The sequence below is a fragment of the Tripterygium wilfordii genome, chromosome 6 (assembly GCF_013401445.1).
Source record: "Tripterygium wilfordii isolate XIE 37 chromosome 6, ASM1340144v1, whole genome shotgun sequence".
NCBI classification, from domain to species: Eukaryota; Viridiplantae; Streptophyta; class Magnoliopsida; order Celastrales; family Celastraceae; genus Tripterygium; species Tripterygium wilfordii.
The window spans coordinates 10,670,270-10,904,136 of record NC_052237.1 but is presented as its reverse complement, the minus strand read 5'-3'; the positions used below and the strand labels follow the sequence as shown (position 1 = coordinate 10,904,136).

Sequence of the window (233,867 nt, the reverse complement as noted above, 5' to 3'; positions counted from 1 at the left end):
GGGAGGATATCTTTAGGAGGACTGTGCATGGTGATTGGGAGAAGGTCATGTGATCACGTCCAAAATTTACTCGATCTTCGTAACGTGTGGGGTGGTTGGGTTTACTGTTAGAAGGTGGTGGTTCGGCTTTTACTTGACTACATGCACAAGAGAAGCATGAGCTATGGAATCCTCGAGGTGAATCTTCTCCTCCCTGTCTTTGGTGTATTGGTTAAGATAGCTCCTTCTCATGAGGCTCTCGATCTCATCCTTCACTTGTACAGAAAATTACAATAGTAAAATTCTATAACTAAGAATCATAGTGTTCTTCCTTTCCTGAAATTTTTTCTACCATTTTTGTGCGGACAGCTATCGGGTCCAACCTTGAATATTTACAATGTTAAAATGGACAACAATAGCACGAATCAATTCTAAAATATGGAGAAATAAGTTATCCTTTCAGGAACCCATTCTTCTGCTATTGTTATGAGCAATTATCAGCCCAGCCATGGTATTTAAGATGATGCTACTGTAATTTTGGTATGAACGTGATGTAGAGAAATGCCATCAAGCAGAAGTCTGGGATACATGGTGAGCATGAGGTTTGATATCTCTACACCTCATGTAACTCAAAAACTGTCCAGGCAATTCTTCCAATAGAGCATGAATGACAGAAATTTGTCCGCCTGTCCAACACAACATAGATCCGTCAATAACAGCCAAAGTTTAAGTCAAGTGGAGATGAAAAGATAATAAAAAAGGGGAAAAAGGAAACTTTCTAGCTTTCACTAGGGATAATGTAACTTTTGGTACTAGAAGAGTTTACCAAATCCAACACGGACACGGTTATTGAAATTTGAGAACCTAAAGTGGAAAATTATTCTAATATGCACAATCGGACAGATTTTCGATTATTCGGACAAGTCAAACTGTTGATGTGGCATAAAAAATCAATATAAGAAATATGCCCGAAGAGTGAAATATGTCCATGTATACATAATGAAACAATTTTCAATTATGGGTTACCAAGTTCCAAGTTGGAACGTGACTGAGTTGAAAATTAGCAACTCTTTTAGTGACCAAAAGTTGCATTACCCCACTTTCACCATGCTAAAGTGGATAATGAAACTTGGGTTAAGCTTAAACAACACAAGTGGTAAAATATGGCTTTTACACCATTGTACCATAATCTAACACACAACAAATACAAGGTCGTGCAGTGTGTATGTGAGACGTAGTTCAAGAGCATAGCCAACCCCAATAAAGTTGCAAAGAAAGACATGATCAGGGCCATGATAATAATGTCATTCATGGATCTTTAGCAATCATCACTACATGCTTTCAATACTAGAATTTTTACCAGCATAAATTTTGCATCAACAAGCGTTGCAAGCTCCAACGACTATACTTGAAATTGTTCAGGATAATATAATATATTTCAACTATGTCCAGGACAATATATCGGTATGAGCTGACCTCATTATTCAGCTCAGTTTCAGTCACTTCCTACTCAATTGGACCCATCAACTGAGAGACTCACATTGTCAAAAAGTATATGCTCATGAACTATAATCACAGTCCCAAACCAATTAAAACACTAAGGAAAACTGTTTAGGGATAAATAGGTTGAATTTGTACTTACTATGCACTTCTCGCATTGGCACAAACTGCACAATGTCTCGTGTAGCTAACCGACCAGTAGAACTCTCTAATCGACACCCATTATCCGCATCAAGGATCTGCAAGAAAATAACTTAATAAGAATTGAAAGATGACACTTTCATCCTTAATGGAAACATTTCTAATACAGTTTGACCACTATCTAGTGAAAACTCTTCAGAATGTAAACAAAGGAAAACATTGAATAGATTCTGAAGGATAGATGAGAGACCTCCATTTGTGTAAAGTCTGCACCTCCAACTCCAACTATAAGGATTGATAGGGGAAGATCAGATGCCCTGACCAAAGCATCTTTTGTTTCTTGAATATCAGTGAGGACTCCATCCTAGAAAAGGTAGTAGTAATTTAGTCAAATAAAAACCATCAGAATGGAATGAAAATTGCAAACTGTAACTTAAATTTTATTCCTTTTACCGTTATAATGAGTAGGACAAAATAATTGTTACTGTTATATGAAAGAGACTGGCCAGCAACTTGTGCAGCCCTATTGATCACTTGGCCAAATAAAGTCGGACCTGACAATGGTACGCTGCAAAGCGCACTCGTATATGCAGCCATGATGCCTTCGACCCCTTGTACCTGCTAAATAGAGGAACTCAAGCTTTTATTTAAAAGGAATTCAAGCTGTATAGAAGTTGGCAAAGGAATACTGGAGTGATCCATAGTAAACAAACTAACATATTGAGTTTTCCATAAAGTCTAGTCCATTACTGGACGCCCATAGCCAATGCAAATCGTGCAGAATAAGAACAAAACCTAGTCTAGATAATCGGGAGCTGATACTTTTCAATATACGTTGATCAGACTTCAGAGTAACCAACTGGTGAGAAAGAACACTTACAAGATAAAATGAAGAGACAATAAACTTAAGTAAAATGGGAAAGATCTCTTTGATAGGCCATTTCTTTTCTCACTGATCAATAGATCAAGAATCCTAGATTTGGTTGAAAGGCGAAACATCCTGAGTAACTTAAGACAACATAATCAATAAGTATGTATCTTGACATACCTTAACAATATTCTAGGCAATATATCTCAAGTCCTCATGTTTGAAAGCAATTTTGTACGAACACACATCCAACGTTGACAGGAAATCCAACATTTGAATGATCATATAAGCATATATCAAATAATTTCAGTAACCTACCAACAGATATCTTCCCCTTCGCAAGGAAGTTAAGCCTTTCATTGACTTTCTCATTGCCATTTCCTTAAATTACCAAAATTAACTGGAAAAGTACAGTTATCTTCACTTTTGTTGTCATCAGTTATGAAACTTCAAAAAGGGTGAGGAGCAGCTTCTATATATCATTAGTGACAGGAGATACCAAAATTGTATCCAGAATAGGCTATGAAACCAAATCATCAAATGACAACAAGGATTGCGGTCACAAAAAAATGTGGTTTGTGTCTCCAATTTAAGGATAATATATGCATCAATAGGAGTTGATGAAATTATGGTCCTAGACAGAAATGAATGGCGAAAACGAATACACGTAGTGGATTCCCGTTGATTTTCTTAGCTGACCCCAAACTTTTGGGATGGCTTAGATGATGATAATATGCGTCAACCCATCAAATCTAACATCTAACATTATACTAAAACAGTTAAATATAGTTTAATGCGATCCAGTTGGAACCGCAATGGGCGGAAAACAAAAACGAAAAGAAAAGTGAAAAGAAGCAATGAATGTTAGATTGAAGAGATACAACTTTGATGCTTCAGAGTAAAAGGAAAATAGAAGTAGCTTTTATCATGATAAAGCACAGTGCAGAACCATCATACCTCATGGCGATCAGTACTTCCATTCAAGTTGAAACAATGCGAGACAGTACCATCATGTATCTTCCCTCCGAAGCCCCAAGCAGGAAAGCGCTTGTCAGAATCATAAAATTGTAACACCTCCCCAACTTCTACAATAGACTGTAAGCGATTAATCAGTAACTTATTTTCCCCTGGAACTACGAAAATGCAGATTTCAACCTTTACAGAAAATTCCTAAGAGATTGAGTTGATAAAAACTAAAGATATATCGTACGCTAACGAGGCATTCCAATCCATCCAATCAAGCAAATAAAAAAAAGTAGCTCTAATTAATTGAGCCAAAACAATAAAAACATCAGCAATTCTAATATTACACCTTGGTGCCTTGTAAATTAATATTCACTTTTATCATTCCTTTTGTTTTCTGCAGTATTTCAAATTGGCCAACACCATTGCGGAGAGGATGATCTCTGTACTATTAACTCCACCAAGCCTAAAAACTTAAGCTCGATACATCAAAAGCGGAGATTGACCCGAAACTCCCTCACCAAGGAAGGCACGTGATCATAGCTAACATTGTAAACAATCGCCTATGATGTTTTACTCGAATTTATGTAAATATGCATATTGTGCAACAGCTTGTCATTGCAGGTAAAATCCCTAAATGTTGTCATCCAAATACAAAGTACTGAAAAGGGACAAAGGTTTAAGGAGTGGGAGAAATTTCCCCACCTCTAGCCCAGTCATTCAACCACCTAATAGTTAAAAAAAATAAAGAAAAGAGTGAAAGTAATTCCCTTCATCGATAAACAAAAGCTCACACAGCCTTACCTTTTGGTAAGAATTCAACTGGCCTGAAGGATCAACATAGTGCAAAGAACTTGGACTTCGAGGATTCCCATTTGAAACTGGAAAAACACATTTAAATTTACAGAGCATGAGCGATTGAGACACCATACTCAATATAAGTTAACCAAAGAATAAGTATTGCACACATGATGAAAATATACTAGTTAAAAAGAAAATTATCATGCAGTTGAAATCGTTATCAACCTGTAAAGTCAACTGCAACCATAAAATTTAGCTCGAAGCCACTGGATATGTAATCCAGAAAACTAAATTGCTTGTTCTCAATGAACTGATCCACAAATAGCTGACCCTTCAGAACCTACGAGGTAGAAAATGAGGTCAGAAAAGGCAGTGACATGGTAGGCTACAAATCTTACGTCAGATATGTGCAAAACCTTCTCATGACCATGGCGAGTGGAGGGTAACACAAAATTTGCACCCCTTTTTTCTCTGTGAAGTCTTTCTAGTTCCGCCATTGATGTCTGAAGTTTACTGGAGAAATTAGAACACAAAATCTATTGTCATTATTGGTCAAAAAAAACTAAGCGAGCAGCAAATCAGGACCACCAAAAAGTCTGACAAACAAGGTTGAGAAATTACCCAATAAGTACGTGATTGCCATTGCTATTGAAGTCGAAGCACTCAATATTTAATGGGTTATCCTGTATTCAAAGTAAAAGAACATAAATTAAAAAGGCCTTTTTGTGAAACCCAAATAAAGCTGACAGCAGATATCCTGAAAGCTTCAGTCCGCTTATATGCTATATAACCAGGAACATCAAATGATAGTAAACTTGCCTTGCTCGCAAACTGTTGCATAGTCAGATGTAAAGGCCTCCATACTGGATTCAAATTGTTATTCACCACCTCTGTTTTGCATATTGGTATAGAACCTCCATGCTCAACAGCTCTGGATATTCTTAAGAAAGGATCCTATGAGGAAGAAAAAAATTGAAAGTCAGAATCCAGCAAAAGAAATCAAGAGATGTAGTGATATCATATACAAAACTCTAAAATTAGATTTTCCATGAACACATACACTTTTTGAAAAAAGATCTTTGTTATCCAAGTTTGTGCAATGAAATATTATGTCAACAGCAATCTTAGAATTGATTGTTTCCTCGGCATGGATAGTGAGTGTCCCTAACTTTCTCGAAACCCCATGCCCAGTTATGCTATGGAGGCTTAGAGTTAGAGTTTGATTTTGTTTGGTCACAACCTGCCACAGAAAGAAAAAAAGGAGTGGGAGAAACACATGTTACACTTCATATAAAACAAAACTCAAACTAGTTAGCGAGTTTCAAGTGCATGACGACAATTCCATACATGATTGTAAGGTGCTCACTGCTCAGTTATAACCGCTAGCATCAGCAGCGTGCAGCACATATGGACCATATACGGGTGAACATACTACTGCGTCTAATGCAGCGTGTTCAAGGGCTTTGCAATATAGATTTCCAAAGCAATAAGATATGTCCATCATGATAGCGCTCTTAATTGGCACATTTAGAGTAAAATTAAAAAGAGCATAGAGCACATTCCAAGGTAGTTAAAATCGCGATTTTGATAGTAAAATCATACGATTTTACGATCATACCTATAGAAACCTAGTTAAATGGCAGTGGAATCGTAAGGGTTGTAAAATCACACAAAATCACATAAAATCATGGGTAAAATCGGTAAAATCGCGAGTAAAATCGTTAAGATCTGTTGCAATTGTTTGTATTTCTTTTTTCCTTTTTACAGTTTTAATGTAGTTTTAGATACGTATTTGGGTGTAAAGGGACCCTGTCGGTCCAAAATAAAACAAAAATATGGTTCAGAAATATATCCAATAAATTTTATGTTATTTTTGGAACATTATTGAGAATTATTCTTAATTTTACATGGTATGTAAAATCTTACGATTTGAGTTTACGATTCAGATTTTACACCCCTTCTCTGATTCCGATTCGATTTTACGATTTAACTACCTTGGCACATCCACAAACGTTTCACACTTTCAATATAAATAGACTTCCTCAATTTAACAAGAAATATTAAACCAGGGTGACTTACCTCAGACAAAAAACAACCAGCTTCTCCTAGAAAATCTTGGTCTTCCAACTTCAGTTGCTGCGAGAGAAACACGATATTAGTCTAAATGATGAACTTCATATTCATCTAACTTTGTGTCACTATCCTAGATGAGAGGGTGAAGAGTCGACTTATATCTGTAACCAAAACCAATGAAATTTACAAAATTGGATCTTTATTTATTGCCATTGTTCCCTATTTTAAATTGTTAAAATTTCTGATTTGTTTCTCCGAAAACCATTTTACTTCTCTGGTTCATATTTTCATTCTATGAATATAAGAAATAATTTAAATAAACTCATCATCATTCTTTTTTTCTTCTTTGATTTTCTTGCATCTGATTATGCATTTTTTATTTGCAAACTGTATGGAAGCTTGGCAATCAAATGATTAAAAAATATTATACAACAAAAAAATTAATGATCATCTGCTCAATGTACAGGTTGACTGGAGTTGTATCCAGAGACATAATTGGATTTTAACTGACCATTATTACATCCATACAACTCATCATCCAATGTGTACAACTGTACATAAAGGTATCTCACTTTCATAATGCTTGCAATGATAAGAATTGGGGTTTTCATCAAAGTGATAAGAAATATTAGCTCCGAACTTGTTAAAATATAAGAATAATTGATATCTCCGGAAAAAAAACATCCATGTACGAGAAACAGCTGAAACAAATTTTAGTAAAATTGTAATTGCAATACTAGAACATTTCTGAAGCATAATACCTTCACCGGTAAGTTGTGATATGTGGTGTCTATATCATATACCCGAATGCTGGTATCACAAATATAGCAAACACGAATTAGCAGTGAAAGCAAAACAAAAGGATACAGGATATACTATATAGTAAGCAAAAGAAAACTAGAAATCACTCGTGCATAAGAAGATATAACAAGCTTACACCAGTGGCTGGACAATCTCGAACTGATAAGCAATTGTAATTTTCTCAATCCAAGCAGGATTTAAGTTATTCAATACGACTTCTGTACGACCTAATTCCTCCAGTGTTCCATCTCCTCTCTTCGCATACAAAACTGCCATAGGGTCACTCTACGACAAGAAACCACATTGTAGAAACCATTATGCAAAGATAAACATCAGGAACACATTACGTGCCATTTGAGTATATACACATCTTAGTCTCAAATATGACACAAGTTTTCTACCCGGTTGACATAGAAGTGAAAATCTGAACATGTGCTAGTGAACAGTTGTTACATTATCACACCAGGCATAGGAAAAGTGTTAGGTCACCCACAACCATTTATCCAAAATCCCAGACAACATGTCAGTGAGATTCAAAACGTACATTTCAAAAACTTGTCCCCACAGAAGCAACTCATATTGGCTATACGGAAATCATTACTCTTTTAACCTATTCCTTAGTTCTTAAACAAAAACATGGAATAGCATCATAACCTACTGAGTTGATGCATGATTATCCAGCCCTTGACAATCACTTAATCAGAGAATAACTTAATCAGGACAAACAGATGGAAATGTATGAATAAAGAAGGTGCACGACTCATATCCACTGCAATGCAGAATACCATAACCCCGGAACCACGAAATCATTCCATATGAAAAATTATGGTTACATAAGTGATACATACCTTTGATGTGATGTCAAGGTCACGTAAATTTGAAGCTGATAAAGATAACTGCAATGCATTTAGAAATATGTAAATACATAATCAAAGTTACTTAACAAGCTGTACAAAATGATAGTAAGAAAGAAAAGGTTTAGAACAAGAGAGTTTCCCATCCACATACGAGCATAAGAAGATACAACAGTGTCAAAAAACAGAAGATAAGAGATATTTAAAACGTCTTATGCATCTATTAAATTAAAATTTAGTGACATATACACAGTTCAGATAGATAATGCATACTACATTATGTTAATCACACACCCTGTAGCTTAATTACAAGTTATGCTGCATGTAAATGATAGACCCAATACTACATGTAAGACTCAAATAGACAGAAACCAGAAGTAACCTCCTTGTCAATAATAGACCCAATACCACACATAATTAATCATAACCGCTAAAGCAGCCTAAAAAATTTATTTCCTTCCCAGTAGACAATGGATTTTTCTTTATATACAGTTGTTAGTGCACTTCCATCATGGGTAGATCAGAACAGTCATTTGATTTAAGTTTTTCAGTTCAAAAGGTAAATCAGCACCAGCAATTTCAAGAAAAAGAGCACTAGAAGTAGAACCTTGACCCAGTTTACACAAATCTGAAGTGTACAATAAAAAACTAGTTTCTATACCTTATATGGGTTAGAGTCAATTTCTAATCAGTGTGGAAACATCCTATAGATATAATCAACTTGAATGCTGCTTAATCTGATATTTTTCTTTTCTCCTTCCATCTATCTATTTTTCACTCTCTTTTTTTTTTGTGCACGGATTTCACTAATTGGTGCCCCTTTAATAAAGTTTCGTTTGCATTAGAAAAGATGCCAAGTAGTACCCCAAAAACAAAGGATCAGGAAGGCTCCAAAAAACAGTCACATCAAGTGTAAGAAAACAGTATATGGTGGATAGGAACCATTTTTATGTCATGACCTCAAACTTCTTTTGAACTCAAAGGCTTTGCTTTATTGAGAGAAAGGTGGCTGGAATATAAGTAGGAGGAGTCTATCATAAGTATTATGCACAAGTGGGGGAGATCATAAAGTGGAAGAGTCAGGTCCAACCATGTGGGCCAAAAGCCGCCAAAGAGTGTGCCAACCTTCCATGAAGCATGCAAAAACCTGTAATATCTCATTACTTTAAAAAAATAAAACTCCCCAAAGTAACCTATAGTAATTTACTTATGTGGTCCACAAACACCATTAGTTAAACCCCTCAGCTGGAATTCAAATCCCACAACATTGTCACTAAAGAAAAACTGTGAAGAACAACTTTGTGCCACCTAATCAATACCAACATAAACTCACCACTAATTTTAGAACTAAATCCTGTCAAAACCATACTAAGAAAACTTCAAGATGCAATAAAAAATAAAGAAAAGCAAACACCAGTTCTGTACATATTTCAGTAGGAATGAGGATAAGTTTTCATTGAGTTATTTATCTGATTTATAAACCCCATCCATAAGATGTCTAAATTCAGTCACAACCGTAATGTCAGATATTTTAGAATTCCCAATATCCATAAAAATCTACCTAACCACCCAAAGCAATTCTAATCTTTTCAAACCAGAGTGAGTTGTAATCTTTAATTTTATTTCATGTAGTCCCTCTAAGTCTAACATTCATTGCCTTTCACCTCGAGGGAGAAACGAAGTGAATCAAAAACATCTCCGTGCTGAAACTTCAACTCAAAACATCTTGAATGATTTCAGCATCCTTGAACAGTAATTTTATTTGATCTTTAATTAGTTCATATTCACTGTTACAAAAACAATTAATGTCAAACTTCAATCCGTTTATGGATTCTTTTCATCTGCCACCAAAGAAAGCAGTCGGGTTAGTTTAAACAAGATGATCTATTAATATATGTACACGAACTAAAGATTGGATAATATATGCAAGCAGCCTTTCTATTATTTTTCTCTAAGCAATAGCAACCACACAGAATTAGGGTTTACACAGACCACAAAAGTTCCAACAAATTAAAGATTGGACAAATCAACTAAAAGTACAATAATATGTACAGGTGGGGACAGAGATTCAGAGATGAAGACAGAGACTTGGAAAAACGAACAGAGTATCTGTATTGTCTTGTGTGTTGACCAAACATGTCAATGTTTTCAGATTTTTAATATATTAATACAAATTAAAACAAACAAGAACACAGATACAATTACATTATACAAGACATGCAAATATATATATATATATATATATATATATATATAGATACACATATACCTCGATTTGAGTAAAAAGGGCTTGGAGTCCTCGGGATTTCAAGAGCAAATCAACCGCCTCGTTGTATCCTCCGCCATTGTTGGCTGAAGCAACATTGGGCCCGTGTTTGGTCCCACCCACGGCCGCTTTTCCTCCTCTCACATGATCATCGGACCAGCACATCCCCATCTCTCTCTCTCTCGTTCTCTCTCAATAATTCGCACAACGGCTGTCTCTCTCTCTCTCTCTCTCTCTCTGGAGGCTAAACAACAGAAACCGTAAAACCCTAGTTATTTTCTTGTGATCAAGTGCGTCAATGAAGGTGAAATCAATTCCTCCTTATCCTCGGATTATTTATATAAGGATTTCAATAAGTTTCAAGGAAACTTCATAATCAGAATAAGCCGCGTTTAATTTGTTGTAGTGCGAAAAACAAAAATCTCTTCTTCTTTGATATATTATATTATATATACATACATATACCTATTTGAATAGACATAAAACAATGTTTCTTTGTACAAACAGAGAAATTCACCATACAAGTCGAGAAGTTTCAAGTAATATGTATTAGAATTTTCAGTTAAATACACGTCAACAATATTGTTCGCTCTAGGTTATTCGGTTTTCCGTAGATACATCGAACTCGTACGATTTTGTTTTCCCATGAGGAGTCTCCATGGATACATCGCAATAGGGTTGTCACGGTTCTCGTGTCCCAAGAAGTCAATCATCTCAATAGTGCTCTTGCAAAAACATATTTAACTGCGGAGTTACTACGTGATATTTTACTTCAAGAAAACGTATTGTTGATGGTTAGTAATTGAAATTATCAATAACAATATGATTCATTTTTAAATTAAGGAAAAAAAAGTCGTGTGTTTTTTTCGGAGGAAGCATTTATTTATTTTATATGCGGACCCATAGTTATCTTAACAATTTCAAGTACTTAACACATAAAAATTTATCTATAACTCTGAATATGAATCAAACTCATGACTTTTTTTAAGGCTAAATATTATTATTCGTCCCTCAACTATACAGGTGATTTTATTTTTGTGCTTAAACTATTTTTACTCTCAATTTTGTCTTTTAACTATGAAAAAATACATATTCCGTCATTCAAGTGAAAAAGTGGTTGGAAAAATCGTATGTGACTTCTTTGTGGTATATCAAAAAAAATTTATGTGGTAAATTTTGATAAACTTCAACGTTATGTACCTAAATTATAAAAGAGTAACATTTTTTATCCCTCAACTACGCAAAAAACAATTATTTTGTACTTAAAATCACATTAAGACATGAAGTGTAGAAAGCAAAACCAAATCAGAGGTAATTATGTACTCAAAGTGAGGTTATTTTTTATTATATTTCTCTTTGTTTTCATTTACTTTGATTTACCAACCCCTCTTCTCGTGCGGAAAAATATTTGAAAATTTTGTGGCTATTGAAATAATTCCCTGTGAATAAATTTTTATTGTCGAAAATAAAAAATAAAAAGAACCTTTGAGGGATGAAATTGGGAAAAAAATAATTTAAAGACGAAAATGAAACCACTTGTATAGTTAATGGACAAACAATTATATTTAACCTTTTTTTAAAAAATGATAAAAGGTACGTTTAATAAAATTTATAAATTATCTTATAAGTTGTGAAAAAATAAATTAGAATATAAATTGTGAAATAAACTGTGTGTTTGGTTAAGCTGTGAAAAGTATATGACTAGAAACTATGGTTAAAGAGTTCATATAGAAAAAACATGAATTTTGAGCCCCATATTCATTCATGTCTTGGTCTTTTATTAAATAATAATAATATTGAGAATGAGAGATAGCCTGGTTGGTCAAGTTGTCTGTCCAAAACCTTCTCACCAGGGGGTTTGAGATTTTGATAGTTTTCCATCGACTGTGGTATGACTTAACGTATGTGTGACCTGTGGGTTTTTTAAAAAAAATAATAATAATATTAATAATATTGGAAATAATTTCCCTATTCCTCGTCCTGAAATATAATGAAAATAATTGTTTGATTATTCAAAAGAATGCAAATAATTTGTTTGATTATTCAAAAGAATGCACTTGTAGGAAAATGCACTGCCAAACGGATCCGCTAAGCGATCCGCTGGAGGCCAATGCACTGCCAAACGACACATTTCCGCATGTGCCAGCGGATCCGCTGGCGCAAAAGAAGCTCCCTAAGGGAGCTTCTTTCTTTAGCGGATGAAACGCTGCAGCTTTTTGGCGTGGGTCCCACGCCAATAAGCTGCAGCTGTTATTTTTTTAAAATTTTAAATGTGTGGGTCCCACACTTTAATATAAAGTATTACTATTTAATGATTTAAATATTATGAATTAATTATATTTATATTTATGTATTCTAATAAAAATATTTATATTTATGTTTATGTTTATGCATTCTAATAAAAATTATGAATTTATTATATTTATGCAGTTATAATTATTATAACAGTAAATTTAATATTGAAATAAATTAATTAAAATTTAAAAATACAAATAAATTATTTATATTTAAGACTTTTAATTTTATAGGTGTTTAATTTTAATACATAATGATAAATTAAAAAATACAATAAATGTAAGAAAATTAATTTTATTAATTAAATGTAAATTAAAAATACAATAAATATAAGAAAATTAAGTTGATTAATTAAAAAAATACTTCAAATTAATTTTAAATATAAATTATATTTGATTAATTAAATTAATACTTAGAATTAATTTTAATAAGAATTATATTTATTAGATTACTTTTAATATAAATATAAAAAAAACTAATATTATAATACTTTATTTCAACCATTTTTCCGCTAGCGTCAGTTATTAGTTCACCAAACACCTCACAGCATATTTCACAGCTTTAAGCTCAGCATATTTTTCAAAGCATTTCCGCTAGCATTGAAATTCAATTTTTCCGCTGTGCCAAACGGAACCGATATATAGTGGACTAGATAAGATGGAAGACGTCAGCAGCATGACATGAGTCATCCTCTTTTATTGATTTTTTTTTTCGTGGCAAATACCTAAATCTAAATGAATTGGGCGAATTATCATTTGATCGATCGTGCCCAAGGTTCGACTCGATCATTCAATTGTGTCATTTAAAAAAAAAATTAACATTTGATCCTAAATTCCTAATTAATTCAATTGTGTTCTAAAAAATCCTATGTTTTTTTTCTTCTTCCTCATACAAATACAATCATTCAAACAAACTAATTAAGAATGTAAGAATAGTCTCAGTCCTCATGATTTTGACCAAGACAAGGTTGGATTTGGTCATTGAAAAAAAGCCTCATCAAAATTACCATCAACAAGTCCTCCTTTGTGGAATTCCAATGCACCGGTGTTATTTGCGATGGATCCATAAAGATTTGTTCTTATGAGCCGTCGTCATTGGTTCTTAAATCTAGAAATCGCGTCATTGTTAAAGAAGTGCAAAAGCTTGACTCATTTATCACTCTCGGTCGAGTTAGTCAATTCGATATGAGATATTAGTCTTAATACTTCCCCACACTTGTGGACGGGAGGTTATGCTAGACCCAACAAATGGATAAGTAGGAGTCACATTCAAATGGACTGCGATCTCGCACGAATTTATTCTTCATGAGTCGTCAATATTGGTTTTTAAGCCCAAAAAATGTGTTTTTGTGTGAAAGGTACGAGAACTTTAGTTATATACCATTCAATTGTGATAAAATTTTTCTTCTATGTCACTCGATTGGGTTATCACAAGTGAAGTATTAGTCTTTTAAGTTATAACCTCAAACTACTTTTGCAATACTTTATACGACGTTTCACCTTTGACCATATATTTCTATATGTATAGTCTGATTATGCACAAACTCCGTACACGTCAAATCCTTTATATTTATCTCTCTTTTTCCCCCCTCCTTTATTCAAAATAAAAGGTAGTAGGTCCGGACCAGTTTCTTCCAAGCAATTATTATTTTCTAATTCTAAGAACACGGTATGGAGTCAAATATCATTTCTAATTCTAAGAACACGGTATGGAATTGACTACAAGTAAATTCTTTGACACAATAAGGAGGGAGGAAACAAATCAACCAAACAATTAGGGGTGTTCATGATTGATTTCGATCGATTTTTTTATATAAATTTAACCTACTGTTCGATTGGTTATTGATAGTTTGATTGGTTTTTTTTTTTTTTTTTTGGGTATGTCCTCACTAATGTACATTTGATAATAACCAATCAAACGATCGATTTGACGGTCTATTGTCCATGATTGGTTTCGATCGATTTTTTGACATAAATTTAACAACCCGTTCGATTTGTTATTGACAGGCTGATCTCCTTTTTTTTTTTCGATTTTTCGGTCGATCTTCACTAATATACATTTGATAATAACCGACCAAACGATCAGTTTGGCGGTTGATTATTCACGATTGGTTTCAATAGATTTTTTGACATAAATTTAATCGATCAACTATTGACAGTTTGATCAGCTTTTTTGGATCGGTCCTCACTAACATATATTTAATCGGTCTGTTTGACGATCAATTTGGTTTGATATGGTTTTTTTGGACAGCCCTACAAACCGGAAGCAAAACAAAAGAAACAACTATGACCCATCTGATGGGAACCATGACCCATCTGATGGGCCCAGCCCAGAAGGCAATCGGACAGGTCCTGACCTTTATCGAGCAACCCAAAAATTGATTGGGAATGCCATCAGCCCAATTACCAGAGACCGCCAACTTATTCAATTAATCGGCCCAGAAAAAGGGTGGGATCCAGAGCACATCGATCATCAATATTACAGTCAGCAATCCAAAAAACCATTACACTAAGCAAAGGTCTAGCAAAATACGTACACAGGATTTAATCATGTCCGAAAAGCTCACTCTCATAAGAGAGGTGTTCATAGCACTGTCAAGCCACTGACTACATGGTATGAATCACCTACGAAACAAAATGACATTTTCTGGGTTCACAGATATAGATGGTAAGTGACCTAACCATGAAACTTGTCATCTTTCCATAGTGAACAATACACGAACTATCCATAACCAGAAATGTTTACATGCAATTAAAAGGATAAACAAATAGATTAGAAGATGGATCAGCGGTAAGACTGAGATGGGCCAGCAAAGGAGTACCAAGATGAAACCGGCGCAGGGGCAGTTTCACGTGGGGCGCCTTGGTGATGGGATATCCGGTTGTAATTGGAAAGAGCATCTGCGGCATAAGTTGAGTACAATCTGTCAACTTGCTCAGGTTCTCTCTGTAAGCGATCCATCTCACCTGGGTAAGTTGCTATCCTTCCACCAGGAGAGTAGGTACCTGAAGAAACTTCGTTTCTATGCACAGGTAGCCGATATGAGTCCACAGAAGAAGCACCATGATGGAAAGGATTGTAAGGATCCCTTTTATAGTGATCCAAAACAGTACCAGTACCAGTACCAGTATGCAATTCCAGTTTAGCACCAAGTTTGTAAGCCTGATACTCACTTTCAGTGAAGTAGAGAGGATCAGCACGATTTGATTCTCTGTGCACACTGACAGTGTCTCGATATATAAGATCTGGTTGTCTACTAAGGTGCTCCCTTGCATGATCTCTCTCATACGGGTCCAAAATTGGAGCAGCATGATGCAGGGAAGGAGCAACATGACGTGGAGGGGTTAAGTTTCTTCTCTCTCCCTGAAGCCCATAAGCTCGATATTCCTTTTCCCTCAGGTACCTATCAGAAGAAATTTCCTCCCTCTGTTGAGGCGTGATTTCTTGGTAAGCAATGTGTTCACGCCTTTCACGAGGCAATATAGGATAACTCCTACCATTATCATTGACATAAGGATCTCTACCAACCCTTTCCCTGCCTGAATGGGGCCTCAACTCCCTTACTCTGACATAAGATTCCCCATCTCGAACATCTGGCATTGCTGGGGAGTGTCCAGGACTTGGTAATGTTCTGAAAAGTTCTGAAAGCTTCCTAACCTGAAAGAGAAACTGACCAATGCTAAAACATGAAAAACAAAAAGTGGATCCTCAAGCACCAGAAATAGGTAATTATTACTTGTTTAACAGTAAGTTCCGTTTTGAACTTCTGCTTTTCATTATAATTTTCCTTAATCGCCTTCCTGAAAACACTCTCCGGAAGTGGAAGACAATCTTTGTGGATATCAAACCGAACCTGAAATTCACAAAATCATAAAAATGCAGTCCAGTAAAATTGATGAAGAAATCAGCCATGTGTAACAAAGAGTATCAGTTCAACATGTTGTGACCTGAACTGGGAAGGCCCCACCAAAGGCTCGACGCTCAATATTCAAACCACCAGGGGAGGATGCCTTGTAAATTCCATACAAGAGCTTGAGGTCAAAATCATAGAGGAAAAGCTTAAGTCCTGGTTTGATGCCCAGTACAAGATCCTTTTTATTCATTGATACACCCATGAGGCGATAGTGGAAACAATCTGGCTTAGTCTTTGCACTGCACATAAAGATCAAACCACCAAGTTTGTTCATCTCATTTTGTTGGCTCTTTTCGATGCCATCACGATTTTCTTTATCCTTTTGCATTGAACTCTTGTCAGAACCACCATGTTTTCTTTCACTTCTTTGATTCTGCTGCCTCTTATCTGACCCTCTGACCCTTTCTTTGTTTTTGATCTCTAGGTTCCCTTCATTGCGCAACTTATTGGTCACATTTTTTTCTGTGGTTTCTTCTCTTGAATTCAGCATCTTATTCTTCCTCCTGTTTCTCCGATGAACTTTGAAAGCACCACTGGCCATATTTGCCTTCAAGGATTCATTAGCCAAAGATTTCTTCACAATATTAGGCCTGGGCTTCAACATTCTTGGGGTTCTCTTCGTGGATGACTCTGGTTTGGAGGAGGCTTCTCCTTGATTCCCAGCTTCCATGTTGTTCTTTCTAGGTAATACCTCAGTGTCCATATTTTTCTTTCCAAACAATAGCTGTTTAGTGGAGGCTTTCGGAGGATTCACAGCCTTGCCACGGGGCTCCTCAGATGATTGCAATTTACTAAAAGTTTCAGTGCTACCTCTGGCTTCTTCACATTTCTTCACAAGTTTGCGTCTGGCCCTCAACTTTTTTTTCTCTCTCTTCATGGATGACTCCAGTTTGGAAGAGACCTGTCCTTGATTCTCAGCTTCCATGTTGTTCTTTCCAGGTGTTACCTCAGTATCCGTATTCTGCTTTCCAAATGATAGTTGTTTAAAAGAGGCTTTTGGAGGATTCAAAGCCTCGCCAGTGGGCTCCTCAGATGGTTGCAATTTACTAAATCTTCTTCACAATTTTCCGTCTGGCCCTCAACGTTTTTGTGGCCTTCTTTTTGGGTGGCTCCGGTTTAGAGGTGACTTCTACCTGATCCTCATCTTCCATGTTGTTCTTTCCAGATTAATACCTCATCTTCCATCATGTTCTTTACAGATGCTAAGCCAGTTGCCGTGTCAATCCTTCCAGATGATAAGTCAGCCTCCACGTTACTCTTTTCAAATGATAGCTGTTTACTAGATATTCCAGGAAAAATGTCAGCCTCCCCATTGGGCTCTTCAAATGATAGCTGTTTACTATTGATTAGATTTTCAGCGAAGAGTATATGAACTGCTCGAATTGGCCCTTCATTCTCTGTTCATTTACTTTGTGATTCTGTTCCTTTAATTTTAGTTGCTAATTTCCTTGTAATCCTTGAGAAAAATCAATACAAACATAGAAAAGGTTTTGGAAACTCCTAATTCAGTTGTTCTATTTCCCTTGCCTAAGTAAATTTCTGGATTCGGTTGTCGTTCATATAACATATTCCAAAACAAAAACAGAATTATAGCCACGAAACAAGAAAAAAAACAGCACAGAAATTATCGAACTAACCACTCATATTCAAAACAGACTTAATTCAAGCTAAATCCAACACATACATACCTCCGCCACACACTCCCCGTTATGTTTGTCTGCGAACAGAACTGCAAAAGGAAAAAAAAATCTCGAAATTGAAGTAGATCGAATCACAGTGGATAATTCTATAGCCTTAGAAAGAATTCAAATTCACCAAAAATTATAAGATTGATGACAAGATTCACGATTCGTGCTTCCGGCCTTCAATATCCTCGTCGTGCCTTCAATGGAGCCTCGCTCTCGTCTTCATCTTTCCGTATCTGTGCCCTGACTCAGGTCATATTCATACTGACGAATTGGGCTTTGCGCTTTGTTGAAGAATTGGGCTTTGGTCAAGTGGTATTTTACTATTTTAGTCAACATGGTATTTTATTATTTTACAGTATTGTAAGTTATATATACTATTGTTTATGCATTATAATTTATATATTTTTTTACCCAATGTCTATATTTCAAAAACAAATATCCGCAACAGCTATATTTGAAAAATAAATATTTCCAACGACTATATTTTCTGAACTTATAAATAGATATATTGTCATGGTGTTGCCTACTACAACTATTTTTTCCTTCATTCTTGCTCTTCAATTTAAACTCTATTGCATTTGCTATCATCCTTCATAATGAGTTCATTTTTTAAAAAATGGTTCTAAGAATCTATGTTCGACTCTTCTTTCGACGAAGAGATAGAAGAGATCCTCATATTCGAAGCAGAGTTATAAAGATTGGAGAGGATGAGGGCCTCAACATCATGTACTCCACAATTGTACATCGATCATGACTTTATTTAAGGGCACGAACCAATTTTCAAATATTATTTTACTGCGAATTTGATTTACCCTCTTAATTGATTTAGAAGAATATTTCGAATGTGATGGGATTTATTCTTCCATATCCAGTTTACAATAGAAGCACATTATCTATTTTTTTAGCAAAAAATGGATGCGGCTAGAAAGTTGGGGTTATCTCCACTTTAGAAAATTACGTCTGTGTTCCAAATGTTTGTGTATGGTGTCTCCACCGACGTTGTGGATGAGTATGTACGGATCGGAGAGAGCATGTCAATATTGTATATGAAGAAATTTGTGAAATGGTGATATTTGTTTTTCGAAACGAATACTTGTCATTCTCAAATAGCAATGATATTGTCAGATTGTTACATTACAATAAAACAATTTTTTAGTGAAGGGATTTTTGCAACGGAGTTTAACAAAAAAAATTTGCAACGACGGTTGAAATTTTACGACGGAATTTATGACACATTTCGTACCAAATTTCACCACAGATTTTGGATTACCGCAAAATCAATGACGATTTAGTGATGAAAATTAGCACATATTAGCGATGAAAATAATTTCATTGTTTTCGAGACAGTAATCCATTGTTTGTATGCAATATGGAATTAGCACAGCTTAGCGGCCCAGGGCATCAATATTATTTTTTAACAAATACAAGAAGTCAAGAATTATCTTTAAAAGCTTAGGATAGTAGAGGTATTTATTGTTTAATATTGTGTGTTTCTTATTAGCAAATACAATAATTATATTTAATTTTAAAAGCTAATTAGTTTAATTTAGTGAATGAACCGAACTACTTTACAATCTTATTGATCATTTTGAGATAAAAATTATATGAGTAACGCATCATTTTGTAATTTTTTTTTTCTCAATAGGATACCACTATGTCGTGTCTTTTGAATATGAAAATGGTTAGGGCCGACCCTGTTCAAACTTTTGTGATAATAATTAAGATAATAATTAGGATGATGACAAATTAAACTATTATTTTCTTTAATTTAAAGAAATTACCTTTAGAATCTTTAGGGGTTAATGGTTTTTCCCATGATAAAATATTTTGTTGCCATGTTATTTTCACTTTTGTAAAGATTTGACTATTTTTTCATGTGTTTTTTTTGTTATTTAACTATTTCCCCTTTTTGACATGTAATTGATTGCTTCAGGTGTAAAGTCTTAATTAGTTTATATTTATCATTTTTTAAATTAATTATCTATTTTGAGCTTGAAAAGTTAGTCAAATGATTCAAATCTAACCAAAACTCGGCGTTTTAACTGTGACCCGGCCGGTACAACCGCTTTGAAGGATCCGATCCACCAACCAAACCAACGCCACAATAAAAACTTGACTTTCATTCCACTTTCCTTCTTCACGGAGTCACCTAGGTAGTGTTTCTGGCCAACCAAACAGACCAGAATTTCATATAAATATATGGTTTATTGATTATTCTCTCTCTCCCCCCTCCGATTCTGTACAGAGGAATTCAGGGTACGTTTTCTCTACACAAGCGACGTCGTTTCTTTGTTCCATCGAGAGGCGAGCCCGGCATTCTGGACAGTGTAGTAGTAGTGTCAAGTTTGCTTGGGAAGAGATGATCGTCGTCGTTGTTTTTCTTTTTTGATTCTGTTTGGCGATCCGAGTTGTGAAAAGTGAGTCGTAATTGAGTCAATAGAGAGTCTACTTCATCGAGTTGTTTCTGTGTATGCGTTTTTCTTGAGCGATCTGAGGTGATTTGAGTTGATTGAAGTCTAATCAGGAGGTTCGTGTGGGTTCGAGTTTGATCCGGGATAGTCCGCTTTTGGTGTTATCGACTCGTTTTTATGACCTGAGTTGGAAACGAGTCGGGATTTTGAGTCTTTGGAGATCATGCAATTCATAGGAAGGCAACATGATATTTGAAAATGAACAATAAAACGTGATTGTTTTCGTTTTGAATGCGATTTGCTTGTTTTGATTCTGATCCGACTGAGAAAAAGATAAACAAGGTCAAATTAGACTCGGTATTTACGCCGTTGATTCTGTTATGTCCTGTAATTGTTTTTATTCTCCTAAATTCGCGTCGGCAACTAAGCATTTTCATTTGGGTTTCCAATGATGAAAAGTTGATTACGATTGGTTCAATAGTTTTCGTCATAGTTTTATCCTATGCTTATGTGTTGGTATATTATAGGGTGCTAGTTTCTTTCTGACTGGATTGGTGGTGTGGGTCTCAATTGTTGACTTCTTTGATTTCGCAGCGAAGAGATTTGGATAGCGAGGAGATCGGTTTTCAAATAGAGAACTCTGTGGAGGAAGAATCATGAGTGCGCAACTTTTGGAAATACAGCCCCGCGAACTAAACTTTCTATGTGAGGCCATGATTACTTGATGACCCATTTTGTATCATTCTCTTCTTTTCTCTTAGTCATAGATGTTGATTTTTTTTTTGATGATTCTACGCCATTATCATTATAGATTTGATTAAGGCCTCTTTAGTTGACGAGAATACCCAGCTAGTTGAATGGATTGGGAATCTCATCTTGCTTTTTCTTATTCTTTTTTTCCTCACTTTTTGCTTTGTAATTATAAAATACCTAGACTTTTATTTCTATTTTCCTTTGTAAAAAAATGCTACTAGAACTTTGAAATTTCCATTTCCTCATTTAATTTCTTCTTTATATTCTCTGATAAATTAAGTTAATTAACAGAACTGCTGTGTTAGTTAATAAAAAACAGAGGACGGCTAGTCTCCCTGTTCTCTGTTAAATGCCTACACTATTATAACTATCCTCTAGAATTAGTCATAGTTTTGTAGTAGTATGAAAAGGTAATTTGTACACTTTCTCTAATGTCTACATTTTTTGGGTACTTCTATTAATGCCTATTTATCTATTTTCTGATCACAATTCAAAGCTAACATATTTGGGATTCAAACTGTATATCTATTTTGGTAGTTGAACTCAAGAAGCAAAGTTCATGCTCAGTTCGACTTACTAATAATACCTATCAAACTGTTGCTTTCAAGGTGACAAACCCATTATCTTACTTAAATTCAGTTTCATAAGTTGTTTTGTGAATTGATTCGATATCATGAACAAGTAACAATCTAATGTAGGCATGGCATTTGGCAGGTCAAAACCACATCTCCCAAGAAATACTGTGTTCGGCCAAATGTCGGAATTGTCATGCCAAAGTCGACCTGTGATTTTAGTGGTATGTTTTCAAATGATTCTTTAAATTTATATCAACTGTGTGCATACATGGCTTTATGCATCCATTTGTGTGCAAGCACATTATTATCGTTTTCTTCCTGTTATTGGCTAAAGTTCAAGACTTAATTGCCAGTATATAATTTCTCCGTTATCATGATAAGAAAGGAGTTCGAGACACAGAGAGAGACGCGTGACTTGGGAGACAGCCGAAGAAGTGGCAGCCGAAACTCTAGGGCATAAGGCCTGACAAATTTTCAGTCTATACTTTTGATATGAATATTGCAGAAAAATGTTTTCTTTTTTTTTGCCCTTTCTTTCTTTTAGTTTGAAGACTGTAGTCATCAACCAAAGACTATCAGGTCTTTAGGTGAGACAGTCGACCTATCAAATGGTCTGGGTAACTTAAAACTTTGAGCTGCATATATCACTTGATGTAAATGCAGGAGGAAAGCCAATCAGAACTGCAATTTGTGCTCTCATCAGTGTCATTATTACTTTTTCCGTGCACCATGTTGTCTTCTTCAATTAGCTTCTGTATTGATATTGAGTTTAAATTTCCATCTGATTTACTACAGTCACAATGCAAGCTCAAAAGGTTGCTCCTCATGATATGGTCTGCAAAGACAAGTTCTTGATCCAAAGCATAGTTGTACCTGACAAGACAACCGAGGAAGACATTACAGCTAGCTTGGTAGGTGTTTGTTGTTATAGTTGGTCCTGATCATCACATGATCTCTTAATATGTTATTTGGCAGTTTGCCAAAGGTGATGGCAGTTATATTGAAGAGACCAAGCTGAGGGTGATCCTCGTTAGCCCACCTCATTCACCCGTACTGTCACCAATCAATGGAACATTGAAGCAGGGTTCAGTTTACGAAGCTTTTACATTAAAAGATCATATTCTTAGTGGACCTGAAGTGCTCACTGAACCGCACCTGGTTAGACAAGTCTTTTTTTTGTTCTCGTTTTTCTCTCTATTTATCCTTGCCCGGTTGCATTGATATTTAATATATGTTCATGTCTAATTCAATGAAATTTGGTTTATTGGTATACTGTGTTTGTTTATTTCAGGTCATCGGGGATGTCGAGACCAAAGTAATACACAGTGAGAAGTTGAATCCATCCATGGATGCAGAGCTGAAGCCAGAAATGGATGCTGAGAACAAGGAGGTAGGAAAGGATGCAGGGTTGAAGCTTAACAAGGATGTGACTAACATCAAAGATTTAAAGTCTGCAGATGATTCTGAGTTGAGTGGAAAGGAAGATATAATAAGTGATACAGAGTTGAAGACACTGAAGGAAGATATGGACTTTAGTCAAACGATAGATGCAGAGTTTAAAACAGTTATGCCTATGGATTTCAAAACTGCAAAGATTGTAGAGGAGCTTAACTTGGCTGAAGATATTGAGGAGATGAAGTTGAAACTAAGCAAGCTTGAGTCAAAATTAAATGAGGTCGGTCTCTCCTGTATTTATACTCTAAATAATTATGTAAACAAAATTATATGGATAGAAAGAATTCTGGTTTTACTCTGCTGGTTCTTTCTGTTTGTGTGCATCTCCCTGTGAGACATTTTGGGTGGGGAGGAGAGGCAGTTCGTGGTTTGTTTATAATTTACACATCATAATTAGTTAGCTTTTGTATCTGTGACATTATATGATCGCCAATTAGTCAATTACACATTATTTTATTTCTCCCATCAAATGTTCTTTTGGAGGGAAGTTATAAGCATAGTTTTTAGCCAATATGAGAAGACCTAATCAAAATTCATTTTCATATTCATCCCCCTTTAAAGTTAATTGCTTAGACGCTGAGGTGAAAGTTTTATGTGTGATGTTAGAAGATGTAGTTCTTTTACCAATTGTTAGTGGTTCCAGTCCTGGATGTCCCTTAAAATTAAATTATTCCTGCTGCTCCTCATAGAGTATACAAAGGTAGAAAGTAAACAACTCTTGTGCATAAGGCTCCTATAGTGGGTTGAGTCAGGGACAAACAAGATGTACATAGACCTTATCCTGACAGAATATGTGGATAGACCTTGTTTCCAGGAATTGAACCAGTGACATCTAGGTTACATCCTTGCAACTCTACTATTGGGCCACATGTTGGCCTACAAAATCAGTCTAATTGGTGTTATTTTACTGAGTCCATTTCTTTATCAAAGTTTTGTTATATTCATTTTGGATTTGTTCCTGTTGGAGGGTTTTTATTTCCTTGCTTTATGCATGTTCTTAATGGTGATTCATGCTTCGTAAAAGTTCCAACTGAAATGTTAACCATGTTTGTGTACTTCATTTGCAGTGTAAAACTTTGAAAATCTTCCATGCTTTATGCATGCTCTTACTTCTTAATGGTGATGCATAATTTGCTTTGCTGCTGCTTAAAGTTCCAACTTAAATATTAACCAAGTTTGTGTATTTCTTTTGCAGGCTGAAGCTACAATTTTAAAGTTAACAGATGAGAGGAGACTAAGCATTCAAGAAACAAAAATATTACAAGAGGAACTAGTAAGTTTTTGCATCTTTATTCAGTTTTATGTTTTTGGTATGTATTCTAGGCCACATATTTGATGTCGGACACCGCATTATCTCAGTGTTAGAAACTACACTACATCATCTCAGTGTTAGACTCTACATTATCTCATTTAGCTGATAGCTGCCAACTACAGATAATTTAATGCACTTTGCTGGAGCTTGGATGATCATAAATTATAACAACCGATTTCTTTCACCTCATCTGCCTGATTTATTTCTTTAGGCTTATTTTGTCCAAGATGGAGCCAACTTTTTTAGAGTTCTTTTTTTAAAAAAATACATATTTTTAGAGCATGCGTCTGCCATTCATTTTCATCTTTCCGTTTTCCCTTTGGTATCTTGGCTATAGACCTCTTAGTCATAAAGGCAGGCTAATCCCTTGTCTGTATGGAAAATTTTCTTCTTGTATTAACCAGCGTTTGCTGTGCTATCTTATTTGCATTTCCCCTTATGAATTGTTTCCTCCCCCCAACTACCCCTCATATTTTAGAGGACCCAACACCGTTCTTATTCATTCTTAATAAATTAATGCGGAGATGTTGGCTTGTTTTCTCCTGCAGGAAATCTTAAGGAGAGGAACAGGTGTAAGAAAAGTTCAGGTGGGATTTCCGCTCTTGTTTGTCTGTATGGTGGCACTCATCAACTTACTGGTTGGATACCTTCTACATTGTTGAAAATGAATAATGCCTGATGAAAAGTTTGTTAACTAGTTAGTGATATAGAGTACAGACAACCTCCTTGTCCAATAATTTGCTAAGTATGGTGCACATAGAGCATCTCTTCTCTTCTCTTCAGGACCATCTCCGAGTTGCTTGTAGTATAAACCAAGTCAATTAACCAATTAAGGGAACTCTGGAAATGTAAAGGAATGTGTTCCTAGTCGTACTCTTGATAAAAGAACAGGTGCACATGTTATGTTGCTTATAGGATGCTTTCTCTAATAATAATGCTTTTTTGGATAATCTGATGCTCTAACCAATCTTTTTTCCTATTAAGGATGAGGAGTAAATGTGACCTAAAAGTTATTTATAAGTGGTATAGTCGCCCTTAAATTAAAGGGTCTGTATTACAGCAACAAAGTTGGCCATTAGTCATCTACTTTAAACAAAAGGTCATATACTTTCTTTTTCTTTTTCTAAGGAAAAAGTCATCTACTTTGATGATATTGAAAGGGTAATTTGATGTGAGGGAGGGAGAGCCAAAAGTTCATAATACAAATATTGAATCTAGTGGGACACACAATATCAAACTCTCCTAAAATATTCATGCTGTAATGTTCCTCGTAAGACAACCAACATATAGAGAATAAGAGATAGCCTGATTGGTCAGGTTGTCTGCCCAGGACCTTGAGGTCCATGGTTCTATTCTCACCAGGAGGGTTTGGGATTTGGGTAGTTTTCCATCCGCAGTGGTGGCCTTCATGCCCCTCGGGCATGGCTTAGCGTGTGTGTGGCCTGTGGGCCTTTCAAAAAAAAAAAAAAGACAACCAACATATATATATATAGGAAATTATGACAATTATATTTTATTTTACTGTAATGTTCCTCGTAAGACAACCAACATATATAAATATATATATATATATATATATATATATATATATGACAATTATATTTTATTTTACTTTTAAATGAGGATTTCGTCCAAAAAGACCGAAACATGATCTTATTGAACAGAACTTCACCCTAAAATGGTGAACTCGGGACACGTGAGTCTCGTTCCCACAAGCACCAGGAAATTATGATCATTATAATAACTTATAATGGTCTAATTGTTAGAAAATAATGCAATAAAACTGTATATTGGAATTATCACCAGCAGGAAAACACAAATAAATTTCCTTTATTTTTGATAAATTAATTATTGTTTCCTTCAATTTGGACGAAACGGGAGAGAATCTTTATTAATAAATGGTTTTTCATACCTGTGATCATAAATCATACATTTTCATAGCATGCTATTTATAAAATCTATCTTTTTTTTTTGAACAAGTGTATATATATAGAAAAATTCTCACATAAGAATTTAAAATAAGGGCTTGTATTTAATGGTGGGGATGAGTGAGATGACAAGTGAGGCCTATTGCTTTGGATCTCACATGTTTCAAATCAATAATGTAAACATAAACCCTTATTTTACACACTTACTGTAAACCTGTATGTGTGTGTATATATATTTCTTTTATGAGCAATAATATATTTTTCTTAACAAAAATGATATATGTCCCTAATTTTCCCTAATCTATGTGGTTGTACAACTCATCATGCCACATAGATATCCAATTAAATAACCAAATTACCAATTAAATAAAAGATATATTTAATTATGCAATTCCCGTTTCTCTCTCATTTAGGGATTTTTTTGTCGTTTACTCCTATTGTATTCGTCCATTCTCTCTCTCTCTTCTCATCTAGGGATTTTTTTAATATCTCTTTCTTCTCTCTTCACCATCTTCTCCCTCTTTCTTTTTTATTTCTGCTCCAAGCCGCAACATCTTCAAGGAAAAAATAGAGCAGCGATTTCTTTAAATTTTGTGAGGTTCGTTTAAGGTTTCATGTTGGTGATTAGTGTGAAAGACGTTTTCGGGATGGAGCGAACATGTGGAGAACACCCCGGAAGTTGATGATCAAGAAGTAGCAATATGCCGGTTGGAGCGTCCACAACAAATGATTTTTAGAATGTTTAGAAAATAGGTGAACTTTTAAGAACTAATTAATCATGAAAAACGCAGTTTTTTTTTTTAAATTTGGAAAAGGACGAAGGAAGCACCAGTGGCTTATTACATTGACAGTGTAACTAATTATTTTGACAATGTAATAAGTCACTGTAAGATTTGTTTGCGTTGTCTAAAATAAAGAAAGTGTCTTAGTGCGATATCTCTTTTGAAAAATGATAATTAGTCACGTTGTTTACAACTAGACAATGTAATAGGACAATATCCTATTGGGATGCTTTGGCTCAAATTGATACAGTTTTTTATTACGTTGTCCTAATGGACAGTGTAACTAATTATATTGACAATATAATTAATTAATTAAATTCAATGAGTCAGAGCATAAAATCCAATAAAAATTCCATCCAAAATAATTTCAATTCATTTTCTATGAAACTGAAATGCAAATAAATTAACTCAAAACCTTTTTTACACTGTTCCCTTTCAGAATAATGTAATAAGACACTGTATCCTTCAATCATTAAAATAAGGTCAAATCAACAACATGAATGGATGAAACAACAAGAATTAGTAAGCGATCTTGTAGATCTTGGATGTTGAAGAGGAAAATGTTGAACAAGAAACATCATCGCATTTTCTTCTTCTCGGTAGGTCTTCAGATCTCCCTAGACAACACCGTTGGAGGCTCTGAAGAAAAGGAAGATATGGAAGAATAAGTGTTTTTGTATTCTTAACATTTATGGAATTACAACCCTAGTATATATAGTAACAAGATCATATGCATCTCCGCACTTCTAGCTATGTTACTGACTAATGATATGTGAACACAATTAATGACTAATGAACACATTCAAAGTTGGCAGCCATCAAGGTTGAAGGTTGGCAGCCATCAAGGTTGAAGGTTGGCAGCCATCAAAGTTGACTAATGACATCCAATACTCCCCCTCAAGCTGGAGCAAGGATATTGATTGATCCAAGCTTGGAAAGTAACCAATGAAATTGAGCTGAAGAAAGAGCCTTAGTGAACATGTCCGCAAGTTGGTCTTGACTTCGAGTATATTTGGTAGAAATTAACTGAGACTGAACTTTTTCGCGGACGTAATGACAATCGACTTCAATATGTTTGGTTCTCTCATGAAATACTGGATTGGAGGCAATATGCATGGTGGCTTGATTATCGCAGCAGAGAGTCATTGGTTGAGGATGAAGAAAACCAAGATCGACCAACAATGCCTTTAGCCAGATAAGTTCAGAAGCAGTGGAAGCCATTGCACGATATTCGGCTTCAGCGCTAGAACGAGCAACCACGAGCTGTTTTTTACTCTTCCACGAAACAAGATTGCCACCAACAAATATACAATAGCCAGTAGTGGATTTACGATCAAGAGAGTTGCCGGCCCAATCAGCGTCGGTGTAGCCGATTATTTGTGTATGACCATTGTTCTTCATAAGTAGACCACGACCAATAGACCCCTTCAAATATCTAAGAATTCGTTTAACAATTCCCATATGAACAATGGTTGGAGAGTGCATAAATTGACTCACAATACTGACTGCATGACTAATATCGGGTCGAGTAATGGTGAGGTAAATAAGCTTACCTACCAACCTTTGATAAATTTGAGGCGACCGAAGAGATTCACCATCTACAGCCAAGTTTAGTTTACTGTCCAACGGTGTATTTGCAGGCTTGCAATCGAGCATGTCAACTTCACACAACAAATCTAACACATACTTTCTTTGATTCAAAACAAGACCTTTGTGAGATGTAGCCATTTCGATTCCCAAAAAATATTTAAGGACCCCAAGATCTTTAATGGCAAACTTTTGATGAAGAACTTTTTTAATATTGGAGATGGCTGCAATATTATCACCAGTAATAATAAGGTCATCGACATAAATTAAAACTACTAATCGTACCCCATTCTTGATGAGAACAAACAAAGAGTGATCAGCGTTACTCCTTTTGAACTCAAGTTCCTCAAGTACCATACTCACCTTGGCATACCAGGCACGGGGTGACTGTTTCAATCCATAGATGGATTTATGAAGCTTACAAACCAATTGTGGATTACTGCTTTGAGGGTGACCCGGCGGTAGTTTCATATAAACTTCCTCGAGGAGATTGCCATGTAAGAATGCGTTTTTCACGTCCATTTGAGATAAAGACCAGCCATGATTTATAGCAATCGATAGCAAAGTACGAACAGTTGTCATTTTTGCCACCGGCGCAAAAGTCTCCGTGTAGTCGACTCCATAAGTTTGGGTAAAGCCTTGTGCAACCAATCTTGCCTTATGCCTTTCAATAGAACCATCGGATTTGAATTTGGTTTTGTATACCCAACGACTGCCGACAGCTTTCTTATTCTTTGGAAGTTGAACAACACTCCAAGTATGATTATCAGCTAGAGCCTGAAGCTCCTCTTGCATAGCCTTTTGCCAAACCTATTTTTGATTAGCTTCAGAAAAGCTTTGAGGTTCAGTTTTGTCAAGGATGTTGCTAAGATAGGCTGCATGAGAAGAGGACAGTTTATGATAGCCAAGAACATTAGTGACTGGGTGTCTTACCGAGTATGACACATAGTCCTGAAGCTTTGATGGTGGTCGTCGGTCACGAGTAGGATTACGTCGAATAGACAGATCAGAATTTTGCATATCAGTTTCCACATTAGTCTCTAGAACCGACTCAGTGGGAGTTACTACGACTGGTGTTGGAGTGGATATTTGTTCACTGTCAGATGTTGCATGTGGATCAACAAAACCCACCCGTGGAACAATAGATAACCAATCATGAGACATATCCAGAGTTGGTAGTGGAATTAAAGTTGACTCCCCCTGACTTGAACTGCCACGAGACTGAGAATAATATGGAGTGTTTTCGTCGAACCTAACATCCCTTGTTACAATGAGCTTTTTAGAGATGGGATCATAACACTTGTATCCCTTCTTTGTAGATGAATATCCCAAGAAAACACACTTGGCTGCCCTTGGATCTAACTTGTCACGGTGAATTGCTTGAATATGCACATAACAAGTACACCCAAAGATTTTAAGATGAGATAAATTCGGCTGCTTTCCTGTCAACAACTCAGATGGAGAAGTGAAATTCAAAATTCTACTAGGCAAGCGATTTTTGAGATAAGTAGCGGTGAGTACACCTTGGGTCCAAAATTGTTTGGGAACATTCATTTGAAACATTAGAGATCTTGTTTTCTCAAGCAAGTCGCGATTTTTTCTTTCAGCAATACCATTTTGTTGTGGAGTACCAACACAGCTAGTTTGATGAATGATGCCATGCATGCTCAAGTATTGTGTCATGATATGAGACATATATTCTGTGCCATTATCTGATCAAAGAATCTTAATTTTAGAAGAGAATTGAGTGTTGATCAGACTATGAAAATCTTGAAAAACACTAGCAACCTCACTTTTTGATCTCAAGAGATACAACCAGGTGAATCTAGAAAAGTCATCAACAAAGGTGACAAAATATTTGTAACCATCAAAGGACTCAAGAACAGGACCCCAGACATCCGAATGTACCAATTCAAATAATTTATTTGAACGAGAATTAGAAGAAGGAAATGATAATCGTGTAGATTTTGACAAGTGACAAATGTCACAATCAACTGAATTTTTATTAATATTTGGAAAAATCTTTGCCAAAATTGACTCAGAGGGATGTGCTAGACGTTGATGCCATAATTTGTGCTTGGAAGCTAAACAGGCATTTACATGAAATCCCTTGTGAAAATCTTTGAGAAGATAATATAAGCCTTGAAAGAAAAATCCCTCACCAATCGTCTTCTTGGTGACCAAATCCTGGAATACAATATTGTGAGGCGAGAAAATAGCACAACAATTTAGTTGAGTTACGAGTTTGCCAACCGAAAGAAGTTGAAAAGGAAAAGAAGGAACACACAAAGCTGGTGATGCAATGTGCTTAGAAAGTAAGTTTACCTTTCCCTGTCCAACAACAGATACAGTATTACCATTAGCAACACATATTTGGGAAGGTGGAGATAAGAACTTAAACTCAAACAGATTTGTAGGATTATTTGTGATGTGATCAGTGACACCTGAATCTATGACCCAAAAATCATGCACATTACTTAAATTCAGCGCAGTTGAGAAAGCTTTCAAAATACCTGATGTGTCATCAGTTGCACCATTTTTATCTTCAGATAGAAATCCAGCAAATTGACCAAGTAAGACAGCTGACTTCCCATTGTTATCAGATTCACCTTGCTTTGCTTGAAGATAAGAAGCAAACTCATTAATAAGAGTTATTGGACTTGAGGAGAACCTTGACAATTCATCTCCAGCCATGGTTGTAACATGATTAGCCTTATATCCCGAAGGTTGAGTCCGTTTCTGAGGCATATTCTCTCTCGGAAACTTAGGCTTCAATTCAGGATGAAGTACCCAACATCGGTCCACTGTATGACCAAGATTATGACAATGATTGCACTTCAACTCAGGTCTCTTTCCCTTGTAACTTCTTTCTTCAGATCGTTTATGATTGAACATATATGCTCGGGCTTCAGATACCTCAGTTTTGAGGTTACAATTCATGACCTTTCTTCGGACTTCTTCCCGTTGAATAGTAGCACAAACACTCCCTAGAGAAGGAAGCTCATAATTCATAAGTATATGACTACGGAGATCTTCGTAATCAGGAGCAAGATTAGCCAAAAGCTGAAATATTTTATCCTCTTCAGCCCGTTTTAGCAAGACAGCAGAATCAGTAGTATGTGGACGATAAACAGACAACTCATTCCACATACTTTTCATGCTACCAAGAAATTGAATAAATGGTTTACCTTCCTGTTGAAGACACGCAATGTCTCTTTTGAGTTGAAAAACTCGTGCCGCGTTATTTTGATTTCCATACATCTCTTTAACAGCATCCCATAAATCTGCAGAAGATTCATAATAACTGAAAATTTCAACAACATGTAATTCCATAGAATTAAGTAGCCATGTCTGCACCATCTTATCTTGGGCAATCCAAGATTTATACTGAGAAGAATTGACATCAGGACAACAGTACTTTTGTCAATAAACTCAAGCTTTGATCTTCCACCAAGAGCTAACTGCACAGATCTTGACCAAGGAAGATAATTGAACTCATTCAACAAAACCGAACATAATCGTTGGTTTGTATGAACATCAAAAGTATTTGAAGGTAGAGAGGCCGAGGGACTGCCTGAGTCAGACATGATTGGAGTGATTTCGGCCATTTAGAAAACAAAACGAAGAATAAAAAAGACCTCCTCTGATACCATGAAGAAAAGGAAGATATGGAAGAATAAGTGTTTTTGTATTCTTAACATTTATGGAATTACAACCCTAGTATATATAGTAACAAGATCATATGCATCTCCGCACTTCTAGCTATGTTACTGACTAATGATATGTGAACACAATTAATGACTAATGACCACATTCAAAGTTGGCAGCCATCAAGGTTGAAGGTTGGCAGCCATCAAAGTTGACTAATGACATCCAATAGGCTCAGATTTGCTGATGGACGCCATTAACGGCAAGGGAAGGAGAAAAATAGATGGAAACTCAAATCGAAAGGAAGAGATTAAGAAGGAGGCCATCGGCCATCGATGGAAACCCGAGTCACAATGTTGAGGCTATGGATCTTGAGTAGAAGGTCGTCGATGCCATGGATCTTGAGGAAGAGGGGAGAGATGGAGAGAGTAAAGAGAATGAGGGGATGGGTGGAGGATGGGGAGAGAGGTAAGAGAGATGGAAAGAGAAATAGTTTTTAAAATTTTTTTTTTTTTATTCTAATTTTTCTTTTGCAGGTAAACTATTCCAAATTTTTTAAAATTGCTTTGTCATCATGTCTAAGTAACATGCCACCTTGTTATGTAAGTTTAGGGACGTGTAGTACTACTGTTTTCTTAAAGCTTATAGAAAGTCACTCAAAATGAAACTTTATATCAAGAAAATTTACAAAACGCAGCGTTTTAGATGTAATAAAAACTAAAAATACTGGCGGGTCAGTAGAACCGCTTTGACGGATCCGATCCACCAAAATCAGGACACTGATTCCACTTTGCTTCTCATGGTATGCGACGCCGTTTCTTTGATGCAATCGTTTAAGCTGGAAAAGCGAGTCTCTGCATTTGTGAAGATCGCTTGCTCGGAAGAGATGGTCGTCGTCGTTTTATATTTCTGATTGTGTTCGGCGATCTGAGCTTTGAAAGCGAGTCAAAAGAGTTCACGATTGGATTCTGTGATTTCTCTTGTGCGTTCTAAGGTGGCGAAGAGAGTTGATTGAACTCTGTAGAGAGGAGGTTCATGCCGGTTCGAGGTTGATTAGGGTTACGATGAGATTTTCTCCTCGGCTTGGTCTGAATTCGACGATCCAAAACTCCCACTAAAACCTCGATCGAAATCTATTGTTAGAGATTCTAATCTAAGAAATCATAGGCTTAGGGTTTTTTTGCTTCTGCTGTTTGGCTAACCATTTCTCCATATGCAATAAACCTCTCAAGATGCCTACCCTTCCAGAACTTGCTGCGGAATCGCCAATTGCAATCCCACTATCGCGAACCCCTAACTCTATTATATTAGAAGAATCTGCTACTCATGAACAGTGGCCCTTCGAGTGCCATGGATTTTGGCACAATGTGGCCCTGATTGTTCCCTCTCTATTGTTTGTGCTCTACTTGGCTTTCCAGGCCAAGAAGAGCTACGCGAAGCTATCCAATGGGCGATCATATATAATGATTTCGTATTATGGCACTCTTTGGCTCGTTAGCTTGCTAAATCTTGCTTGGTGCTCCTTGCAGGTTTGTGATTTATATCTTTTGTATTTTGAATTGTTTCTGATTTATGGATCTTGGGATTATACTACTTTGTTCTTTGCCCATCTCGTTTCTTCTATGATTTTTTTTGAATGAAATTCTTTTGTTTCTTCTATGATGATTAATTGATTGTCATAGTGAATTTATTGGGGAAGCTGGAATGCAAGAATTAACTTATTAGAATATGCAAATTATACTTCTAGAATTTCCCTGGTATTACTATTCGTTCCCAAATGGGTAATTTATGCTGCTTCTATTTAAACCTTTGCGCTAATTCATTATAGGTAACTGCTAGCAGAAAGATGCCCCTTGGAGGGCTGCATCTAGAGAAGTTTTCTAAAAATGACTGCGTGACATTTTTCCGTAATTCTAATGAGCAATGACAGTTCTTGAGTGTGCTTTGATTTTGATGGCTATTTATTGTGATTCTCTACTTGTAATACCGCGGCAGTTTGTTTAATGTGATCCGATGCCCAATTACATTAATTTTAAAAATTATTTGTTGGCCTACTTCAATTCAAAAATTGCAATATGAAAATGCAAAAAGTGAAATTTTCTTCTTAACCTTGTGCAGATTAGCATGCGACGGTATTTAAATTGTGGAAACAAAAATCACTTGGATGTTGAATAGGAAAATGGATAATTTTGCATTATTGCTTCATAGGCGCTGTATTACAGCATTCAGCACTGAAGCGCCTTCACCAATTATTTCTCTTTCATAAATTTTTTTGCTTCTTCCAAAATAATTTCACTTGCCTGTTTAGTAGTTAGAAGGATTTCCAAGGAATTACAATATATTATTCTTCTTGATGAATTGTTCTGGGTCTCTAAGACAAGAAAATTAAGTTGTCTTGTTGCGGATGCAGGGATGGGAGTGCAGTTCTGGGAATGAAGTAGCATGGAATATCTTATCTTTGCTTACAAAATCTGGAATGTTATTTCTGGAAGTAAGCTTGGTTGCTTTTCTTCTTCAAGGAAATTATGTGAGCGGTTTTGAAGCTTTGACGCGGACATTCGTTATTTCAGGGCTCGTTGTTGGTTGTGACATACTTCTGAAGGTATAATATTGTTTTTCTTTGGTGAAAAAACATTCTCACCTTTCTCTGGGCCAGGTGTGGTGGGCTTCAAGCACTTTTTACTTTTTTTATGTGATTGGTTACAATTGAGATTTGAGAAGCACATGTTATGAAGAGATTTGTTTTTGTGGTAAAGATTTTAAGTGCTTTTCTCAGAAAGGATCAATAAAATAGGCAGTTACCTATAATAGCTGGAAAGACTTATTCTTATCTACCGCTATTTGAACAAAATGAAACTTTTAATCTTGATAATGACGAATATACTAATCTCGAATGTAAAATTACTTTGTTGATAAAGTGATTGGTTCTCTTTTTTCATAGTGGTTCCCTCTGATTATAGTTGTATTTATTAATGCATCGCTGAACCTCTTTTACACAGAATGCTTCACTAAGAGCCAAAGGAAGTATATATTTTTGATGCAAAATACATGCATTAGTCTTATCCATTTTGAAAGTAAAAAGAATGCACGCATCAGAAAACAGCAAGATGTTTTTTTTTTGGGGTGTCAGGAATATACTGTTGAATCATACAAGTTTACATTGTTCCAACAAATGGTTCCTGTGTCATATACCATATGTAGTTGTGAAGCATATATGACATATATGTCCTCATATTGACCAATATCACCATCATTTTACAAGCGTTTATGATACATATGCATTTATAAACCTTTGCATCCACAAGAGGAGATATTATTCCTAGTTCCACTTTTTAGTGTATTCGTATAATTTCTCTTTGCTGTTTTTCTCTCTTAAATCCTTCTCTGTCTTTCATGTTGAGACTGGGATGTTTGATTCTGTTTCTATATGTATTTTTTCCAGGCAATTTATGTGTTTGGATATGGTGTCCCTTTGTTTATCGACAGCCTAGAAAATCCACATCTTAAGTGGGGCTTGTGGGTTGTCCACAGGCTAGTGTTAACTGCAGTTTATGGCTTCATCTTGTTCCTTTATCACTCCAAGTGGAGAGAAAGGCTACCTGGTTAGTCTTTTCATTATATCTATATTGTTAACATTGTTTAATCAATTTTACAAGTCTTAATTTCTTATAATTATGACGCTGTCTCTCCTTTTCTTTTCTTCAGCAAGACCCGCATTCTACAAATACGTCACCATCATGTTCTCCTTGAATGCCTTAGCTCTGTTTGCTTGTGCACTTACTGGGAGGGGAGCAAATTTCGGATTCTGGTAGGTTTAGACCAAATTCTTTATTGCAGTAATGTAGTTTAATCTTTCAGATAACTATTCAAGTGATCCGCTAAGAAACTACCTTTTCAGGTTGTACGGTGCCACAATTGTTTGCTACCATGCCTTCTACCTTCCTTTTATATATGTGACATTTCTGGCAGACTTTCTCCAGGTAATAATCATCATTAATCCAGTTTGAGGCGCTTTTTATGTGTTGTAGAAAAAGTTTTTTTGTTTGATATTAGACCGTTCTTCTAGATCATTGAACCAATTTCTGACTGGTGATTGAACTGGATATTGACCACAGGAGGAAGATTTGCACTTGGAGAATGCATATTACTCGGAGATGAAAGATGCTGGTTTCTTTGATGCTGACTGGGATTGATGACAGCCTGTCTGACAGTATAATATTGTTGTTACGCTGTAAATAAAAGTAAAATGGCTTGAGAACTGAAAGTTCCCTTGATTGGAGACATTCTTCCTTCAGTTATGTGGATGTTTTTCTAGCACTTACAAAGCCTAGTGTTGTGGAATTTCAATTCAGGGGCTTGGTCTCTATTTTGTGCACTAGAAGTTTAGGTCGAAATCTTGGTGGTTCTCTATATATCATAGATAGTTGAAACACTAAAGACTTCTGTAATGAAAAAAAAATTAGAAGCCATTGATATAGTTGGAGCTTTAGGTTACAGGCAACCTCCTTGTCCAATGTCTACAGAGAGACTGCATGCTCAATTTACTTCGATTATTGGATCTCCAATGATCATATTTTTTTGCTGTTTCATGATCAACTTGAGAGAGAATCTCTAAAGCAACTTGAGATCAATAGGAGAAGCTTGTCCAATAGTAACCTTACCAGCATATGGAAATGATCAAAACACCACCATTAAATTCAAGTAAGAGTAGAAGTTTGGTCTAAAAAAGGCTCAAATAGCTCGAACTCGATGCTCTAGGAAAGGAAGAGACTAAAAGAACCATCAAGTTAAAACTCCACATCAACAAATAAATTGCAGAAAACCAAATTTCACGCATACAAGTACTGAACCACTGCCTAGGTTCTCCGAAACTATGGTGTCGTCATTCCTGTGTTTTACGATTTCTTCTAATCCACACTTTTCTTCTTCCTTTTCTCCTTTTTCTTGCTCGTCATTTCAGATTCTTCTTTATCTTGGTCAACATGTTTTCTCTTCTTTTTCTTCTTTTCTCCAGCGGCAACATTGTCCTCCTTATTTTTCAGATCTTCGTTCTCATCGGAATGTTTCTTCTTCTTCTTTTCTTTCTTTGACGTCTCTACAGCTTCAGGCTCTGCAGTATCAGGCAAAGCTGTTTCCACTTCTCCAGTCTTCTTCTTCTTTTTCTTTTTTTCTTTCATCTGTTCACCAAGAGCAGAAACATCTGCTACTTCATCAGCCTTAGGTGTCTCAGAGTCGGTCTTCCTCTTCCTTGACACCGTTTCTTCCAAATTACCAGCAGTCGAGTTTGGTGTTTGCCCAAGGATAGAGTCCGCAGCAGGATTATACGTCTACACGAAAATAAGAAGTAACAATAACCTGTAACAAAGAAGTAAATGGAAGTACTATGTCAAGCAAACGGCAGACCTTAGCTGGGGTTATCAATCCTGCAGCTCCTTTCTTTCGATCCTTGTCGTAAACTTCTATCTTAGGTTTTCCTTTAGCCGATCCAGCAGAATGGCCCAGTTCTCTCCCTTCAAGATTTCTTAACCGCGCTTCAAGCTGCAAGTATTATGTAAAAGTGAAGATTATATATATGTGGATGTGAGTGAGTATGTGCCTGTGTGTGCGTGCGCGTGCATTTATGTGTGTCTGTGTGTGTGAGAGAGAGAAAGTAGTGCAAGGCACCTTGGCTCGGTTCTCCAGTCCCATAGAGTTATCTTGGCCATCCCCTAGAGCATCATATCTAATTGCTAATGCAGCCTTTGCGGCAAGTGACCGGGAAATTTTACCCTTCATCTTTGGGGCTGCCTGGCCAACCAAGGATGCATGGTAGAGAAGCCCATACTTGGGAGTTGCGTGCTTTGTCTTTAGAGCTCTGAAGAGAGCCTTCTCCGCACCAAGGATCTGAACTGTGCTCCCAGGCTGCTTTGCTAAATTCAACAAACTACCTCCATGGGCTATAAGGCGAGCTCCAACAAGCTCTCCAACAAGAGCAGTCAAATTTGGTGCAATAGTGTTCATTCGGCTTTTCAAATAATCATATAGCTGAGCTCTGTACTCAGCAAGAGATAGAACCTGGTCACAGAGCTCTCTGATATTCATCAAATCAACTTCACTAACTTCAGTTCCCATGGATATCATAGCTGCCTCCTTCAATTCTGTCTCCACATCTTCAGGTAATATCTGAAATTTTAAAAGAAAAGTAAAGTCAGCAACGAAAAACATATACGATCAATGTCGGTCTTATGATGCAAAGAAGCAGAACCCAAGTAAGATGAAATTAAGAATATTGCTTTTAAAGCACCATTGTAATAACCTCAGTCAAAGATGACATTTCCAGATGGAGCAGAACCCAAGTAAGATGAAATTAAAAATATTGCTTTTAAAGCACCATTGTAATAACCTCAGTCAAAGATGACATTTCCAGATGGAAACGCCAGCACTCTGTCATATGGCACACAGGTCCATTGATATGGACTACTCAGAAAAAGACGAAATGTAATAGAAGGGAAACATTGTTTAATAAGCCTCCTCTACATCGTAAATGGACATATAGCCTTGTTTAATAAGCCTCCTCTATATCGTAAATGGCATATAGCCTATCAAAACTTACATCAGAGAAGTCGAGCTTTGCAGCATTTTCACGGCTACTCATCTTTTTTACCACTTTGGCATAAATAATGTTGTCCTGCACAATCTTTGCAAGCTCTGGAAAATGCCAACCATACCACTCTCTAACCCTCATTGCATATGTGTTCAGCTCTTTATCAAGATCATCAAGTAATCCAATTGCCTGGATGATCATTGTATCAACCTGAAAATAGAAAAGTAAAAAATGCTGATCACATCAGCCCTCCAGAAATCCAAGGTATCACTTAAAAACAATACCAACGTGAAAAGTCAGAGGACAAAGTGAAGAGGCAAATTCACAACAATTGATGGTACAGAAACATCACTTGGTAAGATCACAAAATGATGATCTATGAGGAAGAGTGATACAGAAAGTGAAAATTGGAGAACACAGATAAAAGACAGTCCATTCTCTCTTCAGGTCATCATAGGCGATAAACCCTTTCAGGGTAAACAGGACATATTCCAAACTTCCAATTCAAGCATTTAAATTTGGATGAAAAAGGAAAAATAGCAACAACTAGATAGTGGCTTTTGGAATAATCATTCAATCTTCCATATCACCAACTAATCTGAACAACTTCTTAGATGTTTTCAGTAGATATGGTTCTAGTAGATGAAGTTATAGATCTCTAGATATTTTCGTAGACATGGTTCTAGTGTATGTCAAGGTGCAATTTCCAACCATTAACATGCTCCCACACAAGCAGCGCCAAGAAAAACAAAAAGGCCACATAATCCACATTCCACTTTACAAAAACTTGGAATTCACAACAGTTTCACGAGTTATGACTGGTGTTGACAATAACAGATATTATAAAGAGAATTGCACAAGTGGTATACCTTATCAGGACTGAACTTCAGCTTGTATCTAGAGAGACTATGAGACAAACCTAAGCTCATTGGTGCAAGGTCTTGAGCACCAAGACCGGTTATGAGTTCAGTTAACTGACTTCTCAAACCTCTCATCAACTCCATGACAGCATTGTTGTGAACACATTCAATTTTCTGCAAGATAATAAATTTTCCAATTTAATTAAAATAAAACAGAATTCAATAGTTCCATAAACGAATAGGACCATCAGCATACCAGCTTTTCCTTAATCGCATTTCCAAGCTTTGAATCAGCCACAGCTAGTGTTTCTCCCTCACAATGGGCACGCAAGAACTTGCGCAAACCTTTGCTGGGTGCACTATCAATAATTTTGGTTACTGCTTCTAAAGCTTCTGATGTGTTCTCAAACTTTGAAAAAGCTTTCAGCTTCACAACCTAATGTCAATAGAGACAAACTCTCAGTTTCTTTTCATTTAATAAAAATGATGGGGAAAAAAAAAAAGAGATGAAAATGAAGTAAAACTAAATAAAACTACAATTTGTTTGAAAAAGAAAAAAGGGAACGAGAATGGTTTATAGTCGGGGAGAATGGAATCCTTTTTCCTGGAAAGTCTGTTCATACAGCACATGATGAGGAATGAAGGATGAGCTCAGCAAAATTGTTAACAAACAGTAAAAATTATAGCTTTAACACCCATCTAACGACAAAAGATGAAAAGACATAACAAATTTTTTATAATTCAAATGTCAGATGGTGCTACTACTGATCTTGCAGAGATGCAAATATATACACACAAAAAAAAGGAGAGAGAACCTGTCTGGCGGAATCTGCTGTGGAGAACTCCCTCCATAAGTCCTGAAAAAAATTTGCAAATCAGGACCCATAAACGACTTATTAGAAGGAAAACTCACTACCCAACAACAAAAGATTGCTGCTTACCACTTAAAATAAACTCTTTAGGTCAATAATAATCAGATTAATGAATTTTCTTTACCTCAACTCTAGATAGCCTGCCTTCATCTAATACTTTGAATAGGGCAAAACCCGCTGGCGTCTCGAACAATACAAGCATATTTCAATACCTGCTGAAAACTCTTCCAAACAAACAATAAAACAAGATCCCATCAGAAAACATCACCATAGCTGCTAATATCAGTAAACACAAATCGGAAACTCTTGATTTCGCTGTACAAATCATACAACACCACCATTCTCGTATGTGTGTCGGAGACGAAGATAGCATACCTGGGAAGAACTGCAACCGCTCTTCCGGAGATCACAGAAAGTGCGAGGATTAGGGTTTACAGTTTGTCGTTAGTATTTGTGCTCCACCAAAAGAGGGAGAGATGGAGAGTATTTAGGGTTTAGCCTTTCAGCCTTCAGGGGTTTAAAGTTTAAACGACTAAGCCGACCCGCCTCGGCCCGGTCAACATGTGGCCCGCTACTTGGATGGGCCGATCCGTGGCCCTAGGGCCAGGCTGGATTATCAATCAGAGGTAAGCTAGAGCCTAGAGGCTACCCATCGGCCTATCCTAAATTTTTGGCAAATTTCAATGTTGAGAATATTTACCTTTAAAATTAGGGGTGCCAAAATTTTATGCAGTCCGGATGACCGAATTTATCCGACACGTATTAAACTAAGTATGGACATAAATTATTTGTCCGAAATTCGAGTCCAAACACAAAATTTTTGTCTGATTTAAAATCGAATTCGGATCCAAACACATAAATATTGCCTGATCCAAACACATAAGTACTTGATCTGAAAACAAGCTCACATTTAGTGGTCTATACACAGTTTATTTGCAATTGTGGCTTTAAGGGGCTTCACAATACTCACCTACTTTTACAAACAAAGCAGGTGCAAAACTTCCCCCAGGAGGATAAAAAATAAAAATAAAGGAGGAATAAATAATTAAATACACTATATAAATGGTAATTCATCACAATTTCCTACCGTACTGGTTATAAAACAAAAAAATAATAATCACTGTAAACAGTCCTACAGCTAAGTATTGTACCCAAAGATAGAAAATCGACAAAGCTTTCGCCATTATAATTGTAGTTCGGCACCTGGACATGAAAGTTGTTGAGATACTTGTCATATATCTGCAACTGGCATATACCTTTTTACAGCCACATGCATGCTTCGCCTAAGACTTTTGCAGCGTCCCGGCAGAATCTTGAATGTGTAAAATTTGTATTACCACCTTGTCTATGATCTACATGGCAGGATCAAAAATCAACCAGCTTTTCCGAATTTACAAGGTCTTGAGAGATAAGTCTGGTCAAGAAAAAGCACCAGAGAAGAATAAAATCTATTTGCAATTATTATATAACACTGCCTTCATTGCCTTAGGCCAAATCCAACTTGTAATGAAATAGATAGAAAGAAACTAATCATATCCCACGAAACAATTAGTTGGAAATTGTCCATTTTCTCTCGAAGAAAATAAATAAGCCTGTGGTTCAGGATGATCAAAATAGTATTTCTCCAGAGCAACTAAAGATGGCTCTACTGACACAAATGGACCATATTAGCAAAAAGTTCGAAACAAGGTTTCCATATCAATGACAATCAGCGGTGTCTTCCAAGATTTCTGAATGATATCTTACAATGCACCATAAATTTCGTCAAAACTTATTTCAATTTAAGTAAAACTAAAAGAGTTGCACACAGAAGAAAACCAATAAAGAAAAACACACAGTGAGCACTCACCGCTTCGCAAAGTCTTACACCATTACCGACCCTGAACCACTCTGTAGTTGAGGACGACATCCTCTTGTTTCTTCCATATATAAGCCCTCACCGTGGCTAAGCTCATGTCTGGGGGTAAGACCTGGAAAATATAAAGCGTTTGCTAGATATCAATATCCCCCTGAATTCTGGGTAAAGGCGTGAAGCATCTACAACAGTAGGCTCAGAGGAGCTCCATTCAACATAAACAAAATGAATAATGAAGAAACAATCAAGACAGGTTAACAAACTAAATGCAATGTCAACGACTTCCTAACTAACAGAAGAGACAAAATCTTAAACATTGTAAGCCACTTAATCGAGGGAATGTGCAACATAAGCAATAGGCAAGTAAGTCATATTCCAAACTAGAGCTGGAGAGAGAGTGTCTAGGTTCAATTAATATATATGACAAATTGCAGGAAAAACTCTTCCAGGTGTTGCTCCATTCGTGTTGCAAAACTTATGACGGGAACAAAACATATTATATAAAATACAAGGTTCATGAATCCAGACAACCGAGATTCGGCCACAAGGGCACATGCTACAAGAAGTCTGCCCATATTATTTGTGTAAACAGAACCACAATAGAAATCAGACAAGAACCACAATATGGATCAAGGAAAGAAAGCGTTTAACCATACAAGCATCATACTTGCTAAATCCCATAGAAGGAATTCTCTTCCCATCAAACAACCAGCATTCCAACATCAGCAAGCACTAGTTCAATTCATTTATTATCACGCAATCCTTCCATCTCAACCAACTGTAAATAGCAGATCATAGACTGCAAGCATATGAATTGCTAACAATATCGCAACCAGTTTCGCTTTCTAGGAATTGCAGGGGCTGATCCATATGGACCGTCTTTATTCTTTATATACTTGGGTCTTGTAGTACCTTTTCCTTCTCTTTATTTTTTCATTGTCTTGTTTCTTGCAATCTCTTGAAACTTTATTAGGGCCCTTCAATAAAGCTCATTTTGCATTCAAAAAAAAAAAAAACTAACTAACAAAGCCACATTCGCCTACTTACCTGATTATTGCATAAGATTTCTATAGAAGGCCTCAGCTTTTGCCAAGACTTCACCCCAGGCCGGAAAGATCCATCTCCAACGGATGAATGTTGTAATGACCCCCCACCAAGTCCAGGAGAAAATGCTGCATCAGGGTTTACACTATCCAATGGTTTATCGAGGACCATCTTCTCTATTACATAATTGACAACCTACAAAAACATAAAAGCAACGTGTCATGGTAATTCAATACAAATATTCGAATTAGTGCATTAAATCACAATAAAATTCAATCCTTGCAAGTCTAAAGAATATTTACACTTGACAAAGCACACCAATCTGAGTGAATGTTTTTAACACTTGTCTACCATAGGAAGAGTTTACACAACATTTGACATTCTAAACTTGACAAACCACCATCATGATGAGAACAGATATTACTCTGCATCATTTCAGGGCCAGCTAGAAGCTTCTTTTATGCATCAATGCAAAGGATTTCTAATAATTAAAGCCATGCACACAAATGCCAGCTTCAATGAAGAAGGATTTTCCACTGTGGATCTGGCTAAGGGCCTATGTACAAGATATATATTTATATGATTGTATCTCACACTAATAATATTTTAACTGAAAATTACTGTTCCATTCATAAGCAAATGAGTTTGCACATAGTTTAGTTGTATTCTACAATACAGCATATATATGAGTTTCAGCATAAGGGAATCATATCTGAGTTTCAGCATATGACTCCCTTGTCCGCAGAAACTTGTCTTCTACCCAAACCATGCAAATAAAGAAAGAAAATCTCTTTGATGGCACATCCATGCTTACTTTATGTATTCTCAATATGCGAGGTGCACTTAGTTTGCCTTGTGTAAGTATCTGGGCAGCTGAACCTTCAGAGGGATGCAGATAAAAGCTGCACCTGCAGAAATTCAAATTTACACTAGAAAAGATATTTATATGAACCAAAAATATAAAACCCATTGCAAGATCTTCTGCTTTAAAAAAAGTTCAGAACGAAAATTCGGAACGTTCAAAAGTAAAACAATATTCATGCCAGGTCATTTCAAGATCCAGCGAATAAGATACAGGAGAAAAAATGGACTCAGCAATATGAAAGATTCAAAGAACTTTCAGGTAAACCATTAATTGAGTGATGGAAATGCATAATGGTCAGAAAATTACTTCGTATTTTCTCTCAGCGGAAGCCGGTTATTTAAAACACAATCTAGAACCCACCAAGGGAAGTCCTTCTCGTCTTCAGCTCCATCTAAATCAGTTATTTTCTTCCTCCATGGTCCTCCTTGAGATCCTTCAGTGATAATTGAAGGAGGGGAAACTGTTGAAAATTCGAAAGGAGGATACACCTTGGAGTCATTTTCAGCATTGCCATCTACCTCAATCCTAGAATGAGTAAGACTTCTAGCAGCAATATCCTTCCCAGACATAACATCCCCATTAGGTGAAGCTTGCAATCCAAGTCTCTGTCTCCTTTTGGCTAACCAATGAACCAATAGACCTTTAAGGGTTTCACGAGCTAGATTAACCTGCATATGACATAAGTCAACAGTAGAAACTAAAATCTAAGCAAAACAACTATCTGGCTTCAGACTTCAGAGGCCAAATTATGTCAGAGAACTCAAATAACTATTAATTACATATGAAAAAATCCGAATCATATTTTGATTGTGAATTTCACAGGTTGCATGGCATGTGGGCAAATTATTAATGATTCTAAGAATCCTTGCAAGACTACGAGACTGGAGTTCCACAACCCACAAAATACTGTAACTGTGAGTTTTCTCAGAATGAAGTCAGATTCAAGACTAATATATTGTTTTTACAGAATAAAAAACATATCCATGCAGATAACATCTCAATGTTAATCAACGAAAAAGGAAGGAATAAAACTCTTAACTAGATTCACCTCCAATTTGAAACAAATAACTGTTAAACTGTGTTTCTATAAAATGAGATCCGAACTCTTATTTTCTATTATATGGTAGTTTTGAACATCCAACTTTGATTTGAGATCCAACAAATAAAAAATAAAAGAAAAAGAGGAAAAACCGAAAAACCCTTGCAAAGGAAGTAAATAAGATTATCTAAGAATAGGTTTACCTTATCATCTTCAGGTTTTCCAGAAATGTTAAGATCTGCCGAATACATCTCTGCAGAAAAACATTGTGGTGTGTCCAAATGAACAGACAAACTTCCAAGCCTTGTATCCACAGTGAACCATGCAGGGATGCTGACCTGAAATGGCAATGAATCAGTAGCAATAAGGAAAAAATTAAAAAAAATCAGCAGTAAGATTATTAAGGATTTTCCACATTCAGTATGTCATTAAAAAACGAAACAGCAAGTAGTTTCATACCATCTCAAATAATTCTTGCTTTTTGTCCTCAAAAGAAACCTGGAAATTTGAAATTAAAACCATGAAAATCTCTTGCATTAGTCCACAATTGACAGCTGATACACACAAATAGAATTTAAAAAGTAGTTGCACATTATTAATGGTACAAGTGTGCAACTACTCCTCCCTCCTAATACCATAAAATCAATGATCAGATTAGTGTACTGTTATACAAGAAAAGACAGATAATGGATGATGAAAATCTGAGATAACCTTTCCATAGTCCTCAACCACGACCCCCTTGGTAATTTCCCATAGCTTCACTGAGCCAGTAGTATCCTACCGAATATGCATAAGCTATCAGATGTAGAAAACGCCCTCAGCAAAATCATGACACCGTGGCATCAAAGTCAATAAGTTACATGAACTGCCATATGTACCTTAGTCAATACATGCCTTCTGTTATTTAAAATTTCATGCTGCACTATTCCTGGAGTTCCAGGAATGGTTAACGCCGGTTCCTTATATACAGGCATCTGCATAAATGGCAACAGTTAGTACACAGATAATTGGAGAATGATTCTACTGTCAATAAAGGAGGGCGGAGAAAGGAAAAAATTAGTAATCCCAATGAGTATAAAAAGCCAACCCAAGAAAAAGATAAGGAAAAGGCTCAAATGATAAGTAAAGTAAAACTGCACATCGTCTTTTCCAGATAAGTAGGTTAGCAATGAGACACAATGTAAACTAGAGAGATAAACTTACAGGGGTAGATCCTTCCAAAGAAACTCTCGCTCTTGAGAAAGACAAGTTTCCGGCCAAAAATGACCCACCTTTCTGAAAAACCTTCTGAGGACTCCGTCCCTCAGAGGGCCATCTATCAACTGAAGAATCCGTTGTTGCAACCCATATACTATCATCATGCAGTGCCAATTGCAGAATGGGATGCTCCTTTGTGCAAAGCAAGAGACTCTCCCTCGTCGCCAAGTCTGTCAGGTATAACTGAGGGTACAAAGATAATATGAATCAAAAGGTTAAGCATAGAAGCATGACATTAACACAGATTTAAGTAGAAAGAAAAGATTTCCAGACGTCCTCATCACCATGCCTTAGGGTAGGGATTCGAATCCCCATCCCTCTTGAACAATGTAAAAAAAACAAGGGAAGATAAGACTTGCATAAGTTTGGTTTCACAAGCAAAGGTACTTACAGAAGAGTCCCTTCCGCCACTATAAACATGACTGAATGTTGGTGTGCTGGCAAGCGCCCACACGGAATCAGTATGCACTGCATAAGAATGCACACAACGCTGCTGTCCAAGATCCCATAATCTAAATTGGCATATAATCAATTACAGAATATAATTCTATCTTAGATTGGCTTCAAACAAAGACACAGTATTATAATCGTATAGTGTCAAATATACACGTGTGCGTGTGGATAAACCACCTGATCATAGAGTCAGAAGATCCTGATAAGCAAAACCTGCAAGAATGAAAATTAACATTTCTGTCAACTGACTAGTCAACATAAGGAACTAAGAGCCGCTCAGTTAAGTTCAATGAACTAGTAAACCCCAATACCCCGAAGGTTCTCCTGCAGCTCAACATCAACAATTCAGCATATTATGTCTCTCCATAGCAGACATCAGCTAGATTTTTCTTCACATATCATCTGTACTGTCTATCAATCTGGAGGCTATTAAGTATTAATCTTCCTCCCTGTAGTTCTCTTTGCATCTACTTGGTTTTTCAATAAATTTTCTTCCCATTCAAAAAAAATGTAGACATTGAAATGTAGGCCCAATAATTGCTTATCTTTCCACTCAAATCCCCATTCGTCCCACTTCTCTTTTTCTCTCCCCTGAACCTCTTTCTTACTACTTTTTTATTTATAACAACAAGCCGCAACATAGACTGACCTTTAATTCGTTGAAAAGCCACACTCAAAATGGCATGAGTACTCTCATTTCTTTCATTCGACACAATAGAAAGCCTTCTCACATGTCAATGAACTTGAAACACAACATGGGAATAACTATAGCTTAAGTACACAATTACACAAATATAGCATAAGTGCAGAGTCCTTTTCAATTACCTGCCAGTGGAGTCTAGAAGTAAAGCCCTGATGTTATCTGTATGTCCTCTTAGTTTCATGGTCTTCAAACCGGTTCTTGGGTCCCAAACACGCACTACCTGCAGAAATCAGGAAATGAGACTAAAAACAACTACACTGCTCTTTCTTCTAACATTATAAACCAAAGCCTATTCAATGAATAGGCATTTGATTTGTGCAACTGATATGCACACACAAACTAAACACTACAATTTCGAGGGTAACAAAGAAACGTAACTAAGAAATGATTAAAAAAATGCAAATATCACGTTAAACCTTCTCTGTTCCACCAGATACAAGAAGGGTTCCACTATCATTCAATGCCAATGCATAAACAGACTCCTTATGACCTTTGGCAGCAACAGGGACATGTCCATTAGACTGAGTTGTCTGCGAAGAAATGTTGTTGCTTGAGCCAATGGTGCGTAAACTCGTCATGGGTAATGAATTCCCAGAACCGCTGTCACCATTTGAACATTCGTCTTCCACTGCATCACTTGACTTTGACCGCGGAGTAACTGCAGCTTCAATATCCCATATGAAGACCTCCCCACCAAGGCCACCAGAGGCAACAACATTGCTCTAAAATGCACGACACAAAAAATTGATCAGAAAATAATTTGACATAACAGATATCATCTCTCCAAGGACAATTTGCACTATCAAACTGAATGAACAAATTAAATAGCAGGAATTCACTGATAGGAAACTTTCATCCATGCAGTTATTAAGATCCACGAAAAAATTGACATAGAACTTACATTTTTTTCTGCTGCAGCAAGACAAGTGACATAGTCAGTATGCTGACGGAGAGTCCTGACGCAGGTTCCATCAGAGAGGCAATTCCATGACTGGTGTATCTCAGCAAGAAATGAATAAACAAAGGGAAAAACGAGCCGGGAAAAAAAATTGTGTGCACAACAAAATTTACACATACTATGACAGTTGACAAACCTTGAGAGTGGCGTCTGAAGAGCAGGAAACAAGTGTATTGTCACCAGCAATGACAGCATCATTTACCTGCATGACTTGTTTGTATTTAGCAGTGATTTTTTTTTATTGAATGGCTAATAGTTTATTAAGAATTACAAGGAGGCAGGGATAGGTGACAGAAGCAGCAGATTGAAACGGTGAGGAACGCCAAAAAATCAAACCATATTAAGGGTGGAATTAGCAGCAAAAATGAGTCGATGTATACACTCTTCCAACTACTACCCCCCACCCCAACCCAAAAAAAAATATCTTCTTCTTCTTATTAGTTATCACACAAAATAATACACAGATTTTTTACTCCCCCATCCCAAGAGAAAAAAGAAAGAGTGAACCAAAGTTGGAACTTGAGAGAACTTGCCTATGAACAGAAACTGAGCTCAAATCAGCTCGTTACAAACCCAGCCATGTAATATATCACCTATAAACCTTGGATACTAATATATTATGCTATCGGACACTGATTAAGAGTAGTGCAAGGAAAACCACTATAAACATAAAAAGGTACCCAGTCAATGTGTGACTCAAATGTAGCTGAGCAAGTCGCAGAATCTTCATCCAGTGCCCATCTCTTTAGGGTGCCATCACGGCTCCCAGTGAAGAGAAAATCACACCCTCCAGATGCAGATGACTTTAACAAGTCCAAACAATTTACGCCAGCACAATGCTGCAAAATAAAAAAACAATATAGAGCAACATGAGGATCTATTATTCCATTAACAAATACAACTACCTAATCAAAAGACTAGCTTTTAGGGAATAAGTGCCACATTGGAGACTAGATAAAATCCTGTTAGTCATCTTTTCTAGAGTTTTCCAAGCCTGAATGTACTTACTTTTAAACACCTTCAAATTGAAAGGAACATAAATGTACCTTTTTTAAACATCTTCAAATTGAAAGAAACAGAAAAAGAAAAAGGAAATAAATTAGCGAAACACTTTCAACTGAAGGTCAAAGCTGTTTCGCATTGAACTTATTCTCTTCCCCCGACCATAAATATTATCCTTGTTATCATTAGCACAATTGTTAATTAAAAAGGATAAAACAACACCTGCTCCAGTAATCATTAAGAGCATATAAATATAATATTTAAGCATGCAATGAGCGTAACAACCGTTGACTGCTAGTGAATAGACATGGTCCTCAAGGGAGCTTGTGGATTGCCACCTCAACATAATAAGTATACAAGTATGAAAAGAATACAATGACCGCCAAAACTTACCATATGCACCTTTATGTGATTGCCTTACTCAATTTGATGTAAACTATGTAAACAATATTATCATAGTTCTAAAAGATTATAAACAAGATCAAAGTCCTTCATTCGACACTCCTAAATATTTTCTGTGTACTTAAGGAGGCATCCCCTCGGCGCCATTCTTAATAAACTCATTTTGTTATTTAAAACAGAAAAATGTCACATATTCTATATCAGAGAGTTTGACATTAACATTTATTTCAAATGGAGTTCATTTGTATTACATAATGAAAAGTGCCCTGACGTAATGAGAATGAATTTCTCAAGACATTCATCAAAATAACCATCAAGTGCAAAATATTCACCTTGAACACCATCTGACACAAATCAGAAAATAAATACTGGCTGTAAACATCATAATAAGCGCAAAATAACTCCACCTTAGTATCATCAGCATCACTCAACACATATGTCAGTCTCTTTTCTTTTCGAGGGCGAGAAGAGTTGGCCGTATTACCTGCACTACCTACACGGTGCATTGCAGTAACACCTAGAACAAATAAAAGTGACTAAAATGTCAATGCTAAAACCAGAAGATGCAATCATTACTGATTCCTCTGAGCAGCTCACACAAGAGTGGACGGTTTAGTCCCCAATCCAAACGGGTTAAACAAAAAACTAACCTTCATTCCTCCTCAATGGAATGGAAGCCTAAAAATATATATTAGAAAAGTAAATGTAGCATGCTATATACACTTCAAAAGTTGGTTTTGGAGAAACTGAGCAAAACAAACAAGTTTAATCCCGTCCACTATAGTACTGCAAGAGATGCAGGAAATAGAACTGATCATTATCTCGATAATGATACTCATGAGCTGAAATAAGGTTTGTTACATTAGTAGAACGATTTTCTGCTACTTTGTTCTTTTCTACTTTGTTACAAAGAAGGTAAGATACATAGTGGCAAAATCCAAATTACATAGATGCAGCACACAAATTGTGGTCTACATAACAAAATGAACAAATCAGATAAAACAGTGCAGACACCCAATTCAACCCTACCATCTATCAATCATATAATGCACGCTTGGTTCTTCGGGCAGAACTCAACAAACAAAGATTCCGAAAGCCTGAATTTACAGCATTCAATTATACGAAACTTAATCTAAGACAATCAATTAACTAAAATCAGAAAATTCGCTCAGGATTTAACTCGTGCACAAACTCAATGACGATTCCAAATCAAAACCCTAGCATAATCTGAGACCACAATTCCGATTGTAAAAAAGCAATACAATCCACACCAAAAAAAAAAAAAAACCGTTGTTTCTGTAGTGAAATGAAAACGAAATTCTGCTACAGATTGAGCGTGAAGAAACCAAAGCAGGAGGAATTCAATAACTTACCAGAAATCAAGTGGGGAGGAAGAGACAAGTTTTGGAGTTGTCGATCGTAAAACCCTAGCGATGGCGATGTGTTTTGCTGATTCGTCTGGAGCTAGTTAACATGAGAGAGAGATTTGAGAAGGAGAGAAAATCATGAACAAAACTCGAAAGAAAAACTGGACTCCGAAAAATTAAAAGTCGGAAGTCAAAATCAATAATAAAGGAATAAGAAAATCCTCATCTGTCACATAAAAAGAGTAGACGACGTCGTATTAGTTCTTAGTTATCTTGATATTAATAATATCGAACAATATTAGGGGAAAACAAAATCTAAAATCTAATTTCTTTCTTTGTTTTCTATTCTTTCACATTTGCCTGTAAATATTCCATATTTTATTATTATTATTATTGGTATTATTTTATGATATACTTTTTTTTGGTAGGTAAATGAGTGTGATGGCTCGAACTTGAATATCTTCCAATTTAAATATATACCTCTGGATTGAGAGATTGTATAAATAATATATAACTTACGTTAATTTTTCTTACTTTTTTAAGAACATAAATTTATTCTGAAAATATTAAATTTTAAAAAAATATATCAATGGAACATAAGGACTCATTTTGACTATTGGCTGAAAGATTTTACTGTCAAATACGTGTAATGAGCCTAATTAAAAAAAAAAACTATTTAATGAAGCTCACATGTACACTTTGACTATTGGTTGGAAGATTTAATGATTTATTGTCAAACATGTTTAATGAGCCTAATAAAAAAAATATTTAATGAAATTGACATTGACAGGCATTAGAAGTTGAATTTTGAGTTGGCTCTTTTACTCTTCCTTTTTCTAGTTAACTTATTTCACTCTCGGTTCTATTTTCTCTCTTAGACTATAATTATGAAATTTATATTAAAAATGGTTATATGGAGTATTTTTGTGTTCATTTGCTAAAATATTTCTAGTACAAGATCCCAATTTGGGAATCTCCACTAATTAAGATTAACATCACTATAAACCGCATTATTTGGTATTCTCCAAACGAAGTGATATTTATATAGTCTTGACAAGTGAGGTAGTCCAACACGGCAGAGTTACTATGGGATGTTGTCCACCAAGAAAAACATGTGGATGGTTAGGAACTAAAATTAATTATATATGTTAACAATCTCCCACACTTGTGGGCTAGGTATACCAGACTCAACAAGTGGATAGTACGGGCAGTGGCGGACCCACGTGGAAGGGACTGGGGGCACGTGCCCCCAGTGAAAAAAAAAATTAATACTAAATATGCTATAAATTAGTTAATTACATATCAAAAAAAATTTTAAGGCCCCCAATTGAAAAAATTGATGTCCCCAATCCATTAATTTTTACCCAATCCACTAACTAGTTTAGACCCAACCCAACCTCATAAATCCTAGAAATTGTTTCATGTGATGCTACAAGTTTAACAAAAAAGCTCAAGCACATGGCCTTTTGAGATACTTGTAATCATTTGATTTTGTTTTCAATTTATAACTAAGGTTGATTATGTTGTGGATTACATATGAATTATTATTGGCTTTGCAAAAAAAAATGGAGACATGTTGAATGCTATTGTGATAATCATAATGTATCTTCTTATTGCTTTGAACTATTATTAATTTGTTTTTATATTTGCAATCAATAATCATAAATTGATTACATATAGAACCCACAAAAAAAAAAATCCGGAGGCGCTGCCCCCGGACCCCCACACTACTTTGTGCCCCCACTAATTCAAATTCTTGGGTCCGCCACTGAGTACAGGTTAAGATTATTTGTGGGTGATCCGTCCATAAGGACATCCGAAGACCCAATAGGTGACCCAAATGGGTGGAGTTGGCTCTGATACCATATTATAACTTGATATTTGATTGTATTGCAGGTAAAGAAACTACAAAACCAAAGAGAAAAGAAGATAACATGAAGAAGAAGAAGAAGTACAAGAAGAGGAAGAGAGAGTTAACAACTGATGAACACATGTGATGTTATTCAATTGTGTTCATCTTACAAAACCCAAGCTCCTTCTTAATAGCATCACTTCATCTTACAAAACAACAAAGTTTAAGTATCGGTGACCAGAGTCCGACTGATGATGCTCAGACACTAAAATTAGTGTTCATGAGAGAAAATTGAGAGAGGATGACTTAGGTTGCCAAAAACAATTGTCTTCTCTTGGCTCTGGATTTTCTTTTTGTAGTGTGAGGTTTCTTTCATGCTAAGGACAATGTGGGATCCCATGACCAATACCTAGTGGAGAATGCAAGCTGGATCCGTTGCTTGTGGCATCAGATGTTTATGGCTCGATGAAGCATATCATTCCAAAATCTTGAAAGTATATGTGAGGCTCTATTATAGGGATTAGAGTAGGACTAGTGCACCAAAAAAATTTAGAAATTTTTTGAAAATCATAAATGTGTAATATTTTGCATAACGAAATCAACGATATATTTTTGTTAGACAACCACTACATCGTACACTTGTCCTCCCCCGATCCCTCTTATAGAGTCTACAAATCAATTTTGTAATCAATATTTCTAAGTAACTAAAACTTATGATTATTACTATTTAAGTAAAAAAAAAACCCTACCTATATTGAAGTAAATAAAAACTATAAAATTGGACTTGTCGTTGGCAATGAACCCTCTAATATTGGTTTTGTTTTGATGGAGACTATTTGCACTCCCCAGATTTCCATTGACATCTCATTTTTCAAAACCACCAAACACGCTCTTAACAAACTCATTCACACCCCATTTTCCTCTCTCCTCTCACGCGCACCATCACCGGCCACCACTGCCACTGCTTATTCCGGCCACCGTTTTAGGCCACTAACCTACCGAAAACCTTCTCTCGACTCTCACGAGCATAATCCAACCAAACTCTCCTCAAACCGTCGCCCGTAGCCTCCGGAATCATCCTTGGAAGCTCACGGTCATCGTGAAGAAAAAACTCCAATCCGGCTAAATCCGGCGACGAAACAACGAACCACCACCACCAACGAGTTCATAGACCAAAGACGAACCCGACCCAGCTCTTGGCCGGCCGGAACTGACATCGAAATGCCCGACTGGAGTTCATCCACTAGAGACTCGGGGTGGCTAAGGGCCATGTTTGGACTTTGGGGGAAATGGGGTGTCAATGGGAATATGGGGAGTGCAAATAGTCCCCATCTTGGTTTTAGCAATTGCTCCAGAAACGGTGTCGTTACATGGCTTCGAATGAAACAGCAGAGAAAAACGGTTAGTTGCATAGCAAAAACCGCCCAAGAGTCCAAGACAACGATCTAACCGACAACGCTCAACAGACATGGCTCTCTCATCATCGCCATTACCATCGCAAAAAGGCGTAATAATAACAGTACCAACACTGGTGCTCTCTCTCTCAGCCGCCGCAATCTTCATCTTCCTCCTCTTGTCCACTCTTTCCACTTGCTCTTGTCCTCCTTCAACCGCCCCTGCTTCGACTGGTGCCGCCGCCGTATCGAGGGGTGGGAATTATGGGGAGGATCGTACGGAGAGGTTTTCGCCTACGCAGGATGATATAGAGTGGATTAGGGATCAGATCCGGGTCAATGGTATCCGAATGCAACCGAATGTGCTTCGTAAGGGCATCAATCCTCGCACTAGGGCTCAACAACTCCAGGATCTCATTCAGTATGCACACCTTCTTCTTCTCCTTCATATTCTCCTTCTATGTGTGTGTACTGTGTAGGTATAGATTTGGGATTTGCGATTGATTTGGGTGTGCATTGGTTAGTTTGCGTCGGTGATAACAGGTCTCTGTTTGTTCTTATGTGTTATCGATGCGTTTAGGTTAATTCGTTAATTCTGACGATCAGGTGTTAGTCGTTCAAAATCTGGGGTTGTGGAGTGTGAAATCTGAATTTCTGTTTGTTTGATTCGAAGCAATAAACTTCAGCTGAAAATATGAATCATATGTGCTGCATATTCGTTAGGACTTAGGAGTTTGGGTGTTGGAAGAGGAAAAACCCCGGACGCTATCGGTGAATTTAACTTGACAAAGCAAAGGCAATGTGAGTTGTATAATAATTAATCATCCCAGCCCCTGCCCCCGCCCCCGCCCCCTTAGGCCTAGTTTTCCCCTTAGTCGTGCTTATTGGAATCCACTTATCGATGATCTTATAAATGTTTGTTCTACAAATTTTAATAGGGCCTTGTTGCAAACTTTTACAGAACAATAAGGAGAAGCTAGCTTTGAAAAGCAAATTTCTTGATGCTTTTAAAAGCACTTAATAAGGAGTACTAGCTAGATTTTCACATGCTTCTTTTAAAAAATGTTCCTCACCACCATTTCCGTCATGAACGAAGAGAATCACCTAAAAGTAAACAATGCTTAACTCTTTCATTAAATACTTTTATACGATGCTTCTTTAACTGGTTTCTATAAGCACAAGCAACGGCAAACTAAGTCTTTTCCATACTTTCGCTCCTGGCTATTAACCTTCTTGAGCTTGCTTTGTATATAGTTGATTTGGGTGTTCATGCATGCTCATTCAGCGTAGCTTTCTACTTGGTTGTAAATTATGTATAGAAAATACTACTTGAATGAGATTGATTTCGGAATTTGGAAATTGCAGATTCAAGGGTATTTCCCACTATGAAGAACCTGAATCTAATGATCATACTGCCCTCCCATGTCCAGGCGAACTGCTCGTTGAAGAGCACCACAGCAACTATGGGGAGCCCTGGGCTGGCGGACGGGATGTATTTGAGTTCCTAGCTGAGTCTTCACATCTGACTCCTGTCTCACGCGTTCTTGAAATTGGGTGTGGCACACTCCGTGTTGGGGTACACTTTATTCGCTATCTCAATCTGAAACATTTCCATTGCCTTGAAAGAGATGAGCTATCTCTCATGGCTGCATTCAGGTATGAGCTTCCTTCTCAGGGTCTTTTGCACAAGCGTCCTGTGATTGTGAAAGGCGAGGACATGGAGTTCTCCAAGTTTGGTGCTGGAGTTGTTTATGATCTGATTTATGCAAGTGCTGTTTTTCTTCATATGCCTGATAAATTGGTGTGGGTTGGTTTTGAGAGGTTAGCAAATAAGTTGAAACCTTATGAAGGGCGGATCTTCGTATCTCATAACATAAAGTTTTGTTCAAGATTGGGAGGAGACGAGTGCACAAAGAGGCTTACAAGTTTGGGGCTCGAGTATATTGGAAAGCATACACATGACAGCTTACTTTTTAATCATTATGAGATTTGGTTTGAGTTTAGGCAGTCTAAAGCTTAGGTGGTTGTGAATTATTTCTTTTTAGAGTGTAGCTTGGCAGTCCGAGAAGCCAAAAAAGAGCAAAATGTGCTGTGTTGACTCTAGATTAGTTCCTTAACACTTCTACAAGCTTGGCTGTTCATTGCCTTGTCAATAGATTCAAGTAGAAGATATGGATTGATAGAGCTGATCTTGAGATGTTTATATCAGTGGTTTAGTCTACATGCTTTAAGAGTGAATGAAGACCTTGAACTCGACAGAAGGAGGGACGCAGTAACTTTGATATTTGTTTTAGGGAGCTTGAATATCTCCTATTCAGAATGCAAATACTATTTATAGAAGCAGAGTTTTATTTTTTAAAGAAAGTTCCTGCTTTTTAACAAGTAACCTCATCATCTATTGAATGCTGGTTTTTATGTCTTCTGCATAAAATTGAATTTGTATGTTAAACATACATACATACATGAATTACCTAGAAGATGTAGATGAGCTATATACATGTCATGAAGCCGACTCAAAAATTTTGAGATAAAGGCTCGGATGATGATGATGTAGACGAGCTATCTAACATTAGTTGGTTGTGTTTTACAGAGTAGAGAAGTGTCCAATGTTTATGGATGGAAAGCATGAACAGTTTTATTGTAACACTTTCTTTTTTGACAGAGATACTTGCCACAGAAGCAAATTTTGCTTGATTAATCTCTCCACTTTATTTGGGTACCTGAATCGCAATGCTTATAGGAAAGTTGGTTATCATTATTGTCAAAGCTATTTTCCCTAAACCATCGAGGCTCGGATAGTGAAATCTCTCTAAAAATCGTTCGAGCTTGGTTACTTGAATCTGTAAGTGTAATCGATTTGAATTCACTAATCTGATTTTCTAATTAGTGTCAATTTCAAAATGGGTTTGTCTATGGTAGATCAACTCAACAAACAAAAATAAAAATAAAATTGACGGCAAATGGCTGAGAATAGAGTACAAATTGTAACCAAACTGAAAAAACCAAATTCGAAAACCGAATAATCAAGGTTGAGATCGATCTCTTGGTTGTGGTTGGTTGTGGATCGTTTATGGACAAGCCAATAAATCACTTTCAAGAACTTGAAAATCCAACATCCTCAAGATAGAGAAGAGAAATAACAGATCTACAGTTTTTAAGCTTATAGTGTGAAAGAACATAACAAGTGAGAAGAAAGAGAAGTGAAGAAGTAGAGAGAGTTAGGTGAAAAATGAAAAATGTTAGGGGGTAAAAATATAATTAGATATTTTATGGACGCTTAAATGTGCAGTAAAATTTTTTAGTGGGCGTACATGTCCAAAACTCAGAAGTCTCAACTTGGTACAATTTCCCCTTTCAAAAACCGAAATAAACCCTAAACCAGAGAACCAAGTGAGATTTCGCAGACAAGAATGCAAACTCCACGAACACTTGCCAACATTTACACCAAAAAGGTGATCTTCTCCTCCCGATACAGTAATCTAACTCCATCACAGTATCGTTCGATTTCCTCCACGACGCCACTCAACTCATGGATGGACAAGGTCAAAGGGGTTTTTACCGGGAACAAAACCTCCTTAGATGAACCAGAAATCAGCTCCGAATCATTCACTCTACTTAGTTAGTATTCACTCATTCCATCGTCGCTATGCATTATTGCTTCTCTGATATCTTTTATTTGGCAATCGCTATGTTGGTCGATCACGTTTTTACATCGAAATTGAGCTGGAGCAGAACTCACCACAAAACCCGGCTCCAATATTTATTCAAGTTGATTTTTTTCGCGCTAAACTCGAGCTTGTTATGAACTCCGATGATTATGACCGTGTATACATACATGTTACCTTGACATTATGATATTTTCGGGTTTTGTTCGATGATTTACTCGTCTTTGCTAGATATGGATTTTATGGAAAATGTTATAAATTCGTTTTTTTTTTCTCCAGAGATTTTAATAATTTAATTGTCTCACAACATATCATGAGTGTGCTGACCTGAAGGTTAATTCATCCTGTTTGCCAATGAAGTTGAACTGGCGCTTTCTTACTAGATTTAGTCTAATTGATATTGAACAAGCACCCACATCCTGGTATAATTGCACGATGAAAGTGACTGCTATTACATCGTTTTTATTTCTTTTCGCGGTTTATTATCTTTTTTTTTTGATATTTTATCATTCGCCAGTGCTGTTTTTCTGTATATTTAACATTTGGCTTTTTATATGTTTGACGTGTAGAATTTGCTGATGGACTGAAGACTGCAAGGAGGTTAGGGACATTCAAGCAATATATGGTGGGTCGAAGCAGCGAAGCAACATTTTCTGATGCTTTTGAAAAGTCTGAGGCAATTCTTCGATATCTTGGAGGCATTGATCCTACAGGAGAGGTTGGTTTTTCGTCGTTTGTGCAAAATATATGTGTTGTAGTGATGAATTATTGCGGTTCAATGTTTGTGTCGTTTTGAGTTTCTCAACAGGCTTTTTAACAATGGGGAGTTGTCCGCTATTGACAAATAAAAGAGTTTAGCATGCAAAAGCTAATTTGTTGAGATTCTTCGATATCAAAATCTAATTTTAGGTGGTATTTTGAAGTCTTATGTTATTTTCCCGCTTTGTGCCCAGAGCCTCAGACAATGAAAAGTCAACAAATGTATAGAAGTGGACCAACAGGCCTAGATGTATTTTTATCCATTTGGTGTTTGTTTGATACTGTAGTCGAAAAGAAGTGTGTTCTTTATTTTCATCCATTTGGTGATTTCCTGATTATGGTTTTAGGTTTCTTGATTTATAGAACCTCAAAAGCAATCAAAAACAAGAAGCAGCAAAATGTTTTAATTGCACAGTGGCTGACGTGGAGAATGCACTTGCAAAGTTTACTTGGGCTAAAGAAGCACAAAAAAAGGTAGAGGACTTAAAGAAAGAAGGAAAACCAATGCCAAAGAGCTTCGGTGAGGTATTATCTTATTTATTTCCCCAATGCAGCACTTCTTAATTCACTCTACTCCTGGGCTTTGTTTTTTTTTCACTCATTCTATTTTAAAGTGGTGTGGTGATTCAATGATCAGAAATGGAGTTATTAAAACTAATATGAAATTACTTGGGCACAGCCTAATTTTTATTATTTTGGATATAAGAAAATTAGAAATTTCTATTGATTTGCACATAGGAAAGTCAATATGTGTGTTTTGATTGCTGCATTTTTACATTTCTGTTGCTTGTTTCAAGTATGAATTGTCAACCTCGGATGAAAGTAAATGTTCTAATAATATGAATGTTCATTCAAAGCATGCCTTATCAATTGCATTTCTGTTTTATGAGGTGATTTGACCTTTCAAAATAAATATGATCAAATGGCATTTATGTTTTCTAGGTACAAAAGCTGATGGGGTCAACTCCATTGGATCTTGCTAGGTCTAATTTGGCCAAGAGTGGGCAGATCAGTCGGAATGCACTTTGTCCATGTGGTTCCAAGAAGAGATACAAGCGGTATGTCCGTCATCTCTGAACTTTTTAGCTGTACAGCTTACCTTTGACTTTCTAGATTTCATTTGTGCTTTTGTCTAATAAGCTACTTCAAAAATGTAATACATAATCGATTTGAATGATTGTATATAGAATCATAACCTTTAACCATATATTGCTATATTGAAACCTTTATCTTCATTTCTAGGGAGAGGCAAGTTAAAGTGAGACCAAAAAAAATTTCTCGCTATTCTTTCCTATGATATTATCCAGGACTATAGAATATTACTACTTTTTTTACACGAGTATAGAATATTAGTATTTGTAATAGCTGTGATGTGCATAAAGCAAATAGAAAAAGAGAGTTACAATTTCTTCGTAACTTCTGGTTATGGAAGTCCATATTAATTCTGCTGAATCAGTCCTAGTTTGTAACTGATGTCAGCCTACGAGTATATGATGCCTATTGTTTGCTACTGTAAAAGCACCATATCTTAGAAAACTAGAGTAATGGAGAATGACATCTCTACCTTTATTCATTATTTCTCTCATCGCTGAAACAATCGGGGTTCAAAGAACTTTCTTCCCAAGGAATGATGCTATTATGAAAATGATGCCTACTTGATTTTGTAGGGTTTTTCTTTTGTTCAATTTTAGCTCACTTGTCTTGTTTGTGTTGTAACGAAGGTGCTGTGGCAAGGATTAGGAAATACAATGGAAGAAGAGAACTAGATAACGCAGGCCTGGGTTAGAGGGAGAGCTTCTCAAAGATGCTGGAGCCAGCAACTTCTCGAAATTGATGATTCAATAAAGTGCAATTCTTTTTAATTTTCCTTTTATTTTTCGTCAAATAATTTTGAGCAGGATGAATTTGCCTTTTGTAAGGAACAGCTCTTTTTATGCGAGTTGTAGAGGGGTAAATCGACTTTTGCAGGTATTCGTTCAACATTATGTTGTTGCTGAGACAGTGATAGAGCAATGTGGATCGTAACAATCCTTGATTCAATTCTCAGATTGGATTTTCCCACCATTTTCTTACTGCATCATTTAATATATTTTACATGTAGGGATGTGAACAGAGTGCCTGTACTTTTTTCTATCTAGAGTCGGTTTCTTACCGGTTACCACTACCAAAGCAATTTCTTAAGGAAGAGTCTAAGGTAAAAAGAAAAGTGGCACGAACATGATCCCCTATTAGAACTGCCATTTGTCCATATTTGACGTTTGTTCTTCATGCAGATTCTCTACTTATAGAATTCCTTTTTCCTTGCAACAGAAAACTTGTATCAAATTCTTATTCAAAAAAAATTACAACTTTTTTCCTTCTGTTATGAAGGGCAATACATATATATGACAAAGTTCTCTTCATTTTCTTCTCTGTTCCCCTATTAGAACTGCCATTTGTCCATATTTGACGTTTGTTCTTCATGCAGATTCTCTACTTATAGAATTCCTTTTTCCTTGCACCAGAAAACTTGTATCAAATTCTTATTCAAAAAAAATTACAACTTTTTTCCTTCTGTTATGAAGGGCAATACATATATATGACAAAGTTCTCTTCATTTTCTTCTCTGTTCCTTCAGATCAATATCGAACACAACTGTACAAAAGGTTGCTGCTGCCTGTTTTGGCAGCAGCTGAAGAAATATAACATACATTACGTACACAAAACAATGCCCTACAACCTACTTTCGTCGATTTTCTCCACATTTTTCCCCATAATCTATAAGATATCATGTACCATCATCCTCTTCTCAGTAGATCTCATGTACCATCGTAACAAAAGGCAAAGAAGCAAAATGTCTGCTTATTCACACTTGAAGAAATGAGACATTTCAAGGAGTAGAATTTACTGAGATTTCTTGTTGAATGGGGGAGCTTGGCTGGTCAACATGTGAAGGGATGACAAGCCTCTGCAGGGGCTTGAGAGCAACTGTCAGTTGCGCAAATGATGGACGTAAATTTGGCTCTCTGGAAAAGAAGAACGGGAAAGAACAATCAATAAATTTGGGCAACGGAGAAGAAGGAAATATGTATGTATATCATTCACATTCTTACGTCTGCCAGCATTCCCAAATTATCCTAGCAACCAAGGGATCAACTTCCTTCGGAATTTCAAGCCGACGCTTTTGAAAACCAACCGCGCCTACAACTTGCATTGGGTTCATTCCGCTCCACGGCAACCTCAGGGTTGCAAGCTCCCACAAAATCACTCCAAAGCTATAAACGTCACACCTGCCCATCCAACACAAGATACTTATACAAAATATAGCGACAAGCATGAGTAGCATGGTAATCAAGGCATCTCTTAGGCTTTGCTTGGATTGAAAAATGAAGAGTTAAGTAGAGTTAAAGGAGGGAGAGTTGAGAGAGAGGGAGTTATGGGAGGGAGACTTACTTGGATAGAAAGTAGAGTTGATACGAGTTAAGGAGAGTTAATTTAAGAAATAATAAACAAATTTCTTCTCACCTCACAATCCCCTCAAACAAAATGTTGAGTTGGAGAGTTAAGTGGGGTGAAGGGGGTTTCCCCTCACTTAACTCCCCAACTACGATCCAAGCAAGGTGTGAGGTTACTCCTCCCTCAACCCTCCCCATTTAACTCTCTAAAATACCAATCCAAGCAAGCCCTTAAAATGAAAAGAAATTTTTTGTTTTGCAATAAATTGGATTGTTAATCAGTACAAGTATGTTGGGGTTTTCTTAAAACTCATGAGCGAGTCGATGACTCGGACGTACTGAAAATGGATTCCAACTAAATCTTATTGGAAATGGTTACTTTTCACAAGCTTATGTTTATTACTGCTTATTTTTTTATAATTTTGTTCCTAAAATATAATCAATGCCAACGAAGCATTAAGTTTTCAGTCATTTTATCTTCCATAGGATTATACATACTCAATAACGGAACTTTATGTTCCATCTAGATGCTTATGTAGGCAGACGAAAGATGTAAAATCAGATATGGTACTTCGCCATAAAATAAGGGAAAAAGGACAAACAAAGTCAGCCTCAGCCACCAGCACTCAATCGCGTCGTCATACATTAAATAAATATTTAAAGTGAAAAATCAGTATGATAGCAACTCACTTCTCATTGGAGGGTTCATTGCGTAGAACTTCTGGGGCCATCCATTCAGGCTGATAAATAGAAGACAACATGATCATCAGAAAAAACAAAGAAAGGACACCCAAAAAAGCTTTTGAAAAAAAAGAAGCAAGACCAGACGGTAGTTTTAAAATCTCACCGTTCCTGCAGTTGACTTGGATGATAAAAAGGTGTTATGTTTTAAGCGTGACAAGCCAAAATCACATACCTGGGCAGCAGAATATGGAAGGGAAAAGTATAAATAAATATAAATGAAAAATAAAATAAAGAAGAACGAGTTCTAATATAAATAAATATAAATGAAAAATAAAATAAAGAAGAACGAGTTCTAATAGCATACTTTCTGTTTCCTTTCTTTCTTGGTCATTTTCAACCCTCAAGTATCCTCCTTCTAGATCTTTAATACAAAATAAACTAAATAAAAACTAAAACTTTATTCTGCTTCCAAAGAAATGATTCTGAAGAAACAAACATAAAGCTATGAGATTTTGAGAGAAATACCATCTACTCCAAGGGGATATGGTGAAACCCCCCAAACCAGTGTGGAGGTTTGGAGATAAATTTGTTGACATGTTAAATAACGCTTTAGCTGAGCAAACACATTTCAAGAGATTTGTAGTGGTGAAACCCGGTCTTGAAATGGTTGGATTTCCAAATTGACCAGAGCAACATGCAGTGGGGGCATGGGAAGCAATTCAAAATGGGTGGTGTTCTTAGATTCCTTATGCCTCACTTAACATTGGAAATGGGAAGAAGGTGATGGTTTGGCAAGAATTTGATTTGGCATGACTTTTTTGATTACGCAGTTTCTTAGGATGGAAATAACCATGGAACATGGATGCAATGGTGAATGATCATATGAATGTGAGCAATGAATAGCTCTCTTGAAACAACAGAGGAATAAAAGGGATTGTCCCCAATCTGGCAACATTTGTTTCCGTGTATTAAACCTGTGACCTCTCTACTTTACCGCTAGGCCAAGATTCATCCTAAACCAGTATTCCTACAAGTAAACTAAATATCAAAGACTTGAAAAACAGATTTAGACTCACTACTACAAGTTCCTGATAAGTCTGAGCTACCAAATATATTTAGACATAAGGATTACAAATTTTTGAGAATTAGCCAAAGTGCTTATTGGAAAGAAATAAGCGATGTAAAAACATGACAAAAGAAATACTTCGGATATTTTATGTGTATGAAAGCATATCATATATAGAGTAACAACTGGAATTCTAAATAGACTACACAAAGGAAGAGCATATACCTTGATATTCCAGTTTTTATCAACCAAAAGATTTGGTGACTTCAAATCTCGGTGAACAATGGTGGGTGTGCTTGTGTGCAAGCAATTCATGCCCCTTGCCTACACAACGAAAAGGGAAATATATGGGACTCCAGAAAGATGTTGAATTCATGTAATTAAGACAGCACTAAGAAAGTGTCTCGTACGGTCATACCACATCAAGGGCCATCTTTATTCTACGCTTCTCATCTATTTGATAATGAGGACGACGGTGAAGAATCTTAAATAAACTTCCTCTGAAAAGCAGAGCATCATTTGCACATCTTAGAATGTTAAACATAGTAACATACTGTTTATTTATGTTACTGTTTATGCATACAGACACGTGAGCATCAATGGCATCTCATATTTAATGAGTGCTACAAAAACTGGTAACCAATGCACATTAAAAGAAAATGCAATAAAGTTAAGGTACAGAAAAATACCTTGGAAGAAACTCGGTAATGATAGAGAGATTTGGTGGTCGGGTAACAGCACCCATAAAAAGAACAACATTTGGATGACGCAGTCTGCGCATTATCCGCACCTTATATTGCAGTAAAAAAATTCAAACATTCAGGGCAAAATTTGTTTTTACAAATAAAACATAAACAATCACAATGCTTGGCAAGTAGCCTACTCAGTTTTTTATGAACATGCCAACATATAAAAGAGGAGGAAGGATGGGAGGCAATAGAATTATATCACCTTTGATGTCGATTGTAAACTTTAGTGTATGAAGTTTCCATAAAAAATGAACTGACGGAAGGTAAAGGACTGCTTCACAAAACTTAATTTTCCATTCTACTCATTACTTAACATAGAGAGACAAGGGGGTTCCACAAAGGAGACGAAAATAAGCAGAAATGATAGGGCACAGCTGTTCAATGAACACAGAAGATAACTAATAACAGCAGAACATCAAAAAGCACAGTCATTGAATGCAAATATAGAACATTAAGTTACTACTTACTTCTCTTTTGAACTCAGCCAAAGCAGCACCTGAGAAATCCTGGTCTAAGAACTTCTTCACTGCAACTTCCTGTGGATCAACGACCATTTGATCACACAAATATTAGAACTCACCATCCACTAGTTAAAAAGGAAAATAATTCTTCAAGAAATCGTTCGCAATTTATTATAAACAGAGCAGCACTTATCTGTTGCTGTGTGAGAGAGAGCGAGCGGCGAGAGAGAGAGAGAGAGAGAAACATTGACAATAGACAATCGATGACAGATCGTGGAGAGTAGAACATCAATAAACCTATAACTACCTAAAAGAAACTAATATGGTGTTCACGTTGAACCTAGTGCATAAGACTCCTCCTACATCCACATGGTTTGGGGGAAAATAGAAAGAAATTATTTGAAAAATGAAATGAAAATTCAGAGCAACCTAGACAAATCTCTTTAAGTCAACATGTCTGAGAGTACATATAGATAAACAGGTTCAGCATAAATGGTGTTGAAGAACAAGAACAAAGAAGGGAAAATCACATAATGCAATAACTATCAGGGTAAGCAGCAATTGAGAAAAGACATCATCAACCAAATAGTATGGCATTTTTTACAAAAGAAAATTTTTAAACAATACTTTGAATCATAAAGCAAAATAAAATAGGACAGATTGTAATAGATTTAAGGAATCGAACTCACTGTGTCATTCCAGTCAGCATGGTAGACTTCTCCATATGAACCTAGTCACAGAAAAACAAGAATTAGACCAAGGAAAAAAAAATGTTTTCAGCCATATAATTGAAACAAAATGCCAGTCCTCCCTACATAACCGCAGAGGTTCTGATAATGAGTACCAGAATCAGATACAAAATTAATTCTTTAGGAAATACACATTTATATTTAGGATTAGGAAATGGAAAACAAAATTGAAACTCAATGGTAAAAAGGTAAACAACACCCGTGCACAAGGCTCTAGCAATGGGCATGGTCAGGGTCAAGCAAGATTTACGTGGACCATAGCCCAACATAATATGTGGAACTGTAACTCAATACATATTAAAAAACAAGATACTTGAAATTTCAATAATCAAGACCAGTCATGGTATTATGCTAACAAATTTGTTACAACAAAATCAAAACTGCAAACATGCCACATCCATACCTAGCCCAATCCTTTCTCCAATGACCAGGTCCTCCCAAGGAATTTCACATTCGACGACATCTACATCGTCACATATTTGTTCGACTTTATTTGTCCTTAAAGTGGAATCAACTGAAGAGCTAGGACTTTCTGAGTCCTTCAATTTCGAACTGCTCCCAATGAATCTATCATACGGACGATCATAAAAATCAATTTCATTGTCATCACATTCTTTAGTAGATTCCATTGATTCACCTTGCAAATCATTTCTATCCCTTGAATTTACTTTCCCTATGTTTGATTTAACATTCCCAACTATGGGTAAACCGTTAAACTGATTTGTACTAGAAGCAACGTCAGAACTGGTACCATCTGAAAATCTTTTTGCATCACTTTGCCTGGAGAGGTTTGAATCACCAGATGACTTGAAACTATGAGGGTAGACCTTTTCAGATGTGGCAGCGTGAGTAGAAGCAGATGATGATGAGTTGTAAATACTAGGTTCACGATTAATCCTGGAAAGGAGGCCATCCACATTTTTTCCAGGGACTTCATTGCAAGCATATTGATTCTTCCACATCAATGGTACAGGGGGTCGACCCGAGACAAGGTTGTTCTTCTGTCCTTGAAAATGACCAACGTTATGCTCAATGTTTTTGTTTGGCAAGAAAGGTTTTCCTGTTCCTTTGTTCAGGAATGGATTAAGATCGGCAAAGAGGTTTTTAGAGCCATCCGGACTATTTTGACCATATGGAACCACATTAAGATTCATTCGTACACCATCACCAACTGTACGAGGTCCACGAACCCCTTTGTAAATAGAATTCCCAATCCCTGATGAGGAAATATTATCCAATTGGTTAGGAGTTCCCCCATTTGATGTTCCAGATGAACCAACACCACTGTCTCCACCATCAACTGAGAACGAAAGCAAAGACTCTGCTTTCTCAAGACTAGATCTTCCATGCAAGGGAAAACTATGATCCACTGCAGAACTCTGACTAGTGCCTTCCCCAGATAATGGTTTTTTTCTAGCATAAGCACCTCCACAGTCCTTAGAGGAATTAAAATCAGGAACGTTGCTTATGGCAGGGTTATATGGGTTGAAGGTTGTATCCTTCAAACTCAAAATATCGGCTGGAATAAGGGTCCCAGGAGCAGCCATGAGATCAACCAAAAACTCCCTGGAGACCCCAAAAAAATGTACATCAGTATCGCGCAGAAATGTAAGTAGGTACCCACATAAGCAATTCTTTAATGTATGCACCAAAATGTTTATTGAAACTTTGAGTCATTACTTCATCTACATTCAGTTTCAATGGATCACTGATTAATTTTGAGCGAATATTTGCATTGACGTTTCAAACACAATGCAAGTAACCCATTCGGTCCACTGATTTCAAGGACCACATTGTATCATTAAGAAAACCGTAATGATCAGCGTGACATGAAAACTCCTCATTGGTAATCCAATTGAAATAGAACCTGTCTTCAGTGATTAATGCAGTACTAACTGAGAAAAAGAAAGAAGTATTAAGGTAAAAGGTAAAGGTAAACAACTCCCGTGTACAATACTCCCACAAGTTTAGAACTACTAGCAAAACTATCCCAGTAGACTTTCTACTTTTCTCACCCCTTAAAATTTTTCTTTTGTTGCAATGAAGTGCAAGACAATGTTTCAACACATTGTAGTTTACTTTTTTCTTCCTACAAGCGCTTTACCATATTCTCCGCTTCGTAATTAAGGATACCAAAAATATAAATACGAAATCTTAACACAGACCTGCTAAAATGCTGCTTCCAAGTTCCAAGGGTGAACATTTAAAAAAATTGGGCACGAGGAGGCCGCCTGACCTCACTCAACCCAACAAAAGAAGAAAATCAAAATGTACTTGAATCATATTAAATAAGAAACAAAAAGGAGATCTCCGGGGAAAAATGTTTAGATCAGACCATGCCCCGAAACCCCCCAAACACTCCCTGCAAGTTCACTTTCCTTTCAATAATTGCATCATTCTTTTGAACGTAATTTTTGTACTTCGTTAAGGACAGTAGTTAAGAATGTTTTCAGCATATTTGAACCAAGTGTTGCACAATATAACACACTTACATAGTGATGGTGCATCCAACAGGAACATATGTACGCAGCCTTATCCCCCAATGAGGAGAGGCTGTTACTATGGTTTGAACATGTGAAAGGTAGATTACAATGAAGCATCATTATAACTGAGCCAAGGTTCGCCCTTCATAAGTCAGACTGGCATGTATGGTGACCAATAGAATATGACTAACAAAAAAGTGCATATACACAAGATAATTTTGGCAATGCAGCAGCACAGACCTCTGCTATCAATGATATTAGAATATGTAATAAATGATGTGAAATGCCCCCAAACCAACAAGTAAACTTATTGTGTTAGAATGACAAAGTAACTAATCTTAACATGATATCAGAGGGAGAGAGGTCTTGGGTTCAAATTTTAACCTCCGCAATTTAAACCCCCATTTGTTATTGCCCCAAGTGAGGGCCTTTGTGTATATTTGTTGCTGCCCCAAGTGAGGGATTGTGAGAGTAACCCTAGCGTTGGGCTTCGTTTGTTGTGCCACATGTTGGGCCACCAGACACGTGAGGGGGAGAGTTAAAATATGATACAAATGATGTGAAATGCCCCAAACCAACAAGTTAACTTATTGGGTTGAATGAAAAAGCAACCAATCTTAACAAATGAAATAGACAGTATAACAAAAATAAAAAGAAAAACAAACATTATAAAAAATGTAAAAATTGTTTGAGAGAATCACAAGTCATCACCTATCATCCTCCAACTTTATTATGTTGACAGCATCATCCTCCACACCAGTGTAATGACTGCCTTTTACAAGTCTACAAGGTAATCCTGTATTGTCTGCCAATACCTAAATCCAAGGAAATAAAAGCAAATGAACCTAGAGATTTTTATAACGAACTGCATTACCCAAGAATCTGGTCAGACGATCAGAAAACCCAAAAATCTGGTAAGACAATCATAAAACCCAAAACATTATGATAGTTTCGGAAAGGTACTTGCTCAATTTTTATAATCAGAAAACTTTAATCAGTACTACACAAGTACACATGATGAATTCATGTGAACAAACACACACATAGTAAGGGAACCAGATCCCATGATTTGGACACCAATAACTCCCTACATTTTAAATATGGAAACAAAGTTGCTTCTGCTGCATACCTTCTATGATGATTTATTGTAGATAAGTACTTATGATTTTGGTCCACTTAAAATATAGCTTTCACTTATAACTTTTTTAATTTATCTTTTGCAAATAACTTGAAACAAAGACTTGTAGCCTACTTATCCACATCTGTAAGCATAACAAGGTATTAAAGGCAGATAGAAAAAGCCCTCATGCCGACCAGACACATAAGGATAATTGTAGTGAATAATATGAAAGCTGACCTTAAAAAGCAAGGAACGATGCCGAGAAAGACCAATATTTATGGACCCAATAGGCAACAAATTCGTGTGACGAGATGTTAGCAACTCTGAACTTCTTTCCATCCACCTTGCTAACATGATGTTAGCATCCTTTACGGGCCCACCCATATGGGCCGTCACAAAATCTGCAAGCTGCTGTACCAAGAGAGCAACATTGGTAGCAGGGCAATCCAAGGTAATGCAGTGTGCAACTTGCAGCAATTCTTCCAATGCATGGTCAATTGTTCTGTCAACCATCACTACTTCATAGCCTGAACTGCCGACATCTGTTTCGAGATCTGTGAGAGAAGGAAACTTTCCTTGGTTTATAAAATTTGTAGAGAGTCCAAACACATCATAAAAACCATTGACGACTTTCTGCTCATAGTCGAGCACATTATAATCCTGCCAAACACAAAATCAAACAAAGCAAGTCAGCCACTCTAATGGGGTAAGCAGAACGTGCATTTTTTCAACACCAAATGTGCAAAAGGGGAGGAAAAAATAAATTAAAGAGCAAGAAAATTGAAGGTGTACACACACACACACACACACGCACATTCAGGCATATTCTGATTATACAATCAATACGTGAGACACAGGTCTTGGGACATTCAATCATGCTCTCTGCACCTCACATTGCACAATAAATGGAGCTGATCATAGAATAGTGGAATGATTAATACTCACAAAAATTCCCCAGTTAATTGCTGTCACTCTAGCACACACATATAAGCTCTTTCAAAATCTTCAATCTCAAAACTGGCACTCACATCATATTAAAGATACAAGCAATGCACACGAAAAGATCCATGCAGCAAAGTTGGAGAGGTTCAGTCAATTCCTAAAATCAGCTAAACACATTTTATGCATGATGAAGTGATTTTAGCAATGCAACTAGAATTACAATAAGATTATACAATAGTGTGGCTCACTACAATCATTATAACTTATACCATCATATACTTCCTAAAAATTCAGCTATCAGCATGCCAGTGAAAATAACTTTAGGAAAAGGCCATAATGTGAAATGATAGAATGGTTATAGTCAAAAACCATCAAATAAACTACACCATATTAGAAATGCAACTGCAAGGTAACAAGAAGAACAACAACAATAGCAACAATGAAAACCCGATAAATGTGTATAACCCTGTTCAATAATCACTCACTAAATACGAGACCCTGAGTAATGTTAAGCTAACAAAAGCTTCCCCCCTTGAGCATTATTTCTGAAGCAGAAACAATAGTAACTCCCATAAGCCGAATGTTATCTCCATGAAGCACTAAACTGACCATATTTTCCCCTTTCAAAAGCTATTTGTTCCCTGACAAACACCAATCTGAGAGTTGGTACAACAATACCTAGCATCAACACCACTACCAAGTACCAACTAAAAGCCCAAAAATTTGGCTCCCTACAACAATTCACATTTTACTAAAACCAAAGACAGCTTAATTGACCAACTTTGCCCAATTCACCAGTGACTTGAGGATGTAAAACAGTAAAATACTATAGCATCCACCTCAAAGGAAAAACCGAGTAAAACCTGCTTGCTGAATTTTGATTACGCTACAATTGCCTAAAATAGACAGCAACAGTTCTCCCAACTTTCAAAATGAAAATTTGACCAAACTCACCCAATACTGCCGGGACAAGGCCTGCGCCTCGACCTCTTTCTTATCTCTCACAGAATCAACTCGATGATTTCCCCCCAAGCTTAGCAGCGTTGCCGTGCGGATCTGATCCTTTTCTGGATCAACCCTGAAATCCGAATTAGACGCGCTGATCGCCAATGCAAGCTGCATCTGAAACTCCTCTTCAGATAAGAAGTAATCAGCTCGACTGACAGCACTTCCGGAGACGGCACCGCCACCACCACCTGCTGCCGGAACGGACGCCGTTGACGGCGATGACGACGAAGGGCTGACCGGAGAGTTGCCAGAGGCAGGGGCGGAGGATGTCCGATGGTGATCGGGGGCAAAAGACGGCGACGGTGATGGCGGTGGCGGTGTCTCGTTCGTCCGATTCGGGTCGTGGTTACCCCCTTTGTGTAACTTCTTGAAAATGTGCTTCATCTCTCCCTCTCTAATTTCAGTTTCACTTTCTTACTCCACCATCCATCCAAGTCTTGGTTGTCTCTATTTTCTATCACTTTCCATCAATCTCAATATTCCCCCTCCTCCTCCCTCTCTGTGTGTCTGGCTTCTAGAGTCAAGGCTCGAGGGTTTAGGGAGGGAAACTTAACGGAGTAGTCTAGGTGCTACGTGGGCCAAAAACTATATGGGTTTGACATTTGTAGTATTCACGGAAATGCCATGTACGCGGATGCATTGATTGGAAGGTGACGTGTCAGCGTATTTGTCACATAGTGCACACGTGGAGGTCATATCCTTTAGATGGCTGACCCACGGTTAGTTGTTAACCGCATCATGGCTTTCATTTGTTTGTCAAAGCATATAAGAAAACATCTAATGTATACTTTTTAAGAACACAAGATCAAGAAGATGAATGCTGCACTTAAAGGGGATAACATGGTGTTTTAACACATTTGAGCATAATATAGGAAATTCATCAATCAATAAAGCAGGCTAGCGAATGAATATTGGTTTTTGCAAAGATATGGAGGATACGAGACAGTAGAGTATAAGAAGATCAAAACCTCCAAACTAAACTTGCGTATAATAACCTACCACAATGGCCTGGTCAATCTACAAGACCCTTTTAAAGAAAAGAGTTTCTTTGATGCAATATCAAGCGCCTTCGGATGGTCAAAATTGAAATCATCATAGTAATACTAAAATTGATGTCAGAGTAATACTAAAATTAACGTAAATCATCACAACTTCATGAAACAAACCCTAAATCCCCAAACCAATTGAACCTAATCAGAACCCAAATCTACTAAATCATGAAGCAGGCCCGAAATCCCCACACTATCACTCATAATCGGAACCCAACCCCACTAAATCACGAAAAGCAACCCTAAATCGAAGTAGAGAGTTAACACATAGAGATCAAAGTAAAAAATACCTTCTTAAGTGATATGATATCGACTGCGTTGAAGCTAATTTTCGTAGACCCTGGTCTTCTCTCGGATGATGGGAGTTGTCTTCTCTCGGAGTTCAGCCTGAGTTCGTCGATTACGCGATTAGAAGGATCTCGGGTCTGTTTGTGTCTTAAATCTTCTCAATGGCATAACTGTAAATAGCAAATGAAATTTTGACGCCGAAACTGTTTACGTTCCGTGTTTTTAAGTGGGACGGGATTTTTTCACTGACTGCTTTTCTCCCACAATCACCTGATAGGTGCTTCGACTTTTAACGCAGATTTTTCGATTTGCTTTTTACCTCAACGGACTACCAAACAACCTTTTATGCTAAAACAGAGTAATTTATCAACTGAACTCCGTTTTGGGTGTGCATACCACACTCCCAAACAGGCACATTGTCTTCTCAGAATTGTCTACCAAACGGAATGGTCTTTTGAGAATGGTACAATTTCAAACAATTTTGAGACAATATTGCACTTTATTTCCAAATAACTCTCATGCTCTTATTGAAGTTTCCGAACTACCCTCATACTTTTATCGTCTTCTCAACCCTTTCCATTCTCGCAACATACCCACAATTGAATTAGGTTACCACTAAAGATCATTTTCACCGTTCCAATCGTCCATCTTCAGTGAAAACACTGTTTCAGTTGTCCACCTCTGTCGTTCCATTGAAGAACATTTATTAATGTTATTTATAAATGTTTTAATTAATTATCTTTATTTTAAAAATTAATTGTTATGTGTTTTTACATTTATATGCATTTGTTACGATTAAAATATATAATATCCCTACACGTCATTTGTCATATAATATTACCCTATAAATATGTTATTAACAAAAATTTAATCAAACACTACTAATCATTCAGACATTTAGTACTACCATTTTTACTAACACTAGTTGCATGCTCGCGCTTCGCACGACACATAATTAGTTTGGAAAATAAATATTTTTGATAATTTTTCGATACTTTGTTACGATGATGAACAACAGAGTTTGAATTGTAGAAAATGAAGATAATTGTGAGATGAACAAATAACTACAATACATTTTTCTTAACATGCTAAGAAATAATTTTCTAAGACAGAGCGAGAAATTTGATGCATAAGAAAAAAATATGTTCAGAGTTTAACAATTCTTGTTTGTGTTGCTTTTTTCTCCAAAGTAACAAACGTCACCAAGAACATGTGTATGACAACATTCTATGCATATAGTAAATTGACAAATCATGTCTCATTCTAAACCTGAGTACTCAGTAGAGTTAACAAAGCGAAAATATGTGTCCCCATTTATTCATGCGACTAAAAGTCTTTTAAAAGTGACCAAGTTTGAGTGCAATACACTTGACAAAGATTTTAATTATAATGCGACTACATTCAGTAGCAAGATAATAGCACTGTTATATAACATGACATTATTGAATTGTAACATATGGTTGATCACATGAGGCGAAAAAGACGTGATGATAGAAAGCGTTTCTTAACACAATTTTAATTTTATTTTATTTTATTACACGTCGCAAGAGTTTGAGCCATACAGAAACAGATATGATAGCTTCCAAAGCATTTCAGTATTTTGTAATACACTAGGGTCCATGCCCACGCTTTGCGTGGCATGTAATTTTACTTTTTAATTATATTACAGTATAAATGTGTAAGGAAATTGAAAACCTGTCAAATATGTGTGGTTGTTTAGCCGTTTGATTATCTCATCTTGATTTTGAAAATGAAACTTGTAGTGCTCAATGGGAGCACCATCATACCCCAATAGCTCTTTGAAGGAAGAAATGGGCAAAAAATTGATGGATACGTCTCCCGGTACAAGCTTGTATGCATTATCACTACCAACGACCTTAAAATTTTTAATCACGTGGATATGTCCTTCTTTGATTTTATTGCGAAACATTTCGACCTAACGCTTATGAATTTTTCCATGGATTTGTGTTCCCTGCATAGCCGAAGTTGTAAATTAATGTATCAAAAAAATACAAACAACAATATGTTAGACAATACATCCAATAAGTGTTTTAGGTTTAATAAAATAAACAATAGCAATACATTGACTTCAAAAGATGTGGTATGAATTTAACAAAAAAATAGAGAAGTCTAACATGCGAGATACAAGCTACCCTTCAAGTCATCGGGGAGCAAGATACGCGAAGTGAAAAGATAGAGACCCATTAAAGAAAACCAGGAGCAGTCATTTAATAAACAATTTATGGGAAACTAATTCCATAAAGTGAAACAATACCTATTGGAACTTCTTGTTGACACAAGTGGAGCAAATGTGTTGGGTTATGTGATATGAAAAAAATACTAATTATATCAATGTTAATTACATAATATTAATTGAAAATATACCTACTACAAAATTAATTGATTTAAACCATATAAACAATAAGAAACATGCGAACCAAATAGTTAAGAAATAGAATAGTCTAACATCACCTCTGCATCCAAAAGAAGCATATCCACACTCAGGAAGTCATTGTTATTTCGGACATTCTTAGAATCTCATAGCCGGCTGATGCGGGCAATCACCTCCCAATTCATCCTTGAACCATCAATTTTTTTCAGTGTATCAGCCATAATGATATGTTGTATAAGAAAGAATAAGTTCAGGTGTTTTGAAAGTTGAAAAGGACACAAAGATTTGCTAATTTATATAGGTTAAACAATCATCACAATTAATAAATATTTTGTATTAAACATCATAAATTGAAACAAATGGAAATAATCAACCTTTGAGAATTTAATGGGAGACCTTCTCTTGCATTTCTTCCTAGCTGCACTACTATTGAGAATTAACAGTTACAAATGAGGTTGGTCTATCAAACATGGAATACATGAATTAAATAACCGAAAACATGGAAGACATCAAATAAAACGTTTTTATGTTTTGATAAATGTTTATGAAAACATGGAAGACATGAGTGAGAATGTCAGAATGTGTATGGAATAAACGGCCCAATTAATGGATTTAATTATATGGTAATCGTTTAGCAATTAAGTGTGAAAGAAAAATAAAATCAACTTTAATGAAATGAGTGAGGTTGTGTATGGCATAATGGCCCAATTAATGGATTACATTATATGGTAGCCGTTTAACAATTAAGTGTAAAAGGAAAACAAAATCAACTTTAATGACACAAATTAATTGATAAATTGAAATAGGAAAGAAATTGTTAAATTGGAATTATTCTCTAATGGTTATGCATGATACTTTAACGACGCAAATCAATTGATAAATTGAAATAGGAAAGAAATCGTTAAATTGGAATCATTCTGTAATGGTTATGCATGATTTAATTTGTTCTAATTAAATTAATAATTAATACATGTTATTTGTGTGTTTGTGTATAACTTGAATAAATAAAAAGTAATATTTTCCATTAATCCACGTGGCAATCATAGAGTTTTCCTAAAAGCTGATGTGGCTACACCAAAATCATTATCTTATTTAGTAATCATACCATGTATATGATTATCTTAATTATATGATTATGATTGTTCAATTGCTTAGCCGTTACTTTTCTTTATTTTACCATTTTTATCACTTTTTATTGTTCCTGATAGTATATGCACATTTAATTGGTGTTTAGCTATTATTTTTCATTATTTTACTTCTTTTTATCACTTTTTATTGTTACTAATAATATTTATACACATTTAATTTGTTATCATTGAAATAACATTGATTTTTCCATAATTAAAGAGAAGCTTTTTATCCCTCTCTTTGTTTTTCTCCACAATTCATGAGCAAGCATCCTTAGCCCTCCATTTTATATATAGAAATTGATGATTGATGATATAGGCTGCTAATAAAATTGTCTCTTAAATGGAACGAAGAACCCTTGTAGATAGTGCAATCCCCTTGTTTATCAAACTCACCAAACAGAGCTCAACCACTTTCCCCCGCCCCCAGCCCCGGCTAAGCAAATCTTGTTTCCAATCAGAGCAAATTTGCCGCCTCCTTTTGAGTCCTTTCACCAGGCGGAGGGCACTTTCGTCCCTATCGTCTACACACTCCCATCAGCAGATCTCGAACCTCACCGCCTCTCTTTCTCTCTCTCTGCAAGTAAAGCCCCTCTCTTTCTTTTCCCTCAGACGGGGCTGAATCGAGCCGCGGCTACGAGCCATGGGTGTTCCGGCGTTCTACAGGTGGCTATCTGACCGTTACCCGCTGTCGATCTCTGATGTGGTCGAAGACGAGCCCAGAGAGGAATCCAGTGGCGTGCTTATACCGGTTGACGTCACTAGACCAAACCCTAACGGGTTTGAATTCGATAATCTCTACCTCGACATGAACGGTATCATCCACCCTTGCTTCCATCCTGAAGGGAGGGTATGTTCCAGTTACTTCTTTGTTTTTGTACCTGTATATGGAATTTATACTTATGTTTAGTTGGGAGTGAGTTAGTGGACGAATGCGTGATCAAAGCTGTATGAGCTGATTCTGTAAGCATTTCAATTAGGACAAGCAATGTCAGACTAAGCCCTAGAGTAATTTATGTTGGAATTCTGATTTCTCCAGTTCTCAAGCATTTCGTTGTGTTCACAAGTCCTCATCACCTCATGTTAGTGTTTATATCGCTGCTGCCTCGAGTCATTGTCTGACACCTCGTTTGGGTCAAGACATGATATATATCTTGCAAGCTGAAAAAAAGTGTATTTTTTTTTGCACTTTAGACGTGGATATGAGCTAGAAGCTATTTATACTAGATAAACTGCCTGTGATCGCTCTCATTACCTGGTTTTCCTGATGGCACGGTGCTTCTTTTTCTTGCAGCCTGCTCCTGTCACTTATGATGATGTATTCAAATCAATATTTGATTATATTGACCATCTGTTCTCTTTAGTTCGCCCAAGAAAGCTTCTTTTCATGGCAATTGGTAAATTTTATTCAAGTATTTTTACTTTTCATATATTTCGTTCAGTAGAAGTAGATTTTTTCATGCATGATTTTTGTAGATGGAGTTGCCCCTAGAGCTAAAATGAATCAGCAACGAACACGACGCTTTAGAGCTGCAAAAGATGCTGCTGAGGCTGTAAGACTTCTTTTTCTTCATGATTTCTCATCTGGTCTTAATATTTTCCTAATGTTCAAAGTATTTGAAATTTTTTTTCCTCCTTTGGATTTGTTAGGAAGCTGAAGAAGAAAGATTGAGGAAAGAATTTGAAGAAGAAGGGACAAACTTGCTTCCTAAACAGAAAACTGAAACATCTGATTCTAATGTGATCACTCCTGGCACACAGTTTATGGCAGTGCTTTCAGTTGCACTTCAATATCTTATACAAACTAGGTTGAACCACAGTCCAGGCTGGCAGTACACAAAGGTGTGATTGTTGTTATACCATATAGCCTTGTCGATACTTTTCCTTCAAGACTGGCTGATTCCTTGTTATTCATTTCTCTAATTTTTCCTGTAAACTTTCGAGTTCTGGATAATTTTTGTCTCTAAATTTATTTATTGGGATGCATTGGGTAATTATTTGAAGGTTATCCTTTCTGATGCAAACGTTCCTGGTGAGGGAGAACACAAAATTATGTCATACATAAGATTACAACGTAATCTTCCTGGTTTTAATCCAAACACTAGACATTGTCTCTATGGCCTGGTGAGCTTTTTTATTTTTGGCCTTTAATACTCATATTCTTATGGCCTTTCTATTGTTATTTTAACTTGATTGGGCCTTGTACCTAGGAGATTCTGTTTTATGTTTCCTTCTATTAAATTTTTTCTTTTTCAGTAAAGAATTTGCTTTATCATGATTAGGATGCAGATTTGATTATGTTGGCTTTAGCAACACACGAGGTCCACTTTTCAATATTGAGAGAGGTTGGTTGCTCATGACTGGAGAGTGCTGATCACTATTCTAACGTATTCATTGTAAATCTCCAGAATAATATGCCTTCATTTGTACAATAGGTCATTACGCCTCCTGGGCAACAGGAAAAATGCTTTTACTGTGGTCAAGTGGGTCATCTCGCAGCCGATTGTCGTGGTAAGCTGGAAGACTATGGTGAAGATTTGAATGCCATAGATGCTCCTCCTATATATAAGAAGAAATATCAGGTAAGCATTTGGGATGATTCTTGTAATAGTTCTGTTCATTTTACTATATTTTGTGAATCTGTGTAAATTACTTTTTCTAATACAATTCTTTTTTTGGCCAGTTCCTTAACATCTGGGTGTTGCGGGAATATTTACAATATGATTTGGATATCCCTAATCCCCCAGTTCTCATCGACTTTGAGCGAATAGTGGATGATTTTGTGTTTCTATGTTTCTTTGTTGGTAATGACTTCCTTCCACATATGCCAACACTGGAAATCAGAGAGGTAAGTAAGTAATAGGAAATCTGCTCTAGCAATTTACTTTTCACGAATTAAAATGCTGAGGCATGCTTTTTTATTCTTAGATATAGAATCACAACTTTCGATAAATATTTTGGTGATACTTTTCTTTGCTTTTCATTAGAAAGAAGTTATGATTTGTTCAATAATAATATTTTAGCATCTCTGTTTAATCCATCTACCTCTTTTTTCCTGTCCTTATTCTCTTTACATGCCTTTCTTTTTGTTGATTAGTCCTGAGGTCATACTCTTAATGTTTTGAGGGAGTGGTAAATCGACCTTGCACCTTGTTCAAATGTAAGGAGTTGGCTAACACCAGGTCACAAGCTATTTTTTTTATAAAAAAACTGTTCATTTTTATTTTCCTTTTTTTTTTGGATAAATTGTGGGGGTAAACTTATTAGTTATTAATTTTTTACAGAAAGGGGGAATTGAACCTCGCACCTAGTGAAAATTGTAAGGAGTACGCCACCATTAGGGCAACTCTTGCTCCTTGTTTAGATTATGTGGTCATACTGATTGTAAATTTGTGTACTGTTCAGGGTGCCATAAATTTACTGATGCATATCTATAGAAGGGAATTTGCTTCCATGGGTGGCTATCTTACAGATGCGGGTGAGGTAAATTTTCTTTTAGACAATATGCGATGCGCCTATGCCTTTGTCCTTCTGTGTGTTATGTGTAAATCTGTAGATCATATCTTGAGCTTTATACTTTATCTGAATTGTTATTGGCTCACGTGCACGTATCTTTTAAATTCTTCTTTGTTTTCTTTTAGTCAATATTAATAATTGGATTAGGCACCAAAGTAGATATGAAGTAGTGAAACTAATGCCATCATCTTCATCAGCATTGTTAAAGCCTTTGTCCAAAATGATTTGGTCCAACTTTTCATTAGATTATTTTTAAGTAGCAATAAATGAAGTCCTCTTGTAGATGGTTTGTATTTTGATCATATTGGTAGGGTTCGAGATTTGAATGACATTCGTAACGCCGTGAAGCAATGGCGAGATAATCTGTGAGCTGTGATGTCTTTAAGAATATTAGAGAAAGTTAAAAGAAGACCGTCTAAAGATGACTATGGACTTTCGCGAATGAGGTGAATTTTTGGTGCTACCAAGTAGCAACATCAAGAACTATGAGCCTGTTAGCTTGGTGGAGCAGCTTCCAAGTGACTTATGAAGTCTTATGCAAGGGGGGAATGCCCTTCCAAAATGTCGGTTGATGAGAGGAATATTGCTAACGAGGACTCTCGATGGAAAAGGAATGCCAATGACATTTACTAGTTATTGAAGATGGAAAGGGTTTCTGTAAATCAATTGGAAGCTTTGCTATCACTTACTGAACAAGATGTGGTTTAGGCTTTGCATTGTTCATGGATCAAAAATGCTTTTGATATCCTCTCTTTTCAATAGGTTTTTTTTTTTTTTCCTTTCTTTCTTTCAGATTTGGTTTTATCCAAATTTTATAGGCTGTTTGACAAACAAACTGAACCTGACCGTAGTAATACCTGGCCCATGTATTATTTTAATTTTTATTTTATATTGTGCTACTCAAAGGTAAAAGACAAAAGGTACACAACTTCGCGCGTGAGGCTCTTGTGATGGACACAGGGTCAAGGAAAAACGACATGTTCGCAACCTAGGCAGCACCGAATTGGATGCGGCGACACGGAATGTGGGTGCGGGGATACTGGGATTCGTAAATTCTCAAAGAATCTAGGATGCGGGGCCGGGGGGACTCGGCATATAAAAAATATGTTCTTTATATATTAATCAAAAGAGTTTTATTGATAAATAATTGTTATGTATTCACTATCGAGTATTAGAGGGAGAAGAATTGTTGTACTGCCAAAAAAAAGTGAAGGACTCCGTAGGGTTCCACTGAATTGCGGCAGAACAATAAAAAGTTAATAGAGGATGCCTAGGTTTAATTGACTTTGTAGTTTGGAGTTTAGTTAACTTTGGAGTTTGGAGCAATACAATTTGTATTCTTTTGAAAGTGTAGTGGCATGAAAACCCCCACTATTGATTGTCTCCTTTGAAAACTCATGTTCTAAAACTGTGTGCCTTTTAACCTTCCTCTCTTTTGTTTTTTTATTTTTATTTTAGAGAAATTCCTTTAAACTTCTCTCTCCCCTTTTCTCTCTTATGTTATTTTCCCCTTCTCTCTTCTGTTAAGCGGGATTGCCACGTCCCATACGCATTTCGCTGAGTCAATGCCGCTCCCCTGTCCCCGCCGCACTCAGTGTGGGTGCGAGACCCAATTTGACGTGTCAGTGCTGCCTCGTTCGCAACTTTATCTCGTATTAATGTGGAGAGACTATTTTCAGGATTTGAACCCATAACCTCTAGGTTTATGTGAGACAACCTTATCACCAACCATAGTTGTCAAAGTTGTTGACGCAGGGTCAGGAATCCTTATTAGAGTATGATTTCTTTTAAATTGGGTTTTGTAGGAAACTAGGGAATCCTTATTAATAAGAGGATTTCCTTTAATCAAATTTCAGGGATGGCAATCACTATGACCCTAAATTAAATCATAATTTAGAAATTTTTTTTTCCTTCTTACAACAATCTTGAGCCATTTCTTTTGCTTATATATCCATTTCTTATAGCAGATGAGGATAGACTAGAGTTATTGTTATGAGAATGAATACTAATAGATATATTTTTTGCTTGTTCAGGTTATGTTAGACAGAGTAGAGCATTTTGTGCAGTCTGTCGCTGTTAATGAAGATCAAATCTTTCAGAAGAGGACTCGTATACAGCAGGTATTTCACTTTCTACTTATTTATTTAGGGTTAGTTTTGATCATCACCGATGGGATTGTAAAAAGCTCATAAATCAGAATTGTGTATTTACATTTTATTATTATCATCTTGTTCTATGTGCCTTCTGCTTGTAATTTATACCCAGGTAAAAACAGAGAAGTTTTTCACCTTACACTATATGATGCACGCTGATTGTGTTGCTTTGTGCTTAATTAATGTTCCAATTTTTGCCCATGCATATATATGTTTCTAAAAGTTAGTAGTTGGTATTCTGCGAAAGATCAAATGTTGAATGTAATTTAGTCATATATCTTAGTCACTGTCATCAACCACTAAATCCGTAATTAAATGTTGCAGGATAGATTATCTGAATGTTCAAAGAATGGGTGTGGGTACATTGTGGTGTCTCTCAGCCTGGTTAAATGGCTTAGATGGATGGCTGTAGTTTTTCCCATAGGAAGATTATAAGACTTTGTTCAGATGAATTCAATTCCTTCTTTTGAGACGTATTTGGATTTTTTTTTTTGAATTATAATTTGATGATACTCCCACCGTCCCATGTTTTATGGGTGATGGTTGTTTTGTTATGTGGTAGTGGTGGGGGGTTGGGGTTCGAGCCTTGTATCAGTTTCTTTTCTTCTTCTTCTTTTCTTTTCTCTCTCTCTCTCTCTCTCTCTCTCTCTCTCTCTCTCTCTCGCCATTTTGGATGTGCGAGCCATACTATGAAGTGCAGCTTTGCATCTTTGTTGTTTGCAAATTTTCTTGTTTTCTGGAAAATTTTTGATGCTATGCGTGGGTGCATTTTCAGTCTTGGGAAAATAATGAAGAAATGAGAACGAAGGCGAGAAGGGAGTCCTCTGAAGAGCCACAGGCACCAGTCACTGACAAGGTCTTTGTTTTCCTATTATTGTAAAATATTAGCAATTACACTGCTGTTTTCTGAATTTCCTAGATGTAGTTGGAGTTGTATGGTGCATATACTAATTGAAGTAGTAATCATACAATTGTTAGCCCTTGACGGTAGTCTTGATCATCCGTTATCTGCTAGCTTTTCTTCTGTCTCTCATGATTATCGAAGGTTTTAGAATCCTATCCACATTCTACAATTTGTTTTTTTTGTATTAGAAGGAAAGATAGAACTCTTGTGCTAGTTACTTCTTAATCAAATCAAATTATTCAGAGCAATCAAATTGAAATTCCTTAAGGAGATCTTGATGTGCTTGCCTGCTTTCATTGATTTTTTTTTGTCAAATCATGTTTATTAACTTCTTTTTGATTTTGGCCTAGTTAAGAAGCTCTACCTTATCCATAACTTGTTCATAATTGTAGATTTTGGTTATGACTTATGAGAATATATCTATTTGTTCATGGGTTAGAAGGGAGGAGACTGAAACTGGTAATTTTATTGTTCTTTTCATTCGGTGAAGTCTCACTATCTGGACAGCTTTGCTCAATCTCCAGAGATCATATCCAAGTCCTATCTTATTGCTGACTGCTGGTCTCTGCCAAGTACACTTCATCTGTATTTTAGCAAAATTTCTTTGATTTTCTGATATTATTCAGTTTCTTTCCATCCCAAAATCTTTCAAGATAATCGCGCTATCTTAATGTCATCAGAATCGATTTTTTATTGCATTGTCGACATTGGATTTTTAAAATCTTTCAAATATTCGTGTTATCTTTAATGTTGTAAGATGGTTGTTTGTTTTATCAAAAAGAATTGAGGGTTATCTTTGCTGGTTTAGGATGCTCTGGGCTGATTGTTGTCCTTCTCTGGGAATATTTTTGAGCATTTGAATCTTGCTCCCTTGTAATTTCTGTTGGGTTGCATCCCCTTGGTGCTTGAATAAATTTCTTTTCCAATCAAAAAAAAGAAAGAAAGATATTTTTGTGTTTGTGGTTCCCAAAAGACAGTGGGACGTACCGAGGATAGGGTTAGCCCATTTGAAATGTATAACACGAAAACTTCTTAGTAACTGTAATCGAGGAACTAATAGTTGGATTATACTTTTCTTTTTTATCAGGTCAAACTAGGGGAGCCTGGTTACAAAGAAAGGTATTATGCTGAGAAATTTGAGACATCAAATCCTGAGGAGATTGATAGAGTTAGAAAAGATGTGGTAAGTTTCAGTTCCATCTCTATATGTTGACTTTAAATGAAAACCGATAGTGATTTCAAGTAGTTCTTGTAATTTATTCTATCCTGTGCATTGATTTACCCATTGTTTTACTTTCTTACTGTTTAGTAATTGGTATCAATTACTGCTATATTCATAGTAACAGTATAAGTAGATTAACCGTCCTTTTATAATAAAAGTGTATTTAACTGAATAAAATGCATCATGCAGCTGATAAATTGAGCAAGAGAAAAGGCAGCATTTATCACTTGCATTTTGCCGAAACATTAAAAAGCTTGGAAAAGGTTTATGTTCTTGTATTTGTGTTAATTAGTCTCTTTCCAGTGCTAAAAGTTTTCGTATTTTTCCCCTCCGGAAAATGTGATGATGTTATTTACTTCATAAATGTTTCTTGAAGTCCAAACATTTTGGTACCATGTAAATAGTTCATTCTTGTGAATGTTTCTCGCCCCAGATTGTCTCCGTTGTCTTGATAAATGAAATTTCCATTCTTTTTCCCCTCCGGAAAATGTGATGATGTTATTTACAATTGAACATGTGGCCCAGTAGTAGAGTTTAGTTGTGCAATCTAGAGATTATATGTTCAATTCTTGGAAAGAGCCACTCCACATATTATGTGAGGGTAAGGTCAGTGTACATCTTACTTGTCCCTGACCTTGTCCATTGTGGGAGCCTTGTGCTTGGGAGTTGTTTACCTAAACAGAGCAAAATTTTCCTGTTAAAGCAAACAAATGTGCATTACTTTTGCAGGTGTTGAAATATGTTGAAGGTTTATGCTGGGTGTGCCGCTACTACTACCAAGGTGTTTGTTCTTGGCAATGGTCAGTTTATTTTAATTCAAATCATAAAACCTAATGCTTCTTCGTACATACCACGCCCTATCTCATTCAGTAAAATGCATGTGATTGAATTCCAAGCATATCTGCAAATGCGTGAAGATTTTTTGATTTTTTAGTTATATTTGTCAAGAACTTTCAAAATTGATGGGGATTGATGTTGGAGAGTAAATAGCATTTCTCCTTGAAGTGTTGAAACAAAACTATCAAGTATTAATTATCGATTGGAATTTTTAATATGTTGTGGGCACTAGTTTTTAGTATGATACGTGGTTCATATTGACATGGTGTACTGTGGTCAATGCCATAGTTGAGGCTTTATAAACAATTTTCTGGGATATACAAATTCATTTTCTTCCTTTCTTGAAAAATTTATCTTGTTACTATCTCAGGTTTTACCCGTATCATTATGCTCCATTCGCTTCAGATATTAAAGATCTAGATGATGTCGAAATAACATTTTTTCTTGGAGAGCCATTTAAACCATTCGATCAGCTTATGGGAACCCTACCAGCTGCAAGGTCTCTTTGTCTCTTTCTGGACACTATTTTTTCAATTTAGTCAAACCGGAAATACTTTTCTCTTATTGTTGTCTGCTTGACTCTTTGATTGGAAGGTTTCTTTATTTCATTTTGCAGTTCTAGTGCTTTGCCAGAAACATACAGAAAATTGATGACTGATCCATCATCGCGGGTTCATAAATTTTATCCTTCTGGTAAGGTTGTTTGATTGTTAATAAATTGTTTTGGGAGATCAATTTCCCCTATCCATGATTATCCACCTTTTTTTTTTTCCCCTTTTCTGGCAGAGTTTGACATTGACATGAATGGAAAACGCTTTGCTTGGCAGGTGCATTGTCTTTTTGTTTTGTGATATAAATAACTTGATCTATCTTCATATCTTTTACGTAGAAGCAAAAGCAATGACAGTTTTATTATACACTATTTCTTAATGTTTTGACAGGGTGTAGCCAAATTGCCTTTCATCGAGGAAAGGAAGTTGCTTGCTGTAACAAAGAAGCTTGAGGACACTTTAACGGTCTGAATCATGTTATGCTAACCTGCATGCATAAATTTCTTAGTTATTTCAATTATAATTCATTAGTATCACAGCCCCTTTAGTCGTTGTTGGTGCATTGGTGAAAATTAACACTAATTTATTTTGGAAGTTTACAATAAGTAGATTTTCCAGCCGAGTTAGAAAATGAAATTTACCATTTGTTTCTCTGACTTCTGAGTTAAGAGAATAATTTGGGATGCATTTATCATTCTACTTTGATAGGTTTGACAAAATCTTGTTAAATTATTAGTCCCATGCGTCTTATGTGGAAAATGGGTTGTAGGCCGGTCAAGAAGGAAATAAATTATTAGTCCCATGCATCTTTTGTTATCTATTCCTTGGATATTTATATTCAAATCATTTTCTTTGTTCTAGATGGCATCGACTTCGATCTTAAAACTTCTTCTCACTGAGATTGTTTAGACCTTAAAAAAAGCAATAAACTGGCTTTTTCTACCCACCAATTTTTCAGTGTTTCGGAAGCCTAATTATATTAATGCATTTGGAATTTGTAGGAGGAAGAGCGGGTTCGGAATAGTGTGATGCTTGACTTGTTGTACGTCAATCCAATGCATCCTTTGGCTGCAGAAATTCTCTCTTACTATCAGCTTTACTATCAATTACCGCCACATGAAAGAGATGCTTGGAAAATCAACCCGAATATTAGGTTGGTTTATCTCTTGTCAATGATTACATTTTTCTAATTATTTCATATTTGGTATGTAGATTACCACTGCTTTCTTCATCTGGTTCCTAAATTTGCGCAGTGGTGGAATGAATGGTTGTCTTTGGTTGTGTGAACGCAATGCATATAGAAATGTCGTGCCTTCTCCTGTCAATGGATTGCCGGACTTGGAGTACAACCAAGTTTTGTAAGTTGTGGTTCTGCTATTGTTGTTTTTGAGAAGCTGATGGATCCTTCATCGCATGCCTGTACTTGTGCATTTTTCTTTCGCCTTTAAATTAACTGTTTTGTTTAAACTACATTATTCACAGAAACGTTACGTACCTCAATCCTAGAAATCACAGACACATTCCAGAACCTCCCAGTGGTGTCATCATGCCTGAAAAGGTATTCGTACCCTTAGTTTCCCTTTGAATGGTGGTTCTATCCATCATTTACTAGTACAAAACTCAAGGACAAGTTTGTTTTCATGATGCTTCTTCGAATCAGTTTTTGAAAGGCTATGAATTAGTATTGTGGTGGCTTGGCAGTGGAATTTTTGTATTAAAAGATCCCCCTTTTTTAATATATCCATGTACTTGGAAGCAGATTCTGAAACATGCAACTTGATGCATGCCTTTGATAAATTGATTGTTCTGGGATAGAATTACTGGTGTGGATCTGATTGCTTGTTCAACGTTGAAGATAGGATTTTTTTTTGTTACAGTTTTTTCTTTTTCTTTGGTTGGGATTGGGTTTTTATAATTTGTTAGGCATAAGTAATGATGATGTCATTAGGTAATCTGGTCAATTAGCGTTCATGGTTTGCTTATAGTAATTTAATACACTATTCCAGGTGCTAAGACCCATAGACATAAAACCATTCCCTGCATTATGGCATGAAGATAATGGTGGCCGACGCCAGCAAGGTAGAGAAAGGTATGGATAACTCGCTTTTGTTTTGTGGTGGTGGTATATATAACCTCTTTGTTCTTCAGGGCGGCATCCCCTTTTTGTGCCTTTCTTACTAGAATTCATTTTTTTTTTCATTCAACAACATATCTAGGCTCCATTTTTGTCATAAATTATAGAGTTATAGATTTCACAAAGAATCTCTACCGTTGCATGTTATATTGATGGAGTAACGACTTCTTCCTGTGTCTTGTTCCTCAGGCCACAAGTAACTGGAGGTATGGCTCTCCCACTATTGGGGGATGCTGCTCATCGTCTGGTTAGGAATTCACTCGGTGTAAAAACCAAGAGTACATCTAATGGAATTCCAGCACAACCACCATACCATAATAACACATCCAACTATGTGGTCAACAGACCTAGACCGGCTGGACCCTCTGGGTATGAAAGGGGCCCAAATTCTTCTTATTATGCTAACCCTCAGAGCATCACTAGCTCTAGATATCCTTACTCATCGAGTAGCCCGCTAGACAACAGACGTAACTTTCGGGCACAGGATAGATTACAATACCAAGATCAATATCGTGACTTGAGGACTGAGATATCTGCTTTGACGGTAGAATGTCTCAGAAGCAGGGCACCTGCTGCGATGCCCCCAAGGATGCCTCATTCCGGACACTTACCAAACATACAGCAGCCGTTTGCACAGGACATTGGTCCACTTCCATCACCGCCTGCCAAATGGATCAACAAAGCAACTAGTGGCAGTGCCTCGTCAAGTGGAGCTTATGAGAAACAAGTGAAGAAGGTTTATCAAGTCAAGACACAGGTACCCCAAGAAGCCAGCAGTGACCGTTACCCGGTAAATTGAATGCATGCTCATATTTTCAACCTGAGATGAACTGGCATGGCATTGTTGAGCCCCCAGTTTTTGAGAGTGATACCTTATGCGGTTACTGTGGTTACCGTCCCGAAAACCTAGGGAAAAAGAAGAGCACCATTCTCTATGTTCTTTCTGAGCCATCAAAAGGTTCATGCACAATGACCATTGAAGATTCTCGGTTTGAAGTGGCTGGAGGTTTTTATTCTGGAGCTACTTTTACAAATTATTGCACTGATTGTACAACAGGCATGTCAATTGACAATAGGTTTACATAGACAGACAGACAGGGTCGTGTAATTCTTTGTATATGTTTTCATAGGTGGACGGATCAGCTAATAAGTAGCTGACCGGTGTTGCATGGGGGAACATGCAATTGAAAGCAATGTTGCTTGTATCATTTAGCTTTTAACCCTTGCTATTCCATGTTTATTTATCATGAGCTTTTACAGCCTCTCTTAACTGTTGTCATGTTCTAGAATTAAGGCGGGCGGATGATGCTAAGGTCAGGTGTGGGCCTATCCATTTCCGGGGAGGGATTTGACCCAGTTTTTTTCTATCGTTGATGTGGTGTGTAATGCTTGAAATTTCTGCCCACTGTTAGGCTGGGTGGTTTCTCAGTCACAAAAAAAAAAAGGATCAAGTTTAGCTGGTCTCAAAATGATCACAATTTCTGTAGCTATGACCTTGCATTCAGGAATTGGACATGAACGGAAAAACCAAGCGTATTCTATATCTGATATGAGTTCTCTTAGTAGATGCAGAGGCCAATATATAGAAAAACATCATAAATTGCACATATACCTTAGCAAAAAAGCTACTGAATTCTAGAGTAGCTACGCAATCAAGTCCCCCTTCACATGCATTAGATAATCCACAAACACGCACACAACCACTATTGCAAGAAGTAGCCAGACAAGAATAACCCAAAGAAGAGGAGCAAGCTTCCATATATCAACACAGCTTTCTGCCCAGAAGTCATTGCATTGGTACCAAAACCAAACTGTTGGTTCTGTGCAAACCCAGCAATCTCCACACTCTTGCTCTGAAAGAAATTCTTTGCAGCCCCACAAGTAGGACACCTCCAATCCTCAGGTAACTTGTCAAATTGAAATCCTGGAGGTATAGGATAAGATGGGTCACCAACTGCTTCGTCATATTTGTAGCCACAAGACCTGCACTCATAGATTCCAGTGTTCAACACTGCAAATTTCTCTTCTAATCTGCGCTTGTCAAACTTGTCTGCTTGGTTTTGGTCAGAAACTTCTTGGGCTGGATTGGATTGGTCTGATGTGGGTTTGTCTTCTTTGGAGACATCAATGGAAAGAAGAGTGAAATGGGATTTGAGAGGTCGTTTATGGAGGTAGATGGAGGGGAATTTGGGTAAAAGAGGAGATTGGGCAAGATGGGTTTTGAATTGTTTGTGAGGAGGAGAAGGTTGGGTTATACTGAAAGAGAAGGTGGGTCCTGTGGTTGCACAACCAGCCATTGCAGGTGGTGTGTGAGATTGTGTGTGTGTGTGTGTGTTTGTTGAGTATATCTGGTTATGATGGCAGGGTGAAGGAGAAATGAAAGGTATCCATGGAAGAGTAATGGCATATGCTGCTAGACTGGAAGGAGTTTGGATAAGGTTTGCGACCTTACTGGGTCAGAAGTTTAGCCTGCTAATGGACTGGACTTTGTCTTTGTTATGGCCCATTGAAAGCCCAATATTCATTTGAAGGACCTAATTAGTAATTGGCTAATTGTGATCCAATCTTCTCGCTCAAATTTGCAATTAGAGGTGGCAAAACTATGTTCGGTTTGAACGATCAAATTTGTCGGATTTGGATTGAATCAAATTTGAATATAAGTTAAACATCCGAAATCTGGATCCAAATAATTTTTTTTTGTTCAATTTAATACCAGGTCGGGTCCAAACATAGAAAGCTAGTTTGATTTATTTATTGGAAACTTCATCCAAATTAGATTATTGTTTAATTTATTTATCCGAATTTAAATCAATCCAAATTTAATCAATAAAAAATGTGTTGGAAATCTAATCCAAATTAGGGTTGGAATATATGTAAAAATTTCATAAAGACGCGTAACTTGTCCGACTCAAAACCGACCTGGAATCGATTTTTTGCGAACCCTTTGCAATGGTTAGCGAAAATCGTCCTATGGGTAAAAGGAACGTGCGTGAGAGCCATCGATTCGACCAATACCAAGTACAACACGCCAATCTCAACGACGTTGAATCCTCGTGACTTCTCTCTCTCCGCCTAACACACCCAGTACGCCCTCTCATGGCATCAGAGCAGGACGACAGCGTTTTCCCCGAAGAGGACCTTGACGACGACGACGATCAGTCTCAGGACGAGGACGATCTCGACAACGACGACGTTTTAGTTGAAGAGGAAGAAGACGAAGAAGAAGACGACCTTAACTTTCCTTCTCCTTCCACTTCATTCGCCACCGCCACAGTCGCTACTGCCGCTTCCAGTATCCCGATCGCAACGATCAACTCCTCCACCCCTTCTGTGACCGTTGCTGTTCCTCTCTCTTCCGTTATGCCCGGTGATGCTGATGGCGACGACTTTCCGACCGCCATCGTCAACCAATCTGAGCCCGATCCAAAGCGACAACGCGTGGGTGAAACGGTAGTTGTTCAAAATGATATCAAGAAACCGCAGCCGCTGCCGCAAATGGATGATTCCAGACGCCTGTTTCAACGGTTGTGGACGGACGAGGACGAGATCGAGCTCCTTCAAGGGTTCTTGGAATACACCTCACAGCGCGGAGTCAACGCTCATCATCATGATACGACGCTGTTTTATGACCAGATCAAGTCGAAGCTCCAGCTCGATTTCAACAAGAATCAGCTGGTAGAGAAACTGCGACGTCTGAAGAAGAAGTACCGCAACGTGCTTAACAAGATCAGTTCAGGGAAAGAGTTCTCCTTCAAGAGTCCTCACGATCATGCAACCTTTGAGATATCGCGCAAGATCTGGAGCAAAGATAATTCTGCGTTGGATGACGATGAGGGGAACCCTAACGCCAATCAGGTTGATGTCGAGGTGAAAACAGAGGATTTTGTTGACCGGAAGGCAACGCCCAAGTCTAGAAAGCGGTCCCGGCCAAAATCAAGCGGTGGCGCAAAGGTTGATGATAGCCGGGCTGTGAATGACGAGTTTGTGTCAAATAATTACAATAGCAACAATACTAACAATAATAATGCTAATAACAATGCGAATGCATTGAGTTTGATTGAGGAGACAGTCAAGAGCTGCTTGTCACCATTGCTTAAGGAGCTCTTGAATGGTGCAATGGGGTTGGGAGGACCCTTTGTAGGGGCAGGGAGGGGATTGGGGGCTTTGGCTATGAATACAATGCCATTGAGCTTTGGTGGGCAGGTGAGTTTTGGTGGGCAGGTGAGTTTTGGAGGTGAAGTGATGGATGAGAAGTGGAGGAAACTGCAGATAATGGAGTTGGAGGTTTATTCAAAGCGCTTGGAGTTGGTTCAAGACCAGATTAGGGCAGCTCTTGAGGAGTTGAGATCTGCAGGAGGATGATTACAATGGGATTTTAGAGTAAGTGACAAAAGGTTTTTCTTTCTTCCTTTTTTTTTTGTTGGTAGAGGCAACATTTACATTTTGGGTTTATCCTTGTTATTTGGGGTTTCCTATTTATCTGATTTATGGGTTGTTGAATAATGACTTTTAGAATTGTTTAGTCTCTGGTAGTGTGTTCAGGTTTCATGATATGTGTAGATACTAGCTTGATATACATAAAGCGAAATGACTGTGTAATAAAGACGCAGCTGACTGATGAATACAAGCTTTCACTTTCTTCTTAATTTATACAAGCTTTTATTCTCTTATTAATTTCTGCTGTTTCGCTGTAGTTACTCTCAATACTCGTATGATGCATTGGTGTGAAGAGATACCTTTTCTGCATTGTCTGAAGAGTTAGTTTTTTTGTCTGTTCTTTCTAATTGTCTTAATTACTGTCATATTTTTGTGAAATACATGTTTAGCTGAGATGGCGGATTTGAGGGGAGAAATGACCCCTTATTTCTTCTAGGTTTCAGTCTGTTTATTGACAGGTTGGTCTTTAGAAGTTCCATTTCGCAATAGACAAATTGATTCCAGTAAATTTTGCTTTTGGCCCAAAAAGGTTAGTAGAATGCGGCAAATGAAAATAGACCGTTAAGTTAAATTCTGATATACTAAACATTGTACTTGTGTTATATTCCGAGTCTAAGTCTCTCGGATTTGTGCCAATTTGAGATTAAGTTATCTACAATCCTAGAAGAGTTTCTTTGCGGGCCTTTTGAAGTGAGTGATATCCTTTTGATATTTTGTGGGGCTTTTATTGATATGTTACTGATAAAAAGGTAAATTTATAAAATCCTAATTCCTAGGAAATCTTTATATCATGTGTTATCAGTACTTAACTTTGTTTTTGTTCTTTTTCTAATTATCTCAGCCAACAAGCAAGTTTTTTCATATCTTCAATTCGTGTTATATAAATTCTAATGGGACTTTGAATAGGTGTCAATTTTCCGGTAAAGTTAAGCCTTTAATGGCAGTTATTTGGGATATAAAGGTCATGGGCTGCTGCTGCTGCCTGAGTTGGATTTTGTGGCAAGATAAAAGAGATGTTTGAATCAAAGAACTGCTGGAATATTGATTCCGACAGTTTAACTAGAAATGCTCGTGGCTTATGTCTTAGCTTGTGCATATAACTACTGCGTTAGAGTATGGAAGTTAATGAAGTTTTTTCTGAAGTTGCCAAAATTATAGATTCATTGCATTGATCATGTAGCATTGTTTTGATTCTTAGTTTATGCTGTTTGTCATTTGGTTGTTAGCAGCTTAGTACCATTTTTAGTACAGTGATCTATGAACCTACAAGGCAAGGAAGTCATTTAAGATATACAGAGTATGACTGGAAAAGAGAATCTGTTTCTTATTGGAAAGCAGTTTAATAAACTGAGTAGTGGTTGTAAGGTGATTTGGTTGTAGCAGGAGTTCTGGCACTTGCATTGCTTACCATATCAATTATAGACGCAGTTTCAGAAAATTTTGGATCAGTTATGGGATGCTGTTCCTTTTTGTACAAGGTAAATATATTATCATCTGAACTTACTGTCCATCATAGAAAAGTGGGAAATTTCTCCAAATGACCTCATCCACTAACAAAACTGTAAAAATAACCTGGTTTGTTAAAAACAACAAAAATGACCTCCTTTTAATTTTTAAAATCAAATATACCATTGTCCTTATAAAACAAATACAGATTTGAATATCATTCTCTCATCCTTCTCTCCCGAAACACAAAATAACAATCTTTCTACCTTGTGACGCAGCTACTCCACCTCAATCTGTACTTGAAAACACTAAAACCTTGATCGGAAAGCACAGATCGGAAATACCCATTGTATCGACAATATTCGTTGTTACTTCGCACAGTTCTCATTGCAAGTAAGTACATATATATATACAATGGTCGTCTTAAGTTTCATTTACTTGTCCTGCTATAGTCGAACAAATTGCTCGAGCATTTTATATAGTCGATCAATCTATTTTTAGTCGAGTATTTAGTCGAGCAACAGTGAATTATCTGATCGAGCATTATTTTTGTTTGGTCGAGCAACAGTGAATTATCTGATCGAGCATTATTTTGTGTGGTCGAGTATAGTGAACTTATCTGGTCAAACAATATCTTTGGTCGAGCAACAGTGAATTATCTTGTCAAGCATTATTTTGTTTAGTCGAGTATAGTGAACTTATCTGGTCAAACAATATTTTTGGTCGAGTAATAGTGAATTATCTGGTTGAGCATTATTTTTGGTCGAGCAACACTGAATTATCTGGTAGGGCATCGTTTTTTTTTTGGTTGAGTATAACGAAATTATTTGGCCGAGCAATAATTAATATTTGGTCGAGAAATGTTTTTAGTGGGATCCTTCATCCATTTGTGACATTCTGCTAACCACTCCCTTCGATATGGCCTTTTGAGTTCAAAAGCCATTGGCAATGTGCCTTTGGGAATTTCAACCTCTTCTGTTATCGTGGAGGATGAATCAGTTTTTTGTTTTTTAGTGGGATTGGTGTAGGGTGTTTTCAATAATGGTCCAAGCTTTCTTTTGCGCTTTTCTTTATTTGAGACATAAGGAATTACCCCACCCTTTTTGGCAACTGGGAATTTGGATGGGGTGACAATCTCCACCCCCTCAGTGCCCGTATCCATATTATTTGGTGTTCCTAAACTAGTGGCAGCTATATCCATTGAAATAATATCGTCTTCTGCACCTGGGCTAACAACATCCTCACCCTCCATAACAGCATCCTCTATATTTTCCACAGGAACTTCCTGGGACTCAACAAATATTACAGCCTCCATATTTTGTAGTTGACCATCAGTGGCATCCCCATCCCCATATTTTCCTACATATCACCCTCATGCTCAATTTGGCCTAAAGGATGTTGCTCTCCTGTACAGATATCTCTTTACGTCCAACAGTTCTTGGACACTCCAAAACAACCTCTGCAATATCTTTTCCAGTAGTCCTTGGACCATCAGTGGCATTCCCATCCCCATCATTTATTACAATATTCACATCCCCATTCCCATCCCCATCATTTCCTGCTTTTTGTTTTTTAACAACTTCTAGAAGAGTCCCCTTGGATTCTTCAATGAATTGCAACATCAAACACAATTCCACCTTCAGATCTTTATTCTTCTTGGAGTGATCCTTAAGCAAACTATCAAATACATCAATCTTGCTTGCAATATTATCCCTTAAAACATATTTCTGCAAATGGAAAATATACAAATTGGATCATTGAGTTTGTGATTGACCAGAAATGAATAATGCTCAACTAGAATAGATATAAATGTTTGACCTTAATCTGAACATATGCTCGACCATATAAATACTCAATGCTCGACCAATACATATAATGCTCGACCATATAAATACTTATGGCCCGACCAAAAAATATAATGCTCGACCAACAAAAATTAATGCTTGACCATAAGATACAATACTCGACCAAAAAAATTAATTCTCGACTAAACACAAACACAACTAATTGCTCAATCAATAAAAATTCATATTACTACCTCTGTAACAGGTGGAATATCCCTATGTGTTTGAACTTCCTCTTCCTCTCCCTCTTCCTCTTCCTCTTCCTCTCCCTCTCCCTCTTCTTCCTCTTCAATCTCATCTATAACAACCTTTGGCTTTTTTTTAACTTTGCCAACCATTGTTCCCACAACATTTTTGAGTACATCGGAAGCCTTTATGCAGTATTCTTGTGCCATCTCCAACTGGGTTGGGATAAGTCGACCATGTACTTGAAGCTGTGAAAGGTACACATAGTAACCGTTAGTTTTTATAAAATAGGCAATCTCACAAAATTTAAATTAACACACACAGAGGGGTGTGATACCTGCTTCCTTCTAAAAACACTTAGGATGAGTTCTGTTGAGTCAGGAGTGATTGATGTACTCCAGTTCAATATCCTTGGATACTGAATTTTTGGATCTTTCTGTGCGTATGTCCTCCCGATAAGGGGAATAGCTTCATAACTCCATATCTGTAAATCAAACAGTGATATACAATTACATACATTGCATATTGAGTATAAGCTATAAATCAAAACAACATTGAGATAAATGATTAGCAAATTAAATACCTGTAGAGTTAACGGGAATCCATAGAGACTGTATTGCTCCTTCTAAGTCTTGGTTGGCTTTATAGTCTTTTTTAAAATTTTTTGAACACGTCCTTTCATTGCTCCTGCAAGTGACTTGGAGGTACGTGCATAACTGACAGATCCCTATGGATACTTGTTAAATTCATCCAAGTTTTCAACCAATTGGAGATATGCCACATTAGAAATGTTCCTACTACGCTCTCTACCAAGCAACACAAACTCCACAAAATAAACAAGAGCTAACTTGACAATGTCATCTTCATTGTCAGGCTGAGGTTTTAGACCCAAAAATGTACTCTCTAATTCAGTTCTCTTAATGCTATTTTTCCCCTTGAAATAAGCATCCCTTAGCCTATGTGTGCTAGTATCAACAAGTGAAGAAATGGGTGGAATTCTAGTACATACTAATCCAGTAACAAGCGCAAAATCTTCAAATGAAAATGTAGCTTGCTTTCCAGCCAACCTGAAGTTGAAAGTTGTGCCAAAACTATGGTTGGAGGATTCAACCTGTCTTAACAATAGCTGATGGACAATCTGCCCGAAAAATTTTAGACTCTTAATACGAAGATACATGCCAAAGCATGATCTACTAAATCCTCATTTAACTTATCCTTGATATTACAAATAACTACATCCGGTTGGGAAAAGTTTGATACTTTTGCAGGAAAATGCTGACCCTCTAGAATAATATAAGCCATTATAAACCTAAGATAAAAAAATAAGTGAAATAAATATAAGTTAACAATGTTCGACCAAATCAATATGAATGCTCGACCAAATCAATATGATTGCTCGACCAGTAAATATGAATACTCGACCAAATCAATATGAATGCTCGACCATTAAATATGAATGCTCGACCAGTAAATATGAAATGCTCGACCAAATCAACTAATGCTTGATTATGCAATATGAATGCTCGACCCATAAGTATGAAATGCTCGACCAAATCAATTAATGCTCGACCACATAATAGATATGCTCGACCCCCGTAACAATAAATCTCGACCAGAAAAACCCTAAACTCGATCACAAACCCTCAAAATGCCTGTCGAAAGGCTCAAACACTCGACTACGTCGAAAATTTCGTTTTTGACTATGCCAAATTGTTTTGAGTAAAGTCATGCAGTAATATGGAACCCAGCAAAATGCGTGAAACGTCACGAAACCCGTAATGGCACACAAACCGTTGATGGAATCATTTTTGAATAAATGATAAACTTACCTTGGAGTATTCAGAACAGTTGATGGAATGCAAACCGTTGTAGTTGATGCAAACTGTAGTAGTTGAGAATGAGAAAGAAATTGTGTTTGAAGGAGAAAGAAAAGAAATTGTGTTTGAAGGAGAAAGAAACTGTGTTTGAAGGAAGGAGAAACTGAAAAGGATTTTCGGGAAACAAAAATGAAGGAGGGAGAAAGAAAAGTTAGGGTTATTTTGGTCTTTACAAGTATAAATTAGGTCATTTCACTTGTGTTTTATAAACCGGGTCATTTTTACAAGTTTGTTAACAAACCAGGTCATTTTTGTCAATTTCCCTAGAAAAGTTTGAGATTTTTATAATTATCTCCAATGTTTTGGAATGCCCCATGTTTTAGCATATGCTTGCGGAGGGATCTGTCAAGGAATACAATGCTATGCTGGGAATGCAAACAGAGAATTGAAAAGGTCTTGAAAGAGCTGCATTTTATACGGTGAAAATACTTTTTACTGTTTTAAAATCTGTTACTTTTTTATGTCCCAAGTTTGAATAGCTCAGACTGAGTGGTTGTCTGAATAAAACTTGTGCTTTTATTACAGTAGTACCAATTTAGCATGATGTAATTATCTTCTAAGGATTGCAAAATTGCAGTTGAGGTTGTTTTGATTTTGAAACTGATGTTTGAGCACAATTGTTTTTCATTACTTTGATGTAATGGTCTCTCTTTTTTTTTTGAAAGTAACAGTAAGTAACTGATAATCTGGAAACAATATACATTGGAATGAAAACATTTGGATAGGGGTGTTAAAAAATCGTAGAATTAATGAAAATAACAATGCATAATCATGCATGAGATCAATTAAGAAAATATTTTTCTGACTAAAAAAGAAAAAAAAATGTTTTTCTAAAGGTTTACTGTAGATTTTTCCAATAAGAGACTTATTACTGAAAATAAAATTGTGTCAACTTAATATAACCAATGTTTTGAAAACCGGACCAGAGCAGCGAAAGGAAAAAGAGGCGGTCTCCTATCCTATCAAACCGGTTTAGCCCAAAGTAAATTTAAAGGATTGACGGAGAATGAGGAAGCACGCCTCTCACGTGACGCTAACAGTAGAGAGTCAGTCAGTCACATATGAGAATGAGACTTTACATGTAAGATAAGATAAGATGAGCAGCGGCCTGACCTTGTAAGCCACAATCACCCAGATTTCCTTTCTCCTCCAATTCAGAGACATTCTCCATCACCATAACCCCCCACAAATATCTCGCAATCCCCCAACTCGAATCACTCAATTCATTCATGGCAACCACTTCGCTACTTGAATTGTCGAATCCATTAAAATGGAATCATAGCTCCCCTCTCCAATTACCTCCGTCCCGCCAATTCCCCAATTTCCCTCTCGGACATGCTAAATATTGCGGAACATTGACAACTAGAGGCCAAGGATCAGCTTCTGCTAGATTTAGCGTTAAATGTTTCTCGAAGGAGCGTGTGGCGAGCCTAAACTTCAATCTCGACACGGGCAACGAGTCTTCGTGTTCGAGTTCAAGTGCAGGGTCGATTACTAAAGCGAATGGAGCAAACCCATTTGAAGTTATTAGTAAGATAACCGAAAAAATAATGAAAACCCTTAATGCGTTGAAAAAGCCGGCGATAGTGGCTGTGTTTTTGGGACTTTTGCTGACGTACGATCCCAGTTCTGCATTGGCGGCGTCCGGGGGACGAATGGGTGGGAAGAGTTTTTCTTCGCGTTCGTCCTCATCATCTTCGTCGAGGAGTTATTCGGTGCCACAGATGTCAAGTCCTGGTTTTTCTTACTCCGTGCCCTATTATGCTCCCTCGCCTTTTGGAGGGGTCTATGTGGGACCTGCTGTGGGGTTCGGAGTGGGTGCTGGGTCCAGTCTTTTTCTTATATTGGCGGGATTCGCTGCCTTTGTTCTGGTTTCGGGATTTCTTTCTGATAGGAGTGACAATGGGGTCCTTACTGCAACTGAGAAAACCAGTGTTCTCAAGCTTCAGGTACTGCTGATGATTATTTTCGCCTTTCCTGATTTTTATGGGTTTCAAAGATCGAGAAACTGTAGAATGGCCATGGCTCAGTGATTTAATTTGATATTTTTTGAAAGATAATTTCTTTTCAGTCACATAGTTTGTCATGGAGGCGTTTTACGTCCATAAGATTCAGCTTTACCGTGATTAGTTGAGTTGTGTGTTGGATTTCCAGGACATTAGAACCTCATGCCATTGACTCTTACTAGGTTGGGTTGTTGGGAATGGGTCGATCTCTTCAAAGTGATCTTAATCGCATTGCTGAAACTGCGGATACATCTACTCCAGAGGGTCTTAGCTTTGTATTAACAGGTAAAGCTTCTTGCTAGTTGTTTGTTTGCCAAGTAAGGCTCAAGTGACTATTGTTGCTGTTGACTCGCTCCTTTTTTCCTTCCCATTTGAAGAATATTCGTTCTTGATTTTCTTTTCGTCCTAATGTGCTCTCGAAAGAATGAAGATATATGGTAAATGGACAATTTTTTTTCTAGATCTTATAAATGCTTTCTTCAATCCCATTTACAAAATTGAGATGTTGCGGTAATGTCTTTCATATGATATAAATACACCATCCTCATCAAAGCCTTTATTTCAAACTAATTGATGTGAGAAATCAGTTAGAATCCATTATGTGAGCCTCACATTATTTATAGATCATCTATATAAAATAATTTGAGACTAATTCAAGTTAAAGCAAATCTAATGGTTATAATAGACCGTGGCTTTTACTTTTTTTATGGCACAAAACCGTGGCTTCTACTTGGCAACTATTTCAGCCTTCTAAATGTCTGCAACTGAAAAACTTTTACTTACAAGTTTGTCCTGGTTGAAATGAGAGCTCATGGGGAATTAATATATTGATTTACTTAAGTAAAAAACCCTTAAATTAGAGCAAATTAGCTCCATACTTATGATTGCATTTCTCAGATATAATGCCACTTCGAATTTGAGGGTTTCTCTAGTGAGTCATGAATAACTTCACCCTCATAAAAGGCATTGGACTTTTTTTCTTTCCTTTTTGTTTAAGCGCAGGGTTTCAGAATGACATGAAACCACATTAAACACCTTGACCAAGCCTTGAGTCGTTCTCCTTTAGCTGTTTGTCAAGATCAGTGGTGATTATTTTTGTAGCAGGTCCTTTCCTCTATGTCTGAATGCACACTTTCTTGCTCCTTTAGTTTGTTGTACTTGTGCTGGATTTTCTCTTCCTATAATTTTCACTTGTCTTGCCACCTTTTTGTTTTACTCCCTCTTTGTTCTAGAAATGCACTTTTAAATTTATGCAATTGCCCACTTTCCACTTGTTCTGGTTGACCATCCCATTGTGTGAAAAGTTGTGAATCCAGTTTGCTTGATTTATGTCTCTCTTCATGTTTGAAGAATTCTTTACAAGATAGTGACGTCACCAACCGTGCTTTACCAAAAGATATAGTGTTTCCGTCGTGTAATTAGTGGTAATGAGTTACAACTCTAATGTATGGCGTTCTAATTTAGTATAGCTCAAGGTTGATCGCATTTTTGTCTTCCAATATACAGTGTAAATTTGTTAACTCAAACGTTGATATGAGTATTTATTGTGCTCTGCAGTCTGCAATCAAGTCCCGCCTAGGTTAGTTTCAACCCTTAATAAGTGTGCCCATGTGATGTCATTTATTGCATTGCTTTGCTAATTCCAATTGTTCACTCAAATTTGTCCCTTTTTAAGTTCGATACATTGGATCTAAAGATTAGTATGTTCAATTTATTTTTCCCCAGTTCAAGCCGGTGTTCGTTTGCCCAATAATATATATTTCTAATTTAGTAATTATTGTTTGTCAAGTTCTCTTTCAAAAGTTTCCCTATTTTCTAGCTCCTTTGTTTCCTTATTTTATCACAGAAAATAATTTACTTCTTCTATGATTGCAGAGACAACGCTGGCTTTGCTTCGGCATCCTGATTTTTGCATTTCTGGTTATTCATTCGTAAGTTAACTAATATCTCCTAGAATAATTGTACTCTTTGTGGTCAACTAAATACTAAGTGTGGCAAATTGCATTCCAGTTGTGCTTTCCAGAAGAGTGTTGTGTTGCCTAGCATACATAACTCCCTCTCTTTCTCAACCAGTTGCTATCTTTGTTTGCATGTGCATGCAGATAGAAAAGATGGTATATGCAGACATAAACCTAACTCCCATACGTGATAATATTCTTTTAATTTTCCTTCTCTGAAAGAGAAGAACAGTGGAAATGAAACTTAATCTATGTTCTCTTCTGAATTAGAACCTTGGTCGTTTAAATTCATTGTATGTTTAATCTTGTAAAGTCCTCATCCTGAAGTTTCTTTTTCCCTTTCTCTTGGCACCCTTTCTTTGGGACACATTTCATTACAGGAAATTTTATATATTTTTAACTAAGACAGTTTTAGGTGTGGTTCTGCTATGGGATTATCAAAAGCATTCACATAGTTTTAGTCGTGCTTTCTTTCTCTCTCTCTCTTTTCCTGTGCACTTCCTTCTTCAATAAAGTCTTTTTGCATTAAAAAAAGAGAGAAAAAGATACAGTTATTTATTCTTAGTTCCTTTATCATTGAGCATATAGCAGAAACTTGTAACTTCATACTTAGGAATGCATGATATCATTCTTCTCATTCTGGATTGTGCCTATTTTGTATATAGGTTTTGTGATTCACACTGCATCTTATTCTTCTTTAACTTACACGTCTAATCCAAGTGGTGTTGTTTCGGTTTCTGCATTTTGATCATTAAACACTTGCATTTATACTTGCAATGTTCTTACAGGTGGATGTGAAGCGGGGTATAGAGGAGGGAGAAAAGCGCTTCAATCAGCTATCTATTGAAGAACGGGGAAAATTTGATGAAGAGACGCTGGTTAATGTAAACAATATAAAAAGACAAAGCACAGCAAGCCAGAGAGCTAGTGGATTTAGCAACGAGTACATAGTGGTAAGGATTTGTCTCTTAGTTTCTAGTACCTTTTCTAATTTGGAATGGTGGAACAAAATATATTATGTGTAGTAACATTGTGAGTGTTTTTTTAGTGTTTAGTTTATGAACTTTTTAAGCATCAGAGTCAATGAAGTATGGGTAATGCTATGGGTAATGCAAGAGGGAGTGGTATTCACTTATTATAAAAATGCCGTATTTACCAAAAGAATGTTCAGATAATTGTTTTGCTTTAAGAAGTTTTGAAGCACTCAGATGGAAAAATAATTGTAGCTTATTTCAGCTAGGTTGGTGTTTTCGGCACGTAGTTGTACCATATGCCAATCAATTATTTTGCTAATTATAAATTATGCTTATAGGCGAACATGTGGCCCAATGTTTAAGTTGCAAAGGTACAACTTAGGAGTCACAGGTTCAAACTCAGGAAAACAGCCTCTCCGCATATTAAGTGGGGGGAAGGCTGCGTAACAGCTTGTCCCCGAACCATGCAAAGCGGGAGCCTTGTGCACGGGAGTTGTTTACTTTTCTTTTTCTTTTTTTTTGCCCTTTTATAAACTGTGCTTATGGATTGTTATCTTTCATTTGACTATTAGGCATAATCTAAGATAGCAGTGCGAGAACTTAAAATCTGGTAGAGGAGTAGTTGTCTGTTGTGTAAGGGATTTGAAAGGGAAGACCATTTGGCTAATAAAATATGAATTTGGAACTAACTGAATTGTTGCACCATGTGCATGCCCTTTCCGTGCTTAATATAAAGGGTGGGATTTAGTTGTGATATCGAGGTGAAATGTTTTACCTAGACTGATTTTTTGTTTACCATTAAACTTGTGGCAAGAGTCCTGATTTTTACATGCCACTTAAAAAGAAGCTAATTGTTACTAGGAGTCTAGTTGTTCAATCTAAGTCTGTGCTGATCCTCTATAATTTAATTCGGAGGAAGCATTATAATCTGTTCTCTCCCCTGAAACTAGTCTTTGTAAGTGCATTACCGAATGGACTCATCTTAAATGTACCAAGATTTCAGGTCTCAAATTCTCAACTTTGATAATCAAATGGTTATGTTTGATAAATAGCTTTACATCTTTTTTTTGGAAAAATAAGCTTTGAATCTTGTACATTTACTAATGGAGTTGGTGAATTTATGAATGCAAATAATAAAACGACCTGACATTCATCTCTGGCAGGAATTCCTTTTCTGTGAGTTGTTATTAAAATTGTACATTTTTCAGATCACTATCTTAGTAGCTGCTGAAGGAGTACACAAATTACCCACGGTTAATGGCAGTGGAGACTTAAAGGAAGCCTTACAAAAGCTTGGCTCCATTCCCTCCAGTAAAATACTTGTAAGAATGAAACATTTTTGCTGACATAGAAAAACATGGATTAGTGGAGACTCTTAAATCATGGTGTGATTATGCTATCCATTATTGACATCTTGCTTATAATCTATTATTATCATGCAGGCAGTTGAGGTGTTATGGACCCCTCAGAATGAGAATGACACACTATCAGAGCGGGAACTACTTGAAGATTACCCGCTTTTGAGGCCTTTATGAGAGTAGTTGAAGCTTACCTTGTAACTTGCCGGAAGAGGTATGAATTAAACTGCCTTTTGAGATTCCAGGTGTTATTTGTATATAATAAAACCACCTATAGTTATACAAAGATTTTAGTTGTTTTGGATGGCATAGACGGTGCTGTTCTATTCTAAATTTGTATATTATATACAGAGAGGTTGTATATTTAAGCAGTCTATGTTCTTAGAGCTCAAAAGATCAAAAACTTCGATACTTTTATGCAATTAGTTTTCCAATTTATTGCAGAACAAATTGCTGAACCAATTAGTGTTTTTTTTTTTTTTGTACATTCCATAGGTAAATGAGTTAATTCCTTTGACTAGTTTGAAAATGGCTTCATATTTTTCGCTTTTGTATTAATGTCATAACATACATCTAATTTAACCTTATTGCAGAAAATTATTGTATTCTAATTCTGTAATTCACCAAAAAAAAAAAAAGAAAAAAAGTTCTATAAGGCATGGCATCATTATCTGAATCAGCCAATCTGGTTGTTCCAGATAACTAAGGGAACTGCAAAAGATTACTAATCAGCCAATCTGCTTGCCCCTTTTACCATAGGAAGTACTTCACTACACTGTTTGTCCAGTTGCTAATAGCTATGTTGCTGATTCTATTACCTTTGTTCATACTGAGTAAGAAAATGGGAGTTGGGGGTTCAATGTAATTTTCATAACGTAGGATGCAACTGGCAGCTGAATTGATGCTAGGGCTGCTTGTTCGCTGCCTTTCGTTTCTTTCTTCACCAACGTGAACTCCAGCATGCCGAGATATCATATTTTTAACAGTTAAACGGCCACTGAAGAATAATGGATGGAAGGACGTTCCACCATTGATGGCAGAAATGATACCTCTGCTAGAACCCTAATAAACTTAGAAGGGTAGATCCCGGAGAGCCACGAAGAACACATTCTCAACAAAATAGAGCATTTCTGGTCACCAAGCAAAAACGTTGTGACCATCATAATAATGTAGAGTGGAAGCAAAAATAGCCAAAAGCTCTTACCTTTCCTTCTTAAAGTTAAGCTAGTTGTACAATCATGAGAGAATATTTGTTGTTCCATTGATTAGGGAGCCAAATACATTCCTGTTTGTAGCTGCAACCTACCTATTGAAAAAGAATCTCAAAAATATTATCTAATGTATTACAAAATCAACAAACCAACCCCACAGGGACATCCACAACTGAAGAGGTTGCAGAGGAAATCTACATCTTGATACTTAACTGAGACTGCTAGAGCGACACCATTCGTTGCTACTGTCTCTATAATGGTGGTGGTGATTAATCAGAACGTGGCAACAAGAAACTAAAGCCCGAATTCTCACGAATAAGAGGAGGCGGTTCAATGTCTGCAATATCTATCTGTTCCATCGACTTTGACAAATCATCAACCGAAAATGGGATGCTGCAACAAGAAAATAAGTGAGCCATCAACAACAGCCAGGAGATTAGATTATTTCTGCATACAACGACAATGTACTTCATAACTGCTAAATAACAGCTATTCTTATCGCTTGAACCAATTTTTTGTTCTCTTAGCATCAATAGGATACTTTATAAAAAAACTTGATATTAAGGACTGCAGTTTCACCAAAAGGTCTCAAGACCTTAAAAGTTCATAAGATTCACGGTCACTCATCATGGATTCCATCTTTATCAACTTTACAAGCAGGTTTGACAATTAGCCAAATCCATGTTTTCATTATTGCAGCCATATCTTTTACTAAATTTTGAACATGCATCCTTATCTTACTAATTTATCAACCAGATGAGAATATCCTAAAGTCAAATAGCTAGAAAACAAATGAGACATAATATAAAGGGAAAAGTCCCGGAAGTGTCGTATGGCTGGAAGTGTGCTAACCTTGAATCATCATCCAACAAGAAAGAATTACTAACTGCATTGTTTGAGTCTTCTGTCATCAAAACCCTCATATTGGATATCACCTAAATTCAAATGTTCAAACGGAAAACTCAAAATGGTCAGTTCCTAATGTCTATTCATGCGTTGTAATGAAAACTTATCATTTCTTCATGACAAAGATGACTGAGACCTAAGTTGGGTAATGGCATGCATAAAAACTTACATCCGAAGACACACTATGCGTGCCATACTTGTCATCCCAGTACATTGTACTGATACGATAAAGCTGTTGTATACTGAGGACCTATATTTGCCAAAAATTAGTTTGGTTAGGATCTAGGGATGATATGAATATCAAATATTGCTTCTTATCCTGTGGCACAGCACGCACCGGGCATAGATCATGACTAATTTCATCAAGTGTTTTCTTTGATTTTTGATGTATGACCTGAAACAGAAGATAAAAGCTTTGAGACATGGGTTTTCTTCAAGTTGCAAGAAGTAACGCCACAAAGAATGTAGAGTACTAAAGATATATCATGATACCAGGAACCCAATTGCCTGTCTAATATGCTTAAGCTCATCCCATGCTGAACCTGCATACTGCAATATTTTCCTTTGTGGATTTAGTGACACCATTCAATCAGAAAAGTAAGATGCGGTAAATTGAACATACCTCATCTGTCGCCTTGTAACACCAATGTTCCAGTTCAGCCAATCCAGCTTTAACATATTCACCATTACTAAATGAACAGCATTCTCTCCTCAATAAAAGGCTAGAAAATGAAGGCAACATATGAGAACACAATATGAAAATTTCACAGTAATACCCAAACAACTCACAAAAAGAGGAAAAAATAATAATACGAGGGTTGCTCTAAATACCTGTTGAATAGTTGAACATTGATGAAGGAAAATATTTGTGTGAACACCTTTCGAACTAAGAACGGGGGTACCTAAAGATTGAAAACACATTAGGGGAAAATGAACACAGGAAGAATACTTGAAGATAAAAAATACTTCCAAAAGCTAAAAAAGAAACACCATAGCAATAATAATTATGTTTTAGAATCCATCTTCTAGTCGCTGTATTCAGATGCTGGAGATGGATGGAAAGAAAATAGATCAAAAAGAATTCCTAGTCTTACAAATGCTTAGGTAAAGTAGAGCAGCTCCTCTGGTCATTAAACCCAAGGGGAAAAACAACAGGAAAAAGATAAGATCAAGTTCTCTCAAATTTCCTTCCATTATTTTCCCAACTAACCTGAAGGACAAACTGTGCTGTGTAAGAAAAGCCAAAATTTTCTTAAAATGTGGTACAGGATAGACCACTTCAAGAATTTGGCTATTACAGTCAATCTTTCTCACTTGAAGGGAGGAAAAACCAAAAAGAAATAACACCCAGTGCATAAGAAAATTATATGGTTTTAATGTCATTTATGTCTCACTAACATGATTTGCTTTCAGAGTGTTCAAGAAATTTCCAAGGCTCTTGACTATTCCTTGCCAGTGTGCAATTAAAGCTTGTTGGGCTGCAGTGTTGGCAACTGAACGTGATGATCCTTTAACTAAGCTTGCTCTGGACGTTCTTGGTGCCTATTTCATTGCAATAGAAAAAGATAATCCAAGTAAGTTGGTTACTGACAAAAAGGAAATGTAAATGAAGGCGTGGTAACTTGTACCTAATCATTTTTTCCGAATATTAAAGAACTTCCCTTAAAAATCTTCAATGAACACCTAAAATACCTGGATGCACAACCCAAGCAGTGGTGATATTTCTTTCTTCAGATTATCTCGAATCATTCCATAAATCTTTTCTACATATGCTGTGAGCTGCTGTTTGAACAGCAAGGCTGGGTATTTGGCCTCAACTTGCCGCAAGGTATCCACACCACCACTAGTGCCACCATTTATTAAGGAAAGATTGACTCCTTGAGGGGCCCCTCGGAAACTCTAAAAGGCATTTAATAGGAGGTTAACCAAGAAAATTCAAGATTCATTAGACTTTGATGAAAAAAACTCAATACTAACTTGTGTCATCCTCCCAAAGAGAGTAGCTGAAGATGATCGACGTCGTTGTGGAGCCATCCCAGCGGCTCCACTTGCCTTCAGAGTGCGCTGGAGCAACAGGAGAAGAGTTGAAGCATTGGATAACCAGTAGGCCAAGATGTCATTATTATCCTGGTTCTGAGACCCAAAGAACTTTTTTAAGTAATAAAAATTGGATTGCAAAAGGAAAATAAAATACCAGCATATATGGGTGGGAACTAGAAAACCTCAATAGCCTTGCCTATCGTCTGAATTATGCGATCAAAGACACTTGTCCTCTCAACTTCAAATGATCTCCACTGCAAGAGGCATTTGTATATGATACAGGCAGCAATTGGTCTGTTCCCTGCAAAGCCCAAGTGTTGGGCGATACATCGAATGAGCAATTCTTGATTCTCCTGCTGTTTCTCATTCAGTGATTTTTGTGGTTTCTCTTCCACTTCAGATAGGTCCCTATGGTTTATTGAAGCACTATGTAAATCCTGATCCATTAGCCATCATTAAAAGAAAAAAAGTGTCAAGAAAGAATATCATGGCAAATCTAATATAATAGTGTCTATATATATATATATATATATATATATATATATATATATATATATATATATATATATATATATATATATATATATATATATATATATATAGTAGTAGAAAAATATCATCAGTTATGAATATTCCTGAGAGAAATTTCCTTACCGCAGCTGCCTTTACATCGCCTGAGATATGCCCACTTTCAACCCTCTGCGCAAATTATTAGAGAAAAAGTAGAAAATATCCTTAACGTTCTTTGATAAGGAAGATTGATATTTCAAAAATATGAGAGAGATACAATCTCAGTAAGGCCTGTACCTGCATGATTGATCTGGAGCGTCCTGAAAGGAATTTGTTGGATGCCATAGATACAGCTTGTTGGCGTAGAACTTGGTTCTCTGATTCTAAATTGGTAAGCTTCTCTTCTTGCCTGATCATGACAAGAAGAAAGTTATCCAAATGGTAAATTTTGAAAATGTACACGTCTTTGTCCAAAAATATATTTCTCAAAAGCAAGAAAAAAGGGTTGCATTTTCCCTTATACCTTTGCAAGGTTTCCTGAAGTTGATGAAGCTTTTTATCTGTTTCTTCTAATTTTTTCTGTCTCTCTTCGCTGGCCTCTTGAGCTTCATTGTATTTCCTTTCAGAATCATCAGCTCTTTGTTTCTCTTTATCCAAAGAGTCCTGCGGATGTGTCAAGCCAAATTCAAAATTAAATAAATGAGGTAAGCATGATCACTAATGCAAATATAAAAATCTACAAATACTCTTGAATTCTTATCACGGCCATCCCGCTATGCATTATGCCTCTATGTCCAGATGCCAACCAAAAAGGTCCCTTTTGAACCTTGGCAAACTTAAAATGTCCTAATGGTATATACTTTTTATGCATTTGACAAGCAAGTTTCAGTTATTGTCTACATCAGGGATGTGACCCTCTCTTTGCCACTTTTTGAAACATAGGATGCTAGTTCATGAAAATGAGGAAGTGATTTAATAAAATTTACTTGAAATGAGTTACTTATTTCAGCAGAACGACAAAAGTTAATCATAACCAAAACAATTTTAAAAGTGAATGCTAGAATACGTCAAAGATATTGGGGCATGGAAGCCTCAAAAGCTTAGCATGAAGGCAGTGCTCTTAACAAGACTTGCTCAACGCTAAATCTAACTTTTTTGTGAACTGAAACTAACTTTTTATATAGCCAGTCAAACCATTGGTAATCTGAAAATGATGTCATCTAAATCCTTGCAATATTACCATCAGTGTCAACTAAGAGAGATTCGTATTTTCTAGACTTGATTTATTCATCATGCAACAGCATTGTTTGACCTATTACTTCTGGATAAGTAGAACCTAAATGGTCATCAGTTAGTGATTTGTATTTGCATAAGAAATTATGTTAGAAATTATAAATACCCTTTTTTACATTAAAAAAATCTCTTCTGACCCTAATTTTTTGTTGTACAGTTAGGAACTTATTATAACTCTCTTGACATGCCCTTGGCATTTTTTTTCATGGAGGACAATTTAAAGACGAGATGTACCCCTCCATACTCCTGAGATGCTACATGTATTTTGAGATAAATTCTTCGTGAAAACTTTAGCAAAATGATAAATCCTTTAATAAAACATTTCTTCATTTGATGAAGAAACCATAACTAAATAACATGGGTTTGAATTTATAGAGGAGAACAGGCAAAGACTCATGGGCGAACTGTTTTACCTTCAAAATTTCCACTTCTGCTGTCAGAGACTCAACCTTTTTGGTATCTTCAACAAGAACTTCGGTTTCTTTTATGACAGGAGGTGCTTCATCAATAGCCTTCTTTGCAGCTTCTCGTTCCTTGACCACTAATGTGTTTAATTCATCAATTTTGTTCTGCATTTCTTGCAAGGAGTTCTGCAATTTTGCTATCTCCTGGGCCTTTGCTTCTTCAAGGTCTGTCTGTATACATGATATCAATCTTGGCATGAGGAAAAGCTATCAAATTGCAACTTAGAATAACTAAGCAACTTGTAAAAAATGAAAATTTTGTGGAAAACATTGTGGGTCATGAAATCCTCAGTATTTTTATAGATTTACATCACACACGATAGTGTGGAACAACTTCTCGATTTTTCTCAATGTGCCATGTTTTGTAACTTGAAACTTCCATGTTAGATTCTACTATTATCCTATACAATAATTACTGTCTATTTGATAACAAGTATTACCCTTAGACGCTTTTCCAACGATAAACGCCAAGTTAGTTCCTCTACGCTTTTTTCAAGTTTATCCTTTGCTTCTTTTAAAGCACCAGTTTCTCTTGCAGCCTGCAAAACATTGAAGGTGGATGTCAAGAATCAAAGATATAAAAATAAGATGAGCAAATATTAAGTAAGTTTTAAGCATCTGGCAGAAAGATGAAACTATGCAAATGTGTTACGTATGCAAGTTTCCGTTGTCATCCATCAGTATCAATAGCTGCTTAACTGATGTAAGTATTGGATAAAATCTAATGAGCTTATTCTTTATTCCAAGGCTATTAAATAAGTGAGGATTTACTTCAAGCGTATGCTCCAGCTCCATTCCCACTTTTAGCATTTCCGGGAATTTTCACACTTTTTCCGTTCTTCAAACTTTTATTGTAGGATGAAGTCAACAGTAATATCTCCAACAATAATCTCAAAACTGCTAAACCAAAAAGTGTAGTTGAAAGGCACAATTTTCCTACATGGAGAATTCCATTCATTAAACAGTGCTCATCTCCTGAGATAGCTAAAAGTTTAGGACACCGCGGATGATTTTGGAACAGCACCTTCAATTCTTAGGCTCCATCAGTTAGGTATGCAGTGCAAGCGTGTCAAATTTCAAGTGGTATCCATTGAATTGAAGGATTGATCTTGTAATACGTTCGTGTGCAAAAACAAATTGGCAAGAATTATCCAACACTAACCATTTTGAGCTTCCTAAGCTCTTTCCTGGCAATCCGGCCCCTCCATCTTGTTTGTGTGACAATAGATCCTCTCTTGAGCCTCTTATAGTATGAGGCAGCTGCATAACAGCGCCACCTGGCCTGAACTTGTTTTTGATACAAAGAAAGGGTCAACTATATATCCTAGAAAGTAAATCATCCTGTCAAATCATATTATTAAGGATAGAACCTGAATAATTGTTGCGCCTTTAGTTTGTTTCCTAAATCTGAATTCTTTACGAGCAGTCATTGCCCTTAAACCTGTTTGCAAGACAAGTGCAGCAACATGCAGTTTTTTATAGGCTTTTCTAGCTTCGTATTTGCGTACATGCTTTTGAACTGTGATAGCAGCTGCCTCTCTTCTCATGTGTTCATATAGTTTGCAAGCCAGTCTTCCTATGTCATACCAATACATTTGAAGAAATGAGAAAAGCAAAAAGAAATCGAGTCTCATTTAGATAGTGGTGTGAAAATATCTAATGAAAAGAAAGAGGGTGAAAGAAAAAGTTAGGAAGGACACAATAAAAGATCACTCGTCACTGGATAACAGAAAAATCTTTACTCACAACCTTACATACGGCTATCTTAAGAATATAAACATTTTCAAACAGCTCACCTCTACACATTGATTGCAATAGTATACTAGCCTTCTGCAGTGCAATAAATCGTTTGCGAGCAATATGAGTTCGTATACGTCTCTGGAGAGTTTTTGCAGCATTACTGAGTACCTCAGCTCTCAGCGCATCTAGCTCAGCCATCTGTCCAGCTCTTAAAAATACCTTTGTTTTACCTATCTGCAAAGCCATTTTTAAGACCAAATGAAATTAAAGCCTCTGCCATAATATGCTATTAGATGCAGTGATTCTTAGTTTTTTCATACACATATATGCATCCATAATGTTTCATTTTCACAAGAAGTAATAAATACTATGATAGCTATTCCTATGAATATTCACAATCACCAAGAGTCATTACCTGAAACCCTTTAAGCCCCTTCTTTTCCAAAATCTTTTGGCAAGAAACCTTTTCATCATAGCTGCTCAGAAATAAAACGAGGAAAAAAATCCGCATTTAATAAAGTGTTGCATAAGTTGATGACAAGGTCAGGCCAGCTGGAAAGAACCTTTACAGACGATAGATAAGTGACAATTCTCCACTTAAAAACATTTTAGACTTTAGACTAGAAGAGGGGGCTTACTTTCCCTCCAGAACTTCTGGGGCAAGAAGCCCAAATCTGTTTATGAATTCAAAGAAAGGGCGGCGAGTGGGGTATCCAGCACAACTGATTCTGATTGCCTCTAAAACACCCTACATGGACAACCAAATTAGCTAGAAAGATAGAGAGAGAAGGGGCCAAACAAAGAATTACCAACTAACATCTGGAAAAAGCAAGCATGAAATAATTTATTTATTTTTTTTAAAGAGAGAATGAAATTGTACTCACGCCACAACGCAGTTGTTGCATGATGTTGACATTCTCAAATACGGCAGGTTTTAGCAGGTTGTTTGGCTTGACACATCTGATGTAGTGAGGTTCTGTAGAATTCAGTGTATCCATTAACTGTTGTAGTTGAAGCTGCATCATTTATATAAACAATAGTTTCAACTTCGTGAACCATACGACAGCCTTGTAGTGTCAACAAGAAAGATAAAAAATGGTAGTGTTTAGTGTAAATGATCAGTTATATGTATAATGGGGGAACGATAATCAACGTCATAACAAAAAGAAAGATCACCTTAAAACGGGAACCGATGGAGGAAAATTTTGACGATTTAGATGTTTCCTCAGGAAGTGGAGGGAAAAGCCCTGCAACAAAAGGACATTTGGAAGCGCCCAACAAATCTTGATGCTCAGGAACCACATAATCCTTGTTCTTGTCTAGAAACTGGTCAGACTGATACAGGACCTGGAAAAGAAGAGTAACAGGGGGAAAATATCAAGTTCAACACAGTTTGCACTCAAGGTACCAAAGAGCTGGAATCCAAACTTACCTCCCCGGCATAATGAGCAATGGCAAAATCTGTGCGAGATAGTTTTGGTTTGACAAATCGCTTGTGAGTCTTAAATGTCTGATAAAGCTTATTTGCGAATGTTTCATGTGTTGACTTTGGAAACATACTGAAAAGAAAAAGGTGGTGTTAACGAGAATGAGTTAGTTCAGCTCTAACTAAACCCCTAAATATCGACCAAGTCGGAGCCTATATTTCAAATAATAATGTTTCTCTTGAAAAACCAAATTAAGCAAAACTTCTTACCAAGCTTCATCAAGGAGAGCAACGATTCCACCAGGTTTCTGCAAAAGTCACAAAACAAAGAAATGCCATTAGCACATGAAACCCCTCTCCCTCCCTAGAAAGATCAGAAAACGGAATAAAAAGAAGAAAAATAAGAGAAACAGAAACCAGATTACACTGGGAATATAATAAAATAAAATAAAAGAGAACAACACTACTACCAGATTTTTGAGATCCACATCATGCCCATGTCGCAAGTGGTTTAAACTCAGTGATTTAGAAAATCACTTTCCCAAACTATCTTGTGCTTTCTTCCCATCTTCAGGGAAACAAGAAATGTACAAGCTATATATTCCACGAAGGTTCGATTTTATTTCCCATAGAACAAATAATAAAAATTTAACTAATATGCCAAAAATTTGAATGCATAAATATTTAATAATGACGAGGGATATAAAATGAAAATTTTCAAGCATCAACATTTCATTTCTACATGTTCAAATTCACAATAAACTACGAATAAAATCTCCATCAGCAATGACTCAGCAATATCACTTATCCAACTATGTTTCCCTATCCCGCAGCTCCAAGAAGAAAAAACAACATTGGTTTTTATTGCAACCAAGAATAATGTTCCAACAATAGGAGAAAAAAATATATTATTTGCCAAAAACTGTCAGTTTTACTTAACGCTCTCACTTCACCCCTCAGATTGCAATTAACAAGCATAAGGAATTTTCATTAGGCAACCTTTCGACTGTATAGTGCACTAACTTCCGCTCTATTCTGGATCCCAGCTGTCAATTGCTCTATTTCTTAATACATTTATTTACTATCAAACTTTTTTCCAAACCTTGAAAGCTTTTGAAATTCTATAGATGCAACATAAACAAGCTTCTAATTAGTTGATTAAAGAAGTTACTTCAGTTAAATAGTACTACGCTCCCATAAAATAATCATTGTCCACGTATATTCCAAACAAATATCGGCATCTTATGTCAATGGTAGAAGAAGAACCTTTTCAATAAGATCCAAGACATCTTGGTTATCAACAAACTCAATATAGCTCCAGTCAATTGCTTCCTTTGTGTATTCCTCTTGTTCCATCTTGAAGACATGCTGAAATTCATAGGCACCTCAAGTTAACAAGCTAATGAATCAAAATAAAAGCTGACGTGATCAATATTTGGTCTGCAATATTTACCTGGTTGAAATGCTGCTGCAGCTTCTCATTTGTGAAGTTAATACAAAATTGCTCAAAACTGTCACAACAAAATGCTAGAACTTTATCCGCTGGACTGAAGAGGTAGCCTTCTATCCAATGTATTCAATTAATAAATCATAATTTCTGCACTTAGTATCTGTTACCTGTTAGTTTTAAAGCTTTCAAAACCATAGATGTCAAGAACCCCAATCAATTGTTTTGAGTTAGGATCTTGTCCAATTGAGTTGTTAATTTTATCCACCAGCCTGTAAGCAGCCAGACACGCAAACTTTCAGCACCAACAAAATCTTGTTGTTCTAAGGATAGATATGCTGCCTTACCAGTCAAATAATCGAGAATATATTGTCTTAGCTAAACCATCCCTGCTAATTGCGGCACTTTGAGGATCAAGGCTTCGCTTTATAACTTCCTCAGGTGTGATCATGACACGCTTACATAATGCATCTTCTAGGGCCTGAGCATCACACCTGAAGAGAAAAAGAAATATAATGTATAGAGGAACATATTATAATAAAATCATAGGCATTACATCACCACTAAACTCATACATGAGAAGCTCTGATGTCATTTTGAGATGGAATTTTGCCTGATCATCTTTCAAAACTGATGAATCAGCATCCTTTCCCTTAGAGAATACAAGATTTCCGAGATGAAGTATTGAAGCAACAACTCTGAAAATTGCTTCCTGAGCATAAAAGAACGAGTGAGAAGATGGTCATTCTTGTTTTTAAGTTCCTAATTTGGATTCCAGCGGATTATTGTAGACAATCTGGTAAAACTAAAAATTAAAATATCCAAGAGAAAAGAAGTCCAATAAAAAATTCAAATCCCTCCATAATTTTCCGTGCTCATCATATATTCATTTGGGATAACATCACAACTGTCAAAATGAATGGCTATAACCCAACAAGCTGCATAGTGCTCAATTAAATCTAGTTTCACAGAACTATAGTAATAAGATTAACTGTTCTTAAACTACATCCATCACATAAAAAGGAATAGTTAAATGCTCCAGAGATGCCTTGCTCTGAGAATGGGAGCTACTGTTCAAACCAGATATCTCATTGACAGTTGCAGAAGATTAGCTTTATTTATCAAGACAAATACTTCTGTACTTCAACCAAGTGTTAAGGGAATAGTCAAGCATAAAATTTTAAAGCTAATGTTTGAAATTTTTGATACATTCATATGATAACAAACTACAGTTTAAAGGGGAATGAAGCACAGTGACGTCAGAACTGAAAGAGAGACTCTTCAAAATTCAAACAGCACGGATACTGCTGAAAAGAAGATTAAAGTTGTTAATAGATTAAAATCTTTTATCCATCCAACAAAAAAGATAACATAGTAAAAAAAGGAGGAGAAAAAAGTAAGATATTTCTGTCGTCAACTAAGACAAAAAAGAAAGAAAAAAGACAATAAATATATAGGAACTAGAAGGTTGTGAAATGACTAATGAACATATAAATCACATCCACAGTGGGCACTGGCAGCAATAATCGAACATCAATTTCAAAAGTATTCGTTGGTTAAAGATATTGCTTCACGCATCACATATATGATGAGGCTCCAAGCGCATGATCATTACCTGATCCTTTTGACTTATTCCAACAATATCCATTGCTCTCCTAGTGGCTAGATAGTCATGGGCATCACTTACACCGACCAATTCATAGCAGTTTGATTGGTTAAGATAGTGGAATGATTTTGGGTTTCCCAACTTGTACTTCTCAACTTCCTGTTAAAATGGTGAAATGATTCAACTACAATTTGAGACACAATTAAGAGATATATTATTAATCCTAGTTTCAGAGGTGAGTTCTTCATTCCAACATAATATTACCTCCTGTGGCGCGGCACAAAGAAGGTAAAAGCAATGGTAGTTACGCTCGGGATCTGATACTTGGCATACTCGAGATCTCTCTAGAAGATAAGTTCTAATGGCGGCTCCTGAAATTCTTCCATGCTTATCAAACTGTATCTCCACGAATTTACCAAAACGACTGCACCAATTGAAATTTCAAGAACTTCAATGTCATAAAACCAACATACCAAAAAAAAAAAAGTCATAACACCATCAACATAGGGATTCGTTTCGAATAAATAAATAGGAGATTCCAGTCAACAAAACAGTTTCACTCTTGTTAGAAAGATTAATAGAGAACACGAAAAAAAGGCATTGCATTTTATTCTAGCAAATGTTTTTTTCATTGAATGGGCTCAATAGCATATTCAGTTCATTAGACATGTAGAAAAGTCAGAGCTTTTCACGTTAACGTTACCAAAAAGTTTTAACGGAAGTTTAATTTAATCAACATCCTCCTTCATTACTTGACAAAGAAAAAGTGCCTCACCTCGAATTGTTATTTCTAACGGTTTTAGCATTACCAAATGCTTCAAGGACTGGATTTGACTGCATTAAGATGAAATAATAGTCAATAAAATGACATGAGAAATAAGGACATAAACATTGGAGATAAAATGATCCAATAATAACTTCATTTACAGATGGAGCAAAAGATAAGTAGTTCAACATACTTCAAGAACTTGTTGTTCCACTGTTCTTCCTTCAGTAGCAACTCGACCTCCCAAAAAGGCAAGGTACTGCATAAGCATTTTCGTCGTCTCTGTTTTACCAGCTCCACTTTCACCACTGACTAGAATTGAATTGCTTTTACCCTCATTAATCATTGCCCTGATTTTATTAAACATTGATGTTGAGTGTCAAGTTCTCTGAAAACGAAAGTAATGTATCATGCAAACTGGGAATAGAAATTACCTATATGCAACATCAGCAACCGCAAAAACATGCGGACTTAGTTCTCCAAATGGTGCTCCCTTGTATTGTTGCATCATATGAGCATCATAAATATGAGGCAATCTTTGGAATGGATTTATGGCGATAAGTATATTCCCAGTATAGGTCTGCCATTAAATCAAAATATTGATAAATTATCCTACATGTTACTATGGCAGGAAAAATAAAATCTCCTGGCATGATATATCCCAAACAAAACGGGAAAAAAAATCTCACATAGATTTCATTCAGTTCATATCTTGTTTTCAGATTCTGCAGAACACCAGGCTCATGTAAATAAGATAGCTTTGTCATGTCATCAACTCCACCAGCAGGATGTTCCATATCTTTTGGATATATTTTTGATAAGTTTGCAACAACCTTGAGAAGTACCAAAAAGAAATAAGAACTATGTATAAGCAATGACATTATTATGGCAAGAAGGATGTACTTCAAATTATGGCTAAAATATAAACATTTATAAACAATAAAGATGAAACTTCATCTGCGCTTGCAGCCAGTCTCAAGCCCGGATAAAGGATGAGGGTTTCGATAGGTTGACAGTCAGTGTAAAACTTTGTCAAACCTATGAACATGAGTCAAAATGAGAAATTGGGGCAGGTGTAACAATAAATGAGCAAGGGCTGGCACGGACGTACCTCCATAGGCAATGGTTCCCCCGTTATGGATGGGTGGGGTAAGAAAGTAGTCCATAATTATAAAGTTAGGATAGACACTTGGAACATTGGGTCATTTATAGACAAATTAACTGAACTGGTTGACACCATAATTAGATGTAGGGTTAATATAATGTGTCTCCAAGAGACTAAATGAGTGGGTGAAAAATCTAGAGACATCGAAAACATATGTTATAAATTATGCTACACTTGAATGGATAGAAATAGAAATGGTGTAGGCATAGTAATAGATAAAGAACTAAAAGAATATATTGTAGGGATAAAAAGAAAATGAGATAAGATCATAATGACTAAATTTGTGCTAGGGAAGAAAATAATCAACGTCATAAGTACTTAAGCCCCCAAATAGGATTAGATGAAAATACAAAAAAAAAAAAAAAATTGGTTTAAAATTTGTGATATGGAGGCAAATATTAGTGTCTAAAGGATTTAATCTATGAAATGTAAGTTTAGTAAGCGCAGTCAAAGTAAAAACAAACGATTGTATTAGATGGGACAGAAGTAACAAAAAGTAAGAATTACATATCTTGGCTCGATTTTCCAAGATGGCGGAGACATTAGTGAAGATGTACTTAATAGGATTAAAAATAGATGAATGAAGTGGAGGGTGCGTTCAGAGTTTTATGCGACTGAAGGATTCTTCCAACTCTAAGATGTAAGAAAAAATTCTATAGGTCAGTTATACGACCCACACTGATATATGGGTCTGAGTGTTGGGTTATTAAGATACAACATATCCAAAAGATGCATATAGTGAAAATGTGAATGCTTCTTTGGATGTGTGGCAACATGAGGGAAGATAGGATAAGATATGAGACTACTAGATCTAAGGTAGGAGTAACATCAATTGATGATAAGTTGCGAGAAAATCATTTAAGATGGTATGAGTATGTACAACGTAGAGATAGCAATACGACAGTGAGGAGAATCTAGAGAATTTGGGTAAGAGAGACTAAGAAAGCGAATATGAAGACCTCAAAATACACGACTTAAAGTAGTTAGAAAGGATATGAATATGAGTTGATGAAAATATGATCCTAGATAGAAATGAATGGAGGAAACATATACACGTAGTGGATTTCCATTGATTTACTCATAGACTCATGTAGCCAACCCAAACTTTTGGGATAAAGACTCGGATGATGATGATGAAAGATGAAACCCAAGATTTTCTGGATTTTGATTCAGTGAAGTAGGAAGCATGCGATAGTGCTAAACTTGATTGGCTTACATAAAATTTTCCCATTTCAGAATCATGCACTAGTTCCTGAATGCATTTATGATCCAAGAATATGAGGAGGTGAAATATACAAGTTAAAGTCATATCTGACTAAAAAATCTTGACCGATAGTGTTTCTTTTTCTCTTAAGGATTCCAAATTCAAAAGTTAAAGCAAAGGCAAAGTAAACCACCTACCTTCTTCCCATTGCTAGTTTCAATCTCAGCATCTTTCCCGGTAATCTTTGATACCTGTCCATCAATCCAAGATTGTTCTGGATCTTCAATCCAGACATGAGAACCTACAATGATGTTGACAGGAGTTCCCTGAAGATACAGACCAGAGAATGATGTGAGTGCATAATCAGACGTTCAGAGAAGGAATATTAGTGTAATAAATAGATTGATACAAGCCGGTGGAAAATCATGCAACTAGTGACCATAAATTGGGATATATCTTCATTCTTCATAAAATTATAAAATATTTTAAATTTAAAGCTTTTTTTTTTTTTTTGATGTACAATTTAAAGCTATTGTTAGTAGGTACTGTTTGTGATATTTTAGCAGATAAACATATATGCTTTGAATTTTCTTTGCAATCATATTCCTTTTACTTGTTCCACTGTCTTTCAGGTGTTCAAGACAAGTACTTGAACACTTAATTTCTTCTAGAAATTTTAGAGTCAAATTGATCAATCTCTATGCCTTTTTTTTTTGATAAGCTAATTGCTCTATGCCTTTCCCACATCGGTTTGGGATGTCCAATTGTGTGATTTATAAGGAAACTCAAGTTCCTGCCAAACTAATAGGCCTCTAGATGTGCCTAAGTACCATTACGTGAGACAATCCAGGAAGAACAAAGCCATGCGGGTGCGGACCCAATGGATACAGGAACAGTAAACCCAAAGCGGACATTTTTTATGTGAGTAGGTATGAGATTTTCAACTAGTCACATAATTGTTTCAGTGCACACTCAACAAATACCTCGGAAACAACCGTCCATCACATTTAAGTCGTAGCAGCAATTGAAAATAGAAAGAAATTTTCAGATTCATAAGGCTAAAAATTCAACAAGAATGAATTCAAGACTGAAGCTCACTCACCATTTTTAAGCTTTCAATGAAAAGTTTATTGGCAAACAACTTCTTTCTCCATCAGATCTTGCTGTATCAGGAATTGAAACACTCGAACCATAACCATGGCCGACTGAGATCCAGCAAGAAAACACGGTCCCCCCAAAAATTAACGATAATTGGATAAAGCAGGGCCAAAGAGGACAGAAAACCCTAATTTTTTGACACAAATCAAACCAGATCAAGAGCTTATCAACGATAAATGCAATGCAAATTTTTCCTGCGGAAGCTTGAGGAGAGAGAAAGCGAAATGCAGGAAAATGAAAAAAATGTGGGAGTGAGTGGAACTGAATGTGGTGAAGAGAGATCGATTGGCGTTGAGAGGCTGACATTCTTCGCGATGGCCTTCCAGTTCGGTGTTTTCTCCACTGCATTCGCGCCAATTCGTGGATACCAAACAAAGTCATGGCCTCTCTCTCTCTCTTCTCTCTCCTAACAGAATGCTGCATAGCTGTTGGTTTCAGTAGATGCAGGACCTTGTACCGACGGTCCTGATGGCTCTTCTTAAGGGCGGGGAGATGGCTTTGATTATAAACAGCCCATCAAATATTTATTTTAGCGATATGAGATTTTTTTCCTCAACAAATCTTCTCCTCGCTTGTGGACCGCAGGGTTAAGTCCATTACTAAAACCAAGAGCCACACATGTACATTTCACATTCAAACTAAACAACTTCATTCCGATACCATTTGATTGTGTAAAACACAACATATGACGTTCATGATCAAATACGATTAGCAAATAACTAATGCGGAAATTAGAGGAACAAATGGGTTTACAAACCGTCTATCAAATATGAATTTTAGCTATATGAACATTTTTACCACATATATCCCCTCACTTGTGGGTCGGGATCAAACCCACTATGTGGAAGAAGGAGTTATGCAGATACAATCCACATTCAAGCTAAACAACCTCCCTCTAATACCACTCTTAGGAGTTACACTCCACATTCAACGACGGCACAAACCAGAGGCTATAGATGGAAAACAAAGAGTGGATAAAGGCTAAAGCAGATAGTTTGCGCACTCACAATCATGTTTATCATCTGATATATATCTGTAAGAATGAGCATGCATGGACAAATCCAATTTGCAAACTTCATGCTGAGCAACAAGAACTCTACCTGCCAAGCAAGAAGCAAAAATCTGTATAATCTTCCATGACTTTGTATTATTAACGTGAACATTCAGTGGGATAGCTGATTATAAGTTAATTTGCATCAATATCACAAAGAACATAAAAAGGGAAAGGAAAAGAAAAAGAAAAAAAAAACACTTTAAAAGTCGAAACTAGTTCGATACTACATGAATAATAGCAGCAAGAAGCCTTCCACACACGAGCGACCTAACCAGAGTTATTTATACCAGTCATGATTTAAATTGGTGCTGCACAAGTAGTTCGAAAATGGCCCGTCTGATTGCAACGGCTACAATGCACGACTCTCTTAACACGACCACGATCTTCTGCTCGCACTCGCTTCTTTCTTGGTCGACCAGGTGGACGAAGTGACTTTGGTGGGTTGATTACAACCTCAAGAGCTCTGTTGGCATTGGGGTCTCCCTCAGATAACTCCTTCCAAAGACTTTTATCTGGAATTGGATGAATGGTTTGTGAATATGTCTTTCTATAGGTAGCTATAGTGAAACAACTTTCTGTGAATCTGTGGACATTCTGCCGGCAGGAGAGAAGGGCAGCCACAGCATGTGCACAGGGCAAACCATACAACTGCCATCCCCTACAAAGACAACAGCGATTCCGTATGTCTACAATATTCGTTCCTTCATGAGAGATAACTTCAAATTCGGCTTCGTTAGCACGAAGCACCTGATAGGTGCGTGCACGCTCAAGAGCCTCTGCTACACGCCTCTCAGCAGAAGGGACAAGTATTGATGTCCATTGCATACTGGTCTCTCTACGTTCATTGAACCATGTCATTAGCTGCCTCCTAATGCACTCCATCATCTGAATTATTGGAAGCCCTGAGGCCTCCAGAATCCAAGAATTTAATGATTCAACTATATTAGCTGTCAAATGCCCGAACCTTGTTCCTTCAAAATAAGCAGTCGCCCACAATCGCGGAGGAATTCGACGAATCCAGTATGCAGCATCTTGTGATATCTCTTCAATCTCTAGAATCTTTGCTTCAAATTCAATTACAGTCAATGCATGAGCAGCTTCCCACAGCAGATTGACAAGCATTGAGTTATTATTAACCGCCTTTCGGAAACTCTCACTCAGGTGACACATGCAAAATCCATGAAAAGCTGTTGGGAAATTTGCCTCTACTGCCTCTGCGATTCCCTTCTGCCTATCTGACAAAATTGTAAGCCTAGGCATATTTTCCGTATTAATCTCGAGCAGGTTATGAAGTTCAGACAGAAACCACATCCAATTATCATCATTCTCATCATCAACAACGCCAAATGCCAGAGGAAATAGAGCACCATCTCCATCAAAAGCAGTTGCAAGAAGCAAAGTCCCAAGATACTTACTTTTAAGAAAGGTTCTATCAAGGCCAAGGAGTGGCCTACATGCATTCAGAAAACCATATATTGATGCCTGGAAAGATATAAATAAACGCTGGAAATTGTTATCTGTTGGGTTTCCATAAACAGATGCTATACTCCCTGGATTCGTTTGCTTCACCTGTTCACAATATTGTGGAAGTAAGCGATACCCCTCTTCAAAGGATCCACGCATAGCAGCCATGATACGCTCCTTGCCTCGCCAGGCTTGCTTATAAGATAAGGTTATCCCATGAATCCGGTGAATCTCCTCCAGTATCTCTTTTGGCTTGTAACTTGGATTTTCCATAAGCCGTTGCTCCACAGAGTTTGCAACCCATTGAACTGAGGCTTGCTGGTGGCCAAGATGAGATATTCCTCCACATGTATGTGACTCGTGGATGGTCCTGATTGTGAAAGTTGGGACACCAGGGAGCTTTGCTGCATGTATGCGCCATGGGCATCCCTCAGTTGCACATTTGGCTGTGAAGCGGGTCTTGTCTGACTTTATGGTCTGGATTTCAAAATGGAGAGCGATTGCTGTATCCCTCAATGCCCTACGGCAGCTCTTGACATCTGAAAACTCTTGCCCCACAGAAAGCTCGTAATTAGGACTTGCAACAACAGTACGGGCCTGAACAACTTGAAGAGGATCAAGTAAAAGATGAGATTCCTGAATAGCCAAATCCTGAGATTCCATCTCCATCTCCTGGTTCTGATCCACAGCTAGTTCAAGATTCTCATCAAGTTCTTGGCCATCTGAAACAACCAATTCATGGTTTTCTGATAAAGATAACTCATGGTTCTGCGAAGGAAGAGCCAACTCATGCTCAACATGTTCAGGTTTTCGATCCAGTGGCAGCTCATTAGCATGGCCATAATTGTGGCCATCATCGTCTCCGTCACCATGTCCGTGTCCCAATCCTAGGTCATGGTCATGGCTCTGTCCTAACCCCAGATCATGGTCATGAGGATGCCCTAGGCCCAGTTCATGGTGGTTTGGTCCCAAACCCAAATGATGTTCATGGGTTTGTCTTAATTCAAGTTCATGATTCTGACCAAGCCCCATATTATTATGGCCCAGCACCAATGTCTGATTCTGCCCCAGAGCCAAATTGTGACTTCGCCCCAGTATCAATTCATGATTAGTCATTGAAGTAATCAATCAGAATATATTATTAACAGCAATAACTCGCCCACGAACAAAGTAATACCAATTTATAAACTGATAGCTGAAACAATGACTTTCCAACTGAATCGATTATGCCTGCCAAGCAAGAAACCAATGTCATGGAAAATAACCATTTGAAACCTAGAGCACAATCCTCCAAACTAGGTAAAAAGTACACATAAGATAAATACAACTGAAGAACATACCTGATTCAGCAGTTTATCCTAAGAGGCTCACATACATTCTGTCACTTATTGAACAGTAAACAATTTACAGAGTGACAGCTTTTCACGACATGCAACCAGGCGAGTCTTGCGTCACTGAACTTGACAATGAAAGAAAGAAATATTACAACACCTCATGTATTAAGACAAACAGAATAGAATGGCTATCTAAATGCAGAAGAAAAGAATAAATATTTTAAGGAAAGACCACCCAAACTCAACCCGCGCCGCCCAAAACCCCACACTGCTGCTCTCATCACTACTCTTTCACATATCATAACCAATACATGTTATAAGAAAAATATTTGAGATTATAAGTGAAATTCATAGGCGAATGGCATATTCCCAAGACCACAACAAGTCCAAATGTTAAATCCTTCCTCTTCGTTATTTATGAGCAATCAAATAGGATAATCCCAGTCAAGAATCGAAAATGCATGTCTAGAGATAAGGAAAAAGAAAACCCTTCGAAAATAGAACAGAATCTATTAGCTTCAAAAGAAATTAAAAAAAAAGAACAAAAAATCGAATGCAAAGACTCTACCTTGACAACCAATCATGTTCATGTATAACAAGATATTGACAAACTCTGTCAGCTACAAAATTAACTTCGATCACTGCTGTTGTACTAACCTACTCACCAAACTACCAAATTTCAAGAAAAACCAACAGATACCACCAATCAAAACAATCACAAAACATAAAATTAGAAACAGATCAAGAGCAAAAAATACCAATTAACGCCCAAAAAAGAGAGGACCAAAAACCCAGCAGCAAACACAGACTACAGGTCTATCTCGCATATAACACACAAAAAAAAAAGCAACAAATGGGTTTAGGAGAAGTAAAGTGTAGAAGCAGTACCATAACAAAAGGCGCGGATCGAATTTCGAAAGAAGACAACTTGGGGCTTTCGCGAGAGGCAGAGATTGACGATGTGAGTGAGAAAATCAGCATAAAGAATTTGAAAATTGGGTATTAGAGGGAAATTGGCGGGTAACTGGAGAACATCGGGAAGGGCAGACGATGAGAAGGGTTGGATTGGGAATTAGAGAAGGGGCAGAAGAGGGAGTGTGTGCGTTGAGGGTTGAGAAGGGAAATACAGGTTTTTGGGTAAGCAGAGATGGAAGGGTATTTAGGTCAACTGATTTCTTAGGGGTCTTTTAATTTTCATTTGGGCTTCTATAGAATTACTGTTCGAGCCCTTGAAATCTGTCTTAAAATTTTCTCATTTTATATAACACCATCAACTAAAAGTTGTTTTTTCAGGTTTTTTTTTATTTCTTTTGTTTTAGTACTCTATGATTGAATTTCTGATATTGAAATAGCTATTATATTATATTATATTGAGTGTAGAAAAATTAATTATTTGACTCTCATCATAAATAAATAATGATAATATAAAATCATCCTCCAATAAAATCATGACACGTGACACAAGATGTCGAGTAGCGCATCAAAAGAGGATCTACCTCGACCGTTGATCAAGGTAGAGCCGAGGTGCCCAGCCGAGAAGAATGTACCCAAGCACCCCACACGAGACACAACACACGACACCTAAGGAGAGAGCATCTCGACAAGGTGTGCCCTACAACTCACCTCAGTTCGGCTAACACATTACGTCCTAAGTACGAAGCTCCTCGGCTAGCATTGTCCATCGTACAGCCCACCGCACCTTGGTTGGAACAATACGCCCTACAACACAAATCTCCTCGACAAACACTGACACTTACGAAAATTTTCAAGTTCAAGTGGCTGAGCAAACAAACTCAACAACCACTAGCCAAAAGAAGGGAATCCAAGCAATGAAACATGCTCGGACCCCCAAAGGAAAAGCACCTCGATCAACCATAGAGGACCCGAGCAACATGATGCTCTGCAACTTGGTTGGCTTATACCATCACCCCGATCGAACAGATCGCGCATGCAGAGGTATGAGGCTTATGATGATACTAAAAATTACCCTCCAATGAAATGACGAGCGTGTCACCGAGGTGTCGATCAAGGTTTTCGAGGTGCCACACCTACCCCGCCAAGGTGCCGAGTAAGGTGTTGCCAAGGTGCCAAACAACTTTCCATAGAGGTGTCGAGCAAGGTGTTTTTGAGGTGCCAAAAAGGCTCACCCCGAGTTGTCGATCAAGGCCAAGTTGATGTGATGAGCTGAACAAACAACACCCGAACTATGTGGATGAGCCAAGAAGACATCTCAATACTAAACCGAACAGCATCAAATGGGTCTCACTCCAAAGTTTGGAAGGTGAATTCTGGTGAAGAACAAACTCAAATCGAATTCTGCCTTCCATTCTTCTATGTACAACTCGTACAAGTCAGCTGAGAGATCTGAATGTATGAATTAATTTCAGCAGAGCCCAACCTTAAATTTGCTCATAACAATTACAAGTCAATGATTTTCTTCCTCAAAGAATATTGTGCTTACCCTCTTCCCCTGTAGGCATATATAGGTATGAAAAACCAACATGTTAAATTATTGAATGCCAAACATCGGGACGGGACGGCACAATTCTTCATAAGTATCCAAACTACTTATAGATCAAGACATTAAATAATATGAGAAGGATTAGATGTAGCCACAACTTGATGATTAACTTATCATTGAAAGATTCCATGAACAAGTTTCTGAACATCCTAAACAAGTATTTCTAGACTGTAACAATGCAGCAGATACACCCCGTTCAAATTAATCATTTAACCTGAACTGGAAACAGCTTCATCGCACTTCTCTGCGTCCAAGGAGTCTTCATCTTCTGGAAAAGTGGGCTCTTTTGGAATCAATCCAAGGACCTTGAACATCAGTTGGTCTGCATCAAAGTCATTGTTTGGAGTCGTCAAAAGCTTCTCGCCAGTGAAAATGGAATTCGCACCAGCAAGAAAGCACAATGCCTGCTCTGGCATGGAGAAACGAACTCTGCCAGCTGACAGTCTGACCATTGCTTTTGGCATGACTATACGGGCAGTGGCAATCATCCGTATCATCTCCCATATCTCAACGGGCTGAAAAAAGGTGCAAGGAGAAACAAGATGGGAGAAAAACAGAGACGTCATTTTTCAATATGTACAAAGCAATCTTCGCCTGATTTCTCATGGAAAATCATATGATTATGCAAATGATACAAACAGTGAAAATCTATACTCGACGTTTCTCAAGTAGGAATGATATTCTGCAGGTAATTGGCAGTTCTGCATTATGATAGTTCTTTCTGTTCATTTGATCTCAATCAAATTACTATCCTTCATGAGAAAGATGCATATCAGCAATGCCTAACTCATGTCTGAATTATGAGGTTTGGCTCTCTTGAACCATGGGTTTACCTTGTGCATGGATTAGAAATTTAGAATGACTGCATTATGATGGTATTTTCTGTTCATTTGATCTCAATCAAATTACTATCCGTCATGAGAAAGATGCATATGTAGGGGAAGGAGCTAACTCATGTCTGAATTATGAGGTTTGAGTGTTTGACTCTCTTGAACCGTTGAGAATGAAATAATTAATTTGGTCAACTAAAGAAAGGAGAGAGGGAGAGAGGGAGGGAGGGAGGAAGGGAGAGAAGAGAGGATCTTTTGTTAGTCAACTAAGAATTGCATAAAAGCTTAAAGCTAAAATTCTATCTCTTGAGAAGAGGGGAAATAAAAAGTTATACTTTATCATCTATATATGACAGGGATGTAGCAGCCAAAATTAAATAGTGGTCAATACACCCAAGGTAATGGAAAACGAACATTGATTAGGATCTCTAATCTCAAGGACTACACATAATTTGCTTTTCCTGGATGCAACGGACATCGGTTCCATGTAATAGGAGAAAGGTTTCCTTTGCCTTAGGCAGAGGAAAAGTTTGGAGCACATATTATATGCATTCACAATAACTTTCACAGAACAACAAATGCTCCTTTGCTAAGAAGAAATTATCACTACACAAGATTAAATAAAAAAAGAAAAGGCCAACATTTACCAAAAAATCCGTTTGCGTTAAAGAAGCATGGAATCACCTTCTGATCTTCAAGAGGTGTGCCTTTCACGGCCAACAGTGCATTTATGGGAACACTCTCGGGGTGAGAAGGAAGTGTAGCCAGTGTATGCAACAAACCAACTCTGTCCTCATCTGCTTCTCCAAGTCCAATGATGCCTCCTATCAGGTTAAAAGAAAGGAAAGAGTAATGTAATCATTCTTCAACAATCTTATGCAAACAAGCTGAGGTCTACTAGTCCCACTGTGAGGTAATACATCAGGGAAATACTATGCAAGGTTTAGAGACTTCTTTGCATTGTTTTCATGAGTTGAAAAACCATCGTCCGAGCTTAATCAATAATTCTGACTAGTGTAGTAGTCTCGGAAATTGATGATGCAAGTGATATCCAGCTTCAGTTTACATGGATTGTAACTAAGTCAACAAGCTTTAACACCAATAAGGATCAACCATATGTCTTTTTCTCATTCACTTCAGTCCAAGGAAATTTTTTGCCACAAGATTCTTTCAAATCAGATCTTTCTTGACAACTCCAGGCAACATTCTCTGACTCTTCTTTTTGCTATATTATCAAGTCCATTTCAAATACAACATTTAAGGGCCTCTTTGGTGCAAACACCATCAATTGCACCATATATTGAGCACCACTTTTTATTTTATTTTGTTATTTTTAGATTTTTGGCTCATTTGTTTTTGGGCTAATTTATTTTATACTTATATTGAGCACTTTTTTACCTTATTTTACACATATTTTAATTTTTTATAAGGCTTTGGCTTATTGCTCACTAGGTTTTCTGTTATACGCAAGGTCCAAAATCACACCTCATGCTTCTTTTCAGCTCAAAACTAATTGACCAATCAAACTGGTTTCACTTAAACAGGAAATGGCAGGGGAGAAATGGTCAAGGTTTATGGCCAGATCACATTTGTTTTTAAGAAAATGAAATATATATATATCTAAGAAAATCACCTGAACAAACATTTATTCCTGCTTCTCGCACAAACTCAAGAGTTTGCAGGCGTTCATCATAAGTTCTTGTGGTGATAACATTTGGGTAATGTTCTCTCGAGGTATCCAGATTATGGTTATACGCCGTAAGGCCTGCTTTCTTAAGTTCCACAGCCTGCTGCTTTTCTAGCATGCCCAACGTGCAGCATACCTCCATTCCCATATCCCTGAGACATACAAAGACAATAAATGGTAAAAATGACAACACTGAATACATCACAAATAATAAGTAAGAGACGAGAATTAAGAAAATAAAGTGATTTAGCACACATACCAAACTATTTGGGGCAGATATCAAAGTCACTACAAACATGAATAAAAAATAAATGCTGTGTAGTGAAACAGTAGAACGAATATGTACAACCATATGTATGCATAATCCTTAACACAATACAATATGGTAAATGTACGTTCTATGTGTCCAAATGTCAAAATCACTTCTACATGTATACAATTAGTTTACAGAGGGGTAAAACTGCTAGATTATACAACGATTATGTGTCCAAATGACTCCCTAAAAGCATATCTGCTCTCGATTGCAAGGTTAGCATTGATACATCTCTGGTTTCAAGGGTTGAACCATGGATTGGAGGCCTTTTGATATGACTTGCAAGGGTACAATACCCCACATGCACCAAAATTTGGCCACTTAGATTATGTTAAAAATCATAAAACCAATGATGGTAGACTTTGAAACCGGCAACTATATAAACCACAGAACAGGATCAACCATTAGGTCACCTAGATTGAACTTTAATGTCCTTATTTTATTACTTTTGTGGTTATCCAGGGACCTAAAATTGCTTCTCCTCCCCTGGACCCATCATTGTCATAACATATTTTCTTAGGCAACCCACATCGCTAAATAATTTATTACAGTTCTAAGGAGACACATAGCTTTTGGATAACAAGCAAGCTTGTTTAACCTTACAAGGAAACTCATGTGTACGTTACAATATCAGTAAAAAAGAAAATTTAGAAACCCAGTTATGCATTCAGGAAAGTAGCACAAGTAATTTGTATTACTACTCCCTAAGGATATTGGCATCCCAACAATTACAATGACCTCCTCCACTGTAATTTTCTACGTATTTTTCGCTGTTAAAAAACCAAACAGGGTGTTAAGTTGTTACCTTATTTCTTTTACATATTCAAGGATCTGGTTAAAGTTTGTTTTCCTTCCAGTCGTGTCTCTCCATGCAGCACCCATGCAGAACCGTGTACTCCCTGCCTCTTTTGCCTGCAAAAGCATACAAATACAAGGACATTGTGCCAAAAGATCAGTACAACCTACAACGTAGAGTATGAAAATTAGAAAAATGATAACCAATGTATAAGATAAATCCTATCAAATTCAATGGAAAACTGCTAGCACATCAGCAGGTAATTATAATTATAACAAAACAGCATTGCCAGCAACTTCTCAAATATCAATTGTACCAGATGAAGTTGAGAATAATAAAACTCAAAAGCAATAAAGAGCACTTTGCTCGCCAAGGATTAACTCTTAAGTCCAATGTATAGATGATCGCAGAATTATGTACTTTGACAAACAAATTTAGAATGTTAATTCCAACAAAACATAGAGCGCATTTAGATTGAATGTGAATCAGTGAAGTTATGGATTTTAATAAGAGTACACCAAGAAGCTATAACAGTGCCATGGTCAGTGTAAGTGTGTGACAAGTCAACAAATCAAAAATGCCTTTATGCTAAAGCAATCAATGTTGCAATAAAGGAGTTTCATAGTTGAACAAAAATTTCATTAAGCATCAGTTCAATGAAGAAACACACTTAGCAAGAATTGGTAAAATGAAAAAAGGCATATATTTCAGCTTCAAAGGGCAAAACTATGATAAAAACTCAACCACCAAAGGCAAGTTTCATGCATCATTACTTAAGCAAATCAAACAATCAAAAGTCTAGATAAGGTAATGAGAGCCAAGAAAAAAATAAGGGCAACTAACTTTTTGAGCAGCCTCCAGGACAGACTCCTTAGCCATAAGCTTTTGGGCCTTCAGACCAGTCTTATACCTGTTGGATTGAGGACAATATGAACAATCCTCACTGCAACCACCAGTCTTGATTGATAGAAGGGTACATTGCTGAACTTCCCTGAAGTTATGAGCATGCCTGTGCACTTGAGCCTGAAATAGGACCATATTGAAGTTAATCAAACGACAACTCTACAAGAAGTTGTACAGCAAGAAAACTTTGAAATGCAGGGAAAAAAATTTAACAGTGTTTGGTAGTCGAGAAAATGCTATAAATATTGTATAAGAACGAGAGAAAAATTGAGGGAGAGAGGGACAGGAATACAGACTCCATGGAAGATAAGATCGAGAAGAGGAGAATTGTAAACGTTATTGATCTCCTGGCGAGTCCAATCGCGCCTCGGACCTTCTCTTATGCTTCTATCTGCTTCGATGGCAGCAGCTGAGGCCGATCCGGGAGCAGAGTACCAGCAATGCTGCTGCACTAGAATCCCCGGACGCCTAAGCTTCTGGCCACCGAGAATGGATCTAATAACCGTCAACATCTTCCCTTTTTAGAGGATTTCCGAGATTCTGATTTCTCTTAGTTTTCTCGGCGAGTTTGAGAAACGGAGGGGAGAGGGGCGCCGTGCAAATGTGGGAAGAAAGCAGAGAGGTGTTGACCTAATTTTGTAAAATAACTAATCCAATACTATAAATATAAAGTAAAAACATCTATGTCGTCTTCGTCGTCGCCGATCGTAGCATAACCGTCATTATCAAAGATCCTACACAGCTTCGCTTCTTTTTTTTTTTTTTTTTTGAGAGAAGCTTGTGAACCTTCGTTGGGATTATCGATGGTGACCTAGATATGGCGCGATTGGAGACTCTGTATTTTACCTCTCTTTATTTCTAAACTATGGTTGTCTTTGACTCTTTGTTACCATAGGCATAGGGGCGTGTTATGGTGTTAGTCTAACAGCACTTGAACCATGTTGCTGGGCAACAAAAATCATTTTTAAGTCCCATTTTTATTACATAAAAAATCTAGTCAATCCAACCCTAGGCCCTACTGATTTGAGCTCAACAATAACGTTTGTTACTAGTTAATGCGTTTTAACTATCACATTATGTACTCCATATATATTTTTCTCATAGACAATGTGAGGCGAGAGACTTATCTTCTCTAGAAGAATGTGGGATAAGAGAATTAACTACATCGCCACTCGATAGCTTTCAATTTTAGGTATCGGGTTCTTCCTGCCTAGAATGCAAGCTGGGATTTTGACTCTTGGGTCCTCTCTCTCACGGTGATGCTACGGACCCCGCGCAACCCGTCATGTCGATTGTTGTACCAAACAATCACCGTTATGTTGATTGTTGTACCAAACAATCAAAATAAAAGATGAAAATAAGACCACCCTTTTTCAAAGTAGAAAGAAATTGCCTAGGGATTGACCAATCGAGTCAGAGACAGTATCAAGATAGATTTTACAAACTATAGAAAACAAAACACCAAGTAAAAAACTTCAAGGCTAAAGAATCTCTAATAAACAGTGGTAAGTAACCATTCTATTTCAACCAACAATATGCTAATTTCAGGCGACAATTCAAACAACATGTTAAATCTGCAACAATCCAACATAAAAACAAGTTTCATGTGGAAAATATGCTACTAATGGAATAGCCTTGTAAAAAGAGGGCATCCACACTGATCAGCCAGATTCACAATGGCCGCAAAACTTGTTTTCTCGGATTGAATCTTCATATTTCAACCATTTAAATCAACATTCCAAACTTTTAAAAGTGCTTGGCACAAAGTCTGTCTATGTGAGCGAACCTCAGGAAGCACTAATGCAGTAACGCCTCATTCACAAACAAATGCACAAACAGATCCCCATCAACCAATACAAGCATTATCATCAAAGCACCATCAATGGCATCATCAACGACAGACAGGAAAATCTATAACAGAATGATCAAAGAGCATACGCAACTACATATCAGATATCAATATATCATGCAGGTCACTGCAACCATTTTGTTGGAATGAACGCAAGATCACTGAAACCACTCAAAATTTCTAAATTACGTGAGCAAATTCTGTGAACATTTAATTATTTAGACGATCATGTATACGGAAAGGTGATCACAAAGGGCTGAGAAATTATTTTCTGTTATGTTGATTATTATTACTTTCTTCCACTTTTCTATAATCCCAGAAACGAGGAACAAAATCATTGCCCAAAATTAGATTCAAGATGAGCAATGAAGAGTTCCAAAAGTTTTTTATGAATGCGGAAGATTTTATAATGAAACACAAAGATGGTGCCAAAAGTAACAACTTAGGGGAATTAAGATAAGTTTAGAGGTGGGTAGTGGGTACTACCATGGAAGAGGTAGGTTATCCCTGAAAGAGGGCATGGCACATGAATAGTAGCAAAAGATAAGATGCACCTTGATACAACACCAAAACTTATATTATAACATGCATCCAGGAAAAAAAAAAGTACATAAGATAACCATAAGAGAAATTAACATGCAAACACATTATTAAATAAAAACTTAGTTTCCAGTAAAAAACGATTCTTTGAGAAAAAATGGAACTAAAGTTAAGTTGGCTAGGCCACGACTCCTTAATGCACAAAAACACAGGCAATGTAGGTATCGTTTTGAAAGGAAAAGAAAAACACACAAATATGTGAAGGTATTGATAACAAAATGTTGTTTCACACTTTCACTAAGTTTTTTATTTCCATTTCTCAACTCATAATATACAAGACGCTAACATTCCAACCAAAATAAAAAATGGCACAAATCAAACCAATAGCTTGAGACAATAACAGCTAGCCTTTTAGACTGTGGGCACATGCTATTCAAAAACCAATAAATTGAATTGCATTTACAACTTGTATCCAGAAAACGATTCTATGGCTTGCAGACAAGAACTCTGGAAAGGTTTAGAATCATATATAAGATAAGGCAAAAGAAATTATACCATTAAAGAAAAATCGACCTAAAAATAAATCAAGATCTAAATCTAGAACAGCCATGAATGAGGAATTCTAAAATTTACTCAGCCTAGTCTAATGATTACAATAATATGCATCACATGTGACCTAATTAAACAATCTCAGATCTAAAAATTTCACACTAATTATAGAGGTAAGAGCCACGGGCTGAAAAGAGGCATGTGGGAAGCCACAACCCAACAGTTGCAAGAAAATGTCCACTTGCAAAACATTAGAAATATTAAGGCTGGGATTGACTACGTGAATCCATATTAACTATTCATTGAGATCCTAAACCAAGCTTAAAATTCCAGTAAAATATTATGAACCATAACAGATAGGAAACTGTTTGTAAATCAAAAGTCAAACTACAATGCATCTATTCCAAGAAGCAGACCATTTGTTCAAGCTTCCCATAATTTGAAATGCCAATGGAATAATGAACAACATTCATAAGGGAGACCACCATAGATTAGCAGTACAATATCAGAAAGCCAGCTGCAGCAGAATCCCATAAGAACAAAATTCCATGAGAGCAAATAAAACACACAAAGAGATAGACAGATGAAAAAACTGATAAAACATGATCATTCTTAAGAAAAAAAACATGCCCAGATATAGATCCAAAATAGTTTTAACAACCATGACCTCCAATCTCAAATCAACTATTACATATAATCAAAGAAATAAATGTCTCATCAAAACGGTAACAAAAACTGTTCTTTTGAACTCATCGTTTCAAAAGACGTCAGATCCAACAAAAACTACCAGTAACAAAACCTTTCAAAACCTAAGCTTGGTAAAAAACCACCTGTTCTTGCCGGTCTTGAATCGTTCTTCGAACTTGGCCTTGGTCTCCTTGCAAGCTGAGACCTTCTTGTCCTTGCTCTGCAAAGAATCGATGGTCACAATGTCCTTCAAATCCAAATCCAGGGTGTAACGGGTAGGCATCAAGTGCTGGTAGTTGACGAGCTTGACGAAGCACTTGACTCGTGACTTCTTCGCCGTCTTCTTGGCTGAATCCTTCCTGATGACCTTCGCCGGGTATTTCTTTATCCCTGCAACCAAACAGTGGCCGTATGCACGGTCGCGAGTGCCATCGTCAAAATTCTTGACAATAACAGCCTTCCGGCCGGCATACCGGCCCTGAAGGATAATCACTGCCTTATTTGGTTTGAGAAATTTAACCATCTTTCCCTCTCTAACTCCTCCTCAGTCCCCTCCCCCTATCTGACGCGCAGACTCTAATCCTGGACGACCACAGTTGATCCTAACAAAATGGCTGTGAAACCCTAGCTCTGACTGCCCATATGCTTTCGTATGGGCTTTTGTTGGGCTTTATAGTTTATAAGTGGAGTTGGGCTTTATGGAGAATGGGCTAGAGCCCGATAATTAATGGGCTGTATTTTATGACTTATAGGGCTTGCTTGGAATGATGTTATAGAGAGTTAAATGAGCAGGGTTAAGTAAAGAATGGTAACTTTATCCTACTTGGATTGTAGGAGGAAGAATAAAGTGGGATGAAGGGAGGGAAGTTCCCGTCACTTAACTTTTCAACTCAACATTTTATTACCCCTCGATTTGGAGGGTTTGTGAAGTGAGAGAAAAATTTGTTTGGTATTTTCGAAATCATCCCATTAACTCACATCTCTTACCTCTTAATTAACTCACATTCACTCTACCCTATATCAAAGTAAGGGTGAGTAGAGATAGTCTCCCTCCCCTAACTCCCCCTCACATAACCCTCCCTCAATTAATTCTACGATACTCTCATTTTTCAATCCAAACAAGCCTGTAATGATTATGTGTCTAGGAGGAAATATTTTTTCTAGCAGTATCAATGTATCATGGAATCTAAAATAAAATATAAGCCAAATAGTTTCGAATATAAGGAGAAAAAAAATTACGTGTTTGATTTAAGAGAGAAAAATATAATCAAAGAGAGACAGAGAGAGGAAATACTTTCACCGGCATTGTTAGGTATCTTTCTAGGGTTTACATTTTCTCTCTCAGAATATAAAATGACGAATTTGTGTTTTCGTCAATTGATATGCTATGTCTTATATTAAGCTCCTGCTGCTTATAAAATAAAAATGAGTTGAAGATATATTTATATTATACTGCCTGCATCATATAAGTTCATTTTTGTATAAAGTTATACGATCATAGGGTTTTTTTTTTTTTTTTAAAATCGTCCAAAAAACTAATAATATCATTAAGTAAAATTGTACACCATATGGGCTGGGCTGGGCTAATTTGAGAAATCCCGACTGGCCCATTGTTCGATTTAGAGTTGGGCTGGGCTGGGCTGGCCTGGCCGGACCCCATGATTCTCTCTCCGCTGTGCGAGTTTCAGTGTGCGGAACAGATAAGTCTTCCTTCTGTTTGTTCCACCTCCACCCATTGAAGAAGCCACCATGATCTCTCTCCCTGTCAACCACACCAGTGGCTTCTTTCCCCTGATCAAACCCTCAAGACACCTCCTTCATCCCATCTCTGCCACTCTCATCCCCTCCTCACCTTCTTCAAACAAGCAGCAGCAGGTATACCAGCCTTTCAGGCCTCCTCCGTCTCCCGTCCCCTCCAAATTCCGTTCCCTCGACACCTCCGAACGCCTCGACGTCCTGGCCAACCGCCTGGGCCTCTGGCACGAGTGGGCCCCACTCATTCCCTCCCTAGTCCGGGAAGGGTTTACCCCTCCTTCCATTGAAGAAGCTACTGGCATTTCTGGTGTTGAGCAGAACCGCCTCGTGGTCGCCGCCCAAGTCCGAGACTCCCTCTTCCAATCAAAGACCGACCCAGATATTGTCTCGGCTTTCGACACCGGTGGTGCCGAGCTGCTCTACGAAATTAGGCTCCTCAGCATCACGCAGAGGGCGGAGGCGGCTCGGTTTGTTGTGGAGAATCGGCTTGATGCCGAGGGCGCTAGAGATCTTGCTCGTGCCATGAAGGATTTTCCTCGCAGGAGGGGAGATAAATCGTGGGAATATTTCAATTACGCCCTTCCAGGTGACTGCTTATCGTTTATGTACTATAGACAGAGTAGAGAGCATAAAGACCCATCAGAACAGAGAACAGTTACATTACAGGAGGCTCTACAGGTTGCTCAATCTGAGAAAGCGAAGAGTGTATTAGTTCAGGAATTGGAAGGAAAGGGTGAAGGGAGAGGAAAGGAAACTGAGGATGTTGTTAAGGTTCCAATTGTGAGGATGAAACTTGGTGAGGTTGCAGAAGCGAGTGTGGTGGTGGTTTTGCCTGTCTGTAGAGCAGAGGAGAGGGAGAAAGGGTTTTTGGAAGCGCCTCTGGAGTGTAGGACTGAGGGGGAGTTTGGCGTGGTTGTGGCAGAAAAAGGATGGGAGAGATGGGTGGTTTTCCCAGGTTGGGAGCCGGTAGTCAGCTTGGGAAGACGAGGAGTGGTGGTGGCATTTGGGGATGCCAGGGTGTTGCCTTGGAAGGCAAATAGGTGGTATAAGGAGGAGGCTATTTTGGTGGTGGCTGATAGGGGTAGGAAGGAGGTGGAGCACGATGATGGCTTTTATTTGGTGACTGCTGACGGTGGCGGCTTGAAGGTGGAGAGAGGATCAGCTTTGAAGGGAAGGGGTGTCCATGAAAGTTTAGCAGCTGTTGTGTTGGTAGTTAGGCCACCAAGGGAAGAGACTGATGATCAATTGGCCGATGAAGATTGGGAGTGAAAGCATAGAGGACTAATCTAGTCATGGGTTGTTCAATTTCAGTAGAAATGGAGCTAAATACAGGTCATTTGCAGTTCTAATAATGGAATAAACATGCAAGAACTGAGCTTTCATTTGTTTACGGAGTAAACCGGTGTGATCTTATTGTAGAACTCTGGTTTATTTATATGGAGGAAACTGACATTTTGTTCTATTTGCAGCTTGTTATAAGCAGAGAGCTATTTTGAAGATAGATTACATTGTTTTCCTATATTATGCACATATTAGATATGAGATGCATTGCTGCCTAGAGGCACTTACTTGAACCATTGCTTCCACTTAATGATTGCTAGTGAGGACTACTGGACTAGTCTAGTCATGGGTGGTGTAATTTCATTAGAAATGGAGATAAATACAGGTGGTCATTTACAGTTCTAATAATGGGATAAGCATGCAAGAACTGAGCTTTCATTTGGATACGGAGTAAACCGGTGTGATCTTGTTGTAGAACTCTGGTTTATTTATATGGAGGAAACTGACATTTTGTTCTATACGGAGCAAGGATCTATCTCGCAAATTTCAATGATAAAAATACTCATGGGACTCAAACTCATAACCTCCTATTTGTGTTAAGAGTTATCGTGGTCAAATTCACCATCTCAGTCAATGACCCATTATTCTCTAAGCCTATGACCCATTATTCTCTAAGCCTGGCGTCAAGAAAGCATCTCTACTCGAACATTGTAAGGCAAGCTCAAATGGCAATTGGGCATCCTATTAGTGCTAAGAGTTATCGTGATTAAATTCACCATCTCACTTAATGACCCGTTATTCTCTAAACCTTGCGTCAGGAAAGCATCTCTACTTGAACATTGTAAGGCAAGCTCAAATGGCAATTGGGCATCCTATTAATGTTAAGAGTTATCGTGATCAAATTCACCATTTCAATCAATGACCCGTTATTCTCTAAACCTGGTGTCAGGAAAGCGTCTCTACTTGAACATTAAAGGCAAGCTCAAATGGCAATTGGCCATCCTATTAGTGCATTGCCTGATACCATAATCCCCAACGAGGAACTAAAAGGCTGTATACTTTATAAGATAATTGCTTCCCAAACATCCATTAAATCATGTCACCGCATGTATAATTGAATTCTAAGCTCAGAGAATTTCAATAAAAAGAAGCCACAATGCCAAAAAAAACAAATGATAATGATAATGATGGCATCATTACCACCACCTAAAAGAAACATGGTTGCCATAATCTCAAAAATCGAAAGCATCCTCCCAATGAATATTTCAGCTTCAATACACCAAATTGCCACCAAAATATTCTATGGGGAAAACAGTCTTACCTCTCCTTTCCTCCCTTCTATAGGTAAAAAAATGGCTTTGATTGAATGTAAGTTGTATGTGCAGTGTGATAACAGGCCCTCGAAAATTTACAGTCGGAAAACTGTAAATAGCAAATTCCGTGTAGATTCTCATGCGACCAGACGATGAATCATCTATGACGGCTATGAATTTCTTCATTTAGAAGTTGAGCTACCCTGTCTTGATCAGATGATGTCCGACTGTCAACTAAAACACGACTAAGCGAGTATAGTTCTTCTGGGTTTGCCTTCTTGAATAGGCCTTTGAGAACTGTATCAACTCCATCTGGCAACATATGTCTCCAAGAACCCTCTCGATGATCATCGTTCTTTTCTGCACATTTCCTATGTAAATTTCCTCCATTGTCCATGGACTGAGAATTCTGTGGAATCTGCATCGGAGGACGAGAATAGGGCCTTGAGTCCCAATACTCCATACAAATTCGATGTCGATCAAGTGCCTCTATGCCCTGTATAAAGAAACCATGCATGATACTAAAGTGAACCCAAATTCAAATCAACGAAGGAAAAAAAATTCAAATGAAGAAAAACACAAAACCAACTAATATGAGTAGCACGCACACATAGAGACAGAAATAATCACACTTCCACACGTATCTAACAAATTTGCATTCTGAAATTTTTTTTTTGTTTTTCAAAAAATAAATAAAAATTCATATTGTCAGTTCTGCTGAAAATTGTACCTGCACAATTGCAGGTGATGAAAACCCAAACATCTCAAAGCCATCAAGACTTCCTGGAGGCTGCAAAGGAGGAAGTTCCATTCTTCCCAATTTATGTTTCTTTGTGATCTCTTGATTCACTCTCTCTCTCACCATTTCCCAGCATCTGCCAGCTGAAACATGAATGAATACCTCGCTGGGACAGTCTTCTAAGTAGACCTGGAAACGTCAAGTCTTTCAATTATGAAATACAAACATCCCCATCCTTTTGATAATTAAGTCTTTCAATTATCACATGCATCTATAGTAAAAATCAAGGACAATCTTTAAGAATTTCAAATCCCAAAAAAAAAAACAATGACAGTTACCACTCCTGTCAATGCACCACTGTTTTGGCAAGCAGAGGCTTCTATGATGCCTTGTTATAATGCTATCACTTAAAGCCTCTGCAATTTGCATAACAATTAGGAAGATTTTCTTTGATGCAGTAGAGGCAGCACACAGTCTACTAAGAAAAAAAAAGAGGTGAACAGTCATCATAATTTAGCGTTCTACAACCACGATTCAAACAGCCTCAGGAATCGAAGAGAAGCAATCATAGCATGCCCTAAAATTAATCACCGTCAAATCATTCTCATTAATATATGGATATCCGGCATTTTCACAATGAATACTTCGTTCTTTTACTTTTCTTTTTTGTTTTGTTGAATGCATAGGAAATTATTTAGGGGCGCCAAGAGAGTGCAACCCAAAGAAGAAGAGTACATAGAGAGAACAACTGAGAAATCAAAAAATAAACAAATTAGGTTACATGAAGACTACGAATTTCAAAGAGATCGCTGCTCTGTCTTGACTACCAGAATTTGTCCATGGAGTAATAGTTCACCAGGAAAACTTACTTAGAAGCAGTTTACATAATGCTAAAAGATACCAAAAAAAAGCTGTATACTATGTTAAAATTTCCATTACTGCTTTTCGATGGACTTCAGCTCCGACTCCAAGAACTTCTAGACCATTTAACAATACATTATAACATATTTCAAAGTGTTAGGGTGCACAACCACTATTATTTATAAGTAAATTCTAGTAAAAAAAACTATCGCAGCTAGAAATTCTCCTTTGTGTTGTGGAAAATAAATTCCAAAGAGAATAATGGTAAAGCGTTTTCTACACCTATTGGGATTTTATAACGCTAGATCTTTCTCAATTAATTAGGCTTCCGTCTTATTAAGAAACCATGTAAAGGAACAACAAACCTTTCGAGAAAAAAAAAGTAATACAGGATAAGATAAAATGATATGATACAACAAATCAGTCAAACTACATAATATAATTTAGTCTATAGTAAAAACCAATAAGAAAAATGTGCTATTGCTAACATATCATGTTTTAAGCATCTGAAGACCAACTTAAGAGTTCCAATTACCATAAACAGAGGTCTATCCCTTGCAGCATCCAGAATTTCTGAGACATAGTAAGACATATTTGCTGGATCCAAGACACTCATGTACTTAACCCTGCTTCTAAATCCTGCACCCGTAAAACAATTCAAGTACCAGATAAATTAGTTCAATTTAGCTACACAAGTCATAACTTTAGAAATCTGCCATGAAATTTATTCTTCATCTAAGAACTCACAAAAAGCATACCCTTTGGGAATATGGCCTGGCTATTACACCATAGCTTTCCAGAAAGCACAACTCCGAATTCCAGAGGCTCAACATTGCAGTTAATCCTTCGCACAACCTTGGCAATGCGAGGACCTTTCTGCCGGAAATACCTGTCAAAATGATTTTGTGAGCAACTTGGGATTCCTGTAATGGCCCTTGTATTCTCCACCAAATTTGAGCAAGTATTTGGCCCCATCTTTTCATGCTTATCCTCATTGCTAGATTTCCCCTCATCACATGGCAACACATTCTTTAGTTTACTCTCAGCATTTGCAATACTACGATCCTGAAAATTTCTTGGAAATTCTGCACTTGTTGAATCCGCATGACAAGAATTATTTGGTGGACTAGATTCCGAAATTGTTCTATCCTCCACTAGTGCAGAACCAGATAAACAAATATTCCTTTGTGCCTCGGATAACGAACTGGCGTCCCTTTGACTCATTTCCACTGCATCAGAGATGGGGCTAGTTATAACAGGATCTTTATCATAGTTACAAAGGCTCAATTTCCCATCAGAAGTTTCAACTCTCTCCAAAGATTCTGAATGGCAAGCCAAAGAATTAACCTTCGAATTTTCTGAAACTGGCTTCATTATTTCATCTCCTTCATCGTCACTAAGAAGAATAATATTATTATGCCCAAAAGCTAAAGGCTTCTCTCTACATTCTTCTGGAACAGGAGCAACAGATGATAACACATCTCGAGAGAATTGGCGAATTGAGGATTCTAAATTTGAATCCATAAGAGCAGAACCTTCTTCCTTGACCTTTGAATGAAGATTTGCCAACTGATTTTCAAGGAAAGAACCATACAATGTTGACAGTGCCTCTGAGGGCGATGCAGCTTCAGGAAGTTCCATTTTGTGCTGCAAAATGCTCTTACCAGACACCGTTGAAAAATTTCGTAAAATATCTCTGGAGATTTCACCTGCTTGAAAATTTTTAAAACCATTGATTGTTTCCTTAGATCTCACATCTTCCAACATTGCTACCTCTGCAGGATGGGATATATTACCAACTTGTGCAGTGTCATTCGAGATATAAGAACTAAGGGCTAGTCCAAGATCTAGTCTAGCCCACCGGTACACAGCACTTAATTTTCCTTCCAATGCCTCAACAAGAATATTCAATTCACAGATGTCATAGCGAAAGAGGAACATTTTAGTGCCCGAAGCACATGAACAGAATTGGTTTGCATGATTGAGGCATACGTATCTATCTGGAGAACAATGACAACCCACTGCAGAAAGGTGCAAATCAAATTGACACACACTACACTCTCTCTCACTAGTAGCATCAAAGTCACTCTCCATCTTCACTGCCTTCATAGAATTGCAAAGAAATCCCCTCCGTGTATGCTCCAATCCAACACGTGACTAGGTAAGAGATAATACGAAGTCAGAAGGAAAAGCTTTACAAAAAAAATTTGTGCATATTAAGTCCACAAATGTACCTTTTCTGCTAACCTAGTTGCAGAATTTTACATTCTTAACTTTCAAATGGAAAGTGACTACTACCAGTTTGACAATTCAACTAATCAGCACACACTGTAAAATCTAACAGGTAGACTGAACAACATATTTAGACCCAGGATGAGTAATCAAGCACCTCTTAATTTACAAATCTACAACTTAAGCATATAATATGATCCCGTAACCCCGTTATATCCCGGGGGATATCTATGTCGCTATTACTCACTGGTATAGACACCATCTTTTGCCTTGCTTTTACCAAAGCTCTTCTGTTTCAGGTTTTTAAAGAGAAGAATTTAATTTTGAGGTGATATTGCCTGCGCACATGTGAGTCATTAGTCGCATTGCACCACTAGGCACTAGCGCAACACCAATGCCCTCCAAGCTATGGGAGGGGAAGGAAGATGTGGACAGGTTTCTAATCTCCAAATTTTCAAATCATAAAATTGCAAATATGCCAGTCAGCCCAATCAATTCAAGAACAAGGTATAAAGGCTTACCTTGAGCACTTTAGCTAAGATCCCATCCTTCCCACAAACATCTTTCCACCTTAAGTTATCAAGGGTATTATTCTTCAGTAAATTAAGCTCCCATAGAGCTCTAACAGCATCCCTTGCGGCCCCAAGCAACAGTTTATCATGGGAGATGGAAGTCCTTCGCCCCTGCTCACGGTATAGCTCTATAGCAATCTGTCCATGTGGCAACCAGTCAACAGGAGCAACATTAACTGCCTCTGCACAATTGAAGCCACAATTGAACCCTGAATGATACGCTCTAGGAAATGTCAGAACAAACTCTCCAGAATTCTGAATACAACGATAGACAGGTACACTTTCAGATTTCAGAATAGAGGGAGAGAGCTGTGTCACCTGCATGATAGTAGACATATTAACATCTAGAACTTCATTACAGGAACATGCAAGATGAATAAACCACTGTTCTTATGCTCTTCACTGTTAGAATTAAAAATAAGCTTTCAGAGAGAACGAGCAAGAGAACCAAGCTCTGGTCTTCTTCTTTCATGAACCCAAACTTTCTAGAATTTTAAGATTAAAATGTACACTATAATAAATACTAAAGCAAAATCGAGGCCTAATTTCTGGTGGAACATAGAACTCAAATAATTTAAAATGTATATGAAGGGAGTAAAAATAGAAAGAGAGGAAGATAAAAAAATTCCAGTTTCGAAGCAGGTGAATTTTTCGGTTAAGAGACAAAAAATAAAGTAACATATTGCAAAGTTTCCTTCTACCCTTTTTTGTTGTACAGATCTAAAGGGTCCAAGTGAGATCAAATTTATAACCTCAACTTCAATGAGCAAAGGTGATAACGTGAGGCTACAGAGCTATTGGCCATTTTGCATAAGTATGAGACTAATGACCTACAACCAGGAATTCATGCAACTGCTGACATGCATAATTAAGAGTTCACATACTGCTAGTATAAACATAGGACATGAATCATGTTATGAATGTAAAACAAAAAACAAGAACGAAACCAGCTAGAGTGCTAGACTCTCTGCTGTCAATAATATAGGCGTGAATAACAGCTTGGTGTTTGGTCCTTATACTACATAAGAATAACATTTAGCACATTCTTAAAACCTAAACTTACTAGCTTATGGAGCAAGTCAGGTTGTTCCTCGAAAAGGTCAGGCAAGTGCCTTCTCATAGCCTCCTCCAACTTTAGAGCATCACTACCTGGGACACCATACCAAATTTTCGGAGCACCCCAATGCAGGTAGTTCAGTGAATACAGGTGGTGATCTTCAACATGCTGTTCTCAGACATATAAGGCAAAAGGGTAAACACATGGATGAGAAATCTTTACCATCCAAATTAGATAACTGGAATCACATCTTCAAGCAAACTGTCACCACTTTTTAAAAGAATATATATATGTCAAATTCATAATAGTATAGGTTTACAAATAAAATTTCAAGCAGGAAATCAAAAAATTCTTTAGCTAATGGAAATAATTTGAACTCAGAATGTCTTGACTCTTGAAGCTGACTGATTTAACATTATAAGTACAAACCAAACAATTTTCTACAACGAGTGAGGTCAATTAATAGGGGTTGATGATTTCTTCCAAAGAACTTTTTTTCTAATACTCTCAGAACTGTTGATGTTTCTAACATCATATGGATTAATTTATTACTAAAGGAATATTCATGATAGACAGATGACAATAGGCTTTCTACGCCCAAATTTTGGTTATCAAGACAATGGAACAACTTTCATGAAATCTTTAATCTTGACGTAACTTAAGTCATGTTGCTTTAGTCTTGGCTTCTTGATCTCTTGTCTGTACTTGATTTTCTTACTACTCTGTTCCTGGTAGACGTAACTTAAGCCATTGTGCCCATCAATAAAATCTTCCTTTTGCGATAAAAAATGCTCATGATATGCAAACCTATATCATATATAAAAAGCATGCCAGAGATGAGCATTCAATAAATATGCACATGTCAACAAGATAAATCATGATCTGGTTCCATGCATTGTCAAGAGAAAATAACACAGCAGACACTCTATTTTCTCGATTACTTATTCATGCATTTTGATGTCAATCTATAACTTAATATTACGCTAAAGAATATTCCGTCTTACCCAACAGAAGGAGGAAAGGCACATCCCTATATACAACCATGGAACCAAAACACCTGATATATCACTGGCTTCATAGGATAGAACAGATCCAGGAAGCCTAGGAAACTTGTTCAAGTTCCAGCCTGATCGTATATATCGTTCATCTGAAGCAGAAACAACTTGACTACCCCTTTTGGGAAAACCACTGCCAAAAACCCCAGTTTCTAGGTCTGCACCATAGAGTACCTACAGCAAAAAACCAAAATAATAACCATCCCAGTTACGTTCCCAACAAATTTGCAGAGAAGATAAGACAAGAACAACACAAAAGAAGATGATTATTCAATGACAGTTTTTTTATAATCTTATAAACCTCTCAAATCATACCTCTATTTCCTCAGTCGCTTTCTCTACAATCCGCCAATATTCACCCTCAATAGTCTCCACTGATGGCTCCCAACTCTCTGGAGACGTGTTCATGTTACCTCTTGCATTTGTAGCATTTGCATCATTGCTAAAGTACCGGGCCTTGAAATCATCTGCATATTTCTGAAATGTTTCAAGAGTGAACTCTGGACCAGGTTCAAACCCAAACCTCTCGTCCTCACAAGGTCGATCATCAGTAAACCCTGAAATACTTCCAGCATCTGTCCTGCAATCTACTGCCACTCTCAGACACCTTCTCCTTTTCCTCTTCATTTGGGTGTGTTCCCTTGACCTCTTTCTCATTGAATCTCGATTCTGTAGTTTATCAACCCTCTGAACACGAGTGAAAAATGTAGAAGCCTCCCATATACGTTTTTCCCTAAGTGCACAAGGAGGTTTCCAAGAAGGGGGAGGAACAATGCGACATATACCATATGGTTCAGCTTTTGGACGTATGCTTGCTATATATTTCAAAGTATCTTCAAACTCCTACAAAACGAATGTCTGAATTTCAGATATTTATCAAAGAAAAGAAATACTAGAAAACAAGTATTTGTTAACTGAAACTTAAATTCTCCAGCTACAAAAAGACAACAGCCAATAAGAGAACCTCTTCACTTGGAGTAAATACTGGAGCATCCTCAAGCTCAGGCATGCAAGCGTCTTCGGGCCGCCATCTCGCAGTGACCTGTAGCAAGCTTCCAAATATCAACCACGCCATATTGGAATAAATTATTGAACAGTTTACATGCAAAATACACAATAAAATTGCAACAAATACAATATTAAAAAAAAACACTTTATAAGATTGTACAGGGTACAGCTAGTTTGTAACCATTTAATCATTTATTCATAACTAGAATCATGTCTGTCATCTTGAAAATATCTAGAACTTTAATTTCAGCAATGTTGTCCACCGTGAGTGCTGCTGGTGATGGTTCTAATTATTCTTTTTGGGAACAAAGAACAAGGGATTTAAGGAACCATGCTAATTGAATAGTATCGCATGAAAGTGCAGCAAGCAAATGCAAACAAACTGAAAATAAACCTTCTGGCAATTGCTACATTCTGGACATCCACGAATAACACCCTTAGGCAAGCGTGACCTTAAAGTGAAGTTCTGCAAATAGAAATGCTACTTTAGACACATAAAACTTAGGGAAACAAGGATTTACATTGTTACTTAAAAAATCAGTAGAGTAGTTTCGCAAAACATAAGAACTTGTGAAGTGACAGTATTTTATACTAACTTTATTTAGCTTCCCAGAATCAGACTCATCCTCCGAACTGTTATGAAATCTTGCATAGTTTATCCAAGGTTTATGTCGAAGAGACCTTGTAGTATTTCCCCCATCGGAAATGTTAAACTCAGCATCCATCTGACCTGAACTTGATTGTGATTCACAAGCACTCAAAGACTCTGAGCAATGAACTACATCTTCACTAATCTGTTTTCCACTCTCCTGCACCCTTTTTAAAGTGAAAGACCCAACTGACTCAAACCCCGGGGGAACAGGTGGAAAGTCATCTTTCTCTCCTTTAACACAAACTCTCATAAGTTCAGTACCCATCGTCACTGCAACATGAGCAATTTTCAAAATGAAAGGAGAGCAGCAGAGCTAGAAGTCCAACATTGGAAAGGCTATCTTAGGGATCATAACTTGAATTCCTAATGGAGAATGAAGTTTGAAGAAACAAACAAATTCAGGTGTAGCTGATTCAAGAACGAATTTACCTTAAGACTTGCTGGCAGAAAATAGCACACTTCCTCTGCAAAGAAGTCAAAGAAGACGTAACCACAAATCATATGTCAGAATATGAGCTACCTTACTAGCTTCAATAATTAAGATAGGGTATGAGGCATATAGCTATATTTGCTATAAGGATATCTAACTGATTCAAACAATTAGGGTGTCTTATGAAGCATCACCATAGTCCACTAAAGCATAAATGAAAAACCAGTTCCCTAAAAGAAATGCCTACACAACTGCCAGCAAAAGATTTATCCTAACATTTTTCTGACTGACAATTAAGCTGATCATCTAAACTAAGATTCACAAACATTAGGACAATTCGTCCAACTACTCTTAACTTCCCTTTCATGTTATGCAATGATTTTAGAAAGATGCTCCCGACTTCTTTTTTTGCCCAAAAGAAAAAAAATAAAAAGAAGCAAACAAAATGAGTCATCACATGAAATCATTGAAGCAGAAATTTCAGTATACAAAGAACTAACCCTCACAATTACGCTAATCTAACAGTGCTGCCCCGAAAATCAAGCAGATCATATAGATTTAGATTCACGAAGGTTATTAAAAAAAAAAACACACGTCACAAGAAATCATTGAAGCAGAAATTTCCCGGAACATAGAACCAATTCTCACAACTACAGTTGTCTTCAAAAAACTGCAACCTATCTAAACAAATGTTGATTCATCAAATCAATGATGTGATTTACCATCTTAAAGTCAATCAAAAGGAAGAAAAAAAATCTAGACACAAGACTCAACTGTATAAAACCATTTATAATTTGGTGCTTAATATTGGCTAAAGGATTGAGTAGATTTTGAGATTTGTAAAGAAATCTAAAGCAATTTCTATGCAAAGAAAGAGACATGAATAACGTGAAAGAAACAACAGAAAATTCGTACTAGGGCTTACATGTACTTGATCCAGGATTCACTGATTTTACTTCATCAAGACCAAAATCATAAACCACACTGCTGTAGAAGTAGCGACCAAAAATCTGTAATGAAGGGAAAAAAAAAATCCATATTTAGAAACTAATACATCTGTGTATCTGTGTATGTGTTTGTCAAAAAGATAGCGATGAATCTGCTTTGACGGATCTAACCCTAATCCAAATCCAGACAGAACAGAAACACAGAGACCATGCAACAAAAAAATTAGGGCAAAACCTAAAAGAAGACCAACCTTTTAACCATCAACAAGATCAATCCGAATTGAACATGATAACAGTGAATCCAGAACAAATTATTGGGTATTTGCAAGAAAAAAATTAACACAAAAATAATATAAACTTGGTTGTTTATATATATATATATATATTATATATTAATTTTTTCTTTTGGGAACAATCAAAGTTGACAAAGGCAGCATGGATTAGCCAATGTTCTTTTTCTTTGGAAGGGAGAGGATGAACGAGGCGCGAGAAATTGGAGATAAAATCAAGTTATAGGAAGTGGGATTTGCGTCATAGGAGATTTTGGATTCAATGATATTATTATTAGATAGATACTAGAGGAGGAGATGGCGGTTTCAAAGATGGGATGCAATTGCCCAATAGAAAATTATTAGGAAATGGGAAATTCACCCACTGTAAAAGGAACTTTTTTTCTTCTCCAAACAAGGGTTTTGGAAGCGGATGGGACTCGAACCCACGAGTTTAATGGGTGATTCGGTCCCTTACATGCAAAGTGATTGTTGTTCGATTAACGACTCACTTGCAAATAACCCTTTTTTTCATATATCAATAAACTAAGAAATTTATTTTGATCAATTTGGGTTAGTGGTGCATCCAGGATTCGCACTCACTGGAGGTGTAATTAAGGATCGGGGATAAGGAGGAGCGCCCCCCAAAATTTGTTAATTATTATTGATATGACATAATGGTATCGAATAATAAAACATACATTTTTTATTTATCACAATTACTTTTTACTAGTTTCAAACAATTACTTTTCAATAAAACATACAAGATAATCATTTAAGAAAAAAATTGACCGCGAAGAAGCGTAGTTGACAGACTTTTCAACACAAACCAAAACAAAAACTCAGACCAACAAATTAGTCATGAAATATAACTTTTTGTTTGTTTTGAATGTGCGCTAAGCTCGTTCAAACTATTGATAGCATCCACTATCACCCTAGACAGAGAAAGAGTGAAAGACACAGATAGAGCTGAGAGTGAGATGGAGAGTTGAGTGTACATTTTTATTACGGACCTGTGGATTTCTTATGAAGCTTGGTAAATAAACAATAATATATCAATGAGCGGTGACTCGATTGACAATCGACTGAATTAGGCGTATGTGTGCCTAATGTTTGATTCTAATAATAAGTAAATTTATATGTATATCAAATGTTCGATTTCAGATATTTATAAAAAAAAACAATAATGCATAATATTATGGTTATTTAGGATCACGTGAAGCAAAGAATCAGCTATAATATTTGACGAGAAAACCAGTCCGACCGGCTTGTTGATGGTGGACTTCCATAAAAATAATATCTTTTTTGTAAATATTTTTTTTATTAAATTAATGTTAACAGGGAATTCGCTTTGGGCCTGCTATTGTTTTCTACAGTAGGCCCATTGGACCTTTCAACCTACTTTTGAGCAGGCCCGGCCCATTTCTACTTGCTTAAATGGACGACATGGAAACTCCAAGGTTGGAACTTGGAAAGGAATCCTAAATAAAGAGTAGGGTTCAGTTCAGACTAAAAACTCTTTGAAATTACAGAGCACTCTGTGTTCATGATCACGGTGACAATGCTGCCGTGGAGTTGATGATCGCAGGGTGCCGGTACTGCTGTGGAGCTGATGATTATTTTCTACTGTATCTTCAATTTCTCGATTTATCACTTCCTGTTCTTTGATTCGACTTGGGGAAAAGGAGACGACAAAGAGAGAAATCGAAGATCTGAAGACTGAAATCATGGAGTACGTTCATTCAGGTATGATTCTACCGATTTTCAAAATTGTTTCCCCTAACCCCCCTAAAACAATCACTGTGTTCCCCTCCGTGACCGACTTTTTTTTTCGTGATTTTCTTAGAGTTGTATTGTATAATGTTCTTTCTTTGCTCTACCGATTTTCAAATTTTGTTTCCCTAAAACCCTAAACAACCCATGTTGTTTCCCCTCCCCCGACCTTTTTTTTTTCATAAAAATAAAAATTCACAATTTCACTTTTTTTTATTTGTCTAACGGCTCCATTTTTGAAAATAATATAAACAGTATCTCTAATCCTAGCCTAGGCTTCTCTTTCAAATTCAACGGTCCTATTTTGTTTTCCTAAATAAATTTCTAACGGCTCTCTATAAAATAATTTCTCTAAATCCTACTCTGTGTCTACTCTTTCAGATAATAAACACTCCTCTTTCAGATTTAACTATTTAAGGGTTCTATTTGTAAAGTAATTCCAACGGCTCTCTCCAAAATAATTTATCTAATCCTACTCTGTGCCTCTTCTTACAAATTCAAGGGCTATGTTTTTTGAAACAATTATAACGACACTCTCTCAGAGTATTTCTCTCCCAAGTTCTCTCTGCGTTCCTTCTTCTTCTAAGAAATTAGGGTTTCTCGCATGCTCTTATTTACGTATTTTGATTTGGTATTGTATTTTTCTACCTTCTTTTGATGCTTGCTTTTAATACTCTCAGTGAATGCTATATGTTGTTTGTATTTGTAATTAGATGGTGATACATGTTATTTTGCTTTGATTTGATACTACGTGTAGATTGTATTGCTTACCTTCAATTTCTTTTGAAAGGATATTATCTGTGTTTTTCGCTTGAAATTGGATGGGTATGTGTATATCTTCCCGAGTTGATACTTCTGCCTGTTTCATTATCAACGGTTGAATCTAAAACTGAATTCATCTAAGTTTGAAACTATAATATTGTTTATTTGAGTAATGATATCCATAGTTTTTCCCGTTCCTTGTCACTCTCTCTGTGCATATGTCAATGATTAGTGTTGTCCATTGTGATGACACCCAAGTGGTTTCGAATTGCCTGTTCGAATGTGGAGATGCATGGTATTGTCTGGAACTATAGTTCTTTTTATAGTTAATTGGAGATTTCGTGGTACAGCTTATTTTGAGATGATTTTGTTTTATTAATTTATGTATTCATGTTCTGATGTGATTTCTTTTTATCTGAGAAGGATTTGGTTTCTTTTGTTTTTGGTTTTTGGGGTTTTCTTATTCTGCCTTTTTTTTTTGGTTTTCTGATTTTGGGATTATTCGTAATTAGGGTTTGATTTGATCATTTATTTTGATTTTCAATCTTTTCGTCATGGCTTTCTTTTGGGTTTTTGCTTTGGCCAATCTTCTTCTTCGGGTTTGATGGTTTGTTTTATTAATTTATATTTTCATGTTCTAGTGATTTTTTTCCCCTGGGAAGGATTTGTGTTTTTTTTGGGTGTGTGGAATTTTCTTTTCCCCCTTTTGGTTTTTTGATTTGGGGATTTTTCATAATAGTGGATTTGATTTTATCATTATTTGTGATTTGATGATTTATTTTGATTTGTATTCTTTATTCATGAATTTTGTTTGGGTTGGTTTGATGTGGCTTGACTTAGTTTAGGCAAGGGTGATTCCTTGCATGAATAGAACTGAACTGATAATTTCATCCTGCCAACCAATAAAATTGTTTGGGTTTTTGTATTTTTTTTTGGGTTTTGGAATTTTGATAATTGGGTTTAGTATGGTTTGGCTTTAGTGTTTTTTTTTTTTTTAAAATTTTAATTTTAGATTCTCTATCTCTTTTTTTTTTTTCCTGGACAGTCAGTTTATGATATTGAAAGTTTAAATTGTAAAGTTAGAGCTTTTTTGTTTTAAGATTGGTTCAACTTCACTTGGTTTGGTTCGGTGTGGCTTGGTTTAGACAAGTGTGGTTCCTTGCATGAATAAAACTAAGAATGACTTGGCTTGGTTTAGACAAGGGTGGTTCCTTGCAATAAAACTAAGAATGGCTTGGCTTGGTTTAGACAAGGGTGATTCCTTGCATAAATAAAACTAAGAATGGCTTGACTTGGTTTAGACAAGGGTGGTTCCTTGCAATAAAACTAAGAATGGCTTGGCTTGGCTTGGTTTAGACAAGGGTGGTTCCTTGCATGAATAAAACTGAGGGTTTGATTCCACCAACAAGTAAAGTTGTTTGGGTTTTGGTGTTTTCTTTTTTTTTTGCTTTTTGGAATTTTGATAATTGGGTTTGACTTTTTTTTAAATATTTTGCAAGTTTGATGTTTTTTTTTTAAAAAAAATTTTGAATTGAAAATCTGTTTATGATATTGAAAGTAGTTAAGTTGGAGATTTTGTTTTGAGATAGGCTCGACTTTGCTTGGTTTGGTTCGGTGTAGCTTTATTGGATTGGTTCAAGCTAGGATGATTCATTGCATGAATAAAATTGAGAATGGCTTGACTTGGTTTAGATAAGGGTGATTCCTTGAATGAATAAAACTGAGAATGGCTTGCCTTAGTTTAGACATTGGTGCTTGCTTGCATGAATAAATAAAACTGTTTGTGTTTCTATGTTTTCTCTCTCTGTTTTGTTTTTTCAATTTTGATAATTGGGTTTAGGTTAAACTTTGTGTGGTGTGGTGTGCTCGGGTTGGTTTAGACTAGGCTTCCTTACCTGAGTACCACTGAGAATTTCATTATGCCAAAAATATATGCGTGCTATGATTGATTGCATATTTGCATGTATGTTATTTTGATTTATTGTGGCACTTGATTGTGAATAGTATTTTGATAACTTTTTATACTTTGTAACTGCAAAATAGTTGAAATTGATTATAAATATTAAATGAAACAAAGAAAATACTGTTAACAAATACCAGTACTGGTTAAAGACTGTTAAGGGAGCATCCATTCTTGATTGGGTGTGGGTTAGAGGAAGAAAATTTGGAGCAAAAGAAGGACATTTTAGAGTGATTTAAATGGATCCCAGTTCTTGGTAAGTTGTCCTACCCATGGTTTTAAAAATTTCCTTATATGCATTTGTTTATTTTAAGTGTAATCAGACCTAAGCTTTTTAAAAGCTTCATTAGAGAGAAGCGCTCAATTAGAATTTTAGGCTTGGCTTAATTTTAGGCTAAGTAAAGGTAGAAGAGATTTGGTTAAGAAGCGTGTTTATTATGTGGAGAATGTCCTCTTTTTTTAGATAAAATATTCTGGGAAGGAGTAAGCTACGATGTATGGAATGGTTTGTCAAGCTACTTCTAGTCTCTAGACAATATGATATGCTCTCAATACAGATCCTGATTCTTTTGATGTGCTACTTTTAAGTTTTAATGTTGTGGTGCAGGTGCTTATGGCATTCCTTACAGGATAGGCTAAGTAAGGGTGGCTCAATCAAGAGCCGAGATGAAATATATTTGAAGCTTCACACAAGCATAGGTTCGTTCATGAATGACAGGTATTTTTTTTCCGACATTTGAGTTAAAACTTACAAGCTACGATGCGTGGAATGGTTTGTCAAGCTACTTTTAGTCTCTAGACAATATGATATGCTCTCAATACAGATCCTGATTCTTTTGATGTGCTACTTTTAAGTTTTAATGTTGTGGTGCAAGTGCTTTATGGCATTCCTTACATGATAGGCTAAGTAAGGGTGGCTCAATCAAGAGCTGAGATGAAATATATTTGAAGCTTCGTACAAGCATAGGTTCGTTCATGAATGACAAGTATTCAAATTCTTCAACATTTGAGTTAAACCTGATTTTTCCATTATTTTCGTGGAAAACTTGAGCAATTGAAATGTGAATTTTTTCATTATGCATTTCGCATTGTCATCTTATGTGATTTCTTCCCAACACTTCCACTAAAGCTAATTGATATACCTAGACTGGATCAACATTTCATGGATGATTTGGTGGTAAGTTTTGGAGTGTTTCGTAGCTTTACTTACTTTTGAAATCTTATGTAACAGATGTTATTGTTCCTGCAATGAAGATGAAGCAAATAGTTGGTTTGTATTTGTGTGTGCTCTAGGATCCAAATAGCTATTGTGATTCTTTGCTCTTGCATGAAATCTTCATTGCTGTTGAAATATCTATCTATGTAGCTGCTTTCTTCTTCTTTTAATTTTTTTAATTTTTTAATTTTTATCTTTGCTTCTCTGCCAGGCTTCTCTACCAGAGGGATGAGGATACAAAAGTGAGATGAGGGTCATTAGGGTGAACACAATTTTTGGTTGAGTGACATTTCCATGCCAACATTACGTAACGTAAATACTCAAACCCATGAATGTATTTCTTTGTTTGGGTAGAAAAAAGGGTGGGGTTACGTATATGGGGTTCATGTAGTTCAGTAGAAGAGCCGAAGCCGAGTCTCTAACAGCAACAAATCCTTCTTCTTCTGCCTGAATCTTGCCAAGGTGTTGTTGCACATCAAATAATAAAAGTGTAGAGCATGGATGTGTGTTCGTTGATACTCACGCATACGTTGGTCCTCCCGTGTTCGTCAGTCCTCCTGCGTTCGTAGTTCTCCCATTTTCTTCGTCATTTATGGTGAGTTGTTAGCACAAAATCCTTTCGTGTCAGCCTTTTATTGTTATGTGTGCTCACTTTTTTTTAACTGTGATTTTTTGACAGTTCCTTATGATTATTCAGATTGATTTATACATGCAGTAAAATAAATCAAATATTTTATTTGTGCGTGAGATCGTTGATGACTTTTTGCCTTGGATAAAATTTATTGCGTATGCATGATGTAGTAATCAAATGAGGTTTTGATATGTACCTGCATATAATTTACAATCGAGGATAGGAGACTAAGAAATGAAGTCATTTGTACATGTTAATATACAAGCTCTTTACAAGATGATTAATAGTCAAGTTAGATTCCCTGATTTCATCTTTGTCGGACTGAATATTTCACAATGATTGGTTTGACCCTTTGATCTCCCGTTGATTTATAGTCAAGGCATCAAATTGCAGGCACTAAGAACTTAACATTATATGTTAAAACCATCAAAATTTTCGCATTTATGCCTTTAATGTTTTTGCTTTTTGCCTGGGTTGACTTAATGAGAGCATTCTCTCCTACCCATCACAAATCCACACCTCTCTTGGTAAGAACCAAGCTTATTGGATGGTTAATATCAAAAAATTCAATGAATTTATTTTAAATTAATGTTTCAAACTTTCTTCTATGATGCAATTGCTAGCATATGACGTTTTATTTTGTGATCTGGATAATATCTTGTGCTACCTTCTTATATATATATATTTTTTTTGCATATGGAATGGGGTTTTTGGAAAGGAGGCAGATGTTGGAAGAATCTGAAGAGTGGATTTTTTTTTTCCATTAGGAACCTTATTAGATATGATTAACTGCTTTCTTCCTTTCGTTCTTCTGCAGCTGCTGCTGGACTTCTGTTGTTCATTTTCTTTACTTTTTGTAAGTCGTGGTTTGTTCAAGTCGAGTTTCCAAAAATTTTATCAGACCTACTTAATCTGGTAATTTTCTCCTTATAATGTTATGTTATGGTTAATATGTTTGGTGGATGTCATGGTTTCCATGGTTTGCAAAAATTTTGTATTGAATTGAACAATTATTTTGTTAATTTTGTTAAAAATTATTGTTTTACAAGAAAACACGATTCTTCAATCTTCATCGAGACATTGAGTTGAAGGAAATTGTTGTACTAACTAAGTATTGCATCCGATTGTGTAGCATTTTTTTTTTAAGTTTTCTTTCTCATTTTTAATGGTGATAGGCTCCTAGGTGGTGTTAAATTAAAGAAATTCAGATGTAAATAGGAGGGCTCTGCTTTTGACAATTTTAGTTGTGTCCTTACTCCCTGGTAGTGACACTCTCATAACAGTAAGTGAACAGTGAAGCGCCAAAACAAATTCGGTACATACGGAGTCTCTTCCCTACTATTTAGTTTGTCATTCTCTAGAGCTTCAATGAGAAAACTTGCAATAAACAATTAGCTATGCTAAATAATTTCACTGCTTTCATTTCATAGGTTGCTTATTTATGTGGTCTCAAACAGATGGACTATCTCTGAACATCAATTCTACTTGGATGTATACAGATATATGTTAAGCCTGATTAATCTTTGAGTTGGATATTGCCAGCTTGATCCTTTTCAGGGGGGACATGTGGGGTGAAGTAGATACATGGTATGGTTTTCCCAGATTCCACTGTGTCATTGCATTTGATATATCTAAAGCCGGTTTACCAATTATTCTTTTTCTCTTTGTTTAGGTTCTCTTATTAGCTATATGTTGCCTTTCTTTATTACAACAGCTGGATAAAATAACGTGGAGAAGGCTGTGAACAACATTGTAAGTTGCAAAAACGTTGATCGTGGGTTTGGATTTTTCTACAGAATTGTTTTCTAATCTAAGCATTTACATGTTTTGATTAGTGACGTCTATATGGAGTTTTTGATTATCTTGCTTCTGAGAATAACTCTGCTATACAAATCTGAAAAGAGTATGACTCTTCTGAATCTAATGTGTTTTGTGGGGAAATGATATGTAATGAGAAGTAATTCCTCTCATAATTAATATGGTAGCCTAAACCCTAAACTTGGTCTCTCTGTATTCACCTAGAAGATAATCATATTCAAGAAGTATTAGATCCTGACTGCACAACTTGGACACATTTAGCAACAAACAGTTATTTACTTCACCAATATTTTGGTTCACAACCGTTGTGTCAGGTTAGTGGCAATCATAATGTTTCCCGATCTCTTCAGCATGGTCAATGATATGCTTGATATGCTTCCTTTTTAATTTTGTTTGTACTGTTGCATATGCAACTCTGTTTTGCCATTATTTTAGGCTTCTCTCAGCTTATGAACAATTAATTTCCTTTTGTTCATCTGCTAGACTTCTGTTGTTCATCTTCTCTGTAAATTGTGGTTCGTCTTGTGTATAGTTGATATGCTTCCTTTCTAATTTTTTCATACTACAGTCTGTTGCATGTGTGTCTCTGTTTTAGTATTATTTTGCTTTTAATGACACCTCCAATGATGGATTTAGAAAACAAATGTAATTACACTCATTGTTTTTAGAGTTTTAACAACTATCCTCTAACTGGTTTAATTAAATTTTCATCATCATTGTTCAATCTTTAATGCGTTTTGGTAAATTAGAAATTAGTATGTGGTTTTGTACTGGACGTCTTATTTTCCTCTATTTTCTTAAAGAAGTTAGTGCTATTTTGGAGATGGAAAACTCGGGGAAGGTTGTCACTGTTATCATGGGTGAGAGAGAGCGTTTTATTAGTTCTGTTTTGGAGATGGAGAGCTCAGAGAATGCCCGTGGTAAGGACTTGGTGATTTCACAATTAACATTGGTAGACACTGCAATTATTGAGGCAGTTTTATTATAAATATGACTCACAAAAGTAAAGGAGAAGGGAAAAAATTATTTTAATTAGTTGCTTACATGGGAGTTTCTCAATTACAAGGCGTTTTGAGAATTATTTTTCCCTCATTCTGCACCGTTTGCTTTTGATTTAGAATTCACATAAATTCCTTGAAACGCTAGTTTATATGAGCCAGTGAGCAACTACTATATGCCACATGCCATTACTAAATTGTTATACATGTTTAGAACAGAATTTTGTGGATGATGATAGGTTTTGTTGTTTGATAGATACGAAATCCCAGCAGAGAAAATTGAGGTGTGTTTTTTCTTCTCATCGTAAATTTACTTACCTGGTTCCTTAAATAATTCGGAATGCTTTTTCTTGTGATGCATGCGTAATGTAGTTTTATGTCGGCAATTGATGGGTGGGTATGTCTTGCTCTGCATTCACTGAATTTCACATTCTAACAAACTTTTGTCCCCCTCCCTCAAAACCACGTTGATTTGAAAATATGCATATGCACATTTTACATTTTCTCTAACGACTCTATTTTGAATATAATTCTAACGACTCTACAACTGTAACAACTGTTTTCAAATAATTTATCTATCCTACTTTGTGCTTCCTCTTTCAAATTCAATGACTTAAAATAGTCCTAACAACTCTATCCTACTTTGTGCCTCTTCTTTCAATTATCTCTGTGTTTTTGGCTCGATGTCATATGTTTTTACCTTCTTTTGATGCTTGCATAATTATAAAATATAGGATCTCCCACAAGCTCTAATTTATGTGTTGTTGACTCGGTGTTGTCTGTTTCTACCTTCTTTTTGAGATGCTTGCCTTCAATCTTATGATGGGATGCTATCTGTCGATTCTGTGGTGTAATAAGGATAATAATATGTGTTCATTTATTTGAATTAATACTACATGCAGATTGTCGTTGCTAATAACTAAAGAGGATACTGATATGGGGCATCAAAAGAATAATAATGTGTGTGTATTTATTTGAGTTGATACTACATGTAGATCGTATTTGCTTGAATACCATTTGCTTGATTATGATGTTTGCTTTCTTCAATTTCTGGGGCATATGTGGTCTTTGTTGGAAAGTATGATCGGTATTACCGTGTTGAGACTACTAAATTTGATACTTCTGCCTCTCTCTCTATCTCTCTTTTATTTTCGAAATCAATCGTTGATCGTATTTGCTTGAATACATTCGCTTGATCCGCTTGATTATGATGTTTGCTTTCTTCAATTTCTAGGGCATATGTGGTCTTCGTTGGAAAGTATGATAGGTATTACCGTGTTGAGATGACTAAATTTGATACTTCTGCCTCTCTCTATCTCTGTCTTATTTTCGAAATCAATGGTTGATTCTAAACTCATCTCAAAGTTTGAAACTCCATGCCTTGGTGTTGTTTAGTATTTGATTACTGCTATCCATAATATTGGATCTCCACTGCCCCTCTTTCTATATATATATGCGTATCTGTTAATATTTGATGTCCACTGAATTTCACACTTGCAAAACACTTGACACACTCTCACCCGGCACACTGTATATCTTCATATCTTCTATTTCTTTAGGAGGTAAAAAGAATTCGATCTTCCCTATCCAACAATCACAAAGGAAAGCAAAGTTTCAGAGGAATGCACGCAGTGGAGAATGTTTTCTTTTTAAAGAAAATTAAGAATGAAATAGATCTTTATATCTAGTATCAAATTGACTTCAGCAAAGCATTGTATATTTTTTGACGTAATGCCCGCAATCACGCAACAAAAAGCTTTGTCAACTGTTTTTTTTTTTTTTTTTTTTAATTTTTATTTAGTCTATTTGGGACTACATCGGTGTCGTTTGTAATCCAGTGTTTTATTAGTGTAGTTGAGTTTTTGTGTGAAATTCTCATATGGAATCTATCTTTATGGGGTTCGAGTGTCTTATGGATCTTAAATTCTCTTACCCAAATTATCGAGTAAATGAGTACAATTAGATTTGTGACCTCCTTAATAGGAAAAAAAAAATTGAAACAAAGGATGATCCCACGTCACGAAGAAAAAGAAGTTGGACATTATTGTTTTTTTAATTTTTTTTTTTAGTAAAAGGAGCAAATGGAAGAAATGTAGTAGGGGTGAATCAACAAAGAAGCGAGGCCCGTTTATGTGTCTGGGCCTCTCTATTCGTGGTTAAACTTAAACCCACGGTTCTTATGGGCTTTAGCGGGTCAGCTGTTTGAATGGGCCAATAATTGAATTGGCTTGGGCTTGGGCTTGACTTTAATAAAATGTGTAGGTTAAAACGGCGGGCCAGATCGATTTTAATAAAACACGATGATATTGATAATGGTTAATATAGGGGGAAAAAAAAGAGTTGATATGATAATCAGAATTCAGAAACGTCAGATTGAAAAGAAAAAACTTTGAGAAGTGAAAGAAGAGTGAAGGGAGGATGTTGTTTCAAGTGGGAGGGCAAGGAAGCCGTCCCACCTTCTTCGAGATGGCCGCTGCCCAGCAACTTCCTGCCAGTTTGCGTGCCGCGCTCACTTACTCTATCGGCGTAAGCAGCATCCTTCTTCGTATTTCTTTTTCCCCTGGAGCAGTTAGGGATTTCAGAGATTTTTTGAGGATAAAAAACTTGGTCTTTGCAGGTGTTGGCGTTAAGGAGACCGCTCTTCCACAAGGTTTTAGATTTTGAAGATGAATTCTTTGGTCTGCTCATGCTTGTTCTTGAAACTCATAGCTTACGAACTACAGGTTTGGTTTTACGCTTTCTCTACCTGTATTTATTACAATTTTTTTTAATGAATTTTGGCTCGGGGCCATGTACGATCCACTGCGCAGTTTATCTCCTAGTTCTCAAATCTCAATCAATCCTTCAGTGTTATCGTGTTTGAAAGCGGTGCTTTTGCAGCTCTTGTTACCCAACTCTGTGTAGTCTGAAACTTCTTTTCGTGCTAACCTTGCCAAATTCCTGCTCTTCTCCTATTACCTTGCGTAGTGAGTTTGACAAGTTTGGGTTATGAAGGGGGAGGAGGAGGGGGAAGGGGAATGGAAAATGAAAGGAGCTGTGCTTTTGATTTTCTCTAACATTTTATATTGTTTTTGTGATGTCTTCTTCGACGTCAACAACCCATAGAGTATTATTTCTTTCATAGTAGATTGTCACTCAATTGTCATGGACTTTAACACGGTGGTGGTAATTTATAATTGGAGCATGGCATTCCGTCCTCTTTATTGAGAACAATTCTACTTATGTTACTCTTCACAGGCGAGTAGGCGACTCATTCTTATTTATATATGTATATTTTTTCAGATGCTTCTTTTTCTGAATCGCTTTATGGTTTGCGAAGGAGGTCAATTAAAATAAGAGCAGAGAAGGACGATAGCCGTTCAAAGTCAGGAGATGGAATTCATCACGTTGGATTGGAAAAGCACCAAAGGGTTCTTTCAGTTGTATTTTTGGTATACTATTCAGCTTTCTATGTATTGATGACTGTCATGAAGAAGCTTTACCTGACTTATATTGGTTGTTCCACTGAAGTATACTTTAGTTTTTCATGTATATGTTATACATCAATAACTTCCATGTAGAAACTTGGCTAGGCAAAGGCCTGATGACTGTTTGTTTTGACAATTCTGTTTAGGTTGTTCTGCCATATTTCAAGTCCAAATTGCATGCAATCTATAACAAAGAAAGGGAAGCCAGGCTTCGAGCAAGTTTATGGGGGCAAAATGATGAAACAAATGATGATTCTGGCTATTTCAATGAAGGAGAGGGTTTTCCTGTTTCAAGTGAAACTTCAGTCACTGAAACATCACTTAGAGCACGATTAAAGAAAAAAATTCAGAAAATTTTGGCTGCTTGCTATCCTTGGCTGCATGCCAGCGGTGAAGGTATGTGCAGCTTTAAGTTCTTGTTAGTGACGTGATTTTCAGCAATGCATTTCATTTATTATTTGGATATTTTTAATTGTTGCCACTTTATTGAAAGCTACATTTCTTGGTTGATTTTTAGTGGAGGAATTATCTGTAAGTTCTAGAGTTTCTTATGGAGATTTCACATTGATTTTATTTTTGATTATTCCCCTTATGTATGCTGGAAATGAAAGAATGTTGGTTTTTAGCAGAAACATGAACTGATGAACATCCTGAAGTTGGTATGACAGGTAGAATAATCAACGTCTATGTGGCTTTTATAGCAGATTATAACATTACTTCTCCTGTATCCGCTGGATTTTAGAGGTGTTTTAGCTAGAGACTGCATTCAATTTTGCTTGTGAGTTACAATCATCTGATGAAGGATGTGGGGATCCCTGACGTGACTCTTGAGTTATTCCTCTGATGGGAACATTTTCTGTTTTTGTACTTATCAGCTATAACTTTTTTTCTTGTAAACTGGATTTTCCTTTAATTTAGGTAACAAGTGAATTTTTGTGTGCATGTGCTTGTGTAACGATTCCTGTAGTTTCATTCTTGCAAAAGCACTGTGTGGGCATATCTGCTTGCATGCTCATATGTCCTGTTTGTTAAGCTTGTTTGAACTTTAATCTAATTACGTATAAGGAAAAAGTGTGCTGCTTCATCTCTGTTGATTTTTGTGTATGTGTTCCCTTGTGTGCATCTGTATGTATTTACGTGAACAATTTTTCATGTATAGAAGGAAAAAAAATTATAATTCTTTCTTTTTTTATGACACAAGTAAACTTAGTGGAAATATTGTTGTTAATTAAAACATTTGCCTTTCTCCTAGAACTAAATTGTTACTATAGCTCATTCGGATGTATTATGTTGTATCTCAGAATGATCTTTTGAGCAGTCCTTATTTTTTTTCTTTACACTTTGTGCTTTGAGTTCTTGTAGAGTTCATGTAGTTGTCTTAAAATATTTCTTGTTTGTACATTTTGTGATTCTGTCAATCTAATATAGATATTTACAATGCAGGATTATCATTCAGCTATCAGCTCCTGTATCTGTTGGATGCAACTGGGTTCTATTCCCTAGGATTGCATGCACTTGGGATTCATGTTTGTCGGGCCTCAGGACAGGAGCTGGTATTAGATTTAGTACTCTATTCTATTGATAATATCATATCATTATTCCAGTTAGGGCTATAAATGAGTTAGACTCTGCCATCCGCATGAATATCTGCTTTCAGACTTATAAGTTCACATTATTTGTAAACTATCCTGTGCACTATTATTCTATTAAACAGTAGTTTACTTATTTTTGACCAGGTTATTTGGAGTTATAAATTAGGCATCTTAAGGACCTTAGTGATACTGAATTTCATCTGGCAGCTAAGTGACAATGAAATAGCTAGTTCTGTTGGCCGCTCGTTTGTTGATATTAAATTAAGAAAAGCTCAGTTTTTTTTTTTTTTTTTTTTTTTTTTTTTTTTTTTTTTTTTTGTGAAGTTAGAAGACCCTTTTATTCTATTTTTCCCAATTATTTGAATAATGTCCCTGACAAAATATGAAAATCGACTTGATCAGTTATATATATCATTTTGTTTCTTAGGTTTTTTTTTTTTTTGAAATCCTAGATTGTATTTTAAATAAAGATGTCGCTTTGGAAGACCACAAAAAGGCATGGCTTGTTTTAAGAAAGAGACGAAATTATTAATTATATATGAATAAGGGAGAATTTATATATGAATAAGAGAGATTTAGCTTTAAATAAGAATGAATGGCAGACGAGGATCAATGTAGTGGACTCCAAGTCCATCTAACTTCTCGTAAGAATTCGTGTAGCTGACCAATTTTTGGATGAAGGCTTTGATGATGCCATGTTTCCCTTCCTGATAGTGTTAATAGTAAATTTTCAGTTGGATGCTTAACATTGAAAGGTTAAGCATCCCCTTTTTATATGTAGTTATATGTTTATATGTACATATGTATATAAACATATATCTCTCTCTCAGTTTTCTTCTACTATCATTTTTGATGTTAAGGTAGATGGATACGTCTTCTCGAATTTCAAAGATACGAAGTCGTGAGAGGGAGAGACTGCGGGGTCCGCCGTGGCTGAAGGTATATTCATTGTTTCGGTACCCAACTACAGTTTGCATGTTTCTTTCCCTGGTCAAGTTGAGAATACAACCTGGATTGTCTTTTGAAAGCATAGCATCGTAATCATGTGTTTATCTGCTTTTCAGGCTGTACAAGGAGCATTGCTTACGTGTACATATACAATGCTTGACTATGCGCAAACTGGTTTGATTGCAGCGGTGTTTATTTTCAAAGTGAGTGTATTTCATGTGGTTGAGCTTATATGATTTTATGATGTTATGGTCAACTTCAGAAGGCATATGCTTCAAATTCTATCTATTATGTTGTATTGATGAGGGGCAACATAAAAAACATGTCATAAGCTTTTGGGACTTCACTGAAGTATACTTTTAGTGACTATTCTCACTGAACTGGGAATTGTTTCCACCTGGGAATCAGGTGTCAACATTTTTTGTTTTTGTGAAAAAAAAAAACAAAAAAAGCTTTGTGGATGCCATCATAGTATGCCAACGGTAATGCTTTCTGATGAATGCATACTGGAGTTGAGACTTCCCTAATTCCTGCTAGATTCTCGATTCATTCGAGTTGATTACTTTTGTTAGCCATTTTAACCTCCCTAAATGAGTTGATCCTTCATATGTTTATGTGATCATATATATTTTTTGAGCAGACATATTAACTTTCATGTTGTCGTGAATTACATATAGATGATGGAATGGTGGTATCAATCTGCTGAGGAGAGAATGTCAGCTCCAACCATCTATCCTCCTCCTCCTCCACCACCACCGCCACAGGTGAAGAGGCAATTTAACATTTGTTGCTTTCCTGATCTCTCTTTCTCTAAAACACAGAGATACACAAATGACTAATTGATGAAGAACCATAGATCCTGCACCTTGCGCAGTTCTCCTGGCCCACCATGGCTTGTATGCACTTTCTCTTGATCCTACTAATTCATACCATAATAACCACAAATATCCACAGAAGCTCAGTGTTTGTTAGATTAGTGATGACCACAATTATCCACATATTACATATGAGCACTCAGCGTTTGTTAGATTAGCTGAATAGCATTGCATTTTTTTCCTGAAAAAAAAAATGAATATGGAGATTTTAGATGAGTTTCCATGGTGACTCTGCAAGTGTTTAGAGTTTGTTGGATTAATGGCGAATGATTACCGTCATAAACTAACATCCGTCCAGCTTCAGCAATTCTAGTTGTACCTCCTGTTGATCTGTTGTTATTGCCTTAATAATCAAGTATGATTTGTCGTTTAAGCAGGTTGCCAAAGAGGGGATTCAACTGCCACATGATAGAACAAGCTGCCCTCTGTGCTCACAGAAGCGTGCAAACCCATCTGTAGTTACAGTTTCTGGGTTTGTCTTCTGCTATGCTTGCATATTCAAATATGTTTCTCAGGTGAGAGTCAGTGTTGACTGCTAACACCAGAATAATTTCAGAATAAAGTACTGTGTGGTGAAATATGTGAAAGGGCCCAATTTATTAAATCTGTCTTGAGCATATTAAAACATGTAGTGTGAGTCATGAATTTTTTTTTTCACCTAACCTTCTTGTTGTCACAAAATATATTTAAGTCTGGTTATTTATAATTTCAAACCAAATATTTAGTACATCAGACACTGTTTTTCGGCTTTTTTTAGTTAAATCGTAATATATGTTGTCAGTTGTCACTATAAGCAGTTATAAGTATATAACTTTGTTACCAGAAACTCTCTCCTACAAATTACATTTTCAACATCTCGGTTCCTTTGGCGTAAGGAACTTTTTTCCTCCTGAAACCAAACTGCCCGTGTAGGGTGGCAAAATGTTGACATTTAGTTCCCACTTCTTTACCATCATTTTTTAATGACACTCATCTTATCTGCTCCTTAGGATTTCAAATAGGTTGAAGGTTCGAATCCTCCCATAAGCTAAATTAACAAACATTAAAATCAATATATGGGCATCAAAAAAAAAGTGACCAGTTCAGAGTAAATTATCGATTCTATGTAACTCTTGATGGATTATCTTTATCATACACTATTTTTTAGGTCAAACAGTTGGTTGGGTTTACTCTTTGTATTAGACACTTTCATTTTTTCACGTAATTCTATTCCTTGGTTTCCTTTTCCACAGTATGAGCGGTGCCCAATCACGTTGATGCCAGCAACTGCTGACCACATAAGAAGGCTCTTCCATGACTTCTAAGAAATCCGCAGGAGAATAAAGCATAATCTGCCGGTTAAGAATTCATTGCACCATTCAAATGGGAAGGGAAAAAAAAAATACTTGGATGGGAGAACTTGCCATTACACTATTACAGGGTAGTCATAGCCCCACACCATTTTCCACAAGCCGTCGAAAGACATTCTCTTGTTACACTTGTGGGAGCTAGAAGCATAATAATAGGATTGTTGTAGCTTACACAAACATGGAAACATCATTGTTTTTAATTAGTTGTGTGCGTATGTGTAGTCAAATGATTTTCAGAGTACTTGCATATCATTGCTCTTTATAAATCTCGAAAAAGCATCACCTTTGGTGAAAGAGATGGATAGGCACTCTATGCCACCCATCGAAACACAGGTGAGAACAAATTACATCTGAAAGCAAGGTTTGCTACATGCTAGTTGCACTTGTAGTTTAAGTGAAGTACAAGTTATTTATTTTTCAGAAAAAAAAATCACTATCTTTCCATTTCAAAACCTACATCCGGGTACTTATTCTTGGCACTTCTTCGCAAGGATGTTCTGAGTCTGCATCTTTTATCTGCCCAGTATAAACCCAGAAGCTCCCCACGGTCCCTAAAGTTGGCGCTTTTCTACACTGTTTTGGAGATGCAGAAGCGGAGTGTTGTTCAACATGTTCTAGTGTTGTTGCTCCAAAATTTGGCTCATCTTGGATAACTATTGGTGAAAATTCTCTCTCTGCTGCTAAATTCCCTCCAGAATTAGTAGTAATGTTGGAAGTTGATGTTCCTTCCGATCTGGTTCTTGCTCTTGCATTGCATGCTAATAGCTTAGAACTAGGCTCTGGACCATTGATGCCCTGTGTCTCTTGTTTCTGCTTAGATTGAGTCGTTCTGGGTTTGATATTTGCAACCGGCTGCCGATTTCGATCTGAATCCGGATCTGGGTTTGGTTCTTCAACCTCACATGCTTGGCTTGTTTCATCATTTGATGAAGAGAAGAATGAGTTTCCCCACTTGGGCACTGGACTATTAACTTCCTTTTCACCCAGTTCAAAAGCAAAGACTCGTTTTCTAGAATCTATTGATAAAGAAAATAATGAGTCTGAGAATTCCTCCTGGACCAATATCCTTTGGTCATCTAAATCCAAATCAAACTCTCCATCCTTGCATGGTTTTTCTTTCTCCACCATATCATCATTGCCTTCGACATTCAAATCCAAATCAAACACTCCATCCTTGCATGGTTTCTCTTTCTCCACCATATCATCTTTGGCTTTGACATTCAAATCCAAACACACCTTCTGGTCCTCAGGCTTATCTCTAGACATTGAGAAATAAACAAGACAGATGACAAATAAACACCCATATGCTGAAGCAGCAACAACAGAAACTGAAAAATGGAGTAGATGTACCTTATTCCAGCCATGGGGCTGAAGGGTTTTTCTTTTTCTGATTCAGAGAGTTGAATTGTTTCATCTCCCTAAACCAAACAAAGATTCCAGAGTAAGAGAAACAAACAGACCAGCAGAAAGAAAAGAAAAGAAAAGGTAAGGTGTAAGTAGAGAACGAAAACACTCACATTGTCATTTGGCAGATGGTGGAGCTTTCGAGGCTTACAAACAAGAAAGCAAGCAAGAAAGCACAACCCCATTTGAAAAAGCTTGTTTCTTTTTTCTTTTCATCGCCAGCATCTAAGAAAAGGGGCGTCGAAATATAGGGTTTGAAAAATATGACCGTTAGGATTTGGCTTCTTTCAAATCCAATTAAACTAATAGATATTTTATTGGATAAGTGGGCCTGATATAAGGGGTGGGCTGGGTCATTATTGGATTGTTAAGAGCCCTGTCTAAAAAATAATGATGATGATGATGATACAAGATTCTTGGAAAGGTTTCACAAATCCCAACTTATGTAAAAAACAGAAGTGAAAGGGATCCCAGTAAATGACATCCCAATAATCAATCATGTTTCTTGATTGATGTGCAATAGATTTGTGGGTCTTACACTTACATCAATCAATGGTCAAGATTGATTACTGGGATGATCCCTAACATTTTTGTGTAAAAAAATCTAGAAGGATGGATATGTGTGTTGCTTTCAATGCTGCTCAATCAATTCAAGTACAAGTTATTCATTTATCACAATCCTTGTGCTTAAAAAAAGAAGTTATGATAGAGATGTAAATCCAAGATTAGCAAATATATATGAAAATTTAGGTCATATTTGGTATTATTTTCAAAAATTACGAAAACAAAAACAGAAAATATAAAACAAAACTTTAGTCGACATGGCATGGGCATTGTCAAAATTAAAAATGATCCTTATTACAGCATATGATTAATTAAACACGTAACTTGATAAAAAATAAAAAAGAAGGAAAAACATAAATACAACCTTTTTATTCTTTATTCGGATGAGCATAGATAGACTTACATAAAGGGCATCACTAAATCAGATGGAAGTGATACAATCTTGTTAGCGATTGACCACCTACCCTAAAATCTATAGAGCCTATTTGGCATAACGGTTGCTAGTATCACAAATTCTACCAAACGAGTTGATTAAGCTAACGGTTAAGTACTCACTTAAGCTGTCAACCCGCTCGCTACCTTAATCGGCCCAAAAAATAAGCTTCGGTTAGAAGCTTATTTTTCACAACTTATTCGAGTCACGACAAGAAATTCTCCTTCGGGGCGCTTTCACTTTTGAAGGACCACCGTTAGTAGTAATAGTTTTATTTTTGTGGTTGTTGGTAGAGAGTTGTCATGGACAAGACCCATGAGACTATGCATTGCATGTGATGTTCTAGGCTCATAGAAATTCAATTAATAAAACCTATTCAATATAAATAGGGCCCAATTGATTATTTATACACACACACATTATTATGTGTGAAATCCCAAAAAAAAAATGATCATTCTCAACTTCAATGCTTATTCATCAATTAAATGTACAATTATTCAATAATCACAATCCTTTTGCTTAAAGCAAAACCATTTATGATGATAACTAAAATCTATGAACACTTTCACTTTTTAGTCATGTATGGGACCCCATTCATTTATCCTAAAAAAAATTTACATGTAAAGTAATTGACCAATTTTAGGTGAAAATTCAAAATAATTTCTGATTCAAATCGAATTTTGAACCTACATATAATAATATTTAATTAATTAAAATCAAATATAAAAATAAAAAGATTTATTATTATTATTATTATTATCCACCCAAGTTGTTGCGGTTCCAGACGCTACCGCAAAACAAATCAGGTGTTGAGAGATAAACAAAAGACAGCTGTAATGTTGATGATGGTGACGGGTCTCTACTCTCTAGTGAACCTCTTGAATGGGACCCATTACACAATACTCGCTGGTTTGTTTAGTTTTCTGCTCTCTCTTCTTCAGTCATCAATCAAGGGATGGGAAGGATTCTTTGCCTCTTATCACACATTGCTTTTCACTTTACTTTGTCTGTTCTTTAAAAAATTGAATTTTCTCAGTGCTGTTCTGTTTTGTTAATTTATAAAGATTGTATTTTTTGTAATTCTAAATGGGTTTCTCTTCTTAAGAAAAGTGGAGCATTAAAAAAATCCCAGCCAACCAGATAGAAATGCACAGCACAGTAGTGGACACTTGAAAGTAACTTCAAATCACAAGTCTCTTGTGGGCTGAATGAGGAAATTATTGGGGAGATGTTGTTGTTGGTAGGTTAGTTGGGTTTTTCTTTTCTTTTTTTTCTTCAAGAAGGGAGAAATCTCACCAATTTTGGGAAGAAAAATGGAGCCACTGAATCATCACAAGTCTCTGGAGAGAGTTGTTTCACAGAAGGCTCTGCAAATGGGTAGCTCATTTCAATGCCAAATTTGTGTGGTGGGTTTTCTCTCTGGAGTCTGCCTCACCTATTTCTTTCTGGCTGCTCTCACTTCCATGGGCTCTTTTGGGTTTGGCCCTATTTCATTATCAGTTGTTTCAGTGGCCAATTCTACTCCAACTTTAGAAAATTTGGGTAAATTAATCTTACTCCTGTTTATTGTTGATGCTTCTCTCATACATGTGGAACTGTAACATACCCATTTGTGATTTCTTCTGATGTTATGCTTATTGATGAATTTTTGACTGGTTTCCTGTTCCTGCAACTCCCTGATCACTGTTTTACACATGAAGTGGCTAATGTTCTCTTTGAACAATAAGCATGGAAGACCTTTCTGACTTCAAAACTCTGCCCATACCCATGTGTGATTGCTTCTCATTTTATGCATATGATGGACTTTTGGCTGGTTTTCTGCTCCTGCAACTCACTGACTTCTCTTGAATTCACATGAACTGTTGATTTCTCCTTAAAAAAGGCATGAAAGACCACTCTATAACTTTGAGGAACTTTGAAGTTAAAACTCTGTCGCTGTTGTCTAGATTTTGTTAAAATTGGGAGAAATTGTTGGATAAGAAAGAAAAGATTTTGGCTAACTATAATGCTAATGCTTTGGCATTATGCCAAAGAGTATTTTATTGCATTTAACTGGAGATGTTTTTATGACTACAGACTGCAAACTTCAAGTAAAACAAACGGAGAGATGGGCTGAATTGCGCATGAGTAACAGTGGGACTGATGATGAGAAAATTTCATTGTTACACTCTGCTTGGAGTGAATTGCTACCTGAATCTGCAGATGAAGAAAGCAAGTTCTTGCAAAGTGTTGGACTGAGCAAATCCATTCTGCCAAATGCTCCTCATTTGGAGAACTGCAAATTGAGCGCTCAGATAAATGGACATCTCAATCGGTATGCTGACAATGCGAGTTTCCCTCCTTGGACAAACTGGAAGAGATTGTTAAACTTGCATCCAGCATCTGCAGCCAACAAGCCATTGAGTTATTTTAGGCAGCAAGCTATTTCAGAAAGTGCCTATCCTCCATGGGTACGTTTTTAAGTTTATACAATCCAATAATGATGCATCAAGTTAGAAACCGTATGGTAAGCATATTAGAATACACATTAACTACAGTATCTGGCATATACATGTTTGTTTTTCAATGGGGATGGGGATTCTAACCATTGCCCTAACGCAGGGTAGTGAGGAACTTGACCACTTGGACTAATTGTGCTCCTTGTGCTTACTTTTCCTATTGCATGGTCGTGGAAATTAATTCATGTATTTGCTCAAACCATGAGATATCAGCAAATGTTGCCTTTTGCGATCACTTGGTCTTGTCATAATTACCAGCATTATGCACACCGATTCTGTCCAATCATTTCATAGTCGACTTCTACATGGGTGCTGGACTGATGTCACTACTTCCATTGTAAATTGGAAAATTGGTTCCTGTAGTCCATTGCTAAGAGACTGGTGGTTGGTCAATAAATATCTGCAATGTGACTTGACATCTGATTGTTTTAACATGCTTTGTCTATGTTTCTAGAACTATAAACAGGAAGCAGTTTCTTGTATGCTACTACAAATTCCCTTGGAACTGAAGTACTGTTTTTAACTTTGTGATTCATCTGCTATCAGATTTCTAATATTATATTGGCCTATTGGGAATGATCTGTCTGGTTTGGAAAACACTTGAAATATTCTCCATACATTAATCATTTCAATGTCTTTTCCTTACTAATCCATAAGCTTTTGCAGATCACTGGATCAGATGAAGACAATTATCCCTTTACAAGGAAAGCGCAGCGTGACATATGGATTCATCAGCATCCATTAAACTGCAGGGATCCTAACGTAAAATTCCTAGTTGCTGACTGGGAGAGATTGCCTGGATTTGGGATTGGTGCACAGCTTGCTGGAATGTGTGGGCTTCTTGCTATTGCAATTAATGAAAAGAGGGTACTTGTTACCAACTACTACAATCGGGCTGACCATGATGGTTGTAAGGGTATGGAAACTAATAATTTTCTTTCATCTAATATTGAATTGATCTCTCTTGGACTTTATTTTGTAACTGTTGTTCCCTTGTCGGCCTATGACTTTGTGTCAGAAAAACAGCTGTTATCACGGTTTACCCGTGAAAAGGCTTCATCTAGGAATTCAGTGTGACTTGTACATGCTCTATTCAAGAAAACTTGTTCTTCAAAAGTTGGTTATATTGAATGAACTTGCACACTAAATTAACCGTTTACTTTTTGGAGACTGTCTAATCTTTGATTGTATGGTTAAAATCGCGCAGTCAGTGCTTATCAACTTTATTCAAGATTTTAGATGGTAACCAATTAGTAGTAGCTAATTTGCCACAACAAGTTAACATCTCTATCACTTATGATGCTAAAACGTCATTTGCTCTGGTCTACAAGCAAGTTATGGCGTCTGTGGGTAGTGGCTGTTTTCAGATTTCATTTGACCATCATTTTTGATGCATACCAGCCTTTTTGTATAGATTCTTAACATTTTAAGGAGTTAACGACTAGTTGTAGCTAATGCGCCACTTCATTTTGTCATTTATAATCACTATGATACCAATAAATTCATTTGTTCTGGCCTAGATGCAAGCTTAGGTCCTTTGTGAGGACAACACTTTTTTGGATATCATTACTGAAAAATACGTTGTGCTTTTATACGGGATTATCATGGATAATCTGCTTTATTATTTTTACAGACTACTTTTAGCTAATTCACTGCTATTAGTTAACTTGTCTATCAATATGATACTAAAAATTTCGTTTTTCCTGTCCTAAATGCAAGTTAAGGGGGCCCCGTTTAGAAATGATTATTTCAGACTTAACTTGGCTATTGTTACTGCTAACTACAGTATGCTTTTTTTTTATAGGTTCTTCCCGTTCCAGTTGGTCTTGTTACTTCTTCCCAGAAACTTCTCAAGAGTGCCGAGATCATGCAATTGAGCTAATGGGCAGTAAAGAAGCATGGGAAAAGGGTATCATAACTGGAAAAGACAACTATACTTCAAAGGAAATTTGGGCTGGCCATAGTCCTAGGCAAGCAATTGCAGTAATCTCTACATAGTTTACGAATTGAGTTCATCAACATTTCAGTTCTGAAGTAGTTTATATCAATTTATATAATTCAGGGTTTGGGGTGACCCCTGGAGTTACTTGCAGCCAACAACAGAAATAAATGGTAGTTTGGTTGCTTATCACCGTAAAATGGATCGAAGATGGTGGAGAGCGCAGGTACGACTTGTCTTTCATCTAGAAAGCAGAGATAACTTCATTTTTCAATTGTCTTATAAGTAGTGTTTATTCTTCGTAAAACTCATTTTTGTTATAAATGCTTACATAAGTAATTCAGTGAAGCTTGTATGGGACTTGCACTTTTTCTTGCCCATGTATAAAAAAAGCATCTTTTCCATTTTGTCAGGCAATACGCTACTTAATGAGATTTAAAACTGAGTATACATGTGGCTTGTTAAATGTTGCTCGCCACGCTGCATTTGGAAAGGAAGCTGCGAAAATGGTTCTCACTAGTCTTGATAGGGACTGGCCAAAGGTTTGTCAATATGAACACAACACTCGTTTATGCATAATATTCGAAACCAGATTTCTATCCATGTCAGTTATTTCCATAGTTGTCGTGAGGTGGATCTTACATTTTCTCATAGGACCTCTACTTTGATAGGAGGCCACAAGGAAGCCCGTGTCAGATATTGAAAAGTATGTATGGTCAAATCACGGGCCATGGATACCAAGGCCATTGCTTAGTGTGCACGTAAGAATGGGAGACAAGGCGTGTGAGATGAAGGTGGTTGAATTTGAGGAATACATGCAGCTTGCTGAACGCATGAGGAAGCGCTTTCCGAATCTGAATAGCGTTTGGCTCTCTACTGAAATGCAGGTCAGCATACTTCATATAGTGTCTTGTTTATCTCTGTTTATCATCTCATGCATTTGTCTTAGATGAATTAATCATTTTTTATATAGGAAGTTATCGATAAATCAATACGTTACACCCATTGGAACTTCTACTACACAAACGTGACACGACAAGTCAGGAACGTGACAATGGCTGTGTACGAGACGAGCCTTGGAAGGAAAACCAGCACAAATTATCCCCTTGTTAATTTTCTGATGGCAGTGGAATCCGATTTTTTCATCGGGGCATTGGGTTCTACTTGGTGTTTTCTTATAGATGGCATGAGGAACACAGGAGGAAAAGTAATGGCCGGTTACTTGAGTGTTAACAAGGATCGGTTTTGGTAGGCTATTCTAATATTTATCTTTGGCAGAGTTGCAGGAATACAACTAAAAGTTACATGTGCGTGCAATTCTTGAAAACATCATCTCCACATATGATGTAGGTAAGGTTAGCAAATATCCTTTCTGCACTCGACCCCGCCTATCTGTGGAGTTTGATGCACGAGAATTGTTTATTTTTAATTAGCAAACACGTCTTGTGCTTGTATATGGGTCTTTTTTGTACATAAAACGAATGTTGATTGAAACAAATTATCAACATCTAAAATGTTTATGGTGTACATTTATTCGAAACGATATATTTACAAGAAAAACATCAATAATTGTTCTGTTCTGTAGGCTTATTTACAGTGGAATAAACCCTACATCAATATATTTACAAGAACAAATGAATATTCGGAGCAAATAACAGTTGGTCTGCAATAAAGTCTATACCAAACAGCTTATTTTCTATGGTTTATAAGCTTTTACGTTGAAAACAAAAATAAAATAAACTCTACCAAACGGACCTAAATCACGAACTAGGCAAAGCCAATGAGATGCATGCTAATAGTTAAAAGTGTCAAGGCAGTTCATAAAACCATAGTAAAAATTTCAGATGAGGGAGGCCTGTAATGAGATTAGTGTATATATTTCAACTTTCGGATTCCGCATAAAAGATAACTTAGCAAGAGAAATCTAAATTTACAAGAATGCTCCAATCTTGATAAAAATTTTATCATCCCAAAAATCATAATTTCACAAAGTTCAGCATTTTCAGTTTCCTCCTGGTATCTTATTTCTCACATACAAACCCACTATCTCAGCTTCAAGATTAACTAGGGAATCAATTTACTTAAGACACATGCCCTGGGACATGGTACAACATATATGGCAGGATCATAATTTAGCTCCGGACACCGGAATTTAAATAGTGTTGATTAAAGCATAATAACCCGCCAATTTGGCGTATTCATTTACCTTTACTAGAGGCATCCATACCCCAATGATTCGACACAAGCTCACGACTTCTGAGCAAATAATTCACAGGTGATCCTATTATCCATGGTTTCAGCAGATCTACCAGCGCCTAACACAGGAACAAGATTAAAGATGGGTTCCACACCAGTGAGAACAAATCTGCCCATTTCAGAAAGCTCTTTAAATGCCTCCGCAAACATGAGTGACAGAGTCTTCAGCATCACGTCAAGGTTTGCTGGGTAGTATATCCTCAAATTCTACAAAATTAAAAACATAACACAAAAAAAAAAAAAAAAAAAAAACTGAAGGGAGTGAGACTAGAATTAATGAAAATAAAAATGATAAAAATATGAGGATAACAGAAGCAGTGATGCATATAATGAGATGATCGTCAGTAAAAAGCCAACCTGATGCTTCGACCAACAAAGAGAGTGCATATACAGGACAGCTATAGGTAAATATCCTAAAGTTCCTAAGGTCTATGTTTAGAATAAAACCCATCCCTGTAATGGAAAAACTCATCTACCAATACATAAAGCAATAAGCAGCAATAATGAATGTGCCAGAAATCCAATCAAGGTTCCCAAACCATGGTACCCCCTCCCTTCCTTCGCCCACCCACCACCAAATCAGCTCTCATATAGTCCTAAATGCAATTGGTTGGGACAAATTCCAAGTCTAATCGTGAAATTGACTGCTATATTAAACTGCGACAACAGCCTGTAAACAATCTGAACTTCAATTTTACAAAATTCTTGACTACAAATAAAATTCTGACTACAATTGATAAGATTTATGAATGTACAACCAGGCATCTAGTAGTTGCTAAACGTGATTCTTTGACAGGGTTGAAATCAAAGAAGCTATTCAAAACAATCATTAAAACGGCTTCAAGTTGATATAAAATTAATGACCATCCAAAGTAGGAAAGATATAATAATAATAACAATAGTAGTAGTAGTAGTAGTAGTAATTAGTAATAGTAGTGGTAGTACAACGCTTATAAAGCATTTCCTTCTTAATTTATCATTCCAAACAGCTTAAATTATGTAATATCATAGCAAATTAGGCACAGCAGTACTGTGTCATTAAGGTTTCAATGATTGTAACTGCACGTAATAAACAAATCAAACATTAATTATTAAAGGAAGAAAGGATTGTGCCCGTGAACTGACCATTGTGTCTTCCCAAGAAAAACCATTTTCCACGAGAACTTTATCTAGAAGATAAACACAAAATCTTGAAACTATTTTCATTTGCCCCTCCATGCCATGATTTTGAGCACCCCTATCATTCTGCTCAACACCCAGAGACCCAGAACTTATCTTCACAGCAACTTCATTGGTGATGCACATAACAATTGCACAGAAATTTCCATGGACAATGCATTTTTTAATACAAGAATCATGCCATCGTGCATGCTGAAAGCCCCAACAATTGGATGTCAAACATAGGTCTTCCGTAGTTACACTTGCAGTTTCCACATCTTCTGCGATATAAAGAACAGGCTTTACTTCTACCAGTGCTCTGCAATATCCAAGAGACGCAATAAGTCATAAGTCAAGCTCATGTGCATGCAGGTATATACCACCAAAAAGAAGATTCACTGACCAAAATCTAGATGCAAAAATGGTGTAAGGCATGTCTATACCACAAAAAAAAATTTACAACCAAAATCTAGATGCAAAAATGGCAAAAGGAGAGTTCTTGGCATCTCCAGTTGATTATCGACAGGTTGTCAAGGCACCGGCTTGAGCTCCTAGCGGGCTGGCCTAGTGAAAAGCAACGTAGAGTGTATCTCACATGATATATGACTAAATTGAATTAAGCAAAATTTTAATTTGAAGTGTAAGAGAAAAGAGCAATAATATGCAATTCTTCAAGAAATTTGGAATGCTAAGGAAAACGAGATATAAAAAAACTTAAAACAAAACTTACACTGATTGAGTCTAAAAATTGATTTCTACAAATTCTGTCAAGGCTATACATGTCCAAGTAAACCATGAGTCCAACTTACTTTTATCTTTGAGTGTACCATTGCGATCACGTCATTGTCTGCATCAGGCCACCTCCATTTCCAAACATATTAAAATTCTCACAATAAAATTAATAACACAAATACTGGTTGCCTTTCACTGCATGTTCCCACTTACCAAAAGGAATTTTATTACCACTTTTAGCTACATTTTTCTTTTCAACAGGCTATAAAATACGTTCATTACTCATGAGGACAATAATACTTTTCAAGTATTTTCCGAGATCATCTTACAAATAACAGATCAATCGCACTTTAGTGAAGCTCTAATCTATTCAAAGACAATGAAAGGCATTCTCACACTTTATATGCATGCCGAAGGATTTCCAGAGCTAAAAAGAAATAACATGAACATTATAAGGTCCATGAACTTTTGCTGCAATCAGTACAATACAGAAAAGCCCAACACCAGGGACAAACAATACTTACCCTTTGGGCAAATCAGGCACTAGTACATATAGAAACACGGGATCAGGCGATTTCAATGTGCTTCCTTTTTCTGTTTGAAATGCTTTCATTTGCTTGCAGAAAGACTCCTGCCGATCCTGAATTTTGGCTCTTTCTGATGATGGGATATGAGATGAATAATAAATTACTAGCAGAATTGTAGAGGTAAATATGGAACAGTTAAAGCATTTTGCCACTGCATCACTGTTTTTGAGTGCCTGCTCCAGCTCAGCAAAGGGGCCGCCATTACAGAGAGTCATTGTTGGAGGGTCAAGCCCCAACTGCCCAGCCATATAAAGTATCCCCTTGTGCAATGTTGCCTGAAAATAAATAATTAGAAAATATTAAAAATTAACGAAATAGGCTCGGGTAATGTGATGGTCATGTAACTACAATAAAAAATTTAAGTCTTAACAAATTCTCTTTCTTTTTTAGTGGGAAAAAAGATTTATTTAAGGAACCACAGGGCAAACAACAGAAAGAAGAACTATTCACAAAGATAACCATCTTGCTCAAAATTAATCCCAGCCATGTGAATTATGCAGCCTATTCTGACAAATAAAACTTCAGATCTTCCATGGTGTAGATGGTAAACAGCACCCGTGCACAAGGTTTCCAAAGTGGGTGGGGGCGTGGATAGACAAGATGCAAGCATACCTTACCCGTACATAACATATGGAGAATTGGAGAGGCTGTTTCATGGTACATGGATTAACAAAAAAAGAACATTAATCTCTCATATCAAGAAAATAGTACTTGCAATGGATAGTGTTGGACCAGGAAAATTCCTTGTGTGCTTCAACATTGAGTTAGGATTTGAAGCATGAAAATAATTACTAAAGTTAAAGTAGATTAAGAATAACTTTAAGATTGATTGGAGAAAGATAAGAGAAAGAAGAGAAAGCAAGTCAGTTACATTCCTCAGACAGAACTTTATTGGTCAATAATACGCCATTTAACTCATAACAAGAATTGCAACTCTTTTTATAGAATCAGAACACAAGATATAACCCTTAAAAATGGAAAAAACATAATCTCTGATTAAAACCCTGTCTAAGACGTTTGAAAAACACGAGGTAACTCTAATCTGTTCACTGATATCTGGAGACAGTACTTGAGCAAAGACATGAACAGTAATACAACTGTAAGTCATGCTACAGTAACTCAACACTATTTGTTTTTTAAAAAATAAAAAATTATGTGAACACATACCAATAGAACCCGAAACTAATTATCAACCCAAAGGACTACCATGAGATTTGTTTGTGACCATAAAGAATACGAAAGGTTAATCTTTGATAAAGTCAACTCCTCCCAACACATGAGATGGCTCTGGCATTACATTATGCCCTGATGACACTAAGAGTGCCATTTATAAGGTGAGGAGTCATTAAATGACGATGAGGTGCAGGCTTAAGGGTAAAAAACTACAGGAAAAACATATATTCGTCTAAAATTAGTATCAAAAGTACCATTTGAAATTCAAAAGTTATCGTACCACTTCTACAATTTATTTCATTGAATATTCTTTAAGAAAGAAGTATAGTGCAGAAATGAAAATGCTACAATTAAACCCAAATACAAGATATATATGTAGAAGCAAAGAAGCCACCTGGCTATATGGTCCAATACAACTAGGTGTCCAAGAAGAGATACTTTGCACATGCAACACACTTTTGCTTTGATCATTTGCCACCAGAACTTCAATATATGCCCTTCCCAAACCTGCTTCCAGGAGAGGAAGCGCAATACAACTTCGAGATGGGACACCAATAGGACACTTCTCTTGTGTAATAAATTTCACATACATCTCATTTGCCAAAGTAAACTCAGTCATATCAGCAATATAGAGATGAATATATAGGACATGCTCCCAACCAAAATCATGTGCCATAAGTTGTGATTCAATTTTCTTTAGAACAATCTGTAGATCGTCTTCCAAGCCTGCCAACAGACACAACCCAGAACCTTTTTTTAGAAAGAAGTAATATTTCATTCAGCTGAAAGCAAATTGCTGCCAGTCAAGGTTATTCGGAATGATAAATCGAAATTTCCATCCTTTCACTGTTTACCTGCTGAAGCTCTGCAAAAGTCTTGCAACCAGCAACAGATAGAAAATGTGTTATTATTTTTTGCTTTAGATATGAGAAGATCATCACTCTTTTCATCAATTAAATGAGTATTTTCAACAATAGTCTGGCTGTATGCTATAGATCTTGGTGGGCAGTGTCCTTGCACTTCAAACAGATAACCATTCTTCTGGTAACAAATACCATCAGTTCCATCATCAACATGCAATAAATCAGACTCCTTCTTTTCCAAGTGAAATTCCAAGGGATGAAGGATCCCAACTGGGGCTATGGAATCCGAAGAGTGCAGAACAGTTTCAAATTTATCAAGCACGATTCGTGCATTCTGAAAATTACAAATGCAATAAGAATAAGAGGACTGGAACAGAAGGAAAAAAAAAGAGCCTTTTTCTTTTCTTTTTATTTTTTCTGAACACAAGATCTAAAACCTTCAGAGTGCAGCATTGTGAGCATAACAAGCTACAGTGAAGCACAATTTGTTTAGCAGATCAGATGTCAATAGAAAAAAAAAAAAGGTTATTACTCCAACATAAAATTTACTAAATTAAGATAAATAAAAAAAATGATGAAAGAGTATTAATTTTATTAAAAATGAGAAAAGTGAGACTTGAACCTTGCACCTTGTACAGTTATGGACAATCCTTGCCTCTGCCAACAAGGATACGGGCTCATGTCCAAATAGATAAGTAACATACTCAGTCAATCTCACCGCATATACCTATTGCGGTTGCAAAAAACAAAGGGCACTAGTGTAGAGGACTACTGTTCGTTTCTGGAGAGATGGGTGTATGCAGTCATTCCCCATTCAACGAAGAAATTGTTTCTGTAGTATGGACTTTTGATGCCTGGGTTACAATGAAGCTACTAGACCATTCTCAAGGCTCACCCTCGAAGTCAAACCCAACCCAACGTACAAGGGTCAGGCCACTGTGGGGACACTAAGGCAAATATAAGCGGTCCTACTCTTGTATCATGAGATTGTTGTTTGCATGGCTGACGCCTGACAACCAAGACACCGGGATCTCGAAGGACAATCTTATCACTATGAGATGCGAGCAGTAAGGACTCTCTCTCTCACCAAACAAACAAAGAACTTTGAAAATTCAAGAATTACGAAATGCAAGAGAATCGAGAACAATTAGTTTATTCAATAAGAAAATGTCACAAACTTACTTTGAAGAGTGGGCAATCAAGTGTCAATGTTTCATACTCTCCCCCTTCCCCGCATACATTTATCCCATATAACCTAATAAAAGGTTTAAAAAATGAATAAATTGCATAAGGTACCCTTGAAAATTGTAATAACTGCATTTAAACAAAGGGGAAAAAAGTTGCAGTGTACTCTTTCAACTTATGCAGATAAGGACTTAAGAAAGCTATCTCTTTGCCCAAGTGCTTTGCAGGGTTCAACCCCATGGCTGCCACCTGTGACATTTAAAAAGTAATTAAATTTATATTTCAATTACTTGGCATGAAATGATGTTCCACAAAATATGTATGCAAGCTACGGCATGCATTCAAAAAATATTCAGGAAAGAGCATGCTATCACAAATGACATACTAATTTCTCATGTGAAAGTATTACGCGTGGATAAATGTCAGCTTAGGGCATTATATAATATATCAGGCATGAAACCCAAGTAAAGAAGGTAAAATCTAAACCCGTCGAAGTGTGAGCACATGATCAAGATTTCATTTGCCAAAAAAAAAAAAAAGAGGAGCTAGTACACAATGTGGGGCTCCTGCAGAGGTAGCAGGGTCCTAGAAGGGTAGATGTGCTCATGTGCATTGCCTTACCCCCACATTGCAGAAGAGGTGGTTTCCATGGTTTGAACAGTGAAATCTAGATTGCCATGAAGCAACTCTATACAGCGCCAAGGTTCACCCTGCCAAAATCCCCTTATCAACAAAAAATGACAAGTCACAGGTGGAGTAAAAGGTTCGAAATTAGGGTAACACTTAAATTGGTTTCTCATTTGAACAAATGCTAAATTGGTTAGCTTCTGAAATACTACAATCTTTATAAAATGGTTAAATCTCAACCTGTGGCTAAATAAAGTGAGCTAATTGTCAAATACTGAGAAACTCCATGCAAAGTAAATGATGATTCGTTGCGAATGTTCAGAAGCCTTAGATTTTCAAACAAGTAAAGAATTACATTAACATTTTCTCGGGAGTTCTGGGGATGTGACAGGAATTACAAGGCCATGGAAGATTAATAAACAATTGGGAATTTTTGTTAACTAAATTTGATAGGAATGATGAGAAGCCATTAAAAACATAACTAGTGACTATTTGATAGACACATAGTGATTGTGAAAGAAATAACTGCAGCACTTATAATATTCAAATTCTTTCATTAGATTAGACTAGCAAGCATATAGCAATTATGAATGAACTGCATTTAACAAAAGCATATTGAGAAAAGAGAAGGTAAGAAACCAAACACACACACACACAAAAAAAAAAATGAAGAAAAAAGAACAAAATGAGCTACCAATCAGTTTGTCAATCTATACCTTCACTGTGATAGCCAGAATGCCACTAGTTATCTGATTGTCACACCAAGAAGAAGTAAAAAAGAAAATCCATGAGAAAAATATCCGAATATTAACTGGATGCAAGTCATGATAATTCAGTGCAATTATACCATTTCCCCAAGGAGCAAAGACTGGTCTTGTTTCCACAAATATGCCAGTGAAACAAGACCTAATCTTGAGCAAACACTTTCCACTCTTAGTCTCTGATAGTCAGATGCAATAGCTCCAGAAGATACAGCAGTGACGGAAGGTATCTGTCTTTTAACTTCATTTAACAAAATAACCATATCTTCGACCTCATCCCCACAAGTCATTTTATAGTTAAGCTTTTGATGCCTATATAATACACCATAAAAGATGGTGGAAAAGTGTCATTATGAAAACATTATATGTATATATATATGGAAAAATAGAGGAAAGTGGAATCATGCATAAAGTAAATTTCATTTTAGAGGCTAGACAGTAGGTTTCAACTAACAGCAAATTTAAAAGAAAAGAAACCTGCCATATCTTGTGTGAAGTTTAATTTGAGATTTTTTGTCAAGTGCAAAGTAGTTCAAATTCACGAAAGAAAAGACTGACCTAAATGTCTACCTATCACATAGCTATTATGAGATTAATTAGGAAAGCATAACTATAAATAAAGAGGTGGAATTCTCCATAAAAAGTTACGATAGATTTCTCGAATCTCAATGCAGTGACAAAAAAAGAACAAATATAGCATCCCCAAATTAGGGCCACTGGTTTCACCAAAAAAGTTATTGCTTAAGAGTGCTTGCCTAGCAGATCCTTGTATTCGCCTTCTGAACAATGGCACTCCCATGCATTCTGCATAACCAACAACGATTTGGTGCCCAACCTGAGGCAAAAGTTACAAATACAAGAAAGTAATATGTGAATCACCTATTCTAATTTAGTTTCAATAAACAAAAAAAAAAGTGGCCAAAAGAGCAGTTGTAAACATTCAAAATACTGTTATAGGTTGAGCAGGCTAAGAATTTATACACAAGGAAACTTCTTTCAGAGCAGAATATAGCGAAAGAACCAAGTTTAAAACAATCTAGTCAAGGTAGAAAAACCTTGTTAAAAGCGGCAAATGAATTTGATAGACTTTACTGTGAAGTTAATAAGAAAAACCAGAGAGAGACATACAGTTTGATACATGTAGCTATCTAACTCATCCACTGAATCATCGGCCGGCATCAAGTTCGCCAATGCTACAATCTTTAAAATACAAAACCAAAATCACAAGTACATAGAGAGAGAGAAACCTGCGAAATTGAAGAAGAAAGTTTGAAAGAAGAGAGAAACCTGGTGGCCGTATTGGATGCATTTCATCATAGCATAGCAGCTATCCTTGCCGCCGCTAACTAACGCCACTACCTTCATCGCTGCTACACCTTCTCCTCTCTTCCCTACCTAAACCCTCAAATGGTAAATAGTTTTGAAGCATTCATTTGAGTGCCATGTATTTATGTTGATTGTGGAAGACCCAATTTTTGTTCAGGGCAGTTTAATTTACTTCATCCACTTTGATGTTTTAGTACACCTTTTATGCGCTCAAATTAGTGTTGTTAGATCCTAATTTCAAATATGCATTTTGAACATTCATTTTTGCATGTTGTGAAATATTTTCTTGTTACAGGTAGAGCACAAGTTGTGTAATAGATTAGGCATGGCATAAGTTGGATAACTAAAATTGAAAGTATTTGTGAATATCCAATTCCAAGCGGTCCAAAGTTGGGTTACATCCGTATAAAGACAAAGCGAAGGAAATAAAGTTTGCTTCACATTGCCGAGTGATACATCCCTAATCCTTTAAGCCAACAAAACGCCTGCCAACACAAGCATAAAAACTTGACAATGCAGACAGGGACTACAACGGACCAACACCATAAAAATTTCACGCATGAAAAGACTAAAAAGGCCACATTCCATAATATGGAGGAGGTCTCCTTTGGCAACCCTAGCCGTCACCCTCTCCAATTGGATTGGAGGGAACCACAAAGTTCTCTCATTTTTCATTCAAAGAGATGGAACAAAAACTCCAAAAAATCTCTCTCTTCAAGGGATTGAAGAGAGTTTTTAGGAACTCTACCAGCCACCCTCTCCAAGGGTTCAAGAGAACTGCATCAACTTTCAACTTTTCAGTCCCAACAGCCACCGCAGCAAAGCAAAGAGCTAGGAACCTCCAAAAACTCTTATTCCTTTGCTCTGCAAGGGATTGAAGAGAAGAGCTTTCAATAACCCTAACCTTCTCTCTTCAACAGATTGAATAAAAACTTTTATTAACCCTATTCAAAGCTCATACCCTCTGATTCCACTAGGTTCAAACCAATTCGGGCATACAAATCCGCGGCCATACAAGTCTTACAATATAAAGATTAAAGGTACATGCTCGGTATTTTGCTTCCAAAAGCCCGTTTTATGCTTGTAAATATTGAAAATAAGTTGCAGAGCTAAAACTAGCCTTTAGGAAGCAGCTGGATTTGGATATAAAAAAAAAATGTGTCTCAGTGCCTCTACTAATATATGTTGCGGTTCACAAGTAATAAAAGCACAGACCAACTTACAAGTCTTTTTATTCATCAGCTAAGAAACTCACTGTTTATTCAAAAGGCTAGCTAGGGAAACAAAGTTGCAGAATTTTCAATATTCCACTAGAACATAGAGACTATGAAAGTATGGATTAGACAAAGGGTCTATGATTTCAAGTAAACCAAAACAGAGAGAAGCTACTAGCATGACTAACCCGCTGGGCTGCAAATGGGTCTCGAATTGGGAGAATATAGAGCCAGAGATGGCCGTGTGGGTCGTTGGTGATGGCCGCCACAGAAAGTTGCAGCCGGAATTTGAATCGGAGAAGGGGTTCACGCCTTCACGGTGTTTCGCAGTAGAGAGAGTGAGAGAGAGGAAATAAAAGAGAACATGGTACAGAGGGGCGGCCGGCGAGCCGTTGGAAGTTGCTCTGGATTTCTGTATATTACCTAATCAAATACCTTTCTTTTATAATTAATCATATCTCTAATCAGCAATAATTATTTTCTATTTTAGATCCCTTTACAATTTTAACATTTGACAATAGCATATATATGGTAACATATATTATTTTACCTCTCTCTCCCTCTTCAAGATCCAATTATAATTATTTCTCTTTTTCTTCAAGATATGACTCTATCTTCAATTTCTCTTTTAATTTGAATCTCAAATCTGAATATATTGTAGAATGTTTGGATGTTTTATTGATTTGTTGTGGATGTATGAAAACGGAAAAAACAATTTGAAATATTGATTTTTGTTCGATTTGAAAAGAAATGAGTCAAAAGAAAGTAAGAGACAAAAATACATTTAAAAAAAAAAGAACCGATTTTTTTATGGCACAAAAATAATAACCAATTTAACAGAGATAAACCAACCCAACAACAATAAGATAGCCAAAAACCACATCAATTGGAGAAGGGAATGTATCGTGCCCAAAAAATTCAAATGAAATCCTACTAGCAAAAAGAAACCAAAATCCAAAATTCGAGCAATGGCCCAAGGAACTTAGCGCAAGGTGACTCATTTTGATGACCCATTGTTTTGGAACATCTATTTATTAGTTCAATCAAGTTTCTCCCTTGAGCTCTTTAACCGCCCTAAACCCTAAATCCTAATCAGTCTTACATGCCAATATATATATATATATTCAAAGATGCTAAACACATTAAATACCATTCCAAAGGGAAAAACAAATAATTTAAAGATTATAATGACACCGTCCCAACGACTGAAACTTACAGACAGCATTCAAAGAACAAAGGTCTAAATTAAAGGGGGAAGAAAGCTCAAGATTTACTAAATCTAATAAGTTGTCAAAAACAAAAATAATACTGAGTTTTTCTGAACTACTTTAACCCCCAACAGCCGATTAATCTGAACTCAATCCATCCCCTCTCAGCAAAACAGCCTCTTCCGCAAGAATCAAGATGTACTGATTGATTGATTGTCCAATTTTGCACACAGTTGCATGTATTTCTTTGCAGCTGGTACACAAAAAAATATTCCACATGGCCGCACTTGTACTTTCTTTGATTCAAGAGACGTCCGTGTTGCCCATTCATTGTTTGGTTGATCGCTTCTGTCCGGCAGCCAGCAAGAAAGAAGAATCTGCTCCTTAACAACTGCATGAAAATCACAGTAAAAAATTAACTAAGGAAGTACAGCCAATCAGCCATAGCTCTATCGTTCTTTTTCTTTTCTTTTTTTAAATACCACAAAGATAGCTCTATCGTTCTCAAGTGTAAATAATGTTAGTGCATGACTAACATGTCAGAAGATGACACACACTTGGGGATAGTGTTCTAAAAACATACAATGTGTAATGAGTAATGACAACTCTGAAATTTATAGATAAATATTTAATATTACATTTACGTTTAAATGTTTTATGTTATATTGCATTTATATGGTTGTTCTATCAATGTCTAGGATGCTAAATATAGGGATCTAGAATACTCAAAGTCCCAAATACACCATAGGTGTGATTATATAGAAAGATACTTGATCTAAGCTATTGCATCCGAAACTACAGTCACAACCAAATTACTGAAGTTAGGCACTTCATTAATACAGGTTGTAGTGCGAGCATATCTCAAACATGGAGAGTAGTTTATCTTAACTACTCGAGAGGACTCTCGGATTGGTGCACTAGTGTATGTGATGAGACATGTATTGACAAACTTATATAGGAATGCACGGCCAGTAAAGTACTATCACCCAAGTCGTTCAACTTATAACTATGGGAGTGCGTTAGTTCTCAAGCTTCAGTAAGCCATTGGACTCACACTTATTGCGTGTGCAACTTGATTCATCATTGAGTGAGACTCGCACAATAGTCAAAATACTCTGTGTTGGATGTATGCCACTAGGGAGTGAGAACACACTTACAATAGTCATTAATGTACTTTCCGAAATGACAGTCTTTGAGACATTAGTGAGTGAAATTCGTGGCCAAATGAGAGAGATTACCCAAATACAAAAACCAAACCCAAAACCCTAATTTGGTGCTATTGGTGTGCGTTGACTGATGTAGCTTCACCAAACTGAAGAATCTTTGCTTTTCTCGTGCAAGTAAGTCTAGGAAATACTAAGGAAGAGTTTTGGGCAGTAGAGGAGTTGTTCGTGAAGTGTTTGTGAGTAGATCAAGTCAACAATACAAGTTCGGACCTCAATAGCAAAGAGGTTGGTGAAAATTTCTACTCGGATGTGCGTAGGATTTGCATGCTAGATTCTTTTGTTTGAATTTTGAATTTATGCCTATGCTACGAACAATGCAAGCACACTCTACATGTCATCTAGGATACTAACAGATATCTTTTCCAGTACCACAAGACAAGTTTCATGTTGACACAATCCAAAAATGGCGGAAAAGAATTCAATTAGTGGATTCACATTGATTGCTCTCATGAACTCATGTAGCCAGCCCCAAATACTTTGGAGAAATCAATGAGAATCCACTATTCGAATTTTGGTTTCGATGATGATGATTCTACATTCTGCTGGCCAAAAAGCAGGGGCCATGAGGTGCTGACTAAAAACAATTTCTACTGTTGGTGTACAAATTTTTCCCTGTTTTGCTAGAAGAACCACGATATGCACGAATACAATCAACAATGGTTCAAATAATCCATATCCCATGTTTTCTTTTACTGCTCTGTTCTAGTTACAACTCGTGGAAATCAAAAACCAAAACATCAATTCCAAGCTATGACGTCATATAATCAGCCATAAGGTAAAGTATACCCTAAGTACCTAAGTAAATGAAGTCAGTTTTGGTATTTAACTTGCAAAATTAAAGGGTATAAAATAGTAGAGCCCAAGGGATATATTTAACAACAATAGTAGGGTCAAATGTCAAATGAAGTGGCTTACCAAAAAGAACTCAAAATGGAGCCTCAAGCGATTCGTCCCAAACTTCAGCACTTCCATTAGACGCATCCTCAACATCCTCTTCCATTGAGAGTCTAATATATTCTCTATGAGCAAAGCGGTCCCACTCTGTCAATGTTGGATTTTCACGTTCCTATTTTTGTCACAGTACCATCAAAGCATTTATCAGCATTTGTTAGCAGTATACAGCCATTAAAGTGCTTGGCAAACGTATCATTGAAGAGTATAATGCAAATTTTATTATTGAACACCTGCCGAATAAGGAATGGATCACGGTTCTCAAAGGCCATAAACTTGTTGAGGTTGAAGAGTATATTGAAAACACTTCCTGAAAGTTTACAGCCTTTAAGGTCCCGAAGTGTGATATAGCTCTCATCCTACACGTGCAAAAAACTCGAGTTAAAACCACAATATATTATATGCACATTTTCAAAGCTATTCACAAGGCAATACTTGATAATGGTCCCCTGAGTCTGACTAAGTTATTTGTTTGGACACAAAGAACTAAATTACCATGTACTGACGCGGCTGGAAATTAACAAATGCAAATAACTTGCTTAAAAGACAAACTGATATACTTTTCAGATAGGGCAATTAACCTGAATTTTTTAGGGTAACTTCACTACTTTTTTAAGTATTAAATATTAATTGAATTTTTTTGTCTTCATTAATGCCTAGAATTTTCTAAAAGTATCTACAAGCTTTACATAGCATTCTTTATGTTCTAATTAATTAATGAGTCGCTACTACTTTATATGCCTTTTCTTTATGCACTTTTAGTCAACCAATCTTTACCATTTAGTTTCCTACTCAAGAAGTATTTGCCTACTCGTTAAAATCAGGAAAAGCCTAGTATTTTGAGAAGATAGATTAATCATTTAGTCTGTATGTCCTATGCATTGTTTTATGAGTTCATTGGACTTTTGGAGATGAAAATATTTCCTAGTTGATTCCATTTTTTTGCTAGGTGCCTACTGCTATGCTGTCTTTTTCACTCTCTTTCATTTTGCTTCCTTTCTTTCCACTTTCTATAACTGGGGATTCGGGTCACTAACAATAACCTCATCTTATTGCTCACATTATTCACAGCAACATCAACCATCTCAAACTTTTCAACATAGCAACATTTTAGCCAAAGCATTCTAGTATTCTTCTGTTATACAAATTCTAAATCTTTTCTTATACGAACTCTTAACATTAATATCCAATTTGCCCAACCCTGAACCATCAGATGCACCCGGTAATATAAACATTTAAATTTGTCCAGCATCATGATTCATGGAGCAAAGTATAGATCCCACTAGAAATCACTTTTCATAGAACACGCTACAGTGTGCATCTTTTAACATGAAAGAAAAACTATTAAATCAGTGCAATTACAATATGAGAAAGGGCAAACCTCTGGTCCTATCATGTCAATAATCTGGCACAAAATATCCTCAAAGAGCACAGGCTCTTGCGCCATGCATTCCATTCGATGCAATTGCTCCTCATAAAAGAATTGCATTTCGTTCCGTGTCACAATTCCATTCCCATCCAAATCTATGCACTTGAACCTATTGAAGACAAATTAAATCTCAAAACTAGTGAACATTTTATAGCTTATTTCCTGATAGTTCAGTTAATAAACCTCCTAGATGACAGATAAGAAGTGCAAATATAGCAAAACATAAAAAGATGAACTTGCTACTGTACTACCCTTGAGTATTTAAAATATGAATAGATATACCAATAGTAAAGACGGAGATCAAATGCCTCATCCTTACCAATACTCAAGACTCGGCTCGGATGACTTATCCTCCTCTGACAGTATAAAATGCACAAAATCTTCATAGCCCATCTTTCCCTCAACCTTGCTCGTAAACTTCCTTGGAACCTGATATGGTGATAAAGCCATAACAAGAGTGACATCTTTAACAAGAAAGATAAAATAAAAATTATCATATGAAACAAACCTGAGAGAATATTCTATCAACAATTCGGTAGGTTAGTGAATGATTGCCATATCTGATAAGGTTCTCTTTTTCGATCAAGAAATCATGATCTATATCCAGCTCCCAAAACTTGCAGTATATAACGTAGAAATGTTCATAAGAGAAGTACCTGTGCAAGGATTATATTAGGACAAGGTTATAGAATGCAAGCACTCGGAAGTATTTACTGACCACATATTCAAATGCAAAATCTACCAAAAATCTTATGTAACACTTGATGACAAAAGTTGTTAAGTACCCAGAAGGTAAATCTACCTCAAAACTTTATTGATGTCCTCCTCCTCATCTGCATGTTGCATTGCGTCAATTAGATTTCCACGTTTCAGCTCCCTCAATGTAAGATGACCATTTCCAGACCTATTTATGTAGTAAAATATTCTGCATATTACAGTTTCAGCTGCCCCAGTACAATAATCGTAAGTTAGAAAAAAAAAAGTACAACTGGTGAAATCAATAGACTCTCTAGTGTACTAAAAGAATTGCACAAATCCAGACTTAAAAACAATAAAGGTTCACATTGGTGTTTATGTTTGCTGTCAGGCCTGTCCATTAAAAACCTTGTGTTTACAATATAAACCCAGTATGAACATTGGTTGCTGCTAATACAATAAGAACAAGACTAAAGAATATCGAGATGTAAACGTATGCAAACTCAATATATATGCTAATGAATGCAATACCATAGTAAACCAAGTACATAGAGAAGCAAAAAGACCAACTTCAAAATTGACGACAAAGATATTCATCCTACTAGTCCTTTTTTGGTGTGTGTGCAGGGATTGCACGGCTGTCAGGTCTGTTTTTTTAACAATGTATGAGAGAAATGCAATGGCATCCCAATTTATGAAAAGCGCTTATGCTAAACTGTTGTATATAACAAGATACTCCATTGAAAATGTCACAAAGAATAAGCCTCCAACATCAATACTAAATTACCACAAAAAATATAGTTCAGAATTTTTAATGGCGCCAAACTTTCAGACAACACTTTATTAGATGTCATTAATTTATAAGATTTAACGAATAGTCTGTAAAATAAACAATGCCAAAGCCCATCTGCAAAGTTGGACAGATTATCCAGACAACTTAATAATAACATAGGACCTAAGAGAGTAGTTAATTTATGAGCAGCAGCCTGGTAGTGAGTAGGAGGATAAAACTGAAAATAGGCCGAGAACAAACCATATCTTTCCTGGAACTCAGGTGTACTTTGTAAGAACTCTAATCCTGGATGAGTTGCCAATAGTTCCCGAAGCACAGGTTTGAAGTCGTCCTATTATCAAGTACAAAAAAGCATATACATGAAAGTGAATGGCAAAGTCAGGAAATAAAAAATGTCTAGTGGATGTCGCAAAAATGTTTACTTTAATTCTAGTAACTTTTTACATATTTTCCATCATTGAATGTGATGGCTACATTATCCAAATAAAATACTATTAGTGATTGTGAAGAGAATATTTTGAGTCACCTGAGTGAGGTATTTGAGATCCGGTTGTTTCAGAATTGCATACGTTTGGGTTGCTGTGTCCATGTTCAACATGTTGCCATTGATCCAATAATCAATAAAAGCATCCCTACAAAAACTCAAGTAAGTCACAATAAAATATTTTCAAGCAAAAAAACAAAGCTGCAACCTTTGTTCATGGCAAAAGAAAGACGACAAAATGTACCCAATTTCTGTTACATACTGAAAAGAGGGTTGAAAGCTTAATTGATAAGAAAAGGTAAAAGTTGATCATAGTGTCTGAATTATTCTATTATAAGAAAAAAGGTAAACATTGCCCAGTGCACTAAAAAGGGATCTGGACTGAGATCTAACCAATAAACAAAGCTATTTTTGGTTCCAAAATCTACTAGTTTTGTTAGACCAGCTATTGCCTTCATCTCAACTAACACGATCCAAGGTAAGCAACTAAATTTCTATCATTCAGATATAAACGCAACTATTCCAGACTTATACTGTTTGATCACCCTAACAGGAAGGGCTGCAAGTGTCCAACAGCTCTTCACAGAACCTGATTCTGATCCTATGAGCCTGCCCACTACTACGCGTCTGCACAACCAAGTTAAAAACTTGCACTAGAAATAAACAAACAACTCTTGTATCCACTTTTCAGATACCCACAGCATTTATGAATTGACCTCTAAATTCTAATACTTAAACTTATGAAAGGCACAAAATAAGTCACAAAAACTTTCCACCATCAGAAAGGAGACTTTCATTGAATAGTATTCCTGCAATGATGGCAAATGGATAGCCACTCAAAGAAAAGGCCTCGATTTAGCCACAAAATGAATCAAGCAAAGAAAAAAATCATCGTGTTTCCATTGACTGCAAAATTACTTTCGCCAACTGCGAATTACAAAAATTTTAAGAGAAACCCAGGTGGCAGAAAAGAGCTTACCTTGTTACAAAACCAGTCCCATTAACATCAACTCTTCCGAAAAGACATGGTGAGAAGAATGATGGCAGCTTGCATATTTCCTTAGTGACAGATTTGAATTCTGACATTGAAAAGATGAGTTAAGAATGAGTTGTAAAAATATTACGACCTCTGGTGTTTTAATTACTCACCATGTATCTGTAGTCCATCTGAGCGGCCATAGAAAAAGTGATTGATACGTAACAAGCTTTGTTCTTTTAGCTCTTTTGGTGGTGGACGGCCATTTTTGAAGTAAAACTGCAATTATTCATAGAAAAAATATCACCTACCCACCCCCAAAAGAATAATTTTAGGCAAATTAAGAGAAAGCAGAATATGAATAAAAAAAAAGCACAAAAAAGCAGCCAGATTATTTTGTTCCATATAGAAAAGGTATATCAGAGATTCAGTAACCTGAGGTATCAACTCTTTTGCTGGCTTGCTGACTACTTTCAGAGGAGAACCTAAGTTAGAAGGACCGGCCCTCTGTTTCATGATGCGGGGGGAACCGGAAGAACTTCTAGGAGAAAGTGGAGGAGCGCTACCAGCTGGAAACATTGAAGGTAATGAATTGCTGGCGGCAGCATTAGCAGTAGAGGGATTTCCGTGCACATTCAGGGGAACACCTGCCTTGGCATCACTAAGCAGTGATGTAACCTAGCAAAGGAAGAAAAAAAAACTAATAACATCATTTACAATCCTAACTTAGTTAATCCACGAAAAGTTTGCATAAAAGTGGCTACTTTTTACCTATGGATTCTATTTTCACATAAATGGCCCCATATGACATTACACTAGCGCATATACTTTAAAAACTAACCCATCTTTTAGAAGACTAGAAGCCATGCCAAAAAAATTATTAGTTCTCACAATATAGCATTTCTTTGCTACTTTTATGAGCTATGCTACTCATTTGTTCGTGTAGCAGTGTCATGGGTACCCTTTGAATAGAAAAAAACATGACATCCACATCAATAAAAAAAAAAGAACATAAACAGCGGGAAACAAACAATTGCAAGATCTAAGAGACTAATTGTATCACATTCAAGTTTGATCTCATATATGGCACAAAGCACCAATGAAGTATGCAATAAGCCCATCATCCGTTATCTCATGTACAATATAAAGTAGCCTTGAGAAGGGCACAGGGAGAAGAGTATATGCAAGACCGGCAAAGGTTGTGATCATTGAGAGCAGTCTTGTGTTTTAGAGTACCTAAAGACAAATGAACGAAGGGGATTCATCAAAGGTAAAGGTAAAAAACTTCCATGGGTGGGGTCAGGGTCATGCTAGATTTACACAAACCTTAACCCCACATAAGATGTGGAGAGGATGTTTCAAGAATTGAACATGTGACCTCTAAGTTGCACCATTGCAACTCTCCCACTGGGATTCATCATCATTATCATTAAAAATTCCTTCAAATAGTCGAGGGCTACATGAGTCCCTCATCGAAAATAATTTGGCCAATTCTCTTTCCTTATGCAATCGAGTTTAAAGCTACAATCTCTACTAACCATTTCGTGTCCGTATCCTTCTTCATTTTTTTCAGCAAGTGATTCATGTTTGTCATGTCAAAGCTTTGGCAATTTTATATGTAAAGGTAAAAACTCCCATGGGCAGGGTCAGGGACAGGTTGGATATACGCAGACCCTTACCTCCACATAATATGTAGAGAGGATGTTTCTAAGAATTGAATCTCTAACCTCTAAGTTGCACCATTGCAACTCTACCATTAGGATACATCATCATCATTAAAAATCCCTTCAAGTAGTTGGGGGCTACATGAGTCCCTCATCGAAAATAATTTGGCCGATTCTCTTTCCCTATGCAAGCCAGTTTAAAGCTACAATCTCTACTAACCATTTCTTGTCCATATCCTTCTTCATTTTTCCCAGCAGGTGATTCGTGGTTGTCATGTCAAAGTTTTGGCAATTGTATATAGATTAGGCTATTTAAGCTAAGAAAATCGCTGATGAAATATTGTAACATATTGATATAATAATAATATAGACGAACATGTGTCCCAGTGGTAGAATTACAAGGGTGCAACCTAGAGGTCACATGTTCAATTCTTGAAAACGTCTCTCTACAAATTATGTGGGAGTAAGATATGCATACATCTTGTATGTCCCTGACTCAGCTAGTTTCAGGAGTCTTGTGCATGGGTGTTGCTTAACTTATCATTCTTCATTTTTCTCTTTTTAATATAAAATATTATTGAAGCGCCAAAAAGGTGCTAAGGAGAAAGCTACAAAGAGGCAATGTTTGAAACTTCGAGAACATTATTACGATAAAGCATGCACCACAACTTAGATAAACTAAATCAATGTGCATTTTCTTCCTTTATTCTATTCATAAAGTCTATATCGTTATTCATTACTTCCACCCATGGCTTTGATAGTCCTAGCATCACTTAAATTTAAAGAGATTAGATTCTCTCTCTATATTCAATCCGGTCTGAAGCTACAAATATACTCATTATTGCTTGCAAAATCCTTTTCCCAATACTTCTAACCCTGGCTTCATTGGCCTACCTTTCCTTTCTTTTCTTAGTATTATAATTTCTCAACTTTACACATCAAAGCACTAAAACTTTTACCATATACACATTTATATCATCTTAGGAAAATTCTCTCATCATATTGTTAGTATGCCTCTTTCTCTCCAACAGTGACACAAAGCCAAAAAAAATTTCTCATTCTCCAAGTGCCATAGAAATTCTCAGGGTTACTATATGAATTCAGTAGCATTTTATTCCAAAGAGAATTTTCAAAGTAAATGCATTGTGAGTATAAGGAAATCCCTGGCACTATTAGACAAAAAATTGAATACAGGATCTTCGCAGTAATTTGAAATAGTGATTTGTTGGACATAGCCTTCATTCCCCAAAACCAGAGCAATCTTCAGCCATTCTTCCAGTGATTTGTCTCTTCCATTGCCAACACATAACCCCTACTTATTCCATTTCTTTATAATTAATTCATATAGCCTAATTAACAACCCAATACCACAAACTTCACAGTTAGTACAAGTAGCTTCTACGGAACCCTTCTCTGTGAACATATAGATAAGAAGATGTTTTACTACGTACGTTGCATTGCATGTATAAAAATATTAATAATAACAATAACAATGCAAACCAAAGATAGCCAATAAAGAGCAATATAATAACAAGAAACCAATCGAATTCATCAAGAAACATGCTGCAGATGTAAAACACAATCATCAAGTAAATTTAGAGGTTGCATTCCCAACAAGTACCGTCCGGTTGGCTTCCGGGAGCGAGAGCCATTGATAAAAGAGCTTCTGTGCAAAGTCGTGGTTCGATTTGAAAGCCAATGGAGCCAGCTCCGGCAGCTGCAACAGCTCCGCGTCCAGCATCGCCACATCGCCAACACAAAGACCCTTCTCCATACTCAATTAGATCAAATCCAAACAAGAACCGCATACAGAACGCCGAAACTAGACACCGGTAATTGTAACACAAAATTCTGAGCTTTGAATCGAAATTGCGAGTTTATAGGCTATTAAATTGAGATAAACGTAACAGGGAGTATCGGATTTGAAGAAGAAAGAAACCCTAGATTTCGCCAAAAACTCGAAAGCTGGATTTACATATGTGGGTAAGGTTAGGAGAGCAAAATGAGAGAGAATTACTGGGAAATATGGATGCGATTCAAGGGGAGGAATTAGCTGAGAGAGAGCAGAGATTTCCGAGTGAAGAACAGTAGAGAAGCGATAAAAAGAGACTTCATTTTCTTCGTTTATGAAATTGCAGGTGAAAATAATTGCTATCGGAAAAGAAAAATAGAGGGACACGTGTCCTTAATGCATGAGAGGTCACATTTGAATTGTGGACTATCTTTTACGGGCCTTAAATTCGAAACCTGACCCAAAAACAGGCCCATTCCCACAAATCCAACATCTACAGCCCAAGCCCAACAACAACAACACATCGCGGGAGTGTACATTTGACCTGACAACCAAAGGCTATCTATCCATAACACTTTTTTTTTTGAAAGGCCCATAGGCCACACACGCTAAGTCATGCCCTAGGGGCATGAAGGCCACCATAACGGATGGAAACTACCCTTATCACAACCCCCTAGTGAGAATGGAACCCTGGATCTCAAGATCCTGGATAGGTAACCTGACCACAAGCTACCGCCTGTTCTCGACTATCCATAACACTTACTATAAGCTTATAATTTAACCGGCGGTGGAAGTGGGTTGTGCTGTTGTCCAGGCAACAGGGAAATTTAATCCCCACAAAATAAAATAATGTGCAATAGAGTGGGCATTTGTAAAGTTGTATGTGTTAGAATTATAACCCACATCGCTTGGAGAATAGCATGCGATGGGTTAATTTATAAGAAAACACATGCTTTTTCACAACCAACAAAAAATCATTTCTGTGTTCAAATACCATTATGTATTCACAGTGAACTAATAAATTGTTGATTTCAGTGGACTAAGATTCCCGATAATGTGTAACAAATTTTTTTACCTTGCAATGGCTGCATACGTCTCAAGGAAATCCCACTTCTTTCAATAACTTTGCCTGAGAAATTTGCTCTCATGTTGTCACTTGAGAATGACATCCAGAACTAGGCTAAATGAATGTAGACAGCGAGTAGCATTTCCCACACCGTGCTGGCGTGCTATTGTTTCAAATCTTTCAGAGTGGCGCTCGCGGTCTTCCAGCTAACTTGTTTGAAATCCCAGGAGGATTCAAACCTTTAACTTGTTTGAAATCCTAAAGAATGGCTATCACTAGACTAAGGAGGACTACTATATGATGAAATATTGTCCCGCGAGAGATGGCGGGAGAGAGAGCTTCATTAATTTTAATCTATTCATGAGATATAGTTTAAATACACAGGAAGAAAGAATGATAAGAACGCTCTAATGGAGACTGCATTCATTTCTCAACTACAGGAAAATTCATATCTCAACTCACTAATCCTACAATTCAGAGTTCTCTATCTTACAAAAACAAACAGAATAGACCAAGGTATTAAGATACGGCTTTGCAATGCAGATCGACCCAAAAGCTGGATCGGCCACAAACAACTGATGCGTTATATATTCACACCTGGCAGCAACCTCTCTTTTTTTTTGGATTAGTCAACAGAACAAACCAGGTAAGCAATTCTCGAGACGGACAATCTGCCTGGAACTTCTGCTAATAAGAGAACTCATGACCTCTAAATGAGATATACTTCTTAACCCAAATGGCAATGTCCTCAGCACAGGCCTTGGCCTGAGGGGTCTTTAAAAGCATGTCAAGGGTCGCAAATTCATGAACTGCATCTTTATACTCGAGCAAAGGTGCATCGACATTTACCTTTCGAAGTTCCTGTACATAAGCAATAGCACGGTCTCTCATCCAGTCAAGTTCTGCCACCACTGTCAGTGTTGGGGGCATAAGCTTCAAAGGTGGTCCTCGTCCAGGAACAAGAGGATTAGCAGCTGGGTGATCCAGGCTGAACTCTTCCTCAGGCAGGAAGAGTTTCCAGGCAAGTATGCACATGGCTTTGTCGTAGAAGTAGGAATTCGCTAACTTTATCTCAGAACGAGTGGGAGCACTACTTCCAATGAAAAATGGATACATCAATACCTGCGCTACAATCTTGACAGGGTCCAGGAGCTTACCTGCTTCTACAGCTTTCCGAGCCACGTAGTCTGCAATGTTGGCACCACAGCTCACCCCAAGCAGGACACATCTGTTTTGTAAATACCAGTGGTTAGAGATGTGGTAAGATAGTTCAACATAATTTTACTTGGTTTGAGAGATACACATTTAAAAACACTCAATACTGTAACTTACTAACTTGAAAAAAAAAATCATAAACAGCAATTGATGCTGACAGCCTGACACTAAACTTCAGCCGATGACAATCAAGCCTCAGCCCAGAGCATAACAGCCAAATCAACAATTCAGCTTGCTGGTATATTGCCTCACAGAACTTTCAAATGATCATTACATACAAGTATCCAAACAGATCAAATTTAATATTCACTATGATATACAACTTTTTTTTCTCAGCAGTCAGCGCCCCCCATATATATAAATGGACCTCCAAATTTAACCACCCCAGGAAATGCAACAAACAGCTTCTTTTCATCTGTATGCATCATGCATTTTAGAGAGATGTAAGAAAGCCTTTCATAGTCACTGGAAGATGGTATACAAAAATCCCAAAAAAAATCTTCCAACTGAAAAAATGAAAAATCAACAAGTAATTTTGAAAATAGCAAAGATTTAGGAGGAGATGAAAGATATTAGGTCGTCCATTTCCTATAACATGCAGCACCCTTGTATCTTTTGGCATAGACCCTTCTTTCTCTTTGCTATGCCAAGGCAAGGGTGTGTTTTCTTACTATGCTTCCACAAGGGAAACAAGATTTTGTGAACAAAAAAGACATTATCAGCAACTAGAATACAAATATAAAAGGCAGAGAGCTTTTTCTCCCTTCTCTTCTGCTTTCTATTTGTCTAAGAAATTCAACGAGATTAGTCAAGACCTCCAAGGTACCCGTCATAATTTTCTCAACTATAAAATCTGATGTAATGTGCCAAACCACACAAGCTTACCAGAGGTCCAGAGGAGATCATATGCAAAAATATTGCTCATACTAAATTCAAAGAGCCACGTAAATTGCAGTATGTCCTAAATAAATCAGGAAGATTAACAAGATTCGGACAAAAACAAACATTAAGTTTGAAGGGCAACCAAATAGCATGCTAACAATTGACAGAAGCATTCAGCATCTTTCCCCATTTCTTTCTGGTTATTGCCCATCACACCCCTATATGCAAAAGCATAATGATTAATATCCCTTCTATGTTCTTTAATATTCTTTTCCAGGAATAAAATTGCAATTTCTACAACTCCGATCAATAGTCTTTTCCAATTTCCTTCTTCATTGAGCAACATACTAGAATGAAGTACATGTTTGAATACAAAGCTACAGCACAAGCAGAAGCGGAGCAGAAATGAAAAGGATACTAGCAGCCATAAAATCCAAACTACCAAATCTAATGTTTCAAATTGAATTCGAACTCTCATAAATCTAGTTGCATATTTGGTAGAGGTGCAAGGTTGATAAACACTTACTCCATAAACAATTTACAAAGGGTATTAAGTGCAAAATAACAAAATTGGGATAAAGGTGCTACCTAGACGGATCTCCATGCGCAGCCAACCAAGGCTCCACCATGGACGCCCCAAATGCATCAACAATATGCCTGTTAACATCTCCTTTCTTGAACTCTGTGCCCCCACCCCTTGCATTGCCCATGGACTTACTGCACTCTGCCAAATTCGCCTGCTTCCCCAGCCAATTCAAAACCTTCAAGCCGTCCTCAAAGGCTGCTGGGTACCGATTTTCTGGTGCCAGCCTATACCCAACCGCCACAACAATAACATCACAAAGCGTTGCAATCCTTTTACAAAAGAAATCATTAGCAACGGAATCATTACTCCCACTCACCCAACCACCCCCGTGAAACTGCAACATTATAGGAAGCTTTCTTGCATTATCCATAGAAGGTGAGTATCCCCTGTAAACGTCGGATTTCATCAAATTCAAACCGTCCATGTCATTGCTGCAACCGTAACTATTCCTTCTAGATTCATGTTTAGGCGAAGGCATTCCGGAGGGGCCGTAGCTGTTCCGACGGGAAGTGGTATTATCGTTTAGATCAAGATCGAGATGTTGTTTGGAAGGGTGCGCAGGGATTCGAGGCCTGGATTGGAGCTTCGAGTCGGGTTCAGGAGCTTTGAGAGCGGACTCCGGGAGGAAGATCCGAACAGAAAGGGACGTGAAAGGGTCGATGTGGATATCCTTCGTAGCAACACCATCCTCGAAAGAGGGATTTGGTGCTGCGACGGACTCCTCGGGTCGGCTTGTAACGCCGAATGGACTGGACTCATCAGAGGGATTCTGGATCCGGTTCTGCAAGCGGTGCTTCAAGAGAAACTTGAAGAATACACTGTACAACTTGACAGCCACGCTCGGCATAATCTCCTCGTCTCCGGCCCCTACACACCGACGACGACGTCTTCAGAGAGAAAGAGAGCGATCTCAACGAATACGATTTTGATCTGAGATTTGAAAAGTAGAGGGCTTCGTGGGGTTGTTGTTGTTGCAGTGTCTTGAGGTGGAGAAAGAGGTGGATTGATGCAAGTTACCTGTTTTCGTCTTGTTTTGTTTTTTTCTGATTAATATATATATTTTTACATATATATATATAATCTTTTTTAATTAAAAATAATTATACATTTTCATGGAAGATCTAGATAACTTATAAAGTGACTAAATATTATCTATTAACAAAATTTTTATTTTATTTTATTTTATCTTCTCAAATTATTATTTTTTGAGGATTTACAATAGCTCTATTTAGCAATTGTATTATTATGAATCCCTACAACATTTAAGATATATTATTTATTTACATTGTATTATGTTTAGAATTTTGAAGTAGGTTTCCAAAAGTAGAGAATTATTATTTCAAGTATTTATTTTAGCTACCCTTTTATAGATGTTGATGTAGCATTATCTTTGCAACAATCTATCATATTAATATAATTTTGTAGTTTTAAAATAATATAAATCAAACCGTGACGTTTGAGTAGATAATACATAAAATCTGTTAAGAGACACTGATGTAACTACTCTAATTCAACTACTCGCACCAATTTACATATACTTACCCATATACAACTCAAATATTTGGATTTTGTTTTAACACTCTATGCGCTCGAACTATATCGAGAATTCAGTATTGTTTGTGAAATAAAATTGATACAAATATTTTTGGAGATAGTTATGTAAAATAACAAAATACTTTTTGATAATCTAGTTGGATTTTTCTTCCTTTAATGTTATGATCAAATCGAACTGATAAAGACCCTTTTATTTTTGACCAATTCGATGTGATAATATTCAGCCTAAATACACTAATTTCAAAAATAGTGTGCTGGTCCGAAACTTCTATTTCTAATTGTTTTTTTTTTAAGCTGATTCAAATGAAACTCTCTCTTTTTTTTTCAATATATTCGAACTTTCCATCAATTGTGTAATTAAATGCAAAGCATTAGATTGAGTGTGGCTTTCATTAAAGTACAATCTCGTATATATATATATATATATATATGGATTGACCTCTTTTCCCTGGATCCACGGAAAAACGCTGGACCGATTCGGTCCACCAAATTTTAAAAATTTCTAGAAAGATTATATCTGTATAGTATTTAACATTTTTGTTCGAAACAAAAATTAAACTCAACATAAAATTTCTACACCTACACCGTAGAATATAAACTCAAAACATTCGACGTTCGATCGCTATGAATTTGATTTTTGTTTAGAATAAAAAATATACCGTCATATTAGTTATGCTAAATACTACAAATTTATGATTTTTTCAGAATTTTTTAAATTTTTTTGTGACACCAAAATGATGCACCGGATGGGTCCCAGTGTTTCAACACTGGATCTACCCTCAAATCGTTTTCTTTTTGGGATTCAGTATCTTGAAAAAAAGTGCTCTTAAATCTTTCAACAAATTAAAAACAAAAATTTCTTCTATAAAACTATAAATACAATTTCCACAACCTTGGTCATTCCTTCTACTTCCATCTATTAAGAAATACACAAATAAATCACAAGTACTACTACACATTCGTCAGATACAAATATGTGTCCATAAAAAAAAAAAAAAAAATCAGCCGTGAAACTGACCTGACCTGAAGCATGGTACTATGACAATGCAGGCATCCGGCAAAGAATTGCAAGCGTAGTAATTGCCATAATTTCAGTTAGAAACCTCAAGGACTGAAGTTGTTCTCTCCTGAAATTCGTTGAGAAAGACTCCATCCAAGAGAAAAATTCAGGGGATTTCTGCCTCGAAGCTGGGTTTCCATAAGATATCATCGATCTAACTATAGCGGTCAAAGAGTGTGCTGTTTTGTCCATAGTTTCCCCATAAGAATCTACCAATGGTGCCGAAAAGGAGGGCTGAAAGGCAATGAACCGGAATAGCGAAATATACAAGCACCACATCATACAAAGTGTTCATCATTTTTGGCAGACGAGCACACGCCAAAACTTGAACTTCAATGCTCCATCAAAGCAGTTTCAGTTTCTGATAGAGGAGCTGCAATCAAAGGGTACAACGATAAGCCCAGACTTGTACATTCAATTCCTCATCAAACCAGTTTCAGTGGATGAAAGTGGAGTTTTGGAGGATGAAAGTGGATTTTGTAATAACATACTTCAGCCTCAATGTGAAAGTGTGTGTTGGAAAGAAAGAAGCCAAAATTTAAGCCAACTATGGAATTGGCAGAGCATTGCAGGTCAGGATTTGGTGGAGAAATGATAAACATAGATATGGAAATGCTTGAGACCCCCCAAAAGTGACCCCAAAAGATCCCCATTTAATGTAGAGTGTTGGATGTGTAGTGGGTCATATATGTGTTTTTTTAATCAATAATTATTTTAATGCTACATAGATTTGGAGGATTTTTAGGGGTCAAATTTTGGGGGTCTCTAGCATTGTCCGATATGGAAAAGGAGATTCTCTAGCCAAACTTGGCCAGGCATACGACTGGCTAACAAGGGATGAGATCCATATATAGGTTACACAGCACTGCAAATCTTAGGTTGAATGAAAGCCAAAGTTAACTAGATTCACCTAGTCTACACAAAATGAGGCACCTATCATGCATATATCAAATGCTTAAAAAGCACACTTGGTGGCTACAGTAAACATACCAAGTAAATCCTCGTAAGAATCTGCTAACAGGGCTGCTTCCATCAGCAAAGGAGGTGAGAAAACCTGATCCCGGCTTTCCTCAACCTCAAAAAATGACCTTTGTACATCAGAAACTGCACTGTTGGAGCCAGCAACTGACAGAAATCCATTTATATGGTCATAGTCATGAAGTGAATTAAAATTATTCAAACCGGCTGGCAAATCGTCATACTTGCTCCAAACATGACCACGAGAAATATTATTCTCTTGCAATGAAGCATCTGTTTGAAATACAGAAAATCTTTTACTCCTTGAAGATGTCTTGCTTTCAGGGACCAGATGTGAAAACCCAGCTGTTGAAAGAGGTGCAAAAAAGTGCTCAGAACCTTCATCAGAAGGGATGTCTTTTGAGGGTTCCAAATTACAAGATGGCATGGACAATGCTGCCTCTCTTACAGACCTCCTTAGGTTTTGAACATAAGAATTGTCATCATCTACAAAAGCAAAAGAAAATTAATAAATCTCGATTTAAGTAAAGCAAATACCACCCTTTATTTTTATGTTACAACTGAAAAATTAAATGCCTTTAAAAAGCCCTTAAGTTTATGTATGGCAGAAGATCATAACATGAGACAAGGGATATGAAAAACCTTGTGGTGGATTATCTGACAAAGGCTGGTCAGAAGAGTTCCTTGCTGATATATTTTCTAATTGGTTGCTGTGTGCAGCAAATGTTTGTCGTTTTAGCATGTTTCCACCTTTCCCAGATGAACTTGGAGTCAAACTAAATAACTGTGGGAGCTTCAGAGCAGGGGGGCTGGCCGAAACCTTGTCAAGCATAACATTAGACATTTTTGAAGTAACCTCAGCCACATCTTCTGTGCTACTTTCCTAATAGTTCATAAAGATTTAATAAAAAGTTAGAAGTTTAACAAGTGATTTCTCTAAGGTTGAGCGTACTGAAGTAGTTATAACAATCCAACATAATGCACAACATTCATCTGCTACCAGCATCTTTACAATCTGCTGCATAGACAGAATGGTATCACTCCTCTTCTCCTAGGGAGGTCCTAGACGCAAACCTGACGAAATAGGGCAACTATCACAAAAAGATATATAAATTACCAATGTCCGTCCACTGCTGTGAGCTTGTATAGGTGAGGTTGCTTGACCACGGTGTTTAGTGATAGGAGGTATGTTAGAGGTTATACGATTCACTTTCTCTGTACACTCAGCTATTGAGTTTTGTATAGTTGGTGCAACTTCCTTCAATTGGTTAATAAGCAACTGCACATGAACAAATTCAAATGCAAAACGTCAAATAAATCTGCAATAGAACATCCGTTAAGTCATCATCATCAATGCCTAACATGACAACTGAATAATCCAAATCATAATTAAGGTCCTTCAGAAAGCATCCTACCCATAAATCAGATTACAACAAAAGTCCAGCGGTCACATCAATTGAAGGGAAAAATACTTTTTCAAATAGGTATTCATTTATCATCACCCAGCCCTGTTTTGTGGAAAGTCAATTCTTAATTATCTCTTAATAAATTTCCATTAAAAGCAGTGTTGCTTCTAAGACACAAGTTCTACAAAATTTAAAAAAGCTTTCACCAGATACTGCAAAAGAAAGAAGAGAAAGGAAAAGATTTGATACTCTGTAGTTTGTTTGATCTGCTTCAAAAAAGCTAAAAAAGAGCTTGGGCACAATAATGACATGATAAGATTTAACACAAAAATAAAATAAAATAAAAAATGCCTAGGAAATGAAAATTCTCAAATTATGAAAAACATTCTCCCATTAAATGACCCGCTGATGTGATAGTCATGTCACTACCTGAAAACTAGCCAGGTGCTGGTGGTGTTCAGCAAGAGTTGCAGCTAAAGACTCAGCATGGCCACTTGTATCACCATCATGTGTACTTCGTAATATATCAGGACCCTCTCCATCATTAGCTTTCGCCTAAAAAACAGTTTAAATATAATAGCATCTCATTATGTCAACAAGGATAAGGCAATCCAGCACATCATCCCATGCTACTTTTCTTTGCCCCAAAAGAGGTTATATATATGCTGGCACAACAAAGACAAATCTTTTAGGTAGAAAATAATTTTTCTATATTAACCCGTTCTTTATCCCAAAAGTTTGGGGTTGGCTACATGAGTCTATGAGAAAATCAATGGGAATCAACTAGATTGAACAAACTTAAACATGTCTATAAAATATAATAAACAATGAGATCATGCCAATGTAGTACAGATAAAGAACAAAACAAGCTTAAACGCGAAAAAAAAAACAAGAAGAAGAAAAGGACTTAATCTACAATATAGTGAACTTGTTTTGTTCTGTATCTTCTTTTCGCATTTTAACAAATGGAAAATTAAGTCCTCTTTCTTAATGGCAAAACACATGTGTTGTTATTTAACATGGTTTACACAAATAATGTGCCATCTTAGTTGACAACATCTGCTACAGTGTTTCACTGATTTGTAAACTAGGATGTGACTTGCACCATCATTTTCATATAAGTTCATACATTTAGTACAAAATAAGTTGCAAGTTCAACCACAAGGATTTTCACAATCTGGGTGAATAATCATGTCATTCTAATAGTTCCAACTGCTTTAATCTAGTTCCAAGAACAATTCGGCTTCATTTTTAGAACAAAAGAATGAAGCAGCTTCAACACTGCTTTAACTCATTTAAATTATTCACCAAGCCCTCATATCTATCTTCACTGAATGCAAGTGAAATCATCATCATACAGACATCTGGGAAGTGAAACAAACATAGGCAGTATTATATTTCAAGACAAGTACCAATTTGGTGTGATATGCTGCATGGATTTTAAATTTTCACGTATCTTATCAAGAAAAGACGCTCAATGTGTTGAACTCAAGCCTTCAGACGCATAAGGAGCTCCATAGCAAGATCCAATATTATGTTCTACCAATTGAACATCTTTAGACTAGAAAATGAGTGGCATACCAGATAAAGTGACTGTTTATGAATGCGTTGCAATGCATGCGTCCAACATCTGATAATTTCTGCTACATCCACAGTGGGGTTAACTCTTCCACCTCTATCATCCACTAGCGAATGTGTATCATCATTAACTTGCAAATGAGATGAATCTACATTGTTCTTCAGTTTCTCCCTATTTACATACAGAAATGATCCATCACTAAGTTCTTTGTCTTCCAATCGAGTTGAATCTATATCAGCAGGTTGGGCAGATAGGGCATCTATGTAAGGAGCCTGAGAACTCTGATCCATGGCCGCAAGCAAAGAGGAACCAGAGATACGGTATCTGTACAAGAACATTATACATGGGAAGATAAGTGTGTCATTGACATCTACAGCACACAATACGGTACACATTGGCGGTATAATACCTATGCTCCCTATGAGCTATTAAATCCTCGATTGGCCCTGAAGCAAGAACCTCATGCTGACCTGGGGACAGAAGTATTAAATATAGGGATGGTCTACTCGGTGAAAAGGAAAAATAGGGCACCATTAAATGTTGACTCATCATTCATCAAGTAGATTTGATAGCTAATATTTTCACCAAACTTACAAAGAAAACAGACAATAACATTTGATCAACGAAATTCACCAAAATGATAACATTTAGGAGCAATTAATATCAGATAAATGAAGAAAGCACCAGATAAACAATTCAGAAAGAGAAGAACCAAAAACTCAATTGTTAATTCATGTGACTCCACTTAAACTATGCAAGAAAAAGGACAAAAGTAATTTAATTTAAAAGGGACAAACACACTGGAATGACCTACAGCTAGAAAGTGAACTATTCATTTGAAGCTACAACAGACAATATCATGGAAACATTTACACAATTTCTCTGCATTTTCAACTTTAAAATATTATTATCAAGAACAGAATGTGAACTATCCAGCAATGAGCCATCATCAACTAATCTACAACACACATGAGGGAAAAAAAATTGGAGAACTCCTGCTATTTTACACAGTTGCAAAACCATAAGCTAATAAGTGCATTCCATTGAGAGAGTCAAATAAATCTACAAATCTGACCGCTGCTTCATAAGACATCTAATCATAATTAGATCCGAAATCAGAGAGCCATTGCATGGAAATCTTTGGATTTAAACTCCCAAAACTGAGGAGATTGAGCTTATAAGATAAAGGCTATATCATTAACTAATTTCTGTAAGAGTCCAAAAGGAATGGCCAACCCAAACTCAAATTTGTTGGCATAGCAACATTTTACAGCCAGAGAAACAATGTGATGCTTTAATCCACAGTAAACTACAAAGACATCAATATAAGACCATGACATTGCAGGAAAGGATAGAAAGGGAAAATCATTTTCTGTTCAAAGTCACCTTATCATAGCAAAGAAGTGAACTTGATACTACTTTATATGGCAAAGATATTAAGGCACTATATTTGAAGAATAGAAGACAACAAGCCCACAAAATAATTTCCCAACTGACTTTGCCTCACTAGTTCAAGAAAAATTAACCATGATAATTTTACTTACTTTTGCGAGCCAATATAGACTCCCACAGGCGAGTTGCCTTAGAAACTAAATGGGAATTCTGACTTGAACTTGATACAAGATCATCCCACTGTTCCCCTTCCAACTTTACTTTGTTTCTCAAGTCGTGTAATTTTTCCAACTCTTGCTGCAAATAAGCCTGAGATCGAAGTTCCCAACAATAAATCGAATCAAAAGTAGCTCAAATTAAGATGCTATTATTTAAATTCAATGAAAATGAGTTACCACTTTACCTCTTCAGCACAAAGACCACGAAACTCTCCGGTCATTTCATGAGCAAAATTTGACCACATAGTCTGTCTCTGTACCGCCATTTCTGCATTTTTAAGGAATCTCCTTCGCTCTAGCGCTATTCTAGCCTGTTCAAGATGGAATTTGCATCAGCTATGTTACCCTAAGCCGAGCAGTTAAAGAAATCACTACTGAAGGGAGGGCAAGCAAAATTACAAAAATTATTCTCTTCATAATCTGCATAGGTGGCGGTATCTCACATGCAAAATTTAGAAGACAAGCACCAAAAATCATCATGGCCAATGGCATATACTAGTGGACCTAGTGCTAACTCATATGCACTTATGCAGTGAAGGAACCATTATTTAATCACATATCACGTCCAGGATCAGGTAAAGCATTATACTGAAATACACGTCGATTTCCTAGAAAAAGAAAATTCAAGTTATGTCATCTAAGCGTCTATCAACTTCATAAACTCTAGCTTCATAAACTCTAGATTGCCAACCCATCCTTCATTATGTGACTCAATTTCATTTTCAGTAGGTAACTCATTAAAAGTTTCAAGTTGCAAAACCTAGGAAAGCAAGCAATAAGCAAGATAGATCACATGGGCCCCTACGCTTAGAGAGGAAGTTGTATCAATCAGGTGAGTATCCTTGGTGGTTGTTGATGTAATGGAAAAAGAAATCCAAGTCTGCTCTGAACCTCTTAGCGCATGTGCGTGGGAGGTCATAGGTCCTAACAAGCACTCTGGCGCAATTTGGCGTTATTTCCGCATTGGACTTCGTCCAAGACTTAGCCGGCCCATATGGTTTGCAGATATTGAATGTGGCCTGTGAGTTTAGGGTTTCTTACCATTGGAGTGGAGTCTGGTGGGATGTACTTTCAGTGGGTTCCCTCGTCGAGAGAGAGAGAGAGAGAGAACATGACCATGGCTAAGAAATTTTGATAATTTGGAGATCAACATTTGTGCCCTCGACTGACATGAAACATAGCTCTATATCTTTGCACAAACATTTGTGCGGTTTTAAATTTACATTACCTTTGTTATGGGAAGGAGAGTGGCTGCATGTGAGAAGGCAACATCTGTCATTGAAGCAGGCAGGGGGTTTGAAGCAACATCAGATGCAAATGTTCGTCGATGAACCTCTCGCAAAGCATGCAAAGAAAGCTGCCACAAAAGTTCAACAAATCTGCAGCGAAAGCAGAATTTCTTCTCTGTAAGCAAGACTAATTCTACAAAAAAAAACCCAACCACAACAATGAAATATCTGCAAATTAATTTCTGGCATTCTCATAAAAATGGGCTCAACAACATTTTTGCTAGAAGGTGCAGAATATTGCAACAACACTAAAAGATGAACAGATTTCAGAACATCACCCTCTTCTGGGTTGCCAAATTCTACAGGAATTTTTTTTTCAAAAATACTAAATAGAAAGTTTGAAAACAAAATATTCATGTAAGTGATTTCCACATAACCATTTGGCCTAATAAAAGAAGCAAACGGTAAAAAGAAAAAAAGATATAGCATGGTACACATATCCTAGTGTGCATAGTTACTTAAATTTCTGAGCAACCAAAAGCAGCAGTATCTACCATTCAAGAACTATAGCAGCACTTTAGAAAGAAAACTAATAATAATAAGAAAATACAATTGAGTATGGTAAACCAACCTTGGTCCACAGCAGGTAGCAAGTGATGAAACCCTCGAATTACTTCTGGGAAGCGCCCCCTGCGACTCGAGCTCACTAATTACCGCTTGCACTACCTAATCAACAACACTCCACCATAAATATTCCCTAATCCAAGACCATATAACAAAACACGAAAACAATGAAAAATTGATTGAGCACCGAATAAATTATTACCTTACGAAAATCTCGCGATTGCGCCGAGTCGAAAATCGGCCACACCTTATCGAAGTCCTGAGAGATCTCAAAATTAGACGAGCAGAACAGATCGAAGTGAATCAAACACTAACTATTCATGCACACACAATTATGCATAGAAGATTACTTTGGCGGATTGAACAGGACCGCGAAGGGATGAGAGGATGAAGTAGAGAAGTTGCTCGCCCAATTTAGGGTTGGAATGGCGGAAAAGTCCAACCCGAGGGGTCCCGTTGGATGCTCCGGCACCAATGATAGCCGGATCTAGACCCAACAGCAAGCAGTTTGTGTACATTGCACTCTCGAGCTCGATCTCTCTCTCCTTCTCTCTGTCCATCGTCATCTAAACTCGCGATTGGCACTCTGTCCCTCTTCTTCTACTTGTCGTTATTGATTTTTTCAATTTTGAAATAGAGGTCCCTGTGAAATCTGTTATTTATGAAATGGATGGACATGTTCTTTAATTATGAAAATGTTTGGGGTAACTTTTTCAATCTTTATTTTCTAAAATGGGGCCGTGCCAGGTTATGAAAATGTTTGGGGTAACTTTTTGAATATCATAATTCATAATTGTACTTACATGTACCGTTGCGTACTGTTGCCGGCCGGATTGAATACAAAATTGTAAATGGTGTAATAAAAACGATTGGTTTTCAATTTTGACGTGAAATATTGGGGTAAAGAATAAATATTGGAGTGTCTATGACTCTATGCTTACCTCTATGAAAAATAAAATTATAGCCTAAGAATAGAATAATTATAGCTCTTATTTTTAAACTTCAAAACAAGAAAGAGAAGTTAGATGGAAAATACAAAATATTATAAAAAGATATTTCTAGGCGTACCTTGAAGATGATCCCAAACCCAGATAAAAAAATGAAGTTTGCAGTAGGTCTTCTCAAGCCTATGAATATGAGTCAAAATGAAATTTTTGTTGGGGTTTTCCTACGTGGACGCGTTACATTAGAACCCAGGTACAATGATAAATGAGCGAGAACTAGCACGAGCATACCTTAATAGACCCCGAGTATAGTGATATATGAGAAAGGGTATGTTAGGATTTCCCTCGTAAGCAACGAGTTGTATCAACGCCCATATGTGGTGAGACATAGGGTCACTTACAGACATATTAACTAAATTACTTGATATCATGATTAGACGTAGGGTTAACATAATGTGTTATATGAGACTAAAGGGGTTGGTGAAAAATCTAGAGATATTGAAAACACGGGTTATAAATTATAGTACACTAAAATGGATAGAAATATAAATGGTGTAGATATAGTAATAGATAGCAAACTAAAAGAAAATGTTGTAAAGATAAAGATAAAAAAAATAAATAAATAAATAACAAGCGAAGTGACGAATGATTAATTTCTTGGGATGAGATCACATGAATTTATAGGGAAAAAAAGAGAAGATTCTCATTCTTGTTTTCCAAAATCCAAACCATTGAAAAATGATCATCTATTCATGGACAATTCCTCGACCTCACCATAACTACTTGTGTATGTCATACAGTGTTATAAGGGTGTTAATTCTATGTTTTATCTAACCTGTCTCTGAAACCAATTGATGAACCTAAGCGTGTACAAAAGGGGGTGAATTGTGTCACCAAATATAAATAGAAACTTATTTTACGGTTTTGACAAATTTAAAGCAACTGATGTATGACAACTACAAATATATCAATCACATGCAATATTTCCAACACCAAATGCATAAATTTAGTTTTGATCCAAGTGAACTAAAAAAAACCCGAAATCACAATAAAAAAAAAATTAGGATGAAGAACAAAGAGAAAGCTCACAAGTTGTATGAATTTTTAGATGTAGCACAAGTAGTGGATAATGGTTTAAATAGCTTTTAATTTCGATTTAGGATTTTATAGTAAATATTTTTCAAACGGCTTTTTCCAAGGAAGAATGGTTGTTGAGGGTTTCCTTTTGTTGCAATGACTAGAAATTTTTTTTGGAGCATTGGATAGCTTGATAAAAAGAATATTCAATCTCATCCATGGCTAATATGGATAACTCCCCCCATGACTTCAAGCTACCTACTCTCTCATTCATGGCAAATTCACTCCCTTTTTTTGAGATATATATGCTCCAACCACCAAGTGAACTACCCATTTTATATACCAATAATACATCTAACTAGAGAACAACCCGCGCTATGCTGCGGGCCTTGTAATTAAAGTTTTGACTACCTGTAATCTTCATTTTTCACTAAAACTGGCTGCTTAGGAGTACAATGGAATCACTTGAAACAGCCATGAGAAAAAATTTAACATTCCACTTTCTACAGGCATGATTGATAAGCTATGCAGTTGTATATTATAATGAGTTTGTGTTTTGAAAAGCTTCAGGTAACCTTGAGCAGACCAAGTACCAAACACTTCAGAGAACAAAATACCGACTAATTTGTCATATGAATTACAGAGTAACGAAAAAAAATTTATTGTGAAGAGTTGCAATGGTTTCTCTCCTTAATGGTCTTATAACATATGTTTTCCTAAGCAGGTACATGTACCTACCTTTCCAGCTTCGCCACATCTGGTCTCTCTGATCTGACCATCTTTTGTCTTATTATTGCTTTTGGTAAAAAAAAACAAAATATCGAATGACGTCGTTTTGCTTGGCTACCTCTATCAGTGGTAGATGTGGCTCATTCAGGTGTGAGGAACGCATGAGTCAGCCAAAAATCCCATCCTGTGTCAGTCCATCTTGGTTCATGTATCTACAATTAGTCTATGAATCAATGTGTCTCATTCAATTAAGTATGTCCAACGCCTGCAAAAGACCAAAATCCGCTCCATCAGAACCAAAACGACGTAGTTTTGATCATCTAAAGTGACTTCCAAATCAAAACCATTCTCGCGGGTGTGGAAAATCGGTCTCTACTCACCAGGAAATCGTTCAAAATCTTTGAGTTTTATAATAGAAGAAGATGGAAGATGGAAGATATGCTCCACATTAATAATTCAATATCATCATCATCTGAATGTTTTATAAGTACTCACTTTCCCACCTTCGTGAGGTCGTGAGTTCGAATGGAGGAGGCGGAATATTTTCTTGAAATAAATCCGAGGTACCCATTTAAGTCTAATTTCATTGTTAGAGACTCGGACAATGTTATTTTAGTGTTGAAAATATAGGAGTATGTTTGGAAATGATTTTCTATTTTGGTTTCTAAAAAGGATTTTGAAAGAAGTTTTGGAAACAAATTTTGGATGGCGGAAGTTCAGAGGCTTATTTCCATGATTCGGTGCCCCAGATACCGGGTGGTGTGCTTGTGGAGGAGAAAATGAATCGTCGGTCGAAGAAAAGAGAAGTTTGGGCAAGTTCAAATTATTTATAAGTTTGCCACCGATCCTCTCCAAAATTTTACAAACCTTCTTAAAACCTCTTTGGTTTTTAAAAACAGAAAATGATTTTCAGTTTTACAAACAAAAATTGGAAAATTTGTAGTGATTGACGTGTGTCTAGGGGTAGAAGAGAGAATATTGGAACCCGCAGGTCAATTTCTTGACCAGTCAGTGAGACTGTCAATGGAGTTGGTGAGCCCACACACAACCGACTCGAAAGTGTTGGAAAACTTATTTATTGTTGTTGTTGTTCTGTCTGATTACAGAGTAGATAATCCAGACTTTCTATCAGCTACCTTTGAATTTCTCCAATCAAATTCAGATCCAGAACACAGAAAGGTAATGAAAATCAACATACTTTTTCAGGAAATGAATTCTTTGTGCCTGTTAATGTTTATGCAATTATGCTATATGAATTTTTTAAGCAAATCAATCTGAAATTGAACAATTATTGAGTTTCTATGATGAAACGACTCGTTGATTGTTGTAGGATCATTGCTTACAGTTCGGAATTTTGTTCAATACAGATAGTAGTAGTAGTTGTTGTTGTTGTACAAGTTAAATGGGATCGAGTCAATGGTTGATGGATAAACGATTGAGTGTCAGAAGCGATTCGTTCGCTAGAGAGTACGAGACTGTCCCCGAAACTGGCTGTCTATCCATTATTGTTCTTGGTGCCTCTGGTGATCTAGCCAAGAAGAAGACTTTTCCTGCACTCTTCAATCTCTACCGCCAGGTTTGATTCAGGGTTGATCATTTTGATTTGGTTGCTGCTTTTTGATTTTTCTGTTGGGTGGTTAAACCATGGTCAAACTATTTGCAGGGATTTCTACAGTCCAATGAAGTTCACATTTTTGGCTATGCAAGGACTAAGATTTCAGATGATGAGCTCAGAAATCGCATTCGAGGGTCAGAAACCTGGCCTCTCTCTCTCCTTATTTCTCTATTTTTTTGTAGGGTTTTTTTTAGAATCATCAAAATTTTATTCCCAAAGTGTTTCCAGTCAGCACTTTTGTGATCGGTCATTGAAAAGGCCGGAGGGAATAAGTGATTGCCGTGTGGTTCAACCTAACAATTCTTTAAAGTATTAAGTATGTTAATTTTAAAGGACGTGATGAGATTTGAGGGAGTATAAACTATTATCAGGTTTCAGTTGTAATATCTCAACTAACTTTTGGAATTATATTGGCCTTTTTGATTGCTTATCTGAATTATTATGACTTGATTGTAGATATCTTGCTGCTGGCAAAAATGCTTCAAATAGCCACTTGGAAGATCTATCAAAGTTCTTGCAACTGGTTAGTTTAATCCTCTACTACATCATCATGCATCCTCTGCGAATACGTGATAATCTCTATAATTTCTTTGTAGATTAAATATGTAAGTGGTTCTTATGATGCCGAAGAAGGGTTTCAGCTATTGGATAAGGAAATTTCACAACATGAATTCTCCAAAAATACAAAAGAAGGCTCGTCTCGGAGACTCTTTTATCTTGCACTGCCGCCATCGGTATATCCATCTGTCTGCAAGATGATTAAACAATGTTGCATGAATAAATGTAAGATTCTTTAACCCAGGATTGGTTATGACATGGGAGGCTAACGATCTCTTGTTTAATTTTTGGTCACTTCTGTACTTTGTTTTTGATTGGTCCTTCATTTGTATTTAGAACAGTAAAAATTATATATGTTAAAGAACCTGAATTCATGTTTCCCAGTCATATAAATGCGTAAGAAGCTGCGTCATGCAGGAAGGTTGTTAAAGAGAAAAAAAAAATAATCATCTCCTACATTTGTTGCAAATTTGCTACTAATCTTCATTCATTCTGTATTCCTGCCTATGAGTTGTAAGTGTAAGGGAGTATTCTTGAGATTCAATATCAAGCACGTTGAATATGGATAAGTGGATAAGTGAGCTCGACAGCCACGAGCCATATGAAAAAGAGGATTCGATATTTTATAGGATGTTATTGATAGTCATTTATTGCTGGAAGTCTAAATTTACTAGTTTATTTGACATGACAATTATCAATTATTAAGCATGAGTTATCCTTCTCTTTGCATGTTTGTGTGGTCATGGACTTATACGATGGGCTGAATCATTTTCTAATTATTTATTCTGTTTAAACATAATTTGAATATACACAAATTTCAGTTTTATATTAATAATGCATCTCTGTGGATGTTTCTATCCTTTCCAGCTGATCTTGGTGGATGGACTCGAATTGTTGTTGAGAAGCCTTTTGGGAAGGATTTGGGGTCGGCAGAGCAACTCAGTTATGAGATTGGAGAATTGTTCGATGAATCACAAATTTACCGTATTGATCACTACTTGGGAAAGGAACTGGTGCAGAACTTGGTATGTACAAGCAGAGGTGTTTAGTCATTTGTCATTTCATTTTTAGATACTTCGTTTGCTTTTAAGTTAACTGATGAAAAATTTGCAGTTGGTTATTCGTTTTGCCAATCGCTTCTTCTTACCCCTTTGGAATCGTGACAACATTGACAATGTACAGGTGAGAATCCTCCTACCAATGATGACTCTGAAATTGAATCACCTGCATTGTGTCAGAATCACGTGATTCAGTTCCATTCATGCTTTTGCATTGCATCTGCTGAGCATATGGCTAATGCAATGGATTGCCATGGTCCAATTCTCTGCATCTGCACAATGCTGTTCATTGTTGGGCATAAAAGCTAAAATTTTGAAAATCCTTAATATCATTGATCTTCTTTTTTTTTTGAAAATGTGGTTTTTGGTTTTTTTTTTTGTTCTCTGCTCAAGAAAAACTTCAATGCTAAAACCACTTCGACAAAGCTCCAAAATTAACTTTATCTCATTCCATCTATCGCTAGTCACAAAAGGATCTTGCAAGAGCACCTTTTGATGTTAAGGAGGAAGATTGGGCTTCAAGTGTGAGCTAATCGAAACAAATATTTTCTTTACTTGGGAGAGAGAGTACATAATTCCACTTGTTGTCTTTTAAAGCTATGTTCAATATTGGTACTGAATCTCATGGTTCAAGGTTCGTTTTGATCAATGACTGGAAAAAATGACCTTTGTGACATACAATTTGTTGCTCAATTTAACTAGCATACTTGCCTGGGATATTTTTTAGTTATGTTATCAACTCTAAAATTTTGCAGTCTAAGGTAGTTTGTTTTGCTTCTTGGTTAGATTTTGTTTGGTTGCTGCATTTTACCATATAAGTAACAGTATTTTTTGTTGTAAAGTGTCGTTTTAGTAATTCTAAGGCTTTAAAATGTGCTCACAAGCTTTATCTGAGTCTCATTTATTTAACAGATTGTCTTCAGGGAGGATTTTGGAACTGAAGGTCGTGGTGGGTACTTTGATGAATATGGGTATGCTCAATAATTGTCAACTCTCCCTGTTGTCTGTTGGACACTAAATATGATGTCATTGTTGTTAAAGTATCTATATACCCCAACTGTCACAGTAAAAGACTAGTTTTTATGTTTCAAATACTGGTAAATCCTATTCTTTTCCTGATATCTTAAAAGAAAATTTCTTGAAAGCTTACGTTATTGACCTTTGTCTTGGTATATATTCACCAAATTGGCTGTGGGACATGGAGTAATAATCTTGTTCGCTTTCCCTGCAGAATTATTCGTGATATCATTCAAAATCATCTAATGCAGGTAAGTGATTATAGTAAGCCGCTTATCTGAAAAAGAGTGATTATATTTAAGCCTGAAATAAATTGTACTTCTGTAATAATATCATCTCTGCATGCAATAACTCTTTGGGACTTCAGAAGGCAGGGTGCTGCATATGTAGTTTATGCTTGCTTTATTAATCTAACACCTGTAGGTTTGTTTCTAATAAGAGAAATTCATGGACTTTGTTTTATTTATTGTTTTTCTATGAAATCCAGGTTCTTTGTCTGGTTGCCATGGAAAAGCCCATATCTCTCAAACCTCAGCACATACGGGATGAAAAAGTGAAGGTATGTACATGTCTTTCGATCAGTTGACTCAATTCATTATTGTCTTTTTCCTATGTCAACAGCTAATGCTGTTTTCGGAGCTTTTGTGTATTATTAGGCTGTGTGAGATAACTCAGTATTTCTTTTTCAATACAATCCTTAATGTCATTTAAACCATTTTAAGGTTTGTCTTTCTTCTGAAAATGTGAGTTTTGGTTTTATTTTTTATTTTACATTCTCTTCTCAAGAACAACTTCAGCACTAAAAAAAATTTCAACATAGATCCAAATTCTCATTCCATCTACTGCTAATTACAAAAAGGATCTTGTAAAAAGCACTTTTTTTAAATCTTAAGGAGGCAGAACTATTGCCTATTGGGCTTCAATTGTAAACTAAGATAGTATTTGGGTCCTTTTATTTACATTTAGCTGCTCTCTGGATCATAATATTAGGAGTTCTTCACATATCCTGGATGTGACTTTCATGTACTACTTGTTAATTATTAGATGAAATTCAGGTTCTTCAATCAGTACTCCCAATTAACAATGAAGAGGTTGTTCTTGGACAATATGAAGGCTATAGGAATGATCCAACAGTTCCTGACCACTCGAATACCCCAACATTTGCAACTGTTATTCTGCGAATACATAATGAAAGATGGGAAGGTATGATTATTTTTCAATTGTTTATTCCTACATTTAGAGAACCATCAAACTTGACGGAAGTGGGCAAAGAAGGAGAAGAAAAAGATGATGGAGATCTGGATTGTGTTAGGATATAACACTGTCACCATAGTCCGCGGTCATAGTTGAACTCATATATGAAAAGTAGCAAGATTTATTTACCCATATTACTTTTAAGTTATTTACACACTCGCCTAATGGAAGCTAATTATGGTTTGGTATTTGACTTCTGAATATCCCATTTGGAATCTTTGCAGTCTTATAAATTGTAATAACCAAAGTAAATTCTTATTTCCAATTTGTTCTCACTGGCGTTGCCATTTATGTTTCATCAGGTGTCCCTTTCATACTTAAGGCAGGAAAAGCATTAAATTCCAGTAAGGCTGAGATACGTGTTCAATTTAAGGATGTTCCTGGTGACATATTCAAATGTATGGAAACGTTCTGACTTCTGTAGAGTTCTTGATGATATTGTCTTTGGCATTTTGCTTAATTTACATGGCTTATGTGAAATTTGAGAGTTGGAGACTACTTATAATGTTCATTGACTGAGTGGGATAAATTCAGCAAGCTGAACGATGATAAAAGTGTGTGAATGGAATTACGGAAATAGTTCTTTGATAAAGTTGAAGTGGTTCCACCAAGTAGTATATAAATTATTTCTGGTCATTGCGATTGCACTGATAGTTAAAGTATGTTGGTGGAAATACTTAAATGTTGTTTGATAACCTTCTTTTGCCACCAAAATTCGAGTGTTAGGTAAGGATTTTCAGCTGATGGCTTTTCCTTTTAAGGAATTATGGGACAACTAATAAGTAGAATGGCTTCTTCTTTTTTTGTCAGAAACATGTGATTAATTACACTCAATGATTCCTGCCTTTATTGTTCACCATTGCACACCAGATTATGTTGAATATAAATCTGTGAATGGTTCTAGGTTTATCCCAGTTTTGTTTATATATTTTTTCCTATTTCTTTTCTGCTGCTTTTTTTCCCCCAATTGGTTTGTGGGTTAGTGCATCTTAACCTTCATTTTGAGTCAGCTTTATATTTGATTGCATATATCTCACCATGGTGTATACCCCTGTTTAGTTAAGGCTAAATCCTCTAAACTGTACCTCATGTCCTGTTGTCAGGTAAGAAGCAAGGGAGAAATGAGTTTGTAATACGCCTACAACCTTTAGAAGCAATGTACATGAAGCTTACGGTATGTTAACCTCATCATAAGTTTGCACTAAAAAAACGTCATCATAATGCCACAGAGTTATGATAACCAGATTGAGACAGATTCTTACGATATGTTGAAGTTTTGATCTGCCATGAGGAAGAGTACTAACTGGTTGGAAAATTTCATGTGTATGATAATCGTATCTTTCTTCATTGCTCAAACTTTTGTGTTATTGAAGAACAAGTAAAGTAACCTTTGTATTTTGAAACAGTGCACATATTTAGTCTGCTGAAGCATTTGAGTTCTTGATACTACTTTTGGTCCAACTTAAAAAATTTCTTTGCATTGTTCTTTTATTATTAAGAGTTTGCATCCACTTTTGACTGCTGAACTACGCGAGCTGTTGATTGGGTTGATAGATATTTATGCAAAGTAAACTATTGTGTGGTCCTTGGATATCGGTTTCTAGCATGCGTAACCTTGGCCACAAGAATCGGGCATGGTTGCCAATGATGAAGCTCTTGAATATTTTGTTATTGCATCACATAGTTCCTCCTTTTTATGCCCGATCCACGTACTATATATGATTATTATGTCATGGTCACTTGCGTACTGAAAACTGCTGAAGCGCACAGGCTTTGTAAGCGCATGGAGCAATCTAAATAATGTTTAATTTGCATGTAGTAAACCCTATTAGTAGAAGCAGACAGCTTTCTTGGCTTTAGTTCATTAAGCTGTGAGAAGTTGACTGTTAACCGAATATTATTCTCTCTATTATGTGTGTCCCCTTACCTGCTCCATGTTTGCGTTTCTCATGCAGGTGAAGCAGCCTGGATTGGAGATGCACACTGCACAAAGTGAACTCGACTTGTCATACAGGCAACGTTATCAAGGGATTACTATCCCAGAGGCTTATGAACGTCTTATCCTTGACACGTACGCGCCTTAACTTTTTCTTTTTCACTTTGCACATGCCTGATGCTTGCATTCTCATAGCCTACACTATTGCTTTTGTGCAATACTATCAAGCAAACAAGCGACGGAGTCGCATAAACTTGAGTGGGAGTCGGAGATGTTTGAGCAACAGCTGCAATAATGATTGATAAGACTAATGAAAGTTTTCCCCCTTGTTTTACAGAATAAGAGGCGATCAGCAACATTTTGTTCGCAGAGATGAATTGAAGGTAAATTTATACCTCTCATTTCATAAAATGTCTTCACCCATCGTACCCATCGGAATTTCACATTTCGTATTTTATTTGATTACCAGGCGGCGTGGGACATTTTCACGCCTCTGCTGCACAAAATTGACAAGGGTGAGATGAAGTCCACTACATACCAACCGGGCAGTCGAGGTCCCGTGGAAGCTGATGAACTGTTGGCAAAAGCTGGTTATGTTCAAACACATGGCTATATATGGATTCCTCCAACCTTATAGAAAGGTGCCATGCTTGGAGAAATAATTTTCCCTACAGTTCGGGGTTTGGAGAACCGCGTGCAACAGATATGTTGTTTATAGGCTATGTAATAACTTCCTGTCCCGTTTGTAGCGTGCTCAACCTCGATACTCTTTCAGGTTTTGTGATTTTCCCCACTTAGCAATAAGAATCTGGTGTGGTTTGCATCACAAACACGCAATGAATAAATTGTCACAAGCCAGAATCAGTATTGTTGTGGTTTCTAGCTATTCTTACTTTTTTTTTTATTGGGGAAGGGGATGGGGATGGGACTAGAACTCAGGATTCGAGATTACATACAACCCAACTCACCGACTGACCTACTCAGGTCCATGATATAATAACAGGATCGTCCACATGGGTTCTTCCATAGGTGGGTAAAAGTAAAAGGGAGTCGGAACCTTGTCTCTGCCTAGTAAACGTGGCCGGCTGAACCAAAAAATTCAATCTGAACTCGAAGAGTTTTAGAAGGAATTTTAGAGCCCCCAAATCCAAAGAGAAGGCATGCAGAAAACTATTTCTTATTATGCTAAGCTTCTCTGCAATTCAGAGTAACTATAGCATGCGCAAAAATATCAAGTCCAAAACATATGCTGTATTAACGTTGGAGTTCCAAAATAACCGAACGAGAATTATTAATAGAACTGTTCACATCATCAATTTCCTTCCCAGACTTCAAATTCTTGATCCTTGATGATATATTGCTCAGCCACAAAATAAAAGTTTTTTTGAGTAAGTACATAAGTACTACCTCAGCAATTCACACATTCATTTTACGAATTCTCTCATCCCGGAATCCCTGCAAAGAAGAAGAAAAATATCAACTTACAACACAAACCATAATTATGATCTAAAACTGAAAATCTTAATGCCACAATTATCAAAAGCAAAACCATTAAGTTGGGCCAAAAAAAAAAACCACCCTCTAAAGGTCTGGCAGAACCAATCACTCTCATCCCAATTAGTTTTCAATTGAACTAATGAGTTCATCATGCACCCAATTGCAGAAGTGAGAAAGAAATGAACTGGCCTGACAACTTTACCCAGCACTATAAAAGCTGTAAATTAATAAAGTGAACGGGGTCACATTCCCCCACACACATTTGCTAGTGATAGATGGAGATGCAGGAGACCTTGAAGTGATACTTCCCTCGTACTCGACGCAACTATCATTTTTTTTGTTCATTCAGGGTCACCCAATGAAATGTAACATCTTTGCCTGTTTTCAATGATGAATGAATTCAAAAGGAATTGAGTTGACTATCAGCTTATGAAGCATCCAGAACAAAATCTTAAAAAAATTAAGTCTAATACAATAAATAGCATTTATTCAGTGCAATAACCATCCTCGATGCCATGGTAAAGGATTTCCATCATTGCTCTTAGGAGTTCATTTGGAGATACTTCCCATTCTAAGATTTCTACTTCACTCTCTCCAAATAAGCAACAAAGTCTCCAAAAATACAAGTCAGCCATGGCCTATATGGGAAGGTAGTTAGTTAAGTGATTGCCTGCTTCCTCCACTTTTTTACATAAGGGCCTTGTTGCGAATTCAATGCCACTTTACTTTTGTGTTTCTTTTATTCAAATTGTCAAAAGTATTAGCAAACATCCAAGCTCATTAAGCCTCAATTCCAATTTACACACTATCATGAAGTCTACATAGCAAGAACTGAGAATGTTTTATGATACTCAGTAATAAACAATCATAAAATAATAGAAACTTGTAAATAAATATCTTACCATCAATCCACGTAGCAAACACAATCCAAGTAACATTAATAAACATTACCATTACATAGTTCAAAAAAGTGACCTAAAATCCAATTCCAGTGGCAAATTTCAAACATGGAAAGCAAAACAAAACTTACCAATTCAACGGCCAACCATGCCTGGATTGAGACCCAAAAGCATTTGCTGCCCACCAGGGATGTATGCCACATTGGGTGACTTGGCAAGAGTTGCAGCAATCTCCCTTGATGCCTCAATCCTCCTTAGCTCAATCAGCCCCATACCTGCCTTGATAGTCGCATCAGAAATTAGTCTTGCAGCTTCACTCTCACCTTCGGCCCTAATAACAGCGGCCCTCCGTTCTTGGTCAGCCTTCATCACTACGAACTTGGACCTCTCAGCCTCCTGTTGTGCCACCTGCTTCTGCTCCACAGCCCTTGAGAACTCAACCCCATAAGACAGGTGAGTGATAGCCACATCATCGAGCACAATGTTGAAGTCCTTAGCACGCTTCATCAGAGAGTCCCTAACCATGGCAGACACATGTGGCCTGTCTGTCAGAAGCTGGTCGGCGTTAAACTGTGCAACGACTGCCTTCAATACCTCATTGCCGATGGAAGGAAGCACCTTCTCATCGTACTCAAGACCAAGGTGTTGGAATATGTAAGGCAACCGTGAAACCTTCCAACCACAAAGTCACTCATTCAATGTAACCGTTCAATACTATATACTATCCTTAGATGTATAAAGAAAAGAAAGTTCTATACCTAAAGCTACAACAAAAATAAATTTCAGACATATAAGAAAAGGCTGAAAAGCAAAACCCATATGGTTAGCTAAACTAGAAGGAAACTCATTATATGTAAGAAAAACGCATCTGAAAACGGAAAAAAAAAATTACGATTTAACTGCAGAGAACAAACAAAGACAAAAAATTCCTCAAAACTAAAGAGAAAAGGCAATGCAAACATGTATAGGAAGCAGATAGTTGAATGATTTACCTCTGGACGGGAGAGGACACGGAGAGTGAGGTTGACCATCTGAAGATCCTTGGTGCCGGAGATGGAAGAGAAGGTGTGGGGCCGAGTGCGAATGTCGAAGATGAAGGGCTTCTGGAGCCAAGGGATGAGAAAGTGAGTGCCCTCCCCAACCGTCGTGTCGATCACACCGCGGAACCTGTCGAAGAGGACGGCCCTCTGGCCTCCGTCGACGGTGTACAGAGACGAATTAAGCACCGCCGCGGCTGTTCCCAGTCCGAAGGCCGCCCGGGCCAAGTTTGTCAAGAAGGATAACGCTGCTTGGTTGCTACCCATTCTCGCTGCAGACGGTTTGGTAGTTTTGGTCTTTCGAGGATTTAGGGTTTATGACGATGGTGATGTTGTCCTGCTGCGGGTATAAAACCCTGAAGGCGTGAACTTGCAGGGGGGTCACGATCACAATGGGCTGGGCTTCAATAAAGATTTAGGCCTTTTAAAAATGGGCCTCGCACAGCATGAACGACGACATCAAGGCACGGCACTGGTCTGAAAGGATTTAGGGTCCTAGACTCCTAGTAACTCACGAGTCTGAATGTTAAGCTTCCAGCCTAAAATATGTCCATCAACGGTAATGCAACTTTTGATCACCGAAAAAATTGACTAGTAATCACTGAATGTTCAAACATTCCAACTTAAGAACTCGAGTTAAATTTTTTTTTCAATATGTACACTCGAGCAAACTTTCAAATATTCGAACAGTTGAACTGTTGATGTGACATAAAAAGTCAATATAAGGTGTCTAAACAGTTGTCTGACTTGTCGTTAAGTCTTCAATACTTCCACGAACTACTCGTGGATAGGATTTCATAAGAACATAGAAGCGTTCTACTTGATCTTAGGTCTTGAGTTTTGAGGATGTTTTGGTTTTGATTCCTGTTGTAGTCTTTCGTTGCTAGGTGTTGATTTAACTGATTTAGGCTAATTGAGCAACTCGTGTAATCTTTTCAAAATATATCACAAGACAACATGCAAATTAACAATGCATTATGACAGAAAGATCCCTCACATGCCTTCTTCAACTGAAGTTCAGATAGTTCATTGAAGCAAAATTCTTCAAGAAATAAGTTGTCAAATAGAGATTCTTCAAGAAATAAAGCATCAAGGTCTTCTTAATGAATGTTTTGGCTAAATTTGCCATAAGCAATAAATAAGAGGCATATTTTCTAACTCTTTTAGAGGAATGAAATTTGTCTGGCATCCTTTGAAGCAAAAAAGTTGGGTTAGGTAGGCAAATACCTATATATGTATGTTTCAAGGAGCTCTGTCAAAGGGCTGTGTGTCATTATAACATGTATCCCAGACAGCTTCCATTGCATTCTTCGCGACTGCTCCTGAGCAGTTTGGGTTGGCACTCAAAGATTTCATCACTCTTCTTCTAATGCATTCCTATATATTTCACAATAAAACACTTAGTTGGCAGAAAGTTATGAAATAATATTAGATGACTACCACATTGCAAGAGTAAAGCATACGGATAAAGAACTAAATCAGTAAGCCATGGTATATGATAAAAGTTACCAGGGGAAATGTGCACAGGAAAAAGATTAGATGAGAAGAAGAAGAAAAAAAGTGGCATCTGAAGCTCCATTGTCATATATTTATTTATAGAAGATTACTTCCTCTCTTGACTAATTATAGTCAAAGTCTTTCAAAAAGGATGCGTTGATGTTACTCCATGCTCACTAATCATGACAATGGAAGAAGAATTGTTCAATTCAAACCTAAACAATAACAGCATATACATATATGGTGATGTCTGTTTTCTTTCTTTCCCCCATCTTTTTCTTATGATTGATTCTTCCACCTTCAACGTGGTAAGCATCATGTTCCGATTCTTTCAACCTGGTGAGCCGTGAGCCCTTCTTCCAATTCATAATACAGATCATATTCATAAGATAAATAGCTTGTTCAGGTGATACACAAATTTCCATGTTTCTTATCATAAAAGAAGATAGAGAGAGCTTATAGAATTTTGCACTTGACCTATCATTCCACCACGATGCAAAGTCTACTACATATAGCATCGTTCTGCTTATTCCATTCGAAAAAATATTCCTCCGGATGGAAATATTTGTTGACAGGAGAGAACAGCAAACATGAAGGCAAAGCGACTTCATTAGATGTTTGCGGATCCTCCAAAGACAACATATTAGAACTATATAACTGTCTATAAACTATGCTAGCCAGTAATATGTATTTGGACATTTCTAGTTTACTATTTGGCCAGAATCTAGCTGAGCTTGAGAAAATAATAATTCTAACTACAGCATTCCGTATAGATTGGAAAATAACTCTTGAGCACAATGCTCCCGCAGTGGGCAGGCTCAGGCTCAAGGACAAGCAGGATGCACGCATATTGTACCCCATATAATATGTGTAAAGACTATTTTCATGAATTATCCCTGTGACCTCTAGGTTGCACCCATGCAACTCTACCACTAGGCTATTGATTTTATCGCAAAGATAGCATTCCATATAAATTAAATGAAAAAAACCAAAACTAATAAAATGGAGCGGAAAAGAGAAGGATGAAAGGTGGCTTCTACAACAGTGTTGCTCTGAAGTAATGAGCTACTTAATATGAAAATACCTTGTTCATCTATTAGGCATTAGCTTTAGCTACAGTGAACTGTAATTTTTTGCAGCAACAAGAAGACTCCCTCAACATAGCCATCAGTGCGCAGTCCATCCATAGCAACACAAATTCTTTTTGTTGGTTTATTAAGCAACATCTTGGGGATAGAATAGGAATGCAACAAAGCACGGCTTATTAGGAGGATAGTACGTCTTGAAAATTCCTTTCAGTGAATTACAACTGAAAAACTGAGTTAGCATTCCCCAGCCCTTTCATCTGCAAATATCATATAACACGAAATGCTGACTTAGGTCTTGCCAGGGAAGAGGAGATTTTAAAATTAAACAATTATTTTCTAGGTGATTTCCTACATTTTAGACCTATTTTTGCCTAAAAATTTTAAATAGGCTTCTTACTGTTAAAAGATGCAACAGATATGGGTTTAGGGTCCATTTTGTTCTAGAAACAATCTAATAATTTTTAAATGTGCCATGCTTTGTTATATTGCCGATGAACGGAAATGCTTGCTGATCTATAACCATGTACCCTATTTTGGGGTATATGTTTTCCCCTATTTTAACGAAAAACCTATTTTAAGGAATCTATATTCTAACACCACTCCAATCCATAACTCCATTTCAACACCAAATCTAATATTTTAATATTTTATAACATAAAAGAAAAAGGGAGAGAGAGAGAGAGAGAAATGGGGGAGAGAGAATAAAATATTGTTATTTTAATTTTGGGGTATGGTTGACATGCCCCAAATTTGGGGCATTCAAAGTACCATACCCCATTTTTGGGTACCTGTTGCAACTCCAAATGTGGAAAAGTGGTACCCCAAAATGAGTGACCATTTTGGGGTACCCATTGGACATGCTAACATCCTTTGGGTTTTGGGTTTTGATGTCAATAACATGAACTATTGGTAAGCTTATAAGTATCTTATACAGTTCAAGCTTAAAACCTTCCATACAACATTTATTGCCCCTAATACATCTTTCGTAAGAATCATTTCAATTCTAGTCCGTAGATTTAGAATAGAAGACCTATTATTTAAAGGGAAACTTATTCAAATTGCAAGTTCTCCATTCACTTTCAAACGAAAAATTGACGACATAAGTCGAAAGACAGACTTTTGACATGACGAGGATGACAGATAACTGCTCCATATAATCTTGCGAATCAGAGAAACAGTGACCTGGAGTCAGAGTATATCCAAATATTTAAGTTCAAAAAAAAAACTTAACTCACTTGTTCATGGCCTTTTATTTTCATATAACCACGCAGCAATTCTCGTTTGAAGTTGCAATCACCACTAAGATGGCCAGCACGAATCTGGATTAAAAGAAAGAACAAAGGATAAAAGATGCCTCAGTATTAAACAGGACAGCAAAAAAAAAAACCTCGGCATGTAAAATGTACAGTTGTGGCCCTGGCACATACCTCACTACAGGCTTGATGAGCACAATTAGTCCAGTTCAAGTTTGCAGCACGACATTCATCATATGCATGAATTAGCTCATGTATAATCACTTGGTTGACATCATCTTGAAAATTCATATGATTACTGCATACCATAATCTAAAACATGGACAAAACAGATAGTAGTAGCCACAGAAAGCACGATAATATTTATCAAAATTCCAAAGCAAGGGCGAAGAAAATATTGCTATGAAACACTTTAGCAAGTCAGAGCGGAAGAATTTATAAGAAATGAAGTACTTCATAGCTCAGCTATGTCAATCAATCAAATATCAACAATTTGCCGAGAAAAAAAAAAGGATGAGCTAAATTGCCATATTATCCTTGCAAAATATTTTCAGAACTCCTTTTATATTTAAATGTAATAATATCTCTTCTCCAAAAGGCTATTGCTTGGCTTTATTTTCAGTAGATAAACATAACCCAGATCAACAAATTTAAATCCCAGCGTAATAGAAACGATTTTCACGCTTAAGTAGAAACTAAAATGTCAAATTAATCAGTAACTTTCACAGACAAGCGAAGGATTGTTACCCCTTTATTCCGATTATAACAACCACTCATCTGCATCTGACAGTATACAGCCTTGAAGAATTTGTCGCTCACCCCACACCCAGCTTTCTCCATTTGTTCCCTCAAAAATATCACCATTGGTGCTATTACCGACAAGTCAAACAATAAGAAAAGAATAACGAAGATTCGCAAATGAAGCAGACCAAAAATTCTCAAAATAAGAGGGCTCGAATAGTCCCCGACTGTCATTTCAATAGCTTAGAAATGGAAGAAATGCAACAAAATTGCAAGTTCAAACTTTCTTCTCCTAATAATTTGAGAATGATAAAACTCAAAATCCTAAACACGCAAATATGTGAAAGGAGGACGAGTATGAGTAAAAAATTGTTGATGCTTACTTCGGAGGCTCCGTTGAATCATATCCTGGCATTCATCTACGGTCCGGACCCGTTTGATGGCGGAAGAGGAACCTGGGGATCCTGGTGTCGGGGCGGCCTCCTCTCCCATTTTCGTTCAGTGAGGCGGCTTGCAAAAGGGATCGTTCGGAGTCCTACAGATTCCCCGCTCAGGCTCTAAATGATTAGGGGCCTGTTTGTTTAATAACTTTATCAGTTGGGCCAGTTCTCTAAACGAAATTAAAAAAGGCCCAATAGCGGTTTGCTGGAAAAAAAGAAGAAGAGAAGAAGCCCTTGAACCAATATTAGCTTAATAGCTTTCGCTGAAGAAGAAGTTTGGAAGCAGAACTGAGCGCCGATAGAGAGTAGAGTCGCCGCCGGATCGCTATCCTTCCATCGCATCCGCAACCTCGCCGTACCAGCTCGAGGCGCTCTCGTAAATTCCTGGTAGGTCACTCTCTTCTTGTCTGTGTCTCTGTAATATCGATTGACTCGAAGCTTATTTTCTGTGGATGCGACGTAGCATTTGGAGCGTTTATTTTCTTCTGATATGCTCCGCGGGTGTTCCTGTATGTAATTAAGGGGCAACAGTTTTTCGGTATGCATTAACATTTACCCTAAATTGATCATTTCTGTCTTCAACTAGGAAATTCTGTTGTAAAATCTATATGCACTTTTTCTGTGCTGTTTGGGTATGATGATTGATGAATTATTTTGTTTTAGATATGGATATTTATAGTTTGTATATATATATATATTTTCTATTGCCCTTTGTGTGCTCGGGCTCTCGCCTAACTGCGCGTACTGCCTAAGGCCCTTAGAAGGTCTTTGCGCATGAGTTTTCTTACCTTAGAATGCATTCATTCATATTGGTGAATGCTTAAACATTACTTGGGATATTAGGCAAGTCTCTATGGTCACCACCAGTGAACTTAACATGAACAAATTGATGAGCAATTTGCCATTGCTTTTACACGTTAGGAAATGGGAAAGAATCTTCTTTGTTAATTACAATTGAAATGTAGTTTCAAGAGACTGTATCACATGGCATTTTGATCCTCTTGTTTGCATACTGTTAAGAAATAAGGTTGATATCTCTATTTTAAGGACAAACTAATCTGGGTTTCACAAGGTAACAATTTCATGGATGCTCATCCAATTTTTATGTGTTAAACACTGAGAGATTTTATTTCAAGTAAGTTATGAAGTAAAAGCCGAATGTCTTCTTTACCATGAATTTAGTTGGATTATAAAGATAGAATTATATGATGTTACTCATGGATGTTTATCCCCTTAAACCTGATTCCTCATATTATCATGATTGATGTTATTGGAAGGGAATTATGGCGATTAACCACATTAGATGCTTGGGAGGCTTCATCCCTATCAAGGAAATCGGTGGGTTGCTGGGTCGACGAACATTTTCTGCTGGAGGAGGTAAAGCGAAGAAGGGCTCTAAAGGGGGTGGTGCCAGTGATGCTCCCAAAGCATCAATACTTACTAAAGAAGTCAAGTCTACAACAGTGGTTGGTGCCAATATTCTCAAGGATGGAGCAGACCCCAAGATACTTCCAGATTCTGAATACCCTGATTGGCTCTGGCATCTGCTTGATAAACGGACACCATTGAGTGAATTAAGAAGGAAGAATATTGAAACTCTTCCTTATGAAGATCTCAAACGCTTTGTCAAGCTTGACAATAGAGCAAGTATCAAGGAAAACAATTCTATTAAGGCCAAGAACTAGTGCAAAGCAATGTGTAAGAATTAGTGTTTTCTGTCCATTGCGGTGCATCTTTTTAGTCTAGAAACTACATTGCTAATTTACGCAGCAGCAAAAACTTTCATTTATTTGTCTTTGCATTACCCTTTTTGAATCAATGTCTTATAGACGAATATAATGCTCTGCTTCATGTGATCTGAAAGGATTTTATTTGTTGTCTTTTGGTCCGAATACCTTATCATGAATTCTGTCCAGCATAACGTGACAGTATAGCTGATTTTGGAGAGAACGAATTAAGTTAGAATGACTACTTAGCTATTTAGTATTGGTTTTTTTGTATTTGAGACAGTTCATGCCCACAGTTGAGCTACTTGTTTGTGGAATTCCCCACAAGTCATGTTCTTCTAGTTCAGAATCTTCAGATACTGCACACTGTGTTTCCAAAGTTCAGATATTGTAAACAAAGCTATTAACCTGGCATGCCTAGTATTGTTTGATAAATTTAAAAAGAGATCCTTTATATATGTTGATTATATTCTTTTTGCATATGTCGAAAGGTGGACGTGGCCATATGATTTCTGAAATACTATTTATGCTTTCGCGTATGAATCATTCATACGACTATTATTTTTGAAATCCTCTCCAGTATAATCCCATATGCTAATCCTCTCATAGTGTGAGTCTGTTTGAGACAGGGATTGGAGGAGTTTAGCAGACGAAATGGAAGGAAACTGTGAAAAGTTGTTGGTAGATATTAGGATAATTGTTAGCTAGAATGTGTATTAGAGAGTATGTGAAACTAATTTAGAATATTTTGATGTGTGTGTTTATGTACTTATCTTTGAGAATATTGAATGATGATTCGGAAAATCATCTGGAATAAGGTTTTGGCCGATTCTGGGTATGGATATGGGTTCGAGGAACCTACCCGTTGTGCCTTGAACACATCACCGATCAGAGAATCGGGAGAGTTACATTTCGCATTCCTGTTAATAATTATATTTTCCTTTTGACAGACAACTTTAAAAAATCATAAATTGTCCTAAAACATAATTGGAAGGTACTGAAATATTTTGTTATATTGTGGAAGTGATTTGAACAAGAGAAAGAACTAAATTAGAAAGCAGGACAGAGAACAAGAGCTATCAAGACAAGTGTAGAAAGAGAGTTCTTTACTTCTTTCATTCATGTTGATTCTACAAATAGATATGTTACATACATATAAGTAAATGTGCAACGGCTATCTCTGTTAACAGTGGGAGACAAGAGCCAACCATAACATGTGGGATTTGATTTGCAAGTCATATTTGACCGGTTCTCCTGGATCTGTCGGATTCGCACGACTTTGTTGCAACTAGGTCATCTCATTTAACGATACTTAGACATGTTGTTTGTTTTTCTGGACCGTCTCACTGAATGACTTGAGTCTAGTTAAATTGTAATGCTTGGATCTCTATCTCAATTTTGAGGGTAAAGTCACATTTGCCAAATATCTAACACAGCACCGTCACTTTCTTCACTGATAGTGATAGTCCATGATTTCATGGGACTACACACCCACTTGAAACAAACGCACCCATTCTCTCTCTTTCTGTAACAAAAAATGTTCGATGAAACTCCATCTCACTCCCACCACCACCGATGACCAGCAGCAACGGCGACGGCGAAGCAGAGCCATCTCTCTACATCATAGACGACACCAGAAATCGGAGAAGTACTCCGAGGTGGTGGAAATGTCTTCTGCTGGCAAGGGAGAGGTAGTTGTGGCGGAGGTTGCGAAGGATAAATAGGAAGACCTTGCAAGAGCAGATCCGGAAAGGACATAATAAATTAAAGAGATTTGTTTGCAGATGTGAAGGATCAGAATCAAGATTAAGAAGACGAATGAATGAGACGAGAGTAGGAGAGTTTTCAAAGATCTGCGAAAGAGAAACTTAACAAGGTGCTGCCGCCACCCCTGGGCAGCGGGAGCCACGCAGCGGAATTCACTATTACGGTCAAATAGATATGTTACATATATATAAGTAAATGTGTAACGGCCATCTCTGTTACAGTGTTACTTATTCATCATGTGACAAATTTATGTACGTGCGAGTTTGATGACTATGCGTTGGGTTTTGTCTCAATTTATCATATCAATAGGTGATGAACTTATGCGCGTGCGGGTTTGATGGCTCGAGTTTAGACTCATATCATATATACAAAGGAGAAGCTTGTATGACGTCTCTCGATTAAAAAAAAAGACAAGTGCAGACAATTTCAACTTTCGATTTGAAATTCAAATACTATTCCACATGATTGTCCCAATTAGTATAAATATTCCTCCTGCCAACTACA

At 36.7% G+C, this 233,867-nt stretch overlaps 30 protein-coding genes and 2 long non-coding RNA genes across 52 annotated transcripts; 13 read left to right on the top strand and 19 right to left on the bottom strand.

Annotated features, from left to right (window-relative positions):
• Positions 1–287: 287 nt before the first annotated feature.
• LOC120000737 lies at positions 288–18,389 on the bottom strand. Its single transcript, XM_038848855.1, has 22 exons — positions 16,489–18,389; positions 16,278–16,394; positions 15,331–16,198; positions 14,734–14,793; positions 14,526–14,589; positions 12,304–12,493; positions 10,250–10,435; positions 7,975–8,022; positions 7,263–7,411; positions 7,087–7,135; positions 6,332–6,388; positions 5,313–5,492; positions 5,072–5,206; positions 4,874–4,935; positions 4,669–4,765; positions 4,478–4,592; positions 4,256–4,332; positions 3,446–3,583; positions 2,074–2,238; positions 1,871–1,984; positions 1,622–1,718; positions 288–665 (listed from the first exon to the last, which is right to left on the bottom strand). The coding sequence occupies exons 1-22, from the start codon at positions 17,377–17,379 to the stop codon at positions 547–549; spliced, it is 3,978 nt and encodes a 1,325-aa protein (XP_038704783.1). The 5' UTR covers positions 17,380–18,389; the 3' UTR covers positions 288–546.
• Positions 18,390–20,242: 1,853 nt separating this feature from the next.
• Positions 20,243–25,598, top strand: LOC120001107 (vesicle-associated protein 1-2-like). Of its 4 annotated transcripts, none has more exons than XM_038849355.1 (9): positions 20,243–20,398; positions 21,148–21,258; positions 21,844–21,914; positions 22,021–22,102; positions 22,677–22,792; positions 22,857–23,039; positions 23,173–23,556; positions 24,532–24,609; positions 25,197–25,598. In XM_038849355.1, exons 2-9 carry the CDS (start codon positions 21,210–21,212, stop codon positions 25,308–25,310), a joined length of 1,077 nt encoding a protein of 358 aa, XP_038705283.1. In that variant the 5' UTR covers positions 20,243–20,398; positions 21,148–21,209; the 3' UTR covers positions 25,311–25,598. The 4 variants fall into 4 exon arrangements, with proteins under 4 accessions (XP_038705283.1, XP_038705284.1, XP_038705286.1 ...); XM_038849356.1 differs by having other exon boundaries at positions 20,286–20,559; XM_038849358.1 differs by having other exon boundaries at positions 20,286–20,895.
• A 5,063-nt stretch (positions 25,599–30,661) lies between these two features.
• LOC120000736 lies at positions 30,662–32,553 on the bottom strand. The gene is made up of 5 exons (XM_038848854.1): positions 32,334–32,553; positions 32,134–32,229; positions 31,617–31,932; positions 31,459–31,558; positions 30,662–31,132 (listed from the first exon to the last, which is right to left on the bottom strand). The coding sequence occupies exons 1-5, from the start codon at positions 32,551–32,553 to the stop codon at positions 30,662–30,664; spliced, it is 1,203 nt and encodes a 400-aa protein (XP_038704782.1).
• An 853-nt stretch (positions 32,554–33,406) lies between these two features.
• Positions 33,407–37,062, top strand: LOC119999435 (protein CANDIDATE G-PROTEIN COUPLED RECEPTOR 2-like). The gene is made up of 6 exons (XM_038846997.1): positions 33,407–34,122; positions 35,004–35,195; positions 36,036–36,195; positions 36,299–36,401; positions 36,492–36,573; positions 36,709–37,062. Exons 1-6 carry the CDS (start codon positions 33,826–33,828, stop codon positions 36,784–36,786), a joined length of 912 nt encoding a protein of 303 aa, XP_038702925.1. The 5' UTR covers positions 33,407–33,825; the 3' UTR covers positions 36,787–37,062.
• A 205-nt stretch (positions 37,063–37,267) lies between these two features.
• LOC120000979 (probable nucleolar protein 5-2) lies at positions 37,268–41,412 on the bottom strand. Of its 3 annotated transcripts, none has more exons than XM_038849174.1 (9): positions 41,284–41,412; positions 41,033–41,132; positions 40,852–40,893; positions 40,293–40,472; positions 40,046–40,210; positions 39,186–39,386; positions 38,258–38,755; positions 37,997–38,131; positions 37,268–37,920 (listed from the first exon to the last, which is right to left on the bottom strand). In XM_038849174.1, the coding sequence occupies exons 2-9, from the start codon at positions 41,108–41,110 to the stop codon at positions 37,501–37,503; spliced, it is 1,719 nt and encodes a 572-aa protein (XP_038705102.1). In that variant the 5' UTR covers positions 41,111–41,132; positions 41,284–41,412; the 3' UTR covers positions 37,268–37,500. The 3 variants fall into 3 exon arrangements, with proteins under 3 accessions (XP_038705102.1, XP_038705104.1, XP_038705103.1); XM_038849176.1 differs by having other exon boundaries at positions 41,033–41,120; positions 41,284–41,397; XM_038849175.1 differs by having other exon boundaries at positions 41,033–41,123; positions 41,284–41,386.
• A 524-nt stretch (positions 41,413–41,936) lies between these two features.
• LOC120000371 (WD repeat-containing protein 48-like) lies at positions 41,937–52,055 on the bottom strand. Of its 2 annotated transcripts, none has more exons than XM_038848432.1 (19): positions 51,860–52,055; positions 50,894–51,003; positions 49,763–49,921; positions 49,219–49,284; positions 49,026–49,115; positions 48,541–48,846; positions 48,247–48,344; positions 47,599–47,634; positions 47,360–47,480; positions 46,915–47,151; positions 46,590–46,685; positions 46,423–46,488; positions 46,171–46,209; positions 45,915–46,049; positions 44,979–45,340; positions 44,622–44,715; positions 43,811–44,002; positions 42,758–42,878; positions 41,937–42,322 (listed from the first exon to the last, which is right to left on the bottom strand). In XM_038848432.1, exons 2-18 carry the CDS (start codon positions 50,990–50,992, stop codon positions 42,780–42,782), a joined length of 2,295 nt encoding a protein of 764 aa, XP_038704360.1. In that variant the 5' UTR covers positions 50,993–51,003; positions 51,860–52,055; the 3' UTR covers positions 41,937–42,322; positions 42,758–42,779. The 2 variants fall into 2 exon arrangements, with proteins under 2 accessions (XP_038704360.1, XP_038704361.1); XM_038848433.1 differs by having other exon boundaries at positions 41,937–42,260.
• A 3,084-nt stretch (positions 52,056–55,139) lies between these two features.
• LOC119999351 lies at positions 55,140–57,790 on the top strand. The gene is made up of 2 exons (XM_038846856.1): positions 55,140–55,520; positions 56,465–57,790. Exons 1-2 carry the CDS (start codon positions 55,174–55,176, stop codon positions 57,117–57,119), a joined length of 1,002 nt encoding a protein of 333 aa, XP_038702784.1. The 5' UTR covers positions 55,140–55,173; the 3' UTR covers positions 57,120–57,790.
• Positions 57,791–58,404: 614 nt separating this feature from the next.
• LOC119999352 (protein translocase subunit SecA 1) lies at positions 58,405–61,587 on the top strand. The gene is made up of 5 exons (XM_038846857.1): positions 58,405–58,717; positions 59,334–59,482; positions 59,887–60,048; positions 60,466–60,581; positions 61,245–61,587. The coding sequence occupies exons 1-5, from the start codon at positions 58,510–58,512 to the stop codon at positions 61,261–61,263; spliced, it is 654 nt and encodes a 217-aa protein (XP_038702785.1). The 5' UTR covers positions 58,405–58,509; the 3' UTR covers positions 61,264–61,587.
• Positions 61,588–62,018: 431 nt separating this feature from the next.
• On the bottom strand, positions 62,019–72,783 carry LOC120000233 (serine/threonine-protein kinase EDR1-like). 2 transcript variants are annotated; one of them, XM_038848193.1, is made up of 13 exons: positions 72,166–72,782; positions 70,507–70,929; positions 69,861–69,964; positions 67,070–68,232; positions 66,607–66,647; positions 65,924–65,992; positions 65,397–65,497; positions 65,126–65,207; positions 64,933–65,031; positions 63,805–63,873; positions 63,648–63,697; positions 62,616–62,792; positions 62,019–62,528 (listed from the first exon to the last, which is right to left on the bottom strand). In XM_038848193.1, exons 1-13 carry the CDS (start codon positions 72,601–72,603, stop codon positions 62,393–62,395), a joined length of 2,952 nt encoding a protein of 983 aa, XP_038704121.1. In that variant the 5' UTR covers positions 72,604–72,782; the 3' UTR covers positions 62,019–62,392. The 2 variants fall into 2 exon arrangements, 1 of the variants encoding a protein (XP_038704121.1); XR_005468591.1 differs by lacking the exons at positions 62,019–62,528; positions 62,616–62,792; positions 63,648–63,697 and adding an exon at positions 64,006–64,062 and having other exon boundaries at positions 63,834–63,873; positions 72,166–72,783.
• A 4,683-nt stretch (positions 72,784–77,466) lies between these two features.
• Positions 77,467–89,654, top strand: LOC120000234 (5'-3' exoribonuclease 4). Of its 2 annotated transcripts, none has more exons than XM_038848195.1 (22): positions 77,467–77,925; positions 78,370–78,472; positions 78,552–78,628; positions 78,726–78,917; positions 79,080–79,199; positions 79,358–79,420; positions 79,511–79,657; positions 79,759–79,923; positions 80,481–80,558; positions 82,625–82,711; positions 83,520–83,600; positions 84,736–84,831; positions 85,600–85,670; positions 86,078–86,206; positions 86,324–86,400; positions 86,494–86,534; positions 86,649–86,723; positions 87,260–87,411; positions 87,512–87,616; positions 87,741–87,816; positions 88,265–88,347; positions 88,582–89,654. In XM_038848195.1, the coding sequence occupies exons 1-22, from the start codon at positions 77,719–77,721 to the stop codon at positions 89,189–89,191; spliced, it is 2,835 nt and encodes a 944-aa protein (XP_038704123.1). In that variant the 5' UTR covers positions 77,467–77,718; the 3' UTR covers positions 89,192–89,654. The 2 variants fall into 2 exon arrangements, with proteins under 2 accessions (XP_038704123.1, XP_038704124.1); XM_038848196.1 differs by having other exon boundaries at positions 77,753–77,890.
• A 253-nt stretch (positions 89,655–89,907) lies between these two features.
• LOC120000235 (rubredoxin) lies at positions 89,908–90,844 on the bottom strand. Its single transcript, XM_038848197.1, has one exon. The coding sequence runs from the start codon at positions 90,687–90,689 to the stop codon at positions 90,096–90,098; it is 594 nt and encodes a 197-aa protein (XP_038704125.1). The 5' UTR covers positions 90,690–90,844; the 3' UTR covers positions 89,908–90,095.
• Positions 90,845–91,318: 474 nt separating this feature from the next.
• LOC120000976 (probable transcription factor At3g04930) lies at positions 91,319–93,042 on the top strand. Its single transcript, XM_038849171.1, has one exon. The coding sequence runs from the start codon at positions 91,489–91,491 to the stop codon at positions 92,752–92,754; it is 1,266 nt and encodes a 421-aa protein (XP_038705099.1). The 5' UTR covers positions 91,319–91,488; the 3' UTR covers positions 92,755–93,042.
• A 3,434-nt stretch (positions 93,043–96,476) lies between these two features.
• On the bottom strand, positions 96,477–96,954 carry LOC119999332. The gene is made up of 3 exons (XR_005468398.1): positions 96,889–96,954; positions 96,643–96,789; positions 96,477–96,553 (listed from the first exon to the last, which is right to left on the bottom strand). It is a non-coding gene; the product is annotated as an uncharacterized LOC119999332 (long non-coding RNA).
• Positions 96,955–99,272: 2,318 nt separating this feature from the next.
• LOC119999596 lies at positions 99,273–104,847 on the top strand. Its single transcript, XM_038847263.1, has 6 exons — positions 99,273–100,131; positions 100,371–100,473; positions 102,064–102,119; positions 102,935–103,099; positions 104,329–104,442; positions 104,563–104,847. Exons 1-6 carry the CDS (start codon positions 99,412–99,414, stop codon positions 104,653–104,655), a joined length of 1,251 nt encoding a protein of 416 aa, XP_038703191.1. The 5' UTR covers positions 99,273–99,411; the 3' UTR covers positions 104,656–104,847.
• Positions 104,848–105,199: 352 nt separating this feature from the next.
• Positions 105,200–121,939, bottom strand: LOC120000949 (myosin-11). 4 transcript variants are annotated; one of them, XR_005468701.1, is made up of 40 exons: positions 121,359–121,939; positions 120,454–120,582; positions 118,577–118,720; positions 118,322–118,467; positions 118,081–118,237; positions 117,897–117,955; positions 117,386–117,545; positions 117,131–117,280; positions 116,091–116,227; positions 115,863–116,009; positions 115,686–115,787; positions 115,522–115,579; positions 115,335–115,436; positions 114,339–114,376; positions 114,075–114,201; positions 113,819–113,989; positions 113,527–113,658; positions 113,281–113,390; positions 113,058–113,118; positions 112,699–112,876; positions 112,273–112,478; positions 112,065–112,184; positions 111,343–111,441; positions 110,852–111,073; positions 109,669–109,808; positions 109,443–109,554; positions 109,290–109,334; positions 108,818–109,072; positions 108,573–108,743; positions 108,288–108,494; positions 107,994–108,137; positions 107,427–107,497; positions 107,218–107,317; positions 107,088–107,144; positions 106,933–106,989; positions 106,765–106,845; positions 106,542–106,624; positions 105,903–106,082; positions 105,683–105,784; positions 105,200–105,608 (listed from the first exon to the last, which is right to left on the bottom strand). XR_005468701.1 is itself a non-coding variant. In XM_038849128.1 (38 exons), exons 1-38 carry the CDS (start codon positions 121,359–121,361, stop codon positions 105,959–105,961), a joined length of 4,605 nt encoding a protein of 1,534 aa, XP_038705056.1. In that variant the 5' UTR covers positions 121,362–121,939; the 3' UTR covers positions 105,666–105,958. The 4 variants fall into 4 exon arrangements, 2 of the variants coding, with proteins under 2 accessions (XP_038705056.1, XP_038705057.1); XR_005468700.1 differs by lacking the exon at positions 105,200–105,608 and having other exon boundaries at positions 105,665–105,784; XM_038849128.1 differs by lacking the exon at positions 105,200–105,608 and having other exon boundaries at positions 105,666–106,082.
• Positions 121,940–122,535: 596 nt separating this feature from the next.
• Positions 122,536–126,414, bottom strand: LOC120000806. Of its 2 annotated transcripts, none has more exons than XM_038848946.1 (3): positions 126,155–126,414; positions 125,273–125,391; positions 122,536–125,162 (listed from the first exon to the last, which is right to left on the bottom strand). In XM_038848946.1, the coding sequence occupies exon 3, from the start codon at positions 125,046–125,048 to the stop codon at positions 122,766–122,768; it is 2,283 nt and encodes a 760-aa protein (XP_038704874.1). In that variant the 5' UTR covers positions 125,049–125,162; positions 125,273–125,391; positions 126,155–126,414; the 3' UTR covers positions 122,536–122,765. The 2 variants fall into 2 exon arrangements, with proteins under 2 accessions (XP_038704874.1, XP_038704873.1); XM_038848945.1 differs by having other exon boundaries at positions 125,273–125,386.
• A 1,397-nt stretch (positions 126,415–127,811) lies between these two features.
• On the bottom strand, positions 127,812–133,129 carry LOC120001087 (biotin synthase, mitochondrial). The gene is made up of 6 exons (XM_038849329.1): positions 132,613–133,129; positions 132,257–132,436; positions 131,423–131,529; positions 130,251–130,456; positions 129,302–129,441; positions 127,812–128,302 (listed from the first exon to the last, which is right to left on the bottom strand). Exons 1-6 carry the CDS (start codon positions 132,826–132,828, stop codon positions 127,997–127,999), a joined length of 1,155 nt encoding a protein of 384 aa, XP_038705257.1. The 5' UTR covers positions 132,829–133,129; the 3' UTR covers positions 127,812–127,996.
• Positions 133,130–135,887: 2,758 nt separating this feature from the next.
• On the bottom strand, positions 135,888–136,554 carry LOC119999672 (60S ribosomal protein L27-3). Its single transcript, XM_038847376.1, has one exon. It carries the CDS (start codon positions 136,462–136,464, stop codon positions 136,057–136,059), a length of 408 nt encoding a protein of 135 aa, XP_038703304.1. The 5' UTR covers positions 136,465–136,554; the 3' UTR covers positions 135,888–136,056.
• Positions 136,555–137,630: 1,076 nt separating this feature from the next.
• LOC120000845 (rubisco accumulation factor 1.1, chloroplastic-like) lies at positions 137,631–139,495 on the top strand. Its single transcript, XM_038849005.1, has one exon. The coding sequence runs from the start codon at positions 137,691–137,693 to the stop codon at positions 138,963–138,965; it is 1,275 nt and encodes a 424-aa protein (XP_038704933.1). The 5' UTR covers positions 137,631–137,690; the 3' UTR covers positions 138,966–139,495.
• Positions 139,496–140,039: 544 nt separating this feature from the next.
• LOC119999867 (putative lysine-specific demethylase JMJ16) lies at positions 140,040–150,362 on the bottom strand. 2 transcript variants are annotated; one of them, XM_038847646.1, is made up of 14 exons: positions 150,095–150,361; positions 149,822–149,906; positions 148,896–148,930; positions 148,411–148,736; positions 148,209–148,280; positions 147,771–147,848; positions 147,122–147,649; positions 146,756–146,980; positions 145,758–145,919; positions 144,644–145,012; positions 142,649–144,047; positions 142,426–142,529; positions 141,021–141,218; positions 140,040–140,786 (listed from the first exon to the last, which is right to left on the bottom strand). In XM_038847646.1, the coding sequence occupies exons 4-14, from the start codon at positions 148,729–148,731 to the stop codon at positions 140,448–140,450; spliced, it is 3,795 nt and encodes a 1,264-aa protein (XP_038703574.1). In that variant the 5' UTR covers positions 148,732–148,736; positions 148,896–148,930; positions 149,822–149,906; positions 150,095–150,361; the 3' UTR covers positions 140,040–140,447. The 2 variants fall into 2 exon arrangements, with proteins under 2 accessions (XP_038703574.1, XP_038703573.1); XM_038847645.1 differs by having other exon boundaries at positions 140,448–140,786; positions 149,812–149,906; positions 150,095–150,362.
• Positions 150,363–151,651: 1,289 nt separating this feature from the next.
• On the top strand, positions 151,652–156,412 carry LOC119999265. Its single transcript, XR_005468389.1, has 3 exons — positions 151,652–151,858; positions 155,215–155,325; positions 156,035–156,412. It is a non-coding gene; the product is annotated as an uncharacterized LOC119999265 (long non-coding RNA).
• A 5,191-nt stretch (positions 156,413–161,603) lies between these two features.
• On the top strand, positions 161,604–167,868 carry LOC120001048 (peroxisome biogenesis protein 12). Of its 2 annotated transcripts, XM_038849268.1 has the most exons (10): positions 161,604–161,796; positions 161,888–161,993; positions 162,553–162,701; positions 162,884–163,133; positions 164,181–164,290; positions 165,194–165,268; positions 165,394–165,480; positions 165,955–166,041; positions 166,530–166,667; positions 167,385–167,868. In XM_038849268.1, the coding sequence occupies exons 1-10, from the start codon at positions 161,689–161,691 to the stop codon at positions 167,454–167,456; spliced, it is 1,182 nt and encodes a 393-aa protein (XP_038705196.1). In that variant the 5' UTR covers positions 161,604–161,688; the 3' UTR covers positions 167,457–167,868. The 2 variants fall into 2 exon arrangements, with proteins under 2 accessions (XP_038705196.1, XP_038705197.1); XM_038849269.1 differs by lacking the exon at positions 165,955–166,041.
• Positions 167,732–169,158, bottom strand: LOC120001049. The gene is made up of 3 exons (XM_038849270.1): positions 169,019–169,158; positions 168,852–168,919; positions 167,732–168,759 (listed from the first exon to the last, which is right to left on the bottom strand). The coding sequence occupies exons 1-3, from the start codon at positions 169,088–169,090 to the stop codon at positions 167,955–167,957; spliced, it is 945 nt and encodes a 314-aa protein (XP_038705198.1). The 5' UTR covers positions 169,091–169,158; the 3' UTR covers positions 167,732–167,954.
• A 1,655-nt stretch (positions 169,159–170,813) lies between these two features.
• LOC119999949 lies at positions 170,814–175,628 on the top strand. The gene is made up of 8 exons (XM_038847782.1): positions 170,814–171,444; positions 171,979–172,352; positions 173,067–173,316; positions 174,205–174,370; positions 174,463–174,565; positions 174,753–174,881; positions 175,011–175,226; positions 175,313–175,628. The coding sequence occupies exons 1-8, from the start codon at positions 171,216–171,218 to the stop codon at positions 175,589–175,591; spliced, it is 1,746 nt and encodes a 581-aa protein (XP_038703710.1). The 5' UTR covers positions 170,814–171,215; the 3' UTR covers positions 175,592–175,628.
• Positions 175,629–176,268: 640 nt separating this feature from the next.
• Positions 176,269–186,651, bottom strand: LOC119999948 (diphthine--ammonia ligase). 2 transcript variants are annotated; one of them, XM_038847781.1, is made up of 13 exons: positions 186,410–186,651; positions 184,969–185,072; positions 184,810–184,881; positions 184,437–184,516; positions 183,768–183,993; positions 183,637–183,669; positions 182,460–182,542; positions 182,291–182,363; positions 181,100–181,442; positions 180,640–180,971; positions 179,010–179,347; positions 177,721–178,072; positions 176,269–176,802 (listed from the first exon to the last, which is right to left on the bottom strand). In XM_038847781.1, the coding sequence occupies exons 2-13, from the start codon at positions 185,044–185,046 to the stop codon at positions 176,587–176,589; spliced, it is 2,226 nt and encodes a 741-aa protein (XP_038703709.1). In that variant the 5' UTR covers positions 185,047–185,072; positions 186,410–186,651; the 3' UTR covers positions 176,269–176,586. The 2 variants fall into 2 exon arrangements, with proteins under 2 accessions (XP_038703709.1, XP_038703708.1); XM_038847780.1 differs by having other exon boundaries at positions 184,969–185,076; positions 186,410–186,650.
• A 717-nt stretch (positions 186,652–187,368) lies between these two features.
• On the bottom strand, positions 187,369–197,785 carry LOC120000482 (serine/threonine protein phosphatase 2A regulatory subunit B''beta-like). 4 transcript variants are annotated; one of them, XM_038848575.1, is made up of 13 exons: positions 197,270–197,785; positions 194,420–194,662; positions 194,158–194,263; positions 193,988–194,087; positions 193,051–193,156; positions 192,765–192,855; positions 191,838–191,979; positions 191,544–191,691; positions 191,355–191,464; positions 190,988–191,144; positions 189,840–189,965; positions 189,571–189,721; positions 187,369–187,820 (listed from the first exon to the last, which is right to left on the bottom strand). In XM_038848575.1, the coding sequence occupies exons 1-12, from the start codon at positions 197,420–197,422 to the stop codon at positions 189,581–189,583; spliced, it is 1,623 nt and encodes a 540-aa protein (XP_038704503.1). In that variant the 5' UTR covers positions 197,423–197,785; the 3' UTR covers positions 187,369–187,820; positions 189,571–189,580. The 4 variants fall into 4 exon arrangements, with proteins under 4 accessions (XP_038704503.1, XP_038704504.1, XP_038704505.1 ...); XM_038848576.1 differs by having other exon boundaries at positions 187,369–187,812; positions 197,270–197,422; XM_038848577.1 differs by having other exon boundaries at positions 187,369–187,806; positions 197,270–197,422.
• Positions 197,786–198,849: 1,064 nt separating this feature from the next.
• On the bottom strand, positions 198,850–202,223 carry LOC120000530 (probable carboxylesterase 11). The gene is made up of 2 exons (XM_038848645.1): positions 201,192–202,223; positions 198,850–199,734 (listed from the first exon to the last, which is right to left on the bottom strand). The coding sequence occupies exons 1-2, from the start codon at positions 202,034–202,036 to the stop codon at positions 199,194–199,196; spliced, it is 1,386 nt and encodes a 461-aa protein (XP_038704573.1). The 5' UTR covers positions 202,037–202,223; the 3' UTR covers positions 198,850–199,193.
• A 1,355-nt stretch (positions 202,224–203,578) lies between these two features.
• On the bottom strand, positions 203,579–211,827 carry LOC120000787 (AUGMIN subunit 6-like). The gene is made up of 13 exons (XM_038848918.1): positions 211,580–211,827; positions 211,432–211,488; positions 211,237–211,331; positions 210,605–210,755; positions 209,562–209,687; positions 209,311–209,467; positions 208,176–208,236; positions 207,769–208,090; positions 206,617–206,742; positions 205,899–206,060; positions 205,424–205,664; positions 204,794–205,267; positions 203,579–204,176 (listed from the first exon to the last, which is right to left on the bottom strand). Exons 1-13 carry the CDS (start codon positions 211,793–211,795, stop codon positions 204,136–204,138), a joined length of 2,229 nt encoding a protein of 742 aa, XP_038704846.1. The 5' UTR covers positions 211,796–211,827; the 3' UTR covers positions 203,579–204,135.
• A 2,846-nt stretch (positions 211,828–214,673) lies between these two features.
• Positions 214,674–222,301, top strand: LOC120001120 (glucose-6-phosphate 1-dehydrogenase 6, cytoplasmic-like). Of its 2 annotated transcripts, none has more exons than XM_038849385.1 (16): positions 214,674–215,158; positions 215,310–215,555; positions 215,643–215,728; positions 216,051–216,117; positions 216,191–216,377; positions 217,020–217,177; positions 217,266–217,334; positions 218,123–218,181; positions 218,442–218,478; positions 218,715–218,786; positions 219,283–219,430; positions 219,784–219,879; positions 220,585–220,655; positions 221,437–221,552; positions 221,755–221,800; positions 221,887–222,301. In XM_038849385.1, exons 2-16 carry the CDS (start codon positions 215,382–215,384, stop codon positions 222,052–222,054), a joined length of 1,554 nt encoding a protein of 517 aa, XP_038705313.1. In that variant the 5' UTR covers positions 214,674–215,158; positions 215,310–215,381; the 3' UTR covers positions 222,055–222,301. The 2 variants fall into 2 exon arrangements, with proteins under 2 accessions (XP_038705313.1, XP_038705312.1); XM_038849384.1 differs by having other exon boundaries at positions 214,675–215,158; positions 215,347–215,555.
• A 347-nt stretch (positions 222,302–222,648) lies between these two features.
• On the bottom strand, positions 222,649–225,192 carry LOC120001121 (prohibitin-3, mitochondrial). Its single transcript, XM_038849386.1, has 3 exons — positions 224,806–225,192; positions 223,945–224,485; positions 222,649–222,872 (listed from the first exon to the last, which is right to left on the bottom strand). Exons 1-2 carry the CDS (start codon positions 225,115–225,117, stop codon positions 223,949–223,951), a joined length of 849 nt encoding a protein of 282 aa, XP_038705314.1. The 5' UTR covers positions 225,118–225,192; the 3' UTR covers positions 222,649–222,872; positions 223,945–223,948.
• A 636-nt stretch (positions 225,193–225,828) lies between these two features.
• On the bottom strand, positions 225,829–230,000 carry LOC120001122 (mitochondrial inner membrane protease ATP23 homolog). 2 transcript variants are annotated; one of them, XM_038849387.1, is made up of 5 exons: positions 229,813–230,000; positions 229,436–229,557; positions 228,863–229,000; positions 228,671–228,754; positions 225,829–226,227 (listed from the first exon to the last, which is right to left on the bottom strand). In XM_038849387.1, the coding sequence occupies exons 1-5, from the start codon at positions 229,919–229,921 to the stop codon at positions 226,093–226,095; spliced, it is 588 nt and encodes a 195-aa protein (XP_038705315.1). In that variant the 5' UTR covers positions 229,922–230,000; the 3' UTR covers positions 225,829–226,092. The 2 variants fall into 2 exon arrangements, with proteins under 2 accessions (XP_038705315.1, XP_038705316.1); XM_038849388.1 differs by lacking the exon at positions 225,829–226,227 and adding an exon at positions 227,486–227,692.
• A 104-nt stretch (positions 230,001–230,104) lies between these two features.
• LOC120001124 (54S ribosomal protein L37, mitochondrial) lies at positions 230,105–231,770 on the top strand. Its single transcript, XM_038849389.1, has 2 exons — positions 230,105–230,256; positions 231,147–231,770. Exon 2 carries the CDS (start codon positions 231,153–231,155, stop codon positions 231,552–231,554), a length of 402 nt encoding a protein of 133 aa, XP_038705317.1. The 5' UTR covers positions 230,105–230,256; positions 231,147–231,152; the 3' UTR covers positions 231,555–231,770.
• Positions 231,771–233,867: the final 2,097 nt, after the last annotated feature.

Bases quoted from the DNA above. Each gene is read 5' to 3' on its own strand.
- LOC120000737 (XM_038848855.1), bottom strand. From the start codon at position 17,379: ATGGAAGCTGAGAATCAAGGACAGGTCTCTTCCAAACTGGAGTCATCC. The intron at 16,199-16,277 runs GTAATAATTACC...TTTCTCTTTCAG, and splicing joins CGGAACTTACTGTTAAACAA to GTTAGGAAGCTTTCAGAACT. The intron at 666-1,621 runs GTAAGTACAAAT...TGTGTTGGACAG, and splicing joins GCCAATGCGAGAAGTGCATA to GCGGACAAATTTCTGTCATT.
- LOC120001107 (XM_038849355.1), top strand. From the start codon at position 21,210: ATGAGTGCGCAACTTTTGGAAATACAGCCCCGCGAACTAAACTTTCTA. The intron at 21,915-22,020 runs GTGACAAACCCA...GGCATTTGGCAG, and splicing joins ATCAAACTGTTGCTTTCAAG to GTCAAAACCACATCTCCCAA. The intron at 24,610-25,196 runs GTAAGTTTTTGC...TTTCTCCTGCAG, and splicing joins AAATATTACAAGAGGAACTA to GAAATCTTAAGGAGAGGAAC.
- LOC120000736 (XM_038848854.1), bottom strand. From the start codon at position 32,553: ATGGCCGAAATCACTCCAATCATGTCTGACTCAGGCAGTCCCTCGGCC. The intron at 32,230-32,333 runs GTATAAATCTTG...AATCTTCTGCAG, and splicing joins CCTGATGTCAATTCTTCTCA to ATTTATGGGATGCTGTTAAA. The intron at 31,933-32,133 runs GTAAACCATTTA...TTCCTTCTCTAG, and splicing joins TGCGTGTCTTCAACAGGAAG to GGAGTGTTTGTGCTACTATT.
- LOC119999435 (XM_038846997.1), top strand. From the start codon at position 33,826: ATGCCTACCCTTCCAGAACTTGCTGCGGAATCGCCAATTGCAATCCCA. The intron at 36,196-36,298 runs GTTAGTCTTTTC...TCTTTTCTTCAG, and splicing joins GTGGAGAGAAAGGCTACCTG to CAAGACCCGCATTCTACAAA. The intron at 36,574-36,708 runs GTAATAATCATC...TATTGACCACAG, and splicing joins TTCTGGCAGACTTTCTCCAG to GAGGAAGATTTGCACTTGGA.
- LOC120000979 (XM_038849174.1), bottom strand. From the start codon at position 41,110: ATGCTTGTATTGTTCGAGACGCCAGCGGGTTTTGCCCTATTCAAAGTA. The intron at 38,756-39,185 runs GTAAGTTTTGAT...TTAAAATTTCAG, and splicing joins CAAAGCTCGACTTCTCTGAT to ATATTACCTGAAGATGTGGA. The intron at 38,132-38,257 runs GTGCCTTGCACT...TAATACTTGCAG, and splicing joins GACTGGAGAACCGAGCCAAG to CTTGAAGCGCGGTTAAGAAA.
- LOC120000371 (XM_038848432.1), bottom strand. From the start codon at position 50,992: ATGCACCGTGTAGGTAGTGCAGGTAATACGGCCAACTCTTCTCGCCCT. The intron at 47,481-47,598 runs GTGGTTTATCCA...ATGCCAATTTAG, and splicing joins TCTTCTGACTCTATGATCAG to ATTATGGGATCTTGGACAGC. The intron at 46,489-46,589 runs GTACATATGGCA...CATATTCGGTAG, and splicing joins GAAGGCATGTATTGACTAAG to GATACTACTGGCTCAGTGAA.
- LOC119999351 (XM_038846856.1), top strand. From the start codon at position 55,174: ATGGCTCTCTCATCATCGCCATTACCATCGCAAAAAGGCGTAATAATA. The intron at 55,521-56,464 runs GTATGCACACCT...TGGAAATTGCAG, and splicing joins CAACTCCAGGATCTCATTCA to ATTCAAGGGTATTTCCCACT.
- LOC119999352 (XM_038846857.1), top strand. From the start codon at position 58,510: ATGCAAACTCCACGAACACTTGCCAACATTTACACCAAAAAGGTGATC. The intron at 58,718-59,333 runs GTTAGTATTCAC...TTTGACGTGTAG, and splicing joins CGAATCATTCACTCTACTTA to AATTTGCTGATGGACTGAAG. The intron at 59,483-59,886 runs GTTGGTTTTTCG...CTTGATTTATAG, and splicing joins GCATTGATCCTACAGGAGAG to AACCTCAAAAGCAATCAAAA.
- LOC120000233 (XM_038848193.1), bottom strand. From the start codon at position 72,603: ATGAAGCACATTTTCAAGAAGTTACACAAAGGGGGTAACCACGACCCG. The intron at 63,874-64,932 runs GTATATGCTCTT...TCTGCTGCCCAG, and splicing joins ATAAAAACTGGAATATCAAG to GTATGTGATTTTGGCTTGTC. The intron at 62,793-63,647 runs GTGAGTTGCTAT...TTGGATGGGCAG, and splicing joins AATGAACCCTCCAATGAGAA to GTGTGACGTTTATAGCTTTG.
- LOC120000234 (XM_038848195.1), top strand. From the start codon at position 77,719: ATGGGTGTTCCGGCGTTCTACAGGTGGCTATCTGACCGTTACCCGCTG. The intron at 78,629-78,725 runs GTAAGACTTCTT...TGGATTTGTTAG, and splicing joins CAAAAGATGCTGCTGAGGCT to GAAGCTGAAGAAGAAAGATT. The intron at 86,207-86,323 runs GTCTCTTTGTCT...TTCATTTTGCAG, and splicing joins GGAACCCTACCAGCTGCAAG to TTCTAGTGCTTTGCCAGAAA.
- LOC120000235 (XM_038848197.1), bottom strand. From the start codon at position 90,689: ATGGCTGGTTGTGCAACCACAGGACCCACCTTCTCTTTCAGTATAACC.
- LOC120000976 (XM_038849171.1), top strand. From the start codon at position 91,489: ATGGCATCAGAGCAGGACGACAGCGTTTTCCCCGAAGAGGACCTTGAC.
- LOC119999596 (XM_038847263.1), top strand. From the start codon at position 99,412: ATGGCAACCACTTCGCTACTTGAATTGTCGAATCCATTAAAATGGAAT. The intron at 102,120-102,934 runs GTAAGTTAACTA...ATGTTCTTACAG, and splicing joins GCATTTCTGGTTATTCATTC to GTGGATGTGAAGCGGGGTAT. The intron at 103,100-104,328 runs GTAAGGATTTGT...TACATTTTTCAG, and splicing joins TTAGCAACGAGTACATAGTG to ATCACTATCTTAGTAGCTGC.
- LOC120000949 (XM_038849128.1), bottom strand. The intron at 111,074-111,342 runs GTAATACTTGTT...TCATGTATACAG, and splicing joins CGTTGGAAAAGCGTCTAAGG to ACAGACCTTGAAGAAGCAAA. The intron at 106,083-106,541 runs GTTAGCACACTT...TTCTTGTTGCAG, and splicing joins TTGTTGGATGATGATTCAAG to CATCCCATTTTCGGTTGATG.
- LOC120000806 (XM_038848946.1), bottom strand. From the start codon at position 125,048: ATGACTAATCATGAATTGATACTGGGGCGAAGTCACAATTTGGCTCTG.
- LOC120001087 (XM_038849329.1), bottom strand. From the start codon at position 132,828: ATGTTGACGGTTATTAGATCCATTCTCGGTGGCCAGAAGCTTAGGCGT. The intron at 132,437-132,612 runs GTCTGTATTCCT...GTCCTATTTCAG, and splicing joins TCGATCTTATCTTCCATGGA to GCTCAAGTGCACAGGCATGC. The intron at 131,530-132,256 runs GTTAGTTGCCCT...ATGCTTTTGCAG, and splicing joins TCCTGGAGGCTGCTCAAAAA to GCAAAAGAGGCAGGGAGTAC.
- LOC119999672 (XM_038847376.1), bottom strand. From the start codon at position 136,464: ATGGTTAAATTTCTCAAACCAAATAAGGCAGTGATTATCCTTCAGGGC.
- LOC120000845 (XM_038849005.1), top strand. From the start codon at position 137,691: ATGATCTCTCTCCCTGTCAACCACACCAGTGGCTTCTTTCCCCTGATC.
- LOC119999867 (XM_038847645.1), bottom strand. From the start codon at position 148,731: ATGGGTACTGAACTTATGAGAGTTTGTGTTAAAGGAGAGAAAGATGAC. The intron at 146,981-147,121 runs GTATGATTTGAG...TTTTTGCTGTAG, and splicing joins AAGCGACTGAGGAAATAGAG to GTACTCTATGGTGCAGACCT. The intron at 145,920-146,755 runs GTAAGACGGAAT...GTCTGAGAACAG, and splicing joins GCCTTTCCTCCTTCTGTTGG to CATGTTGAAGATCACCACCT.
- LOC120001048 (XM_038849268.1), top strand. From the start codon at position 161,689: ATGTTGTTTCAAGTGGGAGGGCAAGGAAGCCGTCCCACCTTCTTCGAG. The intron at 161,994-162,552 runs GTTTGGTTTTAC...ATATTTTTTCAG, and splicing joins TCATAGCTTACGAACTACAG to ATGCTTCTTTTTCTGAATCG. The intron at 166,042-166,529 runs GTGAAGAGGCAA...TCGTTTAAGCAG, and splicing joins CTCCACCACCACCGCCACAG to GTTGCCAAAGAGGGGATTCA.
- LOC120001049 (XM_038849270.1), bottom strand. From the start codon at position 169,090: ATGGGGTTGTGCTTTCTTGCTTGCTTTCTTGTTTGTAAGCCTCGAAAG. The intron at 168,920-169,018 runs GTGAGTGTTTTC...TGTTTGGTTTAG, and splicing joins ACCATCTGCCAAATGACAAT to GGAGATGAAACAATTCAACT. The intron at 168,760-168,851 runs GTACATCTACTC...CTCAATGTCTAG, and splicing joins AGCCCCATGGCTGGAATAAG to AGATAAGCCTGAGGACCAGA.
- LOC119999949 (XM_038847782.1), top strand. From the start codon at position 171,216: ATGGAGCCACTGAATCATCACAAGTCTCTGGAGAGAGTTGTTTCACAG. The intron at 171,445-171,978 runs GTAAATTAATCT...TTATGACTACAG, and splicing joins TCCAACTTTAGAAAATTTGG to ACTGCAAACTTCAAGTAAAA. The intron at 173,317-174,204 runs GTATGGAAACTA...TTTTTTTTATAG, and splicing joins TGACCATGATGGTTGTAAGG to GTTCTTCCCGTTCCAGTTGG.
- LOC119999948 (XM_038847781.1), bottom strand. From the start codon at position 185,046: ATGAAGGTAGTGGCGTTAGTTAGCGGCGGCAAGGATAGCTGCTATGCT. The intron at 183,994-184,436 runs GCAAGCACTCTT...TGTATTATATAG, and splicing joins CGAATACAAGGATCTGCTAG to GCATCAAAAGCTTAACTATA. The intron at 178,073-179,009 runs GTAAGTATTGTT...TGGATATTGCAG, and splicing joins GTGCCTGATTTGCCCAAAGG to AGCACTGGTAGAAGTAAAGC.
- LOC120000482 (XM_038848575.1), bottom strand. From the start codon at position 197,422: ATGGAGAAGGGTCTTTGTGTTGGCGATGTGGCGATGCTGGACGCGGAG. The intron at 194,264-194,419 runs GTTACTGAATCT...GAATAATTGCAG, and splicing joins CAAAAGAGTTGATACCTCAG to TTTTACTTCAAAAATGGCCG. The intron at 189,966-190,987 runs GTTTGCCCTTTC...TTGCACGTGTAG, and splicing joins TTGACATGATAGGACCAGAG to GATGAGAGCTATATCACACT.
- LOC120000530 (XM_038848645.1), bottom strand. From the start codon at position 202,036: ATGCCGAGCGTGGCTGTCAAGTTGTACAGTGTATTCTTCAAGTTTCTC. The intron at 199,735-201,191 runs GTAGCACCTTTA...TTTACAAAACAG, and splicing joins GCGCATGGAGATCCGTCTAG to ATGTGTCCTGCTTGGGGTGA.
- LOC120000787 (XM_038848918.1), bottom strand. From the start codon at position 211,795: ATGACGATGGACAGAGAGAAGGAGAGAGAGATCGAGCTCGAGAGTGCA. The intron at 210,756-211,236 runs GTTGGTTTACCA...CTTTCGCTGCAG, and splicing joins GCTACCTGCTGTGGACCAAG to ATTTGTTGAACTTTTGTGGC. The intron at 209,468-209,561 runs GTAAAGTGGTAA...CTTCGATCTCAG, and splicing joins GTGGTCTTTGTGCTGAAGAG to GCTTATTTGCAGCAAGAGTT.
- LOC120001120 (XM_038849385.1), top strand. From the start codon at position 215,382: ATGGGATCGAGTCAATGGTTGATGGATAAACGATTGAGTGTCAGAAGC. The intron at 216,378-217,019 runs GTAAGATTCTTT...TATCCTTTCCAG, and splicing joins ACAATGTTGCATGAATAAAT to CTGATCTTGGTGGATGGACT. The intron at 217,335-218,122 runs GTGAGAATCCTC...TTTATTTAACAG, and splicing joins ACAACATTGACAATGTACAG to ATTGTCTTCAGGGAGGATTT.
- LOC120001121 (XM_038849386.1), bottom strand. From the start codon at position 225,117: ATGGGTAGCAACCAAGCAGCGTTATCCTTCTTGACAAACTTGGCCCGG. The intron at 224,486-224,805 runs GTAAATCATTCA...TGTGGTTGGAAG, and splicing joins GTGTCCTCTCCCGTCCAGAG to GTTTCACGGTTGCCTTACAT.
- LOC120001122 (XM_038849387.1), bottom strand. From the start codon at position 229,921: ATGGGAGAGGAGGCCGCCCCGACACCAGGATCCCCAGGTTCCTCTTCC. The intron at 229,001-229,435 runs GTAACAATCCTT...TCCATGTTTTAG, and splicing joins GTTATAATCGGAATAAAGGG to ATTATGGTATGCAGTAATCA. The intron at 226,228-228,670 runs GTGAGTTAAGTT...TGAAATATATAG, and splicing joins AAATAAAAGGCCATGAACAA to GAATGCATTAGAAGAAGAGT.
- LOC120001124 (XM_038849389.1), top strand. From the start codon at position 231,153: ATGGCGATTAACCACATTAGATGCTTGGGAGGCTTCATCCCTATCAAG.